This window comes from Dromaius novaehollandiae, chromosome 9, assembly GCF_036370855.1.
Source record: "Dromaius novaehollandiae isolate bDroNov1 chromosome 9, bDroNov1.hap1, whole genome shotgun sequence".
Classification (NCBI taxonomy): domain Eukaryota; kingdom Metazoa; phylum Chordata; class Aves; order Casuariiformes; family Dromaiidae; genus Dromaius; species Dromaius novaehollandiae.
The window spans coordinates 22,351,349-22,639,706 of NC_088106.1; the positions used below are offsets into that span (position 1 = coordinate 22,351,349).

A 288,358-nucleotide genomic window follows, 5' to 3' on the forward strand; every position below is an offset into this window, starting at 1 on the left:
CGGTCCTCTCCCTCGGCGCTCTGCAGCAGAGCTGCTGGACGCGAGGCTTCACGAACACAAGCCCCTGCTCTTTTCTGGCTGTCCGCTGACCCTTGTACCCAGCAGTAGCGTGACGTCTTAAACTGGGGACTTGAAGCAGATTTGTTTACAACTGTGCCTTGAAACTCACCTCTTAATACGTATATAAAGCAGTCAAGTTCTTAGCCCATGAGTAGCAGCTATTTTTGAGTTATCAGTCATAAGTTTCTCTGTATCCAACATAAAATGTTTTATGTTCTTGCAGTTCAAAAAGCTGAAATGAACTTGCAAGTGGTCTTGTGGACTTGCACAAAACGTAGAGGATTTCCCTTTGAAAGATGCACATTGGAGTTTAGCCACAAGTCCTCAGGCTTGCACAGACATAGCTTTGAGCTTTATTAAAGGCTTCCTTACAGCTTGCAAACTTACTCTTCCAATGTAAAAGTGAGCTCTGACCAGAGTGGGGTCTGGCTGCAGCTGAGGTATGATCTGCGTGAAACACGTGGGTTTGAGTTCAGCACCAAACATACAACGTGTGATAGTCTGGAAGAACTGGGATCAGATTCAGAAATGCTGAAAACTCAGTTCATAGGAAACTGTACCAAAGGCTCGCCCCAGCTCTAGCGAGCAGGAGCAGCCGAGCCTTGCAGCGCTCTGATGTGCCCGCGTCCTAAACATAACGGCTGAGCCTCCCTCCGAAGCCCAGTCTTTCTCCTGAGCTCCTTCAGGCTTAGGCATGGCAAAGAGTTAGGATGATCAGTGATACCCTTTGAAAGACTAACATCAATAAATATCTATTTTTTTTTGTGTCTGTGCTCTTTATTAGATCTTTTTCATGCTCTTCTGGGGCCTAATAAAGGCATATGGTATTGTATTTAGCAGTTAATTCTCTCTGGTTGACTAACCGCTTGTTACAGTTATGCTTTTTGTGTATGATAAATCAAACTTGCAAAAATTACTCTGCAATCCAATGCACCCAAAACTGTGTTAAGAAACCAGCTGGAGCTGGCATCAGTATAATGACGGTACTTGACTTCATTTCATTAGGTAACATAAATGATCAGCACTGTCAGTACAAGTTTGAAAAAACACCTTTGAGTTCAGTTGAACTGAAACAGATATTAGGAGTCATTTGGCTACAAATGATTTTATAGCTTCATTAGATGCAATTCAGGCTATTATGATTAATAAAAGTAGACAGAATCTTGGATCATATTTATTTGCCCTGCCTGTAAGATAAGTCTGAGCCAACTTAGACTTGAACCTCTCTGGACAAATGTATTCCTGGTGCAGGTTTGTCGAGTCTGTTGCAAAGACAAGAAATGAGTGACTGGACGTTGCCGCCAGTGAACTTAATCCTGGATGCACCATTTCTTGCACTAAGGAAAGCAGCAAAAGGTGATCTATTTAAACACCCTGGAAGCCATGTCTGATCCTGGCAGAAGATGCAGGTTTGCACAAGTTAGATATGCCGATCACTTAGACTTGCCTCTGACTTTGGTCCAACCTCTCTTCTCATGTTTTATCTCAGCTCTTATCTGAGCTCAGCAGTGAACTGCCGCCAGAGCTGACCAGCTTGTGCAAGGCACTTCTGTGAAGAGCCCTCATCTCTCAAATCCACTCCTCTGCAATACACCAGCACTATCGCATCTGTTACCTTCGGTGGGGTGGGGTGGTTTTTTTCTTTTTTTCTTTTTTTGTTTTTTTTTTTTTGAGTTTGCACTTTGGCAAAGCGGTTCTTTTGTTGTGTTAGTTAATGCTACTTTGGCTGACATACAGTGTTGATTTTTAGAAACTGAAAATAAGCCTTCAGGCTGATAATAGCTATTTCACAAACAAGGAAGGAAAAACATGATTTTTAGCTGAGAGGGTCTGCACTGTAACTTTAGAGAAGAATATTAGCAGAACATGATTTCACATATGTATCACCCAACAATATACTAATTCTTTGTATGACTCCAGTGGCCTTAGCCCAAAGGTGGCTGAAATTCTATACCATAATTGCATTCTTTTAAAATTGCAGCTATAAGAGACCATAGTTGCTTCCAGAGAAATGTTAAAAATGGGATGTGCATTTTTCTGTACATACATTGCATATGTTAGCATTCAGTCATAGATTACTTCATTAACCTTTACCCTTCAGAAGCCTTGGAAAGGAAAATATTTGAAGGATAAATAGATTGGGGAGGGGTAAGCTGAAGGCATTTCACGAAAGGTCAAAATCTATCAAGTTAGATCTCCCTTGCCCCCTGCTCAGACAAACAGAGCGCCGGCTCTGTGTGGCTGCGCAGAAACGGATAGGTGCTGCAGAAGCAGGCGTCTGTCCCGGTGCTTATTGCTCTTGTCTGTGCTCATGTCTTTCATGGTGCTCTTGAGTAATTTGTTTGTTTAGATTTTTTTTTTGGGGGGTGCATGAATAGAAGCTAGAGTAACAACTATATAAAACGCATGCACACTCTCTCTGTTGTCCCTTTTTTTTTTTTATCCACTCTTGTGTTTTAAAGACAAGTGACTTGAGCCTGAGATGCCATTAGCATCAATATCTCATCAATACACCTGGTTGTGATTTAGTTGTTGCTGTTCTTTTTTTTCCTGTATTTTTTTATTTTTATTGCATATTTTTTGGCATCCTCCTAGTGACAATAATAGAATGAATGCAGCTAACTTCAGTCTATATTCTGGATTCAATTTTCAGAGTGACTTCTCATGGCCAGGTTATAAGCCTTTGAAATATGGGATCATAATAGAAATGCTGACAGTACCTTAACAGGCTCTGTGATAGTGGGTGTTTCTCTAATGTAAACAAATGGTGTTATTGGGCTTTTTTTTCACCCTTTCTCCCCCCCCCCTCCTTCTTCAAGAGGTGATTTTATCTTGCATTAGCCATGAAACCATCATCTTTTTTGCTTAACCTGTGACAGGCTTGTTTTTTCTTCAGATTCAGAGTGGAATGGGACAAACAGGGAGAATTTATGTTGTAATATTTATACTGTACCTGTTCCCTCCTTTTGTGTAGTTTATGCGGAAGACTTCACTGCTGTCCAATGCTATTATGTACTTATGTTCAGTAAGTGTATAAATTAACACTTTCGACATAAGCCTTAAAGTAGGCAATATTTAAAGGAAGCAGCATGAAAATGTAATTAAAAGGATGGTCATTTTAAGATACTATATATCTAGGATGTTGTATTGACAGAAATTAAGCCCTTTCATAAAACAGTAGCACTAAAAACATAACTTAAGTAAGTGATGCCCAGTGACATTATATTTATTTAAAACTGTCACTATAAAGTGCAGATTCTGGGCAGTGCTTTCATGGAGAATTGGAGGCAGGAGGAACCTCTTCCTTTTGGGTGATGGGGTTGGGGTTGCTCTAAGCCAAGTGGGAAGCCTGTTTCCTCCTCCTGCCTTCTGTGGGTGGCTGGAAAAAAGCTAGTGCAGGGAAGGAACATGAGCAATGCGAGGCAGGAGCAGCGCTCTGCGAACCCTTCAAGGGCACTGCCTGGGGTTTCCTCCTTTGGGCTCTCTCCTGACTATCGCAGGACTTAAACCTCCTCTACCCTCTTGTCAAATTACCATACAGAGTGGAAGCTGCCCTTACTCACTGCAAGATGTTGCTTAGCTTTCTGTGAATACCGTGTTTTAATTGAAGTGCATCTGGGTATTCATGTGTTTTAAGTAGTATTTTCTATTAAAAAGCCTACTGCACACTGTTTTTAACTGGCAGTATATGTGGATTCCTCTTATTCAGCTAATTCCTTTAGCTAAAAATGCAAAATTTTGCTGCCCTGAAGGGTTATTTAGCAAGAGTTTTAATGAAATAATAGAAGCATTGCACTCTAGTGATTTCCCCCATGCAGGGAAATGTCACAGTCCATTGGTCTTTCCCAAGAACATTACATGAAATTACACCTATTTTCATTACTCTGCTCAAGTACAATATTGTTAAGTAAATATTTGCACAAAAATGTGACCATCCTAAGGTGTGAGCTGTCCCGCAAGGTAAATAATTAAAGGATGTGCTTTCTCTAGTAGCAGAAACCAGTGCTTGATATAGGTTTGATCATTTCACATGTCTCTTTGGTAATCCATAACTGTCTTCTGCAATTACTTTCATCGTCCAGCGAAGCAAAGATAAAAGGTAGAACATGCTTCTTTAGCCTACTCCCAAGGAAACTCCATTACCCTTCAAAGGTCACGTGGCTGCGAAAAAGCCAATGCGAGCGGGAAGAGGCAGCCCACAAGGACAAGCTCAGTGCAAGCAGAAAATGAAGTTGTTAGCAGACAGCAAACTGCAGCCCTTGGTTCTTATGAATATTTGAATGAGTAACTAAAAACAGCTCACTGGACTCTAAGCAACTGTGACAGCTGAAACTGCCTGGGAAACTAGCAGTCTACAAGGACCATGATGAAAAGATCAGCAGTCACATTTCTATCTACACCAGCACAAGAATATTGTAAAACGCTAGCAGATTTCTTGTCCCCAAATATTTGTTGGAAAAAGGTCTCCTTTCCCCCCATGAATTTTCATAAGCAAGGTACCTGCAGCATGTCTCAAGAAATTTTGAATTCATTAAAATACAATGACTTCCAACAATCTACTCAAGGCAAGAGAATAGCCACATTTTCTAGACATTGAAATATTGATGTTGCTGTTGCTTATACTCATAGAAAATTGGCCCTAGTGAATCTTTCATGAACATCTTTCAGCTAGTTCCACGTGGAAAGGATGACGAGAACAGTTTTCCTGAAGCTAAAATGTTCTCAGTAACCTGCAAAGGAAAGGGGGGAAGAACAATAATAAGCAAATTAATGAAAGATTGGGCTTTATTTTATAGCAATCAGAAAGATACACTGCAGTTTTGAAAAGAACAAAGCAGCCATAGCCCTTCTCTTAAAAAAAAAAAGCCTGTGATACTAAAGTGCAATTTTCTGTCACTGATTTTTTGTATGTATTTTATAAAGCTGTGTTTAAAAATGTATTTGGTATGACCTTCCTGGTTATATAGACCACAGTTAATGTGTCCTCTTTGAGTTACCCAGCAGTATTTAGTCACATGAACTTGTTTTCACTGGGACTGCTTACACAGGGGAGGGCTGCAGAATCAATTTGGTACAGTGTTTAAGATGGTGGCTTTATAGTAAACCTCAAGAGTGACATCTTCCTCTCATATTTTTTATTACAATTTCAAGTTTACATGATGTATCTGACTTGAAATCCAGATGAATAGTTCAGATATGATAATGAAAATGTAACTGGCTTGCTGTATATGGGTAATAAAGAAGCAAGCGTGCTTTTAAAATAGAAAGATGAAGAGCCTTTTTAGCAAGAACTGAAATTACATTTGTGAAATGACACTCCTTTCTGGTAGTTGTAGCATTTGGTAGCAATGACGCTGCTTTCAGTGCAGCATTGGCAGTGCTAGAATAGAAAACTTGGTGGTGTCTCCACCAAAGGACATCTCTGTCTAACCTGTTCTTAAATGTTCATTGAGAGTGATGTTGGAATAACTGATCCTGCACTAACGCACCAAGGTTGCCTGGCAGACCTCTTGAAGTCCTGCCCAGGCCTCTTTCCTATGATTCTAGGAATCAGAATGCCTCAGTCTAGTCTTGCTTCTTCAGGGAGCAACAGCAGAGCAAACTGGGAGGCTTAGGTCTAATTCCGCCCATTCTTTCTGTCAATAGTATGAAGGAAACAGTGATGTTTCCCAGCAAATGTAGAATAAATGGAAATGTAGGCTACGAAAGTGTCATCTACAGAGCTGGATTAAAAAATCTGTGCAGGTTTCTCTTTCAGATTCTGAAGCTGTTGTGATTTTGTGTGTTCTTTTGATCTTTTTGTTCTGATTACATCTCAGAAACTTTACCTGGTTGTGATTTAACTGGTGGGATTTAGTTTGCATTTTGAGATAGTTACTTAATTCTGTTCTATATTGCATAAAAAAGGTCTTGAAACTTCTTATTCACATTTCTTCCTGTGCCTGTTGCTTTTGGTAATACTTTGTTCCTGTAAATCTGATGAAAGATATTGAGAACAAGAGAAGATGGCTTTTCAAGGAAGAAGAGAAATATCGACTAGGTTGTAGTACTGAATCCGTGGACACCAGCAGTGTTGGCTAATTAATTGGTGGTATCCATCTTTTCAAACTGCCTCAGAAATTAAAGAAAAAGCAGTGATCCCAATTCCATTGGGATCATAGGGACAATGCTATTTTGGGGGGCCATAGCACATTATTTGGGGCACTTAGCAATGTGTAAAGGGCATTTTCTTGATTTGCAGCTCTCTAGCAAGTACAGAAGGATCCTGTGCTTTGGAGACCCCAGTAATCTGCTCCTCTGCTCACATGTTAAATTTGGACAGGTGTCGTGGATGGCTTAAGGGATTTCTGGTCTTGGCCATACCTTTGTAAACCAAAGTTATTCCAAAACACCACAGCCAGGAGGTTCAAGGAAGTCTGGAATGGACTAAGACTTGCCTGGAATGACCAGTTTGTGATTTCAGCAATACCCAAAAAGGGAGCAAGCTAAACAGTTGTGAAGGACGGCTGTGGTTCCTGTCTGTGCTTGTCTCAGGTTCCTGACTCCATGGAGAATGTTACAAGGAAATGTCGTTTATCCTCGGGAGCTGAGGGGTGGAAAGCTCTGGATCAGCGCGCAGGCAGGAGGTGCCAGCAGGGCATCCCAAAGACCCAATGTGTCCACTAGAGGATGGGGCTAAGAAGGAGGAGGGATGCCTATCTCAGAAGACCCTGCCGATGGCTTCCCCCCCACAGCCGGGGAGTCCACGTGGGCAGCTCCCAAGTCAGCACACATAGCCACTAGCTGCAGCTCTGTCATGAGAGCAGCACTTAAAGTGGTTGGAAAATGCAGGTGGTTTAACAGCCAGGGATTTGGTACCTTGGCACCTTAGTGCTGGCTAGCAGAGTCCATAGCAGGCAGGGATGCCACGATTCCTGTTGCGCTCCTCTTTATTCCTCCTCCTTGCTGCTGACTACAGGGCTTGTTGTTGGTGAGCCCCTTCTTCTGGGGGCAGGCTCAGTGGGTCCATAGTCGCCTCAGCCTCTGAGTTTACTCGTGTGTGGCAATGCAAGGAGTAGACCCAGGGAAAATGCATGTCATCTGGTGTGAGGGGGTGGGAAGACACTGCCTCTCTGAGCCATGTGAATGAATTTGCAGACTGATGCATCTTGGTGGATGTGGGAGCTTGAGAAGCTAAGATACTTCATGGCCATGTGCTCCACAAATGCATGCAAGTAGCTGAGTCTGAATTTTGCAGCTTAATTTGCTCATATCGTCTTCTCTTTAAAAAGATACAAATTGTCTTCCTTGTTCATATTACTCTCACGCTTGGATCTTTTTCATGGTTAAGCATGCTTATGTTTCAGATAGCAAAGTGTCACAGGCAAAGGGATGTGCTTATTGGGCTGCCACCTAGTATTTTCAAACCATTTAACTCTTCTTTCTACTCTGCCCACCTTTGATTTAGTACTGAAAAATAAATAAATAAATGTGAATGTGGCCCAAGTTCTGCCCTGCAGTTAGTATCTGTTAATCTCTAGAAACAGAGCCAATAAAAAGTGACAAGATTGAGTGGATGGTTCCCCAAAATCATTTGTTTCCATGTGCAAAGAAATAGCTTTCACCAGGTAATAGATATGGCTATTTTCTTTTTAGGTTTGCCAGGTGGGAATTAAAAAGAAAAAAAAAAAGATTTCTGGTTCAACCTGTGATTTACTTAATGAAAACACAACCACTCTGAAAGTACAATGAGTTCTAGCATTGTCATTCTGTCCAGGGCTGTAAACAACCCACTTGGCCATCAGTCTTCTCCAGAAATACTACGTGAAGGCTACTGGTTGATCCTGGTGGTTTGAATGGTCCTGCCTGCAAAACCTCTGTGGCTTTCTTGATTTTTCCAAAATCCATCCCTGCTCCAAACCTGGAAAAAAACAAGCTCTGTAAAGAAAAAGAATCATTTGCTAAACTGACGATACAACTTTTTAAAGGACACTAGACATCATTGCTGCACCTCTACATAAAGATTATTCCTTTTGTTAAGGGCTGCAGATTATTTAAGTAAAGTAATTTAGTCTGGATTGGTTCTTTTATCAGTATTTACTTCATGTGGGTCACTGCCTGCCTAGAGGACTACACCCCCAAAAACCTATTTTCTGAACTGTTAGCTCAGACCCAAAATGCAAAACTCTTTACGGAATAGGGAAGTTGTATTCTTGGCTTTTTATTTGTTCAACTGTCTTTGAGTATTTCTTTTACTTTAGCTCTGCCAGTGTAAGCATAGCCGGTGCACGTGTGGCTAGCTGCGTGTCCTCTCCGATGGACAAAGGCTGCAGGGATGCACAAACCTTGGTTTGGCTGCTTGCAGGTACCTTCGTGAGATGTTGGCAGAGGGAGAGTTTGTTGTGGCAGGCAGTGAAGGTGACCTCGACAGGGGAATCGTGGGGTATTGAATCCTTGCTTACCTCCTTGCTCAGGCATTGAAAATGAATCTTTGTTTCAGCATTGCTCAAAATGAGTGAAACGTATCCTAGATCCCAAAGCATTCCTGGATTTCTCGTAAAACAGAAGAATTTAAGTACATAGGTAAATATCTGCCAGAGATAAAGTATTTGAAATGATTTATTTTATTTTAACCCTTTGGACAGCAAAGGAAGTTCTGGTGCAATCTCGGCGGTGTCTGTTGCTGGTGGTTGGTTCCTGCCAGGAGGCTGCAGGCAGCGGTGAGAAGGGACCTGTGCCCTGGTCAGGGGCTCGTGCTGCTCTGCAAATTGCAGCAGCAAATTGCTCCCTGAATGTAGTCTCTTTTTCTGCTTCATGTTTTTCTGAGAAAGGAACTTTTTGCTGTATTTTTCCTACTCCCCCAGTAGACAAGTGCCTCGGAGCAAACAAACAACCCAAACCCGGCTGTTAGTCACGCGGTCACCTGGACTGGTGCCTGGCGAGGGGCTGGCTCCCACGGGTGCCTTTCCTTTGGCCATGAAATCCTGAAATCTTTCTGCCTTTCCTTAGCATCCTCTTTGAGAGGGGTGCGCAGTAGCAACCTCTTCACCTACGAAGAAAACAAGTAAGGGATTGTATCCTGCTCTGCCGTGGAGAAACATTTTAGCACTTATCAGTGACTCTGGAAGTCATTTCCTCTGAGATTTTCTTGGCTTTATACACAAGAAACAAGACTTGAAAATGGATTCATTGCCACTTTTTTTTCTGCATAGGAAACAATAGTCTATTTCCTTCTGATAATCTTGCACTAAATTCTGAACATTAACATATATGTTTAATAGCTAATGATAGAAGTTATTCCTCCCTCTCTGTGGTTAAGGTTGGGGTCTTTACATACAGCAGAAATTTTTCTTATTTTTATTGTTATGGTTCAGCGCTATACTTGCCAGTTTTGAGTACTTGATTATTCTTTGAGTACAGACTAGGTGAGGGAGTTTCCTAGCTTCTTGCCTTTGATTTCTGTTCATAGAAGTAGTCCTTTAAAAAATCAGAAATTAAATGGATTGTCTGAAAGACCAGGAACATGAAATGTATTAACCTTTTTCCATAGAAGTCAGTCACTCAAAAGTCATGTCTGAAGTAGTGTGGTCGTAATTAAAAAAGATGGTGCATCAAAATTCTTGTATTGTAAATCTAAACAGTTTTCTCTAAACCTGAGATCAGTCTAAAATATAGAAGATGCAGATCTATTAGGAGGTGATCAAGTGAAAAAATCCATGGGTGTATTATTGGAGAACTGTAGCCTGTTTGCTCTAGGTTTTTTTTCCTTCAGAATTTTCAAGCAAAGTAGACAGTAAAGACTTTTTTTTTCTCTTGAGCTTTTTATTGATAAGAAGGTTCTGTTAAATAAAGGACTTTTTCCAAAGATGTTTTCTGTAGGTTTTAAGGACATTTTCAGAGTGCCCCAAGCCTTAGTTACAACAGTCTTCATAGAAATTAAAAATAAAGTGCATAACACACACATAACCATAAAAATAAAGAACAACACACTAATTCTGTGGAAACCCCTAATATGATGAAGCCTGTCAAGGAACATTTGGATCTGTACTTTCTTCTGAGCCTGATTTGTCACTTAAAAGGACATTAGGTCATAATCTTGAATGGCGTGTCTTTGGGATACCACCAATATCATGCTCCATTATTTGGAATGTAAACATATGGCATTTAGGGCACTTTTATCTCTTAATGTTCCTCTGTTGGAATTATTGCATGACATTGTTATCGAAGACATTTGGGAGGGGGAAGTTATTCCTTAAGAAGTTGTGTAGCAGTGAAAAGCGAATAACCTGAGGCAAAACAAGGAAGAAATCGGAACAAGTTCAGGTCGGGGGATTATTACTTGGGGAATTAACAGCAGAAAGCAAGACAGTAGGAGGGTGAAAGCAGGCTAAATACTTAAGAACTGCAGCGAGCCCATACAAAGAGACTTGCAGGAACATGGCAGTCTTGGCAGGTTAATCAGGATTTTGCCAAGAGTGATGGAACTGCTTATATAGGAAAGGTTTAGAAATTTATATTCTATTCTGTGTATGCAAAAAAATGAAGCTGATTTAACAGTTGGATTAAAAACTGATCCAATTAAACTGGTGTAGATCTTTAATGTCAGAGCATTTAAATATCTTGTCCTAAGAAACAGATTCAAGCTTGCTTCAATGTAATTTGAGTGCCTGTGCACTTACATGAGCTAACTAGGTTGAGTTTGAAATCACTGGGCTAAATGGGTGCAATCCCTTTGGTAGAGTCATGTCTTAAACACAACAGATCTGCCAGCTTCAGCCGGAGAACGTACCCCTGACGGTTTACCTCCATTTTTCTGTGATAAAGGTGCATGTGCTCATGTGTTGGGCTCCTCAGGAATGTGGCATTTCAAGGTGTTGCAATTTGTCTGCTTTCTGCGCTCAGTGTTTCTAAAGCAACTGCTTAACCGGCTCCAGTTTCAGCTCCATGCAAACCTCCTGCCCGTGGGGAAGGCAGCAGTCGGCCCCGGCTGTGTGCTGCAGCCTTCTTCTGCAAGACCAACTGCAGCGGGGTCACGCATCTTTACGGCTTCCTCTCTCGCTCCAGACCTCTGCTATATTGTAGTACAAGAAAGACTGCTAGAATGAGAAAGACTTGGTAGGACAGTGTATTACGCTCTTTTCTCAAAGCTGTAGAAAGCTAACATCAGGTTCCCTTCCACGTCGTGCTTTTGCGTAGGAGGTGACGACACAGAACGGTTGCAAATTGTGCGTGCAACGAAAAGATATCCTCGCTCCTGGTGGTGCGTTGGATTTCAGTAGAAGCATCTGGCCATTGCCCTCGTCTTAGTGGCACGGGATGTTCAGAGTTGTAGGAAGAAAAGACTGCCTTGCTCTAGCATTTTCTGGTGATAAGAAAAATTAGTTCCTTTAAAATAAGGAATCTGACCAATGCCTTTGTATTAAAACCCAGATATCTTCAAGCACTGAGGTGTAAGAAGTTTAGAAATGTAAGTATCTGCACCATGAATAGCTCATATCAAATGTCGCGTTACCGGCTGTGCGGCGCAGGGGAATTTCTCTCCGTAGTGAGGGCTCCTTAGCGCTGCGGCAGTAAAGTGAGAATACTTACACTGGAGTGAAAGGGCCGTGATGTGGTCAGTGAACCGAAGGGAGAAATTCTGTCTGTATAATCTATGCCCATGTGTAAGAATTACCATTTTCAATTAAAGGGGCTCAATTTTCACAAGAGAAACTGACTCAGAATCCACTTTAAAAACATTTGCATCCTATAGCTGCCCATATTTTCTTTCATGTAGAAGGAGAGGGCATATCTAACAGGATATCTCAGTTTAGGAATTTTAATATTATCAGTAATAACAAAAAAAAAAAAGAAAAATCAGGCAAGCAAGAGAGCCCGTGACTGAAAAGTGATCCCGTATTCTGTGTACGTGATTCGGTATTGCTAACCCGCGTTTGAGTCTGATCGTCAAAGTCGTCCTTTCAAGTGTGGAGTTCCCAGCGTGACTGTGGAGCTGCTATTTATTCCATTTTTAATCCTCCAGCTCGAGCATTGCGCGAGTGCACGCTGCAGCTTTCAAAACTGTTCCTCCTTTATCACTTATTGTCATTGATTTATTTCTCGCTAAGGTTGCAAATCGGATGTTCTGTCTTTTTGAACACTAGTTTTCCGTGGGAGGACTGGAGAAGGTAAGTGGCAGATTTATCCAGATTTAATTCGGGACTTCCTCAGCGTGACAGCGGCTTTTGGCAGCCTCGCCGAGTACCTGCTGGGGCAGCCGAGCGCCGTACCAGTGATGGGAGGCCATCAAGCAGCTTCTTACGAGATGTTTGTTTGTATTCTGCCCTAAGCAGCTGTAAATAAACATCTAGCGACAAGACCATGATTTTAACTGGGGAAGGAAGACAAGGGAGGGACTCGAGCTGTTTTCTTCAGGCTGGTTTTACTCTGCCGTCTGCCTTGATGATGTGCTGCTCCAGGCGCCGAGGAGCAGCCGGCGCAGGCGTCCTGCCCCCGTTGCCGTTTCCTACGGCTCGCGGTGCTCCCAGACACCCCGGGAAGCCCTCGTCCTATCTCTCACCCTTCTTGTTGCCCTTCAGCACGCGCTAGGGTTTCTGCAGTGCCGGCATCGCCGAGGAAACGTGAAGTGCTGATAATTCAGCCGCGGTGCTGGGCATAGCCTGCGCTGCGATATTCCCTCCCTTCGCCTCTCCCTCGCTCCTGGTCCCGAGGGGAGGGGAAGAGGCGGTTATGGGAAAAAGAAAAGTTGGGTCAAAACTACTCAGCTTACACAAGGGCTAAATTTGGCTGTATGAGTCCTGAAGGACAGGAGCCCACTTTCTACAAAATAAATGAGATATCAGTTTCTTATTAAAAGAAAGCGCTGGCAGTAACAGTCAAAGCAGCAGCCTTTTTTCAGCAGAGTGTTTAAATACGGGACTACGCAGACTGCACCCAGACCGAAGAGCTTGGCTGCCGGCTCGGCGCGGGGCCGGTCCCACTGCCGCCCGGGGCTGGCCGTCCTCGCGGCCCTTCCCGCGTGCTGCCCGCGGCGTTGGCGTCGCCCGCCCCCCCCCAGCACGTTCCCTGTCCCTGGGCGGACGCCGAGGACTTCAATTTCTGAAGCCTGTTGGAGGCCACTGGGGCTTTTTTTCTTCTCTCCGTTTGCTCCTCCGCTCTTCTCTCGCGGTCACGCACGGGCGTCTCTGTGCTTCACGATTCGTTTCACATGTTCCTCTGGTTTGGGAAGGCAGGGATGGGGTACGGAGTTAGTCTGCCTATAACTATTTTTATTTCCCCTTTTTCCACTATTAACTGTTTGCGTACAACGTAGGGCAAATAGGAGTAAAGCGCTTTGCTTTTTTCCATTGCTTTCTCGGCTGAGCGGCAGCAGCTGCAGCCTGCTTTCCCACCGCCGTGGCTCCTGCTGCCTCGCCAGGTGGGCGATTCCTCCTGCGCTTTTCACCTGCCGAGGTGCAGTCATCGCTGCTCGCGCAGACGAGGTAAAGAGAGTTAATTCATTAGATACTGGTCACCCAAGAACACCAAACATGTGGCTTTACATTTTATTTTAATTTATTTTGTTGTATTTTATTGTAATGTGTTTTATTTTTTAAAATTTACTCTCCTAGCGCTGTTTTCCCTCGGGATGCGTTCAGTCCGCGGCGGCGTTTCCCGCGTGCCGGCAGCCCGCGCGCTCCTGGCGAGCGATCGCTGCCCCGGCGCCTCCTTCCTCCCGGCGGTGCCGGCCGCCGAGCAGCCTCGCCGGCGGCTCCGTTCCGCCGTGCCCCGGGCCCGAGAGCGGCGTGCTCAGGTAGTGAGTCATGGGGAAAAAATCTTTCAAGCACAGGAAACGAGGAGACAAAGTATCAGTTTCATTCATATTTGTCAAGAGCCGCACGAAGGGGAGGGAGGTGATAAACTTTCAGGTATTTCTAATTTGAAAAATACCTGTAGGACTTGCTCCGAGCAGACTGACATTTTACTTGAGATTCCCAGGAAGCTATAAAACACGGCAGAGTGATGGCAATAGGATCTCAAGTGTTTCTTAAATAGATGAAAGGATGCTTCAAAGTCTGTCTGTTTAGTCAAAGTCTCTCTCTTCATCTTTGCTAACGGTGGAGAAGGCTGCAGTAGCGTTAGTGTGCACAGCTTGTGAATTATAATCTTTGTTAAAGGGAGTCTCTTTTATAATGTAGGTGTTCACTTTAATCCTGCTTTCTTTGCGGTGTGACGTAGCTGTATGTGTGTTGACTAGCGTTCTTGAAAAATTATTGCCATAAAAGAGTAAATCGGTATTTTTAGAAATTGTTTTATTAACTGAGGGGTCCTATTTTCAGACATGTGTCCTCATTTTTTTTCATTAAGGCCTATTATAACACAATATGTAATTGTATCAGTTGAGAATGTTGTTAGAGTTCGTGTAATAGTTCATTTGGAAGCAATTTTGTTCTTAACTAGTACAATTTTTTTGTTTCTCTTAATGTGGTAATTCTTGAAAAGAATGTTTTTAGTAATACAATTGGACTTTTGAATTTTACATGCCATCCAAGATAACTTTTTTTCTGATCCTCCAAGTGCGTCCATGATAATCCTAATCTTTAAAATGGGAGTGCTGGGAAAACTTTCAGGTTTGGGCATCTTTTTCCTTCTTGTGGATGTGCTGGTGAAAGTGGCAGGGAGTGATTAATGTGTAAAGCATTCACTTTTAAGACCTGAGTCATACAAAATGAAATAGGCATTTTTTAAAGTGGTTTCTGTAATTGCTCCAGAAAGGGCTCATACATTTCTCTCTGAAAAATAGAAATATTTTTATTTATCCTTTTACTTAAATTTTGTAACGTAGCCATGACAATCATGGTTAAAGGGGGTGTGTGTGTGAAAAAAGTGGGAGCCAGGGAGCCAGCTGCACTGCTGTGCTGCACCACTGGCAGATCAGGTTGTGTGAACATACACATACATATGTGTGTGTATATATATGTAATATATAACAGTCTGATATGGTAATTGAAGCTCAGTATGTTAGCCAGTAGCATGATACCCGTTATGTCCAAACTATTATTTCCAGCATCTAAAGTGAATGAAAATGTGTGAACTCGGGCTTGGTCATCTTTAGAAGTTAGAACACCTTGTGGCAGGCAGCTAGTTTATCGTTGTGGTGCTTTTAAAGTCACTTCACATCAGATATACTTATTAAAAATCAGTGTGGAATTTGCGCTGGGAAGCGTTTCAGAGTTGGCTTCCTAGAAGGTGTATTTGGCTGTTCCTCACCGATGTATTGGAGAGCTTTTCCGGCCTGGTTATAGCTTGGAATGAGCTTGGTGATACCGGGTGCATGAGAGCACATTCACCCCATGCTGTCCCCGCAGTAGGCGTCTGGATGCAATCTGAGTGGCATCATCAAAAAAGAGGTAAAATTAAAAAATGGGAGAGGGGAGAATGAACTCAGTGGTTTTTACTTAGAGTGCAGGCATGCAATTTTCTCAACCAGACTTAACCAAAAGCTGCCTGGAGCTGTAGTGTTCTGCCCATGACAAGGGCATTTCAGTTCTTCTGCATTACAAATAAAAATTAGAATAGTAGAAAAGTGGTGAAGGCTGGGCTGTATTTGCTAGTAAGCCGATTTTTGAAACAAAGCTTTCAGAGTGCCTTCAGTTTTTTTTGTGTGTTGTGTAACTCTTGGTAGCTAAATTAGCAGGCACACAGGACTATTTTCCAGTCAGGTTCTTGTAGCTTTTTTTCCCTCTGTACCTAAAGAAACATATTATTGTGCCCAAATCTTTTCCTTTTATCTGGTGGCACCTCAAACACTGCTAAAAATGCCTGTTTCCACCTTCCTTTGTGCTCTGTCCGCTTCCCGGGTTTTCTGCTGCATACAGAAGAGCCCATTTTATAAAGATATAGGATCGGGAGAGTATGAAAGGGCCCCCTCTGTCAGTCTGTCATGCTTTAAAGGATCGTGGGCACCCTGAAGGGAAGATTAGCGGAAGATTGTCCAAATTGTCAGGGGTTCTGAAGTTTTTTTTAGCAGCCGTTTTCCTGCATAGGCTCAGAAAAGACAAAGGGAAGGGAAGGACTCCGTGGGGTAAGATCACAAAAGGGCAGGAGCAGTGAAATTCCCTGTGTATAAGTTGCTGATCACAGGCCAGGTGGAGCCCGATTTCTCAAGTCAAGACCTAAAAATCTGGCCTAGCCCTTTGAGACCTACACCATGAGCTGTGGCTGTTTTGTGCTAAGCGCTCACCTAGGGTCTGAGGCTGAGGAGCCCAAGTATTAAGAGGATCTGCTCCCTCAATACCTTTTGCTAGCACTAATAAAATAAGCTATGTATCTATTCATATTCCACTGAACATATCCATATTCATAGGTGATGTTTGGAGACACCTTATCTTGTATTCCAGCTGTTAATTCTTTTATATCTCATGCTAATTCACACTAACATCTACTCAGTCCCTCGTGTTTTGCCCTCGCAGCTCGTTTCTGCTCCCACAGCAGATGTTTTGGGGTGCCCGAGGGCCAGCATTCCCCCCGGCTAGCCCGCGAGGCAGACGCACGTGCCAGCGGCCAGGTGGCCAGAAGCCCCAACCCAACGTCAAATCCTCCGATTTTACCGGGACAGAATTTCCCACGTGGGAAACCCGGCAGTGTGAGGGGCAGGAGGAGGTAAGCTGCGGCGAGCGGCTGTGCTGGGAGGCATGTCCTCCCGTGAGCTTGCTTTGCAAGCCTGGAGCACGGACAGAGAGGAGCAGAGCTGTGCGTGGCAGTGGTTTCCCACGAACTGGTGATTCTGAAGTAGCTGGTTCTGGAAAAATACCCTAGTGCTGAATTGCAGGACGTTACTGCAGACTCTTCACTGCTGAAGAGTCACCGTCCCAGCAAGAGGTCTCTGAGCCGGCAGCTCCTGAGCTTGCAGCCAGGACAGCCGCTGCACATCCTATCTGAACGGCTGATTTATTCCAAGCGTCATTGCCTGTTACACTGGGGACAGAAGCATAACCCAATTTACCACTCGCCGTTGTCACACCAGGGTGGGAAGCCAGCGATGCATAAACCTGGCTCTGGCCATCTGCGCGTGCAGGATTCGTTCTCGTCTCGCTGGTCCCTTCGCGGGGACGCGAGGGGGAACGCAGCCGTCTCTGCCTTGCGCTGTCACCGCCGTCGCGCTCACCCTGAACGCACCGGTGCCGGCCTGGTCCTAGCCTGAACCGGAAAAGGTTCAGGCAAATGTGCTGCATCAGTGTGCGTGTTGTCTAGAAGTGGAAAAGTATTTGTGCTTGAAGAAAGCCAGGCCAGCAGCCAAGCAGTCAGCAACGGCCCTGCATTCGCAGCAAAGTATGAACTCGATGAGTCTTTTCTGCACTTCAGCAGCTTCAGTGTCAGCTCGGGTGCATTTAACTGTGCAGCGGTCACTGTAATGTAGAGCGGCTAGCAAATGCAGCCAAACAGCCTGTTTTGTGGCTAATCTATTCAGACTTTATAGCTACAGGACATTGCCTGGTGTTACTTTAAGGAGTTACTGCCTGTGGGAGATGCTGCTTCTGGGAATATATTTCTGGGTCACCAGATAATCCTGCAAGGGTGTGCAGGATTACGGAGGTAACCGGCTGCATGTCCACAGTATCATTTGTTCCCAGTCTCAGCGGGTAATAAATAGTTTCACAAAACAGCAATAGTCAATATACCTACTAAACCATCTGTTCAGGACTGCTCAAATGGAGTCGGTTAAGTAATTATCCCCTAGGGGCTGTTTATATTCTAGAGTATCTGCTCGTCCTTTAGATCCTTAACCTTTAGACAGGTCCACATAGCAATGCCATGATTTATTTTCTTTGTGTGGTCTTGACCTTCTCCTGGCAGATTTAACATTACCTTCCTCAAGAATGTAGCTAGTACTAGAAAGGAATGACTATATATGAATCTCTGTATTTTCCAACTGTTGTTTTTATATATGAATATTTGTTCTCTCTCTGCTATTAAGCTATCAAATTTAGGTGCAATAATCACCGAGGCTGGAAGGGAATCTTACAACACTGTAATGTAAGAACTGTATGTTTTGGGATAATACTATTCCAAATATGTTAACTTGCCTGCCATGCTTCTCTCTCCACCTCTCTGCTCATGGCATCTTTTCTCAAGCCCTTAAAGAGGCAGAAATCAAGGTCTTAGCAAGTAAGCTTTCTTCCTGAGAGTCCAGACCTCTTCCATTTGAAATCGAGGAAAGAAACCTTATGGACCAGAATGAAATACAACCATAATAAAAGCATTTGTTGGGGTTGTTTCCTATTAAATTAACAGTGCAGCTGCTCTTGGCTAGGTTTAGCTTAGCTCCCAGTATCCAGACACTCTACATTTCTAACAGAAAGGCATTACATACTGCTCCTGTATTAGGCGGGCGTAATGAAGAGACTCTTGTGGCAAGGCTCCACTGCTCTGGTAGCCTCAGAAAAGAGACCGAGACTTGGGAGAGGCATGCAGACCGGTTAGTCTCCCTGCCTTAGAAGTGATGATCCCCTTTAGCTCACAGCTGAAGCATAAAGACCGTGTGGTGTGGGAGTCCTCGCCATCCTGCCGTCAGAGGTACTCCTCTTCTGTGGGTAAACAGAGTATTTTCGTCTCTTCTTTGGGTACTTCAACTTTTCACTGAAGAAGTGGGGCAAAGCAAGAGCCCGCTGTCAGTAAGACCACTTGGTAGGTCTCACCTCTGCAGGTCTGCAGATAAGTTAGAACTGTTTCATGTATGTTTTAAATGAGCCCTGTGATTTATTTCCTAGGCTCTTATCTTGCTTTGTGACTTCAACTTTTTAATCATAAAAAAGTTATGATAGCCTTTAAGTCCATATCTGTTGTTTAAAGAAAATCAAATCAGTCAAGGCTGCTGTAAAGTAGTCAACACTAACAGTCAGTCCCTGATACGAGGCATTCTGTGCCTTTCAGTAAAGACTTAAACTTTAACCGGCCGGTGGCTGTGCGCGCTGCACCGCTGCCCTGCTGCTGCGGCTGTCGGGAAAGGCCTCTGCCCCTCTCCGCCTGCCCCCTCGGCTCTGCCCTGCCGGCAGCCACGGGGCACGGTGCCCTGCTGCGGGCTGCGGAGACAAGGGGCCAGCTTCTTCTATAAAATTCGTAATTCTATAAGATTAAGCCTTAAAACTTAAGCATTTGCTAACTGTAACTTTGAATCGTGAGCTGCTGTTCCATTTCAGGCTCATTCAGGGAAAAAAGATGGTTCAGTGCTGGTGGAGATGGTAACAGTCCCCATGTTGCTGGAGTCTCAGTTCCCATTTGTTGTTGTTCAACAAAGATTATCAAAATTCTCTGCTTGGATGTTTTCCCTGCATTTGCTGCCTTGTTTTTAAGAACAGCCTCTGTGTGCTGGGACAGTAAAAGATGATATTATAATTGCACTCTTGCACAGAAACTTCGTGGGATTACAGTCTGAGAGGAAACTATGTTTGTTATGGAGTCCCTTTCATTAGTAGATGTCACGGTCACAAAAAATACAAAGAAGGTCAACACCATTATCCGTTTTGCAGATGAAGGAGCTAGCTTTATAGTTATTATAAATGAGGAAGCTGTCTAGCCTTAGCGATGTTGCCTGGTACCTTCTGTGTAGCCCATAACTGAATTTGAACTTGCCTAAGAATTTATTCTTCTCTATTGCACCTTTTGTGCCTATTTAACCTCTTTAAGTGATTATTTCTCCAGCAGTAAATATGAAATACTATTGCAGATATTGCTACATCCTTTTTATTAATTACTCTTGAGCTTTATTATTTGAAATGGAAGTGGTGTAATTAAGCTGCTCAAATCTTCAAAATTGGCAATATTTTCTGACTAGTATCATAGTAGTGAATGATCAGAAATAGCATTGTGTTAAGGACTACATACCTTCGCCTTCTCTGAGTCATTTTCTCTTTCCCGATACAGGAATTTACCTGGAAGAGATGTAGGGATTATTTTATCTTATTTATCTGAGCTCTGAGTGCCCTTAACGGAGGAACTTGTGCAGGCTGTCAAACAATGGGAAATCCCACACCAAACTCCCCTCTGCCCGTGAAGTCCTGCTGAGAGCACGAGGCACGTACTGCCCCAAGCACCTGGAGCTTCTCTGTTTTCCACTAGCGATTTCTACAAGTGACTCATTTACAAAGCCGAAGGTTTGTTTATGGTTGGCCTTTAGACAGAAGACAAAACACTTTAAAGAATAGAAGAGATGAATAAGATTAAAAATGTAATTAGACATAAATAGAGGTGTCAGAGTTGAGCACATTTAGCATCTTGAGGACAAATTTTGGAAGGAACATTAACTTTTCTGCTTCAGGATCTACCTGAGCTCATTTTTGCCTGATGCAAGCATTTGTGCCTTCTATTCTTGAAAATCTGCCTTATGACTTGTGAGAAGAAAATATAAAATTGAAGAACCATCAGTTTGCCTGGTTCTTACTTGAAGCCATTTTCTTCTCTGTGCGTGTGCAGATGTGTGTGGAGGGAAGGGAATGAAAAACACACCTACGTGTAAAATATAGGCTGTCAATCAGTGGCTTTAGGCTTGACCTCTGTAGCTTAATTCACCATCTGTAAAATAACCTTTGTATTTTTTCCAGCTATAGTAAGTGTATCAATACATTAATGCATTTCCTCTCTGCACGGGGCTGTGAAAATGCCAGCCCATTTGTTATTTATCTGGGGAAGCTACGTGGCCCCTCCGTGGCATGGAAACCAGAGTAAGGGGAGCCCGAGGACCAGCAGGTTTTGGGGAGGAAGCTGCGGCAGGCCAGGGCAGGCAGTAAGCTCAGGAACTGACTCAGGCCTCCCGTGTTCTAGTAAGGGATTCAAACCATGAATTATTTAAACTCATTAAGTTTAAATCCCATCCTGAATCTCAGCAGGGTTGGCGTTGTATTTCTCTCCTGTAAGTTTAAGATAAATAATTAGTTCACAACTGCAGGAGCTCCTCTGTGTGCTCTGCGAGGCGATTAAAGGGTCCTTCAGGGCTCTCGTCCTTGGCGGAACGTCTCTGCTGCCACCGGTGCTGTGCACGTATCACGTTCCCGTTGCCTGCCCGTCTGCTGCCCCTTCGCCCCAGCAATGACCTGAGAGCACCTTTGCTCCCAAGGGGGGAGAGCCGCGAAGCAGTCTGCAAGGAGAGCCGGGGGCTTTCGTGAGGAGGGTGCTTGCGTACGTGTGAAGGATCACTGCATCCCCAAGGCTGACAGGCCTTCCGAAAGGTTGGCAAGCATCTCCCGCTCCTGCTCACAGGGAGTCTGCCAGGTTAGATATTTCTGTCCTGGCATCTCTCTGAAATCATAATGACTTTTATTTAGCATTAATGTGGATGTCTTGAACATTTCTATGGGACTTTCACTGTCAATTCAGCATTAAAGAACCATTAAAGTAAAGTGTTACTGTAAGAAGCAGTATCTGCCAAACATTTCTCAGAAGAGCACTGTGCTTTACAAGATGGGTAAGTGTTCGTTCTTTTCCATTTTCGTGTAAAAGTCAGAGATAAGTCTTTTTATTGATTAGACAAAACAATGGAGGAGAGATGTGTGGGAACTGTCGGCAACACTTTTTATGACAAGTGGCAGATCAGTATATATTAATTTGCTATTCATTGCATTATCATGTCCAGGATGAATCTTCATTGGTATTCAGGAGAACACACTGTGAAACCGCACAGGAATATCGGACACTTACTGTATGAAATTGCCAAACTGTTCAGATTGAAATGGTGACTTCTGGCTATAAAATTACATTGCAAAGCTCTTCTAACAACTTCCTAGTGAACTGTACTTGATGTTTTTATGTAGCATCATATATATCTTTATTCTAAGTCCCATTTTCAAAGGCAACATTAACAATTGGGTACAAGTTGCGCTGAAAGCTAATGGGGTTAGGCCCTTATGTCACCCATGTGACTTCAGAAAGTTTTAGCTGAAAGGATCAAAATGACCAGAGGGGGCTCATATTTCCATAGGAATCTTCCGTATTCTGCATCACAGAACCTTATCTTGCAAGGGCTGTGTAATAAATCCTAGGATCATTTTACAGCCCTCCTCCATTCTACATTTAGAAGATTTACAGCAGAAATGGCTAACTGATAAAGATAGGAAAAAATAAGCAATAACATAAGTGAGATCATGGAATTGACAGGATAAATAAATCCAGCTCTCTTTGCTTGCAATTCTGATTTTGCAAGCTTTGAGGTACAGCGTGGCTGTGCTTTCCAGCCTTTCTCTGCATCGCTTTAAAATGAAAGATGGGATAGCCCATCCAGTAGCAAATCTATGAAACTTTCATGGGCTGACAACAAACATGATATGGAATTTTAATACAAGGTGTTTAGGTGGAAAAATTGTAATTTATTAAAATTATTTGCTCCAAGTAAATTGGAAATTACAGGATTTCTGAATTTGAAAATGGAAATCCAAGGGAGGGTAGGTGCACAGAGACCTCAGAATGACTTAAGTTAGATGCTCATCTGAACTGTGAGAGGACTGAGATCTGCTCTGCCCAGTTCAGACTGAGGATTTGAATTTGGGATCTCCCATATCTTAGCTCTTGGCTAATTTGTTCAGCTGGTCTTTCTCTGTTCCGTTCAGAAAAAGGTTTCAAAGGTCTCAGTTAAATGCTGTTGCGGACAGGGAGATTTTTGCAATCTTGGTTTTGTGAGACAGGAAATCCCTTTCCTCCCTACCTGCGCGTGTGTTACGGACACGTTCTCTGCCGAGCCGATGCGTTGCGAGGACTGGAATGGGAATGTCAGACAAAAGAGCCTCTCATGTTTTCTGATGGCTCTGGAAACTTCTTAATGTTTTCTACCCTGGAAAAGAGTACTAAATGGAGTTCTTTTCTCATGCCACTACGGCATTCCCAAGGAAGATTCATGATTGGATTATGTTCCTAGGCATTATAAATCAGAGCTAATGGCAGAGATAGGTTGATGGCTTGAAGTAAGTGGAAAAATAAATTGGGAAAAGAGAAGGCCTAGGGCTGAGAAGACATAAATATAAAATTTAAACCCCCAAAGAAAAAGGCAGACCTTCAAAACATCACTTAAACAAACAGGAAGAAAACCTATTACACATGCTCCTTGCTCAAGTGATAGGGAAGTTGAAATCTGGGACAATGCAAAAACTGTGAGAAGCTTTTATAGAAGTCAAATTTCTGTATTTCCTGAAAAACATAGAGATATGGAATGTGAAAGCCTAGTTTTAAAAGAGCATTAGGCTTTTTCAGGGGAAACAGATCAGAGGGCGTAAAAATCTTTGTCAATAGCAGATTAGAATGTATCACTGTTGGAGGAAAAAGGCTCATATCCACTCCCACAGGGCTGCACTGGTCAGAGTTGATCAGAGTCGAATGTCTTTATTTGGCCTTGATTTGGCCTTTTATCCTTTGTGCAGTGTTGGTATTATGTTTTCACCCATAGCCTACTGCCTATGTCCCAGTCCTCCCAGCTCTCAGCTACCCTGGTTCGCTGCTCAGCTTTAATTCTCCTTTATGACTCAATCATGGACTGTAAAATCTCTGCTAAGGCAGTGATTCATCACCTAAATGGACTCACTTTAAGGTATCTTTTTTGTGATACAGAAAAGATAAAGAATTGTTTCTCAAAGCAATTCCAGGGATATTTTCAGGCTGTAGATCCTTCCTATTGTTTTTTTGGTATAAAGCTGTACGAGAATCTTTAAAAAGATAAAGAAAATGTAAAATGCTATTTAATGATTATATAGTCTGCAAAAGCATACACCAGAAGGAAATCAGAAGAAATAATTTTAATTCCAAGTGGTTGTTGGCACCGGAAAGAGAAGCTGGCCCTTGCAGTCCTATCAGTGCCCACCTGTTCAATGCCTAGCTCGTACCGGACAAATTTGGGTGTCACCCGGCAGTAATCTTCAGTGTGACTCTTCTAATGCAAAAAAGAGATTATGTTAAACCCTGCGAAGTAAAGCCAGCCCGCTTTCCTGCTGCTTCTTTGGACAGTCATTTTTTCCCCCAGTGTTGTGATTTAGACTTATTGTACAGCTCTGTTCAAAGGCAGTTCTTAAAACGATGTTTATGGTAATGCTGTATTGAAAATACGTTTTGCGTGTGTGGGAGGGCAAAGAGGGAGAAGGGGTTACATGCGCAGGTTTCTTCTCCTGATTCCCAAATCGCCGTTCTGATTCTGGTGAATAATTACCCACGGCTGCGCTGCTCTTTGGTCTCCTCCGTTGAGGTGGCTGCTTGCGAGTTTAATGAGAAAGGTGAGCTCAGTGCAGGAGGGAGGGAGAGAGGAAATGCTGTGTTTGTGTAGCTTTGAACCGCTCCCTGCTTTCTCCTGCTCTCATACGTTGCGTATTTTTAGTAACCAGGAGCTTTACTGCCCTACTAATGCCTGGAGATGCAGGTGTGACCTAGAGCTGAATCGAGTCCAATGATGTGTGCACCTTTTTGGAAAACTTGCAGCATTTTACACAATGGTGCCATTGAAATTAATGGGACTTGGAGTGAAATAAGCTTATATTCATTGTCTACGCTAATTTTTTCAGTAAAAGTAATTTAAGGACACTGACCTGAAGAAGTTGGAGTTTCTTTTCAAGAACTGAATCTGTGGCACCACTGTTATAAATAATTCGTGTAACATGAGAAGAATCCCCAGTTCTTTCACATCATTCACACCCTGTGAAATCAGAACGCAGTTATTTAAACTGGAAGAAATTCCTAGGTTAAGCGTATGTGTTTCACCTGTTGAGATTCCTCTGTACGTGTTAGTGCTTATAGAAAGCTTCTAAGAGATGTGAGAAGGCCTGGAACTGGGTAGTCCTATACAGATCTCTGCCGATGGTTTGGTTTGGTTTTGTGAGAGCTGAATGTTTTGGAGAAACAAAACATTTGTACTAGATTTGGGAAACGTGTTCTATTCCCAGCTCTCCTGCCGTTCTGTTTTAGCTCTTGATAAGGCCATTACACCTGTTTACTTACCTGTGCATTGAAGGACAAGGATTTTTCTCTCTATTAGGTACTTCAAGATGTAGGGTTGAAAAGCATTTGAGGAGTTTTCTTGCTGGGATTTTTAAACAAGCTTTTGCTTAATCAGAACCAACTGCATCCATGAAGAATTCATGTCTCTTTTACTATTTTTTGCTATGTCGCCCTAGTGTTAGCGTCGCAAATGTTTTTAAGTAGTTATGTTTGCGATTGTGTGTTTTCTGCTTTTTGTATACTTACAGGTTTATGAAAACATTATTGGGAAGAGTAGCTTTTCCTGTCTTTGTAGTGACTGTGTGATGGCAAGTTGTGCTTGCTTCCCTGAGAGCTTGCGCTGGAAGACGACCTGACGTTTCCGTGAGGCACGTTCTGACAAAGCTCCGCTGAAACTGAGCAAAACTGGGACCAGGAGCTATCAGCTGAGAAAATGCCTGGAAAGCAGGGTGAACAGCTGCTCATGCAAACTTTTTATCTGGACTGTAGTGTTTCTCCCATCCTTCCTTCCCTCCCCCTTCCCTCCCATAGCCCCGGGAATGACCCGCTCTCCGTGCTGCAGTGCCGGCACAGGAGATCTGGAAGGGCGGCTACTGCGAATCATATGGCTTGGTGCAGGGGGATGTTTCCCCTTTTGCCATTATTGTTATTTTTATTCTGATCAACCCTCATGGCTATGTGAAATAAGACTGCTCGTAAACACCTGGCAGCCGCTGTAGTGGAGCCACTAACGAGCCATTGCAGTGGACAAGAAGTCCATTAAGATTGTCGGCGTTTGTCTGATGGCCCTAAAAAGTACAGAGCTGTCGATGTCATCTTGTACTTTTTCCAGGTGCGGTTTTTTAGTCATTAATCTGCCAGGAATTGCAGTCATATAACGGAGGGAATTTAATTACAATATTGATTATACATACTTATTTATACATTGCACAAATTGCAAAGCAGCTGCAGAGGACCTGGAGTGAGCAGTTTTGCTGGCTGTTTACAAGCCTGCTGGGCTGGCAGTGTGATTGATTACCTTCACAACGAGCTGCTCTGTGTTCTCGGGAACATATCTATATCTGGAGAAATGACTGTTCCCATAGGGAGGTCAGAGCTCATAATGCAAGTGTTAATTAATTTTTTTGTATTAAAGGCTAAATAAAAAGCCTGAGCCATTTTTATTAGCAGCTTCTTTAATCAACTCACTGTCCTTTGAACCCAAGCAGTTTGAGCTTTAAGCACATGATGAAAACAAAAAATGTGTTTTCTAATTTCTGAGAATTTTCTCTTCTAGATTTGATAGACTTATAGCTGTTGACTTTTGGTTCTTATTTAATCCCTATCAGGCTAAAAAGCTTTCTTTTTCAGAAAGAAAAACAAGGAAAAGAGGAGAACTGGGCCTTTAAAGTGAAAGTTTTTTTTTATTTTTGAGCTAGTTATTGACTTGAAAACATACAATGGGTTTATTATTTTACGGCTGGAAAAGTGCCAAGGTGAGAATGAACTGCCAATGATATAGATTATATATCACACTGTATAATTAAGACAGCAAACAGTCTGCTGGAAAATATTTTATAGACTACCTTATATAAGGGAAAGTTCACAGCAGTCTAACAGAGACCACCTAATAATTCTTTTAATATGAATTCTACCAGAGATTTAAATTAAGGTTTGAACACTAGTGCTTTACAGTCTATCAGTATTTGTAATGATTATACCTGCCTGCACAGCCTAATTTGGAAACTCTATTATCATCCAGAATTAACCTACTAGAAAATCTCAGCAGAGATTTGATGCGCCTTTCTCCATTTTCTTTGGTATGCGAATGGATCTCATTCTAGATAGTGCCTTGGACTTTCTTCTTTACTTCTTTTCTATAACTTGTGATTACCAGTTTATCATGTATTTTGATGCTTCTTTTTCTGCTCTGTGATGAGAAAACACTGGCAAGTTTCTGATTAAGAGACTACTGAAAAATGGCAGGCAAAAATGAGCTCTTTAAGCATACATGTATATTCGTTTCTAGCATGTCTGAAGTATTTAGAATTTGAGTAAAATTCCTCATGGGCGCAAACCTGTCCCCACTGAAATAATTAGAAATGTTGCTATTGGCTTTACTGGGAGCAGGATCAATACCCCTATGTGTGATGTTTCATTTCACTGTCCCCATACAGTGCGCCAGCTTGCACTTAAACATGCATTTCATGGATTTCTCTAGGGTTTCTGATCTTTGGCATATTGTAGTTTTATTTTTGTTTCAGGCCTTACCAAAGGAATGTTGGTCTGGTAAAGAGTTTGTACTCGCTGAATACTGCAGATCTCAGTACTTAGTGTTTCAATAAGACGATTAACGGAATGAATTCTGTATTAATCTAACTCTGTGTAAGCTGATGTTACTTTATATCTTCTCAAGTGTTAATGAGAATTTGCCTTTGTACAAAACTGTAGTCCAGAAAGGGAATCCACATGAGAAATGTCATTTGTTTTCACTCTTTTCCATTTTATGGTCACATTTGGTGGCAGCATTCTGCTTGCTTTACTGGAAAAATGCAGCACGGAAAGAATTTGCGTTTTAATAAAAAGGGTTAAAGAAACCCTTGTGGCTAGGTTTCCTGACTCTTCATAGTCATGAGACCTCTCTGACTGCCTTAAATCTATATAGACACACTAATGCATCTTGTATTTGTCGTAACACTAGGATCTCTGGACTTATTGGCTCCAGAGGGCTAATAAAAGAATTTATATTACTTTTAATTGTCACGATGCGAAAAATGGCCCTAACAGATTGAAATGTGAGTTCTGGCTTGGTACAGCTGGCTCCAGAAAGCAAGCTCCGAATGGAGACTTTGTGTTCCCCTCCAACAGCCGTGGCCGTCCTCTCTTGCGGCAGCCGTTGCCGCGCTTTCCTCCTTGCCCAGTGGGCTCAGTTCATTGAGACCGACGTGGAAGAGGAGCAGCACGGCCGCATGGAGAGGCCCTTCCTCTTCAGGTGCTCTGGAGGAGATGCTAACGGCATGGTGGGCTACAGCGCAGTTCATGAAGGGAAGGGGTGGAGGTTTCCCCTGGGTGTCCTCAGAGATGCCCAGGTGAGATCCATGATGCTGGAAGCCATCTTCTTTCCCATCAAATCCTCAAAACCAAGGATTTCAGGCAACACATGAACTAAAAATACAGGTCCCCACATACTGCCTGAATTGACCCAACTGTTTAAAACAGACCGCTGAAGAGATTTGAGGCACTTTGTTACACTTGTCTTAGAAATCCTGGCATTCATCCTGACCTGACATCTGTAAGGGCGACGTTGCCGCTTCTGATACTGTCTTTCTATTAAATGTTCTCTGGCCAGCTAATAGCGTTGGAAAGCTCTAAATGTGATGCATGGAGTCGATTAAATATAACATGTCTTTGAGAAATACTCAGAGATTAAATTCCCTTAAATAATACCAGTGTTTTGGTTGTGCTATTTATAAAAGCTAATGAGAACTTGAAAAGACAGGGATTAAAAAGAATTATTTGTCTATTGGCAATTCCCAAGGCTGATTTGCTTTATGAGATGGAAATGTATATACCCAGGAAAGCTCTAACACACATCTATATTGATAAAGTTATTAAAAAATCAGACCATTAAATCATCTGCTGTGGATAGCTGCTGTGTATTGAGGTCTCTTGAATCTTCTTTCTTTTTAACCCCCTTCTACAAAACTGCTGTAAAGCTGTTGGGAATCAAAAGGCGGAATACTTCCTGGGCTTGTAGGATCCAGCGCGGCTCACTGCTGTCCACTGTGAAATGGTCTCTGTGGGGGATCCTCGCACTCGCTGGCTCTTGGCAGCTTCTCGGCGTAGGCAGGTAAGGCCCTGATGGGCCTCTGGGTCTCTGCTGGCCACTTGACAGGGGATGAGTGGGGTCTTGGCAGGGGACCTTTGGTTACCTTAGGAGTCTAGGAAGGAAGGAGCTGGGCTTGGAAGGCACAACACGTGTGGTCCTCGGGTGCAGGCTGAAATTGCTAGCAGATCTCTCCATATGGTAAAAGTACAGCTGCGTGCACTTAAACTGGAAGGTGACACTTAGCAAGGGGCGAGGATCTCATGAATGGAGCTAAATAGTCGTTCCTGGTTATGTATCATCTTGATTGGCTGCATAAAAACTCTTGAGGTGGGAGAAAAAACATATTCAAGTGGCAGGGAGAAAAGGAAAATGACCAACGTGGTTTAAGCATTGAGTGAAAGTGAAGGAAGATGAATTGGAGATTATAATTAGAGAGCAAAGGAGCAGGCAGGTTTTCCAACCTCAGTGGGAAAAGATGATTGACCTAAGCAGCAGGAGAAAAGAAGAGGAAGTATTGCTGACAGCTAAAATGCAGAAGCTATTACTTGAGAGACCAACCTCTAAAGAAGAAAAAAAAAAAAAAAAAAAAAAAAAGCAGTGAACCTTGCAGTGTTCATGCTGGAGCTAGCTTGCTCAGGGAAGCCGGAGAAACAACATTTGAAAGCTAGAGTATATTAACCAAAATTGCTAAGGTTATTACATACATGTTATGTTTCACATACTGTGCAGACATGTATGTTTCTAACACTTGTACTCTGTTCCTTGCATTGATCAGAGGATGTCAAAACACATTTTGTGGTATTTGGTAAAGATGTTGAAGATGCAGAATTAGAAATAGAATTGGAAGTTAGAAATAGAAAGGCAAAGCAAAAGACATTAAAGAGGATGATAGCAATTATCCAGGGCTTCCTCCTTGCATGCTTACTTCCCCTATTCTTTGCTGGGCAAATTATCCATGAGTGCATGAGGAGTCGTCCTTCATTAAAAACCTTCTTGCAGCCATCGGGCGTATCACCCCTCCAAAGTGCATCTCTGTGATAAATAACTTAGTGCTATGTTTTTGGACAGTATAAAACAAAAGGCCAGCTCTTTAGCCAGGGTACACTGGAGTCATGCTGTAAAATCACGCTGGAAAATGCATGTCTTTCCCTGTGCCTGAAGCACTCCTATGAATCGTCAGGGCATTTGGTAAGCTCAGGTTTAGTGGTGTGAATATTTTGAAGAATGAGGCTGAAGGCTTTAACCTACTTTGTTCCAGCCCTGCTGTGTGAAGACGAAGGCTGAGTGCACAGCAATGGATGCAAGCTTATTTCCGTGTATTGGGGTTTGCTGGATAAAACCATACTCTGATCCAAGACTAGGTGTTGTAACTTTGCGGTCCTTGCCTCCCGCCATGGCTTGCTTTCCATTATATTAGATTCGGATGCAGACCATTTTTAGGCTTTTTTTTCCTCTTTTTTTTTTCTCTCTTTTTTCTTTTCTTCTGGTTCCGAAATTTCATTGATTATTTAGTTTCTCTTACAAATTGCATACCATAAAAGACTGGTCTGGTCTGGTTTTCAAACTTTCCACTTATTTTATATTCTTTTTAGTCCTATTTTCCCTGTCATTTCCTTTCTTAGTGGAGATTTCTCTTATCTTAAAAGGTGTCTCCTGTTTATAAAACAGTGAATGTCAGTGCACTCTTGTGTGCAGTCAGATGTCTAATAAGGCACTTAAAAGAAATTCTAATTATGAGTAACATTTCTGAGTACTGCTAATGATTGTCTTCTGCTATGGAGAACTGGCCTACTGAAAGACTGTGTGAATATGTGTGCATGTAAAATAATTACTTGTCATATAGGTATAATTTTTTCCAGATAACAAATTAGGTCCTGGTAATTAGGTCTTGATCATTGACATCTAGGCAATGATCCCTCCCCTTTCTTTTCTCTTTTTTCTTTCTTTCTTTTTTTTTTTAAATGTGATCAAATCACTTGTATCTGCCAGAAAAAAACGTCATGGAAATTTACCCCAAGCAGATATTCAGCTGGGTGACAGTCACATCACTGATACAATCCAGAGGAGAGCACGTGGACAACATTCAAGATGGCAATCGGCATATCTGCTTCCCCAGGCCATGGTATTTGGAAGTCTAGTGATGCAAAAAATCCTACTAGCTGCTTCTTAGGCACCTATAAGCCTTTAAAAATCAGGCTGGTAGTTAGTCCAGGCCTGAGATGGTTTCTAGAACAGCTCCTTCCCAAAATCACTTTGCACTTAGTGCCTCTGCTTATTGTGCACATCATAAAACCATTTGGTCTCTTACTTAGATGTTCATACACCACCCCTAGGCTTGTGCAGTGCCTAATGCCAGAGGAGCTCCAGCGATGGTGCAGAGTGGAGATTTTCCCTTTTGCAAATGCCAGGACTTGTTCCCCATCCAGGATTAATCTTCATGTGGCAGCTACGTTGTTGTGGTCAGTAGTGCTGCCTGCCTTTAACATGGAAGAAAAGAGTTTAATGTGAAGCACGGGACCTCCAGCCTCTGTGCAGGCCATCTAGAGGTGCCCGTCCAAAGACCGCAGCGTTAGAATCGCTCCTTTGTGATCGCAGTATATGAAATAATCCCCCAAATTGAGTGATGACTTGTCTTTGCACTGTAACCAGAGATATAGCAGGATGTAATGCTTAAATCCTCACAGCCCTCTTATCTGTCTGTATGGAACATACCGCACAATCCCTGTGGCATTCCCCGTGGCTCCCATTCAGCAAAGCAGTTAAGTGTGTCCTGAATTTAAAGTATGGCTCCAGAAGGACTGCTCATATGCTTAATGTTACACAATGCATGTGATTATCTTGTTAGGAGATGGAGAGAAATATTAATCTCGCAAGATTCCAGACACGCATGTATTTCCTTTGTATGCAACCTGCACGTAACCAGAAAGCAAAGCAAAGCCCGTGTTAACCCATGTCACGGAGACTTCCCCAGGCTGTGTCGATCTGTTAGTTTCACAAAGATGCAAAATGGTCTCTTTTTGCATAAAAATATTTGAGTTTTGAAATGAACTACAAAGTGAGCAGCTATTATTTGTTCTTTGTCAAGGACCTGTTTTCTTCTATTTGTCATTAACATTTGTCAGCTGGTAAATTATGCACATTTTTTTCTTCTGTCTCTCCTATTTTTTAGCCAGCCGTAATTACGCTGGCTGATTCCCGTGTAGACTTGTTTTCAGCTGCGTTGCTTACATGCCTTTTTAATAGACTGTAATTTTTGTTAAGTAAGTTATGTCAGATTAACTACTTCCGATAAGATGTGGTATTATACTTGGGTTTTCTTTTTCCCCCAGCTGGATGCACAGAATATGTCACTGCTGACTTGCTTTCTCCTGCCTCCCTCTAGCTAAATAGCAATATGCCACTGCAGCAAAACTTCTGTTTGAGGATTCATTGGCTTTTTTTGTTGGCTAGTAATGAGGCTTTGAGGTAGCTCGCTGCTCCTGATTAGTGACAGAGCACGCAAGAAAAGGAGCAGTGCAAACCACTCATTAACTCATAGTGAAAACCTCAGCATTTAAGTTCATAATGACGAGGAAAGACTGTTAAATCCTTTCCATTCAAATCTGGCTGTTCTATTTTTTGGCTCCTTTCCTTGTTTTGTGGAAATAACTGATTGACATGTTGATTGTGCTGCTGTTCTTGCTGAGTTTAAGTTACATTTCTGCTCCCAGCCTCATTGCTCTGGTTTCAACTGGGGGCCCTGCTTTTTGGTGGAGCGTTTGGACTTGCTGGGGTTTGAGCTGGGCTTTGTCGCTTTGCTGGTCACTGGTGGACCCGGGGGGCCTGGAGCATCCCTGAGACGGGGCCCCAGGGTGGCACTTGCACAGCGCCGACGAGGTGGGCCTGGCTAGGGAGCTGCCGGGACCTTGGCCAGCCCCTGCCCCTCTGCCCTGGCACGCAAGGGGTGCAGGCACGGCGATGGCGCTTGCTGCACTCGTGGCCTCGGATGTAGTAAAGTAGAAGTGGGCACCAGTTCAGAGGCTGCAGTCTATCCTCGCTAGGGTGGCTGCCAGTCCGGGCTGCAAAGTGCCATGGGGCCTCTGCAAGGGTTTGTAGTCATCTAAAGCAGCAGAGCTGTAGACCTGGTAAAGAAATCTCCAGCTATTGGAGACTCCTTCCTTTGTTTTATGGCTTGAAAAGTAAATGAAAGGCTGCATGACTCTCCGCAGGTTGAAATAGCTAAGTTTCACAGTGCCCTGCGTGTGAGTTTCGGCATAGTTCTCCAGGCTTGCGACAGCGTTCCCATAATCTCATAGATTTCGGTGTCAGTCACGGTGTTAATAGCTTTACCAGATTTTGTTGTTTTAATGCAGCACAGTGAATAATATTTCTGGGCCCTCATATGAAAAAGGATTAGCTGCTGGAAAACTCTTTGTTTGTTTGTCTTACTGTTTCTTTAAAGCAGTAAATAAAATGTGAAAATAACAGTACTGTATATTGCAAATAATAGGCTATTTTCTCCCCTGGTTTCATGCTGGAATGGATGTCATTTGTCAAGTGAGGATGAATCGTATAAGTCATCTTAAATGTGATTTGCCACCTGCCTGATTGTTCAGAAGTGTAGGCATGCTTAATTAATCTAATTAGTCAATGCACATATAAGAAGAAAATTTACAGGCTCTCTATCATCTTAAAATAAAGCATTTTTGTTTTCCTAGGATAAATAATTCATTATAGAGTTGAGTGCTAGACTCTAATCCTGGATACCTGGCTTTTTTTATAATAAAAAATAGAATGATGGTGTCATTTCTTCCTCTTTCCCTTTAGGTTTAATTTGGCTTCTCTTTAGACAGGGATTTCGTGAAGGAATGGGGTACATCTGCACTGGAGAAAAATAAAATTCCTGGTTCGCACACTGTATGCATTTTCTTGTGAAAGATGGTGTCTCTTTTGGTACAGATGCAGAACTGCAGAACATGCATGGTGTATTCTTCTGCTTCAAAGGCTGGTCCATTACTTAAGACAATATTGTTTACAAATGGAGCAAGGAGAACTGAATCTTTCTGGTAGGAGGAATGCTACACATACAAACCAGTACAACGCAATACAGTCCAGCTGTAAACATTTGGACAGGTGGGCAATCTTAAATTCATAAAATTACATCATCATTAGCTGCCTAAAATTGCTGTGAAAAAGAAGGTCTGAATAAAGGGAGGTCCTGAAGGTCAAAGGTAAACTATAGACACCATGGATTTTAAATAACTATTGGAAGAGGGTCCAAACTTTTGGCCAGATCTCTGCCTTGCCTGCTGTATGGGCCTGTAGGAGGGCTGTAGGAATAGCTGGACAGGAGCTAGTGAGTCGGTTGCAGGATGGGAAGGCAGAAGTCCTGGCAGGCTCTTCTGCCTTGGAGGCAAGATCTAAGGGAGGAATGGAGAAAAGTTGCAGAGAAAATATAAGAATTTGTACTTAGCTGAGATAAGAGTTGAGAAGTGAGCTGAGAAAAGAGTTGAGAAGCGCTGAAGAGAAGTAGAATGGTAGTCACAGGAAAATGATTGCTATATCATCACCTTCAGGAAGAAGATAGCATTCCCCATCCACTGTCTGCTTTGTGGGAAAATCCTGAAACACAGAGAAACCCTTTTGTTGTTTCTGTGCCAATCTACAAAGCAGCAACTTGCCCAGCTCTTCACACCTTGGCATGAGAAGGGTGTCCATTACGATGAGACCCTGCCTTCAGCAGATGCAAGCTGGCTAATTCTGTGAATTGTAGCTATTCTCTTGCAATGGTTTCTCTAGGGACATAGTAAGACAATGAAGACCCTCTCTGAGGTTCTTGCTGCTATAGTTCTGCTATCGGGAAGGATGAAATTTGGTGTGAAGAAAGGGAGAGAATTTACCAGCTGATTGTATTTTAAAACAGTCTATGCTATCCAGAGTGGAAAGAAATTCAGTATACTGTACTTTGAGCGAGGTTTTGGGTTTCTTTTTTCTTATTGGCTCTGTAAACAGCCTTATAAAATGTGTTAAATGCATGTTCTTTAATAACAACTTTAAGAAGATGTCTTTCAGCTTTGAAACTGGTAAGCTTGGAGTGAGCTTTGACACTGGTAAGCTTTGCTTTCTGTCAGGATGTTGAGACAATTCCTTCCCTGATTAGCAGGTTTAGTCCTGCTTCTTAGCCTCCAGATCCATGAGAAAACTCCCTGAACCGGATTCTCCATTGAAATACATGGTATGAAGTTGCCAGGACAAGTGAAATTACTGGCTGTAATTACTGACTGTGGCTGAAGGAGAATCAAAGCTGTTTTGTGGCTGGATTTGTACTGCTGTAGTACTTACCACTGTTTTTTATAGTTCTCTTCACAACCCCATGGCAAGTTTGACCACCAAGGCAGAAGCTCTGGTGAGGGGATATTTAAGCAATAAATTTTGCTCAGTTTTCATGCAGAGATTAGGGCAGAACTCCTGCAAAACAAATTAATATGAAACTGCATAGCTGATATATTAGAACCACAAGTGTTACTGTGGCTATAGTTACAAATGAAAAGTCGCCTGTTTCAAGGTGTTGTGACACTGTCCTAGTAATTCTGCTTGATTTTAGAAACTTATTAAATGGATGGAAAAGGTAACCTGTTCCAAGAGCTCAGCTCCCATGCACTGTGGCCAGGCCAGTGGATTGCTCGTTTGTCTCGGTGGTGGTGCTGGATATGGGGATGCTCTCCGGTGCGCACTGTAGTGTTGAGCATTGCCTACTTGCTCTTTTAACTTGTGGAAACTTGACTTTACCTTTCCATAACAATTTCAGCCTGCGACGAAACTCCCTTTTGCAGAGCTTTCTGCAGGATTGGGGCTGAAGTCTTTCTGCATTTTACAAAAATGTGTTATCCGCTGCTCTTGGTGTTTGCGGAGTTTTTGTTACTGCCGCATCTGCGTGACCAGTAGTCTTTGAACATACATCTTTGTCTCACAACTGCTCAGTGAGATAGCAGTAGAGTTGTTCCCATTTTCTATTTGAAAATCGAGGCGGAGTTGTTAGAACTCGGACCCAACAGTTATGGGAACTACTGATTTTTAGGCACCAGGGCCTAGCAATGGACTTCCCAGCTCTGAGTTAGGTAGCTGGGAAGTGAGGGGAGACTAGATATTTCAGGATGGAAATTATGGATTCAGTATGAATGCTAGCCCCAAATAAATACACCGACAACAGAGAGGGTGCATCTTGGGCTCTTGGGAGATAGGACGTATAGGTGCTTTTCTCAGTGCTACCAGGAGGTGCCTCTCTCTACTTGGGATATATAGACCACAAAGAAAATTGCCTAAGCCTTTCCTGGCAGAAATTGGTCTGGGCTTATTCCTTGTTTCTTTCCGAAAGAGCTGTGTTGGTGCTACGGACCTCTATCACGGTAGCCCAGTGGCTAGAGAGCTTGTTGAGGATGAGGAAGATGAAAGTTTCTCTCCTTTTTCTGGGGAAGTCACGATTTCACCTTTCCCTTTCAGGAGTTCGCTGGGGTGTCCTGGGCCAGCCCAGGGCAGCTGGGCTGCGCCTGCAGACGGATCCGTGCTGTGCCTCACAGTCCTGGCCCCCATGGCATCCTCACATCCACATGCTGGGATGAAATCTTTGCGTGTCCAGGTTTCCTTCGGAAGGGAATCCAGGGGCACGTACAGAGAGGGAGCAAGGTGTGTTTCAGCAAGTCTCCCGAAGTGAATTAGGAGAAAGCAGGAGCACAGGGAGCTCTGCCCCTGCCCCTCTCTGCAGACTTGGCCTGAGTTCCTCCAACTGAAAATGCCCAGCAGAGAAATCACAGTGCACACGGGCACGGAAAGGGTGGCAATTACTCTGTGCCCTCGTGATCTGGGATTTCCCTCTGGCAGGGGGCACTTGGGTCCCTGCTCCAAGGACTGTCTATGTATTTTCTTAAGAAAAATGTTTTCTTGCTTTATTGTCTCCACCATTGTATTTTAGGCCAAATTTTGGACCAAAGCTATTTGGCAATGTCACTTTCTAGAAGTGAGATTTCTCTTTTACTATTTCTGTCTCCCCAGTGCTGAGTGCTTCCTGTGTGTCTGATCCCATCACTGCGTTTAGCCTATCATAAATGCAAATAATGATAATTAGATGGTGAATAAGGCTATTACAGATGCAGTTTGGTGCATATTTCACTGATTGGGCCAAATCAGGAAGCTAGGCAATGCACACTGGCAGCTTTGCGAGTAAAAGTGCTTATTACTTACCTCAGATTGTAATGTGCTACCAATTAATTGCTCACAAATCTCTGGTGTCAGTTTGTGTAGGTTGTGAGGAGTGGTAAATCATTAACTTTCCGTAGTGCGGAGTTGAATTACAATGCCAGTCCTGCAAGGTAGGAAATTTGCAAGTTTAATCTGGTGGAAAAAATCCTTTTGTCTACCGGCATCCCGCTGGTTGGGCCGAGAAGACACACTCGGCGCTCTGGCTCCTTTAAAACCTTTCTTCTGTTTTGCGCTCGGTGGGTTTTGGCCTCTCACGCACGGGCCTTCCCTCCGTGGGCGGCCTCCCGCGCCGCGGCGGCGTCCGGCAGGCGCTGGGCTCCCGGGGCCGGTGCCTGGAGGAGCAGCCCTGCCGGCCGCGTGCTGGGCCCTCGTCCCCTTCGGGGCGGCAGCAGGCGCTGAAACCGAGCAACGCGCGCCCGGAGAGCAGGCTGGTGCGGGACGAGCAAACGCCACAACAAAGGCAAAACCAAAAAGCAGCCGCAACAAAAAGAGCAGGGCAGAATAAGAAGTGCCTGTGATTTGGCAGACAGCTAAAGCGCGGTGCAGCCGTCCTCCCGCCGTGAGAAGGGGAACAAATCCAGTTCTCGGGGCGCTGACAGACTCTACCTGAACGTTTGTCTGGAGAAGGCAGTGTGGGCAGTAGCCAGGATTAACTTGCCTAACAATTGCCTATAGCAGTTATGTTTTTTCCTCATATGTAGCGTTAACTTGTGTTGCCACTGATTCTGCTGATGACGGGTTGCTCTGAAGTGCTGCCTAGTGCTCTCTCCCTTTTGGTCTGCTCCCAGTAATTTTCAAGCGTATCTCCAAAGCTCTGACAGAATTTGGGGTGTCTAACACAATCCTTCCTTGGCACATCCCGTGATAGACCTAGTGTCTGGCAATGACTCTGCTATGCCTTTCGCAAAATTCGGTCTTGAGAAAGATCCAAAGTCAAAGTGTGGCATTTCAGAAGGTAAAAGATGCTGTTTCTGAGTCACCAGATCAACAGCAATCTCCGTGCTCAAAGTTCAGTCCTAAGCAGAAAATAGCATTCTTTCCCTCAGCCCGACCAAGACTATCGAGCTCATGGGTGGAATTGCACAAATGTGTTTCACTGCTTTTTAACCATGTCTTGCCCACATTCCTTGTAATCAGGACCTAGAAAGAGAAGTCCCTTCGGTTTGCAAGAAAAAGGTCAAAAGAGAAGCAAATCTGTAATTGCAGAATCATTGTTTGTGTCTGTTTGCGTCTAACGCCAAGCCCTGTGCGTTCAGAGGAAGCCCTAGCCTAGCCTTCCAGGGGGAAGGCGCCCGGGTTCGCTGCTCTGTGTTTACCTCTGCAAGGGTTGCCATGGAATAATTTATTTTGCTGAGTTTGTCTGCCCAAAGGATACATTTGTGCCCTGTGGCACTGGAGTGCTGACATGAAGACAGTGTGCTGCAAATTATACGCTGTGGGGCGAGGGCTTCAGACCAGGCACAGTTTGACCTGAAGTAAATTTCTGTAGAAGCGAGGTGGGAATATATCAGCACTGTACATCTGCGCTGCTTCTGAAACGCTGTGTTTGTACAGCGAGACGTGAGCTGAGCTTCCTAGCGAAATGCTGTATCGGAGATTATCACCGTCGGAGGAGGATGAACAGGGGTAAACCTTCAAATGTCTTTTCAGTTTGTGCAGGTATTTTCAATGTTATCTGATCTATGAATAGAAAAAACCCCACTAATCAGGATAAGGACTGCTTAGCATATATAAAAGCTGATGTGCCTTTCAGAGGTGCCAGTCAAGAGGGAGTGCTGGCTGAAGAGCAGCAGTGATTATTGCAAAGTTTGTGAGTGCTCAGGACTTTTTTTTTTTTTATGCTTAACTACAAGGGAATTGTAAATACCTGTGAAGGAGAAAGTGCAGTTGCCAGAAAGATTGTCGTCCTTTTCTGCCACTCTCTGTAAAAACACCTCCTTGAGGAGTCACATTTTTTGCTGCTCCCTGGGTAAATTCGTGGGCTTTGGTGTCACCAGTGGCTCCTCAGTCTTGGAGTGGTTTTTCCCCTCGGTGCAGGCAGCTTTTGTACCCTGTGCTGTTGTCAGCGGTGCAGGCCAGCTGCTTGGCCGGGAGGAGCAGCGGTGGCAGTGCTCCCCTCCGGTCGTGTGCTCAGCGGGTCGCAGACCCCCCCGAGCTGCTCTGCTCGGGGCAGCCCGGCCGTACGCTGCGGCAGCTTCATCGTGTCTGCTTGCGTCTTGTCTCTTGCCCTCTTTGAGCGGCGTGCGGGGCAAAGCCGCCGCAGTCCCCTTGCACGGGGAACGCGAGATCTGAGGCCCTGTCCACAGAGCTGATTTAAATAGTAGACAGTTTTATTAAAATGTAATTCGAGCCACTCTGGTGCTATTAACTACAATAAAAATGTTTTATTTATTCTATCTGTAGTATATCCAGTTTATGATACATCCTAGTAGCTCTGATAGGTTCATTTCTTTGTCATTTGCTCAGTGAAAGATGGAGGAGGGCTGGAATCCGTGGTGGTGTTATGTGGGAGTTATTTGTGCCTTGTGTCTCAGTATTCCCCATCTTAACGACTCTCCCTTGGTTGTAGCCTTTCATCTGGCGTGAAGGTAGCTGAGCTTCACCATCGTTTTCTGCATGAAAGAGGGGGAAGGGAGGAGTGCTGGCATTTTATATGGCCATGAGATGATAATACCTCTGCTGAGCAAGAGCTACAAAATAAACTGCAAATATTTTCTTAAATGGTTAAATTCAGCTGCATAAGAACTCTTATTTTAGTTTCATGTGCCCCATGATGTAAGGTAGACTTCTTGCTCAGTCACAACTAATTTAAACAGCTGACTATTGGGATCAAACCACAGAGTCAAGGCAATTTGCAGAACTCTTAACTGAATTCTTTCCTCCCAGCAGGGGGAAAAAAAAAGCTAAATTTGCTAGAGAAATTATTCATTGTGAATCATTCACTTAATTCTCATAATAAATGGTTTCCTACCCTTGGTTCTATTGACTAATTACTGTGTTTAACATTCTTACTTGCTTTTGTTTTCTGCTCAGCTTAATTTTGTTATGATGAGATAGTCTGGAAAAGTCCAAACTGTGGGATGAAATGTCGGCATCTGTACTGGTCTAGCTCCCACCGAGCACCAGGATTTTGCCCACAGATTCTGCTGCAGCCATTCACTGCTAAATTAAATTTAGTAGAGTTAGTGGAAGAATTGTGTCCTGGGTAGTGGAGCCTCTCCTTAGGCTTCTTGCTGTGGAGAAGACTACACATGAGGCTCTTTTAGCTGGTACTATTTTCTGCTGTGTCTTTGACTAGCTTCTCTGGGTTGGTGAAGTAGCTTAGAGCTGCAGCCCTGCTCCCTTTTTGCTTCTCTTTCCAAAGCTCTGCAGTGCACACAGCAGTGTATCTGCAGAGCCTCCACCTCCACGGGATTTCTGGCTCCCTGTGCTCGGCTTCCAAATGCGGCAGGAGCTGTCCCATGGGCTACCCAAGGAGGTTGGTTTTGAGCTGCAGGTAGAGGTGGCCCCATGTGGCCAGAACTCGCATGCTCTTACGTGCTTCATACCCCTTGCCCCTAGTTGTGCTCACTGCGTAGAATGTGATATCTTGGGGGCTAACAGCAATACATTTTTTTCAGCATAGGCAGGGGTTAGCAAATTGAGGCTAGTTTGCAGCTATGAAAATATACTTTGGAATTTATCTTCAAATTGTTTTATCGAAAGAGCTTCGACTTTATTGATTTTTCAGTGTTGAACATACCATGAAGATTGGTATACGAGGGTAGCATCAAAATGCCCTAGTTAGGATCGTGGCTATTTCCTTTGCTATGCAGTACAAAACAGAGACATGTTCTGTCCCAGAGGCAACTGCAAGGTATTTCTCATGTGCAATATTAAAGGCATGAAAGTTCTTTAAGGAGAGATTCAATCCTGAGTTGGGTGCCAACACTCTGCAGTTGATAATACCAGTGAATGAAATAGAAAAGCTCGAAGGAAACTCCTCAAGTGTGAACTCACAGTCTGACACTTTAACAGCTGAAGGTGATGCTGTAGCAAAGTTATGGTACTCTCCCTCAGGGATCCGTAAGGAGAATTGCTTCCAGTGGTGCATTTGCATTTATAGATATTTTACAGATGTATCTGTTCAAATGAACACATGATATGACTGATAATTGTCCAGTAATGAATATGAAAAAAGAATTCCTCTTCATCTGTAAATGCTGATAATGCTGCTTTACATCACAAGAGAGCACGAGGAAGCAGTGGAAGGGCAGAAGCCCCGACTGGTACAACTGCGAAGAATACTGAGTCTGAAGCAATTAAAGGAATGTGAAGTTGACTGGAAGTGAAGTTTGGCTAAATGTTATCAAGGGCTCTTCTTACAAAAGTACCTTTGACTTCTATTGCACTGTGATTATTTGCACTACCTGAGCAAAACTCTGGAGATTATTTACTATCCAGGTTACAGAGTTCTGTTTGAGTTTCCAGAAAAATGTGCCAAACAAGGGCAGGATACAAAGTAAAATAATAACAGAGATATTCTTTTTTAACTGAGTAGAAGATGCATGGTCTTTGTAGCTTGTTACAAGCCAAGGTGCTATAGACATAACTCTAGACTATTGCTAGGAATTTGATTATCTTTTCTGATAATCTTATATCGTATTTTGATTTTTTACTCTTATGCCAACCTTACAATATGATATCAAAAGCTTCATTTCTGAGGTGCCCTGCTCTCCCTCTCCCCTCTTCATGTGTGTCAGACATCATCTTTCAAAGCTCTGAAAGGGCAGAAGGAAAGGAAGGAGTGGAAACCTCTGCAAAAACAGAGTGAAGAGGAAGAAAGTTCACCACTGGCATTTGCATCTTTGAAAAGGATATACGTAACTAGGCTGAGGAACCAGGTTGAAATAAGATGATATCACAGCAGCGCCTAAAAATACAGGAAATCTTGTCAGCTTGTAGTAGTCACCATTACCAGCTTCAATGGCTAGAAGCTCTACAGATAGGATTTTCAGTAGTGCTGTGAATTAGCTGTGCTTGCTTCAGCGTAAGCAGAGTTTGACCGAGATGAAGAGCTCTTGAAAATCTCTCTGCGAAAGCCAAGTTTCACTTGTGTTTCTGTGAGGCAGCTGCTTGACTTCAACAGGACCTGTCGTGGTGTAGCTTTCCTCTCGGGGGGCTGTGAGCGCCATGACTAATGCCATTTCTTATGGGTTTGTGTGCTGAGATCGTGTGACAGGTAACTAAGAATGTGTGAGGTCAAGTTAGCTTTTCTCAGGACTTGGGATATTTATATGGATCTCTTTCTCTTCACCTCAGTCCTTCCACTCCTACCTAGCTTGAGAGGTCTCTGTTATTTAATGACCAACCTTAAACTGCAGCTCTTCTGTGCTGAGGACACCTGTTTACCTGGCTGACCATTTCATATCTTTGGAGTGGTTCACACATTCAACATATATTAAGCTACAGAAAGGCTATGATTATGTAAGCCTTGTTTCTTTAGGAAAACAGGCCTTCAGAATACTTATGTGAGTAATGCAAGTAGGATTTGTCACAAAGCAAACATTAAACACATTTGAATCTAGCAGTTTAAAACAGCGCTCAGGCCTGTTGCACCATACATTAGGAATCAGCATTTCTCTGTGTGTTCCTGTAGTTTGTTGAAACCTGAGTACTTTTTCAGAATCTACATGGGTCCTGCAGAAAACAGGCATGAACAACAACAGCAGCCAGCAAAGCTGTCAGGAGTAGCTGCTGCCCCAGCGTAGGCCACCCGAGGCTTGTTAGGGCACAGTCCTGCTGCTGATCCGCAGCTACACTGTGTGACCAGCGTTTAACCATCCCTCCGTTCCTCCCCTCCCAGAGCTAAGTGCCCTCAGTTCTGCTGTGTTGCTTGTTTTCTCTCTAAATTGTAAAATGATCCAGGTCAAACCTTTAAAATAGCATTCCGTGCATTTTATGGCATGCAGACAAGCGCTGACACTGGCCGCTACGTTCTGGGAGGGAAAGGGTCAGCGTTTCGGGATGGGCCATGGAGGGTAACCAGCTCTGGATCAGTGGTGGAAAGGCCGGTTTGTGTAATGGTGTCGCCACGTGGGGATCAGAGCAGGAGCTGGGGATAGCGGACTGTTCCTACCCGAACCGGTGGCTCTGCAGGTGGCACCGAGGCAGGTCACCAGCTGGTTCACAGCGGCAGAACCACTGGGGTATCGCCACCGCCAAACTGTGGGAATGGAGGCAGTTATCTGGTGGATTAAGGCGTTGAGGCTGTCTCTGTCCTTGACGTTTTAGGCCCCAGGAAAACCAGGAGAGTGGTTCTTGCTCTCCCTGGGGAGAAGAGACTTGAATTCTCCGTTGCCTGCGGGGCCTCATTCCTGGTGTAATTTTCTGTTCTCTGTCGCCCAAAAAGCTAAATCTCAGCAGTTGTGCTGATTTGCCTCATCTTTATGTTGATTTTAATAGATCTGTTTCTTGGGTGAAGTACTGCTTACCATCACAATGGCAGCAAGATTGGGTGTTTCTGTTTTTTTAGTGTGTATGAGGGTAAAATGAGGCCAGTAAGAGTTATTCAATGCAAGGGGGCATTGGGAAGGTCATCACTTACAGCACTTTCCAGCTGTTAGCAACAAGCTGTTAAGAAATATCCATGTAGTTAACTCCTGAGATTAGAGAGTCAAGGCAAATTCTGAGAGAACTAGTTACAGATTAATGATAATAATAGTAATAAGGAGCACGATATTGCAAATACTGTACCAAATCATAAGTATTTGAAAAGCAGGCCCTGCTATGTCTATAAAATCATGAAAAGACAGAAAAGCAGTGCAAACCTCATGAGAATTTTGCGAACTTCTCTTTACTGTCTTTCCCTTGTCTCAGGCTCTATTTGCAGTGATTCATGAAAAAAGCCCTGAAGAGCCGACATTTGGGCTTTGGTCCTTGACACTTAAGTAAAATACTTTAAAGTGTAGTTTGGGAGCTTTAGGCTCCTTCCTTCCACTCACTCTTTCAAACGCTTTTGAAATAAAAAGAAGCACTAGCGGATGTTGGTTTTCAGTTTTCCTTTCTTCTGACTTAATCGGTTCTCTCGGGTGCTTGTGGAGAGTGAATCATTTCGAGGCGGTGTTGGCAGCCCACTTGTAGGTTGTAAACCCGAGGGGTTCAGGACCGTGGTAAACACTGCCACTTTGTTCAGCGATTTGAAGAAAGTCTGTGAATACCAGGGCAGCGTAGACAGCTATGTTACCATGAGGAAAATAATGGGAGTGAAGAGTTAAAGCGCAGGAATGCACAATAAAATTATTAGGGCTTTTCCACTGCAGACCTGCCTCTGAAACTAATCGCAATAGTACTTAACACCTCTGCAGGGCTTGTTCCCAAAGATGGGCGCAAACATTACCTAGCGCCTTCTGAAACAGCTGTGGGAGCAGTTGAAAATAGGTCAAATTCTTTGCATTTCATATACGGGGAGGAAAAGCTTTTGGATCTGTAGACAAAGACTGACCGTTAGGCCATCTCCCTGTGGCTCTCCGGTGAGTCAGTAGCAGAGCCAGAAGCTCCCTGGCTTATATTCACCTTTCTGTTTGTATCCGTGCGTCTCCTCTGCAGGATCTATGTGCGCTGCCCATAAGCTCAGAGCAAATAGAAAGCTTTGATCAGTAACATATGCATACACACAAACCAGTCTTACTGGAAAGAGTTAATAATAATGGACCAGACCATGATCTTGATTACACTGATGTAGCTCTCTTGTAACTCTATTGACTGCAGACTATACATTTCCCAATTAACATATTTTTTGTTTCACCATAAAATAGCGTGATTCGTTGTAAGGGTCAATAATTTCTCATGCTGACAAAGTACTTTTTCAGCCTGTTTCATTTGTAAGGCGGCGGGTACCAAGTTTCAATGTGTATGTGCTCCAGAAACTGTTGGAAGGCTGCATCTCAGCAGGAGCTCGGGGGAATAACCGGCCCTTGGTCCTAAGAGCACTGAACAAGAAATACGCAAGGGTTAATGTGGTGGCAGCCCTCTGAGTTTATATTAAATGTCCTGCAGCTGTATCAACCAAATTCTCTTGTCAGTTTTGGCGAATATTGCTGTCTAATCTATTCATAGTTTAGCTTTTTACAGAAGTTAGCCATAGTTCTTGTGGAAATGCTGAGGGATCCACAGTGCTGTGATACCTCCAGGACTGGGTTCTGCAATTCAGCATGGCTTGTGCTTCTCCCAGAGAGGAAGAATTTTTTACTTATGCTTATTCCTGAATTTCAACACTAAACAGTCATAGGCAGAACAGGGGTGTGCTGTCTGGTATTGCAGTCAATGCTTTGTTAACACTGGATGCTTTTACATTTCCCAGGGAGAACCCAGAATCTTATTCCTACCGATCTGCTTCCACAGAGAGAACAACTTTTCAGTGTAGAGTCAAAGACTTAGTAAGTAAAATTGAAGTGCCCTCAAAGGGTCATGAAGCTATTTAGAGGTCAAATAATTAGTCCTAGGTGAGCCAAGAAATGAAACGGGCTTTGTCACCTTTTCCCAAGTTTTATTTTAGAGTGGTGTCACTGAAAATGATCTTAAGAGAATACATCAGTGATACTCGCATACTTGTTTGTAGTCATTACCTCTCTATCAAGATGCAATAGTCATGTGAACTTCAGAAGAAAAATCAGAACAATATATTTCAAATATTTGTCAACCAAATTCTGTTTTTACCCAGTTTCTTTATAGTGTGGCTTTCCTTTTGCTACTCAGAGGTTTCGTTTGGTTCAGTTCATTGTACAGAATATGAAGACATATGAGACAAATATGTACATGGATTTTTCTATCTGTAAATGAGCACTACAAAGGAGAGGATATGACATAAAATAACATCTCTGTGTTACAGTAAACAAAACAAGCTGCTAAGCAATGAAGAGAATGACAAGAGCATGTTGTATGTGTCAGAATGAAATAGGACATCCGTGTAGTAAAACGTGCTTGTAAGAAAACCTTTCAAGTGTTTAATGAGGGTAAACAGATCGTTAAAGTATGGATTTGATTTTGGAAAGAACAATTCTTGCTGCTTTTGACAATGGCTTTTGGGTTGTTTATAACCAATGTGTTACTGCATCGTTCTCTCAGACCCATTCTGCAGTGTGCTGTTGTGTCAATACCTCATCTGGAAGGAAGCTGAACTGATCTATCAATTAACTGCTTTGTGGTGAAATCGCCACCTATCAAACTCCAGCACCCGGGGTCCTCGGATGAATAGTGTTCTGGACAGCTCAGCTGTGTGTAGGGGCCTATTTGCAGGAATGAGATCAGAAGTGAGGTCCAAATCTAAACGCAGGATCAGTGCAAGTTTTCTTTTTTTTTGCAAGACTGTTTCATGTATTTCAGTTGGCTTCTGGGGCCTGGAATATGTCTCTAGCTAATATCCCTCATTATGGATTTCTTTCTTATATTATTAGGTTTCCCAGCGGCTTAGTAATTTAATACAACTTTAGGGACAAATCCTTTCCTCAGCTCACAGCCACAATATCTAATGCTATATGGGACCCTCCAGAGATCAGGAGAACTAAATCCTTCTCTCTGGGACTGGACAGTGGGGAACTGCCACCACCTTGCTGGAACCGCAGTGAGCAGATGAGGACAGCCATGATGCATCCAAAGAAGTGTCAGTGCGCTGGCTCCTCCACCCCTCCAACCCCTCCTACCCCACGTCTCCGCTGCTGCTGCAGGCTTGCAGGGCTGGGAAACAAGCCCTACGACGTATAGCTGAAATATTCTGGTGCTAATACCAGGGAATTTTTTTCAGTGCACTAAACTGAAGTGGGGCTTGTGTAGATCATCACCATGGGTCACCTGTAGTGATTGAAGTGGGACATCGGTTGTCATGTATGAGGTGTTAGTATTGAGAGTGTGGGAGAGAAGGAAGAGGCTCTTTTTCTATGCTGTATTGCTATTCCCCCCTGTTTTCTTGCTGCTGAAAATGTCCAAATACCCATTATCTGTGAAACTGTTACTGTTATTTGTTTGATGCAGAGTAGTGAATCACATCCCCATCGAAGGGAGGGTCCTAGGTTTTGACTGAATCCCAAACCAGACAGGTCCTATTATCCTTTTCTTTTGTCTCTTATTCAAATGTGCCTGAATTATTACAGATTTTAGCATAAGGCAAAAAGAAACATGCACATTTTTGTAGGATTTCAGGCATCTGAGATTGAAATTTTGCAAAGCCAGCTAGTAGATTTCAGCAGCTTATTTCAATGGCCCTGCAAATTTGGACACTAAAATATGTCTATATTTTTTTTCTAGATCAGCTCTGATTATAATTTCCTTATTCTAGCTCTGCTATGCACTCATATTATCTATACATCTGTAGCTTTTGTTTGATCCTATCCTCTCCCCCCACACAATGCACGTATGCATACTACCAAACGCAGCCTAGCCTTCTCCAGGTATTTTGACATTTTAACTGTGCCAATTGCTGGTTTTAGTGGTCACTTACGTCCCTCCCATTCCTGGTCATACACAGTCATCCTTCTGCTGGTGTAGTGTGTATGGAGTTCTGTCCCATATATATTGCTTTGTATTGGTATTATTATAGAAACACTAATATTTTTAGGTATATAATGAGGTGCAAAAGAATGGAAAAATTGGACTCCTCATATTTTTTGTTATTGGTATAACTTTTCACAGCTCGTTCTATAAAACTTTGCAGCTATCCTAAGATTTGTTCTACAGTAGAAAAAGCATAAAGCATTAGGCACATCAGCCTAATCATCACATAAAGCTCAGTAAGAGCTACTGAGCTGCTACCCTTTGCTCTCGTGTTAAAGGCTTGTTGTTACTACCTGTTTTGAGAAAATACGAGTGTTCTGTTCTTCAAACCTAATGACTACCAGCTGGGACACATTTCTGGTTATATAAATGAAAGTAGCTTTAACCTTCGTGCAGTGGTGTTCACCCACGTTATTCCGCCTTGGGGATATTCTGCTGAGTGGCAGGATCTTGCCAAGCTGTGCATTGCTACGTTACTGTCAAATCTCTTGCCGTTCACTTATTTCTGCCCCATTTGTCATTGCAGTGCAAGGATGTCTCAACAAACAACATCTGGAAAGTGACTTGAGAAGTTCCTTGTTAATCATTTATTGGTTTTATGTTGAAGAGCATTTGGTAAACAGGGGCTTGTGTCAATTACCTGGCAAGAGTTTTGGTTTGCTCAGAAGATCTAAAGGACACTGCAATCATTAAATTCTTTCCGTCTCTGCTCTGGGAAAATATTAACTTGAAAGAGGCAGAACTGTTAAGTGAGAAATTTTAGCAATTGACAAATATATGTGGCAGCCTCTTCACAAACTTGTCTGCTGAATAAAATGTTTGCACTTTTTATCATTGGTATTGAAAGCCTACTATGTCGAGTTGTTTGCTTAGTCTCCAGAGAACAATAAGTTTAGATCAGTTACTTTCAATCCTTATATCGTAGTCTGAGCACCGCCTCAAAAATGTTGCTGATGCCTAACCAGAAGCATGGTTAAGAATAAAAAATCTGGGTTGCGTTCTGCAAAGGATTTGTTCATACTGCGTTAGGAACGTTTCTTCTTGGCTTCCCACAGTAGTGCTGGTACTGCATGTTGTTTTTCATAATAGTGTGGCATTGCTCTCTGAATCTTAATATTTCTTAGAAAAAATAGTGATGTAAATAGATTTCCATTGTGTCATAGAGGCTAACTATAGCAGAACGAACAGCTCTGGGGTAAATGTAAAAAAATGGTTTCCTCTTCTGATATGCACTAGCTAGTTTGCTGCTGGGAGCTTGGTTGTGGCTGAGCACTGGCACACTGGAGCTGGGCACAAGCCTGCCAAAAGAAGCAAAACAAGCCTGAAGTCAAGGGAACGCAGAAGCAGGTCGCTGGTGTCCTGCAAAGCTCTGAAGGACGTGGGCAGGTCTCTGCCCTGCACCTTTCCCCCACGTCCAATCTCCTTATAGAGCAAGTCAAATTAAAAAGACCAGTCTGGATAGCCTGCTGTGGGCACCTGGGTGCCCGAGGCGGGTGCTGTGCCTTCAGGATTAGAGCATGGAGCTGTGGCACCTCTGGGATAGCATCTTCTACCTCCCTCCTTGTAGTAACGCTGGCTTCAAAGGGCACAACCCAGCTGACGTGTATGCTGGAGAGGACATTTTCTTGCAAGAGGCCCCAGATTTTCTCCAGGACAACCTGGTGAATAACATATATTGTCAGGCCCGTATTTTCTAAGGTGTAATGGGTGGTGCACATGGCGAGGATTTCCCTGCCGCTAGTGGCAGTGGCGATGGGAGCAGCCCCAGCTCGCGGCTCAGCGCCTGTTCACTTATGGAGAGGGGGCTGCATAAGGCACGTGGTGGCACCAGGGCTGGAGGGCAGAGGTGGGGGAGCCCCGCGGTAGAGGTGATGAGCTTTGGCACTCGCATAAAGGTCTTTGCTCTTTTCTATTTAAATGCTAACATTAAAAAAAAAAAGAAAAAAAAAAAGATGAGTAATAGGGGCTTATAATTCTATGGTTTTCCTTTACTGTTATTACCGGAAGAAGGGAAGAAAAGCAAGAACTTCCTCTATCTTTCACTTTCTCTAACACAGAATCATTTTGCACAGAGTCCTCCACTAGTCAAAACGTGTCCTGAGTTAAGAATGGGTTTTATCTAATGAGTCTGCAGCTTGACAAATGTTCTCTTAATGAGTTTGTTGCAGTTTCTGGTATCAATGCAGTTTTTGAAGAGGAATGTTACCAGGAATTGTTTGGAAACTTTGGAAATTGGAAAAAACAGTATTTTCTTAGACTCCCTCTTGGAAATGACTCAGCTCTTTTCGGTGACATTTTCCATATTCGCGCACAAAAGAAGATTATGCGGAAATGAAAGGTTTTTTTTCTTTTTGTTTTTAACCGTGATGGGTTTGAGAAATGTCATAGCAGCTGTTAATGTTCTTACCTAAAGTAGACATACATTTAGTTCTGGCGTTTCTGTTTTTTCTTCATACGTTAAAAGATTTCTCTTTGTTTTCTCACCCCCCCCCCCACCCCATCCTGCTTGGGCCTATTGATGCCCCTATTGATTTCTCATTCTTATTTTTATGATTGTTTTCCAACCTTTCTCTCTGCATGGTAGTCATCCTCTGCAGAAATCAAACTTAGTAATGTTGTTAATTCCCAATCCTGCTATGATGGCTTGTGTTTGCAATTAAACCTAACGGACTTTCTGATCCCTAGTTACTCTTTGGTGCCTTTCTATTGAGCTGTATTAAATGACTTGGTCCTCTAAGCTCACTTCTAACATGAAAAATGCCCATATTCAAATAAATGAACATATTTAGAAGATCTAAACAAAACCACAAAATTACTACAGCTTGTTGAAACTGTGCACAGGATAATCCTGATACCAGGGAATTCATTTAAGCTCTTTGAAGCAGCAATTTTTCTTAGTGTGTGCTGTTATCACAAGGAAATCTCAGCCTCCATTGGCCTGTAAGCACTACTGTAATCACGCACGGATAGTTAATTGATAATTATTACCTTTTCATAATCTTTGACCTTTACTCTTCTCATTTATACCAGTGTGTTACAGCTGCAACGTGGCTGATTTTAGTGGGCTTACTCTTGATTTACACCCACCAAAGACAGATCAATGCTGATTTCTGACAACTGAGTTGTCCTCTGTTTCGTAAAACTGATTGGTGGGAAAATGTCGTCAACAGGACCTGTTTGTGCATTTCTAGGGTTAATAGAAAATTTGAGTTTTTATGATTGTGAGTGCAAGTGATTGCAGGAAAACTGCACTAAAAGAGATAAAGTAAAATAAGGAAATATTTAAAGATTACGGATGTATTTGGTTTTTTTGTGTTATTTTTGAATGCTTTGTAAATCTTCACCACTGAACTATAATTATCCATTCAAAAAAACAGTCAGTTGATCAGGGTCTCTTTAAGATGAAATGAAGAACTGAAGAATTAGGCTCAATAATTATTAAATCCCTCCTCAGTCTTTTCTCTCTTTAGGAATTATATTTAGTTGTATGTAGTGCTGCTGTTTTCCATTCTAAGAGTGATGAATAGGTGCTCCAAATTCATTGCTTATGTCTTCAAATTACAGGAAGAGGGAAGGAGGGAGGCTGGCTGAAAAACAGGACCTTGCAATTGCCCATTTAGCATTGAGTCGATCCAGCTTAATACACAAGTAACACAATTAGGGCTCCATGCTACCCGAACTTAAGCTATACAGATCTCTCATTTTTCTATAATTAGAATGAAATGCAGAGCTCTGTGACTCTCTCGCCTACATTATGTAAAGTCATTTTTTTCCTCTGTTCTATAATTAAGTGCACAGCTTAAGACATTGCCAAGTACTGAGCGCCACCCTGGCTTACATGGTGCTGCTCCCCAGGAAGATCACACGGGCTTTGATGTCAGTTTTAAAGTGTGTTGTGAGGATGGGAAAGACATTTGGAAATCGAGCATTGTTTAGACATTTCACTGAAAGCAGAAGCTCTGAGGAATTTGCACACAGGACTTTTCTATTCCTATGGATTTTTCAAGTAAGCAAGGGACTTCAAATAAAACCCTAGATTCTAACAATTCATGAATTTTACAGCAATTCCAGAACTGACTTGGTAAATCAGACTTTTCCAATGCTGGAATACCATTCTAGCTGCTTTTAGTTTTGTGGTGTGCTTTTGTAATTGCTCAGCCAGACCATTTTTGAAAATCTCCACGTTACAGTTTTGGAAGATTATTTTAACCAGACCTGCCAAATCTACTGGTGCAAGCAACAGACTTGCTTTAACAGCATCAGGTAATGATCCGCCGTTTTCCTGCATTGCTAGCAACCTGGGAGGCTCAGGAAAAGAGATGCTGCTGGAGCGCGCGTTAATCACGTAGAAGCAGTGAACCCATGCCCTGTCTTCAGCCCGGCGCCCCAGTGCAGCCGCTCGCTCTGACGGGACGGTGGTTGTGCCGCCGCGGGGGACCGGCTCCGCTTGGCTCCCCGAAGCCCGGCGCTGGCTGCACCTCCGCAGCCGGCTCCGGGGGGAGCGCGCCCCGTTCCCTTCGCGTTTGGTGGAGCTGAGGCTGCCTCGGGAATCAGCTGACGCTTTCTCGTCAGGGAGTGTTTCTGGTGTTTCCTCTGAGAAACCACTTGTTTGCCTGTGGAGGGCCCAGAAAGCACCAAAAGGTACTTATTTTCAAAGCATTCCTGGGGGGGGATAGAGCAATCCATCTGTTTTCTCCCTCCTCGAGTCGGAGTCCCCGTGCCACGAGAGCGGCCGGCAGGCCCCCCAACAGGCCGCTGTGCGCAGCATTTGGCAAAGCCTGATCTATCTGCCAGATGCTGGTGGCTCTTCCACAGACGACCTTGCAGAAGAGAGGGGCTTTTAATTATTTCAAACGACTAGACCCCGCTGTCCCTTGTGGCTTCAGTCCTATGTGGTTACTCGCTGTAAATCACAAGATTTTCCACAGGAAAGAGAGGCAAGATCTTGGTGGAGTTTTTGATTGAAATATTGGTTGCATGCAATAACACTTTATTCGATTGGACTGTGACGTGGAGTGCTCAGCTCAGACGAGGAGGGCACACGTGAGGTGGTGGGGAAGTGGCGCGTGCACAGGGCTCCTCGGTGGCCGGCTCCGTCCCTGCGAGAGGACACGCTGCTCCCCGGGAAGGCGGGCTCAGCTCTCCGGGGCGGAAAGGGCTGCGCTTGGGTACCGGTGGAGATGTTTGGAAGAGGAATGCTCTTCTGAACTGCACTGGAAGCACGGAGCAGACAGAGATGAAACTAGGAGTGTGTGTTTATGGAAAACTGGGAGAGGGGAGGCTGTACTGAAGGAGGCCGCCAGGCATCCTCTCCTTGGAGGCCACGGCTGGAGCTGCCACGGGGTGCTTCTGTGACACAGTCATGCTGTGTTTCAGTGAAAGCAGCACAGTCCTTGAAGGCAGTCCCGCTGTGAAGGGTGACGTAGGGGGTGAAAACAGAGAAGGGTAGAAGAGAGAAGGGTGAGTTGTCTGAGGAAGCGCTGTGGGGAAGGAGGTGCCTCCTGTTCCTGGCTGCAGCCCGCGCAGGCGACTTAAGCTCCTTTTGTGTCGGTCGTCGCTGGCCAGTGGCATGGCCTGCGTGTCTCTGGATGTACGAGGGCGAACCCCAGAATCAGTGCTCCCCCGTGCTGTGTTCCCTCCCTGTGAACAAAAAGCACGTGTGCAGGTGTTTAAAGCTCTCGCAAGCCTCTGGTAGCTGCTTCTGCAATGAAAAATCCTCACACGAACAGCAACTAAAGAAGATGTGAGTGTCCGTGACAGTGACCAAGCTGTCTAGCAGCCGGAACGAGTCTGCTGATTGAGATTTCACAGGCCTGTGCTGCTCGCCACAGCTGCAAAATCTCCTCCTGGTGCGGTCAGCCGGATGTTGCCTGTTAGCGTTCAAGCTCCCTTCCCTCACGTCTTACCTCCTAAGGTGACTTGGATAGATAAAGCGCTGAATGTGGGTGCTGTATTGCTAATGAAGGATAAAGATCATTATTGTCGGGCTGCTAATGGAATAGCCTGTTTTCTGGGCACAGCACATCCTCTCAGCTTGTTGCGACAGGTCTGACTTCAGAAGTACCGAAGTCAGATCAATAAAACGTATGCCTCAATTCTGCCAATTCAAGGTGTTTTCTCATTTCTCAATGTATAATTAAGTAGTGAAAGTAATTTAGGAATCTCCTCGGAGAGCAAACCTCTCCAGTTTCATCAAACTTGAGGCAATTGCAGTGTCTCCAAGGCTGGCCTGGTGAACTTAATCGATTTTTGTTGAGATTCTGGAAGCTACTGAGGCCCCTCTGTGTGGGACAGTCGCTAAGAGCAGAGGACACCAGAGCCTTTCTCTCTTTTTATCCTTCAGGGCAAGAAGCATTCCCAAAAACCAAATCAGTTTCTTTCCCTGTGCTCCTAAACTCACGAACCATTTTCCAGTGCTTTTGTATTGATGCTTTATCTCTAGAAATGTACTGTTGTCTGCGAGATTTACGGTGTCTGAGTCTGGTGGCTCTTTTCACTAGTGTTGGTGCTAATGAGGAAAGAGATGTGAGGTTTTGTTTTGTTTGTTTCTCTGAAGATCCCTGCGTGCTGTGTGCTGACAGGAAAGGCACAAGTCTGTCTTCAGTTAAACTGGTATCAAACCAAAGTGACTCTCCTGAGCCAGAGCCAAGGGTGTTGCACCAGACTCATGTGGAAACAGCTGAGAGCAGAATCTGTCTCTCAAGCAGATATCCAAAGGTAAATAAAGTTCACCTCCGCACTTCTTTACGGTAACATAGGCGATTAGACTGAGTGACGGTTTGCCTGCTTCTCCATTTTTCCTGGGCAGATGCACCAGCTGCGTCAGTGTTAGGATGTTGAAAAATAATATCCAGTAATGCTTCCCTATAAAGGAGAGTCACTCGTCCGAGTAAATCCAGGGAGATCATGGGGCTCGGAGAGCAGCTCTGTGTTTAACCAGTGTAGGCAGGTAGCAGAGGTGTGAAATTGAGAAAGTCATGAGTGACTCCTACCTCGTTCCTTCCAGACAGGCTTCTTGTACTTACTTAAAGGCTGAGCGTCCCAAAGGACAGTGCTATCACCTTTATTACTTTCTGTCTAATGAGAATTTTCTGATTTGTGGCAAAGCCACATCCCATATCCCGAACGAGGTACCAGTCTTTGCCGTGCCAGTCAGCTTGGCCTGTGGTGGAGAGGAAGCTGTAGCTCTTGCCATCCTGCATTTTCTCAGCCTTCTTTCATGCACTTGAAACTGGACAGAGATGCTGCCCCTGCTGAAGGGGCTAAATGCAGCCCTGACAAAACTGTTGCGTCAGTCAAGTCCTCTGTAAGAGGGAAGTTTGCCTAGACTCCTGTTTCAGATAAGCCTTAGGACTAGTCTGTTACCCTTCTTGGCAAACAAAAGCCCATTAAAATAGGCAGGACCGCTCTTGTAAGTCAGTACTTACCTCACACTGCCCTTAATGGCTTTAAGTCACTATTACTTAATCCCCCAGACATTTGTATAGATTGCCACTTCACTTACAGCTTCATACTGGCAGCCTTTGGTGCCACTTTTTTATTTTAACCAAAATTTAACATATGAGTCACGTGAAGCCAACTGGGGCTTAATTCTTCAAGCTGTAATAAAGTTACTTGGAAGTGAGACCGCTCAATATTTTCAGAGGCATTTAACACTGGGTAGACTGGCAAACTGAAATTCTGGAGCCAAGAAAAGCATAAATTTGATAAGTCTAAAAATTTTCCTTCCAGAGCTACATATTTTAGGAATTGATGGTGACCTCTACAAAGCCAGACTGGGTCATTTATATTTAAACCTATTTTTTTGTTGTTGAAATTCAGTTTTGCATGGCTGATTTCCAATGAAATGTCCAAATGTCCTGTGGTTTATTTCCTCACCGCTCTGTTAGTGTATCCCAAGGGTAAGTGCCTCTTACCCCCAGAAACGCTGCAATGTTTAAAAACCCACAATGGCTTTTCCCTCCTGGCATTAGTCTGGACACCAGGCGTAGTCTTGCCGTTTTCTGAAACCTTCTTCTCACTTCTGAGGAAACTGTAAGATACCAGATTCTCTAGGAGCGTGGTGATGGGGCTCTCCAAGGCAGTGAAAAATGCCGGCACAAAAACCCAAAACTCGCGCTGTCAGGTCAACAAACAGCAAAAGTAGGAGGGGAGGAGAATAGAATAATAAAAGTGAAAATCCTCAAGGTAATACAGTTCCTCATTTTTTGTTTTATATGTCAAACAGATGATGTGGACTGATGAAGATTTTGGAGGGGAAGCTGCCCTAGCACGTTCGGGTTGCTGATGTGGCTTTCAAAAGTGATTTGAGGAGTCGGGCAGAGTATGTTGTTTTCACAAGATTTAGAAGTGACTGGAGTAGATTACTCCTTACTTCCTCAGCAGATCCCTCTGCAGAAGTCAGTTCCTGCATCCAACTTTATTTCTTTTTCCTGCTCTGCCGGTGGCCCCAGAGCTCGCCCCGTTGCCGTCCTGCTTTTGGGGGCCGCGCATGGAGCGATGGGGCACCCTGGCTTCAACCCTTCATCCCCATTGCTGCTTGCTCGGAGCTGACCGCAGCTGCCGTTGTTGGTGTTGCAGGGAGACACTTAGCAGACCGACTCCTTGACCGGTGCCATACATGCATGAGTAAGTCTGTAGTCTTGTCCATGAAATCAACAAAAATGCCACAGGAAGAGCAGTTGTCCTGAACAGTCGCTTCACTGGGGAGACGTCTGACACTGGGCCGGGGCTAGTGGACTGCTAGGCCTTTTTTCCAGAGCAGTTATCAGTAATGAACTGGGGACAAGGGGGAACTGAAAAGACTGCAGACCTCTAATGTTAACCTCACAGAGGAGAGAAACGAGGACTCTGACTCCAGTACCCATAAATGTAGGCAAAGCATGATGTGAAAAACAGGGTCTTGTCGCTCGAAAGACTGCTTCAGAGGCTTCATCTCTGCTCATCCCAGCCAGGTCCCAGTGCAGAAGTCTTCCCAGGAGGTGCGGCACTGTGCTCCTCTGAGCCGCAAGGGCAGCCTCTCACTTTCCCAGGAAAGATGTGAGTTAAAAAAAATAGAAAGATTCCATGACTGAAAGAAGAGCAGATAATTGCAATTTGTCTCCCTGAGCTTTTGTGAGCAGATATTGAATAGAAAATGACCCATATAATTGTATTTTGGGGAGCCTAGTTGCAGTCAGAGATTTATAGCTTTTTGGCTTGCAAAAACCTGCTCCTTTTAAAAGAGGGACTATCGGCAAGTGTCACCCTGAAGAATTGGACCCACTACAGTATTTTGTTACATATCAGAAAACAAAGTGCCAGGCTGGTACACTATTAAGCAACAGCAGTGGAGCTGCCACTCTCAACCTCATTATTCAAGCCTCTCTTTAGTTCAATTATACACCTCTACAGCTAAGGAAGATAGATGAAGGTCATTTGGGAGCTGTAAACCACAACGCATTGAATGCAGAACTGTGTTCTTAAACTGATTTACACCTTGTTCTCCAGTTTTGTACAGCATGGGCCTTCGATTGAAATGCGGAGGCAGTGATTGAAAAGCCTTTTTCTTGTTCTTAGCTTCAGATCCACTCCCTGTAATTATTACCTTGATTAGATGGTGAGAGACAACGGCTTCTGCTTTCTGGGTGGTGACAGAACCAAACCCCCAAATTCTGGGACTGTCAGCGCGGAGGCAGGGAACACGCTGGAGAGGCACAATGGTTTTTACGTCTGCAGGTAGTTAATTCTTGGTTGTGTGTATTGGTCCAGTGAGGAAGAAAAAAGGGAATTGAGAGGAGCAATTTGCCTTTCCAGGAGAGACAAAGAACTGCCATCTTGTACTGATTTACCTCCCATATATCTCACAGCGTGAGGAATGTTATGTATATTAAAGAAAGTTAATTAAACAATGCAAATGCAGACAAAAAAGAACCCTTTCATGCTATTGACAGATTGTGGTAAGCTTTACTCACATGGAACAGAGGCATTTTTAAAATAACTTAGTCCAAAATATACTGTACAAAAACATCTGGGACCAGCTTCTTAAGGCAGTGATTCTGTGGGTACAACTGCTGACAGTCAGACATCTGGTTACCCAGTACTGCCCCAAGGGGACACCAGTTCGAGATTTCTCATTTTTTGTTAAACAGTAAATCAGCCTTATGGTTTCTAAACGTTGTTCCAGAGCTCATGCAATGCAGCCACCTTGCTTTACGTGTTAAGCTTCAGTCGCACATTAGTTAGTGTTTTTGCTGACTCAAGGGAAGCAGATGCCAGCTGTAAGGGAGTTGGATCTAACTGAGTATCATCTTGTATTCCAGTGCCGTACTGGGAAACATTTTGTCAGTCTAAACTATCTAGTAAATTAAAAGGGGAGAAAAAGGCAATGAAAACAAAGTGATTTGAATTCTTTTCTGAAATGTAGCTTATTGAGTATCCTGCATCTCTAGGAACTCGTCTTTATTCAGAAATAAATTCTGAGAGTAGTCATGATTTCCCTCTTTAACAAAGAGAACAGGAGTTAGCACAGAACCACATGGACTTTTGGTAGAGAAATAAAGAATACTTTAGTGAGATTGTATTTTCACCTGTAGATCAGGACCTGCCTCATGAGCTTTTCCTCTTTTTTATATTAAGGTTTACATTAATAAGCATGAATGAATTCTTATTTATGATATGTCAGAACTTGTTTCAGGTGGAGAGTTTTTTTTCTGATATTTTTGCTTAGTGGATTTAATCACAGAAGATGCTTTGAAAGATTAATATTTTATGAAAATATTTTATTCTGAAATATTTGAAGTTTTCATCATAAATATATTTTTAACAGTTTCATTTTAAGAGTTAATCCTTTTAAGTTAAAAAAGAAAAAGGCAAAACTGCTCTCTATTTTGTCTTCATTTAACCCTTCTTTTAATTTCAGTGAGCCCATTCATGAGTCCTCAGTGATTTTAGTACTGTTTTTACTGTGTAAAAACCCTAATTCTGGCCACAGACATGCACATGTGATGCCACCAGTTTCATAGTCATGCTCACCTAAAGGCCAGCATTCAGTCTGTGCTGTTTACCTGGAATTTTATTACTCGCAACACCTGGTTTCCCTAAGAAAGGAGCTCTCTGTCCATGTGCGTGTCAGGTTCTCCCTGCTGCGTTCAGTCTGGCAACACCCGCACAGCTCCCATTTGTAGCTCGCCCCCATTGCTTTGCTATCTCTAATTATACAGGAATGCAGCCCTGGTGCTGTTTGAATCAATGGGAGCGTGGAATGGGCTTGAGGTTGCCTAAAATTGGAATCTCTAAGAAAGTGTCCATCAGGGACATACGCGGCGATAGATACATTCAAAGGCAATAAAATTGTAATTGTATATAATTTGCTGCTAACTTAATTGTACATCTTCTAAATGAAGACTGGGAGTGCCTTTTTCTACGGGAGAAACCCTACTTACATCACTAAGGCTGCCATGTAAAAGCAAGCTGGCCTTGGCCCTGATGCTCACAGTTGCAATTTGCAGATCTTATCTGAGATTCTTCATTGATTCTTTCCTGCACTGGAGATCTTGTGCTGCACTGTTGGTAATGTTTTATCTTACTATTACAACAAATGTTGTCTTTTTAAAGGGGAAAACATGTCTCTCATGACTACCCTAACCAGTATTCTTTTGCTATGGAGATACATGCTCTGTTTTTGGTGGATGTGCCTCCCGGGAAGGTCATATCTAATGACTTCAAACTGTTAACATAAAACTCTTTTAGTATTCATTTGAAGCTTTCAACACAAGCATTTAGTCAAAAATTTGGGCAGCAATTTCCTCAAATAAAACCAGGGTTGTTCCCTGGTAACTGGGTCATTAATTTTTTCTTCTACAAGTAATTTGATTGCCTTCCTATTTATCCCCCTTAGCTGCACTGATGCAACCATTTGCAGGGCTGCTTGGTGAACCAGATAAGGAAAATGGTCTGGATTAAAAACAACTTGCCCAAATGGATTAAAAACAACTTGCCCAAATGCTCCATACTGGCTCATCAATGGGTTCCAAAACCTGTGGCAGTAATGCAACTGTGGGGATGGAGCAGGGTGGAAAGTCATGGCCAGGGATGAAGAGGAAAGTTGTTTAGATGAGTACAGATGCTGACAATTTTTAACCTCAAACTATGTATCTGCTGACCCAAATGCCAGACCAGGTATTTGGATAGCCACTCTCTAATTGTGAGGGTGGAAACTACCCCCATATTGCAGGATGATGATCATTTTTTTTCTGTCTCTTTATGCTCCCTTCCTCCCCAAATGATTAGCAATTGCACTTATGAGTACAACTCTGAATAATGCAGGCTTTTTCATTTATTCCTTATCCTGACAGTGAATTTCAAATATACCATGCATCCTCTGACAGCTGAAATACTGTTCTCAGAGTCTGTGCTGACATCCTATAGCCTTTCATGGACAGGGCAAGGTGTAGGTCTGCCCGACGGAGAGGGGAGCAGGGAGAAGGAGGGTCCCGCACCCCTGCATACCAATTCCCTGTGGAGAGCACTACTGGGGAAAGCCAATCAGTCTCTTCTGCATGAGCTGACTCAGATTTCAGGTGCTTTAGAGGAACTTTGGAAACCCCAGGATGTTGTTTGCTTTGTTTCAGATGCAGCTATTCACATTTATGCTCTTAAAAGTAATAGTCATCGTTATTTGTCAGATAAGATGCTGACCAGCCTTATTTTCATGGAGTGAGAACTCAAGGTATCATATTCTGAATATTTCTACCACTTCTGCAAGCCATAAATAGAGCAAGTCTTTTGGATCTTATCTTCCAATTTCTCTACTTTTTTCCACACCGTGAATCTCAGCAATGTCAGCTCCAGAAATTATTGTGCGCAGGCTCAGAATCCTTGTAGAGAAGGCGTGTGAGCAGACTGCACAGCAGCATGCTCTGGGTTAGGGAAAGCATGCTGGTCCTAACAGTACCACATGTGGATCACCATAACACTTCCACTTTCCTTGTGCACCTCTTTTACAAATGAGGTGTAGACAAGGCAAACTGTGTGTCCTCTCTTTTGCTCTGTCTTTTCCTTCTGTTAAAATCATTGTTTTTTCTGTATTGAGAGGGACCAAAGACTGAAATCACCTTGCCAATTTACTGGAACGCATAGCAGGGAGAAGAACTTTTTCCACTTGTGCATTTAAACCTTGGAAGCACTGTGCATGCCAAGCCAGGATATGTACTAGCTCTTAGCTGAAACATCCCAAGCAGAGAATATGGCTGTATCAGCTAATTCCAAGAAATACTGGAAATAACATTCTCATGCAAGTTTCTAAATGCTTAAGCAGAATAGTTATATTTTTATTTCAGTTTTATGCAATGATCTTCTTCAGCAGCAACATCTGATAGCTTTATATGAAATCATAATAAAGTGCTTAAGAAGATTATCCAGGCGGACTGCTCAATTAGCTAAGAAGTGTTGACCTATGAATCTGAATAAAAGGCACCACACTTACTGGCATGACCTTTCTAATGAGCATGAAACTGCCATGGGTAGAGGAGCTACTGAAACGTCCGTAATGTGGGCTGGTAATTCTGAAAGAAGGTTACACCTACTTAAAGTTTTCTTATTTGCTCTATAAATCCTGGAAGAGGGTTTCTGAACTTTGTTTAATGATCAGAGCAGTTCCTGAGGACTTCTGAGACTCAGAGATAGGCTTGGAGTGAGGTACATGTCATAACAAACAGTAGGACTGTCGATACAGTATATCTGCATCTTTTCTGTTAGTCCAGCTGATTGTAAGGCAGTTCATGAGCACATGCTGCACACACCACTGCAATGCAGTGGCCCGTAGGCAGAAAAAAGCAGTGGATGAGTGGATGAGTTGGGGGAGGAGATACTGTTAACCAAGGACATCAGTGTAAATCTCTTGTCTGATCAAAAGTACTACAAGAGGTTTAATCCTTTGCAGAACTGAAGGGACCTTTCTGAGTCTTCGCAGGTCTTATCCAGGAGGTTCATATACACTGAATTGTTTGGTACTCCATTTATTTTTACTGGAAGGTGCTGAGCTGATCTTGCCAAGGCCTCTGCCTGATCTCAAACAGCTACTCTGTACTAGTGAAGATCTGTTTGAACACGTATGCCTCCTTGAATGCTCTTCTTTCCAAAACACAGCCTGCTCTGATTAGAATACCTTTTGCTAGTGTTTTTGCTGCAAGGCAGACTTGAACTCATACTTTTCCTTTTTCCATTTTTTAGACTCTTGCTGTCCTGCCCGGAGCCAGTTGTCCTAGAAATGACAGAAGGCTTTCAGAGAGATTTATTAGCTATCTTTGCTGCAGAGCTGTAACGATCTAGGTTGTTTTTCTACATGTCCTGGGCCCAGTTTGTGTTTCCTCACTGTGCTGACGACTGCAGTGCCAGGATCAGAACTTGGGATTCTGCCCCGAGTAACTGAGAGCCCTGTTAGTGGGACCCAGCTCCAACCTGCACGTCCTCTGGCACCATGAGCCACACGCTCTCTCTGCACGGTGCCACAGCCTCTAGGGTGGGAATGAAACCTTCAGACTTGTAGTTTGGGGCTTACAGGGGTCTCTAAGGAGATGTGAGATCTTGCTTCAGAGACAGGCCAAGCAGGGCTTAACATTCAAGTGCTACCATCCTCTAGCCACTTGTCTATTGTATAAATTACAGATGGCAGTGATACTCCTTCTCTGCCCATGTTTATTTTAAAAACAGAGCTATTGCAGATATGTTTTGTGAAGGCTTCAGTCCTTAGACCTACTCTGAATGTGGCTAACGGAGTGGGCACCTCTGGAGGACTGGTATGCTGCTCTGCCTGCCTTTGGGATCTTGACCTGACTTTATCTGGTGATAGGTACTTAGCTGCTCAGGCTGGATCAGTTTTGAGTAAATGCAGGTGTAAAACTGCAGAGAATGATCTCACTTTCAGGTGAAACAGAGAAGGATATACCTCATTGAGCTGTTCCTATGCTAGGGTGTCTGCTGAGTGGAGGATACTTAGAAAAATGCAGGTTGGAAGGGACCTCTGGAGCTCCCCTAGTCCAACCCCCGGCACAAAGCAGGGCTGACATCAGAGGGTGCTGAGGTTATGTGTTTATGCCTCCAAAACCCTTGTATGAGTTTCCGTATTTTTTTCTGGACCTGGCTTTCGGTCATTTAGTTTTTAAGCAGGTGGGCGTTGCCTTAGATGCAGAGGTCCCAAGCCTAGCTGTTGGGAGCACTGTGTTACCGATCTAATAGCAAATAAATGGAGTGGGGTATTGGCAGAGCTTTATGTAACACACAAAAGAAAGAATCCTCACCGAATTACATGGGAACACAGAATTGCAGCAGCAAATAGTCTGGATGATTTTAATAGAGTCACAAATTTTAAAGCCAGAAGGGACCATTATAATAGTTTGTTCTGACCCTCTTCATGATACAGGCCGTCGAACAGGCCTAATGCTGAAATAAAAGAGCCTGCTTAGCACTACTTTTCTAAGATAATTTCTAACTAATATAACATTTTTCTGAGTTATTCTCTAACCCCTAAATTACTCTCTTTCATGTAAGGCTGTCTGTCAATCTGTGCTCTACTTCTCTGACAGCCTCGTCCCCACCTTCCAGTGTCTTCGGTGCCTTTTTTGCTGCTGTCATACTTGAGGTAATTCATTTTCAGCTCTCTTAAGAGACCTGTCTGAGCACTAAATGATCTGGGGACCCTCACTATTTCATTAGCCATCGTTATTTTTCAGCTAATGGTTAACTGGCAGCGTTGGTTTTGATTTTTTTAAATAGAAATGAAGCAGGTTTGTATTTTATAGTCATTTCTCGTAAGTCTCAGAGGGAAAAATATATCTAAAATTTCTACGAAGCTTCTACAGGCCCCCTGAACCCAAGCTCTATTGTTATTTTTATCACTTTAAGTTATGCACAATTTTAGTGGAAAAGTATATGAAGTTACAGGGCACACAGCTGTGCATGAGTGCGAGCGAATCCATCACAGGTGCCTCCTTGCCTCCTTTGTTATATGGACTTAATTTTAACAGGGCACTGAAGAGCAGCTACTGCCAGGGACAGACCATAGCACTGTGTTTTCTCATGATACTGTATGTTTTCTGAATACTGTAAAGATGCAGCAGAGCTTTTAGGAGTAATATTATTAATTTTGGTGCTCTCTTGGAATAGACCACAGAGAGTTAGAGGCTTGGAAGTGTTGTTGTTCTGCCTGGTTCTGCAGTGAGCTGGCAGGGAGCTGCGATTTTCAAATAGAGAAAGGGGAGCAACATAGTTGCCTGATTGCCTTTTACTGAGGTTATTAATTAATCAAGCACAAGCTTGTTACAGTGACTGACTCGAGAACAATCACAGCAGCTTTATTGAGGAAGAGGGATGAGAAGGAGATGTAAAAAATCAAATAGTAGAATGTAAACATTTTCCTGAAGACAGTAGATCCACAAGGAGGGAAAGATTTTAAATATTCAAGTTGTCCTGAAGTTTTCAAAATGAATAGGTATATTGGACCCTCGCATTTTCTCAGAAGCTTTGATAATCTCAGCCCACACAAAGTCCATCAGCACATCAGCTAAGTACATCTTAATTCAGAGCAGACTAATAGCCCCTTTGAATTTAACTGCATAAAATGATGCATGCACAGTTACTTGCAGTCAGTGCCTGCATCGCTAGTACAGTAAGAAACAAAGCTATGGATCCTGCAAGTTGCTGAGCAATAGCCTTGGTCCTGAGCAGAAGTTCCCTTTGACCAGCTCTTCCCAGACAAGGGTGACTGTCAATTTTGATCACTTTACTATTAGACTGAGAAGTTATCAATACGGAAGGTAATTTACTCTCTTCCATGAACTTCTATCCTTTCATTTCTTCTCTGATTATACATCAGCTGTTAATTTATCAGCAGCAAACTATCTTCTCCATAACTGAGTTTGCATAGAACCTAAAACATATGCAATTAACATTAGTTATAATTATACTTCAGTGCTTATGGGGGGAAATGTCAAGAAATTTAGGCATAATGTAGAAAGGAGGAGAGGGTGTTCAAGAAATAGCATTTAGTAAGGACTTAGTGACACAAAAAAAGTTATCCAGAACAAGCAGCTGAGAAGGATTGGATCAACATTCACCTTTCCATTTTTCCCAGAAACGGTTCTGCTTAATAAAAGAAACAGAGATGTGGAACGGTTTTACAGCTCATCCTTAAATATCCTCATGCAATGTCTAAAACCTAATCATTACAATGTTTTGCATGAAAGCCAGAAAATGAGCAGGTCATTATGTTGCAACGTGTTGACACTGTTCCTTAGTATCTTCTCCTAAAATAAATACAGTCTCTCTGTAGATTTGCTATAATTGGATTCTACTGCACTGTAATATGTAAATCATAAACTCCAATTACCAGTGCATAAAAATAGAAGGTGATGTAAGTATCTTAGGCAAAAGTATACAAGCAACTAAGAACATTTAGGATAACCAAAACTGTATGTTGTTTTGTTACAGTCGTTATTGTGACTCGGAATCTCTGTCTTCTTTTCTTTTCCAAAGAATTTTACCGTCCTCTCTTGGGCTGCTCTGTTCTCTGCTGTGTTTGGCCACCTTGTGCCACACTGCTGACTGCAGGTTCACTGGCTCTTTAGTCTATATTTGTGACCTCTTGATCACGAAATACCTACCTTAAAGCTGATGAGCAAGAAGGTGCTTTAGTTTGTTACGCTTTAAAGTGCACTTGGTGCACCCTTATAATTTGGATGTTTCACTTCCGTGTTGCTGTTTCCGTCCAGTCTGTGGTGAATGACTTCAGCAGTTTGCAGGGACGAAGCACGGGCTAAGGCAGCCGCCTCTGAGGGGCTGTCGGGGTGCTGAGGCAGACCCCCGAGAGGACCCGCGTGCTCGTTTCCCCGGCCGGCAGGTGATCCGCCACAGGTGGGTCCTGCGGCAGGGCGGACACGGTCACGCGTCTGCTGGGGAAGGGACCGTGGTGAGAAATAAGGAGACCGTTTCTCCGTACGGCTTCACTGCCACTCGGGGAACCCCTGCGCCAGGTCCGGCTCTCGGCAGCTCCCCGGGCGCGCCAGAGGGCCAGGGAGAGAGGCTGATGTCCTGGGGACACTAAGCTAGAGCCAGGTGGGAACGAAACTTGTCGCCGCTCTCCTGGGAGCAAACGGTGGAGCCTGTGCACGAGGCATGCGAATCAGCTGCCGTAAATCAGTGCCAGCTGAGTTAATAAACGAAAGTAGTGGGGCCCTTATCTTTCATCTCTGAAGCTCACTTTTGGTCCTTTAGATAAGGAAGAGCAAACCTAAATTCCATCTTTTGCACTAGCTCGATTCGTTCTTTGTTTTCCTCAGGCCTTTCTGTTCCAGGCGGTTCCTCTTGCCTGAAGCTAGTTACTGGTAGAAATGTGTTCCCCATTTACACTGCATTGACACTGTTTCAACATGCACGATTTGAATAAATTTGCTACTAGAATATGTCCTAAGGTGAGCTTTACAGCTAGCGTCCATTACCACGTTCCAGAGAGACCAGTCCATTACTGTTAAAATGCATTTACTTTACTGATGTAAGTAACGTCGCCACTCATTAATATTATCAACAAGTCGTCTTTGGAATAATTTATTCTACATTGAGGTGTCTCAGAAAGTTGCAAGTTATTTTCTCACCTGCCTAAAGGATTTCAGTGACAAAGAGATCAAGGAGGAAATGTGAATTTCTTCAACCTGCTATTTAATTCTAGACTTGCTATTTTATCTCCATATGATTTAATGTTATGACAAAGAAATCCAGTATTCTCTTACTATAGAAAGCCTATCAATTTAACTGTTATCCTTTGCTAACCGTATACTCAGCATATAGGTTCAGGAAAGAATTAAGACAGACATTTTCAGAGATGCCTTGAAAATGTAATTGATTAATTTTCATTGAATTCTAGTGTAATATTGGTGTCTAGTTCTTAGAGGGTCTATGAAGACCCCACCGTAAATGTTTGTTTACATTCTGAACAACGCAGATTCAAATAACTTTAATTACTATATCTATCCATTATTCATTAATGTTAGGTTGAAGTTTGAACTTAGAGATGATAAAGTGTAATACCTAAAAACCAAACCAAAACAAAAACTAATAGAAGCCTTGAATCCTCAAAAAGAAAATGTAGGCCAGAAAAGCTTGCTTAGAAACACTACTGATTTGAAGATATTTTTGTGCTAAAGTGAAAGAATGAAAAGCCTGCAGCTAGCTTCAGCAGAGCTTACAGAAGTGTTTAAAGAGGAACACTTTTATTGTTAAGAATTACATTTCCAGGGAAAGGCCTTTGATTCTAAAAAAAAAAAAATTGGTCGTGCAATGATGGAAAAATCCCATCACTGCTCTCTAGCTAGACCTGAGCCTATAATACAATGGGATCCTATCATGATCTTTCATTCTACTGAGCCCACTATATTTTTTCTTGACACAGCAATTACTACTTAATCTTGTTAGGATAGATGGTAATGGAGCCTAGTTGTAAAATATCCCTTTGTATTTTTTCTTTTATTTTGTTTTGAATATATTGCCTTGATTTTTATCACATTTATGTGCACATCAAAGGACAATTATTCATTGTTAAAGCCAATCTGCAATCAATGTCATTTCTGTATTTTGTTTACCCAGATTAGTGGTTAGATCCTGCTCATTGACTTCAATAAGAGCTTGACTTACCCCCTCCCCCCCTTCCCCTGGGTCTGTCTTTTACAAAGGAGCAGATTGTCCTTGGCCCTGGCCTTGGTGCACAACAAAAGAGCATGTGATATGGACTCCGACATGCTCTGAGGAAAGACCCGTGCTATTTACCTAACCAGTCGCTGGGGCAGGGCAGTGTGTAGCCCCTTCAAATCTCTCTGCCCTCCAGTAAAGGAGAGATGAAGGACAGGGTCTGGCAAGGATGCAAGGAGAAATGTAGGGAGGGATAGAGTGGGAGAAAATCCCGAACAAATGAATTAGCAAGAGACTAAGCTGTGGTCTAACTAACGGCAAACCCTCTGTCATGCAAAGGCCAGGAAAGGCTCCACTCACCTGTGATGGTCAGGAGTTGTAGGGCTCCTCTGAGCCATCCTCTGTCATGCAAAGCAGAGGCCGTGCCTGGAGGGCACGCAGTGGCTTGCGCAGTGAGCTCTGATGACAGACGGTTGTGGGTGTGGGGACACTGAGTTAATGAAGACACCTAGGTAGAAGAATAATGAAATGTACTCAGTGCTTCGAGGTGCAGCCCAGAGGAAGGGGCCAAACCAGTCCTTTCTGACCTTCAAATATGTGCCTCTGCTTCAGAGTGGTCCTAGTTTTGAGCAATTTTCTATGAGTTCACTAGAAACCTTCTTCTCTTCAACTGATGGGATATTTGTGCTCTCCACCCTTTCCTGTGACTTTACCACTTGTTCTATTTCCCCTTCATTGAGTCATTAATGACTAGGGTTTTATTTTTTCCCCATGAGCTGCATTCCTGTTCTGATGAACAAGAAACTCAATGTAACATTAAGCAAAGAAAGAAACTTGTTTTCCTATCTCTCTAACTTGACTCAAGCTATCAGTTACCCTGGAGTAAAGTGGAGATTAATCTGCCCCGTGTGTACTTGCTGTATTTAACAATAACACTCAGCTTGCCTTATCAGTCTGCCTGTGGAAGTTTTGATCACAGAACTGAAAGAAGAAGAAGCCTATGTTGACTCTTCCTGAGGATCCTGACGTCTGGCAAAGTGCTTGCCTTGCTGGTTCTGTGCCAAAGCCTTGCAGCCCTGGTCGGCTGCACAGGGGAGGGGGGGACAAGCAGGGGAGAGTCCGACCCTGCAGTGGCCTCCGTTAAGGAGTGCTAGGAAAAAACCACACAGAGTTCATGGTACCATCTTGCTGCCCACATTTAGTGGGGAGAGGTGAGACGGGCAAAGTGGGGTTGTCCCCAAGACAGTGAAATCTGTCTGTCACAAGGACCAGCTCAACCATATCACGAGCTTACCATAACCAGGTTGTGATTTTTTTCATCAGTGGAAATACGTTGCTTTTATTGCTGTTGTTTTTTACTGAAGACAGACTGCTTTCTGGGGTTCCAGGTGAGATCATGTCCTCCCAGCAGGTATTTCAGTGGGAGTAATATCCAGTTAAGTTGGTTCTTTCCAGTTTGTCTGTTCCAAAAGGAATGTCCTCCTTTGGGTGAGCTGAAAAGTCATAATCCTCTCTCCTTTCAAATCCTTCCTCAAGAAACCTGTATAATGTGCTGTGTACAAGAAGTCATCCAGTTAACTTTGTCTTGGCTAGTGGTACTCAGGATAGAATATGTTTAGGTTCTTTTTAGGATAAAGGGCACTTAAAATATAATATATTATTATTCATAATTATTTGATGCCAGATAGTAGATCTCTAGTCCTCTTTTTTATTAATTCTCACCCTAAAATTCAACATTACCATTATATCATTTTCATTTCAAGCTACAGCCATTCTGCCAAGTTCTCCTTTTTTCCCCTTATTGATTTTATTCCTGTCTAAAACCTCTCTCTGTCATTCTGTAACAGAATAAAAATGGGCTAAATCAAGCACTTTATCCAATCGATGACTCTTCATACTTGACCAAGAATCTCTATGCCAGAAATAACATTCCACAGTTTGGAAGCGATAAGGATGAAAAGGTCCATTACACTGTATTAATCATTGTTCTTTCATTTTTCTTTAGGCAGGACAAGTTCCACTGCTGTTTATTCTGCGACTTGTGAGGGGAATCTTTGAAGCCTGTTTTACAACAGCAGTGACCTTAGGCTCCACATGCTTTCTTTGACTTTTCAAACTGCCTTTGCCAAAACACATGCCCATTGGTGTGTATAGTTCACACACGCAATTCCTGGGGCTGAACACAGCACCAAGTGGAAGCCTGCAGTGGGGAGGTTGTAGTTTTTCTGTGCCTAACCTGAAAGAAGAGATATAGTAAGTGCATTATGAAATCAGGTTGACAATTGTGCATCAAAATATTCAGATAGTAGACATTGCCTGTGCATTGAGACAACTCAGGAGGCACTCTGGGGCCAAGTAAGAAGGCTGCTAAAATCCATCTTCCTTTGCTTGTTGCAGAAGACAGGAAACAGGCAAAAAGGGTGAGAGGTCTAGGGGTGGAGAGAGCTCATCGAAGAGCATGGTTCAGCTGCTTCTGTGTCAGGCAGAAGTAAACCTCGTGCTTGATTTGGAGTAGGACTGTTCTTGTTGCAATAGGAGAAAATGACAGAGCAGCAGTAAAAGAAAATCTTTTCCTTTTAAGCTGAGAGTTCATCTTCTACCATGCTACTTAGAGCTCTTTCTATAATGTATAGGCTAATGAGGACCTGAAAAGTCAAGTGTTCATAACCTGTGTTTGAAGAGATCACTCTGATTCACTCAGGCACCGGCGTAGCTTTGCGCAGCTCAGGACCAGGTCTAGTAAAACACATTGGAGTGGCTGCACTGCCTAGGGCTTCCCAAGTGTCTGTGGGGAAAGTACGGCGCTGCGTTAGGATGGGCTCTACACCTTGCAGCGTGTGGACTGCAGTTTTTTAGAACCAGCCAGCGGGAAAGTGGGCGAGGGGGGAGTCTTGAGTCATGTTGTACAGTGGCAAAAGGGCTCTGTGCAATGTGCGCAAGAACTTGGGAACCTCTCCTGAAGGTAGGGGCCTCTTCTCACATAACCAAACAAGACTCTCTCTCTTTTTTTGCTTTGTTTGTTTTCTTCTTCTGAGTAATTAGAAGAGGAAACAGAAGAGTGATGCTGCTCAGTCTTTAGTTGTTTCACAGAATAACCACAATCAGTTCCTCCTCCTGCCAGGATGAATTCACCTGCACATTTTATGGAAGGATGCTCTGTACACAGTTGTGGAGGAAGGTGGGATAGCGTGAAGAAAAGAGCTTGAGGTTGATGGGATCAGAAAAAGAGGCTAGATGTGGTGTGGATTATGCAGTGTGAGCTCTCTACTGACTGGATTTTCCAATGACTGATGCAATGAACCCCCAAAACTTTTTGCTCTTTAACTTTTTTTTTACAGGAAAGGGTGGAGAATCTCATTTCTCTTGTCCTGTCCCAACAGAATGCTTTTGGGATGCTTCCAAAAGTGTAACCGTGACCCTGGGAGAAGGAAGTTTACCTAGGGTTAGGAATTTCCTAGCAGGAAGGAAGTACAGCTTGAATCCCCTTAGGCCTAACTACGAGGCTGTGTAAGAGGCATTTCCTATTTATGTCTGTCCTCAAGCAAAGTAACTACCATCAAGATTAAATTATGTTTGAACAAGAGCTTTTAGGATAGAAACTTTGGCCTCACCTGAAATAGAAGTTAGGTGCCCGCGTCCCAAATCCTTTATTCAGTAGATTGATTGCTAATGGTCAGTGTAGAATCAATGCCAACGAGACTGAAATTGGATCTCTAGAAACAACAAAGTCCTGCTGCACTTGGTGAATGGAGAATTTGGCCCACAGTTATTTTTAAACATGCAGAACTTGGCATTTTACTTTGGATATTCATTCCCCCCCCCCCTCAAAAATAGTAAGACTTTATATAGCTTTCATTCCACTTCCGCTTTGAGAAGCAGTACTTACAAAGCAGGTAAAATTGAAAATTACATGGTATGTAACTGAGATCAATAATTAGAGCTACTTTGCATAAACTCAGACTAAGTGCGTGGCTGTCAGGGTGCTTCTCATTCGAAGTTTGTGGAATGTGCTTACTTTCCTTTGTTTTATGTTAGCAGTTTCTTGGTGTCTCTGTTATTCCCTGCACAGACTTGCTCAAATAATTCTTTTATGTATTCTGCCATATCTCTGTTGATGTGGATCCACATTTCTTGTCCATTTAGTTAAACAGAAGTTGTGCAATGACTTACACAGCATTCAAAATTCAGGATGAAAATATTTTCAAGGATTTGCCATTTTAAAATGGTATGGATTTTTTTAAAAGCCAACATTCTTGGTATTGAATCAGATGTTATGAAATGTAGATACATAATGTGGTGGCCCTTCTATTATTCATGACAGATCAATTTCAAATGGAAGGTTATGGCAAGCAATGCAAAACAGACTGCCACAAGAGCTTATAACAGAGATAGATCACAGGTGACGTTGGTTTGTGTAGAAACTACAGGGAGATAAAAACAAATAAATTACCAGGAGAATAGGTTTCTCTTCTGGTGTTGTTGGCAGAAGGATCAGAATGTTATTTACTTGTTACTTTACAAATGAAAAAAACACACAGAGAAAATGTCATCAGAAAGTATTTTGGACTCTAGATCGTTTCCTGCATGTCCAAGTAGTTCTGTAGTCCTTTGGAGGAAAATAAGCAGCAAAATTCTAAGTTTGAAATTGTGATTTATTATAATAAAGCATTTATGCCTAGATTCTTCCATGCTTCTTAGCCTGAGTAAAGTCTTTAATCAGAGACTCCCCATCTGTCAGTCAATCTTGCACAGTAACAAACCTGTGGATTATTGCAAATAAGTGGTCTGCATCTGGCCCATGCTCTGGCCCATCAGCTCCCTGCATGGCTGGAGTCACAGCATCAGTTGAAGTGAGGAGAGGGATTCGTACTTGCTTTTTTAGACTCAGAAAAGAGAGAATGAGGAAAAGAAAACCAAGGATGAAATGAGGAGGTGAGCGGATGATGGCGAGTGGGCTGGCTCGGCAGTGTCGATGCTGTAATGTCCCCAAGCTCCCCAGCCAGGCACACTTCCACCTTCTCACCCTTGCGTGCTCCCCAAAGACCTTGAATATTGGCTAGCTGCTGAGTGCCACGGCTGTAGATTGTATATAATAGTCGTGATTGTCCATCGGTGGTGTTGATGACAGTCAACAACTTCTCCTGCACATTAGTTTTGATTATCAGTTCTCCTATGGCTACAAGGTCCAGGTTTTGTGAAGGATGATTCTTCACACACAGTGAAATAGATATCACGTTGACCTAAGGGTTATTTGCTCTAAATTTCCTTTGGGTTTTCTTTTCTTCAGCTGGCTGGAAACAGGTTGTTTCAAGTGAAATTAGTCTATCATAAATCTTCTTTCACTTCCTTTTCTGCCACAGGCTTTTTATTTCCCTGTCAATGGTCTTCGATTTTTTTAAAAATATATTTATTTTAAGCTAGATTTAGAGGAATTTTCATAGGTATTAAGCTGATCACCACAGATCACCAAAGGAGTGTTAATTCAACTTCGTTTTACCAAAGACTCTTTTCTTGAATGGTCTGGCACCAGGAGTTTCCCCCACACAGCTCAAAAGTTGTGTTGCTTCTATTTTGATGTAAACACTCTTTTTGAGTATGTCAGTATGGGGTATGTTTGTCACCATCACATTTTGATGATCTAAGTCTTGTAATATGGCTCTAAGTGAGCCAGCTACCCATGAGTTAAATGGAGATATTACAGCTGTTGCTTTATGGGTCATAAGTTCTTGGATTTCATCAAAGCCTTAAATGTTAGCCTATCCCAAGGGGTCAACCTTTATATTAAGTATCATTTGTCAAGGATTAACACAAAATTAAGTTTTAATTGTACTGTATGAGGGAAAGTTGGATTTGTTTGAAAGAGGTAATAAAAGGAAATTTATGTGCTTGACTAAATAGCAGACTAGGACCGGGTGACTAGCAGATGCTAATGTTCGCTGGAGAAAAGGAGGGCGGTAAAGCAAGAGAGGGGAGAAGGGGAGATGGGCGCTCTGTTTGCTGATAACCTCCTGAACCGGTGGGATTATGCTGGGGTCTCGCACTTCACTGTTTGAGGATGACACCGCCATGCGTTTTTGTTTAAGCTGGACCTCCCAGAGATTAAAACCACTTAGAGCAAAGCCAACTAGGCAGCCTCTCTTATGTTTCCGCTCAGGAGTAAAGCACACTCTTCACTTGTACTCTCAGTAATTTGGGACTTGACTGAGATTGAGTTTGACAGTAAAAGAGATAAAACTTATCGTTTGGTGTCATGATTCAGTACATAGCCCAGAAGATAAATGACTCATTTCAGAGGTTGATGAAAATGTATTTGTTCCTTTGCCATTGTATGATCCGCTGTATTTTCAAGCAATGTTACAGTATAAGTAACATCCATTAGCACGAAACAGCTGTCTGCTGTCTGTAGCGTTAAAAAGAATTAAAGTACAACTGTGTTTCTAAATAGTGTATGCAAGTATTTTCACATTTCAGCCACAGGTTGATTAAGAGCCATTGGGTGCTTGGGTGGCTGGGACGGGGGGAAGCCTGAAGCGGCCCCTTGGTGGAGGGCAGGGAGCACTTAGCAAAGGTCCCTTAGGACAGTGATCCCCGGGCGTCGGGGGCACCGTGTAATCCGGAGGGTGATCCGTGCCGGAGCCAGCTGCTGCCTTCCGCCGGCTCATCCGTTACTCTGCCCTTTTGGGGAAGATGTCAAAAAGGCCATGCAAATATACAGGGATTACAGAAGGATGGATGTCCATGAACGGCAGTTAAAGCAATCTTAATGGGGCTAAGCAGTACAAATAACGAGGCTTTGAAACTTCATTTTAAACCGAAGGGAAAATATTCCTTCCCGTGGGGCTGGAGGAAATGGCATTCTTTCTGTCGAGAGCAACCTGTCTGCAGGGAGCTGTTTTATGCACTCCCAGTTTTTCCTTTGCAGTTTCCTAGGCTGCCTTCCTTCATGGCCTTTTGCAAATCCTAAAATCCAGAATGAATCTTTGCATGTTTTAGGTAGTTCCCATAATAATATGCAGTTTCTACAGCAAAAGTTAAACTTAAGGCCCCAATTCAGAAACACAGTTAAGGAAGTGCTTAAATTCTTTTCTGATCCCTGTCTCAGCTCAGCATTTTCTTCCCCTTTCCAATGTATTTATGCTAATAACCTGGTAAGAAAATGTGTCACAGGATTTATTTTTATACCAGACAATAATTTTCACGTAGATTGTAAGGATGCTGCAAGAGGCATTGTTCCTTTTGCAGGGTGTTTTTTTTAAAGTGTGCCTAATAAAATTGTTTTTACAAATATAACTCCTTGAAACAAAATCAGATGACAAATGAGTGGAAAGGTAACGAGTTCCACAAAAAATAAAAATCAAAATAAAAACCAACGTTTCCATGAGCACATTATTTATAATCCCCGTGTCTTTGTATTTATACAATCCTCCTTGTCATGAGCTGCTTTAATTATCTATTCAAATACTGTCCTTTAAGTCAGGAAGTACCTTATTTTCTCTTAGAGAAAATCTGCTGAGGATTTGCTCAGTTTCAGTTAGTTCTGGAGACTATATTTATTTCTGTTCATTTTAAATAACCTTTACATAGCACAGAGGAATGTTTGATTCTTCTTCTTGCTTTATTTACAAGTCAGGAACTGTTTCCACTTTCTGATCACTGTTCTGTAATTTGATTTTTATTATCCTCTTTTCCCCCTGAGTCTTTCAGTATCAACCTCCCAAAAATTTATACAAACCATTAACTTAATGATTGACGAGAGGCCCCACTTTCCACCTGATAGTCACCTTTCTGTGCTAAGCAGTTCAGACATTGCCTCATTAATGATATAATGAACAATTTTGTTCATTATTGCAGAATATCATAATAAAGAAAGGTTCGTCTTTTCTTGTATGGTAGCCTCGGAGTTGCACAGCGTTATTTTCTCACAGTGGTTGATTTAGGCACTGGCAAATGATTGTTTTTTGTTATTGATGATACACGAAGTTGCGGAGGTGACACCCCGCTGTGTTTGCTGGCTCCGGTCCGTGGTCCGGAGAGTGTCCCGGGGGCGGCGATTCCCGACGGCTGCCGAGCGAGCGCCAGCACCGCTTTGGTGCATACAGCATTGTGCTGTTTCTTTCTTTACGATACAAAACAGGGGTGACAGGACTGAGGTAAGACTGACCTTTTGTTCAGCCTTCCTTCTCCTGGATATGTTTTAACCAATTTTTGGATGAAGAGGGATTTTCTTCTACTAGGGAAAGCCTTCGTTTTGAAACAGGAGAAAACGTTTCTGAACTATGACCGACTGTTCAAATAAGCTTTCCAATAAACTTTGCCTTGCCCCCGATTTTATCCAGGTAATTACATAGATGCGTAATGAAGCTCTGTACTTAATGAAAAGCAGTTTTTTTTTTTTTTTTTTTTTTTTTTAGTGGGAGAGGCAAACCATTTACTGCAGACTCATGCGTAGCAGTTTTTTGCAGCCTACACTAATCTGCTGATCCCTAGCAGATATTCTGTAATATTCAGTGCATAATACACTTGTGCCTTTCCAAGCTATGCGAAACACGGTCTCTTGGATGCTTTGCCATCCAGCTCCCCTCCTGCTGGTTACGCTCACCTGTGGTACGTCTCTTGGGCAGGGATTTCTCTTTACTACGAGTTTGACAGTGCCAAGAACAACAAGACAAGGTCATATAGAGACTAGCGCAGTTTAAATAATACTTAGCAGTTAGCTAGCAGTTTAATTGACTGTGAGCAGCTGACATCTTCCTACCTGTGGTCTTTATGAATGGATGCAAAAAAGAGGAGGCTGGTCAGATGAAGCATTAATCAACAAAAAGTACGTTCATGTTAAAGAAAACAAAGCGTGTTTCCTCTTGCAGATTAACTCTGCCCCAGCGCAGCAGCCGCTGTCTCTGTGACTTGCTGTGGTGGTTCCCGGGTGGTTCGGCACTCAGGAACAGGCCGGTGCAGCACTGTTCCCCCCCAGCAAGGCTACAATTCCCAACTACAATTAGTATGGATAGTTAGTAGCCATGTGTTAGTCATCCAGACTGGGCCTAGCTGCTGGTTCACTAAAAACTGTGACTGTCTGTCTTGGGTCTTGCACTTCATTTCAGTCTCTTCCCTGTTAACATAAAATTAAAGTAAAAATAGTTGTGTGACGTGCATTGGCTACAACTGAGCATATCATGATTTCCTCCAGAAAACAGCACGTTTCAAAGATATGTTTTGGCCCCAGTCTGTTGCAATGCTTGGTACCACTTCTGTCAGTTTTTTCTGCAAGTGTAAAATGTGGGTCTGTGATGAAAGGATCTATTTTGGTAATGTAAAGGCTAAACAAATGGTTAATATGATACTATCCTTTGATATTGTTTCTGAATAGGCAGCAATAATGATTTTTCCCCCTAAAATGTAGCATTCATACTTTAATAAAACTCCATACTTTTTAATAAAAATATGCAACCCCCCCATTTAATCGTTATATTCAAAAATCGAAAAGACATGACAAAGTACATCACTCAGGAGCTCACGGATGTTTAACGTGGGTTTGCTCAGTAGACAGAGCCAGGCCAGCTCTCGGCTCGCAGGAATGTGCCTGGCTCTGTGGGCAAACAGCATCAGCTGGAAACAGCGACGTGCCCAGCCGGGGTTGTTTAAATCCCCTGAGCTGGTCTGGTCCTTCGGCCTGCCCTCAGTTTGGCAGTTTGCTTTCCTCTATAGTACTATTGCTTGCAGAGATAAAGACCAGAACTGAAAAAAATTACTAAACGGAGAGAAATGATCAGGAGCCTGAATTTCAGCATTTACTGCAAATTTTAGAAATGTAATTCTGATATTCCCAAGGTGAAAAAAGGTAATTTCAGAAAAGCTCCACCTTTCCCCAGTTAGACCTTAATTTTTATACAAGGACCATCTCAGGCCCTCTCCTTGGCTGTCAGCCTGAAATCCCTGCTGAAGTCAGTGGGAGTTGCAGGTCCCCCTTTCAAGAGCATGTCCTTAAAATGACTTGAAGTGTCCTTCACAGACAAGCGCTTTCCCCCTCCCTCCCCAGCCCCTGCTACTTCAGCATGGTGTACAAAGAGGTCTTGAAAAGATGGAGCAGGAAAAACTTCAAACTTGAACCTTCGGTGTCATCGTTTTATATCCTAAAATAAGCTCAATAGCAAAGAGACCTTTAAAGGCTTTCCTTTTTGTCACAATGCTTTAATGGGAGGTGTATAAACTTAAATTAATCTTTTCACCTTAGAGTTTATTACACTGAGACACGAGAAATGTTTTTAGGTGATAAAGTTCTGCTGAAGTACTCTGTAAATAAATACAGTAATAGAGTGAGTTGGCTTATGTCAGAAAGAGATGAGGTGAACAGAGCAGACTATAACAGGCAACTTTTCATGAAAACACTGGAATATGAAAGAATACTGAGGTTTGTCACTGTCCTTTGAACTCGATAAAAGTCAGTTGCGTATGGTCTTATTTCAAGAACAGGGGGAAAATGGATTGGACCTTAGAATGGCAAAACTCTCCCCTTGGCTCTGGTGTCATATTTAGTAGTTGCTGCTAAGTCAGATCAATGTTTCTGTTGATGTAAAGTAATCTTGCCATTGGAAGAAGTCTAATTTAGATGCAGCCTAATTTAATTTGCTCTGTTTGGACATGCTGTATAATCTGGTGCTGAAAACCAAACCTTAGAACAGATTTTCTTGTCTGTACTGACAATTACACAAGTTAAGTGGTTTTGCCTTTTGGGATAGCACATTCACGTCTTTGTGGCAGGTTTATATTCATTTTATTTAGGTGCTATTTCAAGTCAGGGTTTATGTGATATCCACTTGGGCAGACAAATTAGCTGTTTCTTTTCTAATTAATATCAAATAACTTTATGGGAAGCCTTCAGGAATATTACCTATGTGTATATTCAAGATAGATTACTCATAAACAAATACTTATGTCTTTATTCCTAAAACATCACTTAACTCTGAAAATAGTATCACACGATTTCACGAAGTTGTGTTCTATCCAGTGTAAATGTGATGATTACATTACCGTCACATTCACAAGCTGTCATCTGTCACATTTTACTGGTAAATATACCGAAGTAAATATCAAAGCAGCATCGTAATTTCTTATGTTAATATGGTTCTGTAGCTATTAAAGCAGTCTAAATACAAACAGAAAATCAAACTCAGCTTTATATAAAATACTGATGTAGGAGCTGATTTGTTTTGCTCTCAGCCAGTCTGTAGCATTGATGGAGATGTAAGATTAGATCACTTCACAGCTATGGGATTAGATCTCCTCTGGCACGGTACGCACCAGCTGAGGATCTGCCTCATTGGCGCGAAGACATTACATAAGATTTTTAGGAGCAATTTGCCTTATGCTGGCCTTCGCAGGGGATGGATTTCGTTCATGCTGAGTTTCTTGGGGAAGATGGTGGCTCCAAAGGAAAAGCTTGCATTACAGAACTGGCAGACCAAAAAGGCAGTTTTGGTTTTGTTGTGCTAACAAAGAGGAGGTGAAAATCAGGCTAGCAGCATACTTGGAAGAACATAACTCTGGGCTCTCTCTCTTGGTGAGTAAGGAAAATGACCCGTCCTCCCCCTGCCCTGAGCAACCCCTTTCCTTACTACAAGGCTGAAAATAATGTTGAAGTGAACAGTAAAATATAAAGTGCACCACCATACAGTGTGACATATCGTTATTCCTTGACATCTCATAACTTAACCTTTTCTACAGCTTTTTGTTCTGAGCCAAATGTCACAAGTTAATGCACGAATAAATGAGGACGGTTCTCATCACTTTCATGATATGTTGCAAAATATACACAGGTGGTGCTTTAAAGCTTGCCATTTGCCTTCAATAACTAAATGCCATTTGCATTTTACTGGCTTCTATGTGTGTCAGATCCTGCACCTGTTCAAGACCGATTTCAGTAGGCAATATACCAGATCCTATATTTTACTTCTTTCCAGTGTTAAATAGGTCGGTATTTTAAGATAGAAATTTATTAAACAGAAAGAAAGTGTTCTGTCTGAAAGGAAATATGGCATATATTAAGTTCAATTAAAAATAAGTCAGTTAATAATCGGTCAAAATGATGGGAGTGCTGAAGAAATCAGTCCAAACAGGAGGATTGAAAAAAGAACAAACAAACCCCAACCCCAAATTCTCATGCATTAAATTCATGTTTCCACAACGCCTTTAAATGTGTGCTTAACTTATATTTATATGACTTGCCCAGCTGCAATTCAAGGGGGAAGCATATATGCTTAAAATTATACATGTGCCTATGTACCTTGCTGATCTTTGGCTAAAGTGATCGAGCTCATTAAGTGTATCTAGAAAACATATTCTCTAAAATACTGCAAATTTGACTGTGATCACAGGCGTTGTGACACTAGATGTTGTGACACTTGTTGAATACCAGGATTTACTGAGGATTATTTTGAAGCCATAAATAATGCAAAGGACTAGTAACTTTGTGAAGAGGTGACTTTTAACATTCCTGTCAACACAAGATATTCCACCTAAGAAAAGCTTCGTGATCTTTCAAGGCATTATAACCTATCTGGAATGACTGCTGATGGTTTTCAGCTTGCTGTACTCCAGCACGGTGCTAGGAGTGGTTCCAGCGCAAATTTGAGCAACCCCTGCCGAAAACCATCCATCACCATTTGCATTCATTTCATCTTGTGCCTCTCGGCCTCAGTGGAGAACTTTGAATCTGTCTGAATGAGAGTGTTCGTGATGTTTACAGTTTACATAAGTGGCTTTTAGAAAGGAAGAAAAGCTTTTACTTCACGAATTAATTGTTCTGTATATATTATTGTAATGGTACTAAGAGAAGTTAGTATACACAATAAAAGCAGAATCAAAACACATCAGCTCTGGTTGTCAGGAAAATCAGAGTTTTTAAGAGTTACATGTACGCAAATTAAATTGCTTTAAGAAATTTGTAATGACATTGGGTGGTCTTTAAAGGCTTTAGATTTACGAGCCAGGGCTTAGGTTTTCCCATTTCCCATTGTTGGTGGGCAAGTGTAGGATGCCCGCAGAGAACGGACGAGAAAAAGCTAAAGACTGAACATACATGAACCCGAGAGCGTAATTTGGCACACTGCTGGAAAAATGAAATACAATGGGTTTGAATGGACAAGTGGGAAAGGACTAGCTGCTGCCTAGGCTCATGTACCCAGAATTAATTATAGGCACATACCAGTGTTTAGATGTCTAGCAGCCCTCTTCGCAGGGGTGGTTCTGCTCACAAATCAAACCATTTGTTGCAAGGGCAGATTCAGCTTTGATCTCAGTGGTGCAGAGCGGAGGACAGCTGTGAGGCTGAGCAGCGCTGATAACAACAGACGGCTTTGGGCTGCACGAGCCTCATGGGGCGAGGGCACTGGAGAGGAGTGTCTGCTCTACTCTCTCCTTCCTCCACGAAATGCTTGGCTGAATTGATGCATTAGCACTTTTGGGGACTTATTTTACATTTTTCACTCGCTATTTTGGGGAGGGGAAGCGGAGGCTAGGCTGGGTCTCTGCTGTTCGCTTTTGTCAGTACAGCTGGAGGGATCGGGAATGTGAAGCACTGGGATCCCTCACTGGCAAAAGCCCCAGTGTGGATTCAGGTATTTTGTCCAAACTGTGCTTTCCTGGAGTAGCTCGTACAGTGTTTGCTGGGGGGATCTTACTTCACTGATACCAGTGTTCCTGTTACAAAGAAACAGGTATGCCCAGGATCTGCTTTTACTGTGGATGTTAGTATGAGCTGAGGCCCTTTAAACTGGTATCAGAATACACAGGTTGCAGAAAGAAATGGGTGATACAGTGACCATGGAAAAATAGTTATTAACCTTGAAACTGGGATGACTGCTTTGAGACCAATCCTCCACAACCACCAATAGCTAATAGAAGTCCAGAAGAGTCCTCAGGAATATCCGTGCCACAGCACGCTGTCCTTCATTCCTTTCCTCAAGGCATAATAAGCCAATATATTTGTTCAGACAAAAAAGTGGAAATAATGTGATTTTCCCTCTGATGTTTTCTGTTTGTTCTCCAGCACTAAAAAAGATGTATTTCAGAAACGTGTAGCTTTCTCTGCAAGAAAGTGTGTAAGTTGTATCTCAATTAAAATGACAGTGTTTATAAAGAAAAGACAATGAGAGCTTTCACAGTAATAGATTTTGACTTTTGTTTTCTAAGCCATTATGAGAAATGCAAATATGCATCTGGGAATATTGAAAAATACCATTTGTTGACATAAAATTACTCCATCTCGGTCGGCTGAAGCAGCATCTTGACTGCTGAAGCATATATACACATACTACCTGAGGAAGGGTGTTTCCTAGCCTAAAAAAACAAAGCCAGGGATAGGTTTAAAGAACATTTTCTCAGTTTTTCTGTAGTAGAAAGCAGCACACGCTTTGGGATGCTGTCCCAAGAGCAGGCCTGGGAGGTACGTGCTCCTAGAGTGGAAGCAGGGTTATGCTGAAGTTGGGACAAGCGGCACCACTGAGGGGAGGTGGTGTTTTACAGGTGGGGCGTCTGCTGGTGATTCATACGGGAGCAGTTCTTGTCTGCTTCTGCTCTGCGTTAGCCCCTTTGGACGTGCCAAGCGTCACCCTCTGCTCCGCAAGCTGTAGAAGCAGGTCTGACCCTGCCTTTCTCGCTGAGGCTGGTGCCATCATCCCCGTGTGTAGAGCGCAACACTCACCATCACCTCCTTGGTACAATAAATTAATACAAGCACCTGTAGAAATAGAAAGCATGCTATGCTGGACTGTTCTTCCTAAATGCGGTGTGAGCTAACGCAGTCCCACGTGGTGGCACCATCCGGCACTGCGAGCGGTGGAGGCACGTGGCCGAGGGTCACTCGGTGCCACACGGTGCCTTTTCAGCGCGTCCGAAGGAGTTTAGCCGTGTGGCTCCAGTTCCTGGTGATGGAAACTGCACAGCTGAAACGCCAGTCGCTCCACTGAAGATTTTCCTGTAGAAATAGGATGGAGTGAGCCGCAAAGCACACGAAGTGGACATCAATCACAGCTGCACCCGGGCTCAATGACTGCCTGCTGCTCCGTTCAGAGGGCTGGCAGCGGGCAGCCCCGCTCCGGAGGTGTACGTTCCTACCTGCGCCGAGCACTTACAGGGCAGCCTGTGTTACACGGCACGGGGAGCTGTTGGCCGTGAGGCTTCCCGAGAGTCTCGGCCGCGTGTGGCATTTTTGAAACAGCAGAAATGAACTGGAAAAGAATTCCCTGTTGGGCGCCTGGGGTAGGGTAGAGCGTGCCACTGTACATAGCACAGCAGAGACGCTGGATAACGTTGCTGTCCGTAGGCTGTGTCGCTCTGAAGTATGCGTTGCCAATTATAGCACCGTAAACCCACTTTTCTGCTCTGTATTATATTATACTTCTCTATATTACACTTTGCTGGGTTATACCTCCAGAAGACACACCTCCTGGCAGAAAAGAGCGAGCTGCCTTTCTGCTTCAAGCAGCCTGCCCTGCTGCATGCAGCCCTTCTGGCCTCGCCTGAGCCGTCAGTCCCGTGAGTCACTTTTCAGACACGAGCGTTTTCCAATCTGTATTGAAGCACCTTTAAAAGCAGCCGGCTTTTTGGCAGGCAGGCTCACCTCTACCTTCCGCTAGCTTTGAAAGGGTGTGTAAGCTTCTGATGTTCCTTAAAGTTAGACTGGTTTTTGATTCCTGAGCTTTGCCAGCGTTTTCAAACCTGATGTTGGGAAATGTTTCTTGTGTCTGTTGACCATCAAATGCGACGTTGTGATCTTTAGCTACAGGGTGAATGTAGAATCACAAGTTTCTAATCAGGCCTATAAATCTTGATTTTGTCGTGAATGTAAGTGAGCCTATTTGGGACTGTTCCCTCACTTTCTAAAAGAGAGCATTCTCTAGGTGTGCTTAATAAGGCTATTAAAATGAATGTATATTTTCCTTTTTTTGAAAATTTGGATTTTTATGGCTTGCCATTTTCCAATTAAGATATCCTTTGCCCCCTCTCATCTTCTCCCCCTGTCCCCCCCCCAGATTATTGTGCAGGTTTTCCTTGAGTTTGGTGATTATTTGGGCCATCATGCATACCAAACCTCTGTACCTTCAGAGATTCCTGTTATATTAACGTATGTGTTCTCACAAACACTCTCATAATTTGGAGATACCAAAATCCTTTTGCGTATTTACCCATTCTTATATTTATCAGACTTTTCACGAATTGCGAGACGTTTCTTATGTATTTGCTGTGAACAGTAGCTCTTGTTTTGTAAACACGGACTGCTATACTATATAAGTGTTGGCATGATTCTCATAGGCACTGTCATATTTTTCTACCAAGATTTATCATCTACATATCTGCATCAGACTGGAAAACCTGTATAAAGATAAGCCCTTTTAGACTGGCTGTTACAGACTGAGTAAAGTGGAATGGGGAACGAACATTTCTATACAGCATTAATTGAGGATTTCTACAGTTCAGACTAGCAGATCAGTGGACGGCTGGCACAAGACTGCTCGACTCCACTGACTGCAACAGTATTGTGCTGTCCTGCCCTAGCCATGACTTTGGTTTTTTGACTTGTGTTTGTTTGAGTTGTATGTTGAAGGATTGCATAGGGGTATGGGCATTGTTCTGTTGGCACAGAAGTTACCTAGGCTTATGTATGTTTATTTTTCTGAACCTATGGGATCAAGTACTTGATATGGTAAATTTATTATGAGACATAAATTCAGTAACATGGTAAAGAACTTACTGTGGAATGATAGACAACTTCTATTAGAATTCCTATACTAATGCTGTACAACATTCATTTATTATTATTATTATACATCCAAAAGTGCTTTTGGCACAGTTTTGACACACTCTGCTAACACACATCCAATCCAAATTTATTGCCAAAGATAGATCCCCTTAGGACTGGCAAACTATCCACTCTGTTCCTGTGCTGTCAGATACCACGCTTTGCCAGCTATCCAAACAACTGCAGGCAGGGGGCCAGAAAAAACATATTATGCACATATTATAAAACTCTATTTTGACTTGCACCTTTGTTAAAAAAATAGGAGGCTGAATTTTTAAGTAAGAATAATAAAAGAAAGGTTTTAAATTTGGGACCTAGGAATCTGAAGGCAATTCAGTGACCGATCAGAATAATCACATATAAAGACTATGCCTAAGCATTCAGTAAAATTCTGGAGAAGTCTGTGTAGGGAAGTGAAATGTTAACTCCTATACTTCACCATTCATTTTTTTCTTCCCTTTTTGATTTAATTTTGAACAACGATGAAATATGTCATCCATAATGGGAGAATTGGCTGGAGCGATTTTCCAGTAATTAAAAAATAGTATGGAATCTGGGTCAGTCTCCCAGCAAAAGACCCAATATAAATTGATTTAGAGAGAGTCTAATCCATGAAATATATGATTTCAGTTCATTATCTGATTCCTGAAATGTTGGAGGACCTGAAGATCTTGTTTTCATTATCTGGGCGGATGGAGAGTAATCCAAAGTTCCTTTAAAATCAAAGGATGCATTGTAGCTTCCCCAGGACTGAAAGTGTACTGGGCATGATTGAAGTGAATGTACAAAATGTCAGCAAATTCAATATGCAGGTAGGGAATAAGCGTATTAAATCTCCCCCCTCTCTCTTTCCTCTAAGCAATTTTCTTAGTTGCCATGTCATTCCCTAGGTCACCCCCACAGTGATGGGCCAAATCCCACTTGCTGTAGCCGTGCAGATAGTCTGCTTGAAGCCAGCAGAATTATTTTTCTGAGGAAGAAGAACTGTCTTTAGCTGCATTAATTGCACTCATCTTCTTAGTCATCCAAAAGACTGCCCAGTGATTTCAGCAAGTATTAGATATGTGTTTTATAGACATTTTTTTTTGCCATTTTTACTTTGGTAAATACTATGGCCCCTTGGCTTCTGAGGTGCTTTCCTGGCATGAAGTCTGCAAGATCATCCCGCCTGCGAGTAACACTATGGTAGGAGATTTATACCATTAAAATTTTTTTTGTGGCATCAGGAATTATAATCTTGTTTGAGGCCAGACTGTTCCCTTGTTCCATCTTCAGTAATTTCAACAAAGTAGATTTTGAGATTTTATTGTTTTTAAATTAGAATCTCTTTATTCCTATTTCATTAGAAGAAGTTCAACAGATTTGTAATAAAGGATTTGAAATCACTCTAATTTAATGGAAGCTCTTTCCTAATACAAGTGATAGAACTGGTACATGACTAATCAAATACATTAGTGCACAGAAGGGAGATTGCATAGGCTCATTTGTCTTTTTGTTCATGTTTTATATTGTCTATATTTTACTTTTTTTTTTATTTCCCCTTTACCTTTTCTCCGAGTTTCAATGGGACAAATTCACTTAGTGTTCATTGTAAGAGGGTCCTGGAGTAGATTACATAGTGCTTAATGGATTGTATTTCTGCAAGAGCATTTAAATTATATTTATTAAGGAGTTTAGGCTTATAGAAAATTAATACAAATATCAAAAGATTAGTAACATTTAATGGATTCCTGGATTCTGTAATTTTTACAGTTCCATGTATTTGTATGTATGCCTACCATCTTTATAGACCTAGCAAGTGATATGTCAAAGAAACACATTTGCAGCTTTCTACAGAGTTTCGATGTTACACTTGATTCATTTAAGATATTTTAAAAATCAAGAAGTCTTACAAAAGTTAATTAGGTCTTTAAAAATGTGAAGTGTAATCAAAGAGTTTTGCTTCATGTCTGGATTTCAGTGCTAGACTATTGGCATCATATTGCATGATTAAGAGTCACTCTCCTAATTTAGCTATTAGGCAATCATTAGCCTGATTACTACATATTGACTGCTGTACTTAGCTCTCAGATCATACTACAGGAGGGAAAAAAAATATACCAGCAGAAAGGAATAATTTACTGATGACAGCTTTGCTTAACAGTTCTCAGAGCTGTTTTGGTTTTTAAAATGTTTTGCCTTTCAAAGTAAATTCTCACCTTGGCATTTAGAGATGTAAAAGCCTGTCAGGTTGTTACAGTAGACTGTGTGACTGGGGCTGGGTTTCAGGCTCCGAATGAGGCCAAATGTTCCCTTTGTATCTCAGGCTCTGAAGGTCTCTCCAAAGTCAGGCTGTATTTTCGTAGTAGGAGATAGCGTTTAATTCTGCTCCTGAGACCCAGAAAGCTTGAAAGCCATATTTTTAAACCTATTTAGATTTCCCAACTCCTACTGAAATCCTTCTGTGTCACAGCTTCCTACTTGAAAAGTAGGGATGAAGTTAATTTGGTCTGTCTAGCCTGGTTGGATTGTAAGCCCTCTGGGAAGGGGCTGTCTCGAACCATATGCTTGTGCAGTGCCTGGCACAGTGGGGACCCAATTTCCTCTGCAGCCTCTAAGGACAGCGGCAGTACAAACAGCACTGATACAAAATCAAAGAGGAATTTTCTATTCATACAAAGTTGAAGTGATGCTGCGTGACTTGGCGCATTCAACTTTTCTCTTTTTCCGGGACTCCCTTTCGAGCTATTTGTGAACGGTGGTGAGCACGGCCAAACAGAGCGCCGAGGCGGTGTGCCTGCTCCCGTGTGCCATGGGCCCCGGACCGGCTTTCCGCCGCTCCTGCGGCCTTCTGAGAAGCTCCCCAGGGCCGTCTCTTCTGCCAGAGTCTCTATGGCATCTCTTCCCTGTCCGTAAGGTCAAACCCCACAGAGTGGGAGTGCAGGGGAGTCTTTGCTCAATGGCAGGAGTGAGCAATCTTTCATCTCCCCTTTTTCTGCACACCCAAAGAGTCTCCTGTAGGCTGCTCTGAACTGATCAAAGCTTTCTCTTGGCTGGCCCACCTCACCCCAGCACATTCACGGCTCATCAGGGTGAGCATGTGCTTCTCCTTGACTGAAGGCAATTCTAGGCATAGCTCTGCTACTGTTACGTCCCTTAAAACATCTGCCAAAATGAGCCTTAACTGGGCCTAAGGATGGATCATCAAACCAGAACTCTTGTAAGTGTAAAAATGGATTCCAGTGAAATGCCTTGATTTTGCTTTAGGCAAATTTCTCCCTCCTCTGTTTAGTTTTGGCATAATCAGGCCTTTTGAAGATGAAGTCCTTGGAACATTGCTCCTGTACTGCCTATGTTAGGGCTGATAGCTGTTTGTGATGGTCGATACTTTCATTCTTCCTCAGCTCTGTCCCATGACCACCTTTTGTGCCAGCCTGTCTGGTGCTGAAATTGAGCTCACCATACCTAGGATGAGCACAGAAAGCATTTATCATCCACTGCTTCTGTGAGGGTTGCTATGTGTCTGCGCTCTGCAGCGTAGCGAATATCATCCATAGTGAGCAGCTAATTTAGCATCTTCTATCTGAAAATGGGGTGGTGATGAATAATCAGCAAAGGTTTAAATGATCAGAAACGTAGTTACTTTTTGAAAGATGAAAAGATGAAACTGAGATCTTCTGTTATGATATTCTATGTATATTATATAATGCTAAGTACCTATACAGACACCTTATGTTAAAAGATAACATGAATGCTGGTGGGACCTAACCCCATCTAATGCATTTTTATGCTCTCAACAAGTAATCTCAAATTATTTTTCTTGTCAAGATGATTGATGGATCTTGATTGAAGATACTTCCATTGTTAAAGAATATCTTTTTGTTTTATAATTTCCCTAATTAACTGTAAATCCTGCTACTCCCCTCTGTAAAGAACCAATGTCTGCCAGAAGTAACTGCCCACATAAATGCAGACCACTTTGAATATCATCCCACAAAACTTTCTTTTCCATATCAAAAGATACATGTGCCACACAATAAAGCTAAATAATTCTAGCTAGAAAGATGAAATTAAGCATAGAAGAACTGATTCAGATAAAATGACAGCTTACTCAAGCTTCCTTGGAAGACACAAAGCAGCCCAAAGCTGCTAGAGCTTGGCTGAGTTCTGCTGGCTTTTGAGAACAAACGTTAGCTGCAGGAACCCTGTTTCTGAGACATCCCTTCTTGGCCTGGCTGAGAGAACAGCCATAATTTGTTAAATCCTTCCGGCCTATGGAGATTGTGGATTAGGGCTGCTGGCTGCTACTATTGCACATTCTCACATCTGAATCCCAAAGTGTCTCCTTTGTTTTCTACTCCCTTCTACTTTTCTTCAGCTTTCTGCTGCTCCAGTACTCCTGGAGGGGTTTTCCTTTTAGACATAGAGTTTATAGCTTCAGAGAAGGTGCATACCAAAGAGGAAAAGAGCAGAAGCACTCAGTATTGGAGGTAATGCTTCTGTTGGAGCTGCACCGGGCTTCATGGCTGGGCTTGGGAGTAAGCTGCAGGCTGGCTGCCCGCGGAGGCTGCTGAGCAATGAGACGCGGCCGAGCCTTGGGTCGCATCTGTCACGGTCCCAGGCTTTGTGCTTCTCCAAGTCATGCCGCCAATTAGGACTGTTCTTGTGATGGGGAGGTGACCTGTCTGAGACCAGAAAATAGTACCACTCTTGGTTTTCTGAGGCTTTCAGCAGTATAAAAGGTTTAGATCAGCTCTGGACAAGTTTCTGAGCTTAAGCTTTTGTGGGGCATGAATCTTTTTTCTACTCACGTCAATGTGTTTTTGAATCAGGCCCCTTGTTGGGATAGGCAGACTCTTTTGATATATTAGCCTGTTGCTGATTAAATGTATATTTCACTTTTTAATTTTCACTTTTCGGGGTAGCCATTGCTCTAATGGACACCCATTTAGCCATCGCTATAGATCAAAAAAGCCAAGCTTCCTCTGCACCGCTATGGATTTTCCATGGAGCTGCCCATAAGAGCCTTGAAGTTATTAAATCCTTTTGTTTTGCTGTCAATTAAAGATGGGTAAACATCAGTCAAGGAAGTTTTTTTTTTGGCTTGGTAATTAATCAGTGAGCCCCTTCTCTCTCCCCTCTCTGCTTTCCCTCTCCTTTCTTTGCTGTATTTTATGTCGGTCCTGGTTTCTTTCTAATAGTAGCAGGCAGCTGTACAGCGTGGACTTCATTGCTTTAGTAGCAGGACTCCATGCTTGGATCAATCATAGCTTTACAAATTAGAACAATCCCTGGTACGCATGTCGAAATATGAAAGAGAATGGTCCCTATTTTATTTTATTTTATTTTACAGTGCTGCTTTGCACACAGCACACACAATGTCTTTTTACTTTAAGAAATTAGTTACATTTCCTTGATGGCTCATTTTCTTATTGGGTTGCATTTGGCATAACTATTCAGGGCTACTTCTAATTATTCATATAATATCATCTTATGTATGAGGATGGCCCATTTTCCACTAATTTCTCAACTCTGTTTTTCTTTTTTAAATGGCATATGACCAGCTACTAATGTAAAAGAAAAGAAAGGAGGGTGAATAAAAGGATAAGAAAAGAAAAAGAACTCTGCTGTACAACTGAAATGGATAATTATGCTCTTCTAAGCACATCGCTAGAGCCCAGCTGGCACAATTAAAGAAATAGCTGATCAGTTCCAGTTATTGATTCTGCTAACATGTTTGTTCACGGTTGCTTCTTGTCTAATTAGTTTTTTCTGCTTTCTTAGTCTGAAAGCATACCTTTTCAGTCAAATCTGTTTTCAGGCATCAGATAGCAATGCTTTATTTAGACCACTTGCTAGCCGTTTATTTAATGCAACAGTACTTCTGTTCATTTTTTTTTTTAACCCAATGGGGGACAGATTCTTTCGATTTGTGCTGAATTTCCTTGAGCAGTCTGACATAATCTGAAATTTAAGATGATGCATTGTACCAGTGAAATGAGCAGGTCTGAAAGTTAGGGTTAGGGGATGTCTCAGGAGCACCTAAGAACATGGAGATACTTATTACGGGTTGGAACAAGTTATTGGCTGTACTTGCCAGTTACAGAAGAGGGGATGTTAAGGCACTGTGCTTGCATTTTGCTTGTGCAAATAGACAGTTTTAACTGTTAGGAGAACCTTCTTGTTTACTTGAATCTGTTTCAGAATTTTTTTCCTCTTCTGGCAAACCAGTACCTACGCAGAAAATACTACTTTGACAAAATGGCACTTACCCACAAAATGGGGGCTGGAAAAAGAAAAGGCGATGGGAATTTAGTGGGAATCCAAGTGTACCATTTTTGTCATTTTTGAAGTGCAAATTTGTTGCTGTAAAATGCTTCTGGTTTCAAATGTGTATTTTATGTAAAAATGAAGAGGACTGATATATCAAACAAAAATAATTTCTCTCCCCCAGAATCACACTCCATGTGAAAATATTTAGAAAGGTAGCTTTTTGCCCTGATTCAGAACAGCAACAACAAAGCAGAAGAAAATTCAGACTGTTTTGCAGGACAGAAAGTCTATTTTCTAACCAGCTCTAGTTCTAGTGTTCCTTTGTGCTGTTAAGCAGCTATCACACTGCACCTCAAACATGAATGCATTTCACTGGTGGATAAAGCTTTATATATTTCAATAAAGAATAAATAGATCACTGCAGTCTGAATAACTTTTATCTTATATTTAAAAACACCAAACAAGAAAGAACACGCTGCAGTCTCCATGACACAATGTGTGTGCCTACACACATGAATGAACACAGTAAGTCTAAAATGGATAGTAGCAGTCTGACAGATTTAAAGGTGCAGAACATAGAAAATAAGACATCATAATTCCATAACTTTAAAAATGTTTTTCAGGCAATGATTTCTTCAGAAAAGAGAATTGCTTATTGCTTTGTGCAAAGAGACTTGAAGGAGTGTGTTATCTGGACTGAGAGATTAAAAATGGCTTTTATGTGGGTTAGAATCATAATGTTCTTATGATTTCTTTTTGGATTATTAAATCTGTACAAATACGGGTTGCTATTAACTGTTTTCAGCACCCAAAGATGCATTATGTTTTAGATCTTGCAATAGTCTTTGTCTTCATTATGAACATCACTGTTTCCTGATTTCTCATTTTCCACCGAGGGAGAAACTGAAGAAGCGTTTTAGCTATTAACAGATGAAAGCTATCCCCCGCAACCTGGTTATCATTCTAGGGGCATCTAGCAAGAATGTCCTAAAGGTTTTGACTCATACTACGTCACTTCTTCCCTGGCCAGAATATTCGGTGCAACTCAATCCCAGCTCCTTGTCCCCACGACTCCAACACCGTTTCCTTCTGCGGGTACATGGCAGCCGTCTCATTGCTCTCAGTACGTGGAGCAGGTGTGGGGAAGCGGTGGGAGGGAGGAAGAGGCATTAAATGCACCTGGGGCAGGTGCCAGAAAAGTCCTGGGAACCACCGCAACATACTGATGTAGGTGGGGGACTGGCAGGTGACCTGGACAACGTCCAGACCTGCAGAGGCCAGCGGAGGTGACAAACTACCCGTGCATCTCTCTGCCGAACAGTGATGGGTATAGACCATAAGACAGCATTGTCCTCGGTTTCCTGATGACTGGCCTGCTGGTGGTTGTGGCTGAGTGCTAGGGCTGGCCGAGAGCAGGGCAGAGAAGGCTTTGCCACCACAACCCTGGATTTGGGGAAACCTAGGGTCAGCTTCTAGCCCTGTCATAGGCTTCCCGGGTTGTTTGGAGCAAGTAGTGTGGCTTCACTCCCCCTCAGCCGTGGTTCCCTGCTGCGGAGGTTTGCCAGGATGAGAGCCGCAGGGGTGGCGTGGGGCTGGGGGGAGCAGGCTCGAGCTGGCGAGCGCTTGCCCTGCCGTGGCCGGGCTTTGCTGGGAGGCAGTCCCCGGGCAGATGCAGGGCTCTCGAGCTGCCTTTATTGGAGCCCCAGCTCATTGTGGTGAAGCTTTCTCCTCTTCCTACCATAAAAAAGATGTAAATTGGAAGGGTATAGCACTTCTCGTAAAAACTCTGTGCATTTATATTTAAACACTGAAGTCACACCACTCCCTATTCAAACCTCCTCCGCTCTATTGTTGCACATGACTAGAGCAGAAAGAGACCATTATACTCAGCAAAAATGTATTTTCCTTGCTCGTTTTCCTGGAAACAAAACCTCGAAGCTCTGGCGGCACAAAACTCACCAAATGGTATTGATAAAGAGGGAGAAATTGCACATGGCACCAGATCACCAGCCCTGTCAGAGAGGGAAGGAATAAAGCTCCAAAATATGGCAACAGATGCCTGTGTGAAATGGGGAGATTGCCTTTGTGGCAACGCGGAGCAGTTTACCAGTAAAGCTCTCTTTGGCTGTTATAGTTGTGTTCAATAGCAATGACAGCTGTCAAGGAGCTCAGGGACTCTCCGTGATGCCTTCAACATTTTAATCACTCCAGCAAAGACACGGAAAAACTGTTTGTGTTTTGAGCACTGTTATTGCCATATGATATTTAAAAGGAATCGGTAATTGTTATTTACCAAAAATTTAGAAGGAGCTTTTGGTTGTTGCAATACAGCTCTCATTTCTGTAAACAGAAAGGACAGGTCCTCTTGCATTTTAATTTGGAACAGTTAATTGGTGATTTACATAGCCCCTTTTACCATAGAGCTCTCAGTCCTCAGATGATGAACTATTTTTCCCTGAGAAGCTCAGCTGACAGATTTTAATATTCCATTAACTTTACAGTTTTACTATAACATTGCATCTTGAGACACTGGGGCACTTTGATTCAAACTACAGGAAATTAATTTTCTCTCTTTTATTATACCACCAGTAACTATCTTAAAAAAGAAACTTTAAAACTACTGATGACATGAGTATAATATGTAAAAATGACAGGAAGAATTATGAATTTTATTTCTATAAGAAAAGGAAGGGGGGGTAATTATAGTGCTGAACCATTGTATTCAATCTAGAATTAAGATACTTTTCTAAGACATCAAATTCTCCTAGCAAAGAAATGATCATGAGGTAAAGTTCTGCAGTTGAAAGGCACTAACAGTTGTTAACCCCTTTAGTTGCAGCCAAAATGTTTTGACTGAATATTTCTGCAAAAGAAAAAAAATCACCAAATTTTGTATTGAGAAGACTGAACTTTTTTATTGTGTCTAAAATGACCTCAACCCTTCCTGGGGAGAAAAAAAAATATATAGCCTCTTCACTTAAATTTTTATCTCATTTGAGTGAATTCAGTTTCTTGATAATATTCTGTTATGGCAAAGGTCTCAAGTTATGTTGAAATTCTTGCAGCTTATGACTATGTATTCGCGTATGTTTTATAGATGAATATAGACTATATGGATGAATATAGTCTATAGATTCATCTATTTTATACAGATGGATATATATTTTAAGAGTAACCTGTATTTCCCCAGAGCACAGACAAAGAGCGGTGAACAGTTAAAATGCATTCAACTGGAAGAACAGGCTGTTCTTCACCAAAAAAAAGGGAGAAATGGTGAAGTGCGCTGCGTAATTGCCCCACGCAGCAGAAACGCTCTGAGGCGGAGAGGGTGGCCGGCAGCATCTGCCCCGGCCGGGTGCTGGGTGCCCGCGCTGCTGCCGGAGCCGCCCCGAGGGTCCCCGTGAGCATCCTTCCCCCTCGGGGACACCCGTGCACGCAACCAGTCGTGTTTTAGTCCTAGTACTGGAAAGCAAACACCTTATCTGTCAAGCCTAATGCTTCCTGACCACAGGAAATGCAGCTCGGTGTTTTAGGGCCCGATTACGTTGTCTCAGCCCTCTCCCTAACCTTAATAGTCCAAGCCGTCAGGGGCAGATTAGAAGAGGGGTTTCGGGCCGGCGCCCGGTGCCGCGCGGGACTCCCGGCCGGGCAGTTGGCAGCAGGTGGCCGAGAGCTGCCGGCAGCCAGCTGCCACCGCGGCGCGGGGGCGAGGAGCCGGCCCTGCACCGCCAGCGTCGCCCCCGGGGCCGGGCACCCGGGCTGGGCCCCTCTCCGCGGGCCGGCGGGGAGCCCCAACGCGGGCACGTGCCTGCGGTCGCTCGCAAGCGGCCAAACGCTGGTAAACGGGAGGGCTCCTCAGAAAGGCAACAAAAGCTGTTATGGGGCTGGGCGGTGTTAAATCGAATAAGGATTTACAGGCTTTCGTGACACAGATTTTTTTTCAATGAGATTAAGCACATGGAGATTTCTCTCCATTTATGTTAGAGGTGAAGCAAAAGGGCTTCCCCAGGGAATGCTGCGTTGGGCTGCAGAAGACCTGGGGTGGCTGCACGTCACTGAGACAGCGAGTGATACAGCTGCTGCAAGTGTGCTGCGTGTGTTGAGAAGGCACATCAGAAACGGGGAGGGACCCCACCGGCAGAAAATGGTGGTTGCAAAGAGTTCGCTGGTTCTGCTTTAAAAAGATGAGAGTTGCCCGGGATGCCCTTCCACAACAAGAAGGTGAAATTTCTGACATGCTTTTGGAAGGCAGGAGGAGCTGAGAGTCCTGCCTCTTCTGAGGAGGACAAGCTGAAGTCCAAAGCAAAGCAAACTGCACATTTGTTCTGTGTAGTGGAATTAAGGCAATCAAATACAGATTGAAATTACTCGAAGCTTCTCCCTTGTATTTTTCAAAATAGTAATATTCTAATGATGTTCTGGCTTCTTAGTTTTATCCTGATGACATTTTTGTCCCCTATGTTCATCTTTTTTTGTGAAGAACTATTTTTTTTTGTTTCTGCATAGTTAAAAACATGAAGAGCAGATTTTACTCATACTTTTTGTGGCACCTGTATTCGCCTAGGGATGGCCTGGGAGTTACAAGCTTTGCCAGCCCCGTTTTCACAGGGCTTTTAGCAAGTGCAGCCTGCACCTCTAAATCCACGTGTGAAGGATTAGTCACACGGAGAGGAACCTGCACAAAGTAAGAAATGTGACACTATTCCCCGCTGAGATACCAACTCCACTTTCGTAACAGGATGAGTACAGAGGCAATTGAGATCTCAGGAAAATTAATTACATGTCCGTGGCCAGCAGAGACTATGGCACTAGCAGCTTTATGTTACCGTACCTTTACCATAACGTCAGAGAGCCTCAGGTGACCCTCTTAAGACAAACTGAATAGGCAGTTACAAGCTTTCCAGTAATACTATGAACTTATGTGGCTCCTCAGGAATTGTACTAAGATTTGGTATAGAAAATTTGGAATTGAGAAACAACTTTGCCAATGAACTCTTCCGTCACATCTGCACATTTCCTGTAGCTTGAGAAATTCCAGCTCAAAAGAAGCGTTGATTAATCTATATAAATTCTCAGATGGAAACTGTCATTCATCCTTAACCAGCCCTGCAGCCTCCTGTGACAATTCTGTGTTTATTATTGATATAAGATTTTGTCCGTGATGTGATAAAGGAGAGCAGAGGATACTTGTTTGCCATGTTTCTGTTGCTTGTATCTGGTCTGTCAGTCCTCTGTAGTTTTAGGCAAGCCAGCACTAGAGAGGGGAATGATAAATGCCAGTTGTTTCACAGTAAAGAAGTATTTGTGAGTTTCGGCTGAATTCGGGGGTTGAGTCAGTTGCTTTATGTGCCTCTTAGCTCTCCGTGCTTTTTCTCTCCTAATTGGAGATCCATCTAGTCTTTCAACTTAAACCCCATGAAACACTACAGTAAATTTAGAGCATCTCACTACAGTGATTTCTGAGCCCTGCAAATTTTACTTCTCTGTTCTGCTTTGATACCTTGTGAAGAACTGGCTTTAGCAAAACAGTATTACATTTTTACTCTTAACTATAAATCCAAATCTCATTGACGTCAAGTGTTAGAGCTGGCCCGTGCTTACGGGCCCTCTGAGCACGAGAGCCAGCACCGTGCTGTCCGGCAGCGACCGACGGAGGGCAATGGCAGTGCTGCTGGCATGAATAATACGAGTGCCTGCGAAAATATTCATTTCTTCCTTTGATTTATTTGTCAATGCCTGTTCTGGGGGAAGCCTGTCATAAAGGTGCTTTGGAGGCTGAAGCTTTCAGTCACGGACGTAGCTGCGAAGCCGCACAGGAAGGGAGGCAGGCCCGGGCACCGAGGGCTGTTGCGGGAGGCGGTGGGACCGTGTGCGGCTGTGCTCCGTGCAGGGCTCGCGCCCGCTGCTCGCCGTTGCCATGGAGAGCAGATCCTGCCGTGCACGCCGGCGGGTCCTGCGCGGCTCCTCGCTTCCTGGGCAATCTGCTGTCACTGCAGTCATCACAATAACTGGGGCTTTTTTTCCCCTTAATATACTCTTCTCAGTACCGCGTATCACCTTCAGCTGCCTAGGTGCATTCTTGACATTAGCAGCATGGTGTGCTACTGCTCGTTTAAACACAGGGACGAAAACCAGACGCACTCCGCTCGAAAAAATTGCTTGGTACTACTGTATATCCTCCAAGGTTACTTGGGATACATGCACCACTGTTTCACCTTTTCTCTTTAAAGTGATGTAGGATGAATGTCTTCCAAATGAAAAGACAGGAGACTGGAAAAAAGGGGGGAAAAACAAGTAAGAAGATCAAAGACATAAATAGAACAAAATATGCACAAGAGATCTCATCTGAGATCAAAGATGTGAGCATAATTACCATGAATAAGACGTACAGAGCTCACCCAGAACAGAGTGTTTTGTGCGCCGGGAGAGTTCAGCAGAAAACAAGCCATTCTGTGGGAAACGGAGCGCCCGCAAAGTGAGGAAAGGACGTTTACGCTGCAGCGGAGGGGGCACAGCGGAGAGTCCACCGCCGCTGCGCTCCTGCTTGTTCCCGGCTGACCCAATGCAGGGTGGCAGCCATCAAAGTAGCTCAAAGAGAATGTCAGAGCCTTTTATGTGAAAAAAATCTGATCCGGAGGGGACCCAAACCCAGTTCTTTAATCTTGGGAGATGTGCAGTTTTCAGGTAGACCTTTTCAAGTGTAAATATAGTGATCAGGTACAGGTGCAGTTAAAGCAATTGCTTCTGTTAAAATAATTTAATGCATAGAGGAATTGTACAGAATATGAGGAATTTTTCACTGACTCTATTCAGTCAGGGACTGTGAACGTATTTGTGATTTTTATGGTTGTTATGTACACGTGCCCAGAGGCCCTAACAGAACATCCTTATAAATTGAATAAATAATAAGTTGTCTAGGAAAGAATATAAGGAAAGTTACAGTCACTGAGCTGAAATTGCAAGATGCTGATTCTTTCCGGGAAAGCTTTCATGAGCTACATTCTGGTTATACATACCAGAATATTGTTTGATTTTTAGTGGGATTACTCCAGGTTTATACCTCTTTTCCTGAGAACGTGGTCTGGACACTGATCAAACGTTGCTGTGCTTCCAGATAAGATGTGCCTTCTCCATGAATACCTCAAGCAGGAGGAGGTGGAATCCCAGGAAGTTTTAAGTGATGATTATTTTTATACCTCATTCCATTGGCATGAACCAAAGCCTCAGATACGAAGTTTAAAATCCAGTCACAGGTCCACAGGTCAGGCTTAGTTCTGCTTGGAAGAGGGGAAAAAAGGAAAGCATATATATTGAGCCTGCTGTCAAGTCTTATTTTCACAGAAACATTACTGGAATGATATTTAACATGTCTATATATACATATATATATATAAAAACAGTAGCTTACTCCATTTTTGTATAGAAACACCTGTTGCGGGGACACATGCAGTCTGGAAATGAGTATTTCTGCTCGTTTCATTCTTCTGATGTCTTTGTTTTCTAGAAAGGCCCATCCCTGCTGGTGGGTTCGGCTGACCTTGGACTTTGGGTCAGACACTGAATATATAAGCACTGCCTGTATCCACTCTCATATTGATCTGTGAGCTGCACAACCTGCAGTGGCAATTCCACTTTACACGACAATAGCCTGTCTTCATTACAAAATCCCCTTTGCCAGTCATGGTGTAATACTATGCCTAGAAATGCCTTCAGAGAGTAATTTCTGCATAAATTTCTGCATTTACTGCTTCCATGACAAAGGTGTTGACTGACTCTGCTGCTGCTGCATACAAGCATTTGGCAGGTGCTGTAGGATTTTTTATAGAATAAAAATAAATTTAAAAATTTATAATTTTCTGCAGGCACAAAATTAGTTTTCTTAGACAAGAAGTTGCACAGCTGCTTCTACTGTTCTTTTCAGCACAGTAGACCCAATTCTATTTTTCATCATGTCCCTGCAATCTTTTTGAGATAGAGGTGTAAGATTCAGTTGAAAGAAGACTGTCCTTTTGCGGGAGATACTACTTCACAGAAAGTGCACTGTCAAGTCTTTAGGCAAAGATGACTTATGTGATCATCATAAAATCATCAGGTCCTGTCAGATCAAAGATGGAGGAATGTTTATTCCATGATGTCCACTTTTCTTTCTGTTCTCTTGTGAGCTTTTGTCTGGACTTCAGTGCTATCAGGACTCAGCAAACTCAGTAAGATGAATAAAAGCTTTTTTTTAGCCGGAAGGCCTTGAAAGTGTTCATACATGCTTTTGAAATAACAAGTATTTGGAGCACCTTAGTCTCTTGGTTTTGATGTCAGATGATGTAACAATATAAAATTGTGTCCCATTGTATTCTGTAAATGGGATCTGTTCTACAAAATGGGCTCCACAGGAATGGTGGTCACAAATTTTATACGTGTCTAACATATTTAGCTATTTTCATTAGATAATGCTATGGGCTCCAGTTCAACAAAGTACTTAAATGCCAAAGGCAGGCACACGAATAATCCAAGGAAGAGAGGTGCTTTTATAGCAAATACTTACGCTTAAGTGCCTGGCTGAATAAGAGCCATGCCCGCGATTTTCATTAAGCCAGTACTGGGAAGAGCATGTAGTTTGCACAACAGAGAAAAGGGGATTGATTGCATGAAAGTCTCTACCTTTTGCACAGTCTTTGAAATTTTGGTGCTTAGCCATAGGCAAGTGGTGAAAGGCGCATACCTGGCTTTGAAAACACAATTCACCATTGCTTAGCAGTGAAATAAATGGGATATTGTGCAAACATCGCCTTCTAGAGTTATCTCATTTTGCTTCTGAGAGTGAACTATTGAACCTAATTTCTGGACTGACAGCAACTGAAAAAATGCCATCCTCCCCATCACCTGATCCAGTTGCAGACATTCAGTCCATTTAAATAAGTTAGTATTACCTGAGAGTTGCTGTAGTACATGACAATTGTGAACAGCCGCCAGGGCATCACAGGACAGTGGAAAGTCAGAAAGGCAAAAGAAAACCATAGCTATATTCTCTCAATATGTCTCCTTTTTTCCTGACTGACTGTTTAAGCCAGTTTAACTTAGTTTTAAGATCATTCAGCACTACTAAGGCCTCAGACAAAGGGCTGGGTCACCAAAGCATGCGCTGGGTGCTGTGGCCTGTCTGGAGGGCCCCGAGCAAAAGGCAGCAGAACGAGAGATGCTGCACGCGGTAGGGTCTAGGACTCGCTCGCTTTCTTTCAGAAACACTTCTCTGTGCCCACCTGGTCCAAGTAGTTTATGCATCCATATCATTTAAATAAGGTAATCTAATTTATGAAGCTGAGCTTTGATGCAACAGAAGATAGGGTCAAGTCTTTGGTTTCATGGGAGGCAGCAACACAGTACCACCCTTCTGAATTGGCAACCCAAACTACTTTTCTGCCTTTTGAAATATTTGGGCCTTCTCCCCAAGGCTAAGGCCTTCCTTGTGATTCCAGCAATGAAAAGTTGCACAGGTAGTGCAAGCTTTAGTGTAAGTGGGAATCAGGCCCAGTGTGTGTGTGTATTGGGGTCTATTTGAATTACATTCAGCACTGCTCACAGTTTCTGAGGAGCTGCAGAACGTGTTAAAAATAAAATACTGCTTACAAAAAGGGGCTTATGTTTTCAGCTCCTCTGAAAAAGAAATCAGGAGAAAAATGTATCTGTGCTTATTCAAAGGCTGCCCAAGGACGGCTTTCATTCTTTGTGACCCACTTACATAAAATGCTTGCAGAGGAACTCCTCAGATATTTAAAAAACAACAACCCTGATCAGTCCTTCTAATCTTCACTCTGAGGACAGATCCAGGCTTGGAGCCGTTGATGCACGTCTTGCATCCCCAGTTACACTTACCAAAATTAAACAAAGCAAGAGATGAGCAGCACTAGAAATGAGAAATTAACTCCATGCCAATGTTAAACAGTATAGTTCAAGTTCGTTTTGTTTTTAAGAAATAGAACAAGGAGTTACAATTTCAGCTGGCAGAAAATTTCTTTTTCTGGGCAGAATGTGAGTGCTTGGGGCATTTTTTCTGGTATTCCCAGACATCCCAGAGTCCAGCTGGAAGCGGGGCTCTCACTGGCTTTTGATGCCTGTGCCCTGGTCATATCCACTATGCATGTATGGCAAACGTGGAGCATGCTAGGCTCAGATGGAAACCCGATGACCCCTGGAGCCTTTTCTTGTGGTAAGTGAACAGCACTGACAGGTCCCCATCTGTGGGAGACCTACATTTTGAGTCCGTACTGGTGATCTCAAATCTGTTCTTAAAGTTTACATCAGAGCGGATTCCTCTACCTAACTGACTCAGACCAGATACTGTTGATAAATGAAACTTAGGAGAGACTTTACATTGTACCTAACCACCAAGGCAGGAGGGATCTTTCCAGGGAAGATAAAGAAATTAACAGTGTTGTCAACCCCAAGGATAAGAAACGTGGTTTTAAAAAATATAATATATGCTTTCTAGTTTCCATTTTGGCTCCTAAAGCCTTTTTCATAGGCATAAGATCTAGGTGAAAAACCTGTAAAAATAAACATAAAAAGATATCAGGCACTGAGAGTCTTGCTCCAGGAGCAAGTTTTAAGAAATTATAATTAAAAAAGAGATCTGGCAACACTGTGTTAACTATGCATCTTTTGTAATTAGAGAATAATCAAAAAGGTGATTGCTCCTGACCTTGTAGCCCATCTGGAGATGAGTGACACAGCTGCAGTAAGCATAGATAACTACTCTGAAGCAGAATGATTCCTTTTCCTTTTCTTTCACCTCAGTGCACCAGTGTCTCTGGCTTTCCCTGAGTCAGCCAAACATCTCTCTGTTATTCTAGCTCTATACAAATGTTAGCTCTAATTTGAAATCCTCTGGGTTCATTATTAAAATACTTGGTATGGAATCCACTTTTGTCGTTGCCTTATAGTTAACAAATTTGTTTTGATCTAGTTTCCTGTTTAGTAAAAGTACTAAATTGATATCCTCTGTGCTTTCGTAATACTACTAAGGTGGAGGAACTGGACATACGGGTTCTTACATTTTAAAACGTTTTTCTTAGAGGATCTTCTCAGTGCTTTAGGATCTGTGCACATATTTTCCCCTCAGATGCGGTAATGATTTCTCTGATCAATAAAAAAGTAACTACAGCCAAGTCAGTGGCTGATCGTCTTACAGGTGGTAAAGGAGACTCAACTGTTGCTAAGTGCTAACTTGGCTTTGTTTGCTACAGTGAGGTGAGGGACAAAGGTGGTGGATACTGTTCTCCCTCTCCTTGACTAAATGCCTTTTGCCTGCTACCCGCTGCTGTCCATTGACCAAGAGCACCTCAGGGAACTTATGAGCCCAAGGCAGGTATTTTTCACTCCAATTTTGCCTAAACTATTCCGCACAAGTCACAGCCAAGCTTTGGCTTTCCAGCGTACAGAAAGCTTAGCTCATTGCCTTTACACCAACTCTGCTACAATACTGCAAGTCAGAGATGATAATTCATTTTGTGAGACATGATCAGAAGAACCTTTATGGAGGTGTGATAGATGCAGCTGTAGCCACCACTTTAAGCACTTTCCCATAACCTGAAACATGTATCTCCTGATCTTCTTTCTTTGATGGCTTTTTTTTAGGTATTATTGAGTTGTAACTGTGGTATGTAATGAAATTCCGTAGAGAGCATGGGGATAAAAAGGTTAATATGCCTGCAGCCATAGTTTCAGGAGTTAATTGGACACTAGCTCCTCAACTAAGAGCATTCCCCCAAAAGAATGGTGGAGTTCTTCTAGGCTGCAAACAATGGAGATGCGTGGGTTGGTGCCATCTGCAGCCTACAGCTTGTGGAACAAAAAGATGTTTGAAGAAGGGGGAAATTCTCAGAGATATGGTAGAATGGAATGATCTGAAAGCAATCAATCATTACGGTGACATAAATCACAACACACAACAGCCCACAGCCAAAAGATGTCAAATACCGCCCGCAGCGCGTCAGTCTCTCTGGCATCATCACTTTTGTGTGTTCTGCCCCTGCTCTTTTGTGGGCCATCAATTTTGTTGGGCGATGAAACTCAAGAATGCCGCCATTCCTCCCTCCGCGCTAATGCAAGCTTTATGATTGCGCACCCTAACGTGCACTTAAGGCACATTCATCCTTTGACCCGAACTAACAATCGATTGTGCGCTGGGTGCCAAATCCGCCAGATGTTGCTTGATCTCATAATTACGTTAGTGCTATTGCTCCAGCGCAAGAGCATCAAAACAATACCAGCCAGTCTGGGGCACAAAGAGAGTCTGCAACTCTCATGTGGTCATCTGGTCCACGCCTGACATTTTTGCCTAAAGCGCTCAGATGTTAAACTTAATTTCCCTTCCTTGATTATAAGCAAAATGATCTGTGCACAATATTAAAAAAACATTTATCAGCTGGAAAACAGTAAAAGGCATGGCATAAACTCATATAAATGTTAATGAAAGGCAGACAAAATTAAGCAATAGTATTGCGTTCCTCAGGCTTTTGCACACTTCTACTTAAAAGAGGATCCAGCAGGGGAGATCAGAATAGGGTTCCAGGATAAGCACAAAAAGCACAGTTTTGAAATTTACTTATATCCTTTTTGCAGTTGAAAACACTGGTCTAGCAGTTCTCTTAAATGGAGCAAGCATAATTCTCCTTTGACTTATTGCAGTATTGATCTGGTATAAATCCCTTGGTTTCAATAGAAAGGCTCCATCTTTCTGCTGGTGCATATGAAAAGAAACATGAGCTACCCACTGTGTAAATCCTACCAAGAAACTGTTCAAAGTAGTAAAGCTATGACTGTGGGCTTTACTCATCTGAGTTAGAAAAATGCCATATAGATGGTCTGTAGACATTCTGAGTGACAAGGCTCCAAATCCTAGTGCAAAAATGTCTGTATGCAAATGACTCAAGCTACATCATTCTTCATCTTGTCAAACTGAGTTGTAATTTACTAAGCTGAAGCTGAAATATAACAAGGACGTTTTCATCCCATTTTTTCAGCCTTCGCACACCCAAAATTGTCAATGGGCCTAGTTCTACTCTCTCATTCACCAGCCTTCCAGTGCACAAAGCTCTGTTACCTGTGGTTGACTGGGGAACCCCCCATTTACTGGTGCTATGCGTGGGAGCAGAATGAAACGTGGGAGCAGAAGTTCAGGGCGCACAAGGACATTGGACAGCCCACAGTTAAATTTTTGCTTTTTATAAAATGTAGGCAAGTTCTCATCAGCAGCAACTGTGAAATTACAGCATATTCCTTCCCTCTTGATTGCAAAATACAACACGTACCTCAAACTAGATACAGGGAAAATTGTAGCACAGGACAATAACTATCAGCTAAAATGAGTATCTAAACCATACATCTCAGCTTCAGCATGCCCTTGTAATATTCTCAATTTTACAATGTTTTCATTTTAAATAAGGATGTAGAGTCCTACCAGATATAAGAGAGACTTTATTTCTCTACAGTTCTGAAAGATCGTGGCCCATGTAGAGCAGTGGGCAAGTGTTATATCCTAAAGTTTGTTGTCTTTATGCTTGGCATCTGATCTTTAATAAATGTTATTTTACACAATACAATTAGACTCCAGAATGTAAAACTTTGAGCATAATCGTGAACCTTTTAGCAGAGACAGGTATTTTCAGGGTGCACTGAAGTCTAGACTCAGATCTAAGTAATGGCACAAATCTGAAGTAATTTTCTTGAAAACAGTACAATTACCTCAGCACAAAACCCCATAAAAGTGGGATGAGAATCAGACCTTTATTTCTTTTCCAGTCAGCTCTAGAGATATAGTATTTTCCGTTTAGTCATCTGAAAAGAACTCTAAAGGGATAAAAAGAAATGACAGAGCTAAATTTTATTATTTAACATATGGGAAACTTGTCATTATTTTTCCATAAGCACATGCAGAAGAAAGAGCATGCTGAAGTAAAATGGAAAAAATTTGTCTCAGGTGTTGTCTCATGAAATCCAAGCAAGTGAAATTAAAGATTAAATCTGGTCCATTTATTTTTAAGCTATATCGTTTAAGTATCAGATTTTTCTGTCTGCAGTTTTTCTCTACTCTTATTTTTGAGTTTAAAAAAAAATATTTTGTAAATATAAAACTGAATAAGGATCTGAAAAGCCTTATTTTGTTGCCTCAGTACCAAAGCAAGACCCTCACACTAGCTCTTGAGTTCTTCTGAAAGTCTTGGGCCTCTGTGCATGGAAAAGCTGCAAACTAGAGTCCCTGTATACACCAAATCTGTCACACTGATGGTTTTAGCCAAGCAGAAGGCAGTCATTTGCCCATGGACAATCCAAGGCTTGCTTACTGTCAGTGAAGCCTTTTTATTCAAAGGACAGTCTTCTGGACTACTTGGCCACACTGAGATGTTCTCAATTTTCTGTTAGCTTACTCTGCCTCTGGGTCACCTCTGTTTCTTGCAAGAGGGAGTGGAAGTATTAACATTATCCTGGGAATCAGAATTCCCATCATGTCTCCCAGTATCCCAAAGCAGCCTTTTCCATCATCTGGGAAGAGGTGTGAAGGTCAGGACTGTTGCATTCACCAGGCTGCTAGATTTCACCATTTATTTCATTTGATTCATTTTAAATCCCAGTTGAGAAGAAAGAGAGAAGGCTACTTGGGCCATAGGATAATTTCCAAACTCTTATGGGAAAAAGAATTAAATAGAGATGCAAGGCCTTGTTCTGGTTAACATGGGTTAACAGGGAAAATGTATCAAGCAGGGTGAAGGTGAGGATAGAGAGGAGATAGATCCAGGCCAACCTGATGCCTTGCTGACAACAAGGTGTCCTGGAAGTCCTCAGTGTATTGAGGTGTCTTTCAGGGCTTTCCAAGTATTTACTTGGACTTTCTGAAGCCAGTAAAGTTTAGAAGTTTGTGGAAGGCTTAGTACAGATAAGGCATGTATCAGTCATGCTAAATTTTTTTCCTAGTCCAAAACTGAAAACCTCTTTGTGGGAAGAAGTTAACTGGAACTGCTGAAGTTTCTTTTCATGGATTATTTAAGCAGTACAAGATGATGTTAATTCTGAGTTTCTTCCATGTTATTCAGGAAAGTATGTCTGATTATGTAAATTAAAAGTTGCTGCTTAAAAATATTTTGCTTGAGAGATTGCAAAGGCAACACAGCAAATGAATTAAGATCAGAGAGTCTTGCTCAAGTGAGAAGATTGCATAAGTAACCACATGTGTTTTTGGAAAATACATATTGTTTACAATGTATTCTTACAAGATTCTTAAGTATTTCACTTTGATGTCCCTTTAATATAAAATATTACATTTATTCAGCTTTGTCAACGGCTGGGCTTCGAGCCGATTTGCAGCTACATGCAGAATTAAACTACTACGTTGTCCCACTGCAATTTTGGATTTAATTTGGTTACTTTCCGTCTTTTTAAGCAAAATGAGAGTTTTCAAATCGAAAGGCATTGACTGCCTACCTAATTAACAATGTATCCATCTGCTGGCTGACTTGTTATTCAAAACATGCAGATCTAAGTAGGTTGATTTATTTATGAAGACCTTATGACACTGAGAGATATGCATTCAAAAACATGTAAAAATAAACGTGCCTACAGATGGGTAGATACACATAGATCTTCATGGGGTCCTAAATAACAGATAGGAAGGTTTTGGGAAATGGGCTTTACAGGGAAGCTCCTTCCCAGGGAGCTTCCCTTTTAGGTTGCTTCCAAGTGTTTAACACTGAGAGTCCAAATAACAAAGCAGCCAGCCAACATGTTGTGAGATAACTCTAATCTGAATATCCTATAGTGCCTTTTAAGGTGCAATGATTATTTCTGAAAGCTCCACATGAGTCACAGACTCTTAAGGAGAGGCTACATTTTAAACAATATTTTATTTAGAGAACAGTTTAAAATGAATTTTAATTCCAGGAGAAAATCATTATCACTCACAAACATCATACAGCAGAGCTGGGCTAGATGCTTTCTTTTTATATTTAATTTCATTGATGTATTGGTAAATCTCCACCAAATTAACTTAAGTTTCTTACTAACTATGCTCAGCCTATGGAAATATTGAGTTCTAATGGATTCATTCTCAGTGGTATAAATATAGTTGCAGTCCTCAGGTAAAGTGAAGTTTTTTCATCAGTTTATGGGCTGTAGGAAATTCCCTGTGTAATGAAACCATCATGGTATTTCTGCATGGGGTGTGAAGGTGCCAGTGTTAAATCTCACATCATTACTGGTGCAATTCCATTGGCGTGAGCTGACTTCTTAACCTAATACAAATGGAATAAAACCTATGTTTTGTACATAACACTCTTAGCAAAGCTGAATTTGTAGGTGGTCTGCACAGGCCACCTGAGAGGCATGAGGAAGGTAGAGAATGATGTGATTGGGAACAACTTTGGAAGAGCTTTACAGCCTCTGTTTCTGTTTACAACACGGTTTCTATGGGTCCTCCCTGGGTTTTCTCCCATCCATGTACCTGGTAGCAGGTTTATTCAGGTTCTGTACATGTTTGCACGTGTGGTTGTGTTCATACGTAAAACAAATCATTTTATCCAGAGCAGACACAAATTATTCCATTATAAACAACCAGATAACACTGGTAACCTCTTAAATTAAAACTGTGTCTTGTATCAAATGATAAAGTCACTTTCAGCAGAAATGTATTCTGCTTAATATTACATGCATTGACAGTTGTGTTCTGCTTCACAAAAAATATTTCTCTAATCCCAAGGTCAGTTTAAACTGGATCCCTAGTATATACATTTTTAAATTCCCTGTGAATCTCTTGTTGTTTCCATGTCAAGACAAGCATGTGGGTTTCTTAGTGCCAACAAAATATATAAACACGGTTTATATGTAGATTTAGCCAAGGAAGGATATTAGGCTGAGCTGGCTTTGGATAGGAAGCCTTTCTGGCATTTTTTGGAAAACTCTAGAGATGTCTGAATAATCCTTACGCTAACAGATGTCACCACTGGGAGTCTGTTTTACTTTTACAACTCTTTATTTGAGCATCTTACTGGCATTTCTGGATATTTTGGAATGGTGGGTGAAACGTAAACAGATCTGCATTGTCTTATCCTTTGATCTGTTCCAAAGATATATTTTGATGAAAGTTTCAGATAATAATTAAGGAAAAAAAATATGAATTTTACTATGCATGCCGCATTTGTCAAGAAGCATTCTTTTCTGCTTCTACTCTTTCTGCATAGAAAACCTCACGGACTAGCAAGAACAGGCCAATAAAATTACCCGCAACCCTTTGCCTATATTTCCAACACACTGCAAATGGCTGTTTTCCATTTTCCTGGTGTTGTGCAGACCCTTGAAATGAGGGCCAAGGGATCTCAGCAGCTCATGGCATACAGTCACACTCCTCCTTAGAATTAGCCCACTGTTCAAGTAGGTTAAGCAAGTTTTTCACTGCTAATTTTAGTCTATGTTAGAAACAGTGTGATAAAGTGGCTAAAGTTTAGTAATGGTGATGGGCAAAGGAGATATCTGAGGAGAAGGGTAGCATTTTTTTTTCCAGTAAAAGCTGTAGTATTTGTACATTTCTCTCTGAAAGTAGTATTTTTGCTGTTTTCCTCAGGTTACTGCAGGAAGAAGCATTTGCCAAAAATATTGTTGGAAGTATCAGCTGCATATGTATTAGCAAAGTCTGACGATAGACTGTCTCAGTAAAGCAATACCAATGAGCTATTTCTAATGGAAATCTAGCCTTAAGGTAGACTCCACCAAGATGTGTTCCTGCTCTTTATTGCCATTACAGACCTGTACACAAGATACCCTTAGGTTTTTGAGCTGGCTTCCATTAAAAGATTGAGACAGTTACCGTTGAAGGAAAGATCAGAGGGGAATTGGACTTGACAAAAAGTAGTTACAACCACAGAGGAATTGTTTGTTGATGCTATCCATGTATGAAATACAAGGAACTGATTTGTATCTCATGAATCAGAAAAATTCTTCAAATGCAGCTTATCCCCATGGAATGCTGTCAAGGTCAGCAGGACACAGGTACAGACTTGGGCACGTCTTTCGCTCTAATGCTACAGCAATGGCTAGGATCCCTGATAGCGGTTTGGGACCTGGTTGTGCTAGATGCTATACGAGTGTCTCGGTATATGACAAGACCTGGCAGATGTGTATAAATAAATAAAGAACAAGGAAATAACAAGTGGCAGTGTGGCCCAGCACAACAAACATTACCTTATTCTCTGAACTTTTCCAAGATCTGTGACAGTACTGAGGAAAATAATGGCTGCCATTCGTTTGACAAAAAAGCAATTTTTTTCCAGGGTCCTTCTTGCGGATTTTCATTTTTCTATCCATTATCTTGCTTCCTACAAAGTTAACTCAGAATTTGCAATATTCTTCTTCCACAAAATCAATACAAATATTGAGCTACAGTACAGGCACATACATATACTCAGTTTCCGCAGCTAGTGCTTCCCCTAAAATAACACAAACCTTCTCTTAGATAATAATCAACCATTCTTTAGTATCTACAGGTTCCCTGTAACAAGGATGGAGAAATACAGATAATGCTTCAGATTCTGAGGTAAGCTCAGAATTATTACTTTAAGGTTGGCCATCCTATAGACCACAGGTATAAGGTCCCATAGTGCCTTACAAGTGTTACTGAATGAAACTACATCTCCATATTCTCTGCAAGAACAGAGCAATAGGCACTCGATGTCTATGGATCTCTCTGACTTGGTATTTTTTCAGCACCTGTGTTTTAAAGGTGGGCATCTGGGACAATCACCTACAGCCAGCTTCAAAACTTTTGCTCTGATGGCTCTTGAAGGTCTCTTGGGCAGTCTGCACAGAGCTCAGATTATAGCCCCTCTCTCAGACCTAAATTCCCAATCTTAATCATTCTCTTATCCTGTGAATATGTCAGTCACTCTTGCATATGTGGAAAAACCACACAGATGCTTTCCACTTTTTAGGAGAACACAAAGCAAGGTTTTGTATTTCATTCTAAAGGAAGATAAAGAATCTTCCTCTGCCCTACCATGAAAAAATAGCGCACACAAAAAAGAAGAGGGGGGTTGATATTATTTCTTACTTTAGACACAGAAACAATTCTCTTCTATATGATTCCAAATACTTTGTCCATAATAATGAGTGGACTATCTCAGATAGAATGGTTTAATCTGAGTTAATTAGGATTTACACCCATATTAGAAGTGCCAGAAATCTTCAGTGCTCTGTAGGGAACCTGTCTCTGGTACAGTTTGATTCGTACTATCCTTGCATAAATAATCTCTGGAAAGATCGCTGTCTCTGAACACACAGAATAAACATGACTGAGAGTGCTGACACTCTAGTTTTTAGATTATTTTACCAAAAAGCCAAATTAGTGCAGTGTGTACTGAAATTGTTTTTGTCTGTAGACATCTATATAGAAAATGTGATGGTTTAATAATAGTAATACTTTATCTATTTTTTTTAGTAATTCCTGCAGTAAATAATGTCAGAAAACCTAAAATCCCAGTATGAAAACAAATCAGGAAAACAGTTTTTCATTGATACCAATTTTAGATTAATTTTAGATTTATTCTAAACGTACATGAAGGGCCGAATTCTGCCTGCCTGCTAAAGCTAAGTAGCTGAGTGCTATTTATACAGTAAAATTCTACTTTACCTGAGCACAGGCCAGAATCTAGTTCAGAAACCTTAAACCGTGACCTTATGCTTGAAAGAGGAAACTAAGCTTGTCTGACTAAATCTTGTACCCCACTGCGAAAAGATGGGTGTGTGCTTTTAAAGAAATCTGGATGTAGTTTGCAATTCTGTGCGCTTAGATTTTAGCTTTACCCTTCAAATTTAACTAAGGCTCCTCTGAAATTGCTACAAACAGATTCCCTACAATTTTTGGCGTGGGCTATTTCACTTACATTTGTTTCTTTATTAATTGAGCACGCTCTCTTGCAAATGCTCCAAGGAGTACTTACGAGGAGCCTGTCTGTGCAGCCTCCCCTCTGGCTGGTAGCCCTTCCTGTTGCTGATGCCAGCAGCACTCCTCCCATGAATTACTGCTTGCCAGCGTGAGCAAGGCCATCAAGCGCGAGTCCTACGTCTTCATCCCAGTAACTTTTCTTTTCTGGAAGCTGACGCTACTCCCAGATGATCATGAATGAGTAAGACGCACAGCTGCTAAGGAATGGCAGTACAAAGCCAATGATATTCAAAAGCATTTTGTAATAATTAAGGTATCTGTTAACCTCCACAGCTTTAAATAACCTTTAAATGAAATGTAAGCACATGCATTCCTTGCTGGGTTGCCAAGCATCTGTGCTAGCACTGCAAACAACCTGCAGGGTTATACAGTTATTTGCACTGCCTTATTGGTCACACTTTTACATCAAAAAAATGCAGATTGCCGCTTGCCTGTTGGTCTTAACAAGGCTGATAGCCACAGTGAACCAAGCTTACAGATATGTAGCAGAGATGGGCACTTGTAGTTACTATATGCGGTCTGCTTAGTACGTGAAAAGCTGTAATACTTGGTTTGACATTCTAGTGTAATTTTTTGCTTTGCTAGGTCTGTATTGCTTTTCACGTGTTGCCTTTTGCCAGTAACCTTTAGTGTTTGTTTATATTAGGAAGGAAAAAACGGCATCAGAAACACTCCTGTCTTTGTAATTATTTTTGGTGATAGGATTTCCTTTCTGGGACATCATCAGGGTGTATTATAAATTTTAGACTAACCATGAAATCTGTGCTGCAAGGAGCAGTGTAATAGAAGCTACTGCTTCAGTTGTCATTAAAATCTTGTTATAATTCACTTATGCTTATCTAATTTTCCACAGCAGTCTTGGTTAGAAAAAGCAAAAAATCTCTGTCTGTCTGTCTGTCTGTATATTGTCAAGTCATTACATATGCCTGGCCAGAATAAATACGCTGCCACAGTTCCTGTAATCAGTATAAAGGCAGTAATAAATACAAAACTATTGTGATTATGATCATGATGAAGAAGAAGTGTAAATAATCTGCAGTGCCTAAAGCTCACTTTTTTGCAGAGTGGATTTTCAAATGAGCTGTTAGTCTGATCCTTTTCTTATTGAGGTCAGCAGCAAAAGTCCTATTAACCCCAACTGAAACAAAATCATTCTGCTAGCCTGATGTTTGTAGAAATGCATATTACCTTTCCGTAGATTTTCTCCCGGTATCGCTTTTTGTATTACAGACTGGAGCTTCGGCTAAACGCAAGTGTGACCTGAGAAATGAAATCTTACTCGTATCAAATAACCAACAGCTACTCCCAAAGTACTAAAAAAAAATTTCATCAAGTAATTTATCAGCAAATATTTAATACTCACAGGTCCATTAAGAATCAGTAAATCCAAGGAGGGAAAAGCTAGGCACATCTGAACACTTGTACTGGGACGTAAACTACAGTCATTCTCTGGTGCCTACCCTGATAAAGGTGCACCTTTGGCTTGCAATTCCTTTTGACAATGAGACTATGTGCGTTAAACGTCCTAGCGTTATTTTACATTCTTTTCCAAATAGCTGAGTATAGTATAAGGTGTGTAGGAGTGGAGTAAGTGGGCTAGCATTTTTGTGGGAAAGTGCTTTTCAGAGGAGCCGGGTGAATTTTTTTCTGCAGACTGTAGAATTGCATACTAAAGGAAGATCCTGTGCTTCCTCCCCCCGCCCAGCTTCTTCTTTTTCCTCCTCTTTTTTTTCCCATCTAAATGTAGTGCTGGTCCTCAGGAGGCCCGTGAACACACAGAGCCTCCTACCGAGGTTGTCATTTGACTGACAGCAAAAAGCTTCTGGGGAGATGGACGGGCATGAGTAGGTGGACATAGAAAAATGTGGAATGAAAAGATTAAGTAAAAATAGAACAGAATGTTAATACAAAATCACAGCCCTTTCTCAGTCTCTAATGTATTTAAGTTATGAATATTGGGATTGTAAGAAGGGTAAAATGTAAAGCAGCTACATATATGTATATGTGTGTAAGTGAGAGATGCTTTTAATGTTGATTCAAAATGCATATTTGGAAATGATATTAACTACAGAAATACACTGAAGACAAACCACATATGCAAATGCCCAACTATCTGTATACCACTGCTGTTTTAAAATACAAGAAAAATTGTAAATGAATATGAAATATAATTGTTCAGTTGATACACTTCTAGGTGATTTACAGTTTCTTAAAAACTCTGTGTATGTGTGCTCATGTGCATGTTTGTCTATGTCATTTGAGTCCTGTAAATAGTTCTCTAAATAATTCAGCTGTGGTTGACCTCTATGAAGTAGACAGGATCGAACATTTAACACATTGTCATAATTATTACAGCGTGTGCTGCAAGTGAAAATTGTTTCACTGAGAATCTGAGACAAATACAAGATCTGAGACAAATACAAGAAACCCTGGCTGTGCTTTTTCGAGCTGCATTAAATTGACCGTTTAAATGCTGTAAACTTGATTATGGTGCAAACATGATTAGTTCCCATCAAAGCTGAATCACTTCTGATAGTGAGTTACAATAATATAACCAGGCAGGTTGGCAACAGAGCAGACTGTTCAGTTAATAGGCAGTTAAGAAAAATGTAATAGATCCAACCGCTGTAAGAAAATTTTAATGAATAAATTCTGATGTCAGGTACTTTGTTGTAACGTGAGTTACTTCGGCAAAGCTGAGAATTTAGTCCAAGTATCCATGACATCTGTTAAAACCAAGCTGAGCTTTTACAATCCCTTGGAATGACACCAAAGTAAAGAAATCATGATTATTTTGGCAAGGCTTTTTTAAAAAAACTTTTCTTACAGCCAAAAGGTAGTGGATTTGGTAGTATGGGGAACATTTTAGTGTATTACATTTACAGTCCCTTTTTACATTGTCTGTGTTTATTTTATATGAAAAAAATAACAAATAAAATCATATTAATGGAAATATTTTAAAGGTTTAAAAGTATTTCAGAATTTTTATGGCAAACTGATCTTTCTGGCGTTACTACAAAAATTATTGCAATTAAAAAAAGAAGATTTTTGATGCTCTGCTGTTCTCATAGAAAAGTTTACCCTGACTTATAGCAGATCTAACAAATGAATCAAAGATCTGAAAACAAAAACACTCAGACTGCTTTAATTGAGTACTGCCTATATTTTGGGGTAAATAATAAAAAAGGAACTAATCCTTTTCTTCCTCCTCATTAGGCCAAGAATTCTTGTAGATAATTAAGCTCAGGAAGTACAAGTTTTAACAGTTGCATTGACTTTGCTGCACTATTTTCAAACTCCCATTATCCGAACAGCCACTTAAAAGATTTATTTTCTACGGAAAGAAAAAAATACACCGGATAGATAGATACCACTGCTCAGTTGTCTTTAAGGTTCTGCTAGTGGGTGTTCCAAAATGAATGTTCAAGGCAAAGGAAAACAATCTGAGCTTCTGACTATAGAAACCTCATTGTAAAGACTGTGTTAATAAACATTTTTTAAGCCATTTAAAAAACCCTAACTGTATGCTACCTAGATCTTAGACTAAAATTTAAGCACATAGAAGATACTCTGTCTTTCTCTGCAAAAAATAATATTATGAATGTGTTTCCAAATACTTTTTTACAGATATTTGAATTTGGGAAAGGTTAGAGCAATTTAAGGAGAAAGCAGCCGATTCTCGATAGGCATGTTTCCTTTTGCACAAAATTGCTAGTCAAACTTCAAGATCTCTTCAAAATATTTTTCTAAATAATCTGGCATCTGGCAACAGGAGTTCTGTGCATAAACAAAAGTTAATATAGCAATAATTCGTTTTACATCATGCAGGGAAAAAAAACCTTAAGAAGTCTGGATTTGATTTCTTAAAGCCAGGATATTTGGAATGAAGACATTAAAGATCTGGTCTTGCACCTTTATTCTAGAAAATGTCCTGCTGGGGGCATCAGACATTGAGCTGACCTGGCACTGGATGCACCTCCAGTATTCCTGTGGCACCCAAAGGATGTTTTGGGGAGCAAAGGATGAGGGTCCCTGGCCCCCATGAAGGTGGTGGGAGTGTTTCATCACAGGCTGTTTATCTTTGCTTCAGCCTTTTAGGCTTGGCTGTTTCAGGCTGAATCCTGCTCGGCTGTAGTGCTGTGCTGTGCACATTGCCCGCGGTACTCCCATTGAAAATCGGAGCTGCAGAAGCACTGATAGCTGCCACGGTCTGTGACCCCAGGGGCCCCCAACAGAGCCAGCTCTTCTCCCCACATGCCCCAAACTCTTCCTCACTCCAGCAGGATTTTGTCCCCAGCCTGCAACCCCTACACACAGAAAACGAGCGAAAGGCAGAGATACCTCCCCTTCAGCCAAATGTGAAGGGTTTTTAATTGCTACTTTGCTAATCTTAAAGAAACGAAGCCAGCTCCACCAAATACTTCAAAGGAAAAAAAAAGGATACTTTTAGTACCTGAGAGCAGAAGGCTCTTAATTAATTAGTGTTTGTAAAGCTTTTCAGAAAAAAGCAAAGCAGTATGCTTGCTGTTGTCATTATTATTGATACTCATAGTGAAAAAAATTGATCTCACAATCAGTGAGTAATTACAGTTTTATATGGTCAAGAAATAGCTGCATTTTGCAAACTGTCTTGTTGGAATTAAGTTATGCTAAAGCTTTTCTTCTGTTTTGTTTTAAAAGGCAGCCACTGAAAAACAGGCCTCCAGACAGTTTTATAAATATATACTGTTTAAAGAACATTGTTTACCACACTGACACTGCCTAATAAACCAAGGACTTACGGACTTTTCAAAACTATGGCTTTATTGTAAATATGCATTTAGAGGTATTTTTAAAGTCTTATGGTCTAGGCATACAAAGCAAAGCAGGGGTGCAGCTAGCTTTATCTTGTTAAAATTAATATGCATTGCATTGTTTTAAAGACATCAACGAATACTGTTTTTATTTGATACAGAGCTGCTTTGAATCATGCATATACATGTAAGTATTTGGGGTGTGTGTGTGTATATATATATCTGGTGTACACGAGAGTGTGTGTGCCTTTATGGGTCTCCTTAGCCACTACTGTAACTTAAAATGTTCACAGAGAATGTATAAAAATGTGAATTTTGTCCTATAGACCGTAACATCTTCAAAGGAGCTGTTATGTCTGTCCTTCCAGCGAGTATTTACGGACTCTTGGCTTCGCAGATTATTCGTCTGCTGCGGGGCTTTTTTCCTTAACTCGCTGCCTGTAACTGAGAGGGATGTGCTGGTTTGAGGCAGCTGTGATGGGAAGGGGGTTGTTTTAATATTTGCTGCACATGTTTTGGAGGGGGGAAAAATTATTAGTCCTATTCTGTTGCTTTTTCTTAAGCCCCTGCCACCATGCTGCGGTCCTTGTGCATAAAAATATTAACGATTTGTGTTTGTGGCACGCAGCGGGCCTCATCCTCCCCGTTCCCCACCTTGAAAACTTCCAGTTTGGGCCAACCTCGGCTTTAACATTTTTCTGTCTTTAATTGCAAGGAAAAGGGCGGGAGGGGAAATAAAATCGCGGGGGGGGGGGGGGAACAGCGCTTCGGTCTCCGCCGCCAGCCTCTCCACCCGCGGAGCCCACACGTCGCACCGGCGGCGACACTTTCCCGAGTGGCGCTGCCTCCGGGCGGCGATGAAAAATGAAGGAAATAAAACGGGGGGGGAGAGTGGGGGGGGGGTGGAACGGGGAGCCGCCGCCAGGTGACGCTGTTGTTTAACGGTCGCGGCGCGCGGGGCAAAGCGGGAGGGGCGGGGCGGGGAGGGGCGGGGCCACGGGACGCTCCGGCGGAGCGTCCCGTGGCCCCGCCCCTCCCCGCCCCGCCCAGTGCTCGGCGCTGGCGGTGCCGGGCGCGGGGCAGAGCCGCGGCCGCGCTCCCCGCCTTCCCGCGGCGTCCCAGCCCGGCGGCCCGGGGCGGGGCTTGGGGGCGGCGCCGGCGGCGCTGATTGGCGGGCGGCGCTGACGGGCAGGCGGCGCCCCGCCCCCTTGGCAATGTCTACGTCCCGCCGCACTCCCCATGTAGGCAGTTATTCCACTGGGATAGAGGCGGCCGGAGCGGCAGCGGCGGCATGGCCGGGGTCTCGTACTGCGCCCTCGTCCCGCTCCTCTTCGGGGTCTGCGGGGCCGTCACCGGCTCCCGGGTGTATCCCGCCAACGAAGGTGAGCGGCCGCGCGGGGCGCCGGCGCCGAAGTTTGGCGCCTCCGCGGCGGCTGCCGGGCGCCTCGGCGCGGGGATCCGCTCGGCCCGGCCGGTGCCGCGGGGGGGGCGGGCGCGGCGCAGGTGCCGCGGGGGGTTCGCTGGAGAATGGCAGCGCTCGCGGGACACCCCGTATCTGTCCCCGTGAGCACGCACACACATACACACACGTATGTTTGAAAGTAAGAGCGCTCCTGCGCTGTCTCCCCCGGGCGCCGAGTGCGGGGTGCCCGCGGAGCCCCGGGGCGGGCGGCGGTGCCGGGCGGGCGCGGGCAGGTGAGCGGCGCTCAGCGCTCCTGTCTCTGCCTCTCCGCAGTTACCTTGCTGGACTCCCGCTCGGTGCAGGGCGAGCTGGGCTGGATCGCGAGCCCGCTGGAAGGAGGGGTAAGTCTCAGCGCGGTCCGACCGGGGGGAGAGGGGGGCGGGTAGCTGCCGGCGGTGCCGAGGTCGGGTTCCCCCCGGCTCACGGCGTGGAGCCCCCTGTGCGCGGACCGCCCTGGCACGGCTCTGCCGGGGAAGAGCTGGGAGCCAGCGGGGCAGAAAAGAGGTCTCGCAAGTAGGAGGGTGGTTGAGGCACGGGCTTAAGTGCCTGTTCAAAGCTGAAATACCGGCAAGAAACACGATCTGGCGACCGGGCTGGCATTTGTGACTGTAATTACTGTATCCCGGGACCGCCTGGACAGGGCGATGTTCAGGACGGTGGCTCGCCTGTTCCTGGGTGAAGGAGCAGGGATGAGTGTACGAGCTAGACCCGCCTGGTGCGAAGGGACAGCTCTTAATCGGGATGTAAGTCAAATGCTTCGGTCTCTGAACGACACCCAGCGCTCGACGGCGAATCGTTGCAATTTCTTTTTGCGTCCTCTCTTGTAAGGGAAGATTGCGAGAGAAGGCTGCCTGGACTCGCTGCTTGGCTGTGATGTTAAGGGACTCGCACGTCCTCGGTTGGGGCTCAGAGCAACTCTGCTTAGTCAGCTGCAGGCAAGGCATCTCTGCTAGTTGAGCTTTATGTTAGATAGGCGGCTTGCTGCTGCCTTGTCCGTGTCCCATCCTGCACGGCACCGAGCACCTCTGCGAAACTCGGGAGGATGCTGAGAACTGGCAGAGGCAATACTTCGTCGGATCAGGCTCTTTGAGATTTTTAATAAACAGTTAGAAAAGCTTTTTCTTTGTATAAAATGAACAGTCTAAGAAAAAATGCCAGCAATGCGCACTAAACTTAAAAATCTCTCAAATCCTTTTAATATTAAAATAATAAAGCAGCTTAGCATGTTTAAGTAAAAGTAACTAAATCAAATTGATTGAAAGATTAAAAGTGGCTGAACGATCAGGATCTGTGTGCAATAGAGTGCTGGATTCTCCAGGAAACCTGTGAATGCCCCCCTGGTAATCAGAAGATGCAGAGCTAGGGAAACAGCAGCGAGTGGAAGGAATGCGCTGGCTGGCGATGCATTATGCATAAGCTCTGCATAACCATAACACGGGAGAATGGGGGATTGTTTTGCTCCCCCGTTGTTGTTCTGCCTGAACTTGACTACAGTCCTGGCTTGTGCTGTGCCTGAGCACTGTGCTGTCCCTGAAACTTCTTCCCCCTCCCCCCCCCCCCCTTTTTTTTTATTCTTAAAAGAAAAAAAGAGTGGGGAAGTGATTGGCAGGCCTCTGGCAGTGCAGACAGTGTGCATTCACTGCCGATTGCAGGCAATTGCCCTCGTCCTTTGACGGTGTGGAAAGGTACAGCTCTATCTCAGTGAAAGTCAGGCTTCCTTGTTAATCCTCTACCCTGGAAAGGTCAGTAATTCAAACAGGCTCTCCCATATGTTTCTCCATGGGATACCTCCACTATGTATTAAAATATGACCTAAAATACAGGTTTAATAGGTCAGTAGTAGAGCTGATGACCAGAGGAGAGGTGTATGCTATTAATACTTGTTGGATTCCCCTTTGCCTTATTTCTTCTCTGGAAGCTCCTTGCAAGTTTGAGAAGGAAAGGCATACTCCTATTGTGGACGTGACTAGTTTCACTAAACCTACATACGTGTGTTCTATTTTTAAGCCAGTAGTGAAAAATTTAAGAGTACATGGTCTGTCTCTGAGATAGACTGCTTGGAAAGCATTTATTTTAACTTCATATGCTGCAGATTTATTTCAAGCAGCAGAGAAGAATTTTTACTTTTTGCCCTTCCTATGAAGGCTCTGTCCTTCAGTGCCAGTATGTTTTTCATTTTAACTATATGCACCTTAGTTTGTATTACAAAAGATAACTCTATAGATCTATACCAGACAGTTCTTGAGTTGCGAGGGTTGTGTGAATAAGAAGTGCTGGAGATAAACATAGTCATTTAGCAGTAATCAAATATATAGTAGCCCTGGAGGAATTAATGAATTGCATTATAAATGTAATTAATGATTTACTCTTGCATTTCACAGTTGAAAAGCAGGTTTTGTGCCCAGAATGCTTTACTCGGCATCATTAAGCCGTGGGAAGAGTTGAATTAAAAAAGTTAATTTCAGCTTGAAAGCAAAAAGTTACAGCTTTGACCACGTACTTAGAGCTACGGATAATTTGCAGTGACTGGAAATTTGGAGGTGTAGTTATTTTCAGCTCTGGCAGTGAGACTCACTTAGGTTTGTTTTGTGTGTGTGGGTTTATGCAATAAGAAACCCAGATCTACATATTTACATGCTTCGCAGGAGTACGTTAAGAACCTGCTCCAAAACTTGCTGAATTTAGTTGTAGCTTGTCTGTTGGCTTCAGTGGTCTCTTGATTGGATCTCACAGCAGCATCCTCCGTTCTCCATTGTGTAAACATAGTAAAGGAAATCCCATCGACAAGTATTGTTTCCCTCTGCTTCTTCCTTTCTCTTACGCCACACAATATAGGTAGCGCAGGCAGTCTGAAGATAAGCAGAATGGAAAGTGATGGATCAAAAAGATGACATTTAACACTAAACTAGCTTTGTGGCAGCTGTAAATTTAACTGTGTTGCTAACACCAAATTACACTCTACATTGGTAGATGACTTTTTCTAAGACTTTCATTTTCTGTGAAAAGGAGGGATGTGCTGAGTATTTTCTTTTTCCTCCTTCCTCTCACCCCTTCTTAATTTGCAGTTATCTCTAGGTAGTAACTAAAATATTATTCTTTCTGCTCCTAGTGACTCATGGTGCTAACTACTATCGTTCTATAAACAGATTGAGCTAAACTGGAATCTCTTTACTTAAAGATCACTTGCATAAGAGCAATCCTTGTGGAAAGAATGCAGGATGTTATACGTGAAGCTCCTTCATGTCAAAAGCGCTTCTGTGTATCAGAGCCACAGCTTCAGTGGCTCTGATAGTGAAAAGTGCTTCTAGGAAGTCTCTTTAAAGTTGCAATTACTTTCCAAGGATAACTTTTGTATGCTTCATTGTATAGGCTGCAATCCCAGATGGTATGTAGCTGTTATCTAGTATACATTACCCCACCCCAGAAGATTTCTTATTCAGCAGTACTGAGGTTTTTTTTTTTGTTTGTTTGTTTGTTTGCTGAGAAGAGATCTTTTCCTAATAACCCCCATGCTGCCCCCTCCCCACCCGGGTCCAGGAAAGCACTATGGTAAATCTTTCTGTCTTACATGATTATGATAATCTCTTGTTAACACTTTTTTTCAAAGCTGCTGCATAACTTTTCCTTCCTTCTATAAATTTATCACACTGCTGAACCGCTCATTTAGGATTGGGTCTCTTTCCGTACCTTCCTTGAATTGTGTGAATTTTTGTTGCCTCGTAATTCTGTTGCTTGTAAGTTTTGTAGTTTTCCTTTGCTTTAGAAGATGCCTGAAACTGAGCGATGTAAGAGTCTTAAAGCATGCTGCTACCTTCTAACCTCTTGGGGCTTATTTAGAATATAAATTTAACTGCCTGTTTCTTGAGAATTCCTCTAAGATGACATATATAATATTCCTTTTCTTCCCACCCTTCCCAATAAGAAACTCCAAATAGGAGAGTTCTTGGCAGTATTACTGATAGATGGGTGGCGTTTCTCCTTACCTGTCCTTCCACCTCTAAGGGCCACTGACGTCAAGGACCCAGTTCTTATTAAACAGCTGTTTCTGTTCAGCTCCAAAGTGAAGACTGTTCCCTGGCTCTTTTTAGGCTATTGCTAGCCCAGGAAAATAGTTGGAAGCTTAGAGAATTAACAAGTGGTGGCATGATGGTCAAAAACGTTTGGTAGAGATGCAGGAAGTCTAGCTGCTGTTCTGTCTCTGCTCTGCACTTCTTGTGTGACTAGGTCATGGGCCTTGCTGTTTTATGTCAACAGGTATGAAGCTGGATTCATGCATTACCTGTCTTGCCTGCTGCAGATTATAGTATCAGAGCTGTCCTATGAGTCTGAAGTGCCACAGTGCAGCCCTAGTCTAGGTAGAGTCCTTTAGCCTGAATTGTAATGCAAATAAATGCAGTAAGTTGATGGAGTATTAGTTCAGCGGGCCTCTAAAATGCATGTTTTCTTCCAGAGGTGTTTTACCTGCATGGGAACTCTTCTCCTGAACAGACCTTCTTTTAAGGTCCAAATTGCTGGAATTTTGGCTATGGCCTGATCTGTTCTTCTACTTATTTTTCTGTAGTAGTGGAGGGGAGAAAATGCAAACTGAATGTTAGCTGTGGAAGGGCAGATTAAATCTGCTGTGAAGCTCTGATGTTCCTGTTAATACTGATGTATTTTTCTTCCCCTTTCCCTTTTCACAGTGGGAGGAAGTAAGCATTATGGATGAGAAAAATACTCCGATCCGCACCTATCAAGTTTGCAATGTGATGGAGCCCAGCCAAAATAATTGGTTACGAACTGATTGGATTCCCCGTGAGGGGGCTCAGAGGGTATATATTGAAATTAAGTTCACACTAAGAGACTGCAACAGCCTGCCAGGTGTCATGGGAACTTGCAAAGAGACATTCAACCTTTATTACTATGAATCAAACAACGATAAGGAGCGTTTTATTCGAGAGAGCCAGTTTGCCAAGATCGACACCATTGCTGCTGATGAGAGCTTCACCCAGGTGGACATTGGTGACCGGATCATGAAGCTGAACACAGAAATACGGGATGTGGGGCCACTCAGCAAGAAAGGATTTTACTTGGCTTTTCAGGACGTTGGCGCCTGCATTGCTTTGGTGTCTGTTCGTGTCTTCTATAAGAAGTGCCCGTTGACAGTTCGTAACCTGGCACAGTTTCCAGACACCATTACTGGGGCTGATACATCCTCTCTGGTGGAGGTTCGTGGCTCCTGTGTCAACAACTCGGAAGAGAAGGACGTGCCAAAAATGTACTGTGGGGCAGATGGCGAATGGCTGGTGCCCATTGGCAACTGTCTGTGCAATGCCGGCTATGAAGAACGTAATGGTGAATGCCAAGGTAGGACCAGCCATATTGTGCTTTTCATCTGGGTTTAGTTGAATGCATAATTGAATTAGAGATCAGAGTAAGTGGAGTAAAGCCAGTAATTAGCAGCCCCTGTGGGATGTAGCGGGACAGCGGGATTTAACGAAGAAGTCCAAGAGCTCCGGTTTGCAAGACCAAGATTTATATAATCTGAAATAAATGATACTACCGTAATAGGTAGAAGGCAAAACACATTTTCCAGCAGGCGTCTTCATTTCAATTGGCTCATTATAGCCACCAAAATGTGAATGGCTGACTGCAAAACAATGCAGTTGGGCTACCAACATTTAAAGAGATAAAAATCTTTTAAAGTTTTATCTGAAGCCAGATCTGTTAAGCACAGAAAATTCTAGCTAAGTCTCCTTTTTGGGCTGTGTACTGGGGTAAGAACAGGTTGGAAAAGGAAGTGGAGTTTTAGCTGGTTTACTTTTCCCCTTTGGAAAGGGGAAATCTTTGGTGTTTTACTTGTTACAAATTTTTAGCACTAAATAACCCTTTGATATTTGACACTGCTGCCTTTGTTAAATATTTTCATTTCTCAGAGGATCTCTATTGTCAGCTTAATAATAGAGGTGCTAGGATACTCTTAGAAATGCTAAAAGTCTTTTCCTCCCCCACCCACCCAATCCTGTGTGCTGCAGAACTAGGGATTAAAGTTTATATAAAAGACAGATTATCTTTTTAAAAAGAAAAAAAAAACCCCTATGTTCTCTTCACCTCCCCTTTCTGGAAAAAGATGTAGTAAAAGATTAGGAAAGGAGAGAAGAGAGACTAAAAATATCTTGAGCCACAGCTTCTAAACTCTTGCTTATTTAAGCATTAACTAAGGCTAAACTTGAATGGCTTCTTGCACAGTTTAGTTTGGTGGGATTCATCTTGTAGGATGCTGAATCGAATGTGCTTGACTCTTCAGTGGTTTTGGACCCATATTTTTGGAAAAAGTGATTCTGATCCAGATGAGTTTGCTTTACTATGTTGGTGTATTTTTCACTAGCTCGTTTTCTCATCTTGAGGCTGAGAACATGATAGTAAAGCAAATAACCAACTGCTTTTGTGCTAGACCCCTAAGAAAACAGCGTCTTTTTGAATGTCCTGCTCAGTTTCTTTTTAATGATAATTTACAGTCAATATGAAGTTCATTATTATGCATTGGAATTAAGCTTTGACAGAGAAGAGGCTCTAAGCACAAACCTCAGCCTTCATTTTTAGTGTTTTTGCTAGATGGAAAAAGCCTGAGTGCATCTTATCAGCAACAAAATTACAATAGGCTGTAGTGAGAATTGAAAAATGAACAGCACAATGACAGGGCATCCTATTTAGAGTAATTACTCTGTCTTTTGGAATCCCGTGAGCGAAACTTGAAAATCTGTATGTCATTCAGCAGAAACCTGTGGATGTGGTACTGGATGGGTGCTGTTTGGGAGGGCCATTGGTGGCTGAGGAGCTGTTTATTTTCAGATAGCCCAACAACTTCTAGGTGGAGCTTCTTGACAGTTTACAGCCTGGCTCGTGAGAGGAGTTAAAAAAAGGCATCTTGGTTTATTGCATGGAAATTATTCTGCTTCTCTTAAAGGGCTATTGGGCCAATGCTGGGTCACATTGATTAACACAGATCTAACACTTTTTGTTGCCCATGGCCTGGATGGGAGAACTAAATGCACAACAAATCCTGTGTTGTTCCAGGGAAATCGCTCAAGGTTTTTCTGGTGGGCAGTAGCAATGACAGTGGACACCTTTGCAGAACACCTTGGGAATGAAAGTGTCTGGTTACATTACCTACAAGCCCTTAGCTGCACCCAAGGAAGCCTGGGCTCAGGAAACCCAATTACTGTTTCCCAAGTTAAAGGAAAATCAAATGAGACCATATATAGAAAGGGGAAACATTTGTCTCTTGTGTTCTCCAGAGTAGCTTTTACTTGTGCCAGCTCTCCTTAGAGGATTTGAGCCAGCAAGTAATTTGAAAGTGCTAAACCCATTTCATCAGTGGTTATTTGTGGTTTCCTTTTTCTAACGTTTGCCATTCTCCAGCCAGAAGAATTTACCAGGAAGCTCCTCTAATTCATGAAGTTTACCAGAACTTTGCAGTTTGCTCTCTGGTTTCCAGGAAGACTGTTAAAACAGGCTGGCCTTTGACACCGCTGAATGAGACATCCCATTTTCTTGTCCCACTTAACTTCATAGTTCAGCAAATGTTCTGCTCTGGCAGGTTTGGGGAGGGTGAAGTGGGGCAGATTCCTGTGGATTTGGAGCAGAGGACGAGGAAAGGAGACTTGGAGTTTGCAGAAGGCTGTGGAAGGGTGCTGGGCCAGGGCTGGGGCTGGTGAGCAGGTTCCATCTCAGTTGTTTCTCGATAGGTCAGTTGTGGCAGGACGAACACAAAGAGAGGTCAGAGGTTGTCCGTTTCCTCATCCATCTTCCTTGCTGATCCTAGGGTCAGAGTTAAGATTGATTAAGATCTTAAATGTTGGACAAAAGCTTGGTACACAAAAAACTGCTTAGGCCTGTGGAGCAGAGGGTTTGCACTTGCTGGGAGACCGTCGGGAGCCTTCCCTCGCGTGGGACTTGCCTCTGGCAGGGTGACGCTGGCACAGCCAGCCTGCTGGCTCCGTGGCCCTAAAAGTGGTTCCAAGTTCATTCCAGCTTCTGATTTTACATAATAAGTTTTTCTTTGAGCTACTTTTGCTCAATTTCTGGTGTGTGTAGGGGGAAACCTAATGGGAAGCCACTCTTCCTCTAAAGTGGTTCTTATAATGGGAGTTAATGACTCTCTGACCTTCAGCAGGATTTTTTTTTTAAGTGTGTATGTGGTGGGGAGGGGGTGGAAAATGATCACAAAAACTTCTTCCTTTGACTGTTAGTTCTTTCCAGCTGGCTTTATTGATAGTAACTGTCCTAATGAACACTCGTATGTATACAAAAAGCCAAGGCAGGAAGGGAAAGGAGCTAAATATTTAATCCAAATCTGCTTGGGAAGCTTCACAGGTGTGTCACAGGAGTAGTTCTGCAGTCTTGGTCCCAATCATTAGAAATATTAGGTGAGCAGTGATTCTCTTCTTAGTTGAATTTACGGCTATGAATGCACCACTAAAAGTAAAAACTTGCTGTTGTGTTTTGGGTTTTCGGTTGGCTGGTTGGCTTTTCTTCCTTCCCTGAACTTCTTGTGTTAATGGCAGTGTATTTAGGAGAGAACATGAGGAATATTGTTAAAGGAACATAGGATTATCCTAACTGGTGACACACTTCAAGGCTAAGGTAATCAGTGCTTTAGGGCAAAGCAAGTCGTAAAGTAACTTTTAACTTTGCTTGTATGTATCATTATCATTTAAATTCTGTTACACATTAATATGATGTGGTTTGGCTTTAGTTATGACTTCCTTATGATAAAATGCATATCTCTTTTTGCTCAAATGAGAGAGAAAAAACAAGCAGGAAGGGAGAAAAGACAGATTAAAGAAGCAATAGACTGTAGCCATCTGTGATGATTTTGATGCTGTGAAATTACGAATCTCAATTTTAGACCTGCCATTTAGTATAAATATGTGAGACAGTCGAGACTTTTACTGTGATATTGTAAAGGTTATGAGAGCCAACAGCTTTGTCTTCATCTACACTTGCTTTTGTAAGTTGTGAATTGGCCAATTGGCAGCAAATCCAGTGTCACTTAAAATATGGCTCAGTTCTGGTTTCATATCACTGCCATTTTTAGAATTTTCCTACTAACTTTGATAAGAGCTTTCCTAAGAAGTAATAATTTGCTAAAATTCCTTTTATCTCAGAGGCTTTGAAGAGTGACTGATCATTGAGAGCAGCAGTTCAGTTTGTATCAGAAGAGTACAGTTTAATTATTTTTCCTGTGATAAGATTTTTTGGATGGTGGGTTTTCCGGGGGCGGGGGTGTGAGTAGTAACTTGTGCATACTTCCCTTTTAGTCTTAGACTTTTTTTTAGTTGGAATAACACTGATGAACAGTCTGGCTGCACAAAAAGATAATCAGAAGGGTGACTAAGACTGTGCAGATCTGAATTTCACTAAAAGATTTTTTTTCTCCCAGGTTGCTTATTTTTGGCAGTGGGGAGGGGGAAGAAAACGCAGAGACTCGACGTGTTATGCTTTTTAGAAGGAACGGAGAAGACAGAAGCTACCAGGAGGGGCATGGGAGCTATACTGTAACACAGCCTGTCTGAACCAAATTCATTCAGTTCTTATCTTTGTTAAAGAAGCGATTTGGTTATATTCTGTTCTTGATACGTCTTCCAGGGGCTGCTCCCTCGGTGACTCTGCACCACTGGTGCATTGCACAGTCTCCATTTAAGCGTCGTGCAGCCTCTGTACGGCCTGCGTCCTCCCTGCCCCCCGCAGAGGCGAAGCTGCGATTGCTATGGAGGAGTCGCCCCTCGGAGTGCTCCTTGGCCAAGGGCTTGTGCTGCTTCCTCCTGAATTGCTAACAGGAATTCCTGCTGATATCCAGGAGGCCAGCGTCTGGCCCTTGTTCTGCACGCCGCTGGTCAGGAGGCAGCTCGGCAAAGCCTGTTCCTCAAAAGCAAGATGAGCCTCTGTTACGTTAGGGATCTCGCAGCACTTCTGGGTACTCTTTTGTGGGGTATATGGGCCTCGTCCCATTGTGTATGGTTTTGTTTCCTTTCTGTTTTTCTAGGTAACTCATTTTGTGTGTGATGACTTCGGTATTTGATTTTGGCTGTGTAAGGGTTATTTATCTGTCTAATAACATGCCCCACTGACTTTGGTCTTTATTGCCCTGGTGAGAAGGAAAGATTAAAGAAAAGCTCAGCAGTACCTTTTAGTCTTTGGAGGCCGCATTAAAAAAGCACCCCCCCCCCCCCCCCCCAACTTGTGAGAGAAGTCTTATCTGCCTGCCCTCGGCTGGGTCCCGAGGAGCAGGTGAGGTCGCATGGCTCTGTGAATCGGGGACCATTACCACTCCCATGACTCAGAGGACACTTCATGAATATTCAGAGCCTGCTTCACCTCCCTGGGAAGCAAACATGTTGGTTCCCTCCTTTCTCCTCCTGCCGGAGCAGAGCCGAAGGAAGCTCTCCCTGTGAACGGGGATTGGCAGCTGTCGGACCACTTTGCCTTTTGCATGCGGCGAATTCCTCATTTACATCTTTTGTATACAGCCTCATGCAAAGCAGCACACCCATTTCCCATTTCACAAAGGAGATAAGAGCTTCCTTTGGAAACTCCAGCCAAAATCTCCTTCTGTTTATGCAGAGCTCAAAGATTTGGATTTCATGCAAATAAATTCTGTTTTGATTTAAGCCCTTTGTTTAAGAGATAGCGAGGGTAATATTTGCACAGTGTGCTTTTTGTACCTCAGGTCTCCCCTCGACTAGGACCAGTCGTCACCGCGGCCCGCTTGCTCACTTCAAGACGGCGTGTGGGAAAGGCTCTCCCAAGCCCTAGGCTGGCCTGTAAAGCAATCGCTGGCGGCGCGGGCAGCGCTGCTTCCCGTGCCTCGCGAGGTGCCGGCTCCGGGGTGGGAGCTCCTCTGGGTGCTTACGGGTAACCGGAAAGCCCTTCTGCGCCTTCCCCTTGCAAAGGGAGAATGACTAACTTGAGGATGTGCTCCCCCTGCCAAAGAAGCACAAACTCTCACAAAAAGCATTACATTTTCCGTGTTGCCTTCCCCAAAGGGTCGGCTCAGCCCTGGTGTCAGTCGGTGCCTTTAGCTGGCCGCTGGAAAGAGGTTGGCCCACCGTTCATCCGTGCAAAGGGGAAAAAGTGTCTAGTAGTGTTTGGTAAACATGTGCAAATGAAATTGCTGTCTTTTATTTATCAAAAGAAAATACTTGGTGAGAAGTTCTGCTTTCTTAAGCCTCATGATTACACAAGAACCCATATTTTATTTTATTTTTGGTTTTAGTGGCTTTCTTTTCTTTTCTTTTTAACGGTTCTTTATTTCAACTTCACTTAAAATTGCCTTTGGCTTGAAATAAAGCTGAGGCTCATTAAATGCTCCCAAAACACAGGCTTGTTCAGAACGGATTTGTTGAAAGGTTTATTGATATAAGTTAGAACACATGCTGCACGAATGTACTGTATTTCTTTAAAGTACTGGTTTTCATTCTGCGTCTTTATAAATCAGTGGTATAAAATTGGGACCCTGATCATGTTGGGACTGCATTCTATAAAAATACAAAAGGGAAAAATTAGGTTGTGGGGGGTTTTCTTTTTCTGGATGTCCAATTAGTGTTTAACTTGAAGGTAATTTCACAGGGGTAGTAAACTGCGCAGTGTGAAATCTGGTGGCATAATTAAATGGAGGAAAAGCTCTTTTACAACAACAAAGGAACGTGCAAAAACTTTAGTTTTGTCCTAGTAGTCACTCAGAAGGGGAGATTATGCTGTTTAAAGTGTAATATGGATGAGCTATTAAGGTTTAAAAAAAACTCCAGGCCATACTGTACAGTTGGTATTTGCTTTAGCTCAAGTCCTCATGGATGCCAAGAGGAAAATATAGTGTGTGGGGGTGTGTTTCTTTCTTTTTCTTTCTTTCTTTCTTTCTTTCTTATATAGAGGGATTTACAATTCTACAGATCGCTTTAGTGAAAGAGGTATAGTCAGGAATACGCTTCCCTTTTTTACTGGGGGCCTGGTACAGACCGGCACGTGCCCCAGTGAGACTGTGCCTCCAGCGGGCTAGGCGAAGGTGAGAACGCCAAAGAGCGACAGGAGGAGGAGGAGGAGGAGGAGGAGGAGTGATGCTCTGGTGCCCCAGCAGGAGGAGGGGGGTCAGGGACCCTTCTCGGGGCACGTGGGATCGGTGGGGCTGAGATGAGGCCAGGGGGAAGCTTGCCTGACTCCGAGTGTCCTAGCTGCAGGATGGCTTTTGCCCCCTTCTCACTTGTTGAGAGGAATCAGTTGCCGCTCTCTAATCTTCAAATCTTCTTCAAATCTTGAATGCTGGAACACCTTAAAATGCCATTCGAACTAAGGCAATTGATGGTTATCCTTTCCCTTGTATGTGTGAGTACTTTGTACAGCCGCAGTACAAAGCTGCAGTACAGTGTCTTAATTACCCAGATAATCCTGTTTGCTTGTATTTTTAAACTATGAAGTGCAGGGTAATTATTCAATTCTTAATAGAAGGCAAATGGCAATGTAAACAATAATTAGGATGTTAGACTAATGCGCTTCAAAGCAAATTGGATTTTTTTTTCATACCGTTCAGCATGAAGTCCCATAAAGCTAACAATTTAGTGGCAAGGAAACAAGTTCCATTTTGTTCATATTTTATAGTGTTATCTCTTCGTGCCTTGTTTCTGTGAGTAACAGTTTGCCCCAGCGAAGCTGCCGGCTCCGAAGCCAAACGCCGCGTTGGCGGTGGGCCCCTGCCGCCTGCCCTTCGACTGCGCTCTCCGGGGCCTCCCGCGGCTCTGTCCCTGCGGCCCCGGCGCGAGCGGATCGTGCGGCCCCGCGCGCTCCTGCGGCACAGGGCAGGTGAGCGTGGAGAGGTGCAGCTCCCGCCGGGCAGTTTCTCTGCTGTCTGTTCTGGAGGAATGGGCTTTACTTGAAGACTAGGACTCTTTCCTCGTTTGAACCGAGCTCTTGTTACAGAGGTGTTTCTAAGGGGTAAAGCCAGCCTTGGAAGCAGTGAAGGACCTGAGGTGAAATTCAAGGTTTAAGACTCAGCTTTGAGAATGTGATCGTAGGCTGTGGATCAGAACTAGAACTTGTCATGCCCATTAACTTGAAGAGCACTGCTGATTTTCGTGGCTCTGTTTCCTGTTTTGCTGGAAGCATAACGCAAGCCACGAACACTGCAAAACACTCCATTGATTTCTGTTCTGTCTGCAAGTCTTGTGTATGTAACATATTTCAGTACTTGCAAAGGCCGTTCGTTAAATCCTGTCATTGTATCCATTCCTTGCATTGTATTTAGCCAGTGATCGAAGACTGTGTGTGTTGGTAACAAAGGCATCAGTCAATAATGCTGCTGCTTTCCTAAATATTTTAATAATGCCCCTGTCACACAGTTTTTTGTCTACCCTTTGCTGCACTTTCTCATCAGTGTGAATGGACTGAACAATCAGCTTCATTTCTCCCATTATCAACACTTTAAGAAAGGCCAAAACGTTCTCCAGTGTTGATACTGTTAATGAATTGCAGTTTTTATTTTTTTGCTAGATATTTTTATTCTGAGAGGTGGCATGGGTGGGTGGAGAAATCAGTGGGACACTTGAAGAGGCTACCGATGTATTTCTTTGAAACTAACACTGATTGTATTAAAGTGTGCAATTAAAGGGTGTGGATTTTCTTTTATTTTTTGTTTTAATTTTAAATCCCAGAGGCTTTTCACCAGGCCACATTGTAATAGCATTAATTAACAAGTCTGTCTTTCCCAAGGTAAAACATCTGTCTGGGGAGATGAAGAATACTGTTGACGGATGCTTCTGTGAACTTGGTGCTTGAATTCATTTGTCTTCAGTTCTGAGTGTTTTCCGTGGTTGAAAAAGACATCCCCACTTGGAAAACAATTTCGTTTTGAAGCGTCCAGCCTGGCAATGACTGAGGCTGCCGCTAGGCCAAATTAGCATGTTAAAAGAACTGGATCAATACCTTCTCTCCTGCTCTCCCTTCAGAGCGGTGGGTTTGGGCATCACTAGGAGGCTCTGAATGGCTGCACCAGTATGTTTCAGGGGCGCTATCCACAGCGGTACAGGTCGCATCAAGCCAAGACAGCTTGATCCAGTGCCCAGACTCCTTCAAGGATGGCCATTTGAAAATGGATATGGGGAAACCGACAGCTTGGAAAAGATTAGGCAGCTCATGTAATTATGGAGGGGATTAGAAGGAAAGTGTAGGGAGAAGCAGGAGATCAATAGGAGGGCATGAGTTGCCTGAACTCCTCCTCAGATGTTGGAGAGTGCCGTTTTGCAGTACTTAGCTGGTGTGTGTAGATTTCTTTTGGCTTTTTCAACAGACAAGTGAACACGAATTAAAAAGCAGGTGTGTGGGGTAATCCCTACTGCTTCACAGAAATGCTTGGGGGCAGTGGTTGCTGGATAACTATAGCAGGGTAAGGCTGTGGATGCCTAGATACAAACGTGCTTGCTCACAGACTGAAGGAGAGAATTCTGGTTTCCCTAGTGCACATTCTGCAGCTCTAGTCCATGTGCTTTAAAAACTGCGGTAGTGTCCTCCAGTGGTTTACGAGTTGGCTGCTCTGCCCTTGCCTCTGGTTTTCTGGTGGCCAAACTCCTACGTTCTGACATGGGCATCCCCCCAAGACCTTTGGGCAGTCACTTAATGCCTCTGCCCTTGGTGTCCCACCTGGCAGGAGAGGTGAGCCCCTCCACCCCTCCTCAGGAATGGTTGGGAAAACTAAAGACTCTTTCCTTGGAAGAGAAGTGCAAGTCACTAGCTCTGTACAGAGTGGGCAGGGCACTGTCACATGTGGTCCCCCAGGCTCACCGTGGCTAGAGGCCCTGCTAGAAATAGTTTTAGAAGGGGTGGTTGGCATGGCTCTTAAGCCTGTCCCGGTAAGTTCTGCTCCTGCTTGCTTCTTCCTTTGGGGTTTCACAGTGCCAGTGCTCCTTTTGATGAAAAGGAGCTGCTTCTCTCCCCCTTGGATCTAGAAAGGCCTTTGCTTGCTTAGGGGAGGACAGATCTCTGCTGGTTTGCCTCTGGGAGTGGTTGGTGTTGCTTTGCCAGCAAGTCCTGGTAGTGTTCTAGGAAGCAGACACATCAGTGCTAGCAGAGCTTTGCTTCTTTCTGACATAATGTTAAATCAACAAACAAATAATTGCAATAATCCAAATTGCACCCTAGTCATTCTGAAATACAGAGACTCTTTCCTGGGAGCCTTCTTGTGGTTTTGCACACTGGAGATACTAGAAAATAAAGCAGCTAAATTCTGTTGCTGTTTCTTTTTAGTGGCTTCAGTGTTTGCATTTTGCACATCTGCCAACTTCCCCTTAATCCCTGAAGTACTGTAACATAGTTATTAGGTTGACACATTTTTGTCCACTCATAATTAGTCCTTGGATTTCCTCATTTATTTTTGTGGAGTTCATAAGTGTCCAGGGTAGAGCTAATAAGACAGTTGAAATTGGGACCAGGTCCCTATATGCAATCCACCTGCTCATTAATCAAGGCCTCTGCAGTTAATGAGAGTACTTTCCAGGTAATATTTAATCTCAGACTAGCAATAGTTACACTTAATGCAAAAGAACTCCTTTGCAGTTCGTTACTGAAGACATTCCCATGGCATATCAGAAATCTCTCCTATGCTGATCCGAGACACAATTCTGTCATGCTGACCCAAGTTCAGAATATATTACTACTTCCGAAAACATGCATCAGGTTTGAATATTGGGTCCGATACTTGTTGATAAAGGACATGAGTGAGTGCTATGTAAATATGTGTACCATACAGATGCAGCTGATAGAGTACCTTGTTTTGTAAGACCTTTTGAGGTTCAGAGGCCTGTCAATGTAAGGGGCCACATAGCAAAGTTGAAAGAAATCAGCTGAAGATGTGAAGTCAACGTGTGTAAGTTAAGGTGCATCATTAAGCACCTGCCAGAATATTTCCATTCTCTGTCACTGAATCTGCCTGTGTGCAGATCCTTTATCCATGTAGCTGATTCACCTTAAAGCCTCTGGTAGCTCGTCAAAGACAAGCACTCAAGTGCTTGTCAGTTTTAACATACCCAGAATTAATGTACCCAGTAACCTCCAGTAGTTTGGGAAAGTGAGCTCAAAGGGTTATTGGCTCTATGAAAACACCCATTTATAGCTTTAGGATAGATAAAGCACTTTAATGAGAAAAATGAGAACAAAATTGCATGTGTCATCTACAATCACTTGCAGTAGAGCTTGGGTTGACACTAGAAGGGAAAGAAATGTTGAGGCTTACTGGTGCCAGGAAAGGGGTAGATGTCCACTGTGAAAAGTCCTCAGTGCTAGCTCCTGATGGAGGCTGAAGTAGATAGATTGGCAGTCTGATCCAGCACTCCAGTGCAAGAACTGCAGGGAGCTGCCCTCGTTTTAACAGGAATTGTGTCCCAAGAGCAGTATGTGGCCTTATGGAGTATTACATTTCCATTCTGTTAGGCTGCACTTGAACACTGACTATGTAGAGTCAGTCCTTTTGGCTCCAGATGAGCTGTAATTGGGTATGCAATTGGGAGGAAGGAACTCCCTTCCTCTCTTTTGTGTTCTGTTGGAGATTGGTTTGTTCTTTCATGCAGTTAGAGCAGTCCTGCGGCCCTAACTTGCGCTGAGTTTTTGGAGACTGCATGCTTATTGCGTATATATTGGGGAGAAGGAGCTCAGCCCAGGATCTTCTTTAAAGGCCAATATTAACTGCCTTTTTTTGTTGTCATACATTTAGCTAGCCTTCTGTAGAGATCACAGTAATTTGACCTCTCAGTACGCCTGCACTGAAGTTTGAGTTAAAAATGCACTGCAGTGGAGCAAAGGACAGACATTTTTTCTGTGGGATTGCTCAGCTCTCCTTGAGCGTTCGGAATGGCTAAGTTAACTCTTGTGCAAACACTGCCTTTTATTTGACTTTGTAGTTTGCCCTTTGAAATACAAACATATTTGTGCCAATCAGCAAGTCTCCCTTCCTGAGTTCTGGTTGACCCTGTAAAAAGAAATGTGACTATGCAATTATTAAAGGTGAGGACTTCGTTTTAACAAATGCTGAGTAATTAGTATTTGGTTATCTCTGTGCTTCTGTCACAAGTGATGGTAAACTGCCCTTCAGCCCACCTAAATAACAGGAAAGATGGATGTTTGGAAGGAAGCTCTTCAGAAATTTGCAATATGTCATAATCATTGTGTCACAGCAACTTGTGGGTAGGGCAAAAAAGGGTCAGCTTTCTGTCTCAGAGCTTAGAGCGCACGAACCTTACGTGGGCTTGAAGATGCGATTAGGTCAGATTCTGTACCTGTATCGCTTGGATGGACTCAGTAGGCCCTGTCCAAGCATAGCAGAGGACAGAATTTGCCCTCTAAAAAAGCATCTAGAGGGGAGATGAAAATGCGATGCTCTGGCAATTTATCTAGCAGTTCTTGTTTTATGAAAAAAAACATAAGAGCCTTGCTTCAAAAAGCCTTCCCTAAATTTAGCAGAAAGTAGTGGCAGGTACCAGAAAAAGGCTTGTAATGTTTCCCAGGAGTTTTTCACTATCTGTAGACTCGGACCTGGCTGCTGCTAGTGCCCTAATTGATTCTGGATGGGGAAGTTGTCAGCCACAGCGGTGTGGATATGAATGACTCATGCAAAAGAAACACTCAGGGAATCAGAGCTCATAACTGTTTGCTGGAAAACATCCCCTCTCCTTTTCCAGATATTTCTTTTCAGTAAGTAACCTTTTAAAGGACCAGAAATCTGGTATAAAATTAGTTTTGGACCTGTATGCATTACTGATGCTCTATAGAGATAGTGAGAAAGACGTTGCCAAGATTTTTCAGTGCAGATTTGACCTGCCTTTTCTTTATATGTTAGTTTGTAATTCCTATATCTATCTACAGTCAGTCAATATGTGATTTCTCAAAAGAAATTTTTTAATGCCCTAAGCTCAGCAGTCATGAATCTTGCAAGTAGACCTTCAATAACAAAGAAGTACATGCATAAGAGGAAACACAATTTCTCTAAAGGAGCACTTTCCATTTTGTTCCTCAAAAAGGTTATTTGGAAAATACTAGATTCTGACTTTCCTTTCACATCAACTAGTATATTTTGGCCATATTCCAGAAGGAAATAATTGAAATACTAGGCAGTGCCTTTTAACTAGTCCAGACCTTGACTCCTGGATGCATAGGCAGAAGGGATGCTTTGGTCTCAACCTGTACAAGGGGGCTGTGTTAGAGTGAATTGGACAGTAAGTGCTAAGGAGCTGGAAGTTTGGATTTACTCAGAAATGAAGATATATTCAAATGTTTCTTCTTTTCTAGAGGTGTATAAAAGTTTGGAAGCTGGAAACCTGTTGTGTGTGTGTGTGCTGGGAACAGGACAAGAAAGAGTGGGTTTAAATTGCAAAATAGGCTAGACTTGAGGAAAAAATTCATGGTCAGAGATCTGTAGTGCCAGTATAGATTGTCCAGGAACATGGGAGAATTGCTATCATTGGAGGGTTTTTCAGAGCAAGTTAGGTAGACATCAAGTAGAATTGTGTAAGTACAGGTTATCCTCCTTTGGGGCAAGGGAATGGACTCGCTGGGATCCTTTCCAGCCTTCTCTACTGCAGTAAATGCACTCGCACCATTGCTGTGGGATCGCCATCTTACAGCTGAGGTGTGTCCCTTGGGAGTGAGAGCTAGAGACTTGATCTGGCTCTCTCCTGACTTCTTTCCCCTAACAGAAATGTTTCCATTCTCAAGAGGTATTTTGGCTGTTGGAGCTCTGTCCCTGCCTGGTACCCTGTATTTCAGGGCAGCTAACAAGAACTTTAGGCTTCTCGGAGGTCCCTTATACCTCTGTCAACTCATTCATCAAGTTCCCCACAAAGCCAGAGTGATGCTGGATAGGCCCTGGCTTTTCCAAAGGACTGTGGTCTAACTATTTGGTTAGTGATAGACTGGCCTTAGTATCCCCCAAAGGATAAGCTGTGATCATACCATGTGGCAGGGCCGCTGCAGAGCAGCAAGCTGGGAGTCTTGCCTGGTGTCGGCTCGCCTGCGAGCACTGCTGCTTCCGTGCCGGGTCCTTTCTTCGCCCTCTTTTGAGGAGGGAGCGCAGCTTTCATCGCTCCGTGATCAAGCACAGTCGCTTCGAGAAGCTTACTGTAGATGTGTGTAGCAGGTGCTGTGCTGTGCTGTGCTGTGCTGTGCTGTGCTGTGCTGTGCTGTGCTGTGCTGTGCTGTGCTGTGCTCCTTGCTTTGTAAGTCTGTGCTGTATTTTGGCTTAATTTTGCATTCCCTCCCACACACCTCAGTTATTTGGCAAATTTATCTGGGCTGGTTGAAAGATGGCCTCCCTCACGCAGGCAGGAGCCTCGTCTTTGCACCCAGCTGGGTGCTGATGGGCAGCACATGTGCTCGCTTACGGGTTTAATATCAGGTACCTGCTAAGGAGATATTGGCTGCTCAGGTACAGTCCTGTATCTGTTGGGATGTGGAGAAGGGATATTAAAATTGTTTACGAGGTCAGAGCTATATAAAGCCTTGCACCACCTTTGAGTTACGATGCCATTACCTGAGCTGTGGGAACCAAGAAATAAAATCTTTTACTGTGAAATATGAAGAGTGCTTATGACTTTGAAGTACAGAGAGAAAGAAAAATGTGCACTACATTTTAGTACCTTTTTTTGGTCTGTTGCAGTGGGGTTGATTTTTGTTTACTGGTGACATGTATAAAATAGATGTGGTTTTCATTAATAATGTTTGTGCTGCAGGAAGCCGCCTTTTACTAGTTTGTTTCACTTTGGGTGATGCCAGTGAAATATTCCTTTCCAGAAGCAATTAAATATTTGAGCATAATTAAAAAAACCTGGTATTATTTTTCTACCTGGTAGTAGCAAGCATTGGTACAAGTCCTGTCTCGTGGGGTGTGTGTGTGTGTGTGGCTTTTTTGTTGTGTGTATGTTTTTTGGGTTTTTTTTCTTTTCTTCTTTTTTTTTTTTTTTTTGTTAACACATTCTGCTTTGCATCATTTCCTTGAAGAGGGTTTTTCCTGCCTTGATGGAGAAGGCATTACTATGTTTAAGCCAAATGAAAAGCAGCATTACAAGACTGATCTACTAGAACATGGACCACGGAAGCAATATGGATTAAGCTGATTATTCTCAAATAAACTGCTCCCTGCTCTTGCTGTTTCTGTTGTGTGAAACATGCCAACACGTTTTCAAGCGCTGAAAGCCACCCCAAAGGAAACGGCTTCAGGTAGCGAACCAGGGATTTATGCATACTCCTGAAAAAAGCATACAGTTATACTCTCTTACCTCGGAACTGCACATATTTTGGCACAATTTATAGAGTCCTTTATAGGTACTTGTCTCATAAGGCACTTTTGTAGAATTAAATAACACAGTTACAAAGTTAAGTATCTGCAGAGGGAGGAAGAAGTTAGAAGCTATCAAGGACAGAGAAAAATGTGTAGATGTAAAAAGCAGAATGGGGATGGCATATCGGGATAGAAAGATGTGTCACAGAAAGCAGGAGATGCAGCGAAGGTTTTCCCAAGAGAAGCTGAGAGACAACTGGCATGATGAAAAACAGTACATCGGTATTTATCAAAATTAACGTTCAGTTTCTTCAGAAGGTGGATTTTGAGGTCTTGCTGGTCTCCTGTTATGTCAGCGACTTGCATCAAAAGTTCCTTGAGTCGGAACATCTGTTGTGGCCAATGGAAAGACTCCCCTTGACTGTAATGAGCTCTGGATCAGGCCCAAAATGCAAATAGTCTTTCTCTCATCTTTTGAAGTCTTTAACATTTCATGGACTCCCTTATGTTATTGGTAATTTGCACTGGAGGTATTTTGCATGCAAATGAAATTTCAGCAGTAGCAACAACTGCATTTGTGAATATGCATGCACACAAATACCAAGTAAAGCAAACTTTATTTTCTTTTCAGTATACCAAACTGGAGATTTCCTTGTAAGAGTGGACTGTTCGTATTAACTAGAACTGTAATCTATGTATTGACAAATATGAAAAAAAGTGTAAAACTGCCAAAGTATGTTTTGATAAATCTGTGTAGAGCCAATTGATTTTTGTAACTTGTGCATGTTAAGGCATGTTTTCTACATGAAATTGGCCGTTGTCACAAACTTGTTACAATACTGTAGGTGTTATAAATTTAAACACTCTAATTGAACCTTATTTCACTATGGATTCTTTTACCAGATCTAAGAGTAGCATCAACCCACAATACTCATTTTGTTTGCCAGCATAAACTCATGAGCTTAGTGAAATGCTGGAGAAAGATTGTTTGACTTGCACGAGTCTAGCGAATCAGAGTTTTAGTTTTTAAAGAGCTGGAAGTGTATTTTTAACTGGCAGATCCTACTGATTTTAATGTTAATAGTTTTAAGTTTCTTACCTCAGACTAGTCTGGCGTTCTCAGCAGAGCCTGAGCAGGTTGTTTTGTGATGCTCGTGCAATGGAACATGACTGAGGCTCACCTGAGATCTGTGCATTATTTGGTAGGGTTTTAATGTGAGGGAAAAGGGTTCCCCCCCCCCCCCCCCCAGTACCTCTCTCTGATTAACACCATCCCATAAAGCCCCAAACATGGTGGATCTGTGCAGATGTCAAGCTGTGGCTGGACGCCTGGTGTCAGAGCCCATTTGGAGAAGGCTGAAGCCGGGCCGAGACCCAGAACAGAGCTGATGGCTTCTCATTCTCCTTCAGGCCTTCTGGGAGGTCTGAAGAGAAGTCCCCTCGCTGATCCCTGCCTCTCAGCCCACTTTGGCCTTCTACTCTTCTCTTTCTTAAATAAGTCCGGTTTTGCTTATCCACTTTATCACTTACTCGCCCCTCTGGCCCAGCCCTTGCTCCCCTTGGCAGGGAAGTCCTGCCACTTCCCCGCAGGCTCTGCTCGCCTTGCTCCCTCTGGGAGCTCGTGCGGATGCTCCGTAGCCCTTCCTGCTTCCTCTGGCCCCTGGTACTTGTCTCGGGGATGGCCTGCTGTCCTTGGCTTACTGCGCTGGGGCTGGGTCGACTGTACTTACAACGGGGGGATAGCTGTCTTGTGACCGTGGGAAGAGGAAGGGAAGAATAATTCAGTTCGTAGTTGCCCTAAGATACAGCTAGACCAGCCTTCCGCAGAAAAATGCCTCCTAAGTAGAACAGGAACGAACTGTAAGTGCTGTTGCATGGTAGGAGATAGATCTTAATGTGCAACCTGAAATGTAAAGAATTAGTCACTCTTTTGTACCTCGGGCTGTTATTTAAAGTTCTTGCTGGGACTCCCATTGCAAGGAGGAGGGAGTAGCAGGAAGCGAGGGCTGGGGCGCGCAGCGGCACGGCGAGCGGTGAGGAAGGGTGCGCGTGCCCCAGAGCCCGGCTGGCGATGCGGTGAGCTTTGGGCTGTGCCTTGGACTCGTCTGCTGCTCCCGCTGCCAGGGGAGCGCCGGGAAAGCAGGGAGCGCGCTGCTGAACGCGTGCATGGTGGGGCGTTGACTTTGATCAAGTGGAAGCCTTTTATCTGAATTTGTGTGTATCTGTTTACTTTGGTAAGTCATAAGCACATAAGTAACAAAAACAGGAAGTAGACTTGTGTAAACTGGCACGCAATTGCTCAACTTTTAAAAATATACGTCACCAGAAATATTTTTCTGTCAGCTGACAGCATTTGCAGGGAGGAGATGCCTTTGTGGTTCTCCACCTTTATTTCAAAGTGATATAAGAAAGTTTCATTTTGAGCAGGAGGCAGAACAATGTAATGGTCAATACAGTATGGAGGTAATGTTGCAAACCATATTATGTAGCTGCTGGCTCTGCTGGGACACAGTAACCAGAGCAAATCAAACTACTTAAACTGTTACGGATATCAAGGGTATTTGACTGGCACTGGTCCTGGTCCAAATAATAATGAAAGCAAGGGGAAGAGGGGAGCTATGGATCAGGCTTTGGTGATACCAGGTTTAGAAGTGCAATAAAATCCGATGTCTTTCCGTCGGGCTCTCCTCAGCCCGAAGCTTTTTGAGCATCGCTGAGGCAGCACCTGCGGTCCCGAGAATAGGGAGTGAGGCAGAGGGGCACCAGGACCTCGATGTTGTCCTCGGCCGCCTCCGTGGCCTGAGAAGCCATTGCGAAGGGGCAGAAATCAGAAGAACCTCGCGGCTGCCTTGTTTCATCCCTGAGGCAGTGAGGTCCTCGAGCAGCCCCTAACTTCAGAGGGCACCGCTGTGCTGGAGCATCCTCGACTCTCCCTTTCAGCCCCGAAGCAGGCATCGCTCGGGGCACAGCCCCGGGAAGGGCGTCGCAGAAGCAGAAGGAAGGGGTGCATTAATGCAAATCCTTGCCTGCCTTGAGCTCCTCTGTTCAAACCCCAGCTGTGGAGCGTTTCTGATTCGTGGGCTGTTGCATTTGCTTAAATATGCTGCTTGCTTTTTGTAAAGGCAGTTGGTTTCCAAATTGGTATGTAGCATGAATTCTTTAATATCATGAGTTGAGGGTTAACTTTGATATAAGAGCTTTGTAAGCAATGAATAATAGCTGCTTTATTCCTGGCAGAGGAAATAGGCTTTGGAGATGGATATCGACAGAAGGTATTGAGTTAATTTTTGAACTCTTCCTCCTTCCAAAGTTAAAAGCTGACCTCAGACTGTCCATGACATCTTGCTAGGTTGTTAAAGCTCAACCTATCAGTTCGTTTTGTGGTTTGTGGGGACTGCTCGAGCCGTACTGTGAGAACTGAGCATGCTTGAAATTCACCTTGCAAACACACTAGGAGCTGTTCCTAATTCACTGACACCCCCTCTCCTTAGAGTTAGCAAAGGACCAGTCACGCGGTGAGATCCTCAGTCTTTCCCAGGTACCGTTCCAAGATGAGCAGAAGGTATTGCCCAGTTAACATACTCTGCGTTAACTAAGACTGGGATCAGCCTCTCTTGTGAGGACCAAAGTCAGCTTCATAAAGAAGCAATACAAAGATGTCTTTAAATATGCATGTCATGCATATTGATTATTTTAAACTCTGAAAAAGCCTTGCTTTTTATCTGAGAGACCAAGGGCAATTCCTTTTCTGTATTCAGACTTATAATAACTTCGAAACTTTTCAGGGGGATGCAACTCTAGAATTAGAAGTATCTTTTAAGTCTGAGTTACATGTGACAAATTGAAAAGTCTTACCATTGCGATATGCAGAAGTGGGGAGCTGTCCTCCACTCTGCCTCCCGCCCCAAGAGTGAGACAGGTTTAAATGCAGAAATTTGGAGTCTACATACTGTTCATTACTTTCTGATTTTTTTTTGACTCACTGGAGAATATTTAGGCTATAATTCCAGTGTTTTTCGCTGTCAGGGAGGATGTGCATTGACTGTTAAATGACAGTGACAGTGCCCACTTAATTCTCCCTAGGAGGTGAGATTTCGATCAAACAGCACACGCTGTGCAGGTCTTGTAGCAAAATCCTGATAGCTGGCCTCTAACCCATAAAGTGACACGTAACATAACTGCTCTCAGATTTAGTGTATTGCACAAATCTGATTTCTTGTCAGTCTTCTCACTGCACAACCAATGGGTCTGGCTTTCCTGTCTTACAACTTTTATATCAGCGCAAGTTCATTAATTATGAGAATTTCAATTTGCTGCCTTTAATTTATATTGGTGTCAGTGTGAGGAGACTCAGACCTTATGTTATTAAGATATTTTTATGACAGTAGTGATCAAGTTGGTGAGTCATCACATCCATTTTACATTTTGAATTTTAATTGATTTATGGAGCTTGTTAATTTTTGTTTAGCTTGCTGGTTACTTATGAATGATTATCTTCTCTATCAAAAATGCCACCAGTTCTTTCATCCATACTTCTGTATGGTATGACAGTTCTTAGAAACATTCAGGCAAGGTTTTATCCTAAATGATTAATGTGTTGCAGCTTCAAAAATACGATTCTGTTTTGGTTTGGCTTGTTTTCTTCTGTTTTATTACAAACAGGTATAATGCTCTGAATGATGTGAATACCAATCAGAACTTTCTAAAGATTAACTAATGTGGGAGATAAAACTACCCAGGTCATATATTTGTAAGTGTGAGCAGTGGTAATAAAACCATATGAGAAGTCTTGATCTTTGCATTTTTAAATCAGTTGTTAAAAGAGATATTAGTGTTTATTTAAAATATTCTTAACTTAAAGTTCCTCAGAATATACCGCTGCAGTGGGGTCTGCAAGTCGCTCTACGTGGGGTTTTCTGGAGGCAGCTGTTCTTTGACCTTGCCCTATATGAGGAGTTTTAGACTTTCTTATCTGGATTGGGGACTGCCCTCTCTCTGTATCTCACTTTCACCTTCGCTTTCTAAAAATGCAGTGGCAAATCAGATTGCATTAATGGAAAATGCTATGGCCTAGAAAACAGCTTTTACTGCTGACAGAATGGGCTGATGAAATCTGGGCTGGTAAGGTATGCTATTTTTGACTGTGAAAAGTAGTGAATTTTAAAGATTTGCTGAATGCTGTAATGTGATTTCATGATGTTCTTTGTTAGTCATCTCTAGCTGCTGACGATGGTAATGGATGTTGTTAATGTTAAACATTTAATCAGCTAAAGTATATGTCTGTCTGCTTTTCTTTCTCTCAAAATTTGAGACGATTGTTATCAGTTCCATATTTTTTCTAAAAAAGTCAAAAGCAGCTCAGAGAAGGTGAACTAAATCTAAGCTAAATCTATTTTAAAAGCCTGTGAGCGCAAATGCGTGATTATTTGAAAATAATTTGTTTTTTTCACCAGCCAAAAAGATGCTTGCAGTAACCATTGGCTTGTACTTTCTTCCTCCAACCTTGTTATGTCTATTTAATGAGGTCTAATTCAGGCTAATTCCCACAATCTGCACATTTTATTCCCTGCTGAGGCTGGAATATTTGGATGTCTGTTTAGACATATATTTTTCTTTTTAATTAACACAACTTCTGACTTTTTTTTTCTTTTTTCTCCCCTCCAAGGCCACAACCTCTGTCCCAATACAGGCAGGTGAAATTTCACAAGCGCTTTATCATTGCTCATACCTCAAGCATCCGGACACACCTTTCTAATTGTCATTTATATCCGCCTGTCATTGCCTCTGGCATTTGCTGAGTTCACATTTCCATATAATTTACTGCAAAACATTCTGTTTAACAAGTCGCTAACACACTCTGACAGGGAAGTCCCCCTCAAGAACCTGCAGTAATGATTGCCTTCATATTTCTGCTGCTCTCCTGAGGTAGATGCTAAAAAATCAGTCTGCTGGAATCCGCGCTTTCAATTTTGCACGTACGAAGAATTCTTGGAAGCAGAAGGCTCTGACCTTGGACGGGCGAGAGCTCTGAACTGCAGATGCTTTTCGTCGTCGGCTCCCTGTGCGGAGCTTGAGGCGGGCGAGTCCTGCGGCAGGGTGTTCAGTCCCCGGCGGCAGAAGTTTGAGTGCGGTTGGCTTATGAGTCACCGTCAGCCTTGCTGATGTGCAGGTACTTCTTAAGGTATTTGGATGCTGGGGCTGCCCCTTGACGGCAGTTCTGGGAAGCCTCTCGGGGCAGCCGTTCCACCTTGTGCGCGCAGCGTTTTCGGGCGCTGACGGAGCTGTGCTTACTCAGGGAGGAACCCCTGCATCACCCTGCCGCGTCCTCGCTGGGCAAACCTTGGCACGTCCTCGCGTGGGTCACAGCCGGGCGAGGAGGCCCCTGTTTCGCTTCCGTGGGCTGGGGAGGCATCCAGTCCGGAGGGCATCGTGAGCTCACTCTTAAGGCTGTGGATGAGTCAAACATAACTGTTCCCATATAGGAATGACCTTCCTTGTTCTCTTGCTTTAAGGCTATTTGATTTAGGGGACATTTAATTTAGACCCAGAATTTGTTCTCGCTTTGTTATTCATTTGAACCTCATGCTCTTGTGAAGCCCTAAAATTACCCGTGCAGGTGACCATGTGTGTTTCTCTCCGTGTATTTCAGAATAATGTCACTAAGTGCTGGTGGTGTCAAAACCCACTTAATGTTGACAAAGGTGATTCATACTGTTCTTTCAAAAGCTTGCCTATGTTCCATGATGAGTTGGGCACAACTTAAAAAATAGCTGTGTTAAGTGGTGCACTCACAAAATGTAAGCAAATACATAAAAATAAAATATAGCAGCGCATCCTCCCCCCAGTTAGTTGCTGATCTCATATATTCGGAGTTCTGCCTGGCACCGTGCAAATTTACCGACCCATTAGTGGCTGCTGTTTGGCTGCACCTTCACAGAGGAAAAATACATACAGAAAACAAACTCGCCACATCAGACACACCATAACTAATTCACTGCAGCCACCACTTTTTCCTCCACTTCGCACTGCTTAACTGCCTCAAGTTTTGATTGCATATAAAACTCTTGCTTTGGGTCTGTTAGAAAATCCTGGGTTTGTTTATTTGAGGGTATAGCAAATGAATGCAGGCAAGAAAAAAAATGTTAATTGCAAGTAAAGAACATGGAAAATTAATATGTTAGTCTGACCACTAGTTCTCAACATACCCTCCTATGTTTCTCTGATAGGCTAATAGAGATTTTGGTAATCTAGTGATACAGCGTTTGAAAACCTGAGCAAACAGTGGTCATCAAAGGAATTCTGGCTGAAGCAACCTGCAAGGCCCTTACAAATTCACAGTGAACTCAATTTTGGTGGTCAACAGCAAAGTGCAAGTAACGTTCCTGTGGGGTGGACGCAGAAGTCCGATGGCTACAGATGGCTGCTATGGCTTTCTTGAGGATAGTCCATCTATAGTTGTGTGGCGCCTTTTGCTGTGTGAAGCTTGACAGTCGCAGAAGTACCAGGAATGCAGTGAAGTTTTGTGGGATGTTCTTCTCTAATTTGGGATGAATCCACTGGTAGTTGACAAAGGGAGAGATAAGAAGGGGAATCTTTCTGCCTGAAGTCTGTTTGGTGCAGTTATGGAAGCAGAGGTTACGCCATGTGAATTAGGCATCTATAGGAAAGTGAAATACGCATACTGAAAGGCAGTCTTGCGTATCCAAATGTGTTTGTCTTGTTGGCGTAAGGCTACTCTATCAAGAGGATATCACAAACCTCCCTCTGCTGAGCTCTCTTGGACACAATTGGGATGCTGCTGATAGCATTCTGTTAATTGTTGAGGCAAAATGAAGTTTTGATATGCTTTAGTGAGACTAGATAAAAGCAGCGCTCATAAGAACTATGAACTAATAGTGCTAATCGTATCAGGAAGGACGCAGGGTGATTTGGGAGGGTGAGTCACACGTCGGCAAGTGAGTGTGCAGAGACTCGCAGACCAATTTCTTCGCTAGAGTGAATTGTTGTGGCCTGGACTGAAGTCAGTGGTGCTTTTGGCCATTTCTAAGTACCTCTCTGGTTACCACAATAAATTTCTTCATTATCTTGCACTTACTTACATATCATGTAGATATTCATTGAATAAATAGCTCTATCATGTCAGCCATGAGGGCTTCCGTGCCAAAACGTGATGTTATCGTTAGGCTTATTTGCCAATAGTTTTGCAGAAGACGGATGCTTTTCCAGTTAAAAGCAAAATTGTGTGTGTGTTTTGTCACTTTCTCCTAATTAGCAGCCTTGTGGCACGGAGCAGGGATTTGAAAGGAAGCTTTTCTTCTTGAGTGTCCCCCTTTCCAGGGGAGAAGGCCCTGTGGGGCTGGGCTGCGTGAGTGCTCTTCTGCCCTTGGGCTGTGCTGGCAGTGTAGGGTGCCCGGGGCCCCACGTCTCTGGGGGATGGGGGGCACCCTCTCAGCTGGCTGTGCAGGGGGATCGGCCCCTGGGCGGTTTGTGTGAGAGCTTCCCCAAGGAACCGTGAACTTGGCCGAGAGGGAAGACACCTGTCGTTTGTTCATCCGCGCTGACCAGCATTAACCTGACCACCTGCAAAGTCTTAATTTGCTTTAGTAATTGGGTCAGCTATGGGCTCTTTACTCATGCTGGAGCTAGTCTGATCTTGAAGTGACATTGTCGCTGCTTAGTTTGTGTGCTTCCCGTAAGTGCCTGCAGCAGCCGGTGCAGAGAGCGAGCTCCATCTTCAATGGGAGCGATAGGCACCCTCACAATGTGGGCGCTGAACCAGTATGGTTTTGTGCTGATATGGGCAGATGGATCCTTTAGTTGCTCTGCACTGGAATAAGCCAGCGGGTCCCTGCCACCCCTCTCCTAGTTCATGTCCATATGTGTCCATTGAGAGCCCTCCTAGAGTCCTGGCAAAGGCGAACCTACCGAGGAGGAGACTCTCTCAACTGTTTTTGCTTCTCCCTAACATAAGGTGTCAAATTTTTTTCCCAGTGTTTTATTTCACTTCATATGTTTATACACTTTCTCATACGAAAGGAAATTTTCCCCATCCCAGAAATCTTGAGGAAGAATTTGGCCTAAAGCATTCATCAGGTGGCTGTCTCAGTAAAAATAGTTTCCAGTTTTACAGGGTGGCACGCCTGTGGCATAGCTAGGCCAAATTCTGCCCCGTAAGACAGCAGCCTTGTTGTGAAACTGCAGGTTTTCTGGACCTTGAAGAAGGATGGGCAGCACTATGGCGTAAGGATACCATGCACTAGCTAAAAAGAATCGGACAATGCATGATCTCACCTGAAAACTGAACAGTAGCAGTATCGCAGCCTGGAGAACAAGCATGTTGCATTGCCACTGCTTCTGGTGTTGTGGCAGTGCCGCTGTTGGCATCTTCTTTGGTCTATCATGGTACACAACTTCAAAGGGGCTCTGTTGCAGTAGTGTTTCCATTGGTGAGATAACAGATGATGCTTCAGTGCTGCAAGTGACACATTTCTCCATAGATAATTCACTGTCTTGCTTTTATTTATTGGTGGTAAAAGACTGTCATAGACAAATAAGCATGTTCTCACTTGACTTGATAATTTACATGGTATTGCTGAAGGTGATTTGTAATTTATACATGGAAAGGATTTGCTGATCTCATTAATAACTTTCCAAACATCTAAATAAACATACTATCACTCTAAATCAAATGCACTTGAAACAGCCAAGGTATTCACCTGCAAGGGCTTTTGGCACTCTTCTCTTTCCCAGACAACAGAGGTTTGACAAAAGAATGTGGGAACTGCCAAAATGCATTGCTGCTTGCAGCCACCCTAAGGTGAGAGATTTCATCTATTCTTGCTAAATTATTCTTTTCCATTGAAAGGCTTGTTGACAGGAGCAGATTCCCAGTTCTTTTGATTTTAAATAGGGACTATTTCACAGCTCCCAGCGCTCAGCCCATACAGGCATTTCTCTTTGCTTTCCTATGGAGAACATCCTGCCAAAGACTGTGATGCAAAAGAGCTGCTAAGCAATCTCCACAAGCTTCCTCTACTCAACTGTGAAAGGAGAGCTGAGACAGCCTTGGCTATTCCCTGCTGAGTGTGCCAGGTTGTTTGCCGTGAGATTTTTTTTCATCAGGAGTAGTCACCTCCTCTGTTGTATTGGCGCCTCGTTATCTGGAGATCTCGAAGTGCTCTTTACGTATTTATTGCTTAATTAAGCCTAACAACAGCTTTTGGATGTATCTATTGTGCATTTTATTGCCACCTTGTAAGTGGATCAACTGAGGCAGGCCTGTTCAGGTTTACGCTCTGGGTGCCAGTGCGTTACACTCTTCAGAGCAGGGGGCGAAAGGAACGGCCCTGCTTTCTCTCTTGCTGCCCTCTGCTTGCTTTCTTACCACGAATTTGTGTGCGAAAGGGTTATCCACAGCTGTGATCCTTGTGCCTGGGGAGATGACCTTCAACTTGCTAAGAAGGAGGCTAGGCTAGACCAGTTGAAAAGGGGAAGAATGGCTTTTACTCGTATCACAACGCACCATCTCCATGAGTACAAGGGAGAGGTTAGGCAAGCTGTCCTTGGTGTCTGCGACAGAGCCGGAAACAAGACCTGGGAGACTGTCCAGGACTGCTGTAGCCATGAGGTCACACCTCACTGGGAGACATTGGTTCACGGGTGAGAACTAAAGTAGAAAGATGCCTCCCAGACACCTCCCTATATATTTTTGGTTTTGTACATTAGACCAGTGTGGAGCAAATGTTTAGCCTCATTTTCAAATCTAGGATACAATCAGGGGAAAAAAAGGTACCTAGAAAATATTGGGTGGTTTGAGTCTTTCTTCTCTGGTTTCAGAATGTTTGCGACAAAGAATGTGATACGTAAGCAGGGGTGCACATGCACTTGGCCCACGTCTCACACTTCTGACAAGGTATGATCTGCATAGAATAAGGAAGAATGCAGCTTGTGTGAATTTAAGGAGAAAAGGATAAACAACTGAGCTGTTTCCCTCTTTTGTTGAAATTAAGCATTGTGGTAATCTTTGCATAGGTAATGAACTAAAAGTGCTGATGAGCTCCAGATAGCAAAGGGCAGAAAAGAGAGAAGCAACTCATCAGTGTGTGACCCTCTCTAAAATGTCATGGGTAATCAAATGTGGAGTACTTAATGGATCATGATTTGCATGCCACCATTTTGATTGATGTACTACTTACTAGAGGACTGATAGTTTTCTACAGTGATGTTGATGGGAGCCTCGCAGAAGTACCTCCATCTATTTTTTCTAATATTGGGGAGAGCCAAAGCAATGCTTGTTTGAAGCCATTGTTTTCTTAGTATCTTTATTCAACTGTCAAAAATAGTGCGGTGTTGTTATCTTGGGTAGATCCTGATCTCACCAGAACTGTCTATATTTAGGCATCTTCCAAAAACTTTGTGTCAAGCAATTCTCTGGGGAGACCAGAATAGCATATTTTAATCATGTCGTACAGCCATTTAGAGAGGATGTGATGATTAAACCATATTAAGGCATCTTGCTATAGCTCCAGAGATATGAGCCTGAACTTTGTTCCAGGCTGCTCGCCCAAGTATTAAAAAGCCCGGAAGAAGCTGCAGCGTTCACTTTGACTTGGCTCGATCACAGTCGTGATATAAGTTCAAACAGTAGCAGAAAACATTACACCCATGTTGAGTTCTGCTTTAGGGAGTGAAATTCCACTTGCACAAAGGAAACGGTATTAAAGGATTTGTATGAAGGATCAATCCACAAATTCTTGACAGTAGACAATCCATTAAAAGTAATTAAAAGTTTTAGGCAAATTGCATTTTTATTAGCATTTATAAAATATAAGCACTCTTAAAATAACTGAAACTAGCACGTTAGATGCTCTTTAATACTTTGCCAGCCCTCTCTGTTTTCGGTTAACGAGAGCTGATTCCTGCGTTAGAAGCAAGCGGACCTCTTGAACAATAATGTCAGGGCTGTGTGTTAGGCCTTTCCGTTTCACACTACTCAAGCCGCTACTGTACTCTATCACAGACTTCATCTAACTTTGGAAGCTTAATTGCCTTTTACAGAGCTGTTAAGATTTAGGAGATGAGAGATAATCCCAAGACCGGTTGGACAGTGCTTTGAGATACAGATCTCTCCTCCCACCAGTGCTTCTACACCACTGGGGAGAGCAGCTTGTAAGCAGGTCCTCTGACAAAAGGATTAGAGCTTGTTAATGTGGAGATCCAGGCTACTTGATCAGCTTTTGCTAGAGTATATTGTAAAACTTTAGTAGGGATTTTTTCTGTAAAATTTAGTTGCTGAAAACCCCTAAATCATGGTTTTCTGTATGATTTCTTATTTTTAAAGAAGCTCTATTTCTGGGGCTTGCTTAAAAAAATCTTTCAGCATTGTGAATCTCATCTTGTTGCTTCTGTTCAAGGGAAACTGTCAACTTTTTTAATTGAGTAATTATTTGAAACTGAATACTTGGCTCATCTCTTAATCTCACAGTTTGTATAAAGGTGATTAAACCTTCCAAGTTAGATGGGATCTCTGATAGAGCACAGTGGCAGCCTGAGCAGCTTGGAACAGAGCACGTCCGAGCGCTTGGCACAGCCGGTAATATTTTAAAGATCTGATTAGTGGTTGTGCAAGTATGTCAGCGGGGACTGTCTGCGCTGAAGCCACTCCTTTGCAGGCTCTGAGAAGTGAGGTCTTGTCCATAGCACGGGCTTCACTTATCGTTTCAATTTATTAAAAAAAAAAAAAAATTCAGGTGCTGAGTCCCCAGCTCAGTCGGGGACATCCCTATTCATTAAAACACTCAAACATAGGCTGAAGTTACATGTGCTCTTGAATGCTCTGCTGAATCGGACCTCCAGCTGCCTGGAAAGGAAGGGACACCACCTCCAAGTATTGTCAGGACAAGCAGTCCTTTCCGCCTGCCGGCTCGCCGAGCTTTGCTGGCGATTGCCGGTCCTAGCAAATACCTTCCTGTAGGGAGCAGAGCTGGCTGGAGTTTTCTTTTTTCGTGGAAAACGCTGACTTCTCACTGAGAAAGGCTTGCTTCAGCCAGAAATCAACTGTTTCAACCTGACCCCTAATTTTTAACTTTCTAATTTTTGTTTTATTTTCAGACAGAAAACATTTGCAGCAAATACTCTGTCCAGAGGCTGATTTTCCTTGAGAACATCCTGATGGAAACTTTTCAGCGAGCTGCCTTAGCATGGGGCTAGAAGCAGCTTATGATGCTGACAGTGCTGATAAGAGATCTAGGCAGTATCAAAGATTATTAGCAATGATGGTGTGGAAAACGTTAAACTTGCAAAACATAGGAAGTAGAAAACCCCCAACCATTCCCCCCCGCCAATGTCGTAGCTATAGCAAGGGGAGATGTTGCATCTGTAAAATACATCTAATTCATACAAATATGATATTTTCAAGTTTGTATATTCTTGGAGGGTTTTTTTCTGCAGTTTTGATCTGTCAGCTGTATAGCAAAGCTCAGAATAATTCTTAATATTTTTTAGAATGAAAACTAACTTTTCATATTTGGGCCTCTCAATGCATGTGCCTATGGAAGTTATTTAACATATAAATCATATATATTTATGTATTTGACTGGGTTAAGTGTAATGGTTTCCTTGGAAGAGGTTGAATGATGAAAGAAAGCAAGCAGGTTTCAGCTTTTAAAATGATTAGGTTATCAGCATCATTTATATATATATATATATATATATATATATACATACATACACATATACATATACTTGTACTAGATGCAAGTTAGTTTGAAAAATTTCTATATAGGAAAAACATGGTATTTCTCTGTGTAAAAGCCAGGAGAACTGATCCAGTGGAGGAGTGGCACCCCAAATTAGCAAACTGTCCCTAAAGAGAGGATTTTGAAGAGTAACAGTGCCAGCAGTGCCATGGTCCCGTGTTCACAGCATGCAATTTTCAAGTGTAGGGCTCTATCACAAGTAAGTTTGCCAATTGACTCTGACATGAGGAAATGGTAACAGGGCAAATAAGACCTTTTTGGGTGGGGTTAATAGGCCATTCTGTTCCTGGTATTATGCACCTGGCTGTCTTGTTTGTGCCTGTAGTTTTCTTTTGAACAGATTTCTCTATCAGATGCTGTATCTTGTTGTGCTTGTGCTCTTTGCTGGGCTAGTGAGTCTTTTTTCTTTCCTGTTTTACTTCACTAGAATTCTTCTATACTAAAAGAATTAAAATCCCAGACTTCAGGAGAGCAGATTTTGGCTTGTTCAGGAATCTGCTTGCCAGAAAAGCAACAGAGAAGCCCAGAAGAGCTGATTAGTCTTGAAGGACAACCTGCTCAAAGGACAGTGTGGTCTGGTGTGCAGCAAGTAAAGCAGGTGTAGCAGGAGACCAGTGTGGGTGGACAGGGAAAAACTAGCAAAGCTCAGGCACGGGAAGGAAGCACCCGAAAGGTGGATGTGGAGATGGACCGTTCCGGAGGGATATAGAGCCATTGCCTGAGCGTGCGAGGGTGAAGTTAGGAAAGCTATAGCTCAGCTGGAGTTGGATGTAGCAAGGGATGTGAAGGACACCAAGAAGGGCTTCTTAAAGTATGTTGGCACCAGAAAGGAAGGCTGAGAAAAATGTGGTCCCACTGCCTCAGTGGAGCAGGAGACCTCGTGACCAAATGGACCAAGTGTCCAAATGGAAAAAGGCAGAGATACTGAATGCTTTTTTTGCCTTGGCTTTCACTGATAAGGTCTGCCATCTGCTCTCCCAGGTCCCTGGGCCTCCTGTGGGAGTGAAGCGTTACAGGAGAAGACTGCGTTGAAGGGCACTTAAACTAACTGGATGCACACAAATCTGCGGGGCCTGATGGGCTGTATCTGAGGGTGCTGAGGGAGCTGGCCGGTGCCATTGTAGGGCTGCTGTCTGTAATCTTTGAAAGGTCAGAGGAGGTTCCTAACAAATGAAAAAAGGCAAATGTCACACCTACTGAGGTGGCTCTGCTTTGTGCAGGGCGTTGGGTGAGAGAACCTCCAGAGGTCCCTTCCAGCAAAAATTATTCTCCGAGTCTATGTTCGTAACAATGTGACGGTAGTAACAAGAGAAAGAGAAGATTTAAATTTAACATAGCGGAATCAATAATACTCAGTAGGTTTGACTGCATTTTCTGGGCTTGTGACCCTACGTTATTCCTCCTCATCCTGCTGCCTGCAACTGAACCTTTCCCCATCAGCAAGAAGAGCTCTGCAGAGTCATCCATAGTGGAGCCACTGATTCCTCCCATCGTGGTCACTGTGGTCCATGCTGTGGGTGAAGTGGCTCTGAGATGCTGTGCAACTAGAGCATGTATGTGTGTAGTTTCTCTTTAAACTTACAGTTTAACTCAGCACATTTTGAGTTACGGTTACAGAATTAGAAAAAAATCCAGTCAGATAAGGTCTGTTTAATACAACTTATGCAGACTTTGGCCTTGCAAGGTTCAATTTTGGCGAGATTTTGGAACCAACCAAACCACTTGTTTCTCTGCAGCTTTCACCTCTGGCAGGTTTACCCACAGCCTTTGCCCTGCCGCGTCTCTAGCACAGCCGGCTAGAGGAGTGGGTGCGTGGGCTACCCGGTGGGTGTTGAGAGTCTGGAGAGATGATACTTGCCTGTTGTTCATGCCAGGCCTGAGGTTTTGCTGTCATCACTGTGTCAGCCCAGGATGTTTAAAAAAAACACTCAAAACTGCAAACTTGAAGCCAAGGTTGCTGCACTGGGGAAAAAAATAACCAAAGCTGTTTTGTTAAGGTTGCTCAGTTTTGCTGCCTGAATAACTCTTCCTTTCGGTTTATGCTGCAGCTTTGCTAGCCAGTGCTGCATGTGTGCCTATGCAAACCGAGTTTCAGTGGCTTAGACAGAGCTCTGGACTTCACTGAGTCATCTAAGTCCCCATATTTTTGCTTTGAAGTTCTGATTAACTTTTTCCCGAATCACAGAGTAAAGCTGCGCCAAAGCCAAACATTTTTCTCTCCGGTGGCATTATATTTGTATTTCCATGTGTCATTCACGCAATAGAAATACGCACTTAGTGCATAGCAGCATTGTTTTTCTCGTCAGTGATACGAGTTAGAGATGTGGAACTCATTTTAATTTGTAGAAAATGTAAAGTTGTTATCAATAGGAGACAAAGATCTTACAATATGAACATCAAAGGAGTCTGACTTTATTTGCGAACAGCATTTGGTACATCACATCAAATTCTACAACTTGACTTTTAAGAAAGGCTCCAGAGAAGGCTCTCTCCCCCCCACCCCCCCTTTTTTTTTTTTTTGTTCTTCTGGTTTCTAAGGATCTTTATTTATCACCCTCAGGGGCATTACAGTGAGTAATTAGATTGGACCAGGAGAACGACTTAATTTTACAAGAAACTCATTAATTCATCCTATTTAAAATCTTCTCATTTCACCCAAAAACCAATTATGCTCGTAGTGGCAATGATCTGGAAAGGCATTGTCTCGTAGGTATTAGGGGGGCCGTTGGGAGCCCTATGGTATTCATGTCGGGGAGACGAGGGCGACTCCCTTTCTTTGACTTTTAGGTCAAAAGAACTAGTCGCCGGGACAGCTTGACAATTAGAAAACCCTGATGAGCATTTGGAGCAAAAACAGCTGTACAATAACTGAGAGGTTCATGGTGCGGGGCAGAAAGCTCATCAAAAGAGACTATCCAAACAATTGAGTTCTATAATTAACACACAAAAATCTGTTCAGAAATGGTAATAACAGTAAAAGAGAGCTGAGAAGATGCTGCCTACTTATGTGGCAGATGTGGTTTTGTTACAATCTGAGAGAGAAAATCCATCCTTTTTGAAAGAATGAGAAGAACATTAGAGGGGAAAAATAAAACTAACTTTTTATTCCTAAGGGTGCAGTTAAAGCACAAGCTTAAAATATTTCCAAAAGGGCAGGAGCTGTACACAATGTAACCAGTGATGAGCATCTTTTAAAAACAATTTTTTTTATTGCTTAAATATGTAAGCTTGGCGCTGGAATCTCTTTTCTTAACAAATTTACTTTGTCCTTCATTTCACCAAGAATATATTGTTTTAGGGTTTTTCATGAAAGTTGGCTATGATCATCTATAATAAAAAAGATGTCTTCTCCTCTCTGTTGTGTGTGGGGAGAATTTTAATTCAAAATCACATCTCAAGGAATTTAGAAATTTTCTTGACTACACAGCTGATGGATTTTTCTGCCTCAAACAGTGGAAACTATCGAATGCATTGTTTCTTAAATTTCAGCTAGAAACACAAATCTTTACATATGTTATTCAGTTGCCTGCAATAATGAATGTTTTGAGAGGTGTGCAGTCCCTTTTGGGAAGGAGGAGTGCAGCGGGAGTGTGTGCACTTTCATTAAGTTGCCGATTCTGTCGTGGGCTCCCTCCCTCTTTGCAGGGCTTGTTGGAGAACGTGGCCTTAAGCACGGCGTTTGGTAGGACGATGGCTCTGCAGTCCAGCGTTGGTGCGCCTGTGGCGTACCTCTGCCTGTGCAGGACTGTCATCCCGGTAGTCTCTCTTTCCTGCTGCTGTAAATAAGAATTTTAGAATGCCAAATTTTCTTAAGGTCTTTGGCTTAACTAGATTTACTTCAGCAACAAATGTGTTTCTAATTCAGCTTGGTCATTCCGTTCTTTTTATTAGTTACTAATCTGGAAACCAGTATTTTCTCCATTGTGAACGTTCACCTTTGGTAGAGGTTGAGTCATCAGGTTAAAAACGATTGCTGCCCGTGTTTGTGTTGGCCCGCGATAGCTGGGGCTGCGGCAGGAAAAGCTGGGTAGCGCGTGCGGGCTTGGGCTCAGCGAGCTCGCTTGGACTTTCCCGTCCCGTCTTCTGCCCAGAGCTCAGCCAGCAGCCGGGCCCCCGGCCGGCTTCCCTGCCTAGTGCAACGTATCCTTTAGCCTTCGCCTGCGTGGAGAGAGGAACATTGCCGCCTTAGGAGCACCAAAAAGTGTAACTGGAGCTTGCCAGAGACCGGGATGGGTTTTTTATCTAATCTTCTGCAAGAAGTTAAGCCAATTTTTTTAAAGAACTATTAAGCAAGTGAAACCTTCCAAATTATGATGGGAAGATTCATTGCCATTTCAGCAAATAAAAAGGAACAATTTGAGAGCAAGAGTTGAGAGATTTTTTTCCAACAATTTTAAATGTGTCAGTATATATGTATATTTTCTAATATTTTTCCCAAACCTAGGAAGGCATCATAGATCATTTAAAATCAGCTAAGGACAATATTTTTTTTAATACTTAGGTTTTATTGTAGCTGTGACTAAAAAGAACGTGACTAGAACTTTATCCACTGAGAGAGGTTTTCAAATTCTGAAATTGCTGGCTGAAATTTTTAATAGAAAATTCAGTATTTGGAGAAACCAAGCAAACAGACTTTTCAGCCCACACATGTTCTTTTTTTCAGAAAGCCCTAGGATTCTGAAAATCAGGCTTAAATGTGAAAAGGGAATTTGTTAAAACAGCTTGAGAAAATTTACATTCAGATTTGAGTGAAGTTCCATAATTCTTCAGACCACTTCTCATTTTTCACATGTATCACTCTAAATTATAAGAAAAAGAGCGTATAGTGATGACCAGCTATGTTTAACAAATCCTGTCTTGCTTTAACAGAAATATAATTAAATAGATTTTTTTTTTTACAGCAGGATTCAAAGATATCAACATAATTATTTCATGCTGATCACTGTTCAAAATGAGTATGATTAGTTCTAAGAAAAAATGATGGATTTTTTCATACTGAAAATATTTTCGTTTAAGAATTTTCCTTGGATATAGTGCAGATGATTGTAACCTTTTTGTATCTGCAGGTGATCTGAATGTGAGAAAAGATTTTTCTCTTCTCTCTTTTTTTTTCCCAAACTAACAGAAAGAACTAATTAAGGCAAAGCTAAGGAATTGAATTCAAAGTTTGTATTGCACATGTGAACTAATCTTTTTACAATGGTATCTTTCGAAAGCTGTGTAAGAACGCCATTCATGCCCTGTCTCAGCCAGCAAATCCTTCCTGGAAAGGAAGCGGGATGAAGGTTTGTCGTGAGTAAGCAGTAGAGACTTTCCGGGGATGGGTTCGCCACAGACTTCTTGTTTGTCTGCTAAAATATTAACCTTCAGAAAAAGCCCATCCCAGGTTGTAATAGGTGTTTCAGCAATACTTGGTGCTAAGAACAACTTTTATAGAGGTAGATTCAAGCTTTAAGTGCCAGGACCATGGAGCTCATAGGAGGAAAGGACAGTTGGTTAAATGCAGCATATTCTCAAATGTTCTCCTATGTCAAGTGCTGAAATGTGGTGAATATCTGAGCACACTAAAATGGAGAAAATGAACTGTTCAATAGTAGGTGTACAGCTGAAGGAAAATGGCTTTCTGTGCTTCAAAAGCAGTCCCTGCATTTGGAGAGCTTTCTTCAGGTCTTGAAATATTAATGATCTTGGCTTAATATAGTAGAAAACAAAATACATTGCATGAAACAAAGGGGGAAAAAATCCTTGAATTATAAACTGTTGACCTTGCAGTACCCGCTGTATTCATGCAATCCCTTTTAAACCACTGAGTCTGGAAAGAAAGTAGGGAGGAGGAATGGTCGCAAAAATGTTACCTGTGACGTTTTTCTACCGTTTCCAGTAAAATGTTATAGCCAGAGCAGAGTCAGCTTTGTACAAGATTGTTTATTTTTATTTAAATATTTTAATACTAAGAAGATGCAAAAGACAACTCTTCATTTAATAATTTCTGTGAACGATTATGTTCATATAGGCAGTCATGTTAGAGATTACGTTTTTTGTTTTATTTGAGTAGTTGAATGAATTTTGTTGGATAAAAGCAGTTAAATCTGCTCTCAATCTGTATTCTTTTTGCCATTGCTTTTCTTTATATATGACATCGAGCCTATGTCTGTCTGTATCTGTTCTGGTCTTACACAGATTTAGGCATATTTCTGATCTGAGTTATGACAGTGAAAACCAGGAATAGTATCTCAGATCAGAATCTGCTACTTGACTGTTACTGTTGTTAAAGCAGTCACAAGAGGACAGGTACTGATGGCACAACACACTCACGAGATAGTGCAAATCATATCAAACACTGAAAGGTAATATTCCTTTTTTTTTCTTTTTTTTCTTTTCTTTCCCCTGGCAATTCACATCAGGAGAAAAATAAGTTATTTTCACACAAGTCGCCTTTGTTTGCTGTGACTGACTGACCGAGAGGCCAAACCCAGTGGGTTGGTATTTGTGTTCGGGGACTAATTGTCTTTGATGTGGGGAGGCTGGGTTTGACCCGGTGAGTCTTCCTGCCGAGGCTGTGGTTTTGGATTTTAATCAAAACCCCAAGGCCATTTGAAGCATAGCCAAAAAGCACCTTGCAAGTGGAACCTTATCTAATTACGTGATGTATGTAAACTCTGGAAGCATAAATCCTAGTCATTTGAGCAGCATGTTTTTATAAGAGTCTCTGGTCCAGTGGCAGCCAAAGCGGATTGGTCTCGCAGCGCTTTTATTGGTGGCGGGCGACACGTTGTAAAGTTAGGACTCATTAAGGAAATTCCATAAATGGCTTTGGTTAATAAGACTGAAGTAACTTGCTGCTTTAGGAACGCATTACTAAAATCCCTCTCCGTTTCCCATTTGGAGAGCTTCATGAAAGAGAGAAAATGAGTAAGTACAGGAAGGGCTCACACCCAAAGAACAAGCAGTGGCTGGGCCCAGGGAAGGAGAGCGACTGTGAAAGAAGCTGCGTGCTGTGCTCTGGAGGCATGCAAATAACAGGGGAACCCTAAAGGGTAGGGTAGGTGATAAATGACAAGATGTGAGAGTGAGTCATGCAGTAAATATTGAAAGTAACCTTTCCTCTTTACACATCTGTCCTAAAAAAAAAAAAAAATGCTTGGGCATTTTCTATGTTCTCCATAGGCCTGGAAGCCAGTGGTGATGGTGGACTTTTATCTCTAGCCAAGGGCGAAATTTCTAGGATGACATACCTATTAGCCAGTATTGAAATGTGTTATTAATGATCCTAATGAGTTTTTTCCAAGTGATGTAAAAGTAGCCATCCGTGAAAGCATTGCATTTATGAAGATGATGTCACCGAACGCTTGCCAACCGCACATGGGACCTCATGCCAGTGGTGCAGTCATTGATATGCCCTGGCTTCGAGGAGGGGAGAACATTGCTGATTTCCTCCCTCAGGGAGAAAGAGCCAAATTAATTCTGCCTTGCCAGAAGGGAAACATGCCATTTCCGGGCATGTTAGACTAAGGGCCTCGCTGCCAATCACAGTGGGTTCCTATTCCACTCCCTCTTAAAAATTGGCAGTGTCTCCCTGTCAGCTGCCATTCCTTAAGTGGTCATAGAATAAACCAACTGCACCCTTTTTGTTGTGCTCTGAGTGTGTGTGTGTGAATGCAGGTGGACATGGGTTAAGCAACATGCAGCTCTGCAGTAAACACAAAGAGGCAGCTGATTTTCTGGCAGTGTCAGTAGAAAAGTATGGGTTTTATTTATTTATTTTTTTTAATGTCTCCAGGCCAGCTTTTAAAATGGCTCTTGCTGGAATTAGAAATCAGTATCCCCTGGCATAGGATTGCTCATTAAGAGTGTGTTGATTGTTAATTTTTCACCTGGGGCTAAAAGGACATCATTTGATCTCTTTGAAATGTCTCCTGCCTTGATTTTGAATAAGTAAGCCAGCAATTTATGATTGCAGCCTGGGCAAGTAACACTCTCCCTTCCTGTTTCTCCATCTAGCTTGCAAAATCGGATACTACAAGGCTCTCTCGACAGATGTTGCTTGTGCCAAATGCCCGCCTCACAGCTACTCCATCTGGGAAGGCTCTACCTCCTGCACCTGTGATCGGGGCTTTTTCCGAGCTGAAAATGATGCTGCCTCCATGCCCTGCACTCGTAAGTTAGTCTTTTCACAGTCTTCCCCATCATCATCTGTTTCTTTTCTTATCTTTCTTTTGCTGTGTATGTATGAAACATTGCCTGGAGATTTGTGTCTCCCTTTGAGAAGTGTCCTGCTTCTGATGGCAGCATTCAGTAGCTCTTACAGCCCTTTGCAGATGCAGTAAGTGTTTTGGATCACGCATCTCGGAGAGAAAACATTCGTTCTCGGCCCTGATTTCCTAACAGTGGTGTGGCTGCACTGATTCTTGAGAGATTACTGTCTAAATAAATCGGGGGACTTGAGAGGAGACAAAGCAGAGAAAGCAGAGTGACTTGCACACCTCAGTAGTGGAGCTGGGAATAAAATACAGGTCTAAGTTCCAATCTGAGGACCTGTCCTCTTGTCCTTTTAAATATTAATATTTGTAGAAATTGTGAAAGATTTTCTCATAATTAAGTGACATAGGGAAAATATGTAATATTTATAATCTCTTTAATTGGCTCAAAATACAGCTGGTGACCCTTAGGAACATAAAAGTTTTCCTCTGAAAGTGATGGTAATAACAAATCTTAAATCTTAATGAAACAAACCCCCAAACTTTCATATATTTTATCCTTGGTATATAAATACATCAGATACAACAAATGGAATTATGCTTTAGTTCCACCAGAATTTTTTCAGCAGGGAGAACAAGGCATAGTGCGCTGAGCACACCCACCAAGTTACTGGAAAAACTCCTTGTTCTGTGTTTTGGTTAATGGCTTCCACCGCCAAAGACCTGGGAACCTAGACATGCCCTGGTGTTAAATTGTGATCATCTAGTTCTTTGATTCTCATTTCTATGGGAGCAGAATGGTTTGAAACAATAAATAGAAGGGCTGTATTTTACTAGGGGATGCCCATGTGTGGCTTTCTCTGAAAGCTAATGGAAATGCTTCCAGATTTTTGGAATTCGTCTGTGTATTTATGTAGTATGTTTGTGTCTGTGAGTGAGGGAAGGATGATATATTTCTTTTTTAACATTTTAATATAATCCAAATTCATTTTGGAGATATGACTCACATTTATTTAAATCTTAATTTCTCCCTTACAAGGCAGAAACAAAGTACGTCCATAACTAAGCCAGCATTCATTCCTTTCTCACACTCCTTCATTCCAGCTTCTCTTCAGTGATCAACTTCTTTTCAGCTGTGAGTTACTGCTGGTGGTGGTGAAGCAGATCTGGGCATACCCAGGTGTATCTGCTTGGTAGGAAAGCAGAGAGCTCCTTATATCCCTTGCCAAGCATTGACTGGGGATGGAGGTCTAGTTTATCATCAAACTCTGCTGAAGTGGGTAGAAACATGCTTTGACAATATAATTTACACCACTTCTCTAGGAGAAATAAACCTGGACCATTTTCATAGTGAAATTGCTTTTTTGTAACAGCAAAGCTATTGCTCAGAAGGTGCACACTAAAGAACATCATACCAACAAAAGTTTCTTATATAGCTCAGGTCCTAGTGAGTGATATCCTGACCAAATTGAAATAAAATTAGTAATCAAATGCTTGAATTTAAATGGGCATGTGCAGTGACTAAAGTATGAGGAGAGAGCTCTAATATGTAGCAAAACACTTCCAGTTGAGGAAATTGTAGGCAAATATGTCTGTTCACTTGTATGTGCAAAATGTACTCCTATAAGTTTAGCTCTTTTTTTGTCAAATCTTGGGCCTACCTCTGGCACTCTTCCTCATTCCTGTTTTGAAGGTAAATCACAGTCCCTGATCTTGGTGATCTTTTACCCTGGAGATAGGAGAAATGAAGAAGACAGAATAAGGGCCGTGGTCCTGCTCTCAGTCTTCACATCTGCTGTCTAGGAGGACTGGAAGTACATAGAGGCAAGCCAAAAACACAATCTCAAGGATACCAGGCCTGCGTCTGGAGAGATCGCACCTTGAATTTTTTAGTCACTAAATGGCTTGCATTTGTGTGATCCAAGGTGAAGGAGGATCCAGAGGTTATTTCTGAGCTGGCTCATGGAGCGGCTTTGCTCCCCTACCTGCTGCTTTGCTCTCTGACATCCCCTCTTTGAGGTCTGCTGTAGCGATGTTTGGAGGTTGCTACAGCGGTGGCACCTACACCTACGAGCCCCGCTGGCTGCGAGAGCCACCCTGCGCGTCGCCCCTCCGCACTGTGCGAGCAGCGTGGTGCCAGAGGCTCCTCGAGGGCCGTCGGTCTGCCCTCCTACCCACGCCGCGTGGCCTTCTGCCAGCTCATTTGAGGCAAGTGACAGAAGCCATTTCAAGGGCCTCTGCTGAAGGAAGCCCCTCCGGAAGACGCTCCCCGTTTGTCTGCCTTTCCTGACAAGATGTGGAGACAGAAGGGAGCATAAACATCAAAGGCTCTTTCAGACGGATTCAGACTCTAATCAGTTCTTACCAGTTGGTTAAGCCAGGTGACAAACCCAATTCCCTTGTGCTGACAGCCATAATAATCAGGCACCTTCTTTGTTCATTATGCTCCCTTTAACCCTGGTATTCTCATTCAGCCCTACGTTTAGTAATCGCTCAGTGTGACGGCACACTAATGAAGAAATAAAACACAGTATCTGAGATCCATTCTTCTAGCAAAAAGATAGACTCTGCTCCATTGGCTTGTAAAATCAGGTTTCTGTTCACTTGGAGAACTATTAGACCAGGTGAATAAAGGTAACATTGGGTAATTTGGAGGGAACACCTGAAATAGACTGTGGATTGATCCTTTCTTTATTATTTCTAAACAGTTTTTAAGATTAAGAACTTCAGGCTTCTTAGGATGTGTTTTTGTAAAGCTTTGACCCGTGGCCATTGATTTCCTTTAGTAATAAACAGGCTGGCCTCGTCACTTATCTCGCCTTCTAAGCTGGAGGAGGAAGACTGTTATAACTTTTCCATTAGCCTGATTGTGCCAGAGGATGAAGGAGAATTAGAGATTTCCCTTTCCTTTCCTTCTCACAGTTCCCATGGTAAATAATACTTTCTGAGATGGTGATCAGAAGAGTTACTCCAGAGGTTTCAGTTTTTCTTGTTCTGCAACCCCAGTATCTGGTATCTTCTCTGTCTGTTGTTGAGTTGTAAAACTATGCTTCATCTTCAGTTAAGCCAGTCATCCTATCTAAACAAATAACCCAAACTCTGGTTTCAGTATTCTATTTTATTTTATCTCTACTGAAGTGAGTAGTTAGGCCTGGTTTAAATCTCCTAAAAGTAAGAGCAGAATGTGGCTGGGTGCGAGTGCAGAGGACCGTGGAGTCGGCTGTGTTGGAAGGGGAGGCATAGACACCCTGACATATACGTATTTACTTATGGCAAACCTGAAGGAAAAGATGCATATAGGGATGCATCACCATGAAGGAGTAGAGCAGCTGCCTCCTCCTCATACGCAAGTGTCTCTGCAACTCTGGGTCTGCCTCATTGACTAAGCTGGGAATTCAGACTTTCAGTTCTGAAGCACAGTGGACTTGTCAGCTGTGTGCTTGGGCATGGAGACGTTATGATTGACCTGTAATACACTTGGGCACAAACTGAAGAAAACACGGTCATTTTTCCCTTCTCAAGCACAGCAAAAGTTATATTAATGCAACTATTCAGTCCTTCATTAGTTCTCAGTACTTGCTCAGAAGATGGGTCTGTCATGAGGTTAGCAATCTAATGGAGAATAAATCGCCTTACCAATACACAAATTTGTGAGGCAGAAAAGCAACCAATTTAAGTAATGATCTTCATTTTCTGAATTTCCTTTTCCATAAGGATGTGGACAGTAGATTATCTGTGAATTGCAGTCTGGCGTAGGCAGGTGCAGTTCCCACCCAAGTTAATAGATGTTGGTCCTGCGTCTCCACTGTTAATGAACTGGGTTCTCTAACTGTTTCTTAACCAACAATGCTTACATTATGAGTGAGTATGGGACAGTTTTGTATTGTTTATATTGTCCATTTGATTAAGATTATTAATGATTTTTAATTGGAAGCCCTTTACAAAAGAGAGATTACCGGCATTGACTGTCCAGCCTGAAATCTGTCTCAGTAAATGACCCTGAATAATTTAGTCCGTTGTGCCACCCAAACAGTGACTGATTGATTGATATTTTGGCGTGGCCTGAAATATTTCTAAAACGGTTGCATTTAAGACAGTTTATACCAGAGAAGCTTAGAGCTAATGAGGGCAAATTTAGTGAGTTGCAAGAGAAAAGCGCCTGCTTTAAAAGGGCTTTCTCCAGTTTAGATTATGAAGAAATCGAAAGATCCTGACTTCAGACAGCAAACATCACTTAGTTGTCTTTACATTCCCCTCTTCTAATTGAATTTAGTGCACTGCTGTATTTCCTCCAGAAAGTATATTGTTTTTAAATTACCATTTCAGTGCTATTACTCAAGGCCCCTGCTTCTAATGCTTTCTGACAGTTATCAACATAATGAACCATAATGAAATGATGAGCAATCTACAGTGGAAACTCAATGTGAATTCCACTAGTGCTGTGTGACTGTGTTGTTAAAATTTGAATGCGCATTAAAATAACATGGTCATTATTTGTTTCCAAGGTCAAGGTTTTAAAAATGGTTGGAAAGGTCTAAACACTTTTATTTTGTAAATGTTATAGTCTTAATGTGTGCCCTCAGCTCAGTCATCTGTACTGCATTCAGAATATCTGAGAGAGAAATATTTGACCAGCATTCCCTCCCGCTCCCCCAAAAGAGTGCATTTACCTGCCTAATAACTATGCTTGCAAATGAGTAATTACACAGGAGCTGATTATTTGAGCATATGTTTATTATGATTGCTTAGGCTTATAAATAAACAAATGTGCTCTTTTTTTCTTGAACTTAACTTGTGCTTCGTCTGAATTTCCAGGCAGATGCTGATTATCACTGCTCTCGTTTTTAAAGATTAAGAAAGTAGGGTACAACACATCATCATATGATGAGTAGTGCATTGCAGGTAGCTTTACATTGACTTTGCTGTACTTCCTTCTCAGTGCTTTTGCGCACTTGCTTTGGGACTGTTCGTTCAGTCTAACCTCCTCTGTAGTAGCCCATTGTATGTAACACGAAGTAATGACAATACAGACTGATCTTCAGAAGTGAAATTTTACACCATAATAATTCTTCCATATCTTTATGACAGCAACCTTTAAGTAAATTATTTTGTTCTTAGAACATATGTAAAGTTCTTCATCATGTACACAGTATATTAAAATGCCTTTTAAGGTACAGTGTATTGGTTGCAGCAGAGGAGAGAACAGTTCTTCTCCAGGTCGCTGGGAAAATGCAATCCATCATTGTCAGACCTATAGGAAAGGATTGTGACTGACGGGAGTTTCAAAGGAGAAGGCTCTCCTCCCCTCATCCGTGGTCATGGACTGAAGGGATTGAGAAAATGGTGGGTAAGGAAGGGAGTGGTTATGGGCAGAAGAGGAATCGGCTATCAGGAAGGCTTCGGGAGGAGAGATGGGAGTCATTTGACAATGTGCATTTATAATCAGTAGGCTTGAAGTCATCGCTCCTTTAAATACAGCAACTGTTTATTAGCTGTCTTCTGATTTTCCTCTGTCCAGAACTGTAAATTAACAGAGACATTTACTCAATTAACTGGGTGCTTTGATTTGGTTAGTCAGGACTCAGTTCTGTAGAGCCATTGGAGTAGATTAGAGGACTGAAAGAATAAGAAATTCAGGAACTGGGCCAATGACAGAGTTACCTATTTTTCTGGTTGGGACTCTTTCCAGTCAAGCTGTCAAGTAACCTTCTGGTATTCACAATGGGATTTGTTTCTTTTTGTCTAGAAAGTGTGAGTGGACAGATATATAGTATTGTCTGCAGACAGGTTTTTTGAGAATATATGATAATATGTCTTACCATTTCTGGCAAAGCAGAGTGTTCTTATGTGGCAGTTTTGGAAAGGGAAATCCAGAGCCCAGGGTGGCACCTGTAAGCATCAGTTTTCTCACACCTCTGCCAGTAGTAATTGGACCTCCTCACTTAACTCCCTTAGCTTTGAGAGCAGAGGAAATATCAATTGCATTGTTCTCTGTGTTAAAGAAACAAAGCCTATTGTGAAGCTGGTAACCAAGGTTCCTTGGCAAGTAAATAGGAAATCGTACATGCCAGGAAAATGGGCATTTTATCGTTGGCCCTAGTCCAAGATCCCTAGTTTGGCAGAACTCCCACTGAAGTCAAAGGAGTCTTGCCCGAGTAAATAAATTAGGAATTGTTTACCAAATCAGATGCCTTATTAAAAACCAGTTGTAATGCTAAACATGCACAGAAAGGAGAAGGGGGGGAAGCAGATGACTGATATTTCAAGTGGCTGCTGCATCTTGCGGACTGTTGACTTTACTCTCACTAGTTGTAAAAACCCATGATCTATAGTGATAAGTGGTCAGGAATATCCAGGCAGGCAAGAAGCAGGGGTTGTCCTAACTGTCAGCTGCTTGTGTAAAATAGCCCACAGCAACAGGAGACCTGTCCACAACTGCTGAAAGAAGCAATTAGTGGCAGCAACATACACAACTGTCACCGGAAAGTGCAGGCTTTATTTCTGAGCCCAAACTTACACAGCCCAGCTGTTTACTCTGCGTTATAACTTGTCTTTCAGATGGGTAAAGATTAACAGCAAAGGCTTATCTGAAGGGCTTCACCGCTCACATGCTGAAACATTATTGACAGCTTTGAAGCTGGACATGTTTAATGAAGCTTTATGAAATAGGAGGTGGAAGCCAAGGTGCTTTCTCTTGAGGGCTCTGCCTGGCACCACTTTCCCAGACATTTCAGTGAGGCAACTTAAGAGTTTAAAGACATTGATTATTTAATAATTACTTTCTTTGCATCCACTTTGAAAATGGTAAACTCTTTATTTCACACTCAGCTTTGCCCCTGAGGAGATGAATTTTAGGATCATGATTGAGTTAGGAAGCATTGATTAGAATTGCTAAAAGACTGTCAGCACATTAATGGCGTAGTGAGGCCTCATCGAGAGGGACGCGTGATGGTCGCATTGGCAAGGCAGACAACGCAACTAAAAGCCCTAGTGCAGTCATACTGTCTCTCAGTACCCAAGCTAACTCCTTCAAAGTTGCTTGTTGTCTTCAAGCGACATTTCGTTGTTCTCTGTAGACATGCTCCAAAGATCCTTGGAATTGTTCGTTGTCTGGATCCTTACACCTCTTTGCTTGTTCTCTTTATTCTTGCTGCGTTACACAAAAGCTGGCTCTCAGATCTCTTATAGCAGAAGGTGTGTTATACTTCTCACCACTTCTGATACTGCATTTCCAGTTAGATTTTAGTGCTGTTAGATGGTTGGATGTGTACCCCCAGGTGCCTGATGTTCCTGTAACTTAACTCAAAGACTTAACTGCTTATATGTAGTATAGCCAAGGCCAAGTTGCTGATTCAAATCAGTCCAGTGCATACTAGGCTCCTTTTAAATTGCAGTGCGTCACGGCAGTCTTTTCTGTTGTGTAAATCTTATTTCTTATGTAGCAGATTAGCTCAAGGTTTCTAAATACTCTGGTTTCCCTTTGAAATCACTGGAGATGGAGGGTCAGCATCTCTCTGGGGCAGGCTTATAAAGAAGATTCTTTTGTTAGTCCTGGTCCAAAGCCCGTTGAAGCCTTTTGGTCTGCCTGGTTGACTTTGATTAACAAGCACTCGTAGTTTGCACTCTGCTGCATTTAACAATATGTTTAAAAGGTTTTTTCAGTTCAAGGGGGGAGGTTAGAATGTTTCCAACTGCTATTATTTTACTGTTTGTTAGAATCATAATCTTTATAGGTCTATTTTCTCAGTTCTGAGAAAGAGAGGTGATATTTCCCTCAAGGAGAGCATGGGAACAGTTAAAGAAGATTAAAGTCTTTTCTACATGCTTGAGGTTTTCTGATGTCTGGTGGGAATTGCCAATGAAGCTTCCTTCTGATTTCACACTGTCAGGCGAACGCAGACTGAATGAGGGGTGACAACCCACTTGAAAATAATTATCCATTGCCCTGGCTGCAGAGGCATCCGTTAACCTGATAGAGGAGTGTGCTTTTACACACATGCACATCCAGACTGAGTAAATTATTTTTTTAATCATTTACTCCTTCCAGTGATCGAAAGCCTCATCCTGCTCATTACTCAGCCACATACATATCTTTTGAAAACATCTTTCTTTTAAAAGAGACTACATTTTAAATGCACTGATCTGGTGACTGACAGGATGCTCATAATGAAGTCTTTCCTTCTTGAGGGTATATGTTTGAAATACCTCCGTTAGCACTTCCATGAAGAGTGTGGGTTTCAGCTTGCTTTTTTAATAGATCTCCTCCCACAGATATATCTTTCAAGGTAATAAATATTAACTACTGCAGGTTAATAGTAAACAGATGGGGCTACAGTCCAAATACTGATAGTATCAGTGTAATCCTTAATGGGTAATGTTGCTTCCAGAATAATCCACTACCGCTGTTAGTGGCTAAGGACTAAGTTGGCACAAAAAAGAAAGGAGCTGCTTGGTGAGGAGCCCTCTGGTAGGGGCACTGAGGATGGGGCAGGGGAGTGTGGGCAGACAGCTCCATGCCGAGAGGCCTTTGTTTTGGGTGCTGTCAGTGGGTTTCTCATGAGTACTAAATTCACTTTAAAGGCATAATGTGTCAAAATCCTGTGCTGGATGGAGGGCTGGAGAGGTTTTTGGTTTGTTCTGTGATGTTTTTGTTAGTTTTTGAACCTAGGAAGATACCCTCTAAAGGCTACTCGGGGTCTATTAAAAGTGCCCAAACCAAAGCCTGCAACTTTTATCTTCAGTGCTCTGTCCACAGGGCCCCAGAGGAAAGAAAAAATAAAATCTTTCTTCACCTATAGCTCTGGTTTATCAGTCCAGTGAAGAAAAACTGTTTGTTACCTTTGTTGCTTTCGCTCTGGATAAAATCCCATTGCAATCACCAGCTTCTCTAAAGGCCTGCCCAAAATTTCAGGCTGCTGGTTGTCTAAAACTGAGATTGTGACATCCTAGCAACAGCAGAGGACCAAGTTATACGTTCCTCATGATGTATTTTCATTATACGGGACAACAAAGTCACTCAGGAGCTGTTTTGCCTGGAATCATTTATTTCTCTTCTCGCTGTCCTTTAATCCACGCCTTCTCACTATATACTGTTGCTGAACTAAATTAACTGGTTTAGTGAAGACAGTATTCTCTATGTCAAACAAGTCTGTCTGGTCCAGCTGTAGAAATATGTAATTGAATTTACTGCATACACCCAGAGAGGCTTTCGGAGAAGCGCCTTGCTGGGCAGATCAGTAATAAAAATGTAAGATGTAAAACCAGTGATATTAAAACCTTTGTCATAGAAGCCATTTAAATAAAAGTTCCCCAACACAGAGCATTTACAGTTCTACCTTATGATCCTAGGGATAGTTGTTTCCATAGGTATTTTCTGGTTGCATAGATCAGTTGGGTTTACAGCTGGAGGGAGAAAGGGTAGACGGGCTTGGTTTGAGCGGCGCTGCGTGCCTGGCAGACCGCGTCTGTACGCCTGTCTCGTCGGAGTCCCCGAGGCTCCAGGAGTGCAGCTCCAGCCCTGTCGTTTGACGCGGGTTTGTAGTAGACAGTTTGTCTTCCAGACGGGGGAAGAGGCCTTCTCCTTCTGGACTCGTGGCTCAGCAGCGGTGCTGAATTTAGAGAGTCCTCACACATTTTGAATGCCGGGATGTGGTTAGGCCTCGGTCTTGGGCATGTGGAGGATCCTGGTGTCTTTATTTTCCTTTTGCATGCATGAAGGGACTGGGCGTGATTGATCCTTGAGGAAGGCAGGAACATTCGCTCAGTTGCAGCTAATCTTCTTTGTGCTGGTTGCCTTCGAAATGGCTTAGTGGATTCGTAGGGATACACTTTCTCTTTCCTGACAGAACAATCTTGCCACTTTCACTTGGTTGAATCTCCTGCAGTTATACTGTTATTCTTTGGTGGCATTAGAAATAGGGGGCTTTGGGATACCTTCCTCAGCAGGACAGTGTTAGAAGAGGAGGCTGCTCAGGGGGACTAGAGCTGTCTTCCACCGCATTACTTCAGGCAGACTTTGAGCCAACAGTCTCTTAGGGTCCTGCAGCGTGTTGGGCAGCCGCTGTAAATGCAAAATACAATACTCTTCGCAAATAAACAGCTCCTTGAAAAGTCTTTATGCCCAGTGGTAGTCTGCACCCACTTTGCTGGGAATACATTTTTTCCCAGCATACGAGCCCATCACCCTGCCGGTGCGCTTTGTGTGACTCCTCCTGGTGTGCCTACGCCACACATTGGGCCTGCACCCTGTTTTGCTTCACAGTCGTGGTCCTTCGCCATCTGCACCACATACAAGTTTGTTCAGCCCTGAGTGGAGAGAGGAGAGGTCACTGTTGGGTCTTCACTCCGAGGCTGGACGTGAGCAAGTGTGGTGCCTGGGCCAGAGTCTGATCCCTGGGTTGAATCACGAAGACTCTTTAAGTATGCCCGCAGAGACCTATAACCTTCAGAGGGAAACAGCACATGGATAGAATAGCACACGGATATGTCCTGTGATTTGGAAGGTAAGAGGGAGCTGGTCAGCTGGCGGTGCTTTTCCTTGTTTTGGATTTCAGCAGGCTTTTTATTAGTCTTGTGATGGCTTGCTGGAGGCCTCTGACTAGGAGAGGGACTTGAGCCTTTATAGGAAAGGAGGGAGAGAAATAGTGATGGATGAAAGAAGTTAAAATGCAGCCTGAGGTTGTGGAAAGAAGGCTAAAGTATGTCTGTCCTTTGAGCACAAGTCAATGTTCGTGCTGTTAACCTTTTAAACACAGTAGTCTTCCTGAATATTTATTTGACATAGGATTCAACATTGTCCTTCAGTCAGACAGACATACATGTAGGTGAAAGACAGGCAGACAAGTACTGGTGATAGCTTATTGCAGCTTGAGAAAGCCAAGCACAATCTCTATTGCCCAATATATTTAAGTAAATCTAATAAGAGGGTTGAGGAAGAGATAGTAAGATCAGCTTGACAAAGATTCTTTGTTGCTAAACAGACTCTTCAGTTTTTCCCTGAGCACTGTTACACACAGTGGACTTGCTCCACCCAAGGCTTTTCCATTGGCTTCATGGCTCACTTGATTTAGGTAGGTTTATTGTGAGGCAAGATTTACGGGAATCCTGCAAGATTTATGGGAGTCCTAAGAAGGAATAAAATAAAAAGACTTCCGTTTTCTATGTCGTCTGTAGGATTGGATCCCCAGTGTCTGCTCAGGGTGCGAGTAAATGAGCTGGGCGAGGGACTCTGCTTTCAGGCCCCATGGGATCAGAGCGTGTCCTCTTTGCCACCCTCACCCGAGACTTGTGAATGGCTGTGCAAATCCGTTGCTCATGTTTTGTTGTCTTGGGGTGGCGAGAGGGAGACTCTGACTACCTAAAATCATAAAATGAACTTTAAAATGGGTTATTTTACAAAATTAAAGTTTCTCTTTTTTTTTTTTGTTTGGTTTTTCTTTTTTTACTCCTTCGGGAGGCTCCCACCTTTTCAAGCTTTTGTGGGCTGTGGGACGTTATTAGCTCCATGCTTAAAGAATGCTGAATTGTTCATGCAATATCATGACTCTGTCAGCAGGAGTTTTCAGAAAAATGCTATAAATCATGGGACTGGTGATACAATCAATGAGGTTGGCAACAGTGCTTCAGAGGCACTGCTCCTTATCTCCCCTCTGATCTGTCCCATAGCTAGATTTTTCTCCACGGGGCCACAGAGGGTTTCTATGCGCGTGCAGTAATCTGGCTGGCAGGACAAGTTTTTCCCGAGTGATCTGCCAGCCTGGCTTTATCGTGGAGCAGCGCTGACATTTGGAGCCTTCCATGGCTGCAGAAGCTTTTCCTCTCATCTAGCAGCAGTGGCTGTGTTGTCAGGAACAAAGCAAATCCTGCTGGCCATTGAAGGAGCAGATAGACCCTGTGTTTCAACGTCTGAAACCAGGCCCATCAATCTGAAACTGTTCCCCACTCCCAGTGCCAATAGCTCCATCAACAACTGTGCTCCAAAAAGAAAGGAAATTGCTTTTCCCCTAACTGTAACGTCAGCCCACCACTGGGAAACTCCCCCGCATCTTCCTTTTCATGCTGGAGGTGGTGCACTCATCTCCGTGACCTGCAAGCATCTGCTTCCCTAGTTTTCCGCTTCGTTGCTTCTCTGTTTAGACACTGCTATGCCCTGTCCCACATACTAATTACTGACTTCTTGCTTCTGAGGAGCTTGATTCACTCTGGCACATTTTCCCACGTGAAACTGGACCTAGAGCCTTGGAAAATATCTTAATGGACATCAGAGTAAGTCGGAGTTTAACCCCAACGTGGCTGCAGCGCCTGAGCTAAAAGGCACGCCGTTCGGCCCGTGGGGCTGGCAGCGGCAGCGTGAGCCGGGCTGGTGCCGTGCCTCGTGAGCAGCGCCCCGGCCTGCGGGCAGCCCCGGGGAGGTGGGTCTCGCTCGGGCGCGAGGGGCTTTCAGGCAGGAGCACGGCACCCCTGTAGCGCAGCTCTCCAGGACACGCTCCGGATCGGCAGGCTCGGTGGTGGTGTTACCGCAAGGGAGCGGGAGAAGTTCTGTAAGAAAAAGCCATTTGTTTTTTCTGTTGGGCTCTCGCTATAAAGCCCTCGTGTTTTCCCCAGGAGCAGGTTTTGGGGTTTGAAGCGGCGAGGTACCGCCGGGGTTCCCGCAGGCACACGGCTTCGGCGAGGGCAGCGCCGAGCTGCGCAGCAGGCACTCCGCGTTGCAGGCGGTGCGGCTGCTGGTTTCCTCCAAATGCTTTTGCTTATGTCCTTGCCTTGCTGACGGTGCTCAGGGACGCGTCGTCGCCTTGCCTGCCTGCCCTGAGCAGAGAGCCTTGGTGTAGAGGAATTTTGTGAGTTCTGAGGTAAATGGGGTTTAGTTCAATTCCTGCTCAGTAGTTCCTGCGTTATTGCTCGAGTTCATGATTTCAGGAGCGTCTTCCACCTCATTACACTCAGCGTATTTTTAAAAGCAGGTTTATGTGTTTGTAGGCTAAGCAGAGACTGCTTTCTGCTGCCTGAGCGCCCCTCTTCAGGGACCTGGGATGCCCAGTGCTTGCGAGGAGGAGAGCTGGCGATGGAGGGGCGGCGCGGGGCTGCGGCTCTGGAGATTGTGACTGATTCCTAGATTTGCAACCCACGTCTTGTGTGCCCTTGTCCACACTCCTCGTCTCTGCGTACCTCGATCCCGCATGACAAATGCAGGCTAAACCAGTTTCTTTCCCTTTTATTTATCTGCTAGTTTCTAAGCTCTTCGGAGCAGGAAAGAGCTCTTGCTGTGTTTAGTCACTGATCTCTGAGCAAAAGGTCCTTGTCCCTAGGAGCTCTAAATGCTGCCAGAGTATAAATAAAAATCCTGAATTGTAGCCTGGTGGTGCGAAAGGCAGGAGCACTCGCTATCACAGGGGCTGGTCTGCGGTCTGTCTTCCTATTGCAGTAATCCTACCTGTCAGCCCTCATTAACTCAGTGACGGTCTTGCAAAGGTTTGGCAGGGAGGGAGGGCTTCCCTTTTTCTGAAATGAATATATTCATTTCATATTTTTGAAGTGAGCATGGAGAAACAATCCTGGCTCAGCTACTCTTGCAGTGCAGTCCATTCATTTAGCTACTGAAGATAAGTAGATGCATTTGACCTCTATGTAATTTAAGATTTCTTTCTTTACCTACCTGCCTCATCTACAATAAAAGTACTGCCTCCTGTTGAAGATGTGTTACATGCTGGCTGCTTCGAGCGTAGACCCAAGGACATGATGCAACCCTCAAAGCTTTTCCTCCACAGCATGCTCAGATCTCAGGCTTCCTTCCAGATGTACCCGAGGAATCCAGGCAGCCAGAATTCATCTAAACTATAGGCACCTTTTAAAGTTCTTAACCTCTTCATTGCTACACTTTAGTCACTCTAATTTCAGCAGAAGTTCACCATAATTTATTCAGTTCCCAGCATAGCCCGACAGGTGTTTTTATATCTTTGGCACTTGAGAGATTATGATTAATTTATTTATACACTAATGAAACTGTTGGTGCTGGCTGATTTTTTTTTTCCAATTTCATAACATTTGACAAATAACAAGCATAGAAGAATGTGACTGAAACTTGTAGGAATTTTCTCTTCATGTTTCTTTTCTGCCAGAAGATCAAATTTTTTTTTTTAATTCTTAATGTCAAATGTATTTTGAGACATTCAAGGAGCTTTCATAAGCAGTTACTCCTGTGTCTGGAATAAAAATTGTGCCTCACTTTGTGACTTTCTACAAAATTCTTTCCAGTATTTTGCCGGTCATAACATTTGTATTTAAAGCTCTAAGCATGAGTAGTTATTAAAGATGGCTTGTCACTAGGAGAAGGGATTTCAGGATCTCCACTGCCTTCCAGTTTGGATTGTCGCATTTTGCATGCTTCATTCTCCTCCGTTTCATTTCTGCTGGACACAATGTTTTAGCTTATGTCCTAGCTCGTGTCCTGTGCTACGCTATTGCGTCCATCACCAGAGAGCTATTGCCTTCTGCCCCAGAGGTGGCTGTGTTTTGCTGATCAGTGAAACATTTTGTAAGGCGTAAAATCTCTCATCTATCTCACAGGAGTACTATGAGTCATTCTTATTGCATTTATGAATATAAAAACTGCGTGTCTTACCTCAAATGTATTGCAATTACATTAAAAATCGCAGGATTAGCTCCTCCATTTTAATGTGCTTATTGGTGTTGAGCCTGTGGGGATTTAAGCACGTAAGTAAGAATTGTGCCTGTGCTTTGGTTACACTGTGAGGCCGGTTGTTGCTGGAGGCAGTTCGGCTGGCTGGGCAGAACCGAGGAGCTGCCTCCTGCGAGCTCTGCTCTCCGCCACTCTTGCCCTCCCTGTGCCCAGCTCGCCCCTTCCCTCCTCACTCACGCTGCAGCCCTCGCACGGAGGGAGCTCCTCCCCATCCTCGCAGGATTCCTGCCTGTGGTTCAGTTCCCAAAACCCAGAGCCTTGGTGCTGGATCCGTCTGGGGACTGTTTGGCAGCACACTTAGGAGGCATGAGTCTTACAAGTCTCCTAAGCCCCGTGGTGCAGAGCTGACCTTGGATCTCTGATACAGCCTGTTTCCAAGTGCTCTGTATAGTCCCTTGTTCCTAACCAGTTTTCTTCCCAATTCCTTTGTGTTCCCCAGCACTCCCTTACTGTAGCTTCCTCTCCCTTTATTCTCCTTCCTCAAAGCTGTAGTTCCCTGTTCATCTTTATGTCCACATCTCCTTCCTGCATCCTACAGTTTTTATCTTCTCGGAGTTTTTTTTCCTACTTGACAGGCTTCAGTTTTCACTGAGCATAATCTAACATCAGTCTGTTTGAAAAATACTGCATTTTATTCTGAAGCAAAAAATAATGGGAGATTAACGATTTCAATGAGAGTCTGCCTGTATGTAATGAAGGACCCTGAAAATTTCAAGTAAAGCAGGAGTTTGTGCATTTGATGCTTTGCCCGGGAGATCATGGAAAATGAATATAATACTATATCAATTATATGTTTAAGTTTTTCATAACGAATATAAATAGTGACAGTGAAAAACATGAATCTTATTTGATTGCAGTACTGGGCTTTCATGTTAATTTAGGTCTGAAAATACTGTTAATCCTTAAAACGAAGAGATTAGAGTTTGACTTACAAGTTGATTTTTCATCTTCATTAAGAACATAGAGAAGTAAAATTCTGTATGGTCTTTGCTACCGTTGACTTCCCTGGGAGTTGCACATATTCAGTATCACCCAGGATGCTAAATCTGGAGCTGCTGTGTTCATTTTTTTCAGTTTCTAAAAACATGTCGGCTTTTTGCTTTCTAGGCCCTCCCTCTGCTCCCCAGAACCTGATTTCCAACGTCAATGAGACGTCGGTGAACCTGGAGTGGAGTCCCCCGCAGAACAAAGGTGGTCGGGAGGACGTCTCCTACAACGTGGTGTGCAAGAGGTGCGGGGCAGGTGACCTCGGCCGTTGTCGGTCATGCGGCAGTGGTGTGCACTTCAGCCCCCAGCAGAATGGCTTGAAAACCACTAAAGTCTCCATTACTGACCTCCTGGCGCACACTAACTACACCTTTGAAGTCTGGGCGGTGAACGGAGTGTCCAAGCAAAATCCCAGCCAGGACCAGGCCGTCTCAGTCACTGTGACAACTAACCAAGCAGGTAGGAATCTAAATACAATTCTCTCCCTGCCTCTTCTGCCTGTTTTTTGGAAAAGCCGCAATTTGCATTAAACTCAGCATTAGCAAATGAATGCAGGGAGCCCTCGGAGTCATAACTGGGTCAATCCCTCATTTTCTGGGTTATGCGTGTGGATAGTTTACATTGTTCGGAGCTCGAAGAGCAGAGGAGGGTTTGCCAGCCGCGGGTGGCTGCGCGGCGCTGCTGCAGCACGCGGCGAGAACGCTGGGCGGCACGCTGCGGGAGCCGAACCGGCGGCCGCCGAGGGGAGCGCCCGGGGCAGAGCATCGCCTCTGCGCTCTGTCGGGGAGAGCCTGCACACGGACAGGAACATGCCCTCGATGCTTACGCAGGGGAAAATACGTGCTTGGGGAGCGCAGGATTGTGCTTATCCCTCTCTCCAGCCAGGGTTGTGCAAGATTTGAGAAGAATGACTCCTTGTTTGCTTGCCTGCTCGCTCGCTCGCTCTCCTCGCCCTGCAAAAGTCAATTAGGATCTGTCCCCTTGTTAAATAAGCACCTCCTTAACCGGCTACTAACAACATTTCAATTGATCAAAGCTGGCATTACTCTAGAAGTCATATATGAGCCTGCATCTAACTCGTCTGGCAGACTGAAATAGTACTTCTGTTTATACCTGATTATTTCAGGTACCCTAGGCAGTTCCCCTGTTTTCAGTTGTCTGTGCTTGACTTAGCAAATGCTGCAGAACAAGGTTCGGTTTCTGTTTTGAAGATCATTTGTATTGATTTTTTTGTATTATTTTTTAATTACACGAAAGCCTTTCTTGTCTGCAGACAACCAGAGTTTCACATACAGGGTTCTAGTTGAATTTTTAATTTAATGCACAAAATTATATACATTTGAATATGACACTTTTCTATATGCAAATTAGATATCCAGACTGTCAGACTGGCTACAAGACTGTCAAACCTGTTATCTAGTCTCTCACAGCACTGATTGCCTTCAAGTCTCGTAGATGTTGCAGGCATTCATCACCTTACAGCATAGCTTACACAATTATCATTTATCTGTAGATTTATAGTGTCCTGGACAATATAAACATTGTATATACTGTGAGTGCTATACAAATATTGTGTATTCTGTTTCCTAGTAGATCCATGTGAAAAATAGGAATGCAGAGTGTAAACCGACCAATCTGAGCTATATAATAGTCCTGTGCACTTCCGTATTAAGTTAGAGGTATACTTAATTTTGCAATCACAGTTACAAGCAAAACTATTGAGTTCCCACTGAAGTTCCTTTGGAAAGGTGGTTCTGGTTTTTTGTTCTTTATACATACACTTGATAGTATCCCTTTAAAATTATAATTCAAAAATTCAAACTATTACTTGGCCCAGTGAAAAGAAGATTAATAGAGAACGGGGACTATTACAGACTCTTAGGAGAGAGCTCAGGGAGACTGCTGTCTGTCATACGCTACATGAAAAGAGAAGGTTGAACACTGCAGCAGGGACAGGGGTTTTGTGCTATGAACGCCTAGCAAAGAGAGTATTTCTGACTGATTTTGGCATGTGTAAGGATTTGTGGATGCATATATGCATGAATAAGTGAGTGGGATCCATCTACTGTGTGAAAATTCTACCATCTTATGATTTAATATGCAACCCAAAATCTGATTGAATATGCAAATAAGCATTGATTTTGTTTATTATCCATGAGTAACAGTTCTTCACATCAGGAAATTTGTATTTTTGCCAACATTTCCAATTATGAAACATGCCCAGTCTATCAAATGCTTCAGAGGGCCGGAGAAAACTGTAGTGGTATAAATAAAAATTAACTCCAAGGTACCAGTGTTCTCCCGTGCTTAATGCAGCACTGTGGATTCTGCTGCATAGATCTATGTGAAAAATGGAAACGTGCAGCCTAAACCTACAGATCTCGACTCAGATAAATAGTCCTTACATATGCAAATAATCCCATTGATTCCAATGAAGCTGCTTGCTTGAGTAAAGGTTTGTAAAGTTGGACCCTTGGGTTTTACAAGTACGGATCTGCTTAATCATTGCAAATGCCTGTCCGGGGTGCATTAAAATTCTTACGCCAGTCATTTTCTTTTGCTATATTTCATTATAAAGAAATAATGTCATGGTAGAGCACTTCCATGGGCATGCTTGTAATCTTGTACCTTTCTCATATAAAGCTACCTTAGTTTCATTGCAGCAGTTTCTAATTTAAGACAGATTAGAGTCAAGCTCCTTTGTTAATGAAAGGGTTCGCCTGTTTTACTAATAAAAATGAGACTACCAACAGTGAGCATCTGTAAATTGCTCTATTGTATTGGCTATCTATGCTTGTGCTTTCCAGCATTTGATAGAAAATAATGTTACTAATGTGGTTCTTTGCTGATACAACCAGTCCTTTTGGGTCATATCCTGGGGAATTTGTTGGACTTGTTTGCAAGAGAGATATCTTCAAGTTAAATTCCTAGGGACTAGGAAATGTCTTAACAACAGTCTCGGTTTGACCTTAGAAATACACAACCATATAATCTGAAGAAAATATACAGAAATTTTAGAGCATAGTTTCAAGTGTCAGTATCAGAAATCCTAATGTTTGCCTGTTTGTTTGCGTTGGTACCAGCCTCTGCAGAAGGTATGCGTGCGGAGATGGGCAGAAAGCAATGCGGGATCAGTGTGCTTACTGGTATATTCACCACACGACTGCAGAAATGTATTGTAGTGACATAAAAGGTGCCGTTGAAAGGCACAGGTGTGTTTTGTGGCTTTTGCCATCTCATTCCTGGAGATAATGAAATGAGGCCATTTACTTTCCACCTTTGTTTAGAAACTATTTGCAGTTCCCAATATTGCAGAAAAACGTCTAAATAAAAATAAGCTTTTGTCATTCAAAGTAGGATCAAAAAGCATTTGAAAAAGTATTTTTCCCGCATCCTTTGAAAGATCCTGCTTTTTGTAGTTTTTTTTACAGAGAGGATCTAAATTTCAGGCTTTGAACCAAGTAAAAATTTCTGTCTCCTAGAGAAATACTTCAATGTTGTGATATCTTAAGAAATTTGAACGGTGAATTCAGCTTGCTATGTTTAGTGTAATAATAGTATGTATAGTATAATTTGCATGTTTAGTATAATAATTTTTTTGAGTTTTTTTTTTTTTTGAGATTGGAGCAGCCACTCTTTTCCCATAAAGATTAAAAAGAAATTAAAAAGGCAAAGCATGGAGTGCCAGGCTGGTGCAGCTTATAGCCAGCGCGTGCTGGGGAGGGCTGGTGTTAAGGCTCGCGGGCAGCAGCGGTGGCTGCTGCGGCCGTCTGCGTTTCTGATCAAACGAAATCACCGCTTTGTCCATCCTTTAAAAATGTGAAATGGCTTGTGGAAGGGACGCAGACTAGCAGTTCTGGTGCAGTGCTAAGAGGAGCTAATTTCCCTGAGAAACCCCACCAGGCAGTCGACTGAACGGCTCAGAAATCTCCAGGCGCTTTTTTTTTTTTGCTGGGGATAATGCTGCGAAGCTGTTCAAAATTAAAAGTAAATCTCTCAATAAAGAGACCTTGTTCCTGGCAAGCAGGAAGCTTTTGTTTTTTTGAAGAGGCCCCGAACAGTTTGTATTTTTATTAAAGCTCGCAGCCTCGCCGTGCAGGTCCCCCACCAGGGAGCCGGGCTGGCTGTTGGGTTCACCCGTGTGCGGGGGCCGCACGGCCGGGGCCGCGTGTGGTGCCGCTGCTGCAGGCGCCCGTGAGGGAGGGGAGCACCGGGGGACCTCCGCGGGCGCTGAGTGGGACGGAAGGGCCAGGCTCGCCCCGCTGCTTGCTTTCCCCCTGCTTTTCGTTCTCGTTTTATGAGGGACAGGCTCCTCTGCTCGCGGGAGCTGCGTGGTTAATGCTGCTGAATTAACAGGCTGCCTGGTGATTTGTTACCTTGTTAGGTTACCTTGGGCTCGGTGTTCCCTTAAGCCGACCGTCGCACCGAGATGGAGGCAGGATGTGCCAATTAGGATGAAAATATTGTATAAATAAATAAACTTGCTCCCTCTCCCACTGCCTCAGACTGGATGTTTTCAAGCTGCCCGTGCTTAGGGTCGAGAGCTGCTCTCTCTCATGAATATCTCAGGCCATTTTTCCCCTTTTTTGTGCTCCCGCTCCCCTCCCCGGCCGCTTTGTCTCGGCGAGCTGGGGCTCGCAGCCTGCCGAGCTGTCCGTCTGCGCTGCCCGCGGAGGCAGAGCGGTGCGGCCGGCTGCTGCAGCCCTCCGCCCCGTCGCGGGCTGCTCTGCGGCTCCCTGCGCGGCTGTCGCTGCCCGTTCCCAGGCGGGCGGTAGCTCTACGGCGTCTCCCTGCCGCCCGGGCGGGAGCGCGGCCGAGAGGACCCGAATGGATCAAGTATTCCTCCGGGACACACTCGGTCGTGATGGCCAAGGTGTAGTGACCCCGAAACATTCAAGTTCAGCGCAGGGAAGGAAAATTCGACTGTTACTCAGGTTTATTTAGCCTCTAGGTTTGTTTGTTTGTTTATGTTCTTAATTCCGTTACTAAAAGGAAAAAAAAAAACCGCAGATCCTTTGAGGATAATCTTGTCTTAAGTGAGGAATGGGGGCGAGGGAGGGAAGCAGGAGTTATTTGCTTCCAGATGACTAAAATGCTCTACTGGACTCTTTGGTAGGGAAATATTCCCATTTTGCATTTTGGTGGGACGTCTTTGAAAGCCCGTGTTTGCTTTCAAGTCCTGATTAGCATTCCTCACGTGTTGTACCGAGCAGCAGAGAAAATGCATATAAGATCTTGCATTCTGCCAGTGTGATTTAGCCTGTGCAGAACTAAATTTGCAGTCAGTAAAAAATGCATAGGCATAGATTGCCCTTGGTCAGCGTGCACTGCTCGTATTGACAAAGTAATAGTTGCTCAGGCAGATCAAAAGCAAAACATGCCATAGCCGATAAACCTCAGGTTTGTCAGTGTTTTCTTTTTAATACCCTGTTTCTAGATATTTATAAGTTATGTGTAAAGAATTGCTCCATACCAAAACATCAAAAGACATTGTTTTTAAGTAGATTTCAGTTGCAGGGGTTTTTTTAAGTGCCTGCATGAATGCCCTTAAACATCTACTTGAAAGAAAAATTAATAGTTATTCTGAAGATTGGTCAATCCATCTGATTCTCTTACTCCATCACCTTTTTGAGTATAATCCTAGTTTCAGTAGAAGTAACAGTAAATAGTTTCTGTTGCCTGAGAGCGAACGTGCATTTTCTGATTTTGTACGTGGGACGGAGGCACAAAAAGGGTGATGTGACATGTGCGTGTTGAGAATCTTATCAATAGGGAAGCAGTCAACGAAGTTAATTTTGCTTTCAAAACTAGTAAGGTCTGTAGCTGTTCTGCCTTCTGTAGTTTTATGCTCATTTATGCTCAGCTCATTTTTTTTTCCTTTCCCATGCACTCATTGTGGCCAGCTGTTCGTTGCTGTGTTGAAACATGATTGTGAAGGGCTGTATAACCTTGAGGAAGATGTCATTGCCAGAGTAGCCAGGGAGGGAGAGCTGTGAACTTGAGGACAAGATCATCACACGGTTGTGCCGGAGTGTCTCAGATGCGTCAAAGTAGCATAAGCTGGCAAAGGAAGTCATTTTCTGTTCTTACGTCCTTGCATCCCCCCTTCCCTCGGGCCTGTCGAAGAGCCTCGCGAAGCTCGTGCAGGTCAGCTCTCCGTTTCTCGGCAGGATGGGCTTTCCTGCCCGGCTCAGCGCCTGGCTCCGTGAGGGTTGTGGGGGCTCGAGGGGGGTCGGCAGCAAGGGCCCACGGCAGCGATGCTGCTGAAGGTTTTGGCTTTGCGGAGGGCAGGATTAACGTGTTCTCATAGCCGGTTACTAGGTCAACGTTTTGGACTGGTTGGAAAGTGTTCAGGTTTGCCCTGAGTAGCAACAGTCTAACCTGGAAGCTGTGAAGGGAGCTAAATTTATGTCTTTGCCCAAATACAGATGTCAAGGAGTGAGTGGGGGGAGGTTTTCCAAATGCTGGGCACAACAATATCTGTAGTCTTCCGAGAAGTCCAGGACTCCATTCAATTTTTTGGAACGTGCTTGCTGCCCGCATGGTCCCACCCTTTCCAGTCAGGTGTTCCCTGAGGCCAGGGGATGCCAGTAGTCTGTCCCAGGAGTCCCTCTCGCAGGCACACGCTCCAAGGGGGAAACTCCTGCACGTATCTGGGTGCGTACCAGCAGTCACAGCGCTCTGGCCCCCTCAGGTCCCCAAAAGCCTGAGTTAAAATGGTCTCTTGGCAAACGTCTGGATACGTGCCAGATGCCCAGAGCATGGGATGGGTGTTTGATACTTCCAGCCGCTGCATCTTTTTCTGCGAAATGCCAGAGTAATGGAAAAGGGGAGGTTTTTATTTTGCTTTTAAGGTGTTTGTGCTAAGGATGATGGATCGGCAGTCTCCTTGTTCTTCCAGTGGAGCTGTGTCAGGCATGAATTCAATAGGGAGAGAGATTCAAAACTAGTAAGCAGGGCCTTGAAAAAGGGCTGATACGTGAGCGTGACACTCTGAGTGATTTGTTGCAGCGTTTTATAGAACTGCAGGCTAATTGTATGCAACTTGCTTTTTCTGAATCGAAGCCAGTGTGCTTTCTAAGGCTTTACATTTATCTGCTAGACATAAGTAGCAATTTCTTACACCCCCCCGCTACTTTTTCCAGCAGAAGGGCTGGGACAGGTTGTCAGCCGCTGTAGAGTTTCACCTGCCATGATCAATGAGGGGATCTGACAGTTTGTACAAGATGACGACCTGCCTTACTCTCTTTTTCACTTGGCTCCTCTGAGGGAACTGTGTTTTGGCTTTTGCTGTCTGAAGGTTTACATCGAGGTGAGTTGCCGTGAGGAGTTCTGCAGCAAACCAAATGATGGAGTTTGGGAGACCACAGACCTCTCGGACGTGAACGTGGTAGGAGATGCACAGATAAGATGAGCGATCACAGCACAAGAAGTTTGGGGATCGCATGGAAATGCTCGGTTAGGAGCGCTTCTGATTTGGCAGATCTCCGGGCTCAGCGTGGGATTCCCTAGGAGCTCGGAGATGCTGTGTGTTGACTGCTTCGGGTTTCTCCTGCCTCATGTTTCCTTACCTGCCGGGATAAGGAACTTCTCCAAGCTGGCGGAGGCAAGAGGGAGTTTCTTATTAATAACTCTGTGTTCTTGCACAGGCTTTGAGTAATGGTCTGTAATGAATGCGTACTTACAAGTATACGTGCTACCATCTTAAAAACAAAACTGGGAAAACTATTGTTGGGAGGGATCAAATTATTATTTTAAGGTAACTACAGCTTTCCACAAAGAAATAATAATTAAAATAACAACTGCCTGCTTGCTGGCAAAGCTGTCTGCACCACCCATTTCCATGAATTTGTATTCAAGGTGGGGGATACAAGTCTTGGTCGGAAGGAAAAAAAAAAAAGAAAAAGTGCTTTCTAAAGATCCTTAGTAAATAACCAGCTTCAGGGTTCAGTGAGCAGCTTAGACAAGTTGCATGTCAGATAGTGCCAAGAAGTAATTGCAGCATTTGAATACAAGTTTGGTCACATTTTTAAAAAGATCTCATAGTTTGCTATGGAAAATGGAGGTCAGTTACATGCCCTCCTGAGGAAAAAAGCGCTTAATGTCAGGTCTGAGTAGCATTGACCATATTTTTCGTTATATAAATTCACTTTTAATAGGCACCTTGGATCATATGCTGATCTCAGTTATGCTGGTACAGATGAATAGTTGCTAAGCTGACATAGATCAAGATATGGTCCTGGAGCTTTTATTTGCTCTGGATTATTTAACGGCACATTTCCTTTCATTGGCAGTGCACCGACATTTAGCATTCTCTAAGCTCACAAGCCAGCCTCAACAATTCCCTTACACAGTTTAAAAGAAAATGTTATTTGGAAGGAGACTTTGTCCAAGGATGTTTGTGGCTACCAAATGTTTAGGTGGGCTTCTAAATTTTCTGGTTGTTTTTGCAGCTGACTAAATTAACTGGAAAGCAGCCAGAAAGACACCAGAGTCCAGTCTGGAGTTGAGCAACAATAAAAGGCTTCAGAGAACTTTATCAAAGCTTCCATTAGCCCCCCGCTGACGTCCTCAAAGAGGATTTTTTTGAGAGAGTGGAGACACAAAAGCTGGGCTGCACAACTGCCCCTGTGTGTCCATTCACAGATTTTAAATCCGCACAGTTACTAATTAAAATGCCATGCAGAGTAGCACAAATAAACATAGCTAGTCCCTGAATCTGCGCTGGCTTGTAGTGTGAAGGGCAGGGTGCTAAACTGACCCAGCAAGGATGGGCTGGGTAAGGCAATCTTTGGTTCAGATTTTCTATCCTTGTAGGAGGGAGCTGCAGAAAGTGTCAAGCCCATCCACACGCGAGAAATCATGCGCCCATAATGCCATCCCAAGGTAGCCTGCTATTTATTAATTTAATGTATCGCACAGTGTTGTGTCGTAACACGAGGGCTAAATAGAGCTGTGGCATGTCCCTGGGTCTCTGTAATCACGTTTGCAAGATTTTGGCAGATATCAAAATGCTGAGCACACGAGCGAGTGCTGCTCCTTTCATCGAGAAATGTCACTTCAGATTTAGCCCCCAGTGTGAGCCGGCGTGCGGGGAGCGCTTCATTATTCCGGCAGGGCTCCGGTGGGCTTCCCCACCCGAACAAAGCCAGCTCATGTGTAGCCTCTATCTGCGTCTGCTGGATGGATTTCATGGTGTCTCCTTAGATTAGCGTAATCTGCCTTCATTACTAAATTCAAGAACGAGAATTGCAGAACTCTGACTTGGTAGCGTACTCGGAGAACACATTCAGGGTCCCTGAAAGGAGTGATTTGTAAGCTGCTAATTACAAAAACTGACCAGATTTATGGAATTTTTTTTTTCATTACTGTCTAAAGAGAGATAGGAAGCTAAAACCATCTGTATTTTATCCATTTGGCCATTTATGTTTCAAAACTTCCTTTATGGAAAAGTCCTGCTGAACCTAACAGAATAACTATTGTCTTAGCTTTCTGAACTGTTCCTTTAGAATTTATTAATTTATATCCCTGCTATTGAATCCTACCACCTAGTCTTAAAAAGAAGACGGAATGATTCAGACTTTTTTATTAAATTCTTTTACAATTCTGTAGAATCCCTTTGGTTTTGTCTGTTTCAAAATCTGTTGAAAAGTATCAATGGATTATCACAGACAGTAAAACCCTTAAATTATAATGTGCTTTCGATCTAAGCGTCTTTCAGTTCCTTCCTTACTGAGGACTAAGAGCAAAGCACCAGAGTTTTTAATTAGCTTTTCATTATTTTTATTTTTCTATGCACCATTGAATGGTCCCATCAATAAATAACACAATAAGGCAGTTTTGGCTGAGCAAAATAGGAAGGCATAGTGGGCTGGAAGAGATGTCTCATATATGAAGTGAGTTTTGTGTGGTGTCCCTTTATTTCAGCAAACAAATAAAGGCATGATCTGAAGACAACCCACTACAGTGGCCTCCTGGGAAGACTGCACTTGTCTAGATAACATAGTGCATTCTTTAAATCTGTCCTCTGAATCAGCCTCAATTTATCTCTCTTAGCATAAAAGTGAATGCAGATGGAATGGCTGTGTCTTTCCTTCTAGTTTATCAAGACTTGGTGCGTGCACATAAATAAGAAAGTGACTGGAATATGCAAGTAGCTGAATGTTAAATCAGGTATTCTGCGAGCTCCCCGGGCTCTCTGGGACGAGGTGGCCAACGGGAATCCTGCGCGGAGCTGCAGAGATTTGTGAGCTCTCTGTCCTGCTTCAGACATGACGTGCAGGCCCAGTGGTGCATTTCCAAAAGCATTTCAGTCTTTTGCTTTCACTGCTGCTGAAAATTAAAACACTGCAGTTATGCCCGTGCTGGGAAGGAGGCAGGGGGAGAACTGATTTGAAGAGAGTGAACTGGGCTCAAACGGGGAGACTGCGTTAGCACTGGTTGCAGATGTACAATTTTTCTTTAACCAGAGAATATTTTTAGATATCAATGAGCCGCAAACCTCACAGGTTAGAGAGGCTCTTCTGGCAGGAGTTTCCTAGTTTGTTTTGAGTCAGAATTATCTGTAAATAGAAGTTATCAGCTTCATCTGGATCAGATAAGGGGATCAAATCTGTGGAGCTGTTGATAACAAAACTGAACTAAAACCATGAACCTTACAGGGAGAGGAGATGTAACAGTGGAAAGTGCTTTGCATACTGTTGGAAGAAGAAATGATTTCTGAATTCAGTTGTTGAGAGTTATGTAGAGATGAAGATTATATTTTTTGTTGCAATTCCCGTCCTGGCCATTTCTCCTAAATTCCGTCCTGGAAGTATCTTGGGGCTTCCGCCCGGAGGAGGGGCGAGGTCTGCTCTGTCCCAGCAGGAGTGCAGCAGGGATTTCCTAATCAGCAATCAGGAGTGGATCTTTCCATGTCCTCCTGTTGTACTGAGAATTTGGGACAAAAAAAGAAGGTCCATACTCAGGATGCAGAAACAATCCATGAGACTGCTGAGCTAACTCAGGATTATTGTTTTCACTGATTTTTATTTGCCCAGCTTCCTAACTCCCTATTCCTCTAGTAAATAAACCTCACAGATGTCTTTGTACACCCCCAAATCTTCATAAACTTGTGAGGTTTGGGTTTTTTGGTTTTTTTTTTAGGATTGAAATTGTTCAGCCTTTGTAGTGGCACTTACATTGCAGAGGAAATGTTACCAATTATTATCTTTCTGACCATTTGCCACTAAGGCAGCCACTTTAATTTTTAATTGCTTACGCCATTTGGGGTTTTTCTCATTTTTAAATTAATAATTCACTAGTTTTCGGTACTTAGAATAAAACCAAAATCGAAGTAATGAAAATGCTGTGTAAGTTGAATTATGTGCCACCTGTGATGTAATCATTTACTAACATTATAAAGTAAGATTTTAATTTTAAGATTTATGTGTTTCAGAAAGCTTAAGACTTCTCCAGTTTTTATGTCTCATCACTATTTTTTACTGAACAGAGAACTTCCGGTTGCTCTGCTTTTCATAACAGCACACTGTATGCAGAATACAGTTTTTTCTTTCATTGGGTCTGTTTATGATTTTTAATTTCCTGGAGAAATCTGCATGTTGCAGATGAGGGAAAGTGGGCTCAATTCAGTTCCAATGAGAGGAACCGTGAGAACTGAGAAGAGCTCTGAGCGTGAAAGCCCAGGAGAATTTGGTGTGCTAGAATCTAATTATCTATATTAATTTTTCCGGAAGCACAAAGTATCTTTTTTTCCTCAAGAAGAGGAACTGTGGTGGGGTTGTATAGCAAGGTGGTTTGCCGTATCCTAGAAGAACTGAGGAACCCGTCTCCCAGTGCTGTCAGGCCAGTGTCCTTCACCAAGTGCTATTAAAGTGAGCATGGAAAAGCTAAACCTTGATTCAATCTTGAGAGTTTCTGAACAGCCCAGAGACAGAGATTGTATCGTGGGGAATCCACCTAACCTTTGTACAGAAGGCACTTCACTGAAGTTCCAGCTGAATGCTCTGAATATCACCTGTAATTAAAATTTACAGCTTGTTCATCTGAAATGTAAATACAGAAATTTGAATTTATTTATTTCGTTTAGAAGATACTTCAGTATTTCCAAAGCGTGAGTGAGTAGGGCAGGGGCTTTTATTTGTCTGGATTTCAGAGCAACTTTGAAGCAGTTCTTTTTAAAAATTCTAATATTCTTAATGCTGAGAATAAGTGACAAAGTAAGTTATTTAGTACATATATGTATCATCTAGACGTCTTTATTTCAAGTAAATAAAAGCAACTGTGTGAGAACCAAAGAGAACAGCATTATGAGATATGTTGCCTTGGGTACCAGTTCACATATTTGACCCTTAGTGAATTAAGCTTTGCACTGTAACTGCTGAACTAACCACACGCTCAGATGACTTGGTGGTGAGTACAAGTAAGGACCAAGGAGCAAGAAGGAGTCTTTCTGTTAACAGGTAGTGGCATGAGGCATCCGGTCAGAGCTGTCCTTTGCAATAGGAGACAAAAGGTTGCCTCCCTGGGATATTTATAAGGCAGGCTCAGTATTTTCAATATTGTTTTATTGGTTGTTAATATGTTATTTTAAAGAGATGGAAAGCTGCACACAAGATGTTTGCAGGGCATAGAAACAGTAAGTTATTTCATTGGTCCTGCAGAATTTAAGAACAACTCTACTCCACCTTGTCTGTTGACTCGTGAAGTGTGTGCAGACGTGTCTTACTCCTCTAACTGTGGGCAGGAGAATGAGGAAAGGGGGAGGATGAGTAGCCGGACTTTGCTTGACTTGAGGAAGGGCACAGGGAATGGGACTTGGGGATCACGTGAGGGCATCTGATGTATCTTTGAGGACAGCTTTGACTTCCCTGTGGAAGAAGCTGGGGAGGTAGTGGAGGAGTTTGTTTGGAAAAGATGGCTCAGCAGATCCTCCTTCCATGCACTGATACAAATGTGAAGGACGGAGCATTTCTGAGGAGGACTTAAGCTCTCATTGCTGGTTCTGGCTTCCCCAGAGCAACAGCAGGATCTGGTGAGGTGGAGCTGCCATGAGGGGATGGCAGTAAATGAGTCAGATTGCACTGGACTGCTTATTTTGAGAGGTTGGAGAATGCCCTAACTCCAATATTATAATTCATTTTAATATCTAGAGGTTATGGTCTCTGCTTTCTCTCTCTGGATCCCCTGGAGCCAGTGTATCCTTGGGGAACCATACATTACGTCCCAACATCAGTGGTTCATGGAGGTCCGCGCTTGGTAGACGACCTCAGAAGTAACAGAGCAGTGGCAGCGTGTGCTTCCCTGGAGGGTTTGACCCAACGCTGGTCGTGGGATCCTGCCTCCCAAGCGTGGCTGGTTCAGCCCTAGACGAGGACTCTGTGAGTAGTGGCGATACCGCTTTGCCAAGACTGTGGCCCATTTTCTCTGCTTCTGCCTGCCCACTAGAATGTAGTAGAGCATCGGTGTTGGCTTCTTTAGGCTACAAGATTTAGTTTTGTTTATATTGGGTCAAATTCTAACCTCAGCTAGAGGGAAGAGCAACTGCATTGGGACCTGCTCTGTCACCAGCGGCTCGAAACCTGCCCAGGTTAGAGAGCTGCTGACTAATTCCAAATCTTAACAAATTGCTTGTAGCTGTAGAATTTCTTAGAGCAGTTTACGGCGCTAAGTACATTCCCCATTCTTGTGTTAATCATTCTAGTTTAAAAATTTAGAAATGTTTCAGTGTTTTTTTTTTTTAAGTGGTTGTAATGTTCAGACAGATTTTTATAAATTGCCTTCCAACTGAAAGACTTGTTTTCCTGTTTGTTTTAAACTGGCATTCATACATACAGGAAATATACACACAGTATCCTGCCATGTTTCTGTTGGCAACTATTAAGTTATCCTTGTCAGAACATGCCAACAGGATTTCTTAGCAAGCTAGCAGAAAGCAAACAAGCAGTCCTCAGACTAAACAGACTCCATGCTTGAGTGGCAATACAGATCTCTTGTTAAATGCTATGTGGAGTCTCTATTCTTCTGGTTTCAGGCAGTCTTTGGGGCTGCAGGTTGCAGATCAGATCTCTGGAGTCACTCCAGACCTGCATTGCATTAGCTCATGTCATCATTTGGCCTTCAGAACTGGAGGGGCAGTACCTGAAAATAACATCCTGGTATCAAGAGCTTGTCTCCAGAAATTGATAGTCAGAACGAGCTGTCACCTGGGTGTGCAGAATCTTTGTTACCACTGTCCCATCACAGTTTCTGACCACGGGTGTGGTCAGACCTCAGCTCCTATACTTGGATTGGTCTAAATTAGAGCAGCTCCAGTATGCTAATGTAGTCTCTGCTAAAACTGGCACAGCATGAGACTTATAGCCAGGGAGATATGCCAGCTCTTTATGGATCTTCAGTAGTTACTGCAGTTCTCCAAGAACTGGAGCCAGGGTAGGATGGTAAAAATACAGCACTCTAATAATCCTGAGCTGCTATTATTTGTTGAGGTAACAGCCTGCGTCTTTCTGCAAGCTTTTGATTTGATACAAGTCAGAGCCAGCTTTTGTGGTCTGGCAAGGTTTGCAGTGCAGGTTCTCTTTTGGGAGAGGCAAGAAATGAAATCTTTAAAACAGAGGAAATGTTTAAAACATAATAATGCAGTGTTAACAGTCTTCAAAATCTTATTTTCTAGCCGCTTCCTTTATGAAAATATCACTGTAAACATAAGTGATGTGAGCTGGCCCCTAGGCTTGAGAGCTTGTCACTCGTTTGCTGTAGAGCTTCTCTATGCAGTGACTGCGTTGTGGGGCCTGGAAAGAAGGGAAAGCTAATACGTGCCTTTCATCTTGGAATGAAGGTGTCATGCGAGACTACCCTGTGGCTGAGCTGGGGGTTTTTCCTGAGCAGCATGTTTTCTAGTAATAAGGAAGGAAACTTTAGTTACAGAAGTATTATGACTGATTTAAGGGATTGAGAGAAAGAGGCCAAGCTCAGCTGTCACACTGCTTCACATTTCAGAGGCCGGCATTTTCAAATGTGGCCGGGTAACCTTGGGCAGTTTACTGCAGCAGTGCAGATTTACAGTCTTTGCTTTAAATGCTAAGGCTTGAACACGCTGGCCTGAACCTCAGTGCGTCTTGGTTTCAAACGGGGAGGTGTGCCACACCAGTCGCCGTTCCTCGGGGAGGCAGAGGCAGACAGTGGGAAGACAGAGGAGTAGGGAATGTCTTGGGAGGCTTCCAGTGGCTCAGTTGAGCAACCAGGCTTCTGGATTCTCGTCCAAGTCCTAACCTGGCCAAACCATTGCTAGTACAAATGTTTGCTGCACTTATACACAGGGATAGTTATCTGGGGATTACTGAAAAAAAAAAAGAAGTACGTAGCTCATTCTTAAGGTGTTCATCCAGTCTTGCAGGCTTCTGATGGTCTCTAGGAGAAGAAAGTGGTAATCGTTTTGGCAGTGAAGAGTGGGAATGCCAAATTGTAGCTCAGTGCTTCAAATGTGCCTACTCGTCTAATCCGTGTGTGTACAAATAGGTTCACTTGTGCAAAAACTTTTCACGTGCTTGTCCCTGTGTGGATACGTGGGTTATACATATGTTCAGAAACTCGGTCTCCTGCCATTCTCTGTCAATCCTTTTGCTCACAACTCAAGCGTATTCCCCTTCCTTTGAGAAGTCAACTGCCAGGAGGATGCAGAGCACAGAGGTGGTGGTACTCAGAAAATAAGGGGCTTGGGGCATGTCTGTCTGGACAAGAGAGAGGAGCAGGTGAAAGGCCTGAGGGGTTGATGGGAAGCAGAACCGAACACCAACATTTTAGGAAAGAGCAAATTGCTTCCTTTTTAATTTAATCTGGAATATTTAACAAAATAGGGCTGGTTACTTATCCCTTCGCTTGATTCGAAGTCAGTGTGACAGCTAGTAAAGTAAGTTGCTCCCCTATCAGAATGTGGGTTGGAGAATGTTGCCTTTGGAAATCATTAAAAACATATTTGATTCTCCGTGTTGTATATCCTTTTCCTGCTGTAAAGTTATTTGATAATACCATTTACAATATCAAATGTAAAAAACCCCAACATTACGAGAAGGGTATTCAAAGAAAAAACCTTAAATGTGCCAGGTTCCCTAAATGTGTTCTTGTTCCAGTTAATAGAAATTCTTTTATTTTCTTGTTTTGATTTTAAGAGGACTTTTCTTCAATCTTAGATTCTCAAAAATCTTTTTTTTTTAAATAATTAATAATGGAACAGGCTTTTAGTATCTACTCTGGAAGGTAAAAACCCTTAATCACAGTAACATCATTAGTGCTTTCAAGCATTTAATTTTGATGCTTGACAAAGCACATAGCCATTGATAAGAACAAATAAGTGTTGTTGTGTGCAATTGAGGGGAAAAAAGAAAAGCATGAAACCCCTAAGCTTCAAGTAATTAAATTTAAATATGTTATTTGAATTTAGCTGAGATAATGTACAAACTGTGGGTATATTTTTCAATCAGTGAAAGACCCCTTGAGTAAACATGATCCATTTAAATTGAAATCATGGGGAGTGGAAAGTAAACCCTGCTGTGGTTAAGAAGGCATCTTCACTAAAACACTGGGCATTGTGTATCTCTGATATCCAAGTACTCATGTTTTAGTTTCATAAAGGGCTGCTTTCACTCATGGATGCCTACATGCCAGAGACTTTTATTGCATCTATTTATTTCCTGTTTTTTCCTCCCTGCCCCCCCAGTAATGAACCAGTAATAAAAAACTGACACTCTGCCTCTGCCATCCTTTAAAGTGCCTCAAAACTGTTATAATTCAGCACTTATTAGCCTTGGGATATGGCTTTATGGCATTTGGGTGAAGTTTTTGCAGTACATCTGTGCTCTTTCTCTCTCTGTAGGCCACAAGCTCAGAACTGCAGTAATAAAACTACTAGTAGGTGTTTAATGGCAGGTTATTGAGGAAGTAGATAAAAGAAAATTGCAACATTCACATCAGTAGGGAGTGGAGTTTTTAAGGGAGAGGAACTGCTGAGCTTTGAACTAAGGAAAATTACACTTAGTGCTTTTGTTAAAGGGACCCCCTTTTTAAACACCAAAATATCTCGTCATTCTTCACTGTAAAACGCACTGTTCTGGTAGAATTGGTGCTTGATACATACTGTGTGTGCACATGTGGGAGAAAAACTTGCTATTCTAAGCAGTGATGATTTAGAAACAAGTTTTACTTAGTATTTCTTTCTAAATATCTGGGAATAGAGAAGAGAAAAGTGAAGAAGGTGAAAGAAAAAGTCATCTCCTACTCTCCTCTAAAACTATTCTGTAGTACTATTGCAAACATCTCAGGTTCGTATGTTATTCTTTTTGATCAAGTTACCCTCCGTATGATTTCTCTAGGAGTGTGTGTGTATGGAATGAACAACTATCACACTCAAATGTAAGAGACGTTACCGTCTTCTCTCAGCTCGCGATCAAAGCATGATTTTACAATCTGTTACATGTTTATCTTCACAGCATCCCTAAGAGGCATTTTAAAGGCAGAGGGAAGAGGAGCAAAGAATCTAAATATTTTGCACAAGCTCGCCCAGAGGGCTGGGACAGCACAGAGTGTGAAGCCTGGTCACTCTCTTTTAGCTAGAGCTACTCCTGGCAGCTGATGGGAGGTCTCTGTTGTGGTGGATCCTAGAAAACCAACCGACCAACCAGCCAACCTGATGTGCAGGGCTGTTTGCAGAAATAAGAGAGAATTGGTGAAGGAGGGTTTTGTCTGGGCAGTGGGACAGCTTTAGTTACTGAGCCCAGTTCCTCAAGGTCCATGGAGCTGCAGATGGACCATCCTATTGCATAGACATTTCCAGCTCTGTGCCACAGAGACAGCAAAAAGCTCCTTGACCGCCTTTTGCCATTCTGGCGCCTTATGACGTGGACAGCAGCACTCTCAGGCTTTCTGTATAGCATATGGAGAAGCAGGATAATAGCCAAAACAAAAAAAACCCCAGAAACTCATCTGAACAGTACAACACAAGCGAGTAGATTAAAAGTCAATTAGGATGAAGTTGCCTAATAGATAGTATTGAACAGATATAAAGGACAGGAAGGAAAAATGAGGGCCATTTTTGCAACTCTAATCATAAGAATTAACAAAGGAATTGATGTACGAATCCTCTTTCCTGTCCTGGAGCCCAGGAGGAGGCTGGCCGTTCCAGTACGGAGCACTACTTGAGATGAACTGGCCACTGTTGAGAGATACAAGAAAGCATTTGTTAAACTGTAGAAAACTAAGCATCCTCCATATGAAGAGGTGGTTACTATATTTTCTTTTGCTGTGAATAGCCATTTTACAACAGAGCAAAAATGCATTTCCATATAGCACTTTACCAGCCTACTAATAGAGGACTCACTAAATTCCAATATAAATGCCTGCAGAAATGAAATGGGAAGCCAAGCAAGTTAAAAAGAGGATGAGGGTAAGACAGTGAACCTTCTCTCTGAAATTGTTAAGGGCAGACCAGAGTAAGTGACAGATTCTCAGTGAAAAGAATTGCGTGTCTCCTCAACATGAGGCACCAATTATCTAAGCAGATTTCTCTCTGGTTGGTTTATCAGCAATGTTGTGTGTGTTTGTGTGTGTTTTAACAATCTGTAACAAATCTGATTTCCAATTTGTTCGCTGCAAAAGGAAAGCTCCTGTTGTCTGTTGAGGAACTGTGGGGTTATTAAGCAGATCCTCAGTCCTGCCACAGATCTGACTTGATGGAGCGCACGTGGATCCTCCCTGTTGGCTGTGTTTATATAGTCTCCTCTGTCGTCCAGTATTTGCCTTTGCGTGTGAGAGACAGGCAAGGAGAAAGAGAGAAGGGTTCTGGAGGCATTTCTAACAGAGATGCCAAACTGTCACGCAGCGAGTAGGGAAGCAGCTCCCTGGTGGTTTCCCGTCAAGAGGGAGACACCCTTTGGTGCCTGCGTGGCCTCTCCCGCTTGTTTTCACTTCCATCACAGCTGTCTGATACGGTCAAGTAGGTTTGAGGCTTTCAACATCCAATTTTCCTTTCATTTACTGTGACTGTTTTATTTATTTGTCTTTCTTGGTACTTTTCAAGGATACATGTTTCAAGGGTAGGGGTTTTTTTTCTATTTTTTAACATTTTCATGGATCGTCATCCTAAAGTTAAGAGTAAAAAAAGAGAAACAAAAAAAAAAAAAGGAAAAGGGAAAAAAAGAGCAACACATCTGCAGCTTCAGGGGACAAAAGAAGAAATACATTCAATTTAGGAAGACCTCTAATCTCTGGTTATACAGGACAGCTTTGTTAGATAAGATTAAAAATTTCATGAATGTCCCTTTTTATCCCTGGAGACTCCACCATTTATACCAGCTATTGTCAGCATCAAAAGAGCTTGATAACAGCTGGCTGGAGACGTGGCCACACAGCAACACAACAGCAAGAAAGGGGCAGTCGGGTTCATAAATCTTCAGAAAACCCGTTCCCCCAGCACAGCCATGAATCTGCTACTGTCACAGCCAAAGGGAGAACGCGTCGTCCGCCAGCCAGGCAAAACCTGAACTTCAGCGTTCGCAGCGGTGCTATTGAAAGTCTAGGGTGCACAATGAGATGTTTTCCATTATCTTCTTCGTTGCAGCCCTTATTACGGCGTGTGGATACAGTTTAAAGGATCTTTGAGTTCAGCTTGTTGCTAGGTAGAGTTCTGCCAAAAGTCATTCAGCCCTTCTGCTTGATAGCGTAGTCCTGCTTTATCTATTGAACACGTTTATATTGCACCACATGGGACAGGGCCAGATTATGCCAGTTTGATATATGATGGGCCAATCTCTGATATCTTCTAGCTCTCTAGTGCTGTCAAAGCTACAACCTGGCCCAAGGCGCTGAGCTTCCTCCTTCTCCAGGAGCTGCTCACAGGCTGAGGCGCTAAGCAGGGCGAGTTAGGAGGTACAAACTGGCTCAGACTCTTGAAATAAAAGTTTTCTGGTTCTTGTGGGAGGGTCCAAATTTGTATGCATTGAGCTTTATTCTGGTCTTACTTAATTCAATAGCAAAATTTTCTCTCTTTTAGCGAAAACAGGATTGGTCCCTCAGGAGTTTAATAGTTCTTGTAAAGCAAACAGTGAAGTAACACCAGTTAATTTTAGGAGGTGGAGGAGGAGAATCAGTATGGACCAAAGCCTAATGCTTATGAGACTTTATGCACTGTGACTAACACAGGTCAAAAATAAGGCAGAGTCTTTTAGTACTTTAGCCTGTTATGGAGGTCTGGTCCATAGGTATCAGGAACATTATGTTGTTTAGACTACTGTGCTGTTATTTCAGAGGCTACCTATCTAGCACAGCCCAGAATCTAAAAACAAGCTTTATTAGAAGGGATTTAAACATAATTTTGTTACAGAAAACAGCAACAATACTTAATGTGTACAACCCCCCACAAGAAAAATACAATTTCCGAAAGTGTTCACAAGTCAGTAAGTCCTCTCATTGTGAAAGCTACAATTATAAGCATGCATTCCTCATTTGAAAATAAATTACTGCTTATATAATTGCCTTTTTTTTTTCTTTTTGGCAGCTCCATCCCCAATTGCTTTGATCCAGGCTAAAGAGATAACAAGACACAGCGTTGCCTTGGCCTGGCTGGAGCCGGACAGGCCAAATGGAGTCATCCTGGAATACGAAGTCAAGTACTATGAAAAGGTACTGTTCACAGTGGACAAGCAAGGAGCTTCGTTTGGGGTTTAGGGAGGTATTTTTTGTTTGTTTGTTTGTTTTTTAACCTCATTTAATTATGGTTTATTTCCAGATAGGATCCCATTATTTGAAACCAAATAGGTTTAGTTTAATAATATCCAGTTAAGGATTTCATGCACTTGAATGATCACTTGAAACAATAAGACATATAGGCTGTTCCAGCTGCATGGTATGAGTTTGTTTTGTTATTTTTTCTTACCTAGGAACCAAGCTTTTGTAGCAAGCGTATTTATAATGAGAATCAATAATGTTGGTCAGAAGTGAGGCATTAGCTTTACATCATAGGCAGAAGTATAATAATGAGGTATATAACACGCTAATAATAATAAGATCTCTTTGCCAATAGCTTCTGCTTAGAGTGATGGTGTGGGTTGGATGGCTTTTAATAAAGAATACAGAAAGAAAATTGCATTCTTCATACTCTGAGTTAGAGGGAGATGTTATTCCTACAAATAACTTCTCTCCTCAAGTATGGAACCATGAAAAGAGCTATTTTCTTTGAAGGTTGTCTGCCAAAATGAACAATTACCTGCTTTCGCTCTCACGCTGTCACACACATACTTTTTAATTTTTTTAAGAAGATAATCACTTTTTTCCTTCCCTCACACATACAGCAAAAGGCAGATGATTTTCAGTGAAGCTAAATTACAATATTTTCTGATGTATTTTCCAGCTAAAAATAAGAATCACCTTTAAGATGTGACTTTCTGGAAGACATTTTTCAAGGGTTTTTTTTTAATATATATATCTTTTACATTTTTTGTTATATGGCTCCTGGCTAGTGGGAGGAAAAATGCAGCACCAGCCTGTCTGAGTAAAATGTCATTTGTTCATCAACAAAATCATATTTGAAGACTCGGCTGTTTTCCAGAGGAATTTGTTGTGTAATTTCTTAAATAATCAATGATATACGATCATCATACCTAGAGTTTCATCACCCTTTTTTGGCTGGCTCAGGGATCCCTCCCAGAAGGCAGTACTCAGGGTATGGAGCAAGGCCGGCAGCAGAAGCCTTTGAGGTGTATTTTGAGAATTCCATCGTTGTTACTCATCGTCTTTCATCATAACGCTTTTGGCAAGGAAGTGGGATTCCACCGTTCACAGCACGGTGAGGCATTTTTCCTTGCTCACCGCTCTGTTCTTTTGTTGTTAGGACCAAAACGAGCGCAGCTATCGCATTGTGAAGACAGCCTCCAGGAACACTGACATTAAAGGCTTGAACCCCTTGACTTCATATGTATTTCATGTGCGGGCCAGGACAGCAGCAGGATATGGAGACTTCAGTGGGCCATTCGAGTTCACAACTAACACAGGTAGAAACATGCCCATTGATGTCTTGTTCTTTTCCTTGAGAGAACAGTGCAAACGTGACGGAGCTGTGTGTTGGGAGTTTCCCTTCAGTTGCTTGGATTATGGGGCATCTGTTCTGGGAAAATGTTCATTCATAGCTGTGTGACTCATGGCGTGACTGTTAACTGCCATTTCTACTATGGCATCTCTTGTCCAAAGGCTGTTAGTGATGTGGTGAACCTGACCTTAGACACCTATTTGGATAGATTATATTCTAGACACTTAAAATGAAAATAGCTCAACATGGCGTAAGGAGATGCACATCCTATAAATATGTGGAAGCCATTGATTCTTGAGAGATTTATGTACCCGTTTAACATAAATGTGAGATGTTTGCATATGTTTTTGGATTATCTCATTTGCAGGGGAATACAACCTTGTTACTCCCCTTTGTAAGCTATTGACATAGATCAGTGAAGAGTGTGTTACATTAGATGATATATTTGCACTTGCCATTAGACCGTCGTATAAAGACAGAATGTTTGAATGATATTGTCCATAGAGCTTTTCGCTTTGCTCAAGGCAACATACAAATTTACCACAAAAACATGTTTGCTTTTTGGTGGCAGGGTGGTGATGTGACCAAGCCTATTTAATTCTGGACATACAGGTCTGTTCAAATCAATTTAAGGTCATGCCAGTCTGTGCCAACATCCTTTAGGATGTTAACAGCTGAAAATAATCAATGCAACAGGAAGGGGGAAGACATTTCAAAACAACCCATTCTCTTTGTGTCAGTTGGGGAGTGATCATCTGGCCCCACTGAGAAAAAAAGAAGGACGAAAGAAGAGTGGAAAGCAATTAGGAGGGCAAAAAAAAAAAGAATAGCCATTATACCCTCTGAGCAGCACTGGAGGGGAGAAGGAGAGGGAGTCCTTGTTCTCAGTGAACGGAGGTTCTCCAAATCATTATCAAACATCATGTCTTCAGCTAATTAGGGCCCTCTTGGAAAATTGTGTCAAATGACTATATAATGAAGGCTTGAAAGTGTATTTGAGTACTACTCTAAACTGCTTCCACAAGCCAGAATGCCTCATTGAGTGCTACCTAGGTTGATTTTTTGAGGGTGTCTGACACTAATGCTCCCTTTTCTGTTTCCAGTTCCTTCCCCCATCATTGGCGATGGTACCAATCCCACAGTGCTTCTAGTTTCAGTGGCTGGCAGTGTTGTTCTTGTGGTCATTCTCATTGCAGCCTTTGTCATCAGCAGGAGGTAAGAACTTAAGCTTCTCTCTCCCCCTTCTCTTTCATGAGGGAGCTTTTTGTCTCCTCCAAACAAAGCTAAATTCTTTGATTAGCATCATAAACAGTGCATTTGCATTACAAGCCTTCTCCCATGTAGCTTTGATCTTCTTAACATTAGTACCACAGCAGCATGTGATGTAATGGCAATAGTTCCAGCTCTATTTGCCCTTCAAATGCAAAGCTTATTCCAATAACTGGCATTGAGAAGCGAGCCAACGAGAGATTTGTGGATAGTGTAATTTGAAGTTAAGTTTAATGGGTATGAGTGCAGTAGATCTTCTTGCACTGACTTGTTATATAGAGGGAATAAACAACTGTACTGTTGTGAAGTAAGCTGTCGGGCTGCTGTGCTCATGGTTTTGTCTTAGACACTAGCCGTCTGTATGAGTCTGCATTAGTCTTGGGTTAGTCCTTCCACTGTGAGTGGAAATGACTGTAAAACAGGAGCCTGAGTTATTCAGCGTCATATTCAGTAACACAGCAGACTGGATCAATAGGTTGTTTGATCAGGGCAGAACCATAATCTTCTACCAAGTACTTGTTCATTCCCCCAAATTCAAGCCAAGCATCAGGAAAAATATTGCAATTGGGGAGGATAGTGTGGCAGAAATGCGAGTGCTTCTGACTTCATTTTGTAGTGTTTATTCTTATTTAAAAAGATTGGCATGATTTTGGCTCTATATATTTCCGAGAGAAAACTGGACATATCACTGCTTCATCTCAAGTCTGGGATCTGAGGGATGCAACTTTTCAGGACTGATCAGTCTCTGATCAGTTTAATGGCGACAGCTGTAAATGTACACAACTTCCTCTTGATTTACTCAGCAAATTGTCTTAAAGAGCAGTTAAGTCACTGTGATTGTAGTATCTAGTAAGTACTCATGCATTGTTACAGCTTTCTGTGGGTGTTCAACTCAAAGCCTCCATGCTGGCAAGAAGAAAGATGAGCAGAACATATGGAAATGTAATGCAGAGAGACAGGTTTATTAAAAGCCATTGCAACGGAAAATAGCATCACTGAGCTTGATGACTTAATCTCTTCCCTGCTTTTATTGATCACTTTATTATTTAAGGCAGAATTGATAGCAGGATACATTGGATTTCTAATTATGAGTCGCCACCTTGGAGAATTGAGCCTGTAGAGTTGTTCTGAGATGATTCCTTCCCCTCCTCCCCCTATTAAAAAAAAAAGTCACTTCCCAAGGCTGATAAACACTGCTTGGTGATTGGCCCTCAATGGATCACTTTTTAGAAAATGAAATGTCAACCCCTTGCCCTCGTATTGATTCTCTTTAGTATCGGCCATAAAGCTGTCAAAGGAAAGGCTGCCTGGAGCCAGGTAGCTGACAGTCTCGCTGATGCTGATGTGTACTCAGGCAGTTCTCACTGCTCAGGCTGTCTGCTTAGTTATCTCTGCCCAGAAGTGTTTAAACTGGACAAAAAAAGGCAGACAAAGAACAGGTGGGTAGCATAGACAAAGGGCTGGTCCAAGCACTGGTGGGGTTGCAGGTAAAAATAGTTTAGTGCAGTGGGTTCAGAGATGCCCCATAGCTCTGTACTGGCAGGTCCCCGGAGGCCGTGGGAGGGGAAAGACAGAGCAAAATGAATGAAATACTAAGACAAGGCGACTGTTCTGTGCATGCTGATGCATGGCGCCTTGTTAATTAATGGCCCTCCTCAGTACACAGCTCGCCAGTAGCTGGAAGTTGCTCTCAATAAACAGAATCTAATATCCACTATTACGCTAACAATTTTAACCACTTTACCAATGTCGTTCAGAGGTGTGGGCTTTGGGGATATTTCACGATGTTCCAATACCAGCAAAATTTAATAGCAAAATAATTATACATTGTTCCAAAATTACTTTAGCAGAGGATATGCTTTCCTGTCCATACAGTCCCCATGAGGAGGTTTTGTAATATAGCCATGACCTAAAAGTCATGTTTGTACAATCAAAACTGTGCTTTGGCCTGCAGATGTGGCCTCTCTGCATCCGTGAGCCAAATGTTGGCAGTGGACATATACTGTAGGTGCCTACTTTTGCACGCTGGGTTATTATTACTAATTTAGCATTATGTTTTTTCAAGTCATTACTCATATCCCAAAATTCATCTTCACAACAAAATTTGTTGGAGGACTTTGCCTTCAGGCCGCTCGAGCTGTTTTTTTCTGTTCTGCGACCACAGTGTTTATGTTAACAGGAGAACTCACCTGCCTAAATGTTAGTTTAAACTTCCTGAGGTGAAGACAAGCATATTCATACAGACGAAAGCAGAGGGTGTAGCTAGAGTGTTTCTAAACCCTACCTTACCCAACAGGAACACTGAATAAAATCAGAGCACTTCAAATAGAGTTTTAAAGGATTTGGGAAACTGTGAAACCGTAAGAGCTACTTTCTTAGAGGAATAGCTGGAGGAAGATGGCTTCTGCAGAATCCTTTGGTTATCTGAAAGTTTCTATCGGAAACGCTTCTGTTTGTTAGCTTGCTTTGTGTTCTGCTCTGCAAACTTAGCTGAACACGTTTGCCCACCTTTTGCTACCGGTTTTTGGATCAGCATGCTCCATCAGCCTCGTGTCCGAGCGCTGCCATCACCCCCAGCTCCTCTTTTGTTTGTGGACGTCGAAGGTGGCAGCACCTCAATACATGCAAATACTGTCTAGTGTTACTGCTGGTGCTGGGGAGAGACCTTCCCTCTCTTCCCTCCGTGCCCCACCTGTAGATTTGCCTAAGCCGCTGCCCCCCACCAGTTCTGAACGCTTCTGTGTTCTTTCCTTGAATAGCAGCTATTTAGCCACCACCGCCAAAACCCCTGTAACTAAGGCTGCCTCTGTCATTCAGGTGAGCGGCCGGGCAGGGCAGCCCGAGCCCGCGCCTCGCTGCCGAGCTTCCCCGGTGTCTCACGGGGACAAAGGCAGCCCGGGGCGTCCTGCCCCGAGCCAAGCGGGAAAGGTCAGCGGGTGACAGAGGGAGGCATGGAAGGAGGTAGTTAGTTTGGAAGGTATTATTTAAAGTTAATAAGCTACAGCTATACTGTTTGAACAGTAATCCCTTTGTTTCCTTTTGCTTTTTGCACATCCTTGGATTTTAGTGGAGGGAAGGTTATTTTTTTTATCTGTAAATAGGATTTAAGTGATTTAAGTTTTTAAAGTAAGATAAAAAGCATTTTCTCATACTTAAAAAATGTTCTCATGCAAAGAACATTTGTGTTTCGTATCTCCCATCTATATTTGAATATCAATAAAATGAATTTGAAGGGGTGCTGCTTAAAATGCAGAATCTTTCTGTTTTTACCTCTGAGAGCTGACTTGGTCCAGTATGGTAGTGGGTGAGATTTCCTGCTGCCTCGTCCTTGTTCAGTGCAATCACTTGGAGCAGAATGTAGTCCTTTTATTTAACTCTGCTCTGTTATACCAGTGCTGTAAGTCTTTGGGCAAATAAATGTTTTAAATTGGCATGTAGATCCTGCGTGGTTTTTAATAATGCTCTGCTTGTGATCTGAAGTCATTTGTGTTTAATTGACTTTCATCAAGAAAAGAAGCTCCCAACCAATTATGGGGTGTTCCTGCTTTTTATGTCTGAACACAAGTCCAGCTGATATTGTCAGGAGCTGTGAGACTTGGTTCAAAGTAGTCTTGGCATGTTCAGCAGGATTTTTTTTTCTTCTGTTTTATGGCTGATTTAAAGTTTGTACTATTGATATAGTATATGTAACACCCTGCACTAAAAGGTGGCAAAGACAAAGGTTGGGAGATGGCCTCTTAGCTGGTAGTGATGGGAAGCTGCCGTTGTTCGTAGGCCGAGCACAGAACAGGAAGTTCAGATGCTTTTTGCTGGTGGGCATGAAAGGCTTTTGCGGACAGGAGAACGGTGAAACGTGGGAAGATTTGCTGCAATCGGCGCTCTGAAAGTTGCATATTTTCTTCCTGCTTTCTCCAAGCTTTGGAACCCTTTTAACTCATCTCTGCCAATAGGTCTTTCACTCACCCAGTCCTGTTTCCTTCCTCCACCTGCTTTCCGTTTCAGGCTTTGAACTCGGTCTTGTTCCAGTATCCCCAAAATGGCAGCTGTCTTGGCCTGCTCTGGGCACCCTGTTCCAGTCTCACTTCACCTTTCCTTTGGTCTCAGTTTCTCTTTCCTCCTTTGCTCTTGTTGGCCCCAGCCCAGACTCTTTTGCCAGCTAGTTAACCTGGTCTGACATGATGGGAGGTTTGCCCCTAACTTGCATAGGAACAAGCAAGCTCAGGAGTAAACAACGATAAGGCCTTCTCTTTGGCAATGTCTGTTCTCATGTCTGGCTCTGAATTTTCTGTGAACTATCTGTAAAAGCCCAAATCAAACCTCCACATCTAGATACCATTAAACACCAGGGAACTTTTAGTCACAATGCATGTTTGGCTGAGCTGACTTCTCAATATCCTCCCTATCAGAGCAACCGCTTGTATTATTAACTTTTCTTAATGCCATTTGCCCTTTGAGGTTTAAAGCTGAACTAATTAAATATATAACTGGTTGCATAATTGTGTGTGTAGGTGTAGAAATAATGATCTGTAGAATTAACATACTATACACTACATTATTGTGTTCCCCTCAGTGGTTTAGTAGAGAGGTTCTGCCATCAGGAGTTCTTTTTGTCCCCCTCAATTATATGGTGGTAGAAAAAAGAAAAAGAAAGCTACATTTTTGATGGCCAGGATTTCTTTGCTTCAGTTGTGATTTCTGTGTTTATAGACTGTTTCAAAATTTTCAGTTAAATAAGGGTGTAGGTATTGGCATTTGCCCAGTTATGTTTGAAAATCAGTCTACCAAAACAGCTCTGTTGTAGCATTTGAATCCATATATGATTGTGCTAAAAAGCAGTTTGGCCCTTTTTTGCACTGAATTGCAAATGCATGTTTGAAGAAAAAGAAGCTGGAATGCAAGCTCTCTGTTCTTTGTTTAAATGCGGAGATGCAAATATGGAGATTTGTGTTTCCCTTGACACTTTGTTGATGCCAGTAACACTCAGAGCAGTTTGAGGAGAGGAGGCTCCTACCCCACTGGTAGGTGTGAGTTGTGTCACAGGCTCTCGTAGGGGAGCTGCAGAGCACAGGTCGTGGCAGGTGTAAACAGCTCAAGTCTTGGCAGGTCAGGAAGACCGAGCTTGTCTCAGAGTAAGATACTTATTTTGAACGGTAATGCTCTTTTTTGTTCTGACAGGCGCAGTAAGTACAGTAAGGCTAAGCAAGAGGCAGATGAGGAGAAACATTTGAACCAAGGTAAAAGGCAGTGGGGCTTGGGGTTTCTGATTTGGTTCACAAAACCTGTCCCATGTTCTCATGCTTAGGAAATAAGGAATGAGATTTCTCTTGAGATGAATATGTTTGCTTTCCTTGTTTGCAACCATCCTTATACAAAAAAGTATGCATTTTAGTAGCAGGGAAAGTAGAAGCATCTGTATAAAATACATTTGAGGGGAAAGACAGGAAAAAGGTTCATCTATTTTTTTCCATTGTTCCTTTCTGCTAGAAGACTCCTCTTCTTGGCTAGTGATGTCTAGGCATGATTTTTCCCCACAATAGTCAGCTAAGGAGTATTTCCATCTTTCTGGATGGGCCAGAGGCAGTCCTGCAGAAAAGGATATGTGAATTTTGCTGCCTTTTTTTCAGGGCTGAATCCTACTGTTGCTTCCATCTCAGTCACCCAGGTACCAAATTTAGGACCTGAGCTCAGAATTTCTTTGCTCCCAAAATGGAAATTTCATGTCTTTTTCTTTCATGGGTCCATAGTCTGGCCATTGGCCTGTTAGTAATGGCAGTGATTTGTGATACTCATTTTTGGCAAAAGCCTGATTCTTTCTATCAATATTGGGAAATATTAAATGTTTGCATTAAAAAAATCACGTTGGGAAAAAGTACATTAAGTCCTTTCTTCTTTCATCAGTCATTCCTGGCTTACAGTACATTTTTATTGTACACTCTCTTTGGTGTTGTATATCATTAAGGCTTCAGTCTCATATGTTCTGTGTTCAGCAGCATGTAGATCAGTGACTTCAAATAAAATATTTCTGCCTTGCAGGTGTTAGAACATATGTGGATCCTTTTACATATGAGGATCCAAACCAAGCTGTGAGGGAATTTGCCAAGGAAATTGATGCCTCCTGCATAAAGATTGAAAAAGTTATTGGTGTGGGTAAGTGCCAAAACTTTTGCATTTTTTGCAGTAAATAGAGTTTTAAATTGGCTTTTTGGAGAGCTGGTATCCGGTGGTCTTTGTATGACAGTTCCCCAAAACAAACAGACCGTTACGGTTTGACAACACAGGTATATGCTTCAGGTTCATGACCAATGGGTTCTTGTGCCTTTTTCCTGAAGGAGAATTTGGTGAAGTATGCAGTGGACGTCTCAAAGTACCAGGAAAAAGAGAGATCTGTGTTGCTATCAAGACTCTAAAAGCCGGTTACACTGATAAACAAAGAAGAGACTTTCTGAGTGAGGCCAGCATCATGGGACAGTTTGACCACCCCAATATCATCCACTTGGAAGGTGTAGTTACTAAATGTAAGTAGGTCATTTTCATGACAAGGCCAATTTGGAAGTCACTGAGAAATTAAATGTGGGGTTTTTTTTTCTTTTTACCCTCTCTCCTGTGAAATGACAGATGGAACAGATCCACTGATAGCTAATAGGAGGAAATCAGTGCAGGACAAGTCATTAATCTTGTTGTCAGCTATAAATGGGTTTATGGTTTCAACTGATACTCTATCTGCAGGCAGCTTGTACAAGATTTTGTAGGGGGAATTAAATACTGCAGGGGTCGGGGCTATTTTTTTTTTCTTTCTTGCTATGCCAAGCAGGCATCTTTCACATCTTTGTGAAACCGAGCTGATTGTTACAGGATAGGCAAAAGCAGATGGTAAGCAAGGAATTTAAAATGGTTGGAGGAAAAATATCAAAACAAAACTACAGTGTTGTATGTTTGAGGTAAAAAGCACAGATGTAAAGAGCAGTGCTTTGAATTGAAGTAGTCTGTTTTAGTATGAAACTTGCTTATTTGTTGTCTTTGATTTACAGGTGTGATAACTTCACTCTATTTGCAGAAATTACCTGGCTGATCTTTCTGTTTGGTTGGGTTGGGTTTTTAAAAATTGTTTAAGTCTGTTTGCATTCACTGTGCCCATTAATTCTGAGAAAGAGAAAGACTGAGCTCGCTGGATGCTGTTTCCAGGCTAGAACTGAAAATACACCTGCGAGCCGTGCTTGGGTCCGAGGTCATAGCGTGCCACTGAGCTGGTGCAGTTGTTGTTCAAGATGGCCCTGTTCCAGCCGCCCTAGGTAGCGTGTTGGCAAAGCGTGGCACTGGCTGCTAATCCGGAAAGACCTTTTGGATTTAGGGGCTCGTTCTCAGGGCAGCAAAGGCATCAGAGAGTGAGCCTGTGAATTGCTGCTGAAGGGTGGGATTTGTGGAGCTTACCTCCCGCAGCTGCGAGAGCGCGCAGGCTGAACAGGAACGCAGGATGTTAATAGTGTAAGGAATTAAAATTAGGTAGGTAAGAAGTTATAAAATGTAACTAGAAGAGCATAAAATATCTCCAGTAGAGGACTGTCAAAGCCATCAGTGGCACTGAAAAACCCTGTCCCCCTTAAATGTTGGTGGGAGCTGGATACTTACTTTACCACTTGTGTTTCTGGAAATCCCCCCTTACTCCTTTGTGCTTCCTTCTCCTAGTCTGCCTATGCTCGCTGTAATGCAAAATGCGCCTCATCTAGGATGTCCGTTTGCTCTTCAAGACAAATTTTACTAGGAGGGAAAAAAGAGGTCTCAGACTTCTTTTGTCCATTGTTTTCTGGGCCTCAGAACTTAAATCAAAATATAATACTCCATTCAAATGTTGTGGGTCTGTTTCTCTCTCTTTCTCTCTTTTTGTCTTTTTTTCTTTTTTCTTTTTTTTAAAGAGGGGAGTCTCTGTTCAGGTCACAGTGTGTTTGCCATAGACAGTGATTTTTGTAGCACCTCTGTGAAAGAAAGAGGTAAAACAGGATCTTTGTGTAAATCTCACCGAGGCTCTAAACCCCATAGGTATTCCAGCTCTGGCAGTTATAAATGACTGTGTGCATTTGCATAATGCAGTTGTCACTGAATTAAAATGATTTGAAATTTTCACCGAGGAGGTGGTAGCCTGACCCAAGAACATTTCATTGCCTGGCTCGCACTAAGCAATTTTTCTGCTGCAAGCCAGCTTGGTTACCTCAGAGCGGGTGTGTTTGGTAAACAGGGCTACTTAAGAAGACATTCATCTCAATTTCTCCATAGGTTTTCTGAATGCTGTGATAAATGAATGCATTTAATAAACTGAAAATTAAAATGTGAGATAAATAGTGGAGTAGATGGGGGTTGAGGGGAGAGAGGCAGCAGAAAACCATGAATACATTATTGGCTGCTAGTCAAGTACTTTAATAATTGACTCACTGATGGTAACTTCTCCTCTCTCTCTTTCCCCCTCCCCAGCTCCAGAAGTGCCTGAGTAATGAAATTATGTGTTAATGCACTGAAAGAGTCTCCCTTCCTTCCTTTCTACGTTGACATAGTGTCTTTTGATAGAGGAAGGTTAATTAAAACTCATTTAGGTGTATTTGTTCTGTGGAAGGGTTCTGGTCACAGTTGCAAGGATAAATGAAATGGTGAAATATGCAGATTTGGTTGGAGTTCTTTCTATTTTTATCAAAGAATGCTTGGAAAGGTGAAATAGAGGGAGAACAATGTTTTATCACATCTCTTCCTTAAGGATGCAAATACTCAGCCAGGGTCACTAAACCCACACGCCACACTTTGCTTTATGCAATACCATGTCTTTTCTGCTTTGTTCATGCAAATCAGAAAGGGCCCGGCTGCCTGACTGGCGTTTCACAGGTATGCTGGTTTGCATGCAGCCAAAACAGTAGGAGTTTTGCTATCAGCTGGGAAGGGCAGGAGAGTCAGGAACAGGAAAAAGCCCGCAAATGCTAGTTTGGGACTGACCAGGTGAAACAAGTAATGATAAGTGAAATAAGTAATGTATTTCATGTGTATGTTAGCCCAAGTGAAGCAAGGTAAAATCTTCAGGCTAGCCAGTCCTTATAGCATATTGTTTTCTAATCAAAAAAAGGGTTACATCAGAATGGAAATCTGCCAAATGAAGGGAAAAGGAACTTGGTAAAAAATGCACTGAAGTAGAAATGATTATGGGAGCCTCTCAGTGCTGCAACATTTCACAGTAGAGCAGTTTTCATAGCGGGTTGTTCTGGAGCAGATACTTACTGGTGAAAGAAGCAAGGAAAAGTTGAGTAGTTCTGATAGGTTAATTCTGTCTTGGTATTGACGGTGTCTACAGTCTCGGTGACATGTCCACTGAACCCTTCTTCCCTGGTAATGGTCCCTTATTCAGAGCTGCTCCAGGCAGTTAAGTACAAAAATGCCATTTCTCTGGGATGTTGTTTTTATGTAGGAGAAAATGCTGTAGTTCCTTAGCTCAAGCAAAGAGTTGAGAGGAAGGTTTTCCATCCCAGGCTGGTGTTCATCGGTGTGTGCTCCCTTGACTTCAGGTGGGCTTAACAGTGTGTGTCTCAGGACCAGGCTTTTGCCATTTAAACTCTTACAAGTCACTTAACTTCCCTACATCTCCCGTTGCTGACTTTTAAAATGGAAATGATATTGGACCCATTTCTGCAAATATTCAGGTGCTGAATATCAAACATAATTAACCACTGGAAATAATGTGTTACTTGTATGTACCTAAATGTTTTCAATTTCAGGGTCATGTGACTTTGTAAAGCACTTGAAGGCAACATCAAGCATTAGTTATACATTTGCTATTATTTTTAGGCAGAAGAGTGCCTAGAAGGCATCCCTGTGCCAGTAACATTACATTTCTCTTCAGATTGCCCAGGTTTAGTTCTCTGTATTGCGCCATGGAAAGCTGAGTGCTGCTGAAGCATTATACCCCACATGTGACACAATTCATTGAATCATTTATCCTGTGGTTGACTTCATGAGGCAAATGGCTTTGGCTCATTTATAAATAATGAGAGAGACAGGATACAGATTCAAGACAGAGAAAGTTGAGAGGAACAGTTTATATTTTGCATTTCTGCATATAGTTGTCTTTGAGAGCCCTGTAGCTGCAGACAGTTTTCTAACTCCCCTAAAGTATTGATGTTTCAAAACAGAGAAAGAGACCAAAGTATTCGCGAATCCCATTTTGGAAAGCAAGGCTATATAGTCTGCAAACAATTTAATTGCACTAAAGATTTTTGTCAAGTTTGAACAGATCTTTTCTTCTTAGCTGGCAATTATCAGTTCATATATTCCCTGGAGACCAGAAGCCACTTTAACTAAAGACCTTGTCAACAAGTCACCCAAAGGGTTAACTTTCCAGATGGGTCCCTTTAAATGTTCTTGTCCTATAATATTCTTCTCTTGCTCCCCACAGCTGAGGCATAAGCTTGGTGCTTTTCAAATTAAATTAGATTGTGTAAGACAGGTGTCTTGGCAGTAAAATCATGTGCAACCCATTTTTATCCCATTAACATCAGTGTTCATCACAGATTTGTGTTTTTCTTTCTGCGAACTCTAGGTAAACCGGTAATGATCATAACTGAGTACATGGAGAATGGCTCCTTGGATGCCTTCCTCAGGGTAGGTGACTGCTTCATAATAAACTAAGGAGATTTTATACTGGGAAACATTTTCTGGTTTCTTATTCTGGTTCTGTTTTGCAGAGGAAAAATACAGCATTTTAAAAGATATTATGTTTACACTTGGTAAATTCTGTTTCTTTTCTGGTTTTGCTCCTACAAAAAACAGAATAAATGTAAAGTAGAAGGATATAAAATAAATGCAATGTTTAAAATACCAGGCTCTTAAATAATCCATATTTAAAAGGGAACGGTTTTGATTTGCTCCATTTTTGAAAGCATCACACTGCTGTAGACTCATTAAAACTGGATACATTGCGTACATCACAGGAAGCTGTAACAGATCCTCTGGGTTTGTACTTTACTGGTGAATTATAGACACTAGTTAGGAGAGTGAGGAAATAACACTGCATTTTATTTCAGACAAGATGAGGATCCGGAGATAGGCTCTTTGCCAATTTCAGCAATGGCAATAATGTAGCTTTTAGCGTAATGCTCTGTGATTTTCTTCCTTTCCTCATATGCAGAAGAATGATGGCAGATTTACAGTAATCCAGTTGGTGGGGATGCTTCGTGGCATCGGCTCAGGAATGAAGTATCTGTCTGACATGAGTTACGTGCATCGGGACCTCGCTGCCCGAAACATACTAGTCAACAGCAACTTGGTCTGCAAGGTGTCTGACTTCGGCATGTCCCGCGTCCTGGAAGATGACCCTGAAGCAGCTTATACCACACGGGTAAGGAAGGAAGGAAAATAACCTGTGGATTTTCTTGCCTACATAAGATTTTTGTCCGACAGTGTGGGAGGTGACGATGGTTTGTTTTAAAATAATCTCAGGCATAAGTGAAAACCTATATCACAACATAAAAATAAACATTGGCCCAGGCTCCATGGCGAGTATAAATTGATGTCGTGTTATTGCTACATCAGTGGCTACATCAGTCTTTCTTCTCTAAGGATGTGACCCATGTATTCCTCTGGTTCTCTTAGTGTGCTAGGAGTGCGTGACAGGAATCTGATGCCAGAAATTAGAGTTTGGGCTTCTATTCCTTCTGACCTCTAGAGAGGTGCATAGTTATTTGCAAGTGACTAGTCCCGCTGACGTTTGAGACAGCAAGTGTAGATTTGCCACAAAAAAAACTAAACAGAAACAAAACCACTTTTGCCCACCCCAAAGCTCTTCATAAATTTGACCCAAATAACTTGAGCTGGGAAAAGTACGAGGCCTGCATTCCCAAGATTGGTGTGGTAAATGCTTTTGCCTCAGTGTTGTTTTTTTTTTTTTTTGGTTTCCCTCCCATTTTTTCTATATATCAGCTTCCCACTGTTACTAATTTTGCTAAGCCATTTTAGTATGCTGCTTGTGAAATAGTACTTCTGCCCACAAAACAACATCCCAACCATTACCAGCCTTTGTACCAATACCTCTGTAATTAACGTGTGCCTGAAAAAAAAAGTCGGAGAGTTTATAAAGTCTCTTTTTTAATTGCTTATATTCTTTGTTTTTAAATATCTGCCATTCTCCATCTGTTCTCCCTAGCGCAGAGTTTGTTTGCAGTACTCAGTTTTTGCAGTTTAATCCCCATACTCATCCTTTAATGGGTTCACAGTTCATTACAGGGAAGGATAGACTCACGTACTGTTAAATGCTGGCCAGCCTTGGTATTTCTCACTCATAGGGGTGGCAAGTGGAAGAAGCAGAAGCAGAGGTCTGGGAAGCTGTATTCAGGGAAATCAAAGCTTAGACAAACACACAAGAGCAAGACAGAAATGACTGAAGTCTCCCTTTGAATTTAGCGAGTGCAGATATAGTGCTGTGTTTTCTCTCAGAAGTAAACTACAGGGAATCAATGCAATTTGCATTACAGTGCATTGTCTTCATTTGGTATCAGTGATGAAGACACAGGAAAATTTGGATGAACTCCACTGTACTCAAACAGCTAAATAAAAAGAGCTTATTGACAATTTTTAAAATGACAACCATATGTAAGCAATGCATCTGTGTCTGTGCATCTGTGTCTGAAAGGAATAATCAAGTTTTTCATAACCAGAGATGATACAGTAAAATGCAATTTTTAAAGGATCCTGTTTTAGGAGGATTGTGCATTCTGCTCCGTTAGTATTGTAACTCATTAAAGTGAAAGCATCCTGTGGCCACAAAAGAGGCACATAGTACCACGAATTGATTCACAAAAGGCCAGATCCAAAGGCCAAAGAAGCCAGTGGAAGGACCTCTTTTGATTTCAATGGGCTTTGGAACAGGTCCATATTAAACACTTGAGAAATATATGAGGACAAAAACCTATTAAGTATACACACCCTGCACTCCGTTATAGATAAAAGTATCTACAAGACTGCTGAGAAAAAAACCTACCAAAATAAACTTAATCAAAAAAGCATAAAAGCAAATGAAAAAAACCCTAAAAGCTTTGTTCAGCTTAAGTCATTCCCCAGATGTAACTGCAGGAAACCAAAAGCTCAATTAAAAACACCTTGTATATTAGCATAAACAAAAGGAGAAATCTCTGGCCTGGGATCACTCAGCTAAGGCAAAATCAGATAAACAGGATGAAGAGAGCTCCTTTTAAAACAGTGCAGAACCCCCAGTGGCCCAGATCAGATGCCCCAAGTGTTTTTATTTGTTAAAAAAAAATTGTAACAAGAGGCAGCTCTCTCCAGCTGCTGTCCAAAGCTGCCTTGTGACGTGGTCCAGCATAAAACTCCCTGCGCCTGGACTGGGAGAGCCCAGAGGCTTGCTTACCTTCTCACAGCCTTCGCAGGATTTGGGATATTGCCCATGGGAAACACCACAGCGTTCATAAATCTTCCCAGTTCATCCTCTCTCTGTTTTACCCTTTTGAAAAACAAAATGTTTATAAACCCACTTTTCTGAAACAGGACAAACAGGTCAGACAGGCAAGCAAGGAAACAGTAATTAACAGCATGTACTTATTTGTTATGTCAACTAAATCTCTAACATACACTTTGTAAAAGCCCTGGCCTTTTCTCATACTTTTGCATTGCCCTAAGCAGAGATATCTAAGTGGGCTGATAAAAATACATTTTAACAATTTGCTGGTTCGCCTCACTGTGACTGAAGAAAACAGATGGACAGCATTGCCTCCTGGTTGAATCTGACAGTTTTATGGCAAGAAAAAGAGAAAGTAAATGCCTTTTTAGGAGCGATTCTGGAATTGCATGCAGAAGTCTGTTTTGTATTTTTACTGGAGAGGTAGAACAGGGTCAGCCACACGCACTACTGGCTCAGTGACTCACTAGCCACTGGTTTCTTTTCTCTGTGACAGGGCGGCAAGATCCCTATCAGGTGGACTGCACCAGAGGCAATCGCCTATCGTAAATTTACGTCGGCTAGTGACGTGTGGAGCTATGGCATCGTCATGTGGGAAGTGATGTCCTACGGAGAGAGACCTTACTGGGATATGTCCAATCAAGATGTAAGTCTCCTCCTGAGGCTTCCTCGTCCTTTTCCTTTTCTCTCCTCCCCCTTTATTTTTTTCTTTAGATGTCTTGCTGATGTTTTTCTGTGTCAATTGTCATGTGATTATAACACATTTCTCCCAGGTTTTTAAAAAGGTTATCATAATTCCTGTTTTCCCAGTGAACCTCTCCAGAACAAAGACTTCCATGAATACCTCAAGCCTCGTATATGGTCAGGGGAGGTGGATTCTCAAGTTAGGATCTATAGCTTATGCATGTATCCTCTCTCTCTCTCTCTCCCCCCCGCCCTCTTTCCTTCACTCTTTTTCCTTTTCCCTTTTTTGTCTCTTTTTTCTTCTCTCTTCTCTTTTTCTTCTCTCTTCTCTTTGAAAGTGAAGTTATAAGCACTTAAAGAAAGAAAAGTGAAGATTATAGCAAAGAGAAATGTATGTATTCAAACTGTCAGACCATAATACTGTAAAGAGAGGAGAAATTTGTATATTGATATTAAATCTCAGAGTTATTGAAAGTCATTAAGAAAAAAAACATTTTAATGAGGCTTCTTATTAGCAGTTAATTCCTCAAAACCCAGTATACTCATAATTCTTCCAGATGATTTTATTTCTTTTAGGATATCTAAGACAACACGTATGAAATCCAATTCTGATCATCAGTTGGAGCCTCCCCACAACAATAGCATAGCTGCCCCCCCGAGGACATTAAAAAGCAGCTTTGCTAAATGACCATTCTTAAATTATGCATGTCCTGTTTAACTGTACCATCTGGACTACTTCAGTGTATTCCAAGAGGGAGCATACACAATGACTGCTATTTCTGAAGAGTATTTAATAATAATACTAATAAGGGTTTTTTCTAATAGATTTTTTATTAAATTAAAAAAAAATTCCAGCAAAAATGAGACATAGATTATCCATAATTCTTTTCCTAGGGGATTTATAAACATAAAGGAAGAAGAAAATGTTAATCTGAATATATGGTCATGGGAGTGGTTAAGTCATTTTACAAGTCATCTGCGTTCTTTTGTAGAGCTGAACATTTTCAAAGAGTGTCTAGATGTGGATGGCATTTAATCTAAACAGAGGATTGAATTTTAATCCCCTTCTGATGTGAAATGTCTCTTGTAGCACTCAGTCTTGCCTGCCTTTGCTAACAGGAAGTCATCAAGACTTAGCAAGAAAACAAAAACGACCAGATGCATCTTATAGGGCATGTCTGCACAGCACAGTGCAACGAACCTAGAGCTAGCAGATTAGGCTGGTGTACAGTGCTAGTGTGCAACGCTAGATCATGGTGAAAAGCTAGCTTGAAGAGCACAGTCAAAGCCAGTATTAGTGTCTTTGCATCCCCTTTTTAGTGCTTGGTATAGGCATACCGTATTTTTCCTCCTTGACAGTGGTGAGAGCAGCACTTCCCAGAACTTTTTTGTTAAGGCTGCACAGACGGTTTCCTATCTCTGCATTTCCTAGTTCAGGGCATGCAGTGCTGAGGGAACAGGTTCTGTACAAGGCCGGTATTACTGCCGAGGTGAGCTAGCCCAGGAAGAGAGGTAGGAGGGATCATCTGCTGCCCTCTGAAAATGATGGGGAAAACGTCAGCTTCAACATGCTGCACCCAGAATTGGCAGGTATTAACAGATTTCCTGTAGAGCTGTTGCTTCTCCAACCCTCTGTCCACCAAGGATAGCTGCTTAATTCTAACGTGGGCTATTTTGCCTTCCCTTTATGCCGCATTCTCTTTCTGATGCATTCCCCTGCTGGATCCGATGTCTGCTTTGGGTGCTGTACCTAATAGTCATGTTTTCTGTATTAATTGCCACTCCCTAGGTTGAAGTGTGTGTGCAGTGCTCTTACACTCACAATTATAAACAGATCCGAAGATTTGCTTCCCTGCTGGCTGTAACCCTTTTAGTTTTTGAATTGTCAAGGGGAAATGACAGTGCTGAGACCACCAACTGCTTGAGTCTGAGTGCAATTTTCCGTATTGTTTCACTTAAGTGTGGATTTGTTTCCATACTTGGATCACCCTAGGATAAATGATACTCAGCTGGTAGATGTGAGTAGCATCTGATGCTCTCTAATGTCTTCCTAATTGTGCCATTTATAGGTTATTAAAGCCATTGAAGAAGGGTATCGGCTGCCACCCCCGATGGACTGCCCCGTTGCTCTCCATCAGCTGATGTTAGACTGCTGGCAGAAGGAACGCAGTGACAGGCCTAAATTTGGACAGATCGTCAACATGCTGGACAAACTCATCCGCAACCCCAACAGCCTGAAGAGGACAGGCAGCGAGAGCTCCAGGTCAGCTGTGCTTTTGTAATGGTGATGTATGAGGGAGAACATTGAAGGTGACAGGCAAGCTGTAAGTCACCTAAGCTTGTGTGCCAGGATTCGAGCCTGCTCCGTGGCTCTGCAGCGCCAGGCAGCACGGCACTCGGTCGCACTGCGCAAGAGAGCTGAGGGTTTGCAGGGACATGCTGCTGAGCCCCACGGTGCACCCCAGACTCGCCTCGCTCTGCTGGGAGGAAAACTGAATGAGCAGAGCACTTGCTGTATTACACCAGTGCTGACTGCATTTATAACCCAGATTTAAGTATGTCCTGAAAAAGTTCTGGTGCAGTCAAGCTCTGTTTGAAGGCAGAATGTGCAGTGTCTTTTCCCTCTGCCCCCACAGTGGAAGGGCTTGCAAGGGTACTTAATGTGGTGTAACTAGCAGTAATGATGTGGTTTTCTGCAGGAAAAGTACATCGTCAAGTTTTATAAACCCTAGATTTGTGTCAGATTTGCAAATGAGCATTACGGCGTTACAGCCAACGCCTTGCGGGCATTGGGAAGGTGTGGATTAATTTTTATGTGAATTTGAATTTAATTTTGTGGAAAGCCAGTTTCATGTCTCCACTGATCCCGCGTTACATTTTTCTTTTGTTTTGTTTGCTAAGCATGGTATACCTGGTACGTGCAAAAGGAACGTGGTAGGAAGGAAACTCTCAGTGTTGTAGAAAAAAAATCTTTGTTTTGGGGCAGACCAGCAGTTGGTTTATGCTAGTGAAACACTGCTGAAGTAACAGGAGCTTTACTAATTTACACCAGCTGTGCTCTACTATTTTCAAATATTTTTGCTTTGTAAGGTGAAAGTCGTTTACAGCAAATCAGGAAAAAAGCTTAGAAGAAAAGAAACAAGGGGAAAATAAGGGGAAATTATTTCTCAGTAAAAAGAAAGGTATAGAAATATCCACTGGGAAATGCAAAATGAAGTTTCTTGAATCAGTGAAGGAGTAACAGAGACCAGAGAGGCCCTGATTTAGCCTCCAACAGGCTAATATCCTGGAAAAAGCTGTTTTTCACTTTTAAACTTGTAGGTCCCTTTGTGATTCTTGGTTATAATTTACATTATCAGAAGAGGGATTATTAACCCTGTGAGGCCTCTGTCACCACATATCTTCCAGACTGCCCTAATTGCAATGGTAGCCTGGCAAACCTGTATGCACCCTTGTGGGTTAAATATTTTAGATGGTGGGAATCGCAGTATGATCTGCTTTGATAATTTACGAACTGTTCCATTTTGTTTGCAATTTTCATATGCTCTTTGGGGAAAAAATATATCTATATCTGTATATAGGTATTTATGTATATAAAAGTCATGTTTAAAATTTCATTGTGTGTATATATATATAATTTTATAAAAATGTATACTTTTTTTTTACAAAAGTTAATAGTCTGTTCAAGGTCATTTCATGTGCATGGCTATCTATATATCTTTATTTCTTCTCTTTGGATTATGGATTTCAAGTATGCTTATAACTTTAATATATGACTATATGTGGAGCATAATTGTATGTAATTAGGTTGCAATCATTGGTCTTGTGTTAGATAGTACAGTAAAAGAGTTGTACCAAGTGTTACCGGCATGAACCCAGCGCCTTAGGCAATACATAACAATGCTATTGCGTGCCTAATCTTTGATGATGTGCGTTTTCAAATAAATTGCTAGATGGTAATTGTTTTGGTTAGATATATAGTAGTAATTTATAAAGGCTTAGTGAAACAATGTGATTTACAAAATCCGTGGAATAATAAATGAGTTATTAATAGGTGAAGTGAATTTTGTTAAATCTGTGCAAGGGAAAATGAAGCACATTCCACAGCCCAAACAAAGATCAAAGCTCCCAGTATTCCCGCCAGGCCTGGCACACGTGCTGGTCAGGGATGGATTGATTAAAGAGGAGATTAACTCCCTGCTGTCCTGAGCTTGTCTGAATGCACTGAGCTTGCTTGCGAATCTGGCTAGAAACATGACTTATCTGCGCCCGCCCTGAGCTGCGCGCTCCAAACCAGTCTGGCAGGTTGCGAGCTCGCAGCGCCTTTGCTCATACTTCAGCAGTGTTTCTATAGTTGCTGAGCTGAGGCCTGACATATGTGGGATTGGCAAGGTCTTGAGTTGCTGCGTGTGAGATGGAGACACAGTAGGCTGAACATGTTACAGCATTGCCATCTTTTTTGGTTTTTACGGCTTATTGAAGTAAAAGCTTTTTCTACAAACTTGGTCGCATCCGAGGCTGAAGTTGCGAACAGCATAGTCATTCAAATCATGGCACCAATAGACATCTAGGGTCAGATTTGTTCATGGCATGGATTGGCCCATTAGTGTACGTTTTGCTGCGTTGCTTGCCACCGCTCTGTTTTGCTGTACAGAGAGCCGCAGGTTTCACCAGACACCCAGCTTGCTGCTCTCACTTTGCCTAGTCGTTGAGAATGGTCGTTGCAGGGACCAAACTTGGGTTTGTGATTCGTGATTCAGCTGACACGATTTCTCTGTCCTTCCGCTGTTTGGCATTCAGGCCCAGCACAGCCCTGCTGGATCCCAGCTCCCCGGAGTTCTCGGCGGTTGTTTCTGTCGGCGATTGGCTCCAAGCCATTAAAATGGAGCGGTACAAGGATAACTTCACAGCTGCTGGCTATACCACCCTAGAGGCTGTGGTGCATATGAACCAGGAGTAAGTACTCAGCGATATAACAAAAAACTGGTAAATCTGGATTTAATCGGCCTCTTTTGCTTTGTGCTGCATATCATTGTGCTCATTAAAGGAATGGAATGCCTTTCATTTGGACGGAGCAGAGCTCTAAATGCCTCCGCAATGCCTCCACTTACTTAATTAAACATTTCTGTGCATCTGCCTTGCTTTTGCTGTGTTACTTGTGGTTGACTCTTAATATTTTTCTCTGCCATCAGCATTTGATCCACGGCTCTCAGCCCCTGCTTCTTCTCTTGTTTTACACAGAGACCTGGCAAGGATCGGGATCACCGCCAGCACGCACCAGAACAAGATCCTGAGCAGCGTCCAAGCAATGCGCACCCAAATGCAACAGATGCACGGCAGAATGGTTCCCGTCTGAGCCAGTACTGAATAAACTCAAAACTCTTGAAATTAGTTTACCTCATCCATGCACTTTAATTGAAGAACTGCACTTTTTTTACTTCGTCTCCTCCTCGCCTGTTGAAATAAAGATCTGCAGCATTGCTTGATGTACAGATTGCGGAAAGTGAGCGTGTGTGTTGGGAGGGGGGCCTCCAGAAATGACAAGCCGTCATTTTAAACCAGACCTGGAACAAATTGTTTCTTGGAACATACTTCTCTGTTGATCAACGATATGTAAAATACATGTATCTATATAAATATAAAGTCACATTCAAGTTTTGATGCTATGTTTGCTGCCAGATACTGTGCTTAAAAAACAGAAACGAATTACTTTCCTTCCCCCTCTGACCTGTAGGATTACAACCATAGTGTTTTATTTGTGGGTGAAACCACAGTTGTACATCTTTCACTGGAATGAAGAATCTGCCCGAGGATATTTTTTGCAGACTTGATGCATCACTAATACCTTGCAGAAACCTCAGTGAGAATATCATTTGGCTAATCAGTGCCTGTCGATTAGTGATCTACCCATTTACGGGCTTGAGGCATGAAATGACCCACCTTGTGGATTACTGGGCAAAACTGGACTTCTGGAGAGATCATCGGCTGTTGTTGTGCCGTACTGAATCCTACCGCTTAGAGACGTTTTGTGAACACCTTACCCGTAGTCAACTGTGACAGTTGTGGCTGTGGAGCTTTCAGACTTTTTTTCTCTTCCAAGAAGCAATTCCCTTTGCCACACAGAGAAGGTCAGTGGAGGCAGAGTCTCTGATGTGTTTGTGGTGCTTTATTTCTTAAATTGTGCTTGGATTTCATCACTATATGGAAAAAAGTGCTGTAATATGTATTACATGGGGGTTCCCAACTGGTTTGGATAATCCTGTGCTGGTTTCCCAGACTAATTGCTTAGAGTTTCACATTGTTTGCGCTGTTCGATGACGGTGAAAATTGCGCAGTTTCAAAACCCAGTCTTGCTCACAAGCTGTTGCATGTTGGCATGTGCAGGCGAGGTGCTGGAGTGTGTGTTGGGGCTCAGTTTGGTGGGAAGAGCCTGACTGCACTTCTCACTGAGCACTAGAGAAGCCTTTATTTTTGGGGTGGAAGAACTGGATCCCACAAAAAGGACGAGTAGCCTTCTAAAATACAGATACTTATGAATTTACCAAGAAGGAGAACCAGGGAGGTTTCCTCCCATGAAAAGCAGTGGAACCAATATTTGTGTTTTAAGAAGAGAAGTCCCAGTTGCTGTGTCAGCTGTTTTATCTTGGTGGGAGCAGAAGGAGATGGGGTTGTGCAGTCAGCCTGCTGATTTTTGCACGGTTTGGGTGTAGGGCATGGCGACAGCTATACGATATGCAGCAGTGTTACTCTTCAGACGAGGTGATCCGGTCTTATCAGCTGTGGGAGCCAAATTAGCTTTTGGGGCAAACCCCTTAGGCTGGATTATCAAGGCATGTGGGTCTCAGTGCAAGGCATATGCCAGCTGGCATGGAGAGCTGGGTTTTTTTTCCCAACTCGAGCTTCAAATGCTTTTCCCAGTGGCTTTAGGCAGCATGGCGAAGGTCTAAGCACATCTCTGTGTCCATGGACAACCAAGGTGGAGCATTACCTGCTTGAAAAACTGCCCTCCATCTTCTCTGAGAACTAGGTGGCAAGTTGAGTGAAAGCATCCCCTCGGCTGCCAGTTGGGTGTTAGTGCTGTAGGAGTGTGGTTGGCCTTACTAGATCACACGGGATAAAGCTTTGTTCAGTAAAGATCAGAACACATTTACCTTGAATTTAATTTATATTAAGGCTTCTATAATACTTTTTGATCAGTAAAAAGGGGACCACAGAAAAGTGTAAATTAGATTCCTTCTAAGGTTGTTTTGAGGACCAATTTATGTGAAGAGCTTAAATAAGAGACAGGATCTGGCCCATATATGCTGTGATGGGAAAGAAGAGGACTTTCATGACACCTGAATAGCCATTGGATTTCAGGATTTCAGGCAAAATGTCAGGAAGGTGAGATTTATCTTTTGATGGCACTAGCATTGCTGCTTTGGTCTATAATATTTTGGTCCCACTCTGCACCCAACAGCAACTTCAGAAATGATTTACAGGCTTTATATGTCAGATTTTTAAAAATCACTACATTTGTTCTAAATCCAGAACAACCGAGTTGGACAAATACTGCATCCACAGTGTTGCTCACATCATTTTTTGTCACTTTTAACAGTGGCTTGCTTATTTTAACCAGTAACTCTCCCTCACTCCAGCTTATTCAGAAAGCAACTTGTTCAGGATGTGGGGTGCAAAATTTGGACCCTGTCAAGTCATGGCAGCTTAGTAAAAACTGTTTGGCAATATTACTCATAAAAGCTTTTCCATTTGGAGGAATTTAAGATTTCTTTTTAAAAACTGCTTAAACCAGGATGTTTTAAACCATCATTTTTCCAGGCAACATCAGAACAGGTTGCTCATTTTAAAGACCTGACAGTTGTACTTTCAGCAGCAAAAACTCTTTTGCTTCTTAAGTGCAGAGATATTTTAAGATTCCCATTGCTGTAAATCTGTTACATAAAGTTGAGATTGTCTTTTTCCATAAAACCAAAATGCACCCAATTTCCTGGACAATTTGAAGAATTGTTTTGTTGGCATCTAGTAACAGTCGTTCAAAGTACTTAAATATTTTCCATACAAAATGAATATAAAATTTTGTCCGTATAAAATGAAAACTCTAAAGGCAGTTCAGACGCCAAATGTTCAGAACTGCCCTTCATGGTTGTAAGCTCCTGGTGATAAACTGTGACTAGAGAGGACACGCACTTGAATGGGATTTTAGCTGGAGGAAAGCAGATTAAAAAATAATATGTGGCACATGTATGTTATACATTGATTTACATTATGGCATGGAAACGACTTAAAAGGGAAACGGTGTGGGGGAAAGAAGGGGACAAGGAAGGTGAAGGGCTCTTGCCTGCAAAGGCGCAGGTTAGCTTTGTCCCGCTGGCCTGAGACGGACGAGCGGAGCAGGGGGAGCAGCGGCAACGTGCTGCAGCGTGCTGCGGCTGCCGCTCGGCCGTCGCTTTGTGGATGGTGTTGCTGCTTGGGCCTCTACCTTAGGGAATCCCATGCTGCCGGGAAATGGGACTTTCCTTGGAAGAAGACTTACAAAAGAGGTTCACGCCCGTTAGCTCAGCTGATAAAAGCGTGAGCTTACGTTTTCTTTTTTCTCCAGCATTGGAGAGACATTGTTGTGCAGACTTTAGCTGAAAAGCTCGTGGCCATAGTTGGTGGCTAATCAGTGACAAAGTAAATTGCCAGTGAGGAGTCTGTGACAGCCGTGGCCTGATTTCTTCAGGAATCTGGGTGATTTGCAGCTCTTTCCTGCTTTCTCCTTTGTCCTTTAGGAAGTCTTTTCCCCCTGCTCTGGGAGAGATGTTTAATTCTGTGAACTTGCTCCCATCTCACCTCTTCACAAGGGCAGAAATGAGTTCAGGACTTTTCCTTTGATGTGAATTGGCAATTGTGCCAGCAAAGGAGGGGCTGACAACCCCCAAACTGAGATACAGCAGTACTTATGTTGGGAAATCTAAGAGGAGGCATTAGGGTAGGTGTACAGGTCTGCTATTTTGCATGTGGTTTAATATATTTGTGTTTTCTTTTGTGCAGGGAAATTAGAGTTTGCTTTCATGGCCTCACAGCCTGTCCTGTTGATCATACAGACCATGGAGGAACGTAAGACTAGACATGAAGCCTTCTGGATCCACAGTTGCGTCTTCCCTAGCACTGATTTTGGGAAAAACACACTGAACAGTCATTGATCCCTGAAGAGTGTGTGACTTCTACTTTCTTCTTTTTCTTCTCCAACCCTCCGTTTTTTTCTTCATTGGAACATAACTAACTCAGACTCAGCATCCAGTTGTCACTTGAGGAATGTACTGGGTCAAAGCCCTGCAGACTTCTTGATTTTTTTCTTCCCTTCCGCTTTCTCTTTCTACCTTTGGTTTTATTTATATATACTGTTATTTTTTCTCTTCATCCCCCGGCTGTCACTGCTGCATCTCGGATGAATGCAGGTGACAGAGCACTACACATGTTACCATGGACGCCAGGCCAGGTGCCACCACAAAGAAACCAGTTTCTGTGAGCTGCCTGTATACATTGCCGAAGTGACATTTTACACAAAACGTGCCATTGCAGTGATATAAATATATTTTTTTCCTTGAATGGATAATGGATTATTATCTCCTACAAAAGGTGCGTATGTGTGTTTGTGTGTGTGTGTGCGAGCCACCCCATGTGCAGAACTGCCTGTGAACGTGCTGAAAGCACCTCTGGAAGTGCGGGAGTCCCTCTGTCGTGTGAGAGCAGGCTCTTGCTTGTGTCTGCAGTGGTAGCAAGAACACACACATTCAAAAAAGGTTTAAATTTCTGTATCTGTAAGTGTGTTTGTTAGCTGCCACACTAACCTTAGCAAGTAGTTCTGCAGCCTAAAACAGGGGCACTTTCACATTAATTTTGGAGTGGTGGATTACAGGATCCATAAGGGTGATAAAGATTTTCATAAGTATCGTTTATTCTTACTAACACCCTGTTCATGATCAAAACCAACCAGTTTCCAATGACAAGGTGATGGAGGCAACACTTGCGTATCCATCCACTGGTAACCCTGAACTGAATTCTTAAGTAGCCTTTTTTATCTGCAAAAATAGAATTTTAAAGACTTGTTGAATGCGAACAAATATATGCAATTCTTCCATTCACAGAAGCACATTGCTCTGTGTGCAAGCTGTGAAAATTTTTTATCTTGTAACTTAATAATGAAAACAGGTCATTTGCTCCCAGCACAGTTATGGAACAAAAATACAACAAGACTTTTAGGGTTACAGCAGTTCGCAGGAGGGCTGCAAAGCGTGTCCTGTTCCTCGTCCATGTAATAAAAAGCTGAATGAAGCGATGCAGGAGGCACTCTTCCGTGGTCCCAGGACCAGTCCTAACAAATCACTGGTACTACCTAGAGAAGCTTACTGTGCTTGGAGAATTCACTGTTAATTTAACGCAAGCTGGTTTTGAGTGGAGCTGTGTGCTGGTGTTCGGGGAACGGGCCGCGTGGTAAGCGATGGGCTCCGCGTGCCGTCCGGCTGCCGAGGGCCGGCGGCGGCCCGGTACCCAGGGCAGCGCTGCAGCCTGCCGCGGGAGAGGCTGTCCCCCAGCCGTCCCTCGGAGAAAGCTAGATGTGCCGCGTGAAAGGAGGGCGCAGCACTGACCAGAGCCATAAAGTGGTGTCACAAAGTTGCTTCTATTTCCTCCTCTTTTCCCTCCTCCCTTTTAGCTCATTAAACGAGGAATTACAGGTCAGGATAGCTGAGGGGGACTAACGCAGCCGCGCTGCTGGCAGAGGCCAGGCAGGGCAGGTTGGCGCCGGGAGGCGCGAAGGGCGTGCGGCGGCCGGAGCGGAGCCGGCGCGGACACGCAGCAGCGTCCTGCGACATGTGCTTCCCTGCGCTTCCCGGTTACCGAACCTGCTGCCGCTGGGACTCTGGCGTGAAAAGCCTCTGTTACGAAGTTGTCCTGCTCACCACACCACTGGTTGATGTTTGTCCAGGTTTCTTGCTGTACTAACTTTGTGATGGATCTATGTGTTAAAAATATATATGTATAAAATACAAAAGGCTGGTAAGTAACCAGTAAACAGGACTTAAAAAGCAGTATTTTTCTTTTACGTGACATTTTCATAACCAGAAAAAAAATCTGAAATACTAATCAGACAAATAAAAAGAGAGTGCATTTATTTTTTTGTATCACTGCAAGTATGTTGGAATATGCAAGGACTGTGGTTAAAATTAGAATGTATGAGGCATATTATAATTTAGTTCGTACTGAAAAAAATCTAACAGCATTTCTTGGTTCGTGCATTTGAACGATCTCTGGGTTAGATACATAGATTTTCTATTTTGTTTTAATTTGTAATTTTTTTCCCCTCCATGAATTTTAGGTACACATAACTTATGTCATTTATTTATGGTCTTTTATACCTAGTTTGTAAAATTGTAAAATAGCAAACAATGCAAACATTTGCATTTGAAAATAATAAAGTAGTTGCTGTACAAACCTGAAATGGGCTATTACTATATTATTGCATCTTTTTATTACTTTACGTTCATCCACAACAGATATGAGTACAGAACTGCAAGTAATCATCCTGGTCTTTGCCCCACAGGGATTAATTCTCTTCAATAGATTTCCCAGGAAGGCACTCCCAAAGTTCATTTTAACTGAGCAGCTCCCATGTGTATCTTAAAGCATGCTGCTTTCTCCTGTTACACAGATTCTGCAGAGCACCAAGTATTTGTAATATGGGAAAGATGCTGCAGTCAGGCTGACCTTGTTAGCGGTCCCAATCATTTTTCCTTGGGGAATATGTAGCATCAGCAGGGACTTTTGCCTAAGACAAAACTGCAGGATCACGCTACCAGTTTCTCTTGAACTCCTGGAATACTCTGAGAATATTCTCCCTCCCTGCCGCTGTCTGTACCTTTCCCTGGGAACTTTTGGTCCCCGGCAGGAATCCAAGAGCTTATTTTGGGCCAAGATTTCACCATTAATGTGGGAACAGGGACCTCGCTGCTTCAGTGCCGCTCGGTTATTGCAGGCGGGTGGACTGTGTCGCTCTGCTCGTGTGCTGCATTTGTGGGTCTGGTGGCCTCGGGTCAGGGATTCGTGGCTGGCGAGGGAGGAGGCAGGAAGAAGCGAGAGGGAGAAGCCGAGGAATGAAACGAAGAACAGAGGTGCGAGAGCGTCTGAATGGGCAGGAGTTGGAGAGGGACCGTTTCTGTGACAAAAGCCCCAAGCCAGACACTTGGAGGTGGGTATTCTGTAAAGGATATTGCTGCAGCCCAACAGCACATGCAGTCAGGTATGCTAGGGATAGTTTTCTAATCTTCAGAAACTACTTTTGAGTGCTTTAGTCTCATACCCTCCCTTAAAAAAAAAAAAAAAGTGTTGAAGATATCTTTGCATTTAACTCTTTGTAATGGTATAAATTATGTAAAAATACAGACTTGCAACTATAGCAATAGTAATATATATGGGAGTATGCTGCATAGTTGGCATGCCAAATGTGTAATAGCCTTAAACCATCACATCTTAACAATGCTACTATTCAGTTTAGAAAGTGCAGACTTTCTGGGATTGTAACCGTCTGGATTATACATGGTACTCAATTCGGAGGTACCACGGAAAGCAAGGTGGCTCTTCTGGAAGTGTGCTTAAGCTTTGCACTTGTGTATTTGGAAAATACTTTGAATGAAGTTCTTCTTGGGTAAAATTCCAATGAAGCCAATCAAGTCTCTCATACAGCACTAGTCCCAAGACAGTCGTGCGGGATGGCACTGGACAGGCGTTTTAAAAGCTGGGTCATTGTGGTCCTTTGTATTTGAAAAAGAAAACAAAGAAACTGGGTTTTTCTCTGCTCCCTATATCCAACCATTTTATGTAATAAGGGAGACTGTCTTGACTAGAAAAATTCCATTTCACACACACAAGTTTTACAAATTATTCAGTTTTATTGTGACATGAAAGCAAAACCTTTTATTTTTTTAACAAGCAGAACTGCTTGAAAATCTTCAGTGAGGACTGAACACTCAGGTATTGCCCCTTCTCTTTCTGATTCTCCCCTCTTTCTCCTTTTCAGTTCCCAAATCTAAAAAATTGTCCTATCAAAACTTTCACCAGAATGGTTTCATTTTTTTCAAATTATGGTTTTTAATGAAAGATTTTGTTGTGGAAAAGACTGTGACCATCTGTAGCACATTTGTTCTCGCTCTGCTCCTCACTCTTTCCATGTATTTTTACAGTGGCAGGAGGCAAGAGATTCTAGTTATATGTAAGGCGTATGTATTTGCATCTCAGTGACAACGTATATAGCTGCACAGGGACTGAGCATGGAGTAGTGGGAGGAACAAGCACCGTCTATCTAGAGATACTGGGGCCATTCTAGTCATGTCAAGAAAAACAAAATAGGTTTTGACAATTGCCAAAAAAACCCACCAAGGCACGTTATGCTCTAAATCAACAACATGATTAAAGCTAGAGCTGCGTTTTAGGCCTTGACCTCAGTTATTTTACCCTTTCTCTTTTAAGGAAGTACCCTTGGGCCATTAACTGATTCTCTGTTGAATGGGTTACAGACCTCTGACATATCTTATTTCTGGTTGTGGCCCTGAACATAATTCTTTGTTTACAGGAGCCTCCTAGAAAGTCGTATGAATATGTAGAAGCTTTCTTTAAAAAATAAAATTAAAACCTAACGCATTCCATTCCAATCAACTTAGTAAAATATATTCTCCATGCATGGATGGAGAAAGTAGCCACAGGAATACTCTGTAGTAGTAACTTACTTTTATAGAGTAAATAGTGTGTAGGCCAATTATATTCCAGTAATCTGCTGTGGATTACTAGCCTGTAACCAGACCAACAAAATGTAATGAAATCCTTGTCTTTGTAGTGCTTTTGGATTTATTCATGATTCTGTTCTATAAAACCTTGTATAATGGCTTAAATGGGCTGAAGTATTTTGGTGTTCACTTTTGAATACTATTTTCTGGGTTTTGTTTTTTTTTTTTTAAAGAAAGCTGGTCAGCAGAACAAGCCACCATGAGGCACCCCATTGTTCTCCCATTGCTGCCAAGGTAACTTGCCTCCCCTGGGGTCAGTAACTAAAATCTCAGGGCCAGGCAATCTAGAGATTTCAGGCAATTGAGGGTGCAGGCAGGTGCCTACTGTCAACTTTTTAATGATGTTTGGGATCTGCATGGCCAAAAGATGCAGCAGCTCAGGTAATAGGCTCCCACTTTCTAGCTGAATTTTCAGCCTTGCATTGTGTCTTCTTGCTGACTAAGCTCTTGAAATATCTCTACAATAATCACTTGCAGGAGGCGTTTTCCAGAGGCGCCTGCCCAGTGAGAAGCCATGTCAGCTGGTTGAGGACAGGGAGCCAAGATGGGCTCTGTGGCCCACCTGCCTAACTGGCCTGGGGCCTCCTCGGCCTCAGGGCCAGCCACAAACCCTCTGCTGGAGTTAATCTATGTGAGAGACTTGCCTGAGGCAGGCCTTGCCCTTGCAGCCGGTTTTCTAGATCTGACCTTCTGCTTCCTTCACGCTGGGTACTTCTCTTGCAGTCAAGATGTTAGTGGGACTCTTTTCGGTGGCCTCCTGGCCAAGGAGGTACTTGTAGAGCTTCTGCTCAGTTGAAGGCTGGTGAGAAGGTCACTGGTTCTGGGCCAGGATCAGTGTTTAGGCTGTGCAGCAACTGCAGCTGGACAAGCCATAAATGCTTTGAAAATGCCAACATCTGGAAGGTTAGGGAGCACCTGAACTAGAGTTTTCAGTTTAAATTTAAACACCCCATAAAAAATCTGGCCTCAAATAGGCTCTTCAAAAGCGCTTTGGAGCCTGATGCCACCTTATTGCCATGGGCCAATGGGATCAAATGGAAACTCAACACTTACTTAGAAATTCACTATGAGGATCTCCAGCAAAGTAGGGTAATGCCTGTCTCATCTGCTTGCCTGATTAATCTTTATCTGAAAGCTTACACAGATCTTTCCAGCCTGTGCAGGACTGCAGAGCTGCATTATATGGCAAGTATTAAAAACTGTCTATGTTCACCTTTATGAAAAATCGGTCAAGTTTTCTGGGGGGAAAAATGCTTCCGGGGAAAAAATGTGAGGTTAAAATTGAATGATGATGTTCTTTCACACTTAAGAAGGCTGCTGGATTGATTAAAGCAGCATAATACCAAAGGCCTAGGAAAGATGACATTGATAATATAAGAAAATAATCTAGTCCCTCAGGTAATATGAATTGATTCCACTGGAACTGCCCTAATTTGCATCAGCTTAAAGACCTAATCCTTAGCTATATAAAAAATGAAACATTAAGATAATTTATATTTTTTCACAGAAAAAAATAGATTTTAAAGTGATTTTAAAGTTTTTTTTTTTTTTTTAAGAAATCCCTCAAGCTGTGATAGCACATTCAGGCTGGTCTTTTTTTATACCTTTTTTTAAGTGGCCATTACTCATGCAAATATTTGAAGTATATATTTATTAATACAAAATAACGGTATCAAACAGCAGACAAAGGTTTCTGTGGAGGCACAAAGCTCCTGTCTTTGTCAGCTTTGTTTTCAGGTTCCTATTATGACTGCAGATGGGTTTTCTTTGGCCAAATGGCTAGGATTGCATCATTCAGTCCTCAGAGACCTTTGTGTCATTTTTGCAGACTCTCTTAGAGTGCTCAGCTATGGTTCTTGAGGAGACGGGACATCTATGTTTCATTCACCAACTTTTGATCTCTAGTATTCACAGATGGAGGAACGAAAAAAAACTAAACAACCCCCTCATGCCATTAAATGAGTTTCAGGCTTGGGCAGGTGGACGCAGACACGAAGTGCTCCCAATTATCCAACAACCTAAACAGGCAGCAGACGGCCCAGTTATGCCTGGAGAAGCAAAGTGAATGGCTGAGCCAGGATTCAGGGTCTTTTATCAAGCTACAGATAATTCACAGAGGGGAAAGCAACCTAATAAGCTAACTATTATTTTTCAGAAGTACCAGCATTGCACTTAGTGCTGTTTCAAGTTTTGAAGGTTCACCCATGACACTGTTTCACTCCTTGTGTTCTGCTGCAACATCCCACTGCGCTGGGTGAGGTAGGTGGGAGAGCCCAAGCCAGCAGCAATTACTGGATATTTGCAGTGAGCATCTGCACTCTTCCTGTGCCTGAGTATGCCGCTTTCCTAAGACAGCCATTACTGGCTTCCTAATTGATGTCTAGAAACTTTTCATATGCAGGTGTTGCTTCATTTTTCATTTGCTTTTGTGCTTCATGTTGGGCTGAATCCTGCTAAGAGATGTGCCCTGAAGTTTGGAGCTGACTAGTTTTGAAGGCAGCTTAGCATCCCAGTCTGGTGGAATAGATGACCAAATTTTTTAATCAGCTGTGAAAGTGGGTATAGTTGATCCAAGAACAAAAACCATTCACTTACTGCTAAATCTAATCAAATGTGGATGACTGATTACTTCTAGCTTACTTAATTGATTGACTGTAAGATTTCTAGGAAGGAGCTATTACAAAATTAAGGAAATCCACACAGCTGTTTTGATTTTCTGAATAACCTGTAAGTTGCATTTTAACCTGTTTTTGAATTCAACTGTATTGAGTATTTGAGTGAAATGTACAGATGGTTGTGTTAGAGCTGTGCTGGACTGGAGTGGGTCTTTTATTTCCTCTTTCTCAGTAACAAGTTAACTGGTGGAAGAAGTAAGTTTATGGATCCCTTGAGAAGGGTCTGAGGAGTCTTCCCCAGTAAAAGGGTCCTATAATATTTCCTTGTAGCATCCAGTAATGGAGTTTTTGAAGAGGCTCCCTTCATCTCAACAAGATAATACAATATATAACTGTTTCTATATGTATATGAATTGCCTTGCATATACATACACAAGTGTAAAAGAGGGTTGTTCTGCTTGTTCTGCCACTGTCCTGGCGCAGCGCTGAGCCCTGCACCTCCTCTCTCACCCAGGTTGCCCACATGGCTGTCTTGCAGACGGCTGGTACAATTACGTTTGACATTGCGCTGCCTTGCCATGGCTGCATGTCTGTGAGAGCATGCTCTGGAGAACATGACCATAAGCCACTCACTCATTTTGGGTTTGGGCTTATCCATCCCAGGACCATCCTTAAGAGACAATTTAGATACACTTTGTAAGTGTAAGTGTACCAGTGTAAGTTTTTAAATAGATTCAACTATTTTTACTTGCACAGCTGAAAATGAGACGTGAACCTGTCAAGTGCTGAATTACCATTTCTGCAGTGATGCTGCTGCCAATGTGCATGCTACGGCAAATTGTAACGTCATTATTTTCAACATAAGACAACTCCAGCTGTGAATGAATGCATGTAATACACAGGGATGCTTTCAGTACAGTGTAGAGCAACCTGCCTGAAGGCGCCTCAGCTCTAAGTGAAGGCCTACCCCCTTGTTCTGCAGATTTCTGCCATGTCTGGTGATGGGCCAGAGCTCTCATGGAACTGATGGAGGAAGAGCATTTTCAAAAGTGCTTTTGTACCTGTTGAGTTCTTTGCCATGAGCAATTGCTGTTCCTGGGACCGAATGCCTTCCCCACAAAGTGCAAGCTTCTTTCTGGTTTAACTTCTTTTCTCTCATAACAATATGAAATACCTAGGAAGAGCTTTCAACAAAATAACCCCTTAGTTCTTAAAAAAGAGCATAAGTAACATCAGTCTGCCCCTGAGGTACAAAGCTGGACTTGGTGTGTTGGGACTGACGATAGTGTATGTGACGGAGGGTGCCCAGGAAGCAAACCCTGGAAGCAAACAAGCACACAGGAACATCTGCAGGATCACATGTGTGAATCTTTAGTTGTGGTGTGATGATGATGACCAATAAGGAGAAAAGAAGTCACATTGTTTCTCAAAACCCTTCATATAGGCAGAAAGAGAGAAGAAACAGGTTTTTACTTGTGCACAGAATACTGGTGCCTATGTCCTGCAGACAAAGACATGCAGCTCCTTGCTCTATTGCTAACATATATCTGTAGATAGACTCATCTAAAAAAAAAAAAAAAAAAAAATTCCACCAGAAAAGAAGTTCAGGATTTGAATTTAGAAATAAAGGGGACATCTTTTTGTTTAAATATTGCATGTTTACTTTTCCTCTCTTTGGTCATCAGAAATCTTTCACTTGCTTTATGTTGTCCAGGACAATTTAGGAGTTTGTTATTTCAGTCACAGGGAAAGTGCTTGTTGGTACTACATGCACATTCAACACTCTGCAATGTAACAAAGCCTATGCTATGTTCCCTACCATTTTCTGATGAGATCCTTGGGAAAAAATTCCTTAGACTCTTCTGTAGATAAAACTTTTAAGAACCATCCATTATCTCTTCAGGGGAATTCCTCCCTTGTGATGAAAACTACTTTGTTGATGTGGAGCTGGATTTCTCATTTAGTGGTAACAGCTGTGGTTATTCTTTAAGTTGTAACTTTTATCATTCTTAAACAGCTTCTCAGACACATCAACTTCATGTCATCTACTCTTACAGTATCTTCAAGTGACCTTCTCGCAAGCCATCAGCCCCTTTCTAAAACATAATTATATTTTGGGTCTTGGATGAAGTTACTACAAATAAAGATTCTAGAGATTTGGTTAGTAAAATTCTTTCTCTGGGGCCACTTTTTAACTGTGCATAGGGGTAGCCTGATCAGGGAGAAAAGACAAATGTACTGTTAACATTACATCTTTCTGCTACCCTGACTTCAGCCACATTATTTCTGCTCCCATCTGTGGGAAAATGGAATTGGCTGTCCTCAGAATTACCTTTGCAAGGCATATAAAACCACCTATGGTCAATGTGCATCTAGCCTTTACCAGCTGTGGAAATGATCTGAGGTGCAGCCCAGCTGCTAGGCATCTCTCTTAAGTGCAAATCACAATTAGAGTTCTCCTGTGCCCTTAGCTTCCCAGCTAGCCAGCAGTCATCCTGAACTGGGGAGGAACTGGTGAAGAGCCAGGCCCCTGAGGATACAGGAACATTTTTTTGCCTCCCCAGGCTTGGTGGCAGGACCAGGAGTTGCAAGGGTATCAGTGGGTGCCAACAGTGTCTCTGTATGAGCCTGCACATCATTTCCAGCTGCCACCTCGTCGAGCAGGTGAAGCACTCTGAGCCCGGGAGCATCCAGAGTGACAGGCATGTTGGCGTTTGGTGGAGTAACTGTTCCCCAGCTCTGTCAGAGAGGATCAGCATTTGGTACCTTGGCCTGTGTGTCTGGGCTGGGTATGTTTTGCATCAGAGTGAGCCTTTGGCTTGTCATTTACTTGCCCAAGTGGTGGGGGTGGGAGAAAGCAGCAAGCAACAAACAAGTGTGGTTTAAATCAGAAACACCTGCAAAAACTTGCTAAGTTTGTGTGTGTACATATTTTAATTGAAAGCAGGGATGTATTGTTTTTTTTAGGTTATAGTTTTGCAGTTTGTTGAAAAATGATATGCTCTCTGTTCTATCCTCCAAAAGTTAATTGTTGTCAAACACTGAGCCAACTGAAATAAGCTTTTATTATTCACAGTGGAGGAAGAAAAACTTTATAGAATCATTTTGTGCTTCAGAAGCACACAAGGGCAGTCCTGGGCCCTGTGCTTAGATTTGTAGAGTATTGATCAAAGAACCTAGATAGAGTAATAAATAAGGCAAGGACTTTGTCTGGACTGTCAACAGAATCACTAGTACACATTTGCAAGTTTTACCTGAAACTCTATCTTTCTCTCTCAAAAAAACTCTCACATTTTCATTTGAAAAAATATATTAACTGGTAATTATTCCATTTATTGTTATCATCAGTGCCAGTACTGTGTTCTTTCAGCCATGCCATGGTTCTCAACCCCTTGGCCCACTCACTGTTGATGCAGAGAAGGCCCCTCTTTCTCAAGTCAAGCTTTGTCTGATTAAAATCATTGCTTATTGGTTTTTTGATTGCTTTTTTCCTATGCTTATCCCAAATTATTCATATTTCCTATTCTCCAGCTCCCATTTATGTCAGTTTCTTCTTATTCTGTCATTAAATCTCCCTCATCCATCACTCTTAAATTGCCACTGGTGAGAATTTTCCATTTTCCCAAGTCCTGAATGCACCGTGATTTCCTGGCAGATCCACTCTTATTACAGGACTAGAGAGACTCATGCCTGTCATAATGACACACATCCAGACAGCATAACAATAATATCTAATACAGATGCAAACATATTTCAGGAATAAATGACAAGCAGCTCCACTTAAATCTTAGACGAAATAAAGACAAGGGGCTGCAAGGTACTGGAATGCTTCCTTGGGCTTTGTTGACCATGATATACTTTCCCATATATGTGCTCCATGTTCTGCAGATGAATTTCCCCTCATCTACAAATGAAAAACTGTATGTGGTTTTATTAAGGAACCGCCCAGACAATTCAAAGTGTTCGCGTAACTTACACAGCTTCCCAGCACAAGACAAGTCACCAGCTGATTTTGTAACACTGAGTCTTATTTCCTTGCTAGATCTTTTGTTCATCTAAACTTTTCCTTATTGGTTCTAATTTTTATTTACTGTCAAACAAATTTATACTAACACTAAGCCCTTTATGCTTGGATTAGAAAGGGATTTCCATGGACTTAATAGCTTACTATTCAAAATCAGAGTGCCATGTTAGTTCATTTCATAATCTTCAGTATCTCATTAATAGCAGGAAGAGGATATGGAATCTTAAATTGAGCAATTGGAGGTCCTATCTGTGGAAAAAAGGTGTCCACTGTAAAGTCTGAGTCTATGCAAAGAAACAGATACACCTCTTCCATACGTAACTGCGTGAATTAGCATTCATCCCTGCAGACAAGATGAACTGTAATTGAAGATTTACCTAGTGCAGTAGTGGACTGGTGGGATCAGACTCCAGTTGCTCCATTTGTTTCACTTTGCAGCTCTTTCTTTTGCCTTTAGCCTAGGTGGTTGTGTCTCGGGCTTTGGTTCAAGTGAAACCTATTTGAAGCCACTGAGTCTCAGCTGTGTGCTCATTTGTAAATGAGATTTGGTATATGTGGTGTTGCTCTTTTTGTTTATATATCATTTTGTAAACCAAGCTGGATTGTTTTAGTGGATTTGCTGAGAAGCGCAGCCAAGCATTCAGCTCTGTCTTCTTTGATTCACCACTATTTGAAATTTAGTATGTGACTGGGCAACTGAGTTGCATGAGATTTTTTTCTGTTGCCTGAATTAATCAAACTTTCTCAGCAAGAAGCCATCATTAAAAAAAAAAAACAAAAAAACCCAAACCCCACACAGTTTGCATTCTAAGGGCCAGATTTCTAGAGGTGCAAAGCAGCCTTGAACATGGCTTAAGGAGTCAGCTGCGGTTTTCTTGGCAAAAAGCAGCATAGAGCTAATGCAGCTTGTCTTACAGTGCTTTAGTTCAGAGCAAGCATTGTAAGCAGGTATAAATTTGTGGCATTCGGAGCTGTCTTTGCTTGGCCCCATTCTGCATGTGGGGTTGCTGGCTCTGCAAGTGTGTCTGAAATGCGAGTGAGACGGCTGGGGGAGAGCCACTGCCAGCTTGAGAAACCAAGGAAAGCTGTCAAGCAGGAGGGGAAAAGGGGAAGAGCACAAGTCGTAACAGTTATGACATGCAAAAATACAGAAAAGAGCATGCTACTAAGTCTTCGAAAGAGGAGAATTTGCTCATTTTTACAGCTGTCACAATACAAGGTGAAGTCACAAATTAACAATGTGCCATCTGTTCTGATGAATTAAAAACACACAACATATTATTTATATTAACTAATTATCCAAGTAAAAAACAGTCTAAGAATGCAGAATCTGTTGTTTGTTAGAGTTTGGAACATGGACAATGGACCTGAGAAGTCTGGATGCGGCCTGAGATGTAGGGCAGATGTTTGTAATGCGTTACATATGTCCCTCCATGCATATCTAATTTTGCACTGGCAGTCTGTGCTGTTATTTCATTGCATTTACATATTTATATATATTATATATATATATATTTAAATATATATATTTAAAAAGCAAAAGCCCCAACTCCTTCCTCATGGAAGCTGAGGAGATTATTTTTTTTTAATCTTTGTTTTAACTGGACATTAGTAAAACGGATTCCTGACAGAGCAAAAATCCAAAAAATATTCTACTACTTTTTAGAGAGCAAATATTCTTAAGGGTTCAATGAGCTATGTGAACCGAGTGTCAGAAGCAGGAAATCAGAAAAGGTGGGAGATGGAGGGCAAATCTTGGCAAAAAGGAATGGCAGAGCTCTAGCTGGGAAGAACAATACTGGATATTATTGCTTTCTGGGTAGAATGAAAGGGCTGTGCCCTTGGCTGGTGTTAATTGGTCTAACTCTGCTAAACTTAGTAGAGGATTGATTCACAGCAGCTGTAATCCTCCAGTTAAATCCTGTCCCCACTGGGAGTTTTATCATTGTCTTCAAAGGAGGAAAGATTTTAACTGGACTGTTATTTTATACAATCACATCGTGAATCTCATGTAGTGAACAGTAAAAGACCTCAGCTCAGCCTCCACAGCCCTGCAGGAGGGACAGGATTCAGACTGCTGTACGAACTAAAAGTGTGTACTAGTTTTCTGGAAAAATTCACACAAACTTTTGATAAAGCCTTTGTCTAATTTTAGTAATTTATTATTTTTCACTGAAATTATTCAAAAGTGCTGAGTTGCCATATTTTTAAACCCAAGCCAGATGAAACTTCAGGTTTTGGCTTGTTTCATTTTAAGGGTCTGGGTCCAACCCGTGGAAATGAAGAATGTGATTCCGTGTGTTCACAGCAGACAACTTAGCTACTCTTAGCCAAACATGCCAGCGTACAAATAAATCTCATTTTTACTAAACGTGTCATGCACATCAAGTGACTATTGGTCCTTGCTTATTACAGGATAAGCCCAAGGAAGCCAAACACTGATATGAGATGTGAACCAGGCCAGCCGATTCTTCTGGGGTGATGAGACTTACTGCCATGAATGATAAAAATTACAGTCCTCAACTGGACTAAACCTACTCCTGATAGGGTCTGTAAGGAAGTGGCCCTTAGGTATCCTATGTGCACTGATATGATTTCAGAGCTGAGTTAGGGCAGGCCATATGAACTGTAAGGAACAGGAAAACAGCATGAAAAAAACTTGTATTTTTTATCCTTTATGCTTTTTCACAGCCTGGAATTCTGGATCCATCAGAAAGAAAGCTGCATTTAAGTTGCTGTTCAGGCTTGTTTTTGCAGTTTCAGACATTGTCTCCTCTTTATTTACATACGTGGAGTTACAAGCTTTGTGTACAAACTAGTGATACATTCCTAACCGTCTTATTCGTGTATGGCGAATTTAAGATGCTAAATTCAACTTCCCTTAGGAATAAACTAGGCTCTGTTCCTCAGGCTCTGAATGAAACAGTGTAAGAAACATCAAAATCCCTCTGTCAACACCGTACAGATACACACAAAGCCAAGACAAACTCCCCTCACAACACAGCAAACATCCACAGACTAGTGTGCGGGAAGTAGGAGCAGAAAAGCAGAATACGTGGCTCTAAGATGAGATATTCACAGTGGAGGACCAGCTTACTTGCTCTGTTTTTTTTTTTTCCCAAAAAAATGTTTATTTTTTGTTATTGAAAAGAGATGACTAAAAGAAATTAGTTTTTCTGTGAACACTTTTTAGTATACAATGTAGTGCACTTGGTACTGTTTTCAAAATGTCTACCTTTTCAGGGATTGCCTGTTCAATAGCTGATTTAAAATTAGAGTAGCAATTTTGGGAAGGACTTCACTTTTTTTTTTCTTTCTTGAAAATAAGCCAAAAGTGTAACCACTGTGTCAGAATGGTGGTGTTTTAAAGGCTTTCATAAGGCAAGATATAATGGAGAATCTGCATGTTTCTGCTTTCTTCATTTTCTCTGTACCTTTTCCTCTGCTGGTGAATCTTCCCACCCTGATTTTTTTCCAAGCTTCTGCTTGATGCAGTTGTGGTCTTTTCAGCTTTGCCTTTAATTTCTGTTTTGTTTTCCCTTTTTTCTCTTTTACTGACCTTGTAACTAAGGTTTTACTCCTCTGTGTGTTAGACTGCTGCCAATCACTGCAGTATCTGAGAGCTGCAATATATCATTCTCTGATTGTTTTCTGTAATTTTATACCAAATAAATACACTTTGCTTTTTTATTTTGTAAGAAATGAAAAAGTGCTTCATAGCTATCATTATCTAAAAGCTTACTATAGGCTTCATAATATTGGCAATGTTCTTGCAATGATGCTGTTAGCACAGGCAGGGTAAGGTTCACATTTCTGACTGTAGCTCACCAGCTCTAGGCGTGTTTGGTAGGGAGCGGGAGAGAGGGGCTAGACTTTAGCAGGAAAATAAGGCAAATAACTGTGGTGGGGAGGGCTTGGTCGGGGATATGTATGAGGGTCAGCTTGAAATGAAGGCCTGCTTTCTCAGTAAAGCCACATCCCTGCTCCTCAAAGCTCTAAATCACAGAGTCTGTTCTCAAACAAGTAGTTGTTTCTCTGTATATAAAAAAAAGTTTTAGAAAATAACAAAATGAAATGTTCAGACTCCGCATTTCTTTTTCTGTATGTAAGTGACCAAAGCCACAGCAACCCTCAGTCTGAACGGATGGGCTGAGCCCCAAATGCCTTCTTTTATTTGCATGTTTTCACTAGGAATTTCACTTTGGAGTTGCTAGCAGAGGACAGTTGGGGTGCTTTGGCTGTGCTAACAGAAGTGTGCATCAGAAGACCACCTTGCTATGGAAAGAAGAGGGCTGGAGACAGAGCGGTCCATGTAGCACTGTCCTTCCCCTCTTCCTCCTCCTGTCATTTCACCAAACTACCCATCTGCATGAGGCTAGCCACAGTCCAGTGTAGCATGCAACTACTTACGGTCTTTTTGTTATAATTTAACATAAAATAGCATCATAAGTCCTGACAGTAAATGTGGGCAACTGTAGACACTGCAATCAGCAGCAACACATAGCTCAGGCTACAAATGTGCAGGCTGGAAGCCATTCAATACCAAATTGTCAGAGACTTTCATATGAACTAGCAGAGAGCTGAAGTCAAGAGGCTGTAGCAGGAGGGCAGCTGGGCACGTTGGTACTTCTCACAGCTCTTCTACTTAGCTGGCTACAGAGAAATGGCTCACCAAATGCTGTGAAGACAGTAGCAGCTATCGATGCTAGCCAGGAGCTGAACCCCACTTAATTCTGGACAGCGTCAAGGAGTTAGCAAATTCCACTGCACGCTGCCACGACTGCCTCTTCGCTCTGCACAGGTGCTCCATAAATCCACACCACTCTCTTCCTCTTATCTGAATCACAATGCAGTTATTAAACAAATTGTAAGTCTATTTCATATCCTTTTTAATACTTTGAAAACTGCACAGTATAAGGCTTAATAAAAGCTGAATGCTCCAAAACTGCTCTTAGAACTGAAAATATGACTACATCAAAAGACTTTACAAGGGCAGGATTTTAATGGCTGAATAATACGCTGGAACGGAGCAGTAATTTCTTCTCGAATGCTGGGATGAATTATTTATGCTTTGACAACATTATGTGTCTCTAAAGCAGCTTTTAGTTATTCGCCTATTCGAGGATACAGCTGATCCTGCTGCCCGCTCTTGTAATTACATTAACCTCTTGACACTACATGACAAGCTTTTCCTGTGAACTGCGATCAATAGCCCATAACTGCTACCTATTTAATAGGGCCACAGTTACACTTCAGTTCAGATATAATTAGCTCTTTTCCCCCCTTCCTCTTTTAACAGAGCATGGAAAAAAACCCATGTTGTTTAAATTAAAAAAAAAAATACACACAACAAAATAAAGGCTGTTGAGGAAAAGAATAAAATACTCACTGAATAAGCAAGTAATATATTCCCTGAGTTTCTGTTCAGAAATGCACAGCCTTTCCATTAGTGCACATCTGCATTTAAATGGAACTGGAAGCTATAGCGTATGAGGACTTGTAGGGATCAATTACAGAAGTGTTGGTACAGGTGGGCAAGGCTGCGATCTGATGCAGTTGAAGCACACACACATAATGTGGCAAACTAGATTCATTTCCCCTCTGTTTTCACCCAACTTTAGTATAGGCATAGCGCTTTGTGGCATACCACTGGAGCTACTTTGTCTCAGGGATAGATGTAGATTTGGTTAAACACATATAGGTCTAGAAATGAAGAAGTTTTGACTAACTGCATTCACACTTTCCAACGAGTAATGTTTTGCAGCTAATCCTTCTGTTGCAAGATGGATTATCTGAATAGACTTGTGAATACCTTATGACAGATAAAGCCCATAAAATAGTTTTCGTTTCCTTAATCTGTAGATGGATGGCTGTGCTCATTCAATAGGTCCAAAGAACACTGCCGAAGTCATAATTTAAAAGTTTACATACCCTCTTCTAAATAGCCTTCTGCATTTTCATGCCTTACTTTGCAAAATGGCCTTTTGGAACTGAAGAGATTTTGTGCTTTTTTTTAATTTTGTTTTTTTGGTTGGGGGATTGAGTACTTTATGTTGCTACTCATTTTAAAAGGATAGGCTAAGCGTTTGTAAGGCAGTTTAATACCTTTTTCTAAATAGGCAGTTGCAAGAGATGTATTCTTTTATTAAAGATCCAGACTAATTGAGTCCATGAGGCTGTTTCCAATTTCAAGAGATGGAGAACCAGGTCTGCACTAAGAACAATTAATACTATCAATGCATTACTAGCAATATAGGTAGTGAAAGAATCTAGATGGTTTTCTCTCACCAGAAACATGTCTTCTTATCTACGGTAATCTGTGAACATTTCAGGTTGGGGCACTCCATGGTTTTTAGGGACCTCACTTGAATTTGAAATTTTGGGAGGTTAGGTGCCTGACATTACTGGAAAATATTCTTTACTTCCTTGACTTTGGTGGCAGAAAATCTAGTCTTTTATGAGCATACCTGTAGTGACAAGTTTTCCAAGGTGCAAAAATAACAGAATCTACCTTCAGTTTATATAAGTAATTATTCTCTAAAGTAAATACATTCACTTCTAGTAAAAAATAGTACATTTTATTTACTTAGTTGATGCTACAGACTGTAGACATTGCCGAGGTTATAGAAGGACACATGGACATGACAATGCCTCACTCTCACAAAAACAGAACTGTAACTGATCTGCGACATTAATTCTTCAGAGTTGGGGTGAGGTTTGAGGATTAATATCATACACTCCCAGGAGGATTTACTTTTGCTTAGTAAATATTTTATTTCCCATTTCAAGATTTTAACAAATCTGTAGTTTTACCCTGCCCTTAAAAATTCAAATAGAATAATAGTTATGGAAGCATATTTCTGCTATAAAAACTTCCTTATTAGTGTATGCAGTTAATATTGAGGTACATTTCTGCAGCATAGATGGGTGAACAGAATTGTTAATACCACTCTAAATGAGAGTAATAATGTTGTTTGAGATGGTAACAAGAAGCTCCTGGGGATAGCAGAGAAGTAATCAACTATAAGGCATAGGTTCCAAGGAAGCTCTGAAATGCCTTCCCATTTCTCCCAAGAGACAAAAGACAAGAAAAAGAAGAGCTGAATTAGCAGTTAATAACATATAATGAGTTAGAAGTTTGAAGTTTATGATGATTCATAATTACTATAAGAAACCAGTTGGTTGATTCCTGAATTCAAGACAAGCTTGTTTTCCTGCACGCTGACTATTGCCACTTGCCACACTTGTAAGGCATACTGCCTTTCAACAGAGTTTAATCTTGGAGAAATTTTTTTCTTCCTACAGCACGTCTGACAAGTACGCAAAGGGTTTGGCTAGGTTTTCTTTTCCTCCTCCCTAAATGAAAAAAATAGAGGTCAGTCAGATTTTCAAAGGTATTTTTGGTAACAACACTTCCCTTTCACAGATTTTTTGATCCCAGCAGCTGACAAGGTATGTTATAGCAAGTTCTTGTAAAAATGCTGTCCTAAGAAAAATGAAAGATTATCTGTTTCTCTGCAGAAGGGAGACTTCCTCTTTTTACCACTTCTGGGGATGTCAGAAGTTCTGAAATGTGACCCTCTTGTAGTCTTGACAGACTAGAAAACAGAGTGAATGACAGTGTAGGAAGGAGACAGTGGTGAAGGACCTCAAGGGAGGGCAGGGAAAGGAGGAGGAGGAGGGATGGGCCTCAGCACAGCACTAGTGAGCAGGGCAGAAAAGAACACTATTGCAGCAGAATGGATGAGTCTAAGAGACTGATATTTGGGAACGCACTTATTTTAAAAGTCATTTAGCAGCTTTCTAATTTTCCAAGGTTAGCACCTCCCTGACCCTGAGTAAAACCAGTGATAATTTTCTCACTATTTTTAGGGGTTAGTAATATTAGAAAAATGCTAGAAGACTGCAGTCTTTCTTTGGGGCTTCCCCTGTGTTATTTAAATGCGTAAGTGACAGTTCCTCTACAAAAGATATTATTTTCTATTTAGAAAAAGGGAAGGTTAATTATCCACAGTTCACAAAGCAGGAATTGAGACATACTGAGAGGCAGTTATCTTTTCAAAGGTCACCCGGAAGGTATGTGATGAAGCCAGGAACAAGTCAGATCTTTTGGATCACAGACCTGTTCCTTAATCACGGGGATATCTTTCCTGCTTCATTTTTACCGTTTGAAACGGGCTGAGGAACCTTTTTGAATATAGATTTGTTTAATGGTATTACAAGACTAACACTGGTCATCTGGCTGGAATTTTCACTAACAAATCATATCACTACGTATTTATTTAATGTGAGATAACCTTTCATTTTCCTGCCAGCAAATATTTTATTCCTTAGATGCTGAGCTGACTAAACTTACAACTTGCATGAGTGATACAGAATCTGAAGTTAAACAGTAGACTATTTGTTATATTTATAACTGATAGCAAATGGGATATCAGTTCATAATTAAAAATAAAAAAAATCAGCGGTTTGTCAGCATTAACGTGAAGGAAGTCTGCATTGGCAAATGCATAGCATAGCTACAGAATTTATGCACCTACTTATTTTCTTGCACACCCATATGATTAATCTGTGTGCTATCCACTAGGCTTCCGAGAAAGATTTCCTCAGCTCTGCATTGCTCAGAGCAAGGCAGGTCCTGGGAATAGTTGAGAGCAGCTTCAGTTTTGCTGGGCTTTTCTTCTTGCTACTGGAACTGCCAAATTTTGGATTCTTGTGAACAAAATCTTTCCATCCTGCCAGGCCTTTTTCTAAAGCTAGAGACAATTTGACCTCATAGTGAGGTATACTGGTCTTTTAAGGATGAATGATTTGAGCATGTGGTTTGGGAGTGAGAACGTGGTTTAATTACTGTCTTTAAGCGGATTTGGTACCTTTATCTGACATGGGGAAGTGGAAATGAAAATCAAACTTAGCATCACCTGTATGACAATGCAAAACACTCCCACTACGCTGGCAAGACAGAATTGCAGGTCTTGAGAGTAGGCACAACTCCATCAAAGCCAATATTACTGTAGCCCAGGACCTTCTTTTCCAGAGACCACTGGTTCATTCCTTTCTCATTTGGGGGCTCAGGCACTTTCCAAAAGTACCTAAATAAGGTCTTTGAATGTTTCATTGACGTAACGCTGGAAGTCGTAAACAAATATTTTTCCTGCTTTTATGGCAATACACTCATATGCCTATACATTACTTAACAATGGTCACCTAAGAATGGCAAAAAAGTGGTATCCCATGTCTCCTATGAGACGTTATGGCTATAGTATTCTATTACAGCATATAATATTCATAATGGCCTGAGAGATACATTCTCCATATCCAGTGACTGTTTTAAACAGAGGAGAAGAACAATGGTAACGTGATCAGGCTACCCATACGCCTGGACTCAGGACACAGTTGGGCTGCTTCTGTTGAAAGAAAACCCTTGAATCCTACAGAACAACTTGCTTCCACATTTGTTTTTCTATTGCATTATTTCAGAAAAGAGTCATTGCTTTAAAACAGGATTTCAGCTGCTGAGGAGCGCCAGTCTTTGTGGTGAGCATGCTATGAAGTCCACTGGTTTGATAAGGTAGGCAGAGCACAGGCATCCTGATGAGAAGACATCTAGAAAGCTGGGGCCTTCTTCTAAAAAGGCAGAAATAACCTTGAGTGGCCTTCCTCCAGGGTAGGGATTGCCCCTGCTTCTGTGTCCCGAGCAGGAAATAAGGTCAAAGGAAGTGAGCTGTGGCCCCTGCAATGCCAGGGAGGTCAGGCTGGCTGCCACGGTCTTCTGCGCCATGGTGCTTGCCTGGGCTTACGGGCGGAGGACTCCCTGCTGCACCGCTTATCCAAGATTCCAGCCGGAATTTCCTCCCATCTGTTTCTCCTCACCCTCCTCAGCCAATCCAATTCAACCAAATTATACCCACTTTATCCTTTCCTTGCTGATAAGTCTTCTCACCTGATTGTTGTCTATTACTGTATAGTCCAACTTAACCCCTCATAGAAGAAAGCAAGTAAATCTTCAGCCATAGTGTCTTTCCAGTGTCTTTTTTTTCCTTTACACAGTGTTTGGATACAGCCTTTGATTGTTTTTAAAGCTCACTCATTTTAAAAAGTGATTGGATTAAATGTTTCATGAATGTTGCTTGCATTTTAGTTAACTATTTCCATATTTAGCAGTCAATATCATGCTGCTTGTTCACTTTGTATTCAGCCCTGCAGTCAGGGGAATTGGCTTCCTTACTGCTCTGCATGGATCTACTACACAGAGTGCCACAGACTGTATGGTATTTTTACTTCTTAACTGGATGAACGTAACCTTCCTAATCAAATTCCTGTATGAATGAGCATGGAGAGCAAGTTAAGATTTGCTTTACCCAAGCATTCAGAGAAAATTTTATAAAACTCAATTTCAGTTATATTTGTAGAAAACAAGTATATCATGGATGTTAATATGAGTGGTGCATCTTTGTATTTAAATTTGAATGAACAGTCACACAAGATTTCTTTATTTCTCAAATGTTTTCTGCATTATCTACCCCACTCTCGTTTTCCCTGTAGACAAAACCTGATTCATCTAGTGAAAAATATTAATTCCCCAGGTACATTTGAACCACAAGCAGAAAATAAAATGAAGTATACAGTGGAAAAATGCACACTGTTACATACAAGAACAAGAAGTGTCTGGAGCATGCTCCAAATTGGGATGGATATAGCAAAAAATGATCTGATAAAAAACCTGGGACTGTTTTCACAAAATTAGCTGGGAACTGCAGTGTGCTATAACAGAAAGAAGAGCAGGCATAGTTTGAGGCTACATTCACTGTAATGTATCCTGGAGCAAAAAAACCCATAGATTTGGTCTTGGTTTAATTTCTCAGGGTTTATAGTGCCATCTCTTCTTCCCTAGATTAGCTACTCTCAGCCCATCATAGTGACACCTTGGATTATTGCTATCTCTGCATGCATCCTCATGTCTGGGATAGAGCATTTACAGGAAAGATATGTGAGCTGAAAAATACTGATAGAGAATGAAATGGACTGGATGGACTCATGCAAACATTAGGAGTTCTGGTAAATATTACGTGCTTAGCTAGAGACCAGCTAAGGAAATGAAAGCAGAACAACATAACTGATGGATATAGAAGAGAAATGAGGATTGAGTCACACCATAAAAGCTATGATTTAATTAGTAGCAAGAGAATGAACATAAAATGGCAAAACTAATTTGAATATTAGTGAAAATTTCCTGGACTGGTTTTAGGCTTTCAAACAATATTCCCAGTAAGGTTATGGAGGACTCCTGAAAATTGCTTCTCTAGTTATTAATTAAAAGATCAATAAACATATGTGATATGATGAATCTTATCTTTGCTGGAGGGATTGCCCAAATGATCAGGGCAGCATGTGTTGATGAGGGCAGCAGAGGAAAAGCAGCAGGAATGCCTCAGTGCAGGCAGTAACATGGCTGCTGGTGCAACACCACTTCAGCCAGCCTGGTAAACAGACCAAACGGCAAAGGGCACAGCAGAGAGGAGTCTGGAGCGGAGAAGCACAGAAGGTACGGATACACCGCTCTCGTAAGCAGGGCATCAAGGCAAGAAAGGGCGCGTTCCTCAGGAGGTCTGGGGCGTGGCCGGCGGCCGTTGGGGCGTGGCCGTGGCGCTGCCATGGTGACGGGCGCAGCCCCGCGCGCGGCTCCCTGCCCTGTGGGCTCCTCCTCACTGCGCCTGGCTGAGGCTGCTTGGTTTGCGGTTAGCAATCACAAAAAGCACTTTTGTTAAAAACCTTTCTTGGGGGGTGCGGGAGGGCATTTCCCGGGGAAAGCAGTTGCTGTTTCAGGCGTGTCTGCCCAAACTGCTGAGAGGGGGCATGCCTCCAAGGAAAGGTAGGAGCTTATTTCACCTGCACAAAAGGTTTTTTATTCAGACCTAATAATATATATATTATAAAGGCCTGCTGAGGCAGGTCTTGCCCAGCAGTGGGTTCCTCTGCTTAAGCTGGTGGGTGTTTACTCCTCTATATTCTCCGCAGGATTTGGTAAGAGCAGTGTTGAAAGAGAAGCACTATCTTGAAGGCATACATACAAAATGTATCCACATACATGCATGTGTGTGTATTTATATATATATGTATATATTTTTGAGGGAGTCAAGCTGAGAAGAGTGAGGATAGAAGATGTTTTCTGAGTACGTAACAGTAAATGCAACAAATATATTCCCAGACGTTATGTTAGGCAAAACCAACAGCTAAAGCAGTCCGTGTATCAGCTGCTGGTTGATATGTGCTTTAGGCATCGATGTTCCCAATATCATTGTAAAGGAAAATCTCCACTTAACTGGAAATTGCATGCAACAGCTAACATAGCTACTCTGATTCACTGCTTATGTCATGCTCATTCCTCTGTTCCAGCAAACAGAGAAAGCTGCAAGATGTTTGTCTCCTAACATGTAGCAAATCTCTTCTTCCTGTTTAGAACTAGGATTTTTCTTTCACTTAAGCAACACCAGGTCCAGTTCCCATCTCATGTATTACTGCAACTTCAGTAAATCAAGAAAGTGACTTGCTGTTTGTGTGTTCAGCTGAGCCTGTTCACGTAAATTAGTTGAAATTAAAAGCGGAGAAGTAGATCATTTTGTAAAACAAAAAGCACCTCATTTTGCGAAATGATGACTCCAAGTTTTCCTATCTGTTTGAGACTGTATGTTTTAGTAAATATATGTGACTTAATCTGATTTTCAACATCTGTAATTGAATTTAAAGTGGAGCATTCACCATTCATTGTGTGTTTGTAAATATATCAAAAATTGTAGCACTTGGTTTACTGCTTTATTAGTATTATAGCTGTCCTCTTTAATTTTTTCCAGTTCTTCATGGTCTGTTGATTGTATCTTCAGTAGTGTGCAAGTAATTTGTTTTACTCTTTTGCTCTTTTATCAGAGTTTTTGGAATAATGATGAATAATACAAAAAAAAAATGCTACTACTGATGCTACACACTTCTGCACACTTTTTTGCTGAGAGATGGGCTCCTATGATATCACTTTCCCTTGAAATCACATTGGTAAGTGTTTAAAGGTGTTAGGAGAAAGCTTTAAAATGTGAATGCTCCAAGTATCAGTATTGGAAGTGCTTTTGAGGTCATGCAATGATAGATCAGCAGTAGTGCAAGGTAACTTTTCTGACTAGGAAGCAACTAATTAATGCTACTTGTACAGTGAGGAATGACTTTTTGCAGCAACTGATAGGAATCAATCCATAGTGTTAAATTAAAGAATTCTGGAATGTCACCAAGCCAGTGGAGACCACAGTCTCTACAGATATTTTGCAAAAGAAAAAAGGGTTAAATTTCTCAGATGAATGACATTTGTGGGTTATTCATCTAGCCTTTATCAGAGTGGGTGCTGTAGCTTTGCTCTTTTGGTTTTCCCCAGAAAAAAATTTGCTTTGTTTTTCCCTACCTGATTGCCATATTCCTTTAGAGGATATTTATTGTTAAGCCACGGCCTCTGTTATTTCCTTTGCTGCCTGAGCTTACTCAGAAATCTGCCTCAGACATGCAATAAAGCCCAGTAGCAGAGGAAATAACAGTGCAGTTAACCTCCTTAACACTGATAATAAATAAGCACTAATAAGATATGTACCAGGGTAGCAATTGCCCTGACATAATGAAATGCACTAGTTTAAATAAGTGGTAGCTGGTGTCATTGTGCTTTTCAGTAAGAAACCTATGCAGGCACTGTATTTCCTGGGTAATTTATGTGTCAGATTTTCTAAGAAGCTCAGCTGCTGTTCAGCCATTTAGTCCAAGTAACCCAGTTTTCAGAAATGCTTGACACCCAGCAGAACCCATTGTTTTTACAGGTGCCTATCGGAGGTCTGAGCAGTTTCTTTAAAAATATTACCCCAGTTGGGGGTGCCGAACCTTCTTGGAAATCCGGTCTCTATCTCCTCACTCTATGTTAAAACTGCATTTCACTGGATTAAAGCCAGCTCGATTAAGAATTTCGCTTTTCAGCCACTACTGTGAGTCCTGATTGAACATGGTATCTCTGCTATCAATTTACGTCCCTGTGGATCAAATAACTCTCTTCATCTCATTCTACTGACAAGCTATCATGACAACTCCATGGTGAATATACACACTCTGGAACTGGAGGGGAGGTTTGTTTCATTGTAAAACAATTCTTCAAGGTGGCTTAGTGTCATATTGTGAAGGAAAGACCAAGGTTCTCTTTGCACCAGACCTAAACTAAAGGAAAATGCAAAATGTTTCCCCCCACCCCCAGCTCAAATACATTTAACTATCTCACAGCTTGGACACTGCTTAAAACAACTCATGTGCTGTAACTGAATTCAATCCATACCAAAAAAAAAGAATGGTAGTACTGAATAACCAGGCAGTGCTTACAGGTATAATATGAATTAGACAATCATAGCTCATAAAAGCCACATGAGGATGTGATTTGTGAATCGCAACTAAGTCTGAGTGATTGTGCTAATTTACTATGGTTTGGAAAGAGAAATGTAAATTCGTAAGCCTCGTTTCTCATTATTGCGATTATTATTATTTTTTTACTCCATAGTCCTCCTGACACTTATTGTGTTACTGAAGACAAGAATAATAATACCAGAAAATGGTTGTCTTTTATCTCTGTGATATTGCTGGCAAATTGAGACAGCATGGTAGCAAAATCATAAAGGAAGTTTTCCTCTCTGAAGTGCCCACTTCTTTGGTTTATGAAACTTGTCAGATTTTCATCATTGCTTGGTTGCCGAAAAACATCTGTTCCTGCTTTTGAGAAATATCTGTAGCAGTTTTACATCAGGATTTAATTACTGCCAGTGAATGGTGGTTGGGTGCCATACAGTGCTAACATTATATCTATACTCCTTTATATCTATGAAGTGTAAATGCCAAATAAGAACACTATTTAACTGTGACTTAAGTGACGAAGGCTATTTGCTGAAGAACTGTGTGGTGAGAGTTTGAATCGTGGGCAACGGTCGAAGGATTTGGTTTCAGACTTGCTCACAGAGTGATGTGATTTGTTTCTTCTTGAGCTCCATATCAGAATGCAGCTCACTAAATTCTAAATCGGCTTCAGCCACAAGAGAATCTTTAATATGAACCTTGAAAGAATCTGAGATAATAGAAAACTCCTGAACAGCTGCAGTAATTGTTGCTTATGCTTTTTTAAAGTGCTGATCATTGTTGGCTTGGAGTGCTATACTTTTGGTGGAGTTATGTTTTAATAAATTATTTTGTTAGGTTTTAGTCATTCATCTGCTTTGGGCTGTTTGGGAAACATCTTCTTAGACTTTTATATTACCATGAAGGTACAATCTGATTTTTATACTGTCCAGAAAGGCAGACATCTCAGTCATGTAGAAATATCAGTGTATAAATATGACTGATGACATATAATGAGAGCAGTTTCTTTGGTAATTAGAGAGAAGCACAATACCTGAGGCAGCAGTAATGCAAGCTCTGGCTCCTTCCCTTTCCTGCAAAAGCTTATGCCTTTCTGATTTTGAAAGCCTTCTTTCTTCCTCTTCTACTAGAAGAATGAGCTTTTTCTCACATCTGATGACTTCCCCCATTTGCATTGTCTGTGAATTCTCTGAACTCTTCATCCTTGTCAAACGTATAAGCTGTGGAGAGATAACCAAAAGCAGGACTTGGATTCTCTTATACCATGTGCATCTTCAGCTGAATAGCAAAGAGGACAGTATTACAGGCATAAAGCCAAGGATTGTTGCAGATGGTATTGAGGTTCCAGTTCGGCCTGGGGAACCTTCTTACTGCAGCACCCTGCTTTGCTCAAACTCTTTTTGTATAGTATTTGCGTGAGAAGGAAAGAGCTCAGCTTGGCTGGTAAGAGCAGGTCTGGGAATTTGTGGAGAAACTCTTCAGTGCTTATACATGGGATTACATATGGAAATCATGATATTATTACAGCTTGTAAGAAACATTTATATTAGGGAGGCACCCACATGCTCTGTTCTACATTTATGTATGCAAATAAGTGACAAACTGTTTGGAGTTTGCAACTCAGAAACATTTTTTTTTCTTTAATCTGATTCCTTGTTTGGTTCTAGCAATGGTCTAGCCATGGCAAAGGTTGAGACTGTGGTATTTGAAAACAGTTTCAAGTGCCTTCAGTATTTTTTAGGAATATCGACGTGCCTGCACAGGCAAACAGGCTTAGTCTGAACTCTCTTTATACCAGTTTATCTTGTGTATGGTTCAGGGATTGAAACAACCTATAGCCGTAGGGATATCTTATATTGTGTTTGTATGAGGGCTTTTTCAGTACAGAAAATTAGAACCCCAGCAGATATTGCTGTGGTGGCAAAAGCTTCATGTGTCAACCTTTATTTTCTTTAAAAATTCTTGGAATTCAAAAAACAGTCATTCTGCCCCTTCCCTTGCTTTTGACTGCTAATGCTTTGCAGAAGGTTTTGGTGATGGATTGGTTTGTCTGGGTGTTTGTTACATTCTGACACTGAATAGTGTATGCAGAGTTAATGCCATGAGTTTCAGAGAGACTGAGAAATCCTCCTTCAGCTTTCTCCTGAGCCCTAGGAACTCATTTCACATCTCATTCATTAGACAAACTATCTGATCTGAAAACAGAATGCAAAATACTCCAGATTACTCTCATGCAAAAGTTTAGTAGCCTGTTTCCCCAAGGAGTGCCAATAACTCAACTTCTAAACCTCAAAGAAAACTTGATTCTGAGGATCCAGTTTACGATGGCTTGAAAATGAATGTGGGGTAGTGTTTATGAAGAACTGTAAGCTAAAGACAGCAAGCATTTTGTTAGTTTAAGATGGCAGGCCTGCCCCTCACCTGTAATCTCTGAAGATTACCGGCTCCTACTACACTCACAAAACTGACAATGTGCTGTTCATAGCACACTGGCCTGGGGCAGATTGATAACAACTCACATTTCTGCTCAAGGGATATAATTTCCCTGCTTTGACACAAGTAGTGTTTCTTTTGCCCTTCTCAGATGCGTGACAACTCCCATATACTTTCTCTATGTGCTGGGCCTTTTGCTGTCAATTCTGATGTGCTTTTTCAATTTCACATATACACATCTGTAAAGTTAAAACAGATATTTCCTTGTATGGATGTAGGCTACTAGGATGAGGAGACTTATTAAGATGATGTTCAGGTAAACACCCCAAATTCAGATATTTATATGAAACTATAAGATATTGCTTAGTTTACAAAGTTGACAGGAAATTTTTTGATGGTGTATTTCCCTGCTTGATCTCTGGAACTTTACTCATAAATTCATTTGGAAATTCCTAGTTTCTGAAGCAAGAGGAGACCTTTCTTAGCCTGTATCTGACATGACGCTAATGTAGGTCAGAGCACTTGAACTGGCTATTTTGGAATTAAGACTATCACTTCTGTTTGAGTGATACTGCATCTGAAAAGATTTGTACATAGGGAAACATTGGAAACATTCAGGCTTCATATGTAAAGAATTAAAAGACTTAAGTGGCAGAGAAACTACCCCGTTCCTTTGGTAATGTCTTCTTATGACTTAATTAGCTTCTCTGTTTAAAAATGTGCATTTTAGTTCTAGTCTGAATTAACTGAATTACTAGTCTCTAGCTGTTGCACTTCACTGACATTTTTTCTGCTGTTACTACCACTAGATCTTTCTTTCCTGTAGGTACTAGTGCACATGTCAATGTGTGCTTCAAACTCATGCCTGCTTGTGGTGCAGATAAACACTGCTTCCTCTCTGAAGAAGTACCGATCTCAGTAAACAAGCCCAGTACAAGGTAGGTGGGGATCCAGGTGTGGAGGGGTTAATGACACCAAAGGTACCTCTGGAAGACCCCAGAGCAGAGCCAGACTCCATCCTCTCACCTCGAGAGCTCTAGGCATTGCTTTTGCCCAAGCCATTTTGATCCATTACTAACATAGCGGCCTTTTACAGATGAGATTATCGTCTACAAAACCCTGCAGAGTAAGACTCCTTTCAGTACCTGTAACAACATAGGCTTAGGAAAATGCCAGCAGCTATAGATTTTATTCTGCATTCTCTAAACTGGCCAAATTCTCCCATTGATTTTAATACCTCTCTTGCCTGAGTAATTGTTATGTGAGCAGGTCATGATTGAAATGGCGTAATCCCCATTTACAGGAAATGGGTATGAAATAGAATAGAAATATCCAGATAATGCAGCCAAGTGATCATTGTGTGTGTGGTAAAAAGGGTTTGAGTGAGGTGGAAAGTAGTTTTAGCTTTAAAGATAAAGCTACCACACTGAATTCTTTGCCTGTCCTTTTCATTTCCTTCCACCATTGCCCCTGCTGCTATTTACAGACCTTTTTCCTGCTTTTTTTGTTGGTTTCTTCCAGGGTCTTGGAAGCTAAATGCTGATTCTGCCTACTGCTCTGTTCAGCTCAGATTTTGATTTTGAGCTGGCTGAAAATCATTAGTTACACAAATTCCTAAAACCATTAAACAGTTTCCTCCTCTAATTCAAAAAACCTAGGCAAGAAACTCAGGTCCCCTTAGTTCTACCCAAAGCCCCCTTTCTTTTTCAACAGACTCAAACAGCAAGACTAAAAAATATGGTAGGTGACTTTTTCCCTCTTGATGCCTTGAGTTGATCACATCCCCTTAAGATTCTTGGGTTTTTTGCTTTTGAACTAATTTTCATACAGCAAACACAATCTAAAACGTAACCAACAGGACAGAGCATCATGGGTAACATTAGCAGATGTCCATAGTATTGAAAAGCTTCATCCTACACTTGCCAGTGGTAGACATACTAGTAAAAGCTTCTCTCTGGTTTTGGTGATACAAGATTGCACTTGTATCAATCATGGAAGCACTTAGCCAACCAAAGATAATGCTGTAGCTGAAAGATTTTTTCCCCTTAAAATTCTTTCTGTAGAAAAAAGTACATTAAGATAAATACTCCAGTGTCGGATGTACAGAAGGAGGCCTCTGTCCTTGTTGACCAATGTTATTAGATTAAAAAAAATAGAAACGCACGATGCAGTCTGCCACCATTATTCCAGTATAAATCTGTACAAAGAACCATTCCCGCTTTACATCAAAGCACATGACAACAGAGATTGCCTCCTTATTTCTTGGTATTACTTAGAAAGGATTTTTTTAATGTCTGTATATTATTGCATGAACCTTTTTTCTGGGAGGAACAAGAGCTCATTTATTCCCTTGAAAACTATGATTTAAAGTTAGGGCAATCAGATTCCAAGCTACTGATTTTCTTGAGTCCAGGTGTAACATAGATACTTTGGTGTGTGACCTATGTGTGAACTTGAAGGAGAGAAAGAGGGAGGAGGGGAATAAATGAGAGAGAGAAAGAGAAATGGTTAAGGGGGGAGTTGATCCTGTAAATGGAGTAACCTTGCTTGATCATCATGAGAGAACAAACTCTCTAGGGGCCAAAGGATTACCGTGTCTACAAAGGTCCAATAAAGGGGAAGGCTGGGCTACTTACAGTGTCATCATAGTTGTAATTCTCAAGCCATAATAAAACTCTGGTATGTTATTAATTCAGCTGTTCCGGTTGCTGTAGAGATGATATTCAAGTACTGCCATTAATTCATCTTTTTACTCACTAATATATTATTTTCTACAGGGATTCATTGTTTTAACCCTCAAAGAGAATTAGCCTGTGGCATATTTCAAAGGTTTCTGCCCAATTAAATCAGTCCAAGGACATCCACATTGCATCAGAGCCACTAGCATTACATTAGCAAAGATAAAATCCCCAGTCAAGAGGGTAGGATATCTTTAATGGGACTTTATCACTGAGACTTCAAGTTATATATATGAGAAGGAAAATGTGCTTGGCTATTCCCACAGAGATCATGCACTCTAAAATTGCCTTAAAATGCACAATTACTAACAGCAGTATTTGTCACACTCATTGCTCATTAGTTTAGACCAGAAAATTACTTCTGAATAAATGCTGATTTGCCACAGAAAATATATAAAGCAGTAACGTGTAACTAAAAATGATCATCAAAACCCCAGCATTGCTGGGATTTGGTTTTTACACTTCTGGGTGATGAAGGGTTTTTGGCTAAAAAGAAAATGAGCATATATAGCACTGATAGAAAGAGAAAATGGTAAAAAGCAAAGTGGCATGAGTGGGACATGAGAACTAGCTGAGCAGGAGTTAAGAAGCTTTGGTGGACCTGAGCTTGTCTGGGGTCTCGGTACCATGTTCTGCAGAATATAGCACCATATTCTTCAGGTTTTTCCATCATCTACCATATCTGGACTTCCTGTTACTCTGGATTATGGAGAGCTGCCTGTGTATATTCCTCCCATCAGACTTGTCTGTACCCTAACTGCAAGCTGGAGAAAATAGCAAATGGAAGTAGCCATCCTGGATTAAACCCTCTTACGTTCTCCTCTGCCCTCTGTGTGGAGTAAGGACAACTGCATGGTTAATTTTGTGCTTATGATTACTTGCAGAAACTGGGATGAGGGTAGGCGTGAGCATTGTATACCTACACTATTTGAATGTCTGCCCCCAAATTCTTAGTATACCTAAGTCTCGCAGTGTCCTGTAATTCATATACTTACCATTAGTAGTGGCTTAAGTAGAACACCATCTATTCTTACTGGCACAGTTTTTTCTAGAAATTAAGAAGAAACATTTCAGAATGTCATTTGTTTTCATGATATTAATACCTGTTTTTACAACAATGCCATTTAGAAGGATCAGATACTGCTCAGATGCAGCATTCATTGGTATCAGAAAATAACAGTGCAGAACATAAAGACAGGACAGATTTTTACTAGGTATTATACCACACTAGGGAAGACATTTGAAACACAAATAGACAACATGTAGCACATGTACTATTAAGCTTTTACAGGGCATTATTCCACTCAAGGGAGACTTGTGGTGTGAAAAGAGAGAAAAACAACGCAGGATGCAGAGAGCAAGACAGATCTTTACAGGGAATTATCCCACATCAGGGAGGCCGCTATTGTGAACAGAGGAAAGAAAAACAAGTCAGAACATAAAGACAAGAGATTTTTCTGGCTTTAACGTTTGCCTTCGTGTGATCTAAGGCAAAATGGTTAGCACTGGGTGAAGAATTCATTCTGAAAAGCTCATTCTAAGATCTCATTCTGTTTTCCTGTTTGCTAATTCTGAAGGTTGAACTTTGCAATTTTTTCACCAACAAAAGTTGTTCCATGGATATTTTTGCCTTAATCTGTAGGCTGAAATGGCCAGTGAGACGCTAGTGAATGTACTGAGAACAGTTTTTTTCAGAGTTCAGTTTTTTCAAACATCTTGAAATAGAACTGTACAAATAAAAAAGACAAGTTGGATTTTGCTGAAAAGGGAGTTCAAGGGGGCCAAAAATAGTTACTGACTTCGGGTCAAAATAGGCAGATGATTTCAGACAAAAAAAGTACAATTTCAAAATGCCACTTCTCTTGTGAATTTAGATGTAAATAAGAAAGAGTGTTTGGTCTGTTAAATATCTCAAAATAAAAATGTTTGCTTTCAGATTGACACAGAATATTTTCTTTTGGTCTTATTTTTTTTTAATTTCACCAGTGAGAACCCCTAAAGCCACAATTTTAATTTTGAGTCATTCTGAATTAAAAAGTGGTTTTGTTAACCTTTACTTATTCAGACACCATTTGCAAACATGCAAGTCTCTGAGCACTGATGTTAGTAAAGCCTCATTCCTTACAGACTATAATCCTACAATTTCCTACACAAGCATCTTATGTTGATTTTCCTTTGGTATCTGAGAGGCACAAATCCTTCCCACAGCTGAACATTTATAAAACTTCTGAGGATTCCCTGGTGTCTAGTAAGAAGATACCATGATGTAGTCATTCTCAGAATCAGTCTCATGACAATCTTATTTTCTCAACTTAACTGAAATCTGTAGTAAATGCTCTTCTGAGATATGTCTGCTATAACATATTTACTTGGAATGAATCCACAGATGTGAAAGCTACTATGATGGAGAATAAACACAGCATAGTCCTATGGCCCTTTTTCCCAGAGCAAACCAGGTTAAAATCGCTCATTGGTCAGCTTCACTGGGTAGTATTTTTTACTTTGTCCTCCTGTGGTCCATCACACAGTCCAAGGGGAGAGGCAGGTATATCAGGAGCCCTGTCAGAAAAGGGGCAGTCTGCCAGCTGGGACCTAGACTGGGCAAATAGGGTCACTAATCTGTGGCCACAAAACTCTGGGTGACAAATAGCCTGCCCTGCATTCCTAACAACTACTGCATCCTCTGTTATTCATATAGATCTGTATCTTACTTTCTTACCTGTAAAGCAGGGCTATTTGCTTGCTATGCTGCATGCAACAAATATAGCCTTACTACTGATTATAAAATGTTCAAATATTACAGGGAAGAAAGTGATATAAGCTGCTTTGTATGACATAGTAGAAAATGTGAATGTTTTCATAGGCTTTCCAGGTCATTCTGTAGCATTTAATAGGCTCCTGTGTGCTTCTGAGTGTGTAATTAAAAAAAAAGAAAACAGAACCAAACCTAAACAATCCAACCATATAAAAATCAGAGCTCAGATTCTCCTATTAAATTCTGTGGCCTCATGAACAACTCTTCTGGTGTGATGTCATGGCTGATAAACTCTAGGAGGCTTTTCTAAAGAGAGGGGGATTGCAGGAACAGTAGTTTTCTGAAAAAGAGTAGGAAAAAAATCAAGTAGGTAAAACTCACAAGGGTAGGAAGAATTGGCAGTCAAAATAAGATCAAAACAGAGGGAGGGGATACAGAAGGTGATTTTTTCAAAGAAGTTGGACAAGGTCCTGAATAGCTAAGAAAATAATAGCAGTAAGAAAAAGAAATATTAAGGAGCGTGGAAATAAGAAGGAAACCCAGAATGTGGAAAACAGCCAGTGGGTGGGGAAAGAACAATTGTTATGATTTATGCACTTTGGCTGGCACAAACTCACCAGTACGCAGTAACTAGTTTCTAAGACTCCTGTAATTCAGTAACTTGTTTGTTTTTTCTTGGGTTTGGGTGGGGGGGAAACCCAAACCGTCACCTCCTTCCTTCTTTCTTACAGCAGAACCATGCATAGTCTGTCTGATTATGGGGTCAAGGTGGAACATAATATACGTAGAAATGACCGAAGAACCATATTTCAGTATTTATTTTTATCAACCTAGCATCACTCTGCCCAAGTGCTCATATCATAATAATCAATAATGTTTCTGTTCAGGGCATGTTATTGTGCATACACATAATTTGTCCTCCTCTAATTGGATCGTTTGCTTTTAAGTATTTGCCTTTTTTTTTTTTTTTTCTCCTGTGATCCATGCATGGATTCCAGGAATAAGGACATATACTCTCTCCTCTTTTGTACTGGCTGGTACAGCTTCCTAAAGCAGGCCAGTCCTGGGAGGCCATCAACTGAGAGAATATGCCATTGTTGTAGCTAATAAAATCAGGGGAAACAAAGAGCTACATCTTGCATTTTACCTTGTAAGTGGTGCAATTTAAGCTTTGTCAGGTTCTTCTGGGGTCAAAGTCCAAGGGACTGCTGCTGACAAAGAGACTTCATCCTTAGCCATGCCTGTTGCTGCTTAGGGCTGGGGTAAGGACAATTAGAGCACTCCCACCTGACTCAGAGCTGCTACAGGGCAGAACCTGCCTTGACACTGGTAAGGCCCAACTGCTGAGAGCTTTGGCTTAACTTCTGGAATGATGCAGAATGAATTGATGCTAGAGCTTTCCCGCAACTGTCCAGTTACTGACTTTCAAGTGTTAACAGATACTTGTCAAATCTTGCAACTGAGTAAAGAACTCTACTCTTGTCAGTAGAGACATTGTCTGCACTGGGGCTACCCACAAAAGCATCTGCATTAATACTCCCATGGTCATGCTCTGCAATTTATATTTGCCCGTGTGAATGCCAGAGATACCTGCCAATCTTGTTTGCCTTCATCCATGTGTTTTCATCTAGAGACAGAGTGAGAGGGTGTCAGCAACCTCTGAGTGCAGCTGGAGGCAAATGGGGGCAAGACACTGGAAAAGTCATGATGGTGAAAACTACATCCTTCTTCTGCTATTGCCCAATATGCTTCTTGATGGAAAGTGTGTTAATGACAGTGAGATGTATACAAAATTTTTTGCTGTTGCATGGTCCTATCTTCTGTTGATGTGTAATTTGTTCATTCAGCAGCTGGTATTACTGCTGTCCTCAAATTCAGTTTATACTTAATACAGTTGAATTACGACTCAATAGGTACCGCCCCAAAAAGCTCAAAAATCATAGGCCTAAGAACCTCATTTTACTGAAAATGTTTCTTCATTCTGAAGAATATGAACAATTCTGAAAGAAAGGTTCTGAAAAAATATTTGTGACCCAATTCACTGTGCGACAGAATGATACCTGATGTCTGGTGACATCTTTCTGGTCTGCAAATGGCAAGTTTTGATTGTGTGGACCATTCAGTGTAATGGATGGCTAACTCTGAACTCTCTACAGTGTTGTAACTGGTGGATCTGCTACATCCTCACTCTTTGCTGAGGTGGATAGAAGTAGTCTTTCACTCAAGATAATTTCATTCCTTAAGACAGAGAGAAACTGGGGAATTTTCAACCTGCCCAGCAGGGATCACAGTGGTACTGTGTACCTTAAGAGGTAGCTGTTGTGAATGTGGTCTCTAATACCACTAGAGAAACGGGATATGGAAGAGGCCCTTGGATTCTAGGCTATGCTGTGGTGGCAAGGGATGGCAGGTGCATACAAGAATTATCCTGTATATTATGATGGACTCAAAAGCTGTCCACTGTACAGCCTAAGGTGTTGCCCATGACAGACTAGAAAGAGTGTGTGTGTGTTTGTGTGCATACGTATATTTTTTATTTATCAAATTTAAGATTTAGGCTTCTGGCTCTCACTCTGGGAATGGGTGAGAGAGGAAAGAACTCATTTTAATATTTGCATGAGGTAGTTCTACCTTGCAGTATATAGCTTACTGGATATTTACATGATCTTTTACTAATGATTGCAATAATTTTTCTGCTCCTGTAGGAAAGCATTTGTTCCCATTGTTTTGTTTTTTCCTGACCTTTTTTCTTACTTTTTTGCTTAGTGCTGGGCTCACAAGGAAATCTCCCTAAATAGCAAATGAGCACTCAAAAGTAAGCTGCATACAAGGAGGGATGGGACTAGGCTGTGTGCACCACCCTCTCACTTACTTCTCCCCAGGACTCTGTGGAGAGAGGGTCTGCACCTCTGTATAACTGCAGTTCTCAGTACATCTGCTCAAGCAGAAGGTCTGTGAACTTAAAGCGGGAGGGCATCTAATACTTCTTTTCACTTCCAGATTTTCTATGCTTATAAATTACAATTACAAGGTTTGTGTAAATTATAGGGATGATGAACTTGCAGTAGCTACAGTACGTTTAAAATGTCTGTACAGGGACAATAAGGAGATTGTGAAAATCTGCTCTAGGAAATCTCAGACACATTACAGATAATTAATGCAATGTGTGGAAACCTGAAATCAGCACCTTTTTTTTTTTTTTATAAACTAGCAATTTAGGAGTGCAATTCAGGAGCACATTAAGTTAACTGTTATTAGATGAGGAAATGTTAAGATTATTAAGATAATAAAAACAATTAGTGTAAGGTTTTTTTTCTTTGTGTAACATAGGTCTCATGCAGAAAATCTACTATACTGGAGGGACTACAAATATTTGGGGGGAATTTCAGGTAGGAATCAGGGCTTAAGGGTCTTGAGCTTCTGTATCGTTTTGCAGCAGGAAAAGATTGCTTTATGACTAACGTACTCTTTGAAACCCAGAGATGTGGTACTAGGATTGAAAAAGTGGCTACCATATGAGGGTTTCACGTAGAGGGTAAGAAGTTTGTCCATCAGTCTTGCATCCTTTGGCAGTAAGTCGTGGCAGCTTGAAGAAGAATGTTAATTTGTTTATTTGCTCACATAATGATGCAGACAAGCTGTCTTGTTTGCCCATGTTATAAATGTTTAGAAATTGTTCCTGGAAGGTTACTGCATCTGATTTTCTTATGTTTAAGCAGTAAATCAAGAGTATTTCCATTGGCATTAATAGGCTGAAATCATTGTAAGGATGCTGGGAAGGAGATGAGAATTGCACCCACTTTGTCTTTCAATAATAGAGAACATCATTCAGTGTTAAGTATTTACAATGAGTGGTGGAAGCTGTCTTTAATATCAAGACAATGCATTTTCATAGCTGTTTTGTGCTTCTCAGAAAATTATCCCTTTAGTTTTGCTCATTTGAAAATGATTAAAAGTTTACAATCACTTTGGGCAGAAATAATACCAGGTCAATAATTTCTCAATTATAAACTTATGACATCAGCTTGAGGCACTTTGTAATCCTTGCATCATATTTGTTCAGCTGTTTCCTGGGCCCTTATCTGAGTCACCACTATTGATTCTTATTGTCTAGTTTGTTGTGGTGTCCAAACCTATTTTTTTGGATTAGCTTCACGCTGGACCCAGTTAAGGGGACCTTCATGGCAAGCGTATTTTCCATCTGGTAGTTTATTCAAATGATCTTTCTTCATTTACTAATCAAAAATGCGAGCATTTCATATGACAAATTCTTGTCCTTCAGAATGACTTCCATGTCACGATGCATAGTTATCAGTCTAAGTTTAACTTGACTTTTTCATGTGATAGGTCTCTTGGACGTGCTCTATCTGGCCAGCATGGCATGGCCTTTATTTGCCTCCTCCTACTTCGGGAAGAGGTAAAAGTGCAGTTTTTGTTTTGACGTATGAAAATATGGTAACCTCAGGCTTGAGTGGAAACACATAATTGCATTTTTTTGTGTGTGTATCAGGTTGTCTGCCTGTTGTTTTGTCAGGTGCATTCTGTAGCATGTTTCACCTGACTGTTGTCAGCTGATCACCTTCATTTGAGGAGAACAGAAAATGCCCAGACCCACAGTGTCTCTCAGCTGTTTCCTGTCTTCCCTGTACTAGAGACTGTCATTTTGAAACACCTGCTTTGGAAAGACTATAAGCAATGTCTCTTGCTGTTGAATTTTGACACACCTTGTATGTGTCTGGGCCCTGCATGCACCAATAGGCCTTAATTGCCCTGACCAGCCTCACCTGGGACCTCTGCCCACCTCCTCTGCACCTGTATCCAGCAGCCTTGTTAAAGTTCAGACCTGGGCACATAGGCCTTGCCTGAGTTGGGAGAGCAGGGTGAGATGGTGATAGCAGCAGTCTATGGATTGTCTGGTAACAGGTCAGGTCTGTGGTTGGTCTGGGAAGTCTGAACATCAACAGCAGCTCAGGAGCAGGGCTGGGAATGGGTACACATGTGACAAGGCTGGACACCCAGGCCTGAGCTGAAGTGAGGCTCCTGGACTGGTGGGCAGGGAGTGGGTGGAGGTCTGAGGAGAGGCTGGCTGGGACTGTTCAGGCCTGTTGGTGCCCTCAGGGCCCTGATGATATGGAATTAAAATGCCTGGTTTTGTGAGTTTTTGTGGGGCTTTGTATGCTAAAGCACTATATATCTCTGTCAGTTCTAATGGCAATGTAAACTGGCATGTCTTTGAGTTCCAGTTGCTGTGGTGTGCAGGGTTGTTTGTTTTTACTTTCAGAAAGTTTATTTCCAAAAATTGGTGTGAGTGTTTAGGGAAAATCTGTGGGTTTCACTGGGAATCCAGGAGAAAGTGAGTCAGTACAAAGCCTTAAATAACTTCTGTTTTGTGTGTCTGTGTGTTCTTTCTTTTCTTTTTTTTTTTTTTTTTTTTTTTTTTTTAAGAAAGGACCAGGTTCTTTTGAATGTACTGATCTTTTCTCCACCTTTGTGCATGGTGGGCCTGAGTTTCACATCTGCAACGAAGTCTGAGATGAGGCTGAGGCTCTTGGTGTCTGCTTTCATTGCTGACATCTCACAGTACTCTGTTACATATCTGTGTATAGAATATCTATACTAGTCATTAACTTGGGCTCATTACAGCTTGCCATCTGTACTGGTGACAAAATGAGCTACATTATAGCCTCAAAATGCTGTGATCTCAGAATGATTTTGCCCTGCATCTTCCTCAAAGCATGTGCAAAGCAGTCAGGCAAATTAGCACTACAAGGAACTCTTCTTTTGTTGCATTTTTTGTTCTGTCCCTTTCACTTATTTCAAAACTTTGCAGTAGTTTTAAGTTCCCCTCCAGGTTGATATGAGGAGACATGCTTATCCCTGTCTCTTCATAATTTCATTTTATTTGGTTTGTGGGTTCTTTTTTTCCCCTATGGGTGATGGTTTTATTGCCATCCATTTTTAAGTGATGTTAAATGTTGCTCAGACTTTGAGTGAACGGTGTGCTATATGCCTTTGGGTCAATACCACTCAAAACAGAAAATACATTGTAAGCCCTTCCTCAGACACAAAACAATGCCTTTGTTCAGAAAGAGAGAAGACATGAAAGAAGGCTAGGGTAAGGATAGAGACAGTTTCTGGACATAAACAGTTTACCTGATCGTGGAAGATTAGTGTTCTGTCAAGGAGCAGGGAGTTTCTTTTGGGAGAATAAAACCCATGGATTAAGTACAGAGGTACCTGTATCTGGTTGTGCGTGGCGACAGTGTTAAGGTTCTGCCTAACAGAGGAATTACAGCGAGCCAGCTGGCACTCTCTGAAGTCTTCTGTATTTGCCAATGTTGCAAGACTCAGCAAATTCATAGACACCTTGGAGAAGTTAAAATCTCCACAGTGCTGGGAGAGTTCCTCACTCTGCCAGACTTTTTACAAAGGAAAAGTTTTAAATGCAACCTTTTGCCAAGCACTGTTGAAAAACAAGGAGAGGAGCAAAACCCCAAAACTTAACTGGACCTATTGATGTCCTAATGTCTAGCTTTCCTCCCCTCTTCCCCTTTTTCTTCCCAGCAAAGAAACCATCCTAAACTCATTGTCTCTTCAGTTCTAGACTTGTTCAGACACCTGATTTTTCCCCCCCACACCCCCACCCAATGCCCTCTTCCCATGGCTGTGCCTTCCTGTTTGCCTTTTCTCCAAGATGTGTCTCAGTGCTGACAGCACTGCAGCTCTTCCTGCAAGCTGCTCTGCACTTTGGTATCTCACTGCAATTCCTGCCTTAGTGCTGACAAGCTGACCTCTAGCAGTAAGTTCAAAATGAGGAGTGTTTGATGGTTTTGTGATAAATTGCAAAAAAAGGTAAATTCACTTGCTTGAGAAATATGAGAAGGGATTAAGCTTTATATTGCCACAGTCAGAAACTGGTTAGCTCCAAGTATGCTTGGAGTATGGCTACCCAATTTCCCAGGGGAAAGTGTCCTTTATTTTCACTATAAGTGGCCCTATTTCCTGTTGTTTTTATTTATTTATACCTCTTAGATTGGTTTTGTAAACTTTCTCTCAAACAAGTAAAAATAAAGCATGCATTTTCCTTTGGTTAGCATCTGAATACTTTGGATTTGTGTGTTTCTAAAAAAATTAGTGGCGTTCTAAGGTTGCTTCCAATTCTTCTGTCTCTTGTAAAGATGCAGTTGAGAGTACTGTGTCATCCCTCATGGCTTTGCCTACCCTGAAGTAATGAACCACGTGGAACTGAATTGATTATATATATACTGAAATTGTAATTGCACTGCTCTCTGTATATGTCTCACAATTCTTGGAAAACCTTACTGATACACACGTGATTGGAAGATATATTGGTAAAGGAGACAAAATCAATATGTAGAAAGGTAAGAAGGTATCTACTTTTGATTATGGTTGGATCACACCCTATACTAATGGCCTAGACTTCACTGTAGGGATTGTCAAAGTCTGGATGTAGCAGATGCATCATTACCATAGTAATCTTCATTTCATAAGATTGGCTTTTATTATTATTTAGGTGAGAAGTAACATGCTTTCAGAATGCTTCCAGCAGTTAGTTCAAAGTGTCCATTTTCAAGAAAGGCAAAATGAATTTTGAACTTAAATAAGGGTGTTACTTTTAAAAGGGAATTACTTTAAAAATCTGCTTCTGCCCCCCAAACTCTGGCAGGATTATAATGAAAAAAGCATTTTTGTTGTTATAGCTGATGGTGGGGCAAAGACAAAGATACAGCTTGGTGTTTGTGGGAAAGCATTGATTGCATAGATACAATGGGAGATGAGACAATTTCCTACACTTCAAACCAAACTAAATATGTAGGTTCCATATGACATTCAATCTTTTTAAGCTTCTAACAGAAGCAGGGTGTACCCCATGGATAAACTAATAAACAGATTCACTGACTTTTACTGTAGTCTGTATAATCTTTGACTAATTATATCCTCTTAAAATGTGAGTCTTTTGATTGTATAGGAATGTAATTAAACCTGTCTTATAGTCTTGGATCCAAAGATGGCTAATGGCTGAATTGTTTCTGGAGGATGCAATACTTTTTTGAAACAAATAAATACACTCTTTAAAAATGGGACTTCTTGCAACTATGCTGTCATCTGTATGTCTGTCTTTCAGTTCCCAATGGCTTTGGAACTATCTAGTCATTTTCAGCCAAATTTAGCAGAGGGATATTGGTTTCAAAGGTGTGATGCTGTGCATGTTGGTGGCTCAGTAGATGATGTGTCCCTAAAAGAAGAATGATTATAATTTGACATTTTAATGATTTCAGAAAGCAGCAGCCAGCTGGACAGTCCTCACATGTAGCTTTAGTTTGATAGCAGCAACTGCTAACCACCCTAGTGTAAAAAGTTCTTTATGAGGTCCTCAGCTTATGGGAGGGTATGTAGTTCTGGGGACTAAGAGGAAAAGTGAGAGTGATGGGAGATGGTGTGAGGGAGAGGAGGAGCTGTCAAGGGATATAGGACACAAATGAGTAGCAAACTTGCTTTACATAGTAGTGCCCACAAGACAATTTTCTTTTTTTTTTTTTTAACTGTAATTTATTAAGAAAGGTTCTGATGTTATCTAAGAAGACTGTACTGTTGGACATTCACAGTGCACTAAGGTTTTTAGCAGGAAAGGGAGAGTTTGAATAGAATAAGTAGCAGTAAAACCTGAAAGGAGGGATTAAATTGAGGATTACAGTATATAATTGAGATGAAACCAACGTTCCCTCCTAAATTGGATAGTACAAGTGTGAAAACTGCTTATGGGGCTATTGATGTGAGTGTTTAGCTCACTACGAATGCAAGTGGACAACAGAACACTTGCAGTACAATGGTGAAAAGTCTCAGCTATGGCAGGATGCTTTCCTGTTGTTTTTAAGTTAAGTTGCCATAACTACCTACAACACCTGGAAACACAAGTTCTAGGGTTGTCTTTCCTTATAAAATCATATTCAGGCTGGCACCTTTTGTACAAAACAATGTTCTTATAGGTCTAATTTAGTTCTGTATAAAACTATAAACTCTAGCTTCTGTGGACATCTGTCATCTTTGCCAAAATGGTATCCATCTCTGCTCCCAGACTTTCTTTGGCTGGGGGAACCTCTGGCTGGTTTGAGGGATGCACATTACAGGAAACTATTGTATTGCCAGACCTGCTGAGCTGGTAGTAACATCTCAGTGATGCAGAACCATTTTCTTCTGCTCAAAAAATAAGAGGGACTTCTAGGCATATGACCTGCCTATTAGTCAAAAATGGAAAAGCAGGCAGCTGATAGGGAGTGAGCAAGGCAGTTCACCTGCTTCTGTGCTGCCTGGTTTTGGAGGAGATAAGAGCTCTAGCTTGCAAATGGAGCACTGAGGTCTTGCCTCCGCCACAGACCTTGTGAATGCTTTGAGCAAGGCTCTTTGTGCCCCCTATTAGTACAGTAGAGATTATCCCCCTTATTTACCTCAGAGGTGTAGAGAGGGTAACTGCAGTAAGGCTTGCTGAGTGCTCACTACTCTGATAGTAAAAGCCAATTAATACTTTCGCTAGATAGAACCTCTTAGCTACTTCTTAAGGGAAGTGAGGTGTGAAAGTTAAGAATGAGCTTTCTGGCACTTAAGATTTCATAGAGGAGCTTGCTTTCTAGGGTAGCATGGATAATGTGTCCATTTCCAAGAAAGGCAAAGGAAAGGTAAAACATACTTTGCAGACTGGATTAACTATTCAGTTACTTATGATGATCACTGGCATTGGAAATCAAAGAATGAGTGCGCTGGATAAAGCTGCACAGAGAAATAAGAAAAACATCAGTGAAGTTCCTTTACGACCAAGATGCTAGAAATTTGGTGTAGGGTAAAATGTGGAAAATGGAAAAGAAAGCTAGAAACATCTTTATTTAAAGCATGGTACTATTGTCATGCTCAAGTAGTTTTTGTTGTTTGCTGAAACTTAGCCGTGTGTGTGTATGTATGTATATATACATATATATGATGGATGAAGCAACTGACTTGTTGCAAGCCTACAGACTAACAAAAGAGAATAGGGAATATAGTTTAGACAAGGCTCTATATGGCAGTTCTGTCATCTGTATTATTAATGTGCCACGTTTGGTCTCTGTGGAGACCTTAAAGTGTGCCAGAGACAGGATATGCATCCAGTGAACATTTCCTGTGATACGGGATTCATAATGTTTTTTAATAGTCTCGAAAATTGTTTAACTCCCCAACCCCCCTTATCTGTCTTCCCTTCCAGATATGTCCCAAATACTTGATTTGCATTGAATTGGTTCCAACACCAGTCACTGAATGTTTTACTTGCACTGAAAGAAGAAAGAGAAAAAGCCTAGCTCAAGAGGAAAAGGTAAAGGCAGATGTGAATTATCAGAGCTATTGTTGGCTTAAGATTTGTGAATAGTTTGGGAGTTTGTTTTCAAGAAAGGGAGGGTAAATGTAGATTTAATGGGGAGGGAATCAGGACTGATTTGTCCTGATAGATTCATTGCTTTGTTTTCTTCTGTAATCTTGTTTCCAACTTTGCAATGAGGAGCTCAAACTTCTTTTGCTATTATAAGCTTCTGTTATTTCCATTCCACTTCAATAGCCTTGAAATGATGTTTAAATGAACTTACATTATTGACAAACCCAGGGTACCATCTTGTTTAGAGTAATAAAATGGTATGTGTTGCAACCTTTTGGAAAACATAGGTGAACTTAAGGGACTGGTCACTTGACAAGCTGAAAGTGCAACTCCAAATTGCAATGAAGCCTGGTGTTAGATGCCAAATTCTGGGGAGGGAGGGAAGGATCAGCCCTACTCCAGCCAGGAAAAGGAGCAAAGTAACAGCTCTTTTCCTATCTGGTTTGTCACACCCCATTAACACTTGTACCTCTCAATCCCACTGGAGAGCACAGTCTCCTCTAAGATCCTATAGCCAGGAATATTTAGTTTGGTCCAGAAAAAATGAGTAGGAGTAGGGTATGTATTTCACTTTCTGAAAATGTGAGCTAGCTGTTAGAGAACAAGATGGCTAATTGTACTGAGGGCCTTGCATTCCTACATCATATACTGAACCTTGTACATGCAAATCTTGTCTGGCCTCCTCTCTCCCACCCTTGTTGGTACTGCTCACCTTTGACAATTATTCCCTTCCTTCCTTTCTTACTAATATTATTTTCTAGTGTTAACAGGACGTGGCAACAGTGGAAAGCTTCAGGTCAACCACTAAAACATAGTAGTGATATACAAAGGTTTTTTTAAAAGCCTCTGAAATAGCAGTCTTATCTCTTCAAACATTACTTTGCCCCTCTAGGCTCATGTTTCAGTATTTCTGTGCCCTTATGCATAGCTTGCATTATTGCTATATAAATTGAATCATATGAACTCTGGTTTATGATATGAGATTGGCTCTCTCCAATTTAAAACCAGAACATCCTATATTATATGTTTTAGGCTAAAGACAAGCTCTTACATTACTGTAGACACAGCCTTCTCTGGTTGCAGCTAAGCTGGAAGAAGAGACCTTCCTTCAGGTGGCTTTGTTGCTCTGAAAGAACTTGCTGTCCTCTTTTATCTGCCCAGTGAGCTGCTTATGTGATTTCCCCCCTCCCTCACCCTGTTTCCATCAACATGAACTGCATTAGCATTATCAAAGACCTGTTATTAAGCTGTTTATGCTAATCAGATTTACTTTTGCTGAAACAAGTACTCAGAAAAGTAGCTCAGCTGGGAGGTCTGACAGCAGTAGCCAGAGGGTGGAGGGGAGCAGTGATGGGGACATGGGCTGATGGGACCTCTTCCACTGACACAGCTGGAGCTGGGAAAGAGCTTGTGGCCATAGCCTGAGATTAAAGACTTTCAAAGTCTGATGAGAATATGGGTCTGCATTTGCAAACTATTTTATATGGCACTGAACTCTTTCCCCCTGGGTTGGAACTCTCTCCTACTTCAAGAGGTGCAGCATGTTGTTTTGGATTTGCACTGCTCTGCTCTGGCTCATCTCATATGTTTACTCAGCACTTTTCATTGAGAAACAACTCAAGTGGGTGGGATGCTCTTCTCCCAACCAGCCTGGCCTGGGGGAGGTAAGGCTTGTTCTGTAGCCATCCTCAAAGAGGAACACGCTGGTCATTCTCTATGATCAGCACTAAGCAATAGTTTATAACTGGGGAAATGAATAATTTATTAAAATGAAATCAGAGTGGAGGGAAATAGAGGTTGTTTAGGATGGAAAGGATGTAGTTATTCAAGCTGGAATACAGCCAAGATACTTGGATTAATTTCCCTATTCTTTCACAATATTCTTTGGGATCAGTAACAAGAACAAAGGGCCATTTGTGCCTAGGTTGTCTGTTTCAGCCTGTTCAGGAGGTGACTAAAGAATCCATATAGTGCATGGGCTCCAGACTTTTACTGAACTCGGAATGCTTCAGCTGAGCTCTCAAAACAAAGATCTGGCTATTCAAAAGTGTTTGCAGTGCTGATAAAACCATTACTACTAACTGGTAAAAGTTAGTAATGGAGTAGCTCATTAGTCAACACTGCCTCTCTCTGTATATTAAATGAAGAATGTTTTTCAAGTAACAGGAAGGACCTAACAGTATCTAATTATAGAGAGTAGTTGGTAACTATGTCACTTATTTTAATGGCACAATCAATTTTATAGATGAAAGTTTGAATTAAAAGTTAAGGAAACTGTAGTTTTAGGCAGGCAGCCAAAGCTTGAATTACTGTACTTAGTAACTTGAAAAAAAAATTTATAGAAGATTACACTTTTTTTTTTTAAAGGAGCTCTTGATTGCTTCTGTCTTATGTCCCTTTTGAAATATTCACTAGAAAGCAGATGAAAAATAATAAACTAGATGACTCAAACAAGTGGCCAGTACTTGGAATGCATGTGCATGGTCTTAACAGTAATGTTAATCAAGCCTATGGCTGGATTTTGGCATGAAGGTATCATGGTTTGATGTGATGGAAACAATTCAGAACTGCCTGTTAACAAAATGATGTTTAGATTTTTCTCTCATTTATTCCAAAGATATACTTTTTCCCTAACTGAAAAGTCCTTTTTAGGTAGGACGGAGTTCTGAAAAGTTATCTGACCTCACTGAAACTGTAGACATAAAAAAATCCTTAGCTAACACTGAGGTGTAAAACTTGAATGTCTCTGAACTTACAATTTTGTAGTTAGTATAAATACGTCCCTCACCAGTTCTGTGTGCAAGTATAAAGTGCAGCGGAGTTTTTTATATCAAATAATACTTGAGCTGGGCATGAACAAAAATGTTAGAATAGTTTTCCATAGGCTAAAACCTATCTGGTTTCCAAACTCATAACTCAGAACTGGCTCATCCAGTTGACCTAAATACTTGTTTAAAAACAAAAAAACCCCAAACTATTCAAATAAACTAGATGCCAGGGTACTTTGTAAAGACTTGGTCTTGGAGAATGTTGTAGTGCTGAACTGTATTTAAAACAAAACCCATTGAGGAATAACTCTTGAATGGGTACTGTAGGGAAAGGGATAAACATTCTGACTTAAGGTTATCTAGAAACTGAATATTAATGCAGCACGTGGAGGAACAGATGGAGATTATTATTTCCTCTTCTTCACACTGGTTTGTGGAAATAGCTACATACCTAGATAGAGGATCATGGCTCTGTCATCAAGGCTCTGCAGAATTACCCTCCAATCAGTCAAAAAAAACCCCCCATGGATTTCCAGCTCTGCCTGGTGGTCAAGCCAGGAAGATGTAACAGTGAGCTCAAGTTAGGCTGTGCTCAGTTGCATCATGGAGTCTCCAAAGTCTGAACAGATATTCTATAACATACACACACTATAATTGCAGTGGCTAAAGGGTTAATACATCTTTAAACATGTGCTAGTCCATCCTTGATAGTTTAATATTATTTTAGGATAGATGATTTTTAAGTATGTTCAAAGCTTGCAAGCTGTGCTTTCCATGCTTTTTGATAACAGCTGGCGATCCCCAATTATAGTTCATGGGTTAACAGGTTATACATTCATGTGGCAAAATCTGTAAATGAGCTCTGATGGGTAAGTATTCCACTCCCATAGTTGAATGCTACAGACTCCATCACCAGGGGATGGGAGAATGACTTTCCAATAATACTACCTTTCAGTATGGCAAGGGATGAAAACACCTACCCTTGCAAGGTTAAGGAGGGATTGATACCAGTATTTACAGAGTTCACGGGAGCTTGTTGGTTGTTTGTAGAGTAAAAATATTTTAAGTTCTTACATAAACTGTACCTAATTGTTTGCTGACATAGATAAATAATAAATGAAAGTAAGTCAAGCTTCCATTTAACAGCAGATCTGACTATAAAGCCATTTGTCTTTTCTGCATTTTATTTTATGGGAGCTAAAATTTCTTTCCTCCAAAAAAGGAGGCAATGGATCCAGAGTGATTGCAGGCAGGAATGAAGATATAAGTGCTTTCTGCTTCCCACAGTACAGTGGATGACATGCACTTAATTTGAGCTTAATGGTGGTCTGGGAGCTGAGCAGTTGCCTGCTTTCTCACTCAGGATTGCTGGAGGACTAGCATCACTAAGTGTCTTCAGAATTCAAGTACTTAGGTTGGAAAATATATTTGGGAATCACATCTTAGTGCAAGGCAATAATTCAACATCTCATTTTGTTGAATCCTTGACCTGGACTAAAAGTAAACCTGTTGCTGATTACCCATCTCTTGAGCTATCTATTCTCCCAAACCACAATTAATCAAAGTAATGATAATGGTTACAATTTTAAGGGTTAAGAATAATTTTCCAAAGCAATTACATTTCTTCTTGGGGTTTTCAGTTTACTCAGTTTAAGGAGATTTGCTCAGACTTATTTCTCAGTAGTTCAGAGATATTTACATATATAAATATATGGAGTCAAGTGACCTGAAACCAACTGAGCTGCATTCCACTAACCCATAATTGTACTGCTTAGTGACAATTGAAATGACTTAACATAGAAGGTGCCATGGAGATACACGCACCAGTTAGTCACAGGAGTCCATGACTGACAGTCTTTTTGCTTTTGTAAGAGAAATTCTCTATTTGTTTGGATAGAATGCATTTTAAGCTATTTATTCATACACCTAACACAACTTAAACACAATAAACCAACGAGAAAAAAATGCAATTTGCCTGCTTTTGTCACACTAATGCCTTACTGGCATTTCTCAGTCTTGGTGTCCTGAGGCAGTAGCAGATATAATGTCTGATTAAAAAGCTGTTTCACTGACTTCCTATTCCACAAAATACAGGTGGTATTTAGTTGGGTATAAAGTTAACATGAGGATGTTAGCATTTATAAAGGCATGGTTTAAACTGCATGAGTTGCTTCCCTTTTCTCCTACATTTTTGGAAAAGAGTGTTCACTCTTGCCTTTAGAGTTCAGCCTCACTTAATGAGGCTGAAAATTCAGATGTTTGGACCAGTTTTCTGATCTCTGCTATGCCATTGTAAATCCAGTCTCCCCCACTGATTACAGGGGGAGCCTTATGTGCTGAGACCTTCTGAAAATGAAACAGTGCTTATTTCTCTAAAATAGAACATCCAGCAATTTAAACACCCCAAAGTAAGTTTACTTATGCAAATATAGTTCCCTTTTCTGGGCAAACTCACTCCTATGCAGGGGACCTGGACAAGGTCTGTGCACTGTTGATGTCTTTTATGCCCTTGTTCACTGGTACGCATTACTCTGCCTGTCTTGGAAAAACAGTATCCCTATTTACAATGTGTCCTTTTATGTCCTTTCATTAATGGGCTTGCCTCTTCAAAGGCAGTTTACTCTCCCTTTGTACAAACGTTGCATGTGCCTTAGCAATTACTGATTACAGCAGTGAATGTGGGCAGCTGGTTAGGGAAAGGCAAACATCCCGATATTCCCAGATCCTGATACAGAGCAGAACTGTGCCTGCACAGGGAGCTCACATCTGCCGCAGGAATTCTCCTATGCCAGCTGGGATGTGCTGGCAGAAGCTTCTAGTGTATATAGTGACCTAAGAGTCCTGTTAAACTGGACAGGCCACTTGAAGGATAATTTCCTCTCTGTAGGTTTGGGGGTTTGGTGTTGTATATAGCATTTTGATGGTGTTGCATATATTCAGCACAGAATCCTACTGGATACAGCGAAGGAGGAGTTCAAGTGAAGATGTGAGGAGAACAGTGCATGTACAGAACCTAACTTTGCTAGTGCCTATTTTAGGGGTTGGCTAACCTCCCTACATTCCTCATGGAGTCACTGGGAACGCAATTCAAATCTATTGTAGGTACTATAGATACCTGAAGCTAGTCAGGATGACCCACTCTGTGTGTCTCTTGCCTATCCCTTGGGAGCTGTCTTCTGCTTGTATAGACTTTGCATGGGAAAGGGTCCAGTGGGCTGAACTGCTGGTCTGCCAACAACGGGCTGCAAACCCTTGTGCATGAACATAGTCTCATAAATTCCCTCTGAGGATGTAAGCAGAGGTATTTGCAGCACAGCACTCCTTGGGACAGCTCTAGGTTGTGATGGTGCCTCCTTGCCTTGCAGCCACAGATCAGTCATTTTTCCAGTTAAACCCAGAGCACTGGGGGATTAAGAGATCATACTAAAGGGGAGGAAGGGAGCTTACTGCTGCTTTGAACTCTGCAGAAGAGCAATATTACAATAGAGAGTGAGGCACTATTATTTTAAAAACAAAGGTTTTACTTTATTCCATCCATCACCTTTCATGCATTTGCCATTTATTCATATGGGAACATATCCTGCTATAGTAGCCTTATGCAACAAAAGCCAGCGTTTACAACTTATGGAAGTTGTCATCGTTTGTTGTTTCTAAGGCTGTGCTCCAATTACAAACCAGTTTCTGTAACAGTTTCAAACAGTGTATGCCAATCTGTATGACACCTGTGATATTCACCATTTCAAACATGTATGTTTTTTACTGTTTTATTGCATGCTATCTGCCATGCATGTTACATAAAACTAGGAAAAGGATAAAATTATATTTGCTATCCATATAGTATTTCATATTTATGCATACATTGCTACTTGAATGGAAATTTGTTAACTATATTTATTAGGGTCAGATATTGTTCAGAATACTGAAGTGTGTATTACTGTGTGCAATTCATTTGCTGCAATTTGTTTTGTTGCTACAAGGGATTTACTGAGTAATCAAAAGGGGAATGAGAGAAATGTGACATTTAATTATTCTAGCATGAAGGAATGCTTTATCACAGGACAAATGTGTATACCTACATAATGCGAACAAGTGTATCATATGAAAGCACACAGAGAAGTTCTGTGGGAGAGAGGAAAAATGATTTTGTGAATGGAATTTACTAGCATCTGCACAAAAGTCTTTAAATCCCTTTAATTTACAGCTGTAAAACTAATTTACAAGTGGAGGTACTGAAGACTTACAATTTTAGTGCATGCCTCTCTGTTTTTATGTATGAGCCAAACATTTCTATGCACACATAGAAAATCAAAGCAATATGGTTTGCAGCACATGATCTGGTGTGCAGTAAGCTGTGGAGACCTTTCTAGCTGGCACTTGATGAGAGTTGTTCCAGTGAAACAGGCATATTCTCTTAATTATTTATGGAGTTACAGGAAAGAGTAATGGATTGGGAAATGGTACTTGCTTTAGGAAAGCAGCCCACCTGTGTCTCCTAGGTAATAACCCTCATGCTGTTTTTGTGGTACTCATACATGTGTGAGTTCAAAAATATGAAACAGAGAGATGCACAGAATAAATACTGAAATCCCCAAACAGAGAATTTTGCTTCTCTTAGACTTGGAGGGCTGACTACTTTCAAAGCAAATTGCTTTCCACTGTGTTTTGCCCCATATTCAGGTCTCAACAACCCCTGATGACATTGGCAAAGTGAATTGCAATAAGGACGGTCAGGGAGCACTATCTATGAGCAAATAATTGTAAAAATGACTTTAAATAATGGGACTAATGGAACAAATTCTGCTCTCTGGTAGAATTCTGTTCTACTGGTAGAAATCAAGCAGATTTTACTGCAATCTCTGTCTTTACAGAGAGGCCTAAATGATGTGGTTATTCTTTGGGGGAGGAGGGGGAAGTGATTTAAAAAGTAGTAAAGCATTAAGACCCTTGGATATTGCCATACGTGGTCTATAGTCTCTTAAATAATTCATTTTAATACAGGCCTGTGCCTAACTAAACTGTAAATATAAAGAATTGCTATGCTATACAGATAGCAGTTTCTGTTCTATTCAGGAGTGCAAAACTGCTAAAAGAAGCAGAGAGGGAACAGGGGGCATAGATCCATTTAATTTTTGTTACTAGTAAGAAATCCTGTCTTGAGTGAAATTGCTTTAATCTAAATGTTGTTTAAACTGGGGGTAAGGGTAATGTGCTCTAAACGTAATGGCTCCCGTACTTGAATTTCCTGTCTGCTTTCCACCTAAACACCCCTCCTGCAGGTAAGGAACAGACGGAGCCTGTCCTTTTGCTATGATGATGCATTTTTAAACCTTAAAATGGAAATCTGGCAGTTCTGCTTCACAGGATTCCCAGGAAGAGTGTTCCTTCACTTTTAATGCATATAGGTTTGCTCTCCTGACTTTCACTTTTAGTTTCAGGCCCAAATAAATCTTTCTGAAAACAACCCAAAACATAACAACTTTAACCTGTATGTTGAGCTCACGTGTTATAGAAGATAAGCTGTTAACAAAGCCCCTGATTACTTGCTGTTTTGTGGTGAGGTAGGATCAATGACCAATGAAAACTCCTGTCTCCTGATGTCCTCAAGTACCAATGGTGGTTTAGTCCCTCATACAGCCCTCTTCTGGAGGTGCTAGTTGTACAACACATTGACAGAATACCCTGATCAGCATAGGTACAATCATTTTGGGTTATTTTCAGCACCCAATGGACAGTCATTAACACAGTGAAATGTCCACCAGGAAGTAATAGCTGAACCTTTTTTTTCCTATAATATATATATTTTTATACCATGTTGCTAGTAAGTCATCCTGAACTTCTGCATTTTCCTTCTTCTTTTTGTATGTAGTCACTTCTGAATCAAAGTGTTGTTGCACCACTGAAGTAATGTGTTTTCATCACCAGAGCCAGTATGGTAGTCTGGGTTGGTGACTCTTTGCAGCTTTGAGACTTGAAATTCATCTCAGATGTTAATGAGAGAGGTTTGTAACATCTTAAGGTCTATTTCCTCTTTTGTTTTTGAATGGAACCTGAAATTATTAGCTTTATTGTTTGTTACATAGTAAGCTCAGGGATCATCCCTTATGCTGACCCATACATAGGCCAATTAACTGGGTGCTTTATGGAGAGAGGTGGGTACTTCTAGGAGGTGATTCAGCCTACTTGAAATCTGAGTCTTCTTCCATAGGTGTCTAACTGTCTGCTGGGAATCCTGAAGATGTTTAGTTTTCTAAATTAAGTTTCTGTTAGGTTTGGATTCATCCCTGCTTGTTTCAGGCAGCTATGTGTCTGTATATTGCCTCCTGAAATGGAGGTTTGCTCTCATTTACAGAATCTTTTAAACTCTTCTGTAACACAAGCAATGAACTAGCATGGTGTAACTCCAGGATGTAGAGCAGAATTTCTCCTTATCTACTGCACTGTATTTGAGTTCAAAATCAAACACCTGGAACTTTGGTTGCAACTGCTGACAAGCTACCAATTCTGCTAGCAGCTCTGGTTGTGTAAACACTTGTATTTCTAAGCAACTGTTAGGAAACTCATTCATTTTTATATAGGCTACCAAGCAACCTTCCAATGGGAATTATTTTTAGCCAGACTTGTCTTGCCAGATTTTGATATGGCTTTCTGCCATGTGTTCGATTTAAACTGGTAACTTAAGGACCCATATCTCATTTCCAAACACCTGAGTTATGCAAAAAGCTGGTTTTACTTTAGGCTTAAATCGTTTTACAGAGCTCTGTAGCAGAGTATCCACACGTCACAAATGATGTAACCTGACAGACATAAAGTGGAATTAAAGTGAAATACATGCACTGGTTAAAAGAAAATCATCTGTCATGAATGAGAAAAACAAAACAGATGGAACTACGTCCTTGGTCATGCATCAGAGAATTTTCAGACTCTTCTAATACACTGTAATTTAATAAAGGGAAAAACCCTTCAATATTCAAAATGTAATAAAGTGAAAAATGTGATTCTGTAATCATGTTGGAATTTAGTATCAATAACCACAAAATAAGGAGCGCATTGATGAAATGACATTAGAGCTCAGAAAGAATATACACATTGATTTATGAATGATTCAGCTGATATATACTTCAATTGTGGTGTCACCAGCATGCTGACAAAGTGGCTTTATATTAGCATACCCCATGGTAAAAGGAAGATTATATTGCTTAGTGAGTAGAGTTGTGGTTAAAAGAAAGAGAAATGTCACAAGGACTTTGAACAGCCTACAACCCCCATCTGCAAAACTGCTCGGTACTTAGAAATGGTTCCAAGTATGCAATTTTTCACCCACAGTTTATCTTCCAACACCATGAAAGATGAAGCAGTTTGGTGTAATAATTTTTCCGGAATGAGTTGGAGCCACAAGGAAGTCAGCAGTCTTCATTTTTGGAATACAAAAACTTAAAGTTACCAGTAAAGCCTAATCAAGCCGGAGAAAAGGAAAGGTGCATTAGTATTGGTTGTCACCTGGATGCGGAGAATGTAAGGAAGAATTTATTCACTGTGAGGTACAGATTAAACAAGATAAGGTTATAGACTTTACACTTAACCATAGCAAACAATGGTGAGTTTCAGATAGCTTGCACAGAGAGATGATTATATGGACAGCACCTAGTTATAGATAATTAAAGAATTTGGCTCACTGCTGTGCTCTAACAATCTCTGCAGTTTGCCTTATTCTGTTACTTTGCTGGGTAGTAAATACCTATACTGTATGTGGTATACTGGTACTTCTCTCAGATCAGAGTTACAAAATACCATTCAGAGAGGATAAGCTTCCTTGAACTTAAACTACAGCTTGTAAAGTCGCTTCAGTCACATTAGTTTCATGATATTTTCCAGCATTTAGTATACAAATGTTTTGTGCTCTTTTCCTCTGATGATAATAAATACAAGTAATGATAATCTTTTCTCTAATAGCCAATTCAATCATAGTAATGTGGTCAGGATCCAGGAAGAGAAGGTCTCAGGTACCAGAAGTCCTTGGGGATTTTTATTACTGGAAATGGGATTTTTGCCAGAATCTGCAGACCATCTTTATAGAAAAGACAAGATAAATGGACTTAGTATAGGACTGTGCCAGACTTTTAATTTTTAGGAATCTATTTTTTTAACCTAGCAGAGATTCAACTCAGTTTGTGAATTAGTTGAAAAGGGAAGGAGGAAGTGAGGGGGAAAGGTAGAGCAGTTGATATTTTAGCTAGAGAGCCTTCTGCAGAAAATGGATTTCTCTTGGCAATCAAGATAACAGCCATAAACACATTGTCAGAGGGAAAAATTACATTTTGCTGTAACACAGATCATATACAGATGACTGATTTCTCTTTCAAGTTCAAGCACAAAAGGACTGTTTTTACACACACACACACACACACACACACACACACACACACACACACACACACACTTTCAACATCTGACCTAGCCTAGCATAACCATCTTCAAGAGCTGAGGAAGGATGGCTAAAGGGCTCTCAAAATGCTTTTTGGCAAGGAGTGCAGGATAACAATCAGTGTAAGTATAAATAGCTCAGAAGGTTGATAACCAGAGTGAAGTTGTTGCTTCAGATAATTTGTGATGCTTGCCTGCTTACATAGAATCAGAAAGTTTTTGTTACAGTACAGTACTTTATGTATCAGTAATGAATCTGCTTTGGGTACACACTCTTTTTTCCTTTGCTTGGGATGTGCTAGAGGTACCTAGGTAAGTATAACTCTGTGTGTGTATAACTAAGGAAAGTTGTGCACTGCGGGCTCAGAGTTTCTTTGGGTCCTTGTGCAGCTAACTGTCCGCTGTTGATGTTGCTGGAAATTACGCTAAGGTAAATAAATGCTTCAGAGCTTGACTTACTAATTTAGATAGCGTCTTCCCTATCTGGAGACAATAGGCAGGAAGCATTTCTTCTTACTCTCATATCAATTAGTAAAGATAAGACCAGATGGAATCTTTCAGCATACTCAGTTTCAGTGGTTGAGGGGTCAGCTGTGACAGTTTGGCTTATGCTTTCAATCCCTGCCATTTCAGGTGATTCCTGTCCTGTACTGCACAGGCCTAGAACGGTTTAACTTCCAAGATCATGCAAGATCCAGATGTGTTCAGCATAGCATGGTTAAGACTAAGAGGAAGGAAGCTATGCGAAAAGAAATATGTAAGATCCTCCAACCATTATTTTTCCCTAGGCTTTGTACTTCCAGTGGAGCTATGCTAAAAGGGCTTTTTCCTAGCTTTGACTTTCCTTAGGACTCTCCTTTTCATGGTCTCATTCTCTGAACTTGTGCCATATGTTGCCTGTTTGTGCACCTTCCTTCACCTGGTTCCTTGGGGGGCCATACACAGGTGAACCCTGGATAAGCACAGGAAATGGTGGATACATGCATCTACCCATGTGCCTTGCAAAAGGGCTAGCTGATGGGTTCTTCAACTCTGAAAGCAGTATCACAATATTGCTCTGACCTTGTCGTAACACCACTGTTTTGGTGTGAGAGTTGCAGGACAGTACAAATGTGTGACTGCTAATATCACTCAACTACATGCAAATAAATATCTAATCAACAATTTAATACCACTTCTTGATTTTTTTAAAAATAAGCTTGAATTCTACCTTCTGCCATTTCTCTTTAGCTTTTCAAATATCATTCTCCAGTGATTTAGTCCTACTGGTTACTGCTTGCTTAATTCTTATTACAGAGCTAATAAGGAGGGTGACAGAGCAGAGCTTTGAAAAATGTAGCATGGTGTGGAAACTCATTGTATTATCCAAGTGGGATGAACAGATATGCACCAGTTGAGGAATGTGCAACTAAGGGGCTACAAAGTCATACTTTTGTTGTTGTTGTTATGTTATGCGATTAAGGAGCCCAAGTCCTACTTGGTTTACACGAAGACTTTCAAAACAAGTTTTTGATTTGTCAGTGCCTTGATCAAATTATGTGGTTTAGTGTGTTTCTGCCTGTCAGGTAGGCTGTTACAACTATGTGCATGTTCTTCGCAAAAAAGAGCACAGAGTTTCTAAGTATCTAATTAGAGGCATCTTGGAGAAAAATCAGCTTTTCAGACAGCTTGTAGAATACTTTCTGATGGCTGTCATTCAAGTTGAATACTGGAAAATGCAGGTTTCCTTTCCAGAATAGCTGGTCACCTGGGGAAAAATTATAGCATACATGACAAGATAGCTTTTTAGTGTTGTCTTGGAAAATTTCACTTTACAAGAGTTAGAAAACTTAACAGAGTTATTTCTGAGGAAAGATCTAAAACAGGAAGGTTTCTGAGCTCCACAGAATGAATATTCAGGTACCTCTGAAGATTTATTTTCAACACAACTCTTTTTTAAAATATGGAATTTAGTTTTGAAGCTTAAGATGCATATAACTGGGCTTCTTTCTCCAGACCACTTCCTAATTTACATTTACCATTAAAAATATTTACATCTTATTTTTAGCATGCTAGATTAGAAGAGCTTTCTTTCCTGAAGCACTCCATTATTAAATGCTGATTTCTCCCACCCCCGTCCCCAGGCTGATTTTACTGTTACTTTAATGACTGTTGTGTTAGTGATGTAGTAATGGAGAGAGAAGACTGAACAACACCTCAGAAACTGGAAAAATTTGTCACAGCTTATCAGGACAATGAAATAAAGTTAACCTTTTCTTAGCATCTATGCATTTCCTATCTCTTCATCAGCACATCTTTAAAAGTCTGTGTTTTAGTGTGTACCACCTTTATTTCTTTTAAAGAATCTCATGATTTCAGTGATGACATTTTAAAAAAAAACTCTCAAGCCTATGGTATGAGGAATGGTGCATAGATGTTAGTATTAAGCTGCTTGATCTGTTCTTTCTGTCAATGTAGGATTTCTTCATTTATGATTTGGTCAACATAGTGCTAGATGAATCAGACAGATTTGCAATGAACGAGTAGTAAAGAAATGCACTCCAGCCAGAGGAAAAAGAATGAAACCCACCAACAACAGAAACTGAGAGAATTTACAAGTAAGCTTGAGTTAAATGAATACGTAGTGTTGTCTTGCTGATGAGACATAAAACTGAAGGCCTGAATGCTTATGGTTGTTAACAACCCGATGTTTCTTTTTGTATGCATAGGGGGTAGTAGCCCCAGTGTCCTGGCCTAATTCCCAATACACATTCTTTCTCCTTCAAATCTCCCTGAAGTATCAATTGGATATGGTATTCTCTTCTCTATTTCCTGCCATAAACCAGCATGTACTGAGGCTTTCCAGCACAGGAGCGGAGCTTGGGAATTCTTCAGAAGGAAAGGTGTTATATAAATATATAAATTTGTTATTGCTGTTATAAAGCAATTAACATTCATTCAGAGAAGAATGAGGTCAATCTAGCCCTTCACAAGAAGGGCTCATATCCTCATATCAGTGTAATCACATCCAAGCTCATCCCAAATATTCTCAATACACAAGAGAAGTTTAATTTGTTCTGAATCACACCCTTCCTTCTGTCCTTCCTTCCTTTTCCTGGCAGTTAGACCTATGAACTTGTTAGGACCACTTAAAATACTCCACTTGTGTCTGGCATTATTCCTGCTTCCATTCTTGCTGTCATATTTCTGTGAGGGTCTCTCAATGTCCATCTCATCCTTGAGATGTGAGGCAACTTCTCATTGTTTATACCAGGCCAGTAGCTTTTGTATCAGTTATCTGCAGGTGATGGGAGGCAGGCAAGAGCAGGAGAAATTTTTCAAGGAATAGATGATTTAGTCCTATTTGCTCCTATTCCTAGCTTCCCATTGTCTTCCTCTTTCCAAAGAGTTCTACAGAAATAGGGTCAATGGCTCTTTCTAATGCAAATGCACAGGAATCCCACGTTCCTGAGGGCAGCTCACAGAATCTTAATAGTCAGATACAGGCTTGATCCCCCAAGTGACTCAGCTCAGATGCATAAGCACACTGGATCTGGACTGGGCATTTACTTGGGGTAAGGATGTCTGCTGTTGAATTTGATCAGAGACACAGAGAACATGGTGTGCTCTCTTATGGCCACTGATGATGGAATGGCCTTTTCAGCTTGTGAGTAAGAGGCAGAAAGATGGTGCAGCATAAAGGCACATGTACTCAACAGAGAGTGTGGTTCAGCATTTTCAGATATCACTAATCTCGAAGACTTGCGTACTGCTTTCAGATACTTAAATGCTGTGTTTCCTGCTGAGGTGTTTAAGAAGTTTCTACTTGTACCAAGATCTAAATCAGCCTTCCTGAACTGAAAAAACCTATAAGTAAGCACAAGTTAATGCCTCATGAAGTATTCAGGGCAGTTGTGAATAACATAATAGAGGCTTTTATTTTCAGATCTGTTACAAAGAGTAGTTTTAAAATTAAAATTTAAAACTAAGATTTTTATGTGCTATGAACATTACTCTTAACTTCATGAAAAAAATCTGGTTTTGAGTTCATTCAAACAAACTTGAACTTGCTTTAAATTTTATACAGTTCCAGCTTCCTAGCACTGTTGCCATTTCAAATGCTGTAGTCCTGGCTAACAAGCGTTAATTGACTGACTGTTGCCTCACTTTTCCTAAACTGAGCTTCCTCTCTGATAAAGAGCTTATTTTCTTGATTTATTTCTTTTTGCTCCTAGAAAACTCAATAGAGCCATCATTTCTAGCACAAATTGAAAAGCAGACTCTGTCAGATTTGTAGACATGCAGGGAACTCACAATTTCCATTAATATACAAGAAATTTGGAAAAGTATCTCAGTGTAGTAGAAGTGAACAGCTACATCTCTTTCACAAGCTAACAATGGCATGGGACTTCTCATTAGGATTTATGCTCATTACTGCTTTCTTTAGGAGCAAATGTTATTCTCAAGAAGGTACAAAACTACCAAAAGAGACTCTTCTTTTCTGTAACCTGATCCTCGAAGAACTTTTCCCTACAAAATGCTTTGGAAAAGAGATTTTACAGTTTTTACGTGTATAGTATGGGAAGTGGTCTTTGGTACGTGGTCTTTGTGAGACTTGGCAGCATAGCTGAATGGTAAGGGTGACTCCTTTTAAGTATATATCTTTACATATCTATCTATCTATCTATCTATATCTTTGTTAACATTTATATATGTATATAATATATGTATATAAATAATGTCTTTTATATATATATATATATGTATTTACTGTTAGGAATGCCATCAGATATGTTAGGCTGGGGCTGTCAGCAGGCAACCGTAACAGTATCTATGTTAGGCACTGTGAACCTGGGATGTCCAATAGGAGGCATCTTGGGCTCAGTTCAGTGACCTAAAGTAGTGCTTAGTGCCATTTGAGATGTCTCAGTTATCCAAGGATTCCACATACGGCTGGCAGATACAATAACAAGACCTACAGGAAACTCAAGCACTGTTGGTCTGTCAGCTGGAGGCCAGGTGAAATCACTCAGGGCATTTCACATAGCACTGAATACCTATGTTTAGGCAATGGATTGAGTGTCCTCTTTCACTCATGTCAGAGGCAAAATATTTAGCAACTTTCCTGGGATCATGGCTTTACTTTATAATGAGAATTAAATAATATCAGATTAAACCTCAAAATTATTGCATGCAGCTCCTGAAAACTTACCATCGTGGGATTATTCCTAGGTTCTGCTGGCTATAGTTGAATTAGACCAGGTAGGTGGGAAATCCCCTGAATGTATCAGTATTTTTGGTGGGGTTTTTACTCCTTTTTTTGACAAAAAGTTGAAGTTAGGTTATTACACTGAATAAAAAACATCTCCAAGGAATGAAAATGGTGCAACATTCCCATCGTTCTTGTTTCTAATGGCTGGAAAAATGTATTACTGGACTTTGCAAATTGCTATACTGAGTAAGCAAAGAACACAATTAAAGCTAGAATACTGCATCACAGCATGTACTAATTCATTTATCTTGACAAGTTTCATTTAGTTTAAATAATTCATAGTGTATTTTTATTAAAATCTGAAAGGAAAAGTAATGAATTCATGGTTGTATGGTATCTTACTGTAAAACTCTTACATTATTAAAATTATAAATGTAATCACTTGAAACAATTGTTTTTTTAAAAAAAGCTGTGTGAGGTGATGTTTTGCAAGGAATGATGATGCTGTAAGAGTAGGAGTTAGAAGAGTCTGGTTTAATGTAATATTGCTAGTTATCCATTAACAGTACTTTGTTCTTCAATACAGTTTGCAAGGACAGTTAATATTGTCTTTGCTGTGCATAAATCAGGTGATAGAGAAGTATAGTGAATTGAAAGGACTAGCACAAGGCCATCTGGGAAACCAGTGACACAGCTAGGAATAGAAACAAGACTTTCAAACTCTGAAGGCAAATTCTCTCTCTTTTTTTTCCCCCTTCTCTCTTACATTTCAGTATAGTGATCTCATCAATACATTATATATATATATTTAGCCATGATTTGTTCATGGTATTGTCTCCAGTGGCTCTGTTGACCACTACTCTTCATGTCTATGTGATGGATGTCCTAATCCTGCTTCTTAATCTGGTGCTAGTTTTATAGCTCTTGGAACAAGTATCTATTTTCTGTGAGAAGAGATCTGAATTCTCTGGTTCTGTGAAAACATTACCCCCTCCTCTATACAATCTCCTGAGCATAGTGACATAAACAGAAGATCATAACCTCAGGTGCAATAAAAAACAGCTGATGAAGATGAGGCTGAACAAAGAAAGATTTGTCTTTGTGCAAATGGTCCAATAGTAAAAAGGAGTGATATAATATAAACTGAAAAAATGTCTTACAGCAACAAAACATCGAAAGAGTATGTTTGACAGCAGTCCTTGAGTTTGGATTTCATGAAAAAGACATTCTTTCTTCTAAGAAGTTCTCGTTCCTTATTTAAATAGTGTAATACTGAAGTGGATGAACTGTAATAATAATTTAAAACATTTTTCTCTAGTAAACCCATTCTAAGAACTTGTGTTTAGTAAGCAAACTCTGAATTGGAAAGCAAACTTTAAGTCCTACTCCGGACTCGTGACACTGCAGCCCTACCCCTTTCCAGGGCATTCCTTAATAGCTTAAATGGCTTTTTTTTGCTATTAGCAGGAATGACCCAAAACAGGATGGAATGGATACACCTATACTAGTATAATGGATCCTGCCTGATCAGGAATGGAACATGTCTGCTAGGCAGGTAACTGGTCAATAAAACACGTGCTTCTCTGGAAAGGCAGTTTCCAGAGACTAGTTTCTGCTTATGACAAACAATGATGAATGTTGAGCAGTGTTCTTTAAGAGTAGACACAAACTCTGTGTCACATTACCACCCATTTCCTTATTCCATCCCCCATATTTGCATATGCCACTTCTAGTCAGCGTTTTTTTTCACCAACATCTTTTAAAGCTATACTTTAAGACTGAAGTGGAAGGTGCCTTTGTCTGTGACCTGGCTCAGTTACTGAGAAATGGTGTACCTAGTACCTGAAGTGTCCCCTTGGAATAGCTCTGTTGAATCTGGTTAGTGCAAGCTGAAAATCTAGCTGTGTTTCTTTCAGATGAGTATGTACACAACACCAATTACTGAATTTCTTGGTATTGACACTCAAGAGAGCAGTCATGTCAGACAGCCTGGTCACGGTCTGTCACAAAATGTTTTGGACAGGTGAGGATAGATGGGTCAGGTTGTGTACAGTGCTGAGAATTTAGCATTCAGTGACTGAAACTTTAGCTTTTAGCAGTGTGCAATAGACTTTGAACAAGCTGAATCTAAGCATTTTTTTTTAGCCAACAAGAATGTTTCATGCTGTTGTTCATTTGCACAAGCTACAGAGCAGGACAGTGACATGAGACAGTATCTCTTCTAGTTGGTGACTGTGAGTTGCCATGAAAGTGACAGGCATGCACTTTCCACAGCATTAACTCCCAGGGAGGTAAGGGAGAAAAAAAGCATCTCCTTTACTTTCACTCTGATTACACCTTATCCTCCTACTTCTTCCTTCTATTTTTCTAGTCGCTTTCCATTTTTTCTTTACTGACCTTCTAAAATGACTTTACTGTCACCATGCTTCCTCTCACAATGTCCCAGTTCCCTTTTCTTTGTCTTATTCCCATTTAGTTTAGAGGTGTTGATTTTAGCCTCATTACAAAACCATTACAGGATGCAGTGTCACTGGCAGGAACTCAGGAAAGGCTCAAAAGTGCAATAGCTGGTTGTTTGCAGAGGAGGACTGTCATAAAGAGAAGTTTTCCTGAGGACCAGTGGATTCTAGCTTTTTTATTAGTCTGTTTGTTTTCATGAACACCAAATTCACATACATTTATGTAGTGTTAAAATTAAAACACTAATGCACATACAAAGCATTGCTAAGAGATGTATATCTTGTAAAATGTTGCAGACTGACAACATGAGCAAGCTGTGCTGTAGCTGTCTACTAAAATATAGAAGGTAGTTTAAGTGTTTTACACTAATATGGAAGACTTCCTGGGATTGGCCTTGTAGGTATGCAAGACAATTTTCTTTCCATCAGCTGTCTGCCCCAAGAGGTTGACATCTACAGGTCCTCTGACAATCAGCTGATACGGCTGCCAGTGCAGGTACCAGCACTTTATGGGAAGCCAAACCTAAACTAAGGAGGTCACATCTGCAAGAGCTGACAAGCATTTACAGGCCATGCAGACTTCAGATATAAGTTCAAAAACCCTTCTCTTCAGCTTTGTGTTCTTATTTAAAATAAAAAAAGAAAGTGAAAGAACTCTGTGTATCATTAAGTACTTGCTTACATGTGCACCCACACAGAGACAAAAAGCTCTATTGTAATAAAAGCATTACTCCATGAAGCAATGAAAGAAAAGGGATGCAAGTTGAATTGCTGTTGTTACTGCTTAAATACTATAGTGATGAGGATACAAAATTTAACTAGATCCGTAAGCTGGTAGAGATGAGGTAGTACTACCATTGGGGGAGAGGAAAAAATTAAACAGAAATCAAGAAAAGTAGGAGACTTTTCTTTTTCCTGCATTTTTTTTACCTATCTTTTGTGATTCACTGTATTTAAAGTTTGTTTTTCTTAACTGACGCTGTTGAGATTTAATATTTCTACTGTATGCCACTGGTAGTGAAATGACTCAACCACAATTAACTTTGGATCTTCCAAGTATCTCACCACTGGCACAGGCAACTCCAGGACAGACAATGTGAGCTTCTTGTTTAGGTTCTATAGGTAGAGTGCTGTAGCAGCCCTTAGTTGGACAGTTTCCTTTTGAGGTCATGTATCAAAATTATCATCTCCCATCTGGGAACTTGCCTAAGATTCATGTGGTGCTGGGTCATCACCGACTGGTGATCAGCGTTAGATCAACTTGCAAGTGTGTTTATTTGGATGCGCTGTACATCTCCTTCCAAGTCTTTCTTCTTCTTCTTCTTCCTTTTTTTTTAACTCCAATTATTTTCTTTGTATACAGTTTTAGAAGTGTTCAAATCCTACCTTCAGTGTGCCTTGAATGAGTTGTAGCCCTTCCCTGAGAGGTTTTTACTGTTTTAAATCTCGGGTGGCCTCAAAGATGCCCATACGGTTTGCAGCATGTGGACTAGCTAATGATTTCCCTCTGAGACTGCAGATGCGCCATCATTCTTTGGGATGCCCAGTTCTTTAATTTGCCAACAATATCCTGGTTCTCTTTTTAGTTGTGCAGAGCAATAAAAGAATGAAAGAGATGAAACTCTCTTTGCATAGCTACCATGCAGCAAAAGATGGATTATTTTTTTTTTCAAGAGAATTCCTTTTATTCACTGTAGACAGATACACATGGTTGTTAAAGCTGTATCCATATTGCTTTCTTGGTTGGACTGCAAACTGTCTAAATCCCCATTGTATCAGTCAGCAAGCTGCATTTGACCTTAAACATTTCACATGGGGAAAATAACTGAATCAGTAAAGTATTTAATTCAATCATATGTTAGTGTTACAACTATAGACAAAATTTTCCATGGGAAAGAGGTTAGTTATTGCTTTGACAAGTAAAATGGAACTGAATTACAGCTAACTTGGCCAGCTGAGTTTGTCATCCCATACATGGAAGATCTGAATGAAGTAGTGGAGTGGGAAGAGACTATCTAAAATGACCTTTTTGACCTGTTAGTGTAACTGTTGTGGTTCTTTTTTCCAGATAGCATGTTCTTAATAACGAACATTTCTCTCAAATTAGCTTTTTAACATATGAAATATTACATATTTATTTATGAAAAGCAGTAATAAATTATACACACCTTTTATTTTATCCCTGTTGCTAAAGTATGTCAGTAGTGCATGTGCATTTAATGTTATCTCTTACAATTAGAATTTATTCTCATCTGCAAATAGGAACACCTAACAACTCCGTCAGCCACGTAACTGCCAAGAATTTTAGGGTGTTTCGGGAAAATTATTAGAAAACCTGGCTGAAAGTAAAAATAAATGAAAGCACTTCACTGAACCTTACAGAATAAATGTATTTTCCTACTGCAATGTGATCTGGAAGCTATTCGTGAACAACATGTTCAAAGACTCATTCTGATTAGCTTCTTCCCATGTATTTTTCAGCAATATATTGGTAGTTAAAAGTTAAATGGTGCCTCTTGATAAGTTGTTACAGGATTCTGGAATCTCTCTCTCTAACAGGAAGACTGTAAGATAATATTTCGGTCTTCTGTTTCAATAGCAAATTAAGTGCATTTTGTAGCATAGATTAGTTTTCCAGAAATACTGTGGAAAGAAAAGAAATCTACTAGGTTATCCAATGTATGTATTAATGAGTATCTGTCCAAACTATCCATTACTTCCTAGACAATAAAAGAGTAATTTCAAAAAAGATAAGTTTTTCAAAAGCTGCTGTGACTTCCTGATATGTGACTATTAGAAAAGTTAATCCAAAACTTTATCCATTGGAATTTAAAGTGAATTGCTTAAATAACATCAATTTTTCTCTGGACCCTCATTCAGAATTAATAGGTTTTAATTTAGTTTAGACATGGAGGAAATTAAAATATACTTATTTTAGATGATCTTCTTTAGAATTAATATACATAATAGTTTAAGCTAAATCAGTCTGAAAACTTTCAAGCAACTTTTCCTGAGAATGTTATGACAAAATCCAAAGAGTTGAAGTTACACTACTTTGTTTTAACAAAGCATGTGTATACCCTTAGCTCCTTCTGCTTGCAAAATAAAACAAGCTAGTGTGAACATGCATGCTTCACCTAGCTTGAAAAGTTGGCTTTTTTCCAGAGAGCGTCTGATTTTTGTTGCTGATGATCTAAACAGAAGATAAATTTGACAGGCCTCTTTGCAGATAAAACTGCAAAGGTGATGATATGAAAAAGAATTACAGCGGCATCTGCTACTGCAAAAATTAAGAGAGTGAGCTGAGAGCCAAGTGCTGCCTGAGCTATCATTTCCTATAGAAAATAGGAAACTAGTGGCACCAGTGGGTAGCGAAGTATGTAGATACCTGTTTTGGAGTAGGAAAATAATCTACATGATAACATATGGAAAACTGGTATATTGTATTGGTATGTGCTGTTCATATGCTATCTTTATCAATATATTTTTTCATATTAAAGAATAATTTCTCTGAATAGGGTGTGAATCTCAGCCTCAATGGTAATGCACTGTGCTACATAATACCACTCATTCACATTCAAGAGTTAGAAGCAGTACAAATCCATCTCTGACCTTATATCAGCATGTATCTTGCAACTCCATATCAAAGTAATATGTATTTCATCTGTTCTAAGGAAATAACTGCAGGAGACAAAACTTTTTTTTTCTTGAGGTCAGAGTAGATACAGGGCCTGTTTGTAGTTAAGTGGAGATAGAAACCTTAAACAGATATTTTTAAATAAGCTATGATTATCCAAGCATTGTCTGATCTGAAAAGAGCAAACTGTACCATTGGAAATTGTGAAATACTTGCCTTGATATGTAGGCACAAAAAAGCAGCTAGAAAAGCAAACTTTGACAACATATAGCAAAAAGAATTTCTAAGGTTTTGCATAAAAAGATGGTATCCACAGGTAGACTTTTTTGCATTCTAGCTAGGGTTAGTGAATAGAAAAAGAAAATGAGAAGTGTCAGTCTTACATTTTTAGTAAGACTGATGATACACAGTTAGCCCAGGGTTTGCTAAGCCAATAACCTCTCTCTCAGATAGCAGCCTGTAGCAGAGATTTTCAAAGAAAGGGGAAGAATGGAGTTGCGCTCCCCCCTGTTTACCCTCCCAGTTCTAACATTCTGTGGCTTTGGGAAGTCCTGAGTTGCAGATTATGTTTGCCCTATTTATATAATAAGCTTTGGTGAAACTCTCTTCCATGAATTAATCCAGTCATCTTTTTTTTTAACTGGCCTATGATTTTGGCATGCAAACCATCTTGTGGCAAGGAGTTCAACAATTAAATTATGCATTGTGTGAAAAAGTACTTCCTTTTGTTTATTTTAAACCTGCTGCCTGATAATTTCATTTGGCACCTGCTGGTTTTTATA

The 288,358-nt window shown here is 42.0% G+C and overlaps 1 protein-coding gene and 1 long non-coding RNA gene across 3 annotated transcripts; one reads left to right on the forward strand and one right to left on the reverse strand.

Moving 5' to 3' along the window:
- Positions 1-34,338: 34,338 nt before the first annotated feature.
- LOC112988917 (uncharacterized) lies at positions 34,339-39,021 on the reverse strand. The gene is made up of 4 exons (XR_003260657.2): positions 38,892-39,021; positions 37,007-37,127; positions 35,111-35,236; positions 34,339-34,390 (listed from the first exon to the last, which is right to left on the reverse strand). It is a non-coding gene; the product is annotated as an uncharacterized LOC112988917 (long non-coding RNA).
- A 77,211-nt stretch (positions 39,022-116,232) lies between these two features.
- EPHA4 (EPH receptor A4) lies at positions 116,233-223,359 on the forward strand. 2 transcript variants are annotated; one of them, XM_064516930.1, is made up of 19 exons: positions 116,233-116,407; positions 116,761-116,828; positions 121,170-121,833; positions 158,536-158,691; positions 174,535-174,873; positions 194,960-195,084; positions 196,292-196,451; positions 197,590-197,701; positions 202,931-202,989; positions 203,789-203,902; positions 204,085-204,270; positions 208,323-208,384; positions 208,911-209,120; positions 211,690-211,839; positions 213,947-214,140; positions 216,678-216,833; positions 217,119-218,005; positions 220,911-221,498; positions 222,574-223,359. In XM_064516930.1, exons 1-17 carry the CDS (start codon positions 116,317-116,319, stop codon positions 217,231-217,233), a joined length of 2,961 nt encoding a protein of 986 aa, XP_064373000.1. In that variant the 5' UTR covers positions 116,233-116,316; the 3' UTR covers positions 217,234-218,005; positions 220,911-221,498; positions 222,574-223,359. The 2 variants fall into 2 exon arrangements, with proteins under 2 accessions (XP_064373000.1, XP_064373001.1); XM_064516931.1 differs by having other exon boundaries at positions 116,236-116,407; positions 220,911-223,359.
- Positions 223,360-288,358: the final 64,999 nt, after the last annotated feature.

Coding starts and splice junctions, on each gene's coding strand:
- EPHA4 (XM_064516930.1), top strand. CDS start 116,317: ATGGCCGGGGTCTCGTACTGCGCCCTCGTCCCGCTCCTCTTCGGGGTC. Junction 196,452..197,589: donor CGAGTTCACAACTAACACAG/GTAGAAACATGC, acceptor TTCTGTTTCCAG/TTCCTTCCCCCATCATTGGC. Junction 211,840..213,946: donor GGGATATGTCCAATCAAGAT/GTAAGTCTCCTC, acceptor TGCCATTTATAG/GTTATTAAAGCCATTGAAGA.